At 38.2% G+C, this 253,719-nt stretch overlaps 1 protein-coding gene across 11 annotated transcripts; it reads right to left on the bottom strand.

Moving 5' to 3' along the window:
- Window positions 1–12,611: 12,611 nt before the first annotated feature.
- Window positions 12,612–234,068, bottom strand: ADAMTS6 (ADAM metallopeptidase with thrombospondin type 1 motif 6). 11 transcript variants are annotated; one of them, XM_072859481.1, is made up of 25 exons: window positions 233,580–234,068; window positions 228,124–228,512; window positions 226,972–227,336; window positions 219,165–219,333; window positions 213,659–213,876; window positions 213,041–213,124; window positions 212,401–212,546; window positions 177,579–177,622; window positions 173,963–174,068; window positions 162,718–162,864; window positions 153,009–153,150; window positions 142,162–142,269; window positions 134,235–134,380; window positions 131,887–131,950; window positions 122,276–122,378; window positions 120,991–121,124; window positions 118,873–118,996; window positions 117,558–117,638; window positions 112,593–112,756; window positions 110,728–110,866; window positions 99,742–99,871; window positions 96,058–96,262; window positions 89,151–89,327; window positions 87,773–87,929; window positions 12,612–12,708 (listed from the first exon to the last, which is right to left on the bottom strand). In XM_072859481.1, the coding sequence occupies exons 2-25, from the start codon at window positions 228,218–228,220 to the stop codon at window positions 12,683–12,685; spliced, it is 3,276 nt and encodes a 1,091-aa protein (XP_072715582.1). In that variant the 5' UTR covers window positions 228,221–228,512; window positions 233,580–234,068; the 3' UTR covers window positions 12,612–12,682. The 11 variants fall into 11 exon arrangements, with proteins under 11 accessions (XP_072715582.1, XP_072715585.1, XP_072715579.1 ...); XM_072859484.1 differs by lacking the exon at window positions 12,612–12,708 and adding an exon at window positions 77,319–81,660 and having other exon boundaries at window positions 226,972–227,120; XM_072859478.1 differs by lacking the exon at window positions 12,612–12,708 and adding an exon at window positions 77,319–81,660.
- Window positions 234,069–253,719: the final 19,651 nt, after the last annotated feature.

The raw sequence follows: 253,719 nt of genomic DNA on the forward strand, positions 1-253,719 counted from the left end.
TAGGACAGAAAGGGAAGAAAATAATAATAATAATGATAAAAGAATATACAAAACAAGTGATGCACAATGCAATTGCTCACCACCCGCTTACCAATGCCTAGCCAGTTCCCAAGCAGTGGACCCCTGGCCAGCTTTTCCCCTAGTTTATATGCTGAGCATGTCATATGGTATGGAATAGCCCTTTGGTCAGTTGGGGTCAGCTGTCTCAGCCGTGTCCCCTCCCAACTTCTTGTCCACTCCCAGCCTACTCATTGGTGGGGGGGTGTGAGAAAGAGGAAAAGTCCTTGACTCTGGGTAAGCACTGCTCAGCAGTAACTAAAACATCAGTGTATTATCAACATTATTCTCATCCTAAATCAAAACACAGCACTATACCAGCTACTAGAAAGAAAATTAACTCTATCCCAGCCGAAACCAGGACAAAGCGTAAGTGAGGTATGGATGCTAATCATTTGTTTGTTTGCCTGAAGGTCAGCCTTATAGCATTTTCCTGTGCTAATGCTAATTAAATGAGGTTATGAATGAGAAAAAAAAATGTTTCACTGTATTGGAGAACTGAACGTTCTTTGGAAACTTATGCTGCATTCAAATAATGCCAGAAGCTATTGTAACAGGGATAAATCCTGAGGATAAGCATTGTTTTGTATAGTTTTTGACTAGCCAGAATATAGTAGCTGGGGTTTTTTTTCTTTTTTAAAATTTTTGTTGTTGTTGTTATGATCTTCCACTTCTTTTTCAGCCTCTCTCCTCTGGAGTAAGCTATGCACTTTGGAAGCTTGGAAGGGAACAATAAGATTTGATGCACGTTTATACAAAAACAATTAATTTAATAGCTGAAAGGGACAGTTCTGTAAAACTCACGTGATTTATAAAGCACAGGGTTAGCTTTGGAGTTTTCGAAGCCTTAAGCAATGGATGATTGCAGTGCACCAAATGGGATCAGAGATAGAATCATAGAATCATAGAATCATTTAGGTTGGAAAAGACCCTTAAGATCATTGAGTCCAACCGTAAACCTAACACTGCCAAGTCCACCACTAAACCATATCCCTAAGCACCACATCTACACGTCTTTTAAATACCTCCAGGGATGGTGACTCAACCACTTCCCTGGACAGCCTGTTCCAATGCTTGACAAGCCTTTCAGTGAAGAAATTTTTCCTAATATCCAATCTAAACCTCCCCTGGCACAACTTGAGGCCATTTCCTCTTGTCCTATCACTTGGTACTTGGGAAAAGAGACCAACACCCACCTCGCTACAACCTCCTTTCAGGTAGTTGTAGAGGGCGATAAGGTCTCCCCTCAGCCTCCTTTTCTCCAGACTAGACAACCCCAGTTCCCTCAGCCACTCCTCATAAGACTTGTGCTCTAGACCCTTCACCAGCTTTGTTGCCCTTCTCTGGACACGCTCCAGCACCTCAATGTCTCTCTTGTAGTGAGGGGCCCAAAATGGAACACAGTATTCGAGGTGCGGCCTCACCAGTGCTGAGAACAGGGGCATGATCACTTCCCTAGTCCTGCTGGCCACACTATTTCTGATACAAGCCAGGATGCCATTGGCTTTCTTGGCCACCTGGGCACACTGCTGGCTCATATTCAGCTGGCTGTCAACCAACACCCCAAGGTCCTTTTCTGCCTGGCAGCTTTCCAGCCACTCTTCCCCAAGCTTGTAGCATTGCATGGGGTTGTTATGACCCAAGTGCAGGACCTGGCACTTAGCCTTGTTGAATCTCATACAATTGGCCTCAGTCCATCAATCCAGCCTGTCCAGATCCCTCTGCAGAGCCTTCCTCCCCTCAAGCAGATCAACACTCCCGCACAACTTGGTGTCGTCTGCAAACTTACTGAGGGTGCACTCGATCCCTTCATCCAGATCATTGATAAAGCTATTAAACAGAACTGGCCCCAACACAGAGCCCTGGGGAACACCACTTGTGACCAGCCGCCAACTGGAGTAAACTCCATTCACCACTACTCTATGGTCCCGGCCATCCAGCCAGTTCTTTACCCAGTGAAGAGTACACCCGTCCAAGCCATGAGCAGCCAGTTTCTCCAGGAGAATGCTGTGGGAAACAGTGTCAAAGGCTTTACTAAAGTCCAGGTAGACAACATCCACAGCCTTTCCCTCATCCATTAGGTGTGTCACCTTGTCATAGAAGGCGATCAGGTTAGCCAAGCAGGACCTGCCCTTCATAAACCCATGCTGACTGGGCCTAATCACCTGGGTGTCCTGTACGTGCCGCATGATGGCACTCAAGATGATCTGCTCCATAACCTTCCCTGGCACTGAGGTCAGACTGACAGTCCCGTAGTTCCCTGGATCCTCCTTCTGTCCCTTCTTGTAGATGGGCATCACATTTGCTAATCTCCAGTCCACTGGGACTCCCCGGTTAGCCAGGACTGCTGATAAATGATTGAAAGTGGCTTGATGAGCACTTCCGCCATCTCCCTCAAGTACCCTTGGGTGGATAGCAGAGTTTGCACCTGCAGTTGCTTTTTCAACGTTTGTACTCTGTGCAATTGATTGCTCAGAGGCCCCTGAGGCTGTCCATGATATGGTCTGACCTGGTAAGATGAAAAGTCAAAATAACAGGTAAAAAACAAAAGAGCAAAGAAAAATTGTATGCATAGAGAAAGTGTGTCAGAAGTTGAATTAGCAGCTAACTATTCTGTGTTGAGTCAAAAAACATCACAGCTCTTATTTGGTTTTGATCTTATTGTATATAACTAGCAAGTGTGCTCCTGACTGTTGTTGTGTTGCACTTTTAATGCCAGCTCTGTTAATTTCTTTGTCCAATTGATGCTTTGAAAGGCAGTAAGAAATTGGTATGTATAAAGAGTGGAGAGCCAGTCCTTAGATTCTTAGCTTCTAGTAAGGTTAACTGTGTAGTTGTGAATACATGGATATTAAATGCCAGATGATGACTATCCAGAATGGAGCTACAAAGAGTTGCCCTTATAAAATATTGGAGACGCTAATATGACTATTTTTTTGTTTCTTTTCTCACAGTCTTTACATTTAAAAATTAGTTGTTTTGAACTTCTGGCATTCCTCTTACCCATGTGTCCCAACTTTCCTAATTTGGTGCATTTAATCCTTTTTCCAATGCTGATTTTGCTATCCTATACTTCAAGAATTCTTTTCTGTAAATGTAGTTCTGCTGATTTTTTGTGTTAATTCATGTGTGACCTTATTATGAAATCTCTTGCTGTCATCTCGGGTATGTGGATTTAGTACACAAATACTTTAGGCACTTTTTAGAAGACAAATAAAACATGATGTCTGACTCCAGTGTGGTACCAGGTTCTAATTCGTTGGTGCTTGTATGAGCATTTTGATCTGCATGGTAAAACTTTCTTCATTTTTGGATTTTCTTTTCCTCAGTGAATCCAGCCCTTTCTTGTCCCTATTTTTACTCTGGAGATGATGTATATGTGACAAGCTTATTTTAGTTTTCTGATGATCAGAAATGTTGGCCATAAGAAGAGGTAGACATGGTGATTAGAACAGCTAGAAGCACCACTTAATGAACTAAACATCTCACTGAAACTAAAAATAGTAGTATTTCTTTAAACCGTTTCACACTGATGAAGTGTGCCAGTCTTTTAACAGTGCTTCCCACAGAAACTCCTTCCCCCTTAGAAAAGATAAATTGTGTGACAAACTCTGGACAAGAGTGTGCACAGGCTTGCTGATAAGAAAGTTGAAGACCTTTGAAGATTGTTTATTTATTTAAATATAAAGGCTGTCTTGTGGCTCTGCCTCTTCCCATAACTGTGGTTATGCTTTTATAAGCTTCATTTTGTTGGAAATGTTAATACTTCTGGTCTTGAAAAATATCCTCAGTGTACTGATTGTATAGTACTTTGCTCAACTTGTAATGTGAAGTGGTATGTGAGAAGATCTTTAAAGGAGTTAGTGGGCTAATTGACTACCTGACTCTCAGCTCCATGTGCCAATTCAAATTATGGCAAGAAAAGTAGTGTTTGGAGTATTTTTAAATTCAGCAGCTCTAAGTTTGCACAAATAGAAAGGTGTAAGTAGGCATTTTTGACCTTCTGATCCTAGAGATTTTACTTTTTCTGAAGCTAGTAATGCTTTATAAACAGAAACTGCAAATTAGAAGTGCAAATTAATGCCCAGAGTAAATTAACAGCATAACTTAGAGGGATGAGTTTGGCAGAGTGTTTTGGGGGAGAAAGGGAAGGGAGTATTACAAGCATCCGCTTATTGCTTTTTGTGTTTTGACCTTAAATCAAATTAATCTCTTTAATGCTTTCCCTTTATATCTTGACTTGACCATGCAAATAAGTTCAAATTGTGGTGTCTGCACTTATAAAAGCGCTCACTTATTAAGGGCACTTCTGAAAGTGTCCTTTCAGTGTTGAGTTGTGACTCATATGTCTTTCAGTGGCATTCTGCTGCTGCTCTGTAGTCTCTGAAGGATTATTTATGTGTCTTCATGCCTCATGGCACTTTTGAAATGTCTCTTAAGTGGTCAGATGTGTCTGCCAGGTTATTCAATTAACTTCTGCTTCTGCGAGGTTGGAGCCCACCACTGGAATGAACACGTTTATGTCCACTGACTGATGCAGCTGCCTGTGCTGGATCCTTTGTCAGGAAGAACTGCTCTCTTCAACTAACAACCATGAATGCAGATCTGGGTGGACAGGCTCTGACTGCATATTACATTCTTGCCTCAAACCTAGATAAATGGCCATTACTACATATGCCCTTTCCTAGTGTTAGGTGATCAATACTGAAGGTGAACAGACATCCAAAGAAACCAAATGTGTGCTCCCTGTCCTCCCTTTCTCCTTATTATTTCCATATCTCATCTCAGTCTCACACACATTTTTTATTTTTCCTACTGAGTATTTCCTATATCTCTGCCTACAGCTGAACACGTTTGTTCCCTGGCTCCTTCTTTCCTCTGTTAAATATGGTAACTGCATCAATTCTTTCTCCAGCCATTTAGTAATACCTTGTTCTCAGTAAGCTGTCATAAATCTTTTCTATAAGGTTTCCAGTTTCCCTTTCTTCTGCTTTCATAATTTGGGGATTTAAGTCATCTGGGTCTAGTGCTTTGTTGGCTTTCAGTAGTTCTAATTGCTTTCTTATCTGTTTTATGATGAGGGTAAAGACTTTCAACAATTCACTCCCCCAAGCCTAGGAAAACATGCCTCAGTCCCTAGGATGTTATCTTCTTTCCTTTTGTGTGTACTGACATGAAAAAATAATTTAGACCTGCAGCATATTGACCATCTATCACTAGTTTTCTGCTTTGATCCTCCAGTATTCCTACTCTATCTTTTCTTTTTGTTTTGCTAGCATGCTGAGGTGGTATTTTTGTTTTGGTTTGGGGTTTTGTTTTGGGTTTTTTCCTATCCTTTCTCTGTTGTTTTTCCATTTAGGCACTGTATTTACATGTTACATTGTTTCAGTTCTGTCCCATATCTCTTTATTAATTTCCTTCTCTGGGAAATACAAATTTCTGACAACCTGCTCCCCTACTCCCTTGCTCATACTGCAAAGTTCTGCTTTTTTCCAGAATTTTATGTTTCACTGCTGCATGTTTGCAAAATGGCACACATAAGGGCAATTTTTCCTCATGTAACTAAATGGGGATCCATAAAATTTCTCCTGTAGCTATTTCAGTAATTCTAAATATGCATTTCCTTGACAAGTGTATACTGTTGCTATGTTTTAAAATCTCTCTTTACTAATTGCCTAGAACTGTAGGGCTTAGCAAAAAATCCTATTGTTCCTATCACTATCCAAACAAAAAGACAATCACATTGCTTGCAATTTTAAAAGCTCTCACTGCATGCTCTAAAGTTAGTTGATGTGTGGTGTGTTTTGTGTGGTTGGTTTTTTGGAGACTTTTTTTATTTTATTTTACAATGGCACTGGTGCTTTGTTTTTGTGTGTGGTAGTGCATTAAGCTTGGGAGGGGGAATGGAATGAAAATTGGCTGAGTGAAAATGAATCCCACAGGAGACTGGGAAATGCAAAATCAATATCTAATCTAAATGATCAGATAAGATTTAAGCATATGAAAATGAACTATAGGTAAAAGCATGTGAAAAAGCTGAATTGTAAAAGATTTAGTTATACTTGTCCTTTCCCTCTGAGATCTAACAAATGATTAATAGTAATCTGTCACTTACTTACAGATAAAACAAAACCTCAGTTCCTGGAAAAATTATGGAGAAGATTATACTGGGTGCTATTGAAAGGCATTTAAAGAACAATGCAATCATCAGGCACAGTCAACATGGGTTCACAAAGGGAAAGTCCTGTTTAACTAATTTGATATCCTTCTATGATAGGGTCACCCACCTAGTGGATGAAGGGAAGGCGGTGGATGTAGTTTTTCTGTATTTTAGTAAGGCTTTTGATACTGTCCCTCACAGCATCCTTCTGGACAAGCTGTCCAACTGTGGGATGAGCGGGTTCACGGTGCGCTGGGTGAAGAACTGGCTGAACAGCAGGGCTCAAAGGATTGCAGTGAATGGGACTACATCTGGCTGGCGACCGGTCACCAGCAGTGTTCCTCAGGGCTCAATTCTAGGGCCAGTTCTCTTCAATATATTTATCAACAATCTGGATGCAGGAGTTGAATGCACCATTAGCAAGTTTGCTGATGATACCAAACTAGGAGGTGCTGTTGACTCTCTTGAGGGACAAGAGGCCTTGCAGAGGGATCTAGGTAGATTGGAGCACTGGGCTATGATTAATGGGATGAAATTGAACAAGAACAAATGCCAGATTCTGCACCTGGGATGGAGTAATGCCAGGCACAAGTATAAATTGGGAGAGGAGTGGATGGAGAGCAGCCCTGCAGAAAGGGATCTGGGGGTGCTGGTTGACAGCAGGCTCAATACGAGTCAGCAGTGTGCCCTGGCAGCCAAGAGGGCAAACCACATCCCGGGGTGCATCAAGCACAGTATAACCAGCCAGTCAAGAGAGGTGATTATCCCCCTGTATTTGGAGTTGGTGCGGCCTCACCTTGAGTACTGTGTGCAGTTCTGGACCCCACAATTTAAGAAGGATTTTAAGGTACTCGAATGCATCCAGAGGAGGGCAACAAAGCTGGTGAAAAGGCTGGAAGGAATGTCCTATGAGGAGCACCTAAGGACTTTGGGCTCATCTAGTTTGGAGAAAAGGAGGCTGAGGGGCAACCTCATTGCTCTTTACAGCTTCCTGAGGAGGGGAAGTGGAGAGGGAGGTGCTGATCTCTTCTCCCCAGTATCCAGTGACAGGACACGTGGGAATGGTTCAAAGCTGTGCCAGGGGAGGTTTAGACTGGACACTAGGAAGCATTTCTTTACCGAGAGGGGGGTCAAACACTGGAACAGGCTTCCTAGAGAGGTGGTCGATGCCCCAAGCCTGTCAGTGTTTAGGAGGCATCTTGACAATGCCCTTAATAACATGCTTTAACTTGTGGTCAGCCCTGAACTGGTCAGGCAGTTGGACTAGATGATCATTGTAGGTCCCTTCCAACTGAAATAGTCTAGTCTAGTCTATTCTATTCTATTCTATGCTATGCTATTCTATTCTAAAATTATTTGATTTCCAGACACTTTCAGTAACATATCCCCTTTCATAAGGGCTTAGCATCTTCATATATTCTGCACCCTTTCAGAGTTTGCTTTTCCAGCCTCTATTGCAATTTTTTTGGTAATCGTACTCCTCTTTGGACTGACATCCTAAAATTCCTATATGCTTTCCCAAGAGAGACCTAAATTTGACCATGGGTGAGCTGTCCTGTGAGACCACTGACATGGCCTCCCAGAGGTTTAATCTTCCTGTCTATCTATCCTGTCCCAACCTTAGGACACTGTGAGAGCACCTGTATGCTTGGATGGAGCAAGGATGAAGCCTCGGCAACCAGGTTGTCCTTACTGAGTCTACCCGCATGCAGTTTGTGCAACCTTCATGGAGAGCTCCCCATATTTACCGATGTACAGCACGTCGTTGGTTGCACCAGCACACTCACATGCTGTGTTGCCAGCACTTCATAACAAGCGTCTTCAAAGTCAGTGGCACAGGTATAATGCAGAGGCCTCTTGTTGATTAATATGGTACTGAAGTGCCTATCCTGTTGTGTTAATGCACTTACTGCTTGGTGGCACAGCATGGCCCCATACAGAGCAAGTATACTTCAGGAAGGCCACATGATCACCGCCCAGAGGGCCCAGCTGGGATAGGAGACCACTTTATTGGAAAAAAAGTCTAAAATGAACTGCTGAAGAACAGTCTCTCCAAGGTAGAGAATAGTAACCTCTTATTGCCCTTCCTCTACACTTGAGATGGCATCAGGAGGGCTGGAGGAAGAAAGTCACTGCTCACCCTGTGACTCTGAAAAACACCATCCTTGTGGGGTGAGAAAAATCCCTTGTCACCCACTGGGGAGGGGAGGAAAAGCAGTTCAAAGTGAACATCCATGCCTCCATCCTCGTGCTGCCTCCAGAATGGATGATGGTGAGATGCGCTGCTACCTCTTAGCCAGGCTGGTGATCTGGTTGTGTGTTAAGATTACTCTGTGGTGATAGGATGGCCTCTCTTCCAATTAGGTCCATTTGGTATGGGTTACTGCAGGAACTCACAGGCTCCTCCTTTAAGGCAGATTTCTTTCATGTTTTCTTCAGAAAGTCATCTTGCAGACCACTCCAAGGAGCTTGCGTCAGCTGGGCTGTGGTTGATGATCTCTCTCTGAGGGAGAAAACCTGTGCTGAGCGTTATACCTAGGAACTCTGCTGCTTCTACAAAGATTGTGGGGAATGCAAGAACTATCCAGGATTGGGAACAGAGGGTCAAATGCAAGCATTCTTCTTTGGGAGAGCTGTCCCACCCTCCCATTTTTGGGTTCATGCTCCTGTGAACAGCCCAAAGGCTTAGTTGTCCTACCAGCTGTGGCACTTGGAAACCCAGTCAGGCTAACTGAGAAAGCAGCACCTACTGCATCCATTATGTTAGCACAGGAGAGACTGGGTGAAGTCACTGGACTGGTACCTACAGATGGTAGGAGTGAGTAGCTGCTTGTCATAGAAACCTGCAGAATCACTAAGGGACAGTAGGTTATGTCTCCTTTTATTGTTGCTTTCTATTGTTAAAAAAAAAATTGTCCCCTCCCTTCCTGAAAGGTGGAATGCCTTGTTTATATCACTCTGCAGACTGTGATAATGAACAGGTTTCATTGAGCTCCAGGGCAGACAGCCCATTATCTGGATTTGAGATTCCTAGTTAAAAAGCAAAAAGGGCTTTTGGCCCCTGACTGTTTTACTGTACTTCTGTAGTACATTTGGTGTTAAAGGGGCATCTTTTATTTCTCAGCTGTGTCTAATGGTCCTTGTTTATGTTCTGTGTCCTTTCTGAGTCATCTCCCCCTGGCCACAACCATTTAGGGGGCTGTAGAGGTCCTTTATTCTGGATGGATTCTGAAGGATCATAGATGGTCCCGTAAAAAGGGGCCTTTCTTTCAGTGTTTGTGACTGGACTGTACCTAACCTGAACTGGTCCTCATAAGCCAGGGTGGTCCACCTAGGAACGATGATTAGCTGTGAATTCTTCCCATTTTGAAATGGCTTAACCACAAGGAAATGCATTTTGGTGCTACTCTGACCAGTGTGAACTAGTCTCAATGAGAAGGTGGGGCTGTAAATAATACAAAATCTCCCAATTTGTTTGTTTTACAAACAAAATTTCTAGAATGATATTATATCTGCCTTAGCAGCTGCTGTGTGTGAAGCCTTTGCCATTAGCTTGCACTGAACAATTTGGAAAATGGTATATACTGAAGTGCAAATGTCTGTCCAATTTCTTGCCTTAATTCTCTTAAGGGAAAGCGGAATAAGCTTGTATCCTGACAGGTGTATCATCCAGCTAGTCTTGTTCCCCCATCGGCAGCAAGCCTGGAGCCTCCCATAGGAAAGGAGCCAGCTGAGGTTGCATGCCAAGGAGGCAGGGGAAGGGTAAATGTCCAGAGGTCTTGGCCTTTTCAGTAATATGTGGTGTATTGGCTGGCTTGTCCTTAAGAAACAGACCCTAGCCAGGAGCTACAGTGGCAATATAACTAGGGGAGAAGGTCTGACAGATGGTGAGGTAGGATATGAGAATGCAGTTATGATTACCAAAGGGTCTTTGCTTGCCCCAGCAGTGTCCTGGGATATATTGGGGGGGGGGTGGTGTTTGTTTTTTTAAGGTGAGGAAAAAAAAGAGGTTTTCTACCTTTGTAGTCAGCTGTAAAAGACTCCTAGCAAAGAGATAGAGGGGGAGGAGGTACAGAGGAGTCACAGAAGTCAGGCTGCTATATTTAATCGTGGCAAGAGAAGACAAGCATGTGGCTTTGCAAAGAGAAAGGATAGAAGAAACCTATTTGAAAATAAGGAAGACTGAAGGGGTTTTAAAGAAACTCTAGAAGAGTGGAAGGAGAGAGAGAGAAAATGAGGGAGAAACTGAGCTGTGTCACCTATTTGGTTTTTTCCTCATATTGGTTCTTTTTCTTGCTTCAGAGTGCTACATATAACTCTAAATAGACCTTTTATACTATAAAGAAATCTAGTAATGACTTCAGAATTGAGAGTATGCTGAAGATTATTTTGAAAGAATGACTAAGACTTATTTCATATGATAATTTTTTTATTTCATGCAATAATTATGTTTAAAAGCTAGGAATTAAGTTTTTGCCTCAGTGACTCCTTGGAGGGGAGCTGACTTTCCATTCAACAGTTTCTAATAAGTTGGAGATTGAGAGAGAACGTCTCTTTTCTACAGAAGTAATATCTTTAGCACAAATATAGCTGGAAGGTTGATTTACACAAGGACACCACATGAGCCCTTAGTAAGATTTTTCTGTATTATTAGCTTTTTAAATATGCTTTTATTTTATAAACATGCTTTTATTTCACCTCAGAGATAAAACATTCATATGCCATACAGTTCAAAATTAATTTTTGTGCAATACCGAGTACTAACTGTGATCTTGCCGTAATATACTGATTGTGGAGAGGAGAAAAAGCTTTCTGTAATCTGCCCAGAGACTGTTTCTTCAGCAGTCTCCAAGCTTGCTGTTTGATGATACCTTTTCAGATACTTTGTGAATGAAGCAAATCCATCTTAATCTATTTTAATGGTATTTGCATTTGATCCATTTTATGTGTCTAACATTTGCTCCATAAAAATCTTCCCAGAATCTGTTGAACAGGAATTCAGAAAACAACCTCTAAACACCATGATAATGCATGATTATAATTTTTCTCAAGGTTAAAAACTGTAGTTTAATGTTTACAGTTTTCAAGACTTTGTCAGTTTTGAAACTCCAAAGTACTTCAGAATGGCTTTTATCTGAATGTTAAGGTCTAACTAGTCTAAAACTAAAGTCCTGAGCTTGAGAGCTGGTCTCCTGGAAATACTGGGTCAGTACTCAATACCTGAGACTTCCACATCTGCCTGGATGTAAAAAAACAACCAGGGTCCAAGTACTGAGCAGGGATATGTTCTCTTTGAATTCCAGGGGAATTAAGTGCTGTCTTCAAGCACTTCATTTAATTTTTGATTGTGAGCAATGGGCCAATGTAGCAAGAGACTACAGCTGCATTACTTTAGAAGTGAGTTGAACTGCTTTCAAATAGCATTGTCCCTGTCTGTCTTCTGACTCCCTACAGTAAGTTCGGCATGGGTGCTATGGAAAAAACACTTGTAAAGAGAAAAAAAAAAAGTCACATTTGTGAAATCCATGCAGTAAGATGGAAGGTTTAAAATATGCTTTTCTGTTTGGTCTTCCTCCAAGACAGTTTTTGACCAAAACCCACCCCAAACAAACCATATTTCCACTTAGCTACTTGGTAACAATAACTTCTAAAATCAAGTAAGTAAAAATAATATCATATTAGGTAAAAAGAGAAGCAACTGTTTTGGTGCAACCAGTGTATGAAGTAGTGCTTTTTATTTTTGACACCTAGTGCTTTGCTCTAACAAGAACACAATTTTTTAATTTTTTTTTTTTAATGCACAGCATCAATGCAGAAATGAGGTGCAAGCAGACAGAGGAGATAAGTTAGCACTGTGTTGAAAACACTAGCATGCTGTTTCAATCTACGATAGGCTGAGATTCTGTAGTGTGCTTCTCAGTATTTCACACTTAGCATCTCCCTTATCTTCCTTCTCTGTAGCATGTGGGCTTCCTCTCAGTGGCAGTACACTTGATTAAAGTGTAAAGAACCATGTGGAAATCAGTCTAAAAAAAAAAAAAACAATCACTGGAGGCATTTCACTTCCTTTGTGCAGACATGGCACATCAGTTACCAAATGACAGATGAGAACAGTTGTTCTGACACTTTAATTCCTTGCCTTTTCACATTATTCCTTCATAAGAGGAATTATAACCATTCATATGAGGATATTTAGAAAATGAAATTGTTTTCATTAGTGTGTCTAGACGACACAATTTGACACATCAACACAAGGAAGAAGCCTCTACAGATTCCCTTTTTTAAGAAGGAGCTCTGTACCCTTGCTGACATGAAAAGATTGAGAAAGCTTAGTAGCGCTTACCTCCATCATACCATCTGTTCAGACCCAGAGCTGGCTTTTGATTCAGTTTCACACATTCATCCAGCCAGTTTAAAGGACTTGAGGCTTAGGGTATGCATATTCTTGCAATTTGCAGCCAGAGGTTATATTGCTACTGCTCGTGACACACCTGGGGAAAAGAAATGCTTGTGACTGAATGGCTAATAAGGCTTTAAGCCTCAGCTGTGTGTTAACTTGGTTCATGCTGCTGAATTTAGTGAACTATGAAAAGCATTCTTTATCTTACACAGACTATATCATATTAAGGATAAATTGCATTTCAGCAAATATTTTCCTTCCAAGGGGTAGATTTTTTTCACTTCATATTGTTCTTCATAACATAATGAAATTGCACTTAGCTCTGATAGCATTAATTTACTTTGATTACCTGATTTCCTTCTAGTGTATGGTAACAGGGTTTGCAGATAGCAGAGAAGTAATGTAAGTTTAATCATTTGATAGTTTGACTTGTCTCATATGGCATTCTGATAAGCAATCTAGGAAGTATGGCCTAGGTGAAACTATAGCTAGAAGACCCTGCAAACATGCTGGAGAATAAGACTAGAATTCATAACAATTGCAACTAATTGAAGAAACATCCTGAAAAAATAGGATGCAGTTCAATACAGATTAATATAAAATACCACTCTTGGGATTAATCAACTGCTAAAATAAATACAGAATGGGAAATAACTGCTAACCAGTAGGTTACTAGCAAAGGATTTGAGAATTATAATGGTTCACAAGTTGAACATCAGTCAAAAAATTATGTCAGTGGGGAAGGGGGAAGCAAAGCCCATGCTTGGATGAATAGACAGGGGTGCTGTAAGTTAAGATTCATTCCTCTCTTTTTAGCACTAGTAAGGCTTTAGGCTAGACCACTGTGTCCAGCCTTCTTTAGGTACCACAGGTAAAGAAGAATGCAGGCCAGCTGGGAGAAAAGCCAGAGAAGATCAGTAGGGATGATTTAGAGATATACAAAACATGACTGGTAAGGAAAGAACTAAAAATTTGGGATTGTTTATTCTAGAGAAGAAAAAGTTGAGAGGAGACATGATAAATCTTCCAATACATAAAATGTTGCTGCAGAGAGGAAAAGGTTATTCATTCAGAATAGTACAAGAAGTTATAGGTGTAACTACAGCAAGGGAGATTTAGGTTAGATTTTAGGAAAATATTTCTAAAGACAAGAATGGTCATGTATTGGAAAAGACCATGTTGGGGAAGTGTGGAGCATTCAGGGAGAGAGGTTAGACAAACCTCTCTTAAATTATGTAGGTATATTTGATTATGTCCTGTCTGTTCCGACCTGAAATCATGCTTAGTGGCTATGTAATTGTTATTTGGAAAGCTCAGTAAAAAGAGGGTGCTCTGTGTAAGCACAGAGCCAAGAAAGTATGAAAAGAGAAACTTCAGGAATATTTGTGTCATACAAAGCCCCACTCACTGTCAGTGTAGTTCTGGTACTAAAGGTTCTTGATTAATTCACCACTGTTAAATGAGTCTAGACTTAACTTTTGTTCAATCAGGTTTGATCTTTGCACAATATAATCCTTTTTTCCATGGTTAAAGTTGTTGCCTGTATTCTCCCTTCCTAATCTTGCCTATGTTTCTGAGGGGTATAGTGCATATTTATTCACTAGTCTGTGAATAAATACCACCTCAGCCTCCAAGCTCTCTTTTTAGATGCATTCATACCAGCCAGAAAATGTTTACTTTAGGTATTCAAGGTAGAAATCTATAGATAATTTGAGGCATTGAGTCTTTGTGCGAGATGATGTCTTTGGACTTGCTCTTCAAGCCAAGTAATTTAACACATTTTTCTTTTAAAACTGCATTCCACACAGGGTGACCAGGAGCCACACGCTCTCTGTCCATAGCTGCGTGATATTATACTGGATTGATCAAATCTATCTGAAAGCTTGTGGTTTTTGGTGATCACAGGAGGCCACTACTCCAAAAGCCACATGGTATTATTGTGGAAACAGCAAACGGCTCGTCACTACTGAAGCTCTTTCCTTGCCTTCTCCCCCTCCTGTTTGGAACCTGAACTAAACCTGTGATCTGAAAACTGAAAGGCCAACTGATATTTGTGAAATATAGATCAGACCTAAGCCTAGAATGGCCGGATGTGGGAGAGCAACACTTCACTGTCTGCTGCCGGTCTCGGTAGTGTAGCTGCTTTGACTAACAGTTCACAAAAAACATTCTCAAAACTAAAAAAATGGTTGCTTACCCTTCTATAGTTTTTCTCATGTGGTAAAAAGCCCCAAATTTCTGCATGTTTTGGTGCTGTCAAAAAGCATGGACTTAAATGGCAAAGTAACAGAGGAAGAATGGCAGCTATTCCACAGTTCCATAGGGTAAATAAACATTAATTTTCTATATTGAACGCAGTACTATCATAGAATATCATGTAGTGGCTATATTATGTATTGTGAAGCATTATGTATTATGGCATGCACTTTTACACAAAATGCCTGTCTGGGTTTTCCCATGCCTATGAACCCCAGTTGCCCGCCTAAGATACACATACAGTTGCACTATTTTTCCAGCTCCTTCCTCAGCCTGTGGGGTCTCTTCTTGTGCTTCTGTTCCTCCAAATCTTACTTACACTATTCTAATGAGTCTGATGCACTGGGATTGTTTGGATGCCAGTTGATTTTCAAGTGCTGTAATATTCTGGTGCATATGGCAGTGCTTGTCTGGTGTGGATTTTGTAATTTCAGTCACTCAGCATGAGAATCAGGATCCTTCTTGGCTCACTGAAGAGATTCTGATAGCGGGCAAGAGGCTTTCTTTAAGGAATAATGCTAGTGTCCTTGTTAAGAACTATAGAGTTGCAGGAACAAACACCTTTTCCAGTTTTTAAGTGTTGAACTTTATGAATAGATAAGTATTCAATGAGAACTCCTGTTATTGCAATAAAACACCATACCTCCTGAATAAATTAGCCTTTTAAACAGCACAGGTTACAAGAATCAGTACTGATATCTAAATAGATTTCACACCATAAAAATATATTGCATTCTCACCATAATTTTAGTCAGTAATAATGATGAATTTGCAGTGTAGGTTTCAGCCTCTGAAGAAGTGTAGTTTACCAGAAAAACTGTTACAAATTGACTAGAAATAAAGTCCATGGACCAAGCTTGTCTTCTAAGAACAGAGCTTGAGAAGAAAGAAATGTGCTTGTTTACCTTCTAATCGCGTTATGAAACACTTGTTCTGGTACTAATTACTTTGGCTATGAAGAGTGTATTGTCTTCACCTCAGTATTTCTAAGAAGCTTTTTATTGGAGGTCCTTCCATTCCTTCCCCATCAGTTGCCTGCTCTAAGACCGTAGATGAGAATATGCTGTCCTGTTTGCTTGTAAAGTCATATGCCTGTGTTACAAATTCTCTTTTGAAAAATATCTTTTGCATTTTGAATATCCAGGTAGCTACTGAATTCAGATGTATTTCTCATTTGTGCATTCATATTTCTGGTTAAGTTCAGGAATTCAAAAAATAATATCAGGGAGGAAAACTCAAAAACTCATAGCTTTTGTGGCTTTTTTCACTGAGGCTAGTTTTAGGCTGTATTGCCAATGATCAGTCTGTGCTCTTTAGCTCTATACTATATACATACGCTGTGTGTGCTACAAATGATGTTTTCTTAGCCTCTCCATATAGCCTATTAAACAGTAGTTGGAATACTTCCATCCCCAAAGTGAAACCTTTGGCATAAACAATATTGTCATTTGGATAGGCTAGACATACTTTTGCAAAGTGACCTTGTAAAAATATTGTCTGAGGTATGACTGAGCCTAAATTATATGACAGTAAGGTAGTATATTCTGGTCCCTCTGGTATATGAGGTCTCATCTTGTAGCCAGTGAAACCACCTGAAATTAAACAAAAACCAATAGTGTGCATCAGATGTAGAGGTTGAAGTAAGCTTTTTTTTTTTTTTTAGTTGCAAACGTTTATGTAAATTCTTTGTTTGGCAAAGGCAAACATTGCTTACCGTGGTTTTTCTGTCTGATGATTTTTGTCTTCATAAAATAAAATGATATGAAACATCGGAAGGAGACACTTCTGCCTGCATTATAAATGTAAGTAAATCTGGAATAGTTGGGTCAGAATTATTTTTTTTCCCCCCTCTCTCTTTTACAGTGCTCTCAAATGTTTTTCTGTGTCATTCAGGGAGAACTTGATTGTTTGGGTGCTCTATATGACAACAGCTTGCTCTCTATTAAAACATGCATATTTCTGCTTGACTCAGAAGTTACTTCTTGTGCTGGTTTTGGCTGGGGTAGAATTAATTTTCTTCATAGTAGCTTGTATGGAGCTATGTTTTGGATTTGTGCTGGAAACAGTGTTGATAATACAGGGATGTTTTCATTATTGCTGAGCAGTGCTTACATAGAGTCAAGGTCTTTTCTGCTTCTCACACCGTCCCGCCAGCAAGTAGGCTGGGGGTGCACAAGAAGTTGGGAGGGGACACACCTGGGACAGCTGACCCCAACTGACCAAAGGGCTATTCCATACCATATGACATTATGCTCAGCATATAAAGCTGGGGGAAGAAGGAAGGAGGGACGTTCGGAGTGATGGCGTGTCTTCCCAAGTAACTGTTATGCGTGATGGAGCCCTGCTTTCCTGGAGATGGCTGAACACCTGCCTGCCCATGGGAAGGAGTGAATGAATTCCTTGCTTTGCTTTGCTGGCGTGTGTGGCTTTTGCTTTCCCTATTAAACTGTCTTTATCTCAACCCATGAGTTTTCTCACTTTTACCCTTCTGATTCTCTCCCCCATCCCATTGTGGGGGGGAGTGAGCAAGTGGCTGTATAGTGCTTAGTTGCCAGCTGGGGTTAAACCATGACACTTCTGAAGAAGAGCATACACTATTTTGGAGCCAAGTTTTCAATAGCCACTGTAAAAAAGTGGTCTTCCAGACTGTGTTCAATATAAAGAGCTTCAGCTTTTAATGCTTTATTGCTGCCAAAATTAAGCTGCCAAACTAAAGGCTATCCTAGGGCTATTCTGTAACTGTGCCCTTTTACTATTACAAACAAATCATAAAGGGGAGCAAGTGTCCAACTTAAATAACCTTATGAATATTGGACTGGACTTTCAAGTTCATGACTCCCATTGACTGGGGAATATGACTGTCATATCTTGCTATGTTCCGTAGCCAATGCATTTCATAAATTAAAAATAGGGACTGTAGTAGAAGCTCTGTATATCAGAAGTTGTTTTCTCTTCCATGTGATCTTCTAAGTCAAGAACAGTAGATTTTCCCTCTACCTTCCCCATACTGCAAAATTCCTTCATTTATATTTGGAGAATTTATTCATAAAAATGTAACTTTTTTCCTGATGCATTGAGGTTTAAGAACAGATTTTTTTTTTTTTTGAGAAGGTGCTGTCTTGTTTGTAGTCTCCTTCCATGTCTGTAAATTTGGAGTTATTCAGGTAGGGTCCTTGTGCTTTTTTTTAACGGTGCTTTAGGAGCAGAAGATTACTATCAACCAATTTTTATTTAAAAAAATGGAAAAGGATAGGATTGAATTTTTTTTCCAAAAATTAGCTTTCAGACTTTTGTACTGCTTTGAAGGAGTACCAGATACCAATTGTAGGTTACAATCAGAAGATCCTCATGCTGTGGTCAGATTTTCTGAGTAGCAGACACTTCATACTAAGTCAAGTAATGTCAGTTTAGTGTAACAGTTTGACATCATATTAGGTATTTCTAGCAGCTTCCAGCTTTCATCCTTTATGTATGACTTAAAGGATATGATCAAGAGTGAACAGAGAAAGCACTTCAGGTACAGTGCTATTTCACTATATATTTCAGGGATAAAAAAAGTGTTTTAAATATAATAAAGTCAAAATTTCAGTTATAAGACTACTCACTGAAGCTTTGACTTCAGGTTTTTTTGCATTTGTAGTATGTACAGAAAATACACATGCACATAATAAAATAAAAAGTAGCTTCAGCTTAAGTGTGGTATTTGTAAGGGTGTACAGATTCTCCAGCTCTGCATTGGGAAACCAAGCACACAGAGACATAAAGATAATTTGAGAGTACACTGGGACAGAGCCTAGGTATAAATGTAATAGCTATCCATTTTGAAAGGGGGAGGAGGAGAGTATGACTCATTCCTCTGGCCCTTCAGTAACAGTGGCTGACAGGGAAGGAATAATGATGAGAGAATATGTTGGTGAAGTCGGCAGTGAAATCTTCACTCTCATCTGTGTGAGATGCATAAGACAGACCTGCACCAGTGTGCTAGCTTTGCAGTAGCTTTTTAAAAATACCCTTCCAATCTGTGTCTTATAAATGAAGCTTGTGCCACATAAGAGGGTTCTAAAAAAAAATGTGTAAAAATCAAATGGAAAACAACATCTGTGATGGATACTGAAGTGGAAGTGTCCTGGTTTTGTCTATATAAAGTTAATTTTCTTCCTAGTAGCTGGTATAGTGCTGTGTTTTGGATTTAGTATGAGAATAATGTTGATAACACGCTGATGTTTTAGTTGTTGCTAAGTGATGTTTGCACTAGTCAAGGACTTTTCAGCTTCCCATGCTCTGCCAGGTGCACAAGAAATGGGAGGGGGCACAGCCGAGATGGTTGATCCAAACTGGCCAAAGGGCTGTGTTTTTTGCTGTACATGTTAAAGATCGGTGTTGGTTTTTGCAGTTTGCTGTGCTCTGCTTTAATTGGTGATGTTTTGCCTGTGAGATTTGTTATTAAAACAGTGGCCTTGGGTTTATTTTGGTATCTAAGTGCTGTACTGAAACCGTTATTGTATGTCAGGTATTACCTTATGGAGACAATTAGCAATTATACTTCTTCCTCTGAGAGGTTTTTTATGGAGGAAATGCAGAATGGCACCTTCGCTACCTTCTTCTACAATGTTTCCTCCTTCGTTACAATAACTTTTCAGTATCTTGAACATCCTTGGGTAGTTAAGATACATCTATTGGTATTGCTTGGGAATACTGTTTCGATCTTGTCCAAGATCAGTAAGCAATTCAAGAATATCATCCAGAGATCTGCCCCAAGGCCAGATAGTTATGAGTGGCAGGGTGTGTGAGATAGCATGGGCAAATGCCTAGGACGGTGGGCACCTCCAGTGTTTTGGAACTTCACCCCTGAACAAGTGCAGAATCCTGAAAAACTAGTAAAGGATTTGGAAAAAGTATGTCGTCACCCTGCCAATTCTAGGGAGACACAAATCATTGCAATGTGCTGGGGCCTGGCCCATGCCTACCGAGCCCTGTTCAACACTATTCAGTACCCTCAAGGATCTGGTGACAAAACGACAGACACTGCAACTACTCCGACCCCTCCTGCGACAGGCACTGCGGCTGCTCCGATTCCCCCTGCGACAGGCACTGCGGCTGCTCTGGACAACTCTGTTACAAGCACTGCGGTCACACCAGCCCCCGCTGTGACAGATGATGCGGTTCAACCAGTGAACCAACCCGTGTCAATATCAGTCGCCCCTATACAGAAGAAGAAATCCTGGAAGGGAAAGTCAGCTTGCTTAGAAAGGGAAGATGAAAGAGCAGGACCATCACAGGGAGAGGGAGAGGAAGAGGAAGAGGAAGAACTCGTAAACGAGATGATTGAAACCACCCAATCCCTATCCCTGAGTGAGCTGCTAGATATGCAAAAAGATTTCAGCCATCGTCCAGGCGAGCACATTGTCACCTGGCTGCTCCAATGCTGGGATAGTGGGGCCAGTAGCCTGGAATCAGAGGGTAAGGAAGCCAAACAGCTGGGACCCCTTTCTAGGGAAGGGGGCACTGACAAAGCGACTGGAAAAGGGGCACCAGCCCTCAGCCTCTGGAGGTGATTCCTGTCAGCTATGAAGGAAAGATAGCCCTTCAAGGAAGATGTTGTATATCACCCCGGGAAATGGACCAACATGGAGAAAGATATCCAGTACCTGAGGGAATTAGCCGTGCTGGAAGTGATTTATGGTGACCTGGACGATGTGTGGTCACCCAAAGATCCAGATGAGGTCCAGTGCACACGACCCATGTGGCAGAAGTTGGTACGGAACGCACCATCGTCGTGTGCCAACTCATTAGCAATACTGACCTGGAAAGACGGAGACGGTCCAACAGTGAATGAAGCTGCTAGTAACCTCCAGGAATACGAAGAAAGTATCTCTTCCTCCCTTGTCTCAGCTGTGGAGAAACTGTCCCGGGAATTCCAGCGGTTCAAAGAAGATATGTCCTACTGCCCACCTGTATGGACCAGTGTCTCAGCTATTAGGAGTCAGCGTTGTTCTGCTCAAGAGAGAGGATATAGAGGGTACACACCACGGGGCACCCTATGGTTTTACCTGCGTGACCACGGAGAGGACATGAGGAAGTGGGATGGAAAAACCCTTCTGTTGTGGGGTTGCTGAGGGTTGAAGAACAACAGGTGATGAGGGTTGAAGAACAACAGTTGCGGATTGCTACCACAATGGTGCACCGGAGGCAATATCGTACCAACCAAGACTCCCTGATTCCCATCCATAAGCTGATTCGTTGACTGGAGAGCCAAGGACTGATCAGTAAGACTCGGTCACCCTTTAACAGTCCCATATGGCCAGTGCAAAAGTCTAATGCATAGTAGAAACTGACAATAGTCAAAAGCAGCCAAATGGTATGCTACAATTGATATCGCTAATGCATTCTTCTCAATCCCTTTGACAGCAGAGTGCAGGCCACAGTTTGCTTTCACTTGGAGGGGCGTTCAGTACACTTGGAATCTACTGCCCCAGGGATGGAAACACAGCCCTACCATTTGCCATGGACTGATCCAGACTGCACTGGAACAGGGTGAAGCTCCAGAAAATCTGCAATACATTGATGACATCATTGTGTGGGGCAATACAGCAGAGGAAGTTTTTGAGAAAGGGAAGAAAATAGTCCAGATCCTCCTGAAAGCTGGTTTTGCCATAAACCAAAGGAAGGTCAAGGGACCTGCACAGGAGATCCAGTTTTTAGGAATAAAATGGCAAGATGGACGTCGTCAGATCCCAATGGATGTGATTAACAAAATAACAGCCATGTCTCCACCAACTAGCAAAAAGGAAACACAAGCTTTCTTAGGCACTGTGGGGTTTTGGAGAATGCATATTCCAAATTACAGTCTGATCGTAAGCCCTCTCTACCAAGTGACCCGGAGGAAGAATGATTTCAAATGGGGCCCTGAGCAATGACAAGCCTTTGAACAAATTAAATGGGAGATAGTTCATGCAGTAGCCCTTGGGCCAGTCCGGGCAGGGCAAGATGTAAACCATGTGCTCTACACTGCAGCCGGGGAGAATGGCCCTACCTGGAGCCTCTGGCAGAAAGCACCAGGCGAGACTTGAGGTCGACCCCTAGGGTTTTGGAGTCGGGGATACAGAGGATCCGAGGCCCGCTATACTCCAACTGAAAAGGAGATATTGGCAGCATATGAAGGGGTTCGAGCTGCTTCGGAAGTGGTTGGTACTGAAGCACAGCTCCTCCTGGCACCCCGACTGCCGGTGCTGGGCTGGATGTTCAAAGGGAGGGTCCCCTCTACACATCATGCAACTGATGCTACGTGGAGTAAGTCCTGTCGTATTGTAGGAAAACATCGGAGATGGAAAGCTGCTGTATGGAGTCCTATATGACAAGTTGTAGAAACTGCTGAAGGAGATGGTGAATCGAGCCAATTTGCAGAAGTAAAAGCCATTCAGATGGCTTTAGACATTGCTGAACGAGAAAAGTGGCCAGTGCTCTATCTCTATACTGACTCATGGATGGTGGCAAATGCCCTGTGGGGGTGGTTGCAGCAATGGAAGCAGAACAATTGGCAGCGCAGAGGCAAACCCATGTGGGCTGCAGCATTGTGGCAAAACATTGCTGCCCAGGTAGAGAACCTGGTTGTAAAAGTATGTCACATAGATGCTCATGTACCCAAGAGTTGGGCCACCTGAAGAACATCAAAACATAACAACCAGCAGGTGGGTCAGGCTGCTAAGATTGAAGTGGCTCAGGTGGATCTGGACTGGCAACAGAAGGGTGAATTATTTATGGCTTAGTGGGCCCATGACCCCTCAGGCCATCAAGGAAGAGATGCAACATATAGATGGGCTTGAGATCGAGGGGTGGACTTGACCATGGACACTATTGCACAGGTTATCCATGAATGTGAAACATGCGCTGCAATTAAACAAGCCAAGCGGTTTAAGCCTCTGTGGTATGGAGGGTGATGGCTGAAATATAAATATGGGGAGGCCTGGCAGATTGATTATATCACACTCCCACAAACCTGCCAAGGCAAGCGCCATGTGCTTGCAATGGTGGAAGCAACCACCGGAGGGCTGGAAACATATCCCGTGCCCCATGCCACTGCCCAGAACACTATCCCGGGCCTTAAAAAGCAAGTCTTATGGCGACATGGAACCCCAGAAGGAATTGAGTCAGACAACGGGACTCATTTCCAAACCAACCTCATAGACACCTGGGCCAAAGAGCACGGCATTGAGTGGGTGTATCACATCCCCTGTCATGCACCATTCTCCAGGAATATCGAGCAATACAATGGACTGTGAAAGACTACACTGAGAGCAATGGGTGCCGGGACATTCAAACATTGGGATACACATTAGCAAAGGCCACCTGGTTAGTCAACACTAGGGGATCTGCCAATTGAGCTGGCCCTGCCCACTCAAAACTTTTACGCACTGTCGAAGGAGATGAAGTCCCTGTAGTGCACATAAAAAACATGCTTTGGAAGACACTCTGGGTTACTCCTGCCTCGGGCAAAGGTCAGCCCATCCATGGGATTGCTTTTGCTCAAGGACCTGGGTGCACTTGGTGGGTAATGCAAAAGGGTGGGGAATTCCGCTGTGTACCTCAAGGGGATTTGATTTTGGGTGAGAATAGCCAATGAACTGAATGGTATGATGTCAATTGCTATATAATACTGTATGTCATCACTTTTATGGTTACTGTACACCAAATCAACGGTATTTCAGTAAGAATCACCCAGATTAATGAAGAATGAACTTGGATGAAACCAAGCAAAGTGCAGCAGTGATGGAACCAGAACTGGCTTCAGCATGCAACAATCCAACCCCACACACCATCTCTCCTGCCCTGAAGGACTGTTATGACAGATGGAGCCCAAAGTCATGGACTAAATGAACTCAACGGACATTTTAGAAGGATGGCCCATAGACTAAGGGAATGATAGCTGTGTGTATATATCAAAAGATAGGGAAAGTGGTGGTGATTAGTTGGAATGTATTGGAAAGGGTAGACACCTGGGCATGACGTAGATGGTATAGAATAAAGGGCGGATACTGTCCTGGTTTTGGCTGGGATGGAGTTAATTTTCTTCCTAGTAGCTGGTATAGTGCTGTGTTTTGGATTCTAGTATGAGAATAATATTGATAACATGCTGATATTTTAGTTGTTGCTAAGTGGTGTTTACACTAGTCAAGGACTTTTCAGCTTCCCATGCTGTGCCAGGTGCACAAGAAACTGGAAGGGGCACAGACAGGATAGTTGATCCAAACTGACCAAAGGGCTATTCATCATGCTCGTATGATGTCATGCTCAGTATATAAACTGGGGGGAGTTGGCCGGGGGGTAGCAATCGCTGCTTGGGGACTCGGGGACTGGCTGGGTATGGGTCGGCGGGTGGTGAGTGGTTGTAGCACCGTTTTTTTTTTTCCCTTGGGTTTTGTTTCTCTGTTGCTCTCTTGTTGTTTTCCTTCTCATTACAATTTATTATTTTTAATTTTTGTTGTTGTCGTTCCGATTATTAAACTGTTCTTATCTCAACCCACGAGTTTTCTTACTTTTGCCCTTCTGATTCTCTCCCCCATCCCACCGTGGGGGGAGGGTGAGCGAGTGGCTGTGTGGTACTTAATTGCCGACTGGGGCTAAACCACAACAAACAACAGTTAAACTGTATGATGCTGTTGTCTGGCCAGGGTTAAAATCAGCCCTCTCCAGCAATAAGTCCATGCTAAGATAGGCGGTTCTGATTTGCAACACTATCTTAATAAAAGAGGTTAAGCAAATAATTTTGTGGTTACTTCTCCTAAAAAAAGTCAACCATTTGCACACCTAGATACTTTAAACGCAGAATCATCAGTTTTGGCAAGCTATTTTATTAAAATTAGTTTTGAGAAAAAAAACTAAGCTGTAAAACTTTAAATTTTTTTTTTAGTTTTGCATAGGAGAACTGACACCTTTCATCCTTTAAATTTTGAAGAAAAAATGTGTTTTAAAGTTGTGTGTCTTACTAGTTTAAAATGAAGACCAGAGATGAAGAGATGAAGTTAGAGCTTTCAGCACAGTGACTGCAGAAGCACGACTGGGCAGCCAGCTCCCCGCTGAACCTGTGAGCATGCAGAAGGGAAGAGAGCTGTAAACCAAACAAGGAAAAGTCTCAGACAACCTGTATTTGTGGAATTGTAGCCCTAACTCAACACTCGTAAAATTATGCAAGTGCAAGCTTTTGTTGGAGAAGCTTGAGTAGGATTACTGTAAATTCAAATAATTCATATAGAAATAATTAATTATTAAATACTTCCCATGTTCCTTAAAAAAGAAAACAATTTGGGTTTTTTTTGAAAATAGTATTAAGTATGATTTACCATTTACATTAATGCAAAACAGGTATACCTGTGAAGATGTGTGACTTGCAAAAATAAGCTTAAGTTCACATCAGGAAAATATTTTCTAAATCTTCACCACAGTCTGTGTTTATTTTGCTTTACCTATGAGATGCTGCATCTGAAATTGATTCTGGGAATATCAAAAAGTTTCTTAATATTGGCTTATTTTTAATCACAGCTGAGAACACCTCAGTGGAAAGTTATGAGTACGAGTCAGAGACTATGACTTCTTTCAGCTCTTGGAGAGGAGTAAACATTGCTTAGTCTGTATCTACTGCATCTGATTTCCGAACTACCTGGCATGCAGTATGGTCTGACCCAAGAATTAGAGATGTATTTATTTTTTAATTCCTATTAGTTCTATCCTGCAAGTGTGCTCTGGCATTCTTTGAAAACCTGAGTTGATGAAATGGCTAAGTGTGACTACACTTCTACATACACTCATATAATGTGCTCTAAAACCACTCACCAAGGGATGACTCCATCTCTTTGGGCCTATATTTTAATTCAGACTAGGATAGTGTGATTTGGTACGTGCTCTTAAAAAATATTCTAATGCTCATCTTTAATAAGTTGAGAAGAATGACAAATGCGGACAGCATGTTAACTAAAATAAATTACTTCAGTCCTTCCACTGTGAGACAACATTTTAATAATTAAACTACAGATACGCAATCATGAGTCACTCAGATGGTACATTGTGTTATTCTGAATTGTAGATATGACTAAAAAAATGTTTTGGTGTTACTAGTGTGTACAGGGTTATAAACTACTGAAGTTTTATACACTGGAAACAACTCTTAGGAAGTATTTCCATAGGACAGGGTAATATGCAGGCATGCTGTCAGTGCTGTACAGTAAGAGATTTATGAAACCTACATGTCAAGAATCAATTGTGCTGAAAAGTCTCAATTATTGGTTTTAAATTTTTTTTTTGAAAACAGTCAAACAGATCCCGTATAATCTATAGCTTTGAATTTTGTCCGATTTCTTTAGTAGGACTATATTGTAATCTACAGTAACTGAGCTGGTTCTCCTCTCTCCCTTTCTTTATGTATGGAGATTTGCACTAGAGCTCTTTGAAAAACCTGTTTAATTCAGGACCTCTTACATGTTGTGAGAGACTGATAAAGCAATATTTCATCGGCAACAAAACTTTCATTCTGATACTGATCTGGTTTTCTTGCATTTTCTATTTCACAAAGACTGTAGACAAAGACATCTAATGCTATAAAGATTGATATGCTTAGATTCAGTTCAGTATAGTTCTTATTATTTTAAGTTGTCCCATCAAAGTCAAAGACATTTTTGCAATTGATTAATACAAAATCCAAACATAAGTGAGCTTTTTGGCTAGGCCAAATACAAACAATCTACTCTGCTCTGGTGAGACCTCACCTGGAGTACTGCGTCCAGCTCTGGAGCCCTCAGCACAAGAAGGACATGGAGCTGTTGGAGCGGGTCCAGAGGAGGGCCACAAAAATGATCCGAGGGCTGGAGCACCTCTCCTACAAGGACAGGCTGAGAGAGTTGGGGTTGTTCAGCCTGGAGAAGAGAAGGCTGCGGGGAGACCTTATAGCAGCCTTCCAGTACTTAAAGGGGGCCTATAGGAAAGATGGGGACAGACTTTTTAGCAAGGCCTGTTGTGACAGGAGAAGGAGCAATGGTTTTAAACTAAGGGAGGGCAGATTTAGACTGGATTTAAGAAAGAAATTTTTTACAGTGAGGGTGGTGAGGTACTGGAACAGGTTGCCCAGAGAGGTAGTGGAGGCCCCATCCCTGGAAACATTCAAGGTCAGGAAACATTCAAGGTCAGGGACATCATTAAAGATGTCCCTGCTCTTGCAGGGGGGGTTGGACTAGATGACCTGTAAAGGTCCCTTCCAATCCAAAGCATTCTATGATTCTATGATCTTTAATTCTGTTTTTGGGGGGTTTTTTTAATTGAACATATGAATTTTATACTTGTTCTCCTGGTTCATAAGTAGCAGCTTTACTACAACTGTCTATTCAAAAGTCTTGTTAAATAATTGAGTGGGTTTTTCATTTAAACTATTACAGCTGTGGTGAAAAGTGTTAATGCTATAGCCAGGTTTTGATACTTAAAATAAAACCACATCCAGAAAAGTAGCTAACTTGTCAGTAAAGATCAATAGGTTTACAGTCGATCAACTTGCAAGCATCTGTGGTTTGGTTTTCTTCTCTTTTCCTCTCACCTCTCTTTTTCTTTAAGTAGAGCAAATAATTTATCTTTTTGTTTAAGATTTTGTTTGTCAAAGCTAAAACTTGTCATTTTCTCACAGCTTCCATATTAATTCCCACCTCAGTGACACCTGCTAATAAGGCCATAGTTGGTCAGCTCCAGGCTTTCCTGCCACTGACTACAGCTAACAAGCAACTTTTGACTCCAGGTTATGGTGATGTTTTCAGACTACTGGGAATTTGCTGAAATGGGGAAATATCTAATGGGGAAGATTTCTAATCAACAGCAGAAAAAACCATTGGATTTAATAAAGCATTAGTTTAGTCTGGTATTCAAAGAATTAAAAAGCATGATCTGAACCAATTTAAGGTGGAGCAGTAGGACTTGAAGCATTCCCTTTTTGATCTTCTGTGTACCTACTTTAAGCATTTTTCATGCAAGCTCTTCCTCCCTTTTTCAAAACCCTAACGGTGAAAGGAAGTCCAAAGTGACTAATAGGAAAACTTTAGAAACACTCCCTGTTCCTGGGAAAATTATTCAGTACATTTGGGAAGATATGTTAAGTAGACAAGACAGGAGAGTTCAGTGCCTGAACTAAAATCCGGCAGAGCAAACTCTAGCTGTATTTTGAAAAATAGGTCTTCACAAAAGTGATTACCCTATAACATTAGGCTCTATTGAGAAAAAAACAAAACAAAACAAAACAGCAAAACTTGGATCTTTCTTGCTCTACACAAAAATAAATCATGGTGCTAAAGTCTTGCCCTGCATATCATAATTACAAATCATTGCTTTCCATTCTTTCACTGAGTTTGAGCTATGATTATTTGTTTTGTAGGATGTCACATGTGCTTCAATTTGAAGATAGAAGCAGAAAGGTGAAAGATGCAAGCATGCAGGATGAAGACACTTTTGAGATCTATGATCCATGGAATCCTGTAACTAAGAGAAGAGAAAAAAGCAAGAAGATAATGAGAGAAAAAAAGGAAAGGAGATAAAAATAATGTAATTTTAGCCAGAGCTGCCTTGAAAAGTGACTGAAATAAAGCACTGTCTCTTTTGTAAGCTGTAGTTCCTAAAAATATCACTGGACAAGTGTGAAAAGGAATCTCTCAAGAACTTGTGCGGTTTTGAAGTAGAGCTATCATTTGTTACTTAAATTGTGCAGTCAAATGCTCTCAGTGCATTCATTATCCAAGCTCTCTAAAGGTTTTTAGAATTATGTATTTAATAAAACAGCTGACTTGGCTTTTGTCTGTAGTTTAATTACAATAGTCACCATCATTGTTTAATCAACATATGGTAATCAAAAAGTTTTCAACATAATGAATGAGAATTTGTCTAAGTAATGGTGGGATTAGAAGACAGAAACCCCAGCTGCAGGCTGTTGAGATTTTCTGAAAGTATAATTTTAATTATTTTTATTATTTTTTGATAAGGCATATAAACATTACAGCAGTAACTGCTGCCTGCCTGAACCACTCTGTCACAGAATTAAGATGACACACTTGCAGAATTCCTTAGAATGGTCCCAGCTTTCTTGAAACAAACTAAGTTTAATTTGAGAATTTGGTTATTTTCTCCTTTTTTTGAAATACGTATTCCAATACAGATCCCAGCTTGGGAAGCCGGGATAATACATAATTTGGGGAGTGTTATTAACAAAAAGAGAATCTGAATGTACTGTAGCAGTTCCTTAAACTGTTGCAATACTAGAACATCCCTCTGGTAGAATTTTCACTGTAAAGTAGCTGGTAATTAAGGTTGGTTTGTTAATTAGTCCAGAAATGAAAAATGTGATCAGTCTCATTAAAAACATAATCCTGTTTTTAACAATTATTTTACCATCTAAAAATTAACAACTTCTCAAGTTTCCAGATTATAGTCTTTCCACAGATTCCCCCCGCCCCCCCGTGCTAATATTTTTACAGAAAATGGGAATTTTCAGTGCTCCTTCTTTACAGCATTTCTGATGCTGTAGAAGCATGGCCTACCCATATGGGCAATAGCTAAAGAAGAGGAGAGGGACACAAGTGAGCAAGGTCATTAAAATTGTGACTAGAGGAATGTTTTGCTGATGTTGTTTTTAGAACAAGTTCAGTAAGGTATGGTGTCCTTATCAAGCTGCCACTGCCAAATTTCTTGATAGGGTCTGAGGTGTGAGATACGTAAAACTGCATTGGTGGGTTAATATGGCCCAAATGTCAGAGGTTAAATTAATGCAGACTATTGTTTTAATGCATGGTGCAATCTTTGCAATAAGAAGGAAACTTGGAGGTGTAATGTGAGATCCTGCATAAAGCTGTCATTATCCTCCTCTTAGGCTGAGTGGATTATACTGTACCATGGTGTAAAGAAGTTAAGAGGGGTTACATTCTTAAACACAGACATTCACAAACTAGTGAGTCAAAGTTTTTTAATCATTAAGTCATTTTCTGTCAGGCTGCTATTGGTAAAATCAAGAACATTTAATGTCACATGCTAAGTTATCTCTATTCATTGCTTTGTTTGTGGAGAAAGTTTTAAAACAGTCATTATAGGAAATGAGCAAATCAAATCCTCATTCTGATGGATATGGGAAGAAGGAAGAGAGAATGTGTGTGTGTTTGTGTGTGCGTGTGTGTGTTGGCAGAGGAGGTCAGCATGGGGAAAGTGAGGGCTAGATCTAGAAAGAAACTTGAGCATCAATTCCAGGAGATAGCTACTGCCCCTGTAATAGAAAAATGTTCTAATTACATAATTTTCCTGTAAGCTAAAGTAGGATGATGAGTCAATGAATGGGCAAGTTGGCTAACATCCCTTTTAGCTGATTTTTTTGCTGGCAACCTGCAGCAGCTCTGTGTGTGCTGTATTTGATGATTCCCATTTTTGAGCACTAGACAAGCACAGGGAGAAAAGCTTAACTCAGGGTTTAGGGCTCTTCTCAGTAAGAAGAGGTCTGAAAGGCTGGACTTTGCATACACAGGACTGTGATAACGTCACAAGAACAAGAGAGTAACTCTATGCTGACATTTTCTTGATAAGTGAAGTGTGTATTGAAAATCAGTAAACATTTTTCCAGAGATAATATATCTTATGTAATTAATGCTACAGTTGAAACCAAATATGTTGCCTGTTTAAGCTAATTTTAAGTTCTATGCTGTTATGCTTTGTGCTAGGAGAGCACAAGGACTTGCCATAGTGGAAGGATGCTTACCCCAAGCAGCAGTCCTTCCATGTCTAATGAATATCACTTCAGGTGTAATGGACATTTACTGCATTAAGCACAGGTTCTCAGTAGTAAGCTGGCATGTGGTTTGCACTAAGTCTGGCTATCTGGATACAAAAGAGGAAAGCCTTTTGGAAAGGAAGTGGGGTTTGGTTTTAGTTTGTTGGTTTTTTTTAAACAAGAGCTGGGTCCAACTTCCCTGGCGGTTTACATTTTGCTCTGTATCAAGCCCATAAGTAAGGGTAAGGATATTTGGATTAAAAAACTTCAATTTTATTGTGATTATGAATGGAAAAATCCACTTTACCTTGATGAGGACAACTAGAAGTGACAGGCCCTGGATGCTTTGTGAAGATATTTGGACTACTTGTGTCCCAAATCATCCCTAAGTCACAGGGGCTTGGCACAGAGCCTTGTGCAGGCAGAACTCACCATGAGGGAGCATCAATGAGAAATGGTACAAATAAATTAATTCAAGCAGTTTTTAGTTACAATTCTATGTGATAAAAATATTCTGTAATAGTTATTGCCCAAAAAGATAGAGCCTCTAAACAGTTTTTAATAATTACAAATGATTGTTACAAGTGATACTAGTCTTCAGGGCTAATCAGCTTTATATAGTATTTCACAGCATTCATTGACTAAGCTTTTCTCAGAATTCTCAGTTCACCTGTATTAATGCCAATCAATATTTCTTCAAGATAAGAAAAAGATCCACCTTTATTCCTTCCCTAGGGAAAGAACAAAACTATGCTTGTAGGAAAGAAACCACACCTATGCAGTAAATTACTTTACATTTTTAAGGAAGGCAATTTTAATAGGCATTCCTGTTCTTATTTTGGCTTCATTCAACCCAGTGACAAAACTTTCCTAGCACAAAGGACTGACATACACTACACTGTGAGAACATTAGAAATGTGTTAAAATTATCAGACAGATGATCTCAGCTAATCAACTGAGAATCACTTAGAAATGGTTTAAGGTGTCTAAATTTCATTCATTTCACTAAAGCAAAAGTAGTTCTGCATTTCCTTTAGGAGACCTCTGGAGCAAAGGTATGTAAAGCTCATGTCAGAAGCACACTCTCAAGTAACTGTCCTTAAATGCAACACCAAAGAGTAAGAACCTCGAAGAAAGGTTGAAATGGTGACAGTTCTCTGAAACAACTAGTTTGCGATTTCACTTGTGACCACTGCTAGCTCCCGTACTACCAGTGACAATCCTGCCAGAGAAACCTGTTTCCCATACTGCTAGGCTAGCAGAAGCATCTTTTAACTCAAACCTATTTCATTCATCAGCTGATGTTGCTATAGTTACATGAAAAGTTGACTGCTACAGGATTGCAGCATTTTTTTTATAGACTATGAAGTATGTACGCTGAGAGTATGTACCTTTTATTTCTCAATACTGAAAAGCAAGTGGGAAATGAGATGTGGGCAGGTCTCCCCCTCTCCATGAAGCAGAAGTCGTCTTGTGCTAGGTTAGTGGCTGAAAACTGAAGGAACAATCGGTTTTGTGGTTGTAGAAATAATGTATTCTACGGTAGTGAGATTTTTCACAGAAAATATTTTCTTGAATCTTTTTATTAAGCAGCTCCTGTGTTCCACCCTGGTGGCTAACACCTCACCTATCTGTATAAACATGTGGGCATAATTTCTACATAGTTGTAACATAGCTAGGAACATTTGTCTATGCACTACTAATACAAAACCATTGTTTTGACACTTTCTTGTGATATTTTCCTTCCTAAAATATGCTACTTATGTGCACATATCACCCAGCTTGAAGATGCACACCATGCTGCTGGTATGTAAATAATTTCTGGGAAAAAGTCACTGTTTAATATTGCAGAGTATGCTCTGCTTCTCCATCACCACCACCTGCTTTTTTGATTACTCATTTCAGTAAGCTAAAAATGGTGTAAGTACAAACTATGACTGAATTTTGAGTTAGAGCACAGAGGTCAGGGCTACCTATTTTTAGTGGCAGCTAAACTGAAATTTCAATACATTAGTTTTGCTGCCAACACAGTGGGGCCAGTGTCGACAAAAAGTCTGTGAGACAAATAGTCCTTCCAGTCATGTCTGCCTTCAATGTAATGGGACCTTTCATTTCTTTAGAGGGAATTTAACTTTCCTAAATGAAAAGGGTGGGTGGGTGGGTGGGGAGGAAGTCTTACATCCATGCACAGAGTGCATGTTGGTAAACTTGAAATTTTGTTTCCGGACTGGCTGGATTTCAAGTAGATAAGGTTATTCTAGGCCACATCTGGTAACAGCAAGATCCTCAAGAACAGCTTAAAGGCTTGCCTCATGAATCCTGTTGGTGAAGCCAACAGCTAGTACAATGCGGCCTTTCTGCTTTGGAGCTAAAAAAACCCCTGAAATACAACTGAAGCTGGTTTATTTCTGCCAAATAGCCACTATGCCTTGGCTGTTAGAGGTGTAGTCTGCAATGCCACATCCCATAGCTTTCCCTGAGCTGCTGGCTTGCAGCATGAGCAGGTTTGGGAAGAGGTTGTTCCCTTCCCCAGTAAAAGGGTGACTGAACTCTAAGGGTTAAAATAACTACACACCAATGTTGTCTGCTCTTGTCTAGAGGACCTCAAGTTTGCAGGAGACACAGTTATGTCTCGGCAACATAAAAACTAGCCTCAGACAGAATGGATAGCTCCAGACTCTGCCACATTCTGGAAGAGACTTGTGGGTCTGATTACTTAACTGATGATAGACTTGGGCCATTAGAAGATGAGGGGACTTCTACATGCGTATTCTCAGTAAAAGATGTAGATATTTACTTACATCTTTCACTGTAACAAAACATGAGCTGAGCATATAGTGGCTACACTTATAAGGTTCCTGCTGAAGTATATACAGCACAGAGACTGTAAACTGAAAAGTGAGACCACGTCTCTTAATGGTTCTTATCCTGGTGTAGAGCGTTAGACCAACCAGGACTATCTACTAAATGTCACCAATTAAACACAAGAGGCTGATCGCATTGTATAGCCAGCATGTACGTTGGAAAGAGATTACACTGAAGTTCCTTGAGGAGGACTGGGAGCACTGGGGACAAATATAGAATCACAGAATCATAGAATTGTATAGGTTGGAAAAGACCCTTAAGATCATCAAGTCCAACCGTAAACCTAACACTGCCAAGTCCACCACTAAACCATGTCCCTAAGCACCACGTCTACGCATCTTTTAAATACCTCCAGGGATGGTGACTCAACCACTTCCCTGTTCCAATGCTTGACAACCCTTTCGGTGAAGAAATTTTTCCTAATATCCAATCTAAACCTCCCCTGGCACAACTTGAGGCCATTTCCTCTCGTCCTATCACTTGTTACCTGGGAGAAGAGACCGACCCCCACCTCTCTACAACCTCCTTTCAGGTAGTTGTAGAGAGCAATAAGGTCTCCCCTCAGCCTCCTTTTCTCCAGGCTAAACAACCCCAGTTCCCTCAGCCACTCCTCATAAGACTTCTGCTCTAGACCCTTCACCAGCTTTGTTGCCCTTCTCTGGACACACTCCAGCACCTCAATGTCTCTCTTGTAGTGAGGGGCCCAAAACTGAACACAGTATTCGAGGTGTGGCCTCACCAGTGCCAAGTACAGGGGGGCGATCACTCCCCTAGTCCTGCTGGCCTCACTATTTCTGATACAAGCCAGGATGCCATTGGCCTTCTTGGCCACCTGGGCACACTGCCGACTCATATTCAGGCGGCTGTCAACCAACACTCCCAGGTCCTTTTCTGCCAGGCAGCTTTCCAGCCACTCTTCCCCAAGCCTGTAGTGTTGCATGGGATATCCATCACTACCCTGAAGTGCAGACTCCGGGTCCCTGCTGCTCCCTGCTACTCAGCATAGGTGTGACATCATTCAGGCTGGGTAGGAGGAACTGCCTTACCTCAGTGCTGTCACTGCTCCTGCAGCCGCCTCTTCCAGCAGCCACATTAGCCAGGCTCAACTCAACAGCTAATTTACCTTCCTTCTCAGGCAGCACCTTGGACCTAGAAGTCCCCGGTGAGTGTGTGTTCATGTCCATCAACTCTCAGCCCACTTCTGAATGTAGATGATCATCCTTTGATAACACACTCCTGCCCTGTCAGTACCATAAGCTCTCTGTAGCCCAGACTAATGCCGTAAAGTGATTTCCCCCTCAACTATCCTGGTCAGACATGACATGTTCCTGCTTTCTAGTCACAAATTCCTTATGCAGACAGACAGAAAACTCGCACCCATGGTGGGGGTTCTCTGATTGATAACCTCTGGTCACAAAATCTGCAAGGCACCCACAGTAGATGGCACCCAGCCTGCCAGTGGCCAACAGCCTGTGCACCTCAGCTACTGTCACAGCAGAATAACTTTCTGAATTAATTTTCTTTTTCACAGTAGTATGAAATAAATCACAGTCTTGGTTTAGCCCCAGCCGGCAGCTAAGCACCACGCAGCCGCTTGCTCACTCCCCCCCGGTGGGATGGGGAAAAGAATCGGAAGATCAAAAGTAAGAAAACTCATGGGTTGAGATAAGAACAGTTTAATAATTGGAACAAAATAATAGTAATAATAATAATGAATTGTAATGAGAAGGAAAACAACAAGAGGGAGAGAGGAACAAAACCCAAGGGAGGGGAAAAAAAAGAAAAAAATTGATACAACAGCTCACCACCTGCCGACCGACGCCCAGCCAATCCCTGAGCAGCGACCACTACCCCCCGGCCAACTCCCCCCAGTTTCTATACTGAGCATGGGATCATATGGTATGGAATAGCCCTTTGGTCAGTTTGGATCAACTATCCTGGCTGTGCCCCTTCCCATTTCTTGTGCACCTGGCAGAGCATGGGAAGCTGAAAAGTCCTTGACTAGTGTAAACACTGCTTAGCAACAGCCAAAACATCAGCCTGTTATCAATATTATTCTCATACTAAAATCCAAAACACAGCACTATACCAGCTACTAGGAAGAAAATTAACTCTATCCCAGCCAAAACCAGGACAGTATCCACCCCTTATTCTATACCATCTACGTCATGCCCAGGTTCTACCCTTTGCAATACAATTAATCACCACTACTTTTCCTGTCTCTTGACATATATATGTACACACAGCTATCATTCCCTTGGTCTATGGACCATCCTTCTAAAATGTCCGTTGAGTTCATTTAGTCCATGACTTTGGGCTCCATCTGTCATAACAGTCCTTCAGGGCAGGAGAGATGGTGTGTGGGGTTGGATTGTTGCATGCTGAAGCCAGTTCTGGTTCCATCACTGCTGCACTTTGCTTGGTTTCATCAAAGTTCATTCTTCATTCATTTGGGTGATTCTCACTGAAATACCATTGATATGGTGTATAGCAACCATAGAAGTGATGACATACAGTATTATATAGCAATTAACATCATATCATTCAGTTCATTGGCTATTCTCACCCAAAATCAAATCCCCTTGAGGTACACAGAGGACTTGCCCATCCTTTCGCATTACCCACCAAGTGCACCCAGGTCCTTGAGCAAAAGCAACCCCATGGATGGGCTGACCTTTGCCCGAGGCAGGAGTAACCCAGACTGTCTTCCAAAGCATGTTTTTTATGTGCACTACAGGGACCTTATCCCCTTTGACAGTATGTAAAAGTTTTGAGTGGGCAGGGCCAGCTCGATTGACAGATGCCCTAGTGTTGACTAACCAGGTGGCTTTTTCTAAATGTGTATCCCAATGTTTGAATGTCTCAGCACCCATTGCTCGCAGTGTAGTCTTTCACAGTCCATTGTTTCGTTCCATTTTCCCGGAGGCTGGTGCATGATAGGGGATGTGATATACCCACTCAATGCCATGCTCTTTGGCCCAGGTGTCTATGAGGTTGTTTCAAAAATTAGTCCCATTGTCTGACTCAATTCTTTCTGGGGTGCCATGTCGCCACAGAACTTGCTTTTCAAGGCCCAGGATAGTGTTCCGGGCGGTGGCATGGGGTACGGGATGTTTCCAGCCATCCGGTGGTTGCTTCCACCATTGCAAGCACATGGCGCTTGCCTTGGCAGGTTTGTGGGAGTGTGATATAATCAATCTGCCAGGCCTCCCCATATTTATATTTCAGCCATCACCCTCCATACCACAGAGGCTTAAACCGCTTGGCTTGTTTAATTGCAGCGCATGTTTCACATTCATGGATAACCTGTGCAATAGTGTCCATGGTCAAGTCCACCCCTCGATCTCAAGCCCATCTATATGTTGCATCTCTTCCTTGATGGCCTGAGGGGTCATGGGCCCACTAAGCCATAAATAATTCACCCTTCTGTTGCCAGTCCAGATCCACCTGAGCCACTTCAATCTTAGCAGCCTGACCCACCTGCTGGTTGTTATGTTTTGATGTTCTTCAGGTGGCCCAACTCTTGGGTACATGAGCATCTATGTGACATACTTTTACAACCAGGTTCTCTACCTGGGCAGCAATGTTTTGCCACAATGCTGCAGCCCACATGGGTTTGCCTCTGCGCTGCCAATTGTTCTGCTTCCATTGCTGCAACCACCCCCACAGGGCATTTGCCACCATCCATGAGTCAGTATAGAGATAGAGCACTGGCCACTTTTCTCGTTCAGCAATGTCTAAAGCCATCTGAATGGCTTTTACTTCTGCAAATTGGCTCGATTCACCATCTCCTTCAGCAGTTTCTACCACTTGTCATATAGGACTCCATACAGCAGCTTTCCATCTCCGATGTTTTCCTACAATACGACAGGACTTACTCCACGTAGCATCAGTTGCATGATGTGTAGAGGGGACCCTCCCTTTGAACATCCAGCCCAGCACCGGCAGTCGGGGTGCCAGGAGGAGCTGTGCTTCAGTACCAACCACTTCCGAAGCAGCTCGAACCCCTTCATATGCTGCCAATATCTCCTTTTCAGTTGGAGTATAGCGGGCCTCGGATCCTCTGTATCCCCGACTCCAAAACCCTAGGGGTCGACCTCAAGTCTCCCCTGGTGCTTTCTGCCAGAGGCTCCAGGTAGGGCCATTCTCCCCGGCTGCAGTGTAGAGCACATGGTTTACATCTTGCCCTGCCCGGACTGGCCCAAGGGCTACTGCATGAACTATCTCCCATTTAATTTGTTCAAAGGCTTGTCATTGCTCAGGGCCCCATTTGAAATCATTCTTCCTCCGGGTCACTTGGTAGAGAGGGCTTACGATCAGACTGTAATTTGGAATATGCATTCTCCAAAACCCCACAGTGCCTAAGAAAGCTTGTGTTTCCTTTTTGCTAGTTGGTGGAGACATGGCTGTTATTTTGTTAATCACATCCATTGGGATCTGACGACGTCCATCTTGCCATTTTATTCCTAAAAACTGGATCTCCTGTGCAGGTCCCTTGACCTTCCTTTGGTTTATGGCAAAACCAGCTTTCAGGAGGATCTGGACTATTTTCTTCCCTTTCTCAAAAACTTCCTCTGCTGTATTGCCCCACACAATGATGTCATCAATGTATTGCAGATTTTCTGGAGCTTCACCCTGTTCCAGTGCAGTCTGGATCAGTCCATGGCAAATGGTAGGGCTGTGTTTCCATCCCTGGGGCAGTAGATTCCAAGTGTACTGAACGCCCCTCCAAGTGAAAGCAAACTGTGGCCTGCACTCTGCTGTCAAAGGGATTGAGAAGAATGCATTAGCGATATCAATTGTAGCATACCATTTGGCTGCTTTTGACTCCAGTTTGTATTGAAGTTCCAGCATGTCCGGCATGGCAGCACTCAGTGGTGGTGTGACTTCATTCAGGCCACGATAGTCTATTGTCAGTTTCCACTCTCCATTAGACTTTTGCACTGGCCATATGGGACTGTTAAAGGGTGACCGAGTCTTACTGATCAGTCCTTGGCTCTCCAGTCGACGAATCAGCTTATGGATGGGAATCAGGGAGTCTCGGTTGGTACGATATTGCCTCCGGTGCACCATTGTGGTAGCAATCCGCAACTGTTGTTCTTCAACCCTCAGCAACCCCACAACAGAAGGGTTTTTCCATCCCACTTCCTCATGTCCTCTCCGTGGTCACGCAGGTAAAACCATAGGGTGCCCCGTGGTGTGTACCCTCTATATCCTCTCTCTTGAGCAGAACAACGCTGACTCCTAATAGCTGAGACACTGGTCTATACAGGTGGGGAGTACGACATATCTTCTTTGAACTGTTGGAACTCCCAGGACAGTTTCTCCACAGCTGAGACAAGGGAGGAAGAGATACTTTCTTCGTATTCCTGGAGGTTACTAGCAGCTTCATTCACTGTTCGACCATCTCCGTCTTTCCAGGTCAGTATTGCTAATGAGTTGGCACACGACGATGGTGCGTTCCGTACCAACTTCTGCCACATGGGTCATGTGCACCAGACCTCATCTGAATCTGTGGGTGACCACACATCATCCAGGTCACCATAAATCACTTCCAGCATGCCTAATTCCCTCAGGTACTTTCTCCATGGTGGTCCATTTCCCAGGGCAATATACAGCATCTTCCTTGAAGGGATATCTTTCCTTCATAGCTGACAGGAGTCGCCTCCAGAGGCTGCGGGCTGGTGCCCCTTTTCCAATCACTTTGTCAATGCCCCCTTCCCTAGAAAGGGATCCCAGCTGCTTGGCTTCCTTACCCTATAATTCCAGGCTACTGGCCCTGTTGTCCCAGCATTGGAGCAGCCAGGTGACAATGTGCTCGCCTGGACGATGGCTGAAATCTTTTTGCATATCTTGCAGCTCACTCAGGGATAGGGATCGGGTGGTTTCAATCATCTCGTTTACGAGTTCTTCCTCTCCCTCTCCCTGTGATGGCCCTGCTCTTTCATCTTCCCTTTCTAAGCAAGCTGACTTTCCCTTCCAGGATTTCTTCTTATGCATAGGGGCGACTGATACTGACATGGTTTGGTTCCCTGGTTGAATCGCATCATCTGTTGCAGGGGGGACTGGTGTGACCCCAGTGCTTGTAACAGAGTTGTCCAGAGCAGCTGCAGTGCCTGTCACAGGGGGAATCGGAGCAGCCACAGTGCCTGTCATTTTGTCACCAGATCCTTGAGGGTTCTGAATAGTGTTGAACAGGGCTCGGTAGGCATGGGCCAGGCCCCAGCACATTGCAATGATTTGTGTCTCCCTATAATTGGCAGGGTGACGACATACTTTTTCCAAATCCTTTACTAGTTTTTCAGGATTCTGCACTTGTTCAGGGGTCAAGTTCCAAAACACTGGAGGTGCCCACCGTCCTAGGCATTTGCCCATGCTATCTCACACACCCTGCCACTCATAACTATCTGGCCTTGGGGCAGATCTCTGGATGATATTCTTGAATTGCTTACTGATCTTGGACAAGATCGAAACAGTATTCCCAAGCAATACCAATAGATGTATCTTAACTACCCAAGGATGTTCAAGATACTGAAAAGTTATTGTAACGAAGGAGGAAACATTGTAGAAGAAGGTAGCGAAGGTGCCATTCTGCATTTCCTCCATAAAAAACCTCTCAGAGGAAGAAGTATAATTGCTAATTGTCTCCATAAGATGGTACCCGACATACAATAACGGTTTCAGTACAGCACTTAGATACCAAAATAAACCCAAGGCCACTGTTTTAATAACAAATCTCACAGGCAAAACATCGCCAATCATAGCAGAGCACAGCAACCTGCAAAAACCAACACCGATCTTTAACATGCACAGCAAAAAAATGAGCATGGTGCAGATCAGGTAAACCAATAACGAGAACAGATGAGTCAATATCGTGGCCCGCAACTACTAACAGATCTAAATTCCTTAATACGCTCTGGTTATTCTTTTATTATCTCAAGCCCTTCGTGCCCCACGTTGGGCACCAAAAAGGACTGTTGTGGTTTAGCCCCAGTTAGCAATTAAGTACCACACAGCTGCTCGCTCACCCTCCCCCCACGGTGGGATGGGGGAGAGAATCCAAAGAGCAAAAGTAAGAAAACTTGTAGGTTCAGATAAGAACAGTTTAATAATTGGACAACCACAACATCAACAAATAATAATAAATTGTATTGAGAAGAAAAACAACAAGAACGCAAGAGAGGAACAAAACCTAGGGGGAAAAAAAAACAGTGATACAACTGCTAACCACTCACCGACCGACGCCCAGCCAGTCCCTGAGCAGCAACCGCTTTCCCCCGGCCAACTCCCCCGACTTTATATACTGAGCATGACATCATATGAGCATGACGAATAGGCCTTTGGCCAGGTTGGATCAACTATCCTGGCTGTGCCCCCTCCCAGCTTCTTGTGCACCTGGCAGAGCATGGGAAGCTGACAAGTCCTTGACTAGTGCAAACACTGCTTAGCAACAGCCAAAACATCAGCGTGTTATCAACATTATTCTCATACTAAAATCCAAAACACAGCACTATACCAGCTACTAGGAAGAAAATTAACTCTATCCCAGCCCAAATCTGGACATCGTTCTGTACTATGTAATGGAGAAGCAGCTGTGGTGCTACACTGCATTTCTTTCCTTCAGTGTTACTAAAGTACATTCAGTACTTGTCTTCTGTATTCCAAAAATGAAATGCCTTGATGCATTAGACTGAAATACCTGAACTCATTTAAGCTGGTTTCAGAGACAGCACAGGATTTCCAACATACGTGGATACTCTCCTGGCCTAGTGATATTCTCAGATAATGATTTTTTGCAACAGTCAGCAAACAAGACTGCTTCTCCACAGTTACTAGCAGAGTAGCTCCTATATGTCCTTAAGTTGTGGTAACTAATACATTATCTTGGTGATCAGTTTGATTACTTTCTAGGAGGTAACAAGTGGGAGAATGTTGGCTGCAACTCTAGCTAAAAAAGAAACTTCAGCACACCAGAAAGCATTCAAGAACTATTACAGTATGATTAAGATGTGTGTCCAGTAGTCTAGCATAGGCAACAGCATATTTGCCAACTGTGCAGTGAAGAACGAACCCCACCTACACAGTGCTCTCCAGGCAGACTCATCCAGTTTATTCAGGAGACGGATCATGTTCTTTTGAACTACTCTAGTGAGGTGGTACTTGTAAGAAAAATATATGATATACAGTAATCCCTCTGATTTTGAGATGTGTGAGTCATGCACTGGATCTGAACCATATGCCAGCTGCTGACAGGTGGCACTCACGTTAAGTGTAGCATAAACAGAAGTCTGGTATCACAACAGCTCTGGCCTTTCCAGAACTGCCCTTTTGGAGAAACTGAAGTGGCAATCAGTGAATTGAATCATTCTGAATGTCAGCAAGAGCAAGGAAGCACTATGCTTTTGCACTAGCAATGAAGCTCTGATCTCCACATACAATGCACTGCATGCATCAGTGATTTTTAATACTAACTGAATGCAAGTGCAAAGCTGCATTGCTTAATTTCACACTTGCTTATCAAACTGATACAGCTGTTGGGTGTTACCAGGCACCTCTGCCACTTCAGTGGAGAGCCTAGGACGTTATCTTACACTCACCTATGTCAGCATTTTAAACAGCTGAGCTGCAGTACATCATCAACAGGTGTGGACAAAAGTTACATTCTGCCAACTCTCCTGTGAGGGCAGTAACTTCTTAAGCAACTTTAGCCAGCATTCATTTGGCAGTGCCTGCATAAAACATGGCAGTTGGTGATATATCCTTTGTTTCTGCAATCAATAGGCACTGACAAAAACTAACACACAGCTTTTCACTTTCCAGATGCAGAACTGTATGTTGCTAAAAATGCACTACTTACAGCCAGTACATCTGAACTGGTACATGGAACATGGGCAAAACTTACATACCACTTCTAAATGCATATTAAATGAATTAAGCAACTAATCACCTTCCTATAAAATTTACAATATCAGAATCTTGCAAATTACTGCTACATTTTATGAAGGTTATTGGTTGTCTCTATCAGGATGTTTAAAATGAACAAAGCAGGAGTAAGTATCTGTGTCAAGAAATTCAGTGCTTTTTCTTGCATTGTACAAGCTGTCTAAAAAAAGAAAGAAAGTAGAGAGCAATATGGACCATAACTACCAGTACTACCATTTGTTTCTGAGTTCAACATTACTTGCAAGTAACATGCTACCTACTTCTCTCAATTATCACCAATGCTCCATATACTTAAAAGAAAAATAATGAGCAGTACTCAAGTACTACTGCTTTCCTTAAATTATATTCTATTTGCCATTTACATTTTCCTTCAAATACTGTGTGTACTGATTTTGGCTGGGATAGTTAAATTTCTTCATAGGAGCTTGTATGGGGCTATGTTTTGGATTTGTGCTGGAAACAGTGTTGATAATACAGGGATGTTTTAGTTATTGCTGAGCAGCGCTTACACAGAGTCAAGGCCTTTTCTGCTTCTCACACCCCACCAGCGAGTAGGCTGGGAGTACACAAGAAGATGGGAGGGGACACAGCTGGGACAGCTGACCAAAGGGATATTCCATACCATATGACATCATGCTCAGCATATAAAGCTGGGGGAAGAAGAAGGAAGGAGGGACATTTGGAGTGATGGCGTTTTGTCTTCCCAAGTAACCATTACGTGTGATGGAGCCCTGCTTTCCTGGAGATGGCTGAACACCTGCCTACCAATGGGAAGTAGTGAATGAATTCCTTGTTTTGCTTTGCCTATGCGCATGGCTTTTGCTTTACCTATTAAACTGTTTTTATCTCAACCCACGAGTTTTCTCACTTTTACCCTTCTGATTCTCTCCCCCATCCCACTCGGCTGGGTGGCGCTTAGTTGCCTACAGCAGTTAAACCACGACAATGTGTATGTTAAACTATAAGCATTAACGTAGTAAATATTATGTTTTCCTCCCATCACCCTCATGATACGTAGGCAGTGGATAGAAATGTAGCTCATGTGAACAGATGAGAAAACAGATCAGTGAATCCACAGATCAAAGCAAATGAGATCTCTCTCCCAAGGAAAAAAAAGTTGGCTGTTCTGGAAGAATGAACTCACTGGCATTCTTTTCACTTCCAGCAGAGTAGTGGGTGGCACAGGAAGAGGAGAGACAGTTGAGAAAGAGAGAGACCAAAAAGAAAAATAAATTGAGGAAGGTAAAAAATAAAAAAAGGATAGGAATGAGAAACAAAAAACAGGAAAAGAGACTGACCAAAATGTAAATAAAATGAAGAAAAATGTCAAATGACAATTGAAAACAAGCAAAACTTTTAAATCAAGGCAAGAGAACAAGAGTACAAACAAGACAAAAAGAATGTCAAAACCATAAAACAATGAAAATTTTAAAGGAGGAAATACATTGATAAAATCTAATCTTGTTTCCACCTTCTTTCAGAATTGAGATATTACAACCAAAACAGGCCTTTTGGCTCAGTCTGCCATCACCGCTCCTTGCATAACAGTGTCCCAGAGCTTTACAAATAATTTTGTAATCACAGTCCAGCAGGAGAGAGGAAATATGTTTATGTCTCTAATGAAACTTGCAACCATCATTAAGTGCTTTGTGCAACACAGCTCTTGCAGGCAAGTTCCCTGGTTTCTGTGTGCCCTATCTCACCATCCAGCTTTGTTTTTCTTTTTGTGTAAGAGATAACCCATCATCCCTCTTTTCATGCAAAGGAATCCTGTAATGCAAGTTTCTCTCTCTTACAGATCATGAGAAGAAAAATAATTTTTTCCCAAGTACTTGAAGTAGGTTCTGATTCTTATAGCAATGAGGGTTGATAGCATAAGTACTGCTATAGACACAGTCTCAAACCTGGATTCATCTCTTTAATCCTCACTGTTTCACACAGCCACTGCTATCACAGCATGTTTTGTCTAATTATGTTTTGCCTAATTAACTCACAGTATCTGAGCTGTGCTAAATTACCTATGAAAGCCCCTACCCTTCTGAAGCACTTGGTACTTAAACCTTCCACTGTATCACACACTGTTCCTGTTTGAGGCCTAGTTTGCCAAATCGGGTTTGATTTCACTTTAACAAAGTTTATAATGCCTCCTAGTAATAATCTGTGGTCATAGGATTCTGCTGTGTTTGTTACCGCTAAGAGATTTCACTCTTTCTTGTTTCATTGCTTGTTTCCACCATTCCACGTTCCTTTGTTCCTCTTTCCCCATCTCCTTTCCTAATAATCGGACCACTTGTCCCTTCAACTTTTTGTGCTTTCATAAAAACTTCTGTTTTTCAAATTTATTAACTTGCTATTTGAAAAGAGAAATAAGATTTGCTATTCAGGTCTAGCCAAATTCAAATCATTAGTTATTCCATAGAAGCTACTAATATAAAAAATGGTTAGAAGAGTATTGAGAAAATTGCTATAAATACAGATGTTTGCCATATTGCAGTCAACTTCACAAGTATTTAATTCTACATCAAGATAATACTGTTTCAATCAATTCATATTAGTGAATATGGTACAGAGCACAGATTTTAGACTGAAATTTAAGAATCAATATAATACTCCTTTTTCACTATTTCTATAAATACCATTTATAACCCCCACCTCAAGCACTCTCCTGAGGTTAATTTCATTTCTGCAAGACCTGAAAGCAGTATTTTCTAGCTTTTGGATGAATGGAGTACTATTAGCCTACAATATTTCAGCATTGGGATGTTAACAATGGAGGTAACATTATTGCTGCTATTGCACAGAGCAAAAATCTCCCCGATTCTAAGCAGGCAAAACTGATTAAAATATGCTTTAAAAATATTCTACAAAGTCATACTGTACTCTTCTGTTAACTTTGACTAGCCCTTTGAAATTGTATTACAAATACTGGAAGATGAAAAAATTGGCTTCACCTCTTCAGAATAACCAGCAAGTTGTGGGTCCTCCATAGGCCAAAGAATGAATTGTTTATATTTTTTTCTTGGTGTAGGCCTACAGCATAAAATGATCAGAACAGAACTTTTGCAGCTATTTCTAATATAATAATTTATTGAGATATTCTATTCAAATGGTATAGACTCAGTTTTACCTCAAAAAATTCACTGCAAAAATAATAAGAAAGGAATAGTTTCACTAAGTATGAGGTTATCCAGGTTAAAAAAACCCAAAAGATACTTCAGTGTTTGCAAAACTAACAACAAAGTAAACTATTCTTAGTAAAGACTAATGTAATAGAGTATCCTTCCATTCTGGCAATAGCTTGTACAATATCTGATACTCTAGAAGTCAGCAAATTGCCTCCCCAAGTTAACACAGTCAGGCAGTATTGTATCACCAGAGCAGAGTAGGAGTGAGGGGAAGGAGAAGAGAGCATTTCTAGCACAAAAATACACCAATTTTCATAACATTCAACATTTTCTGGACACCCTCCCTTCTCTTTTGTCCTTCCCTCTCCTCATTCTAAGTGTATGTCATTGAATGAGATGAAGTTGGGGTGCTTAAAAAGGTGTGTAAATATGCAGAAAGCTTAAGCTAGGCTATTAAAGATTTAGAAGATTATTTCTTCATTCTTCACTAGGCTTGCTGGCAATAAATAAAATGTAAGGTTTTCAGACAGTAAATGTAATACTAGATATCCCTTGAGTAAAGCATGGATCATCTCTGAATTTAAGTCAAACAGTAGTTGATTCCAGGCCCAGATGCCTAGTCCAAATAAACTTAGACATGGGGGAATTGACAAAAAATAAACAAACAAAAAACCCACCCCAAATGCCCTGAGTTTCTCAGGCATGCAGAACAGCTAGAAGCAATAAATATACAACTTCAGCAGAAGAACAATTTGTTAATACAAAATTACTGACTGAAGCAGTGGGCTAGGAGCTAGCATTTACATATCAAGGTTTGACCACATTCTAGCAGTAGAAGGGTGAAGTTGGAGAGAAAATTGGAGAAAAAAAAATAGATTTATAGCAGAAGGTTTTTTTCTTTCTTCCTTTAAATGTTAGTGGCAATACAAAAACCCAAACAAACACTTATTTTTTGCCAAGCAGAAAAGAAACCCCTCTTTCCAATGTGTTTCTAATACAGACCTCTGGCATTCATTTATCCTTTGTAACAATCAAGTAAGTATTTTGTCAACTTTTTTAAAATGTAGTTGAGTAAATCAATGGCCATAGCAGGAGAGACATATAGAGCCAATTTTTCCAGACTAGTGGAGGAACGTTGGCTCAAGTCTGGATGGGAGGAGGGGAGCAAACATGGCTTTAATCCATCTTTGTGCCTCACTGGCATAAATTATAGCAGCAATTTTTCTTTCATTCCCCAAGCTAACATTGGCATGTGAAAAAGACTGCTGCTTAGTTTTCAGGAGCTTACTGTGTTTGTCACAGTTAAGCTTCTGCAACTGAATCTGCAGAGACTGGTGCTAATCTTGAGGAAGCCATATTTCATAATCTTCAGTCTAAGGTATTATAGCAAAGAAAGAGACTGCATTTTAGAAAACATGTATAAAGGTAGGTTTATGAAATAAATAAAAATAATATTTTTAGGTGTTTATCCAGAAGAATTTCACAATACAAAGTTTAATAGTAGATGCTGTATTAAATAAGAAATCCTGGAAATGAAATGTGGAAGACATTATCAAATTTATGTGGAGTAGATATTAACAGTGTGCATCACTGATTTAGTTCTTAATATAAATAAAATCTTGTAATATAAAAACAGTCTGGCTAACTTCAACATTTTCCCAATTCTGAAATTGCTATTTCAATGAAAAAAAAACCCCAAACCAAACCAGTTCTAGCCTACTCTCTACAGCAGACATTGGAAAGGTAGTGCCTTGATACTTTTTATTAGACCCAAATCTCTCTCAGCCACAAAACCTTTTACTGGGAGAATGCGAAATAAATCAAATGCTGTGTGTTCCCATTCCTAACTGCACCAGATTTCTCATTGAAACCAGTGCTAAATATTCTGAGAGAAATTTTCCTTGTATTATTAACAAAAACATTTTTTTAAAGAAGGTATCACATGCTATTAATTAAACAAACTATGTAGCATGCTGGCAGTCACAGTCAAATTCTAGATGGCTGTAGCGTGCATTGCTGAGAGTAGAGAGAGGCCAATGATGAGATCTGAATCCAGAAGAAGAAATCCTAAACTTCTAGCTGGGTGCAGAATGAAGGAAAAATTACTGGTTTCCACTGTAACACAAACTCTAAAATCAACTGGAGGTCTACTTGCAGCCCTGACTTGTGAATTGACAGGATTAATAATAGACCAAACCCCTCTACTGAGGATGATACAAACTTTGGCTACTTCCCTGGTGGCAACAATAGTTTAAATGCACTTCACATAATCGTGTTCATCTGGTAAGAAACAGCTTTCACATGTTAATATTCCAGTTTCTAACACTGAATGTTGAAGGTCCAGAAGGATGAATTGGGCATCTTCCATCAAATCCAACCTGAAGAAGCAACAATAATGTAAAACTGTACTTATCAGGACTAGATTACCACCATGGAAACGGGTTTCAAGCAAGAACAGAATATTGCCTCAATGCAAAGTTCAGCATATACCTTCTGGTGCTCTTCTAGCATTTGCTGCTTATTAGCTATTATGTACTTCAGCTAAGAACTTAGTTTGTTTAGAATTGAATGGATGGGCATATCTTTTCAATCAATCCACAAAAAAAAATCACCATGATTTGCTAGCCTATGTGACTTTCAGGTATTATAAGGTATTGTAAAATTGGTTGGTTTAGTGTGTGATATATTTGGTTTTTTAGTGGTATGGAGTGCTGCTCCTCGTGAGTTTTGGGTTACTTGATCATGACAATTAAGCTTTAAATTCAAGAATGGTACCGGAGCTGGTTTGTAAATCTTCTTATTCATTTTATCTGTGAGAATGCACAAACCATGGTGACCCTTCATAGAAATGTGGTAAGTCAATTTGGCAACCAGGTTCAAAGATCAGAGAGAGAAGAGCAGAAGATACTCCAGAATTTTGCTTAAGGATATGACAGGTGGATTTTCATAGCAGAGAATCTGTTCCTTCCACAAAGACAAGTATTCCATCTGGAAAATTGTAGATATATTTCTTACATTCCATAAGGATGTAAGGCTGGTGAAAATTAAGCTGGAGCACCATATTTTTAGGAGTAGATAGCCATAGTTTAATGTCAAAATGAAAAAATGAATTTGGTAGGGTTGCTTAGTTCACTTCCACTTATGACTTTACTGGAGAAGAATATAATTACAGAATGTATGTGCAATATGAAGTTTTGTGAAGAAGGGTTTTGAAAGTTTATTGCAGTATTTAGAATTTATGTGATTTTGGCAAACTGGAGTAGTAGTATAAAAAATAGGATACAATTCAGAAAGTGCAATGGATTAATTCCAGTAAGAGCAATCAACAGCATGGGTACAGGACAGAGCTAGGCTAGGGAACCATTCAGTAGGAAAAGATTTGTGGCTTAGAATGGATTGGAAACCAGGCATAAAAGAAACAATGACAAAGTAATCCTTCCATTCAACACTAACAAAGACTTAGCTGAGTGTTGTACCTAGTCTCAGATTTCATGCTTTGAAAGAGAGATGAACCGCTCAGAACTTTCAGAATTACTTGATGGGAGGGTGTTTCAGAGTACTAAGTATCGTTCTTATCCTGTTTGAAGAGGAATATTTTGCACAGATTGACTAAAGCAATCAATCTTTGACTATACTTGATTGCATCTGAATTTTTTCCCCCATAGCTGGATTCTCTTCCTGGATTATATTTTATGTTGTGTTCACAGGATCTGCATCATTATCTGCAGTTGCCATAATACTTTCCGGACTGAAATTTGGGGTTTACTATAGCTGTAACTATTTGATATTATAAACAAAGCCAATGAAGTGGCACTACAACCTGACTAGGTGTCACATGCATGCAACTATATGTATACAGCAGTCCAAAAAGTCCTAAAGAAGATGAGCGGCAGTGTTCTGTATAAAGTGTAGCCTGTGCAGTGTAAAGTGTAGCCAGTGCACTTTCAAATTCAGGCATATCCACTAATCCATATGGGAAGTGCCAAGTAGATGAATTACTCCAGCTGGGTCTTCAGCTGTGATATATTTGGTTTTCATACTATTAGTCTCTAAGCAGATGACACCTCACTGCCTCTGTGATGGCTCTCATGTACATTTTGGGGAAAAGTCTGTCATATGAACCCCTGGGTGAGACTTTCAGCACAGAATGAGCAACTGAGTTCTGCCAGATCATCTCTACTTACCTCTGCTGCACTCTGCACAACCTTTGTGAAAGAGAAGAATGAAGTCATACATCTGACTATTTCTTATAAGGACTGTAAGCAAATAAAGAATAACTAACTATCAAATAGTACTGAAGACATCTGACAAATCATTAAAAAAAAAATCATAAGCAATAGTTCTCAATATAGAACCATAAAGACAATACTGTGTGCACCTGGAAGAACTAGGGTCAAGCATATGTTCCTGATGTACCTAGATGCTGTAAAAATGTGTCTGTCTACTTGTTTGCAGATATTTTTATTGTTACGAGTACCCTTTCTGGCAATACATACCATGTTTATTTTGATACTTTTGAATTCTGTAGGGGAAATTGGATTTTGATTGCTGCAGACAGATACATATAATGGTTCCCACATAGCAGTAGAGCTTGCAGTAGAATGTCTCAGCAAAGATTCTGAATTTCATGTTAAAACTTAATATTATGCCTTTCTCTTCAGATCTCTTCACAACACTTCCTCAGATGCTTTCTTAGACAGTAAAATCTGGTAATAATTATCAAACAAACACCATACACACTGTTTACAATAGAGTCATATTTCTTCTTTTTTTCTTGCATAAATGTAGAATGCTGCTGAAAAGTGCCCAAACGTCTGCTATGCTCCATGCCAATACAGCAGCTCAGCCAAATATGCAGAGAGAAGTTTGCCAAATAAAAGAAAACATAACAAATTGGTAATGGTTTCTATCTTGACAGAAAATGAAAATTATACCTCAATGTGTGACCACTCATGTGGACACATAAAAATGTCATTTTTCATCAGATAACACACCCTGACAGTAGAGCAAAGCATACTGGCTGGCTTTCACTTCCCATAAAAACAGCAACCATGACCTACAAAATGGCCTGGAGGAATCACATAATTTGTGCATATCATATATGCATATGTGTCCTGATTTGTGATTATATCACACTCCCACAAACCAGCCAAGGCAAGCGCCATGTGCTTACAATGGTGGAAGCAACCACCGGATGGCTGGAAACATATCCTGTGCCCCATGCCACCGCCCAGAACACTATCCTGGGCCTTGAAAAGCAAGTCCTATGGCGACATGGCACCCCAGAAAGAATTGAGTCAGACAACAGGACTCATTTTCGAAACAACCTCATAGACACCTGGGCCAAAGAGCATGGCATTGAGAGGGTATATCACATTCCCTATCATGCACCAGCCTCTGGGAAAATGGAACGATACAATGGACTGTTAAAGACTACACTGAGAGCAATGGGTGCTGGGACATTCAAACATTGGGATACACATTTAGCAAAGGCCACCTGGTTAGTCAACACTAGGGGATCTGCCAATCGAGCTAGCCCTGCCCAATCAAAACTGTTACGCACTGTCGAAGGAGATGAAGTCCCTGTAGTGCACATAAAAAACATGCTGGGGAAGACAGTCTGGGTTACTCCTGCCTCAGGCAAAGGCAAGCCCATTCATGGGATTGCTTTTGCTCAAGGACCTGGGTGCACTTGGTGGGTAATGCGAAAGGATGGGGAAGTCTGCTGTGTACCTCAAGGGGATTTGATTTTGGGTGAGAATAGCCAATGAACTACATTTTATGATGTTAATTGCTATGTAATACTGTATTTCATCACTTCTATGGTGGCTATATGCTATATCAACGGTATTTCAGTGAGAATCACCCAGATTAATGAAGAATGAACTTGGATGAAACCAAGCAAAGTGCAGCAGTGATGGAACCAGAACTGGCTTCAGCATGCAGCAATCCAATCCCACACACCATCTCTCCTGCCCTGAAGGACTGTTATGACAGATGGAGCCCAAAGTCATGGACTAAATTAACTCAACGGACTTTTTAGAGGGATGATATCTGTGTGTATATATCAAAATACAGGAAAGGTGGTGGTGATGAATTGGGATGTATTGGAAAGCGTGGGACCTGGGCATGATGTAGATGGTATAGAATAAGGGGTGGATAATGTCCTGGTTTTGGCTGGGATGGAGTTAATTTTCTTCCTAGTAGCTGGTATAGTGCTGTGTTTTGAATTTAGTATGAGAATAACGTTGATAACACACTGATGTTTTAGTTACTGCTGAGCAGTGCTTACACAGAGTCAAGGCCTTTTCCTGCTTCTCACACCACCCCACCAGCGAGTAGGCTGGGAGTGCACAAAAAGTTGGGAGGGGACATGGCTGGGACAGCTGACCCAAACCGGCCAAAGGGATATTCCATATCATATGACGTCATGCTTGATATATAAACTAGGGGAAAAGCTGGACGGGGTCTGCTGCTCGGGAACTGGCTGGGCATCGGTCAGCAGGTGCTGAGCAATTGCATTGTACATCACTTGATTTGTATAGTCTTTTATCATTATTATTATTTTCCCTTTCTTTTCTGTCCTATTAAATTGTCTTTATCTCAACCCATGAGTTTTACCTTTTTTTTTTCTGTTCTGTCCCCTATCCCACTGTGGGTGAGTGAACGAACAGCTGTGTGGTGTTTAGCTGCCTGCTGGGTTAAACCAGGAGAGCTTTTTTTTTCCCCAAACATGAAGCTATGGGATACCTTAAGCAGGTGGTGAAGACATGTGCCACTAAAGGGAGATATCCCATTACACTGACACAACATCCACTTGTGCATCTAGCCATTACACATTCTTGGTAATTCCCCCATGGCATTTGTTTACATGGTATTTTGCAGGCAGGCACATGAAAATTCCACCCAAACTCTGAGCCAGCAGGACAGGTGCCAGCTCTGAATGAAAAGCCATACTGTTGTATTTAGCACATCATCGAGCCTCAAATGATAAACTATGCTCAACAGTAAGCAACTTTAAATCCTGGCATTTCTTAACTTTTCACTGTTTAACTATATTAAACCCAAAAATGCCTGCTTGCAATATATTAAGTAGCAAGATTAGGAATTTTCCTCTGTAGCACCTCTCTAGGACTTGAGCTAATGGTACTAATAAAAGACTGGCTTTCATTTTGTGGCCCCCTATCTGTAGGGGGAAAAGGCACACACCTTGCCAATTTGTTTTACAGCTTTTTGCAAGACAGTAATGCAATCTGAGATCTGGGAGGAGTGGTTCTGCAGGCAAGCAGGCCATAGTTAATGTGCCAGTCAAAATGATCTAGCTGCTTCTGAGAAAAAGGTTAGAAAAAAATGAAATGCTTAAAAAAATCATTATCTTAATGAAAATGTTTATAATTTTTGGCTTCCCTGTTCCCTTGCTAGCAACAAGATCTATGAAAAACACTGCTAAACCATCCAAGATTCAGAGGACAGCAACCTACTATTGCTGCCAATTACTTGATTACTTCAAAGGATTGCTTCTATATGATAGACCGATATGAAAGCACCGAAAAAGCACCTTAAAGATGAACCAAAAAAAGCACCTTAAAGAAAGTAGTTTTATTTTTAAAGTCAAGCACTCAAGAGTAACAAAGAAATGAAACTAAGACCTACTTATGCAACACTAATTCAACTGCCTGTTTACATACCCTAAGGTCAGCTCTAACAGGGAGGGGAGCTAAAAGGACACCAGCCTTTTACAAAGACACCTCTCAAAGCCAGAGCTAGTAATATTCACTGCAAAATTATTATCATCCAGAAAGTTACTTACGTACCATCCTGTCTAGTTTCAGTTAAGAAGTAGCAATGGTTTGTGCATGCTTTTGGAATTTTCAGTTTGCCTATATCAAAAATAGGTTTCAGTACATAAAGCAATTATACGTGCACTTAGAGCCAAATCCCAAACCACCAATCCAACATTCCCCTTACAACAGGTTAACAGTTTGTAAATATTTCAGCAGCAGGGCAGTCATTAAAATTTTCTGCTTAATGTTGGGAGTCTGAGCCTTGCCCAAGGGTCCTTCTAGTTTCTAAAAAGGCAGGTGGGGGTTGTGAACAATCCACCAGCAGAAGTGTGAAGCCTAACATTAAATTCTGAATATGCTTGTATTAGTAAGAGAGGGGGGTGAATCTGAACAAAACCTCAGAAGTTTGGTATTACATGTATCATTTTATATCAAAGACAGATTTTGCAAGAGGATTGAATCTTAGTCTTGATGTGAAGTGTGAAAGTCCTCACCACTTGCTAGCCAGATGGAAGAGGAAAAAATCCTTCAGGGGTTCATCTAATTTAACCTTGTAACTATGGAGTTAATACTGAGGTTGGGTAAATACTTACTTGTCTAACATTTTCTTGTGCAAATGTTGATTCCAGTCTAAGTGACCAAACATCACTGCATTTCTTTCCTGTGAAAGTGGCAATTCCTAAAACTGAAGTACAGCATTTCAGCAGGGAGAGCCTGAACCTCAGGACACTCCCTATGAGTCTGCAACATTCCCTCACTCCTCTCATCTGTCCATGATGTTATGTTGCATATTTTAATGATCACAAAACAATTTTTCTTAAATTACCTCTGCCCCATTCCATATGTTCCAGACGTGGAGGGTGAATTGAGGCTGCACATATAGTACAAAAGGCTGTCTTCTGCAAGTACTTGGTTTGGCCAAAAAGCTGGAAGAGTTTGAATGAAGCCAGAACTGCAGAAAGAAGAGTCTGTTTTTATAGTCAAGGCTGATAAGTGATAATCCAAAGCATTTTTCTCTGGACCTGTCCCTGTCATAACATTTTTCTTTTAATTTCAGTTAGTGCTATACAATGCTAAGTCCATGGAAAAAATAAAATAGAAAAAAATTCATTCCAAGGCTTCTGAAGCTGGACACCCTAAGTGGGAGATAGCATTGAATTGCAAAATTTAATTCTAATCTATTAAATTGTGAAATATGGTGCCTTTTAACTTGCTGAAAATGTTCTGAAAATATTAGTCATGCCTGACTAATATTTGAGAACACTCAGATACTGTTGTGGCAACTTCCACATAAGAAACAATTAGGAAGTTAATAAATTTGTTTACCTAACATAATTTTAAGAAAGCACAGTAAATATGGTCAAATTTAGACAGTAAATTGCTTGTTATTTCATCATCAGTTATGGTATGCAGAAGTAGTACAGCAAATAAGGGTAGTATAATATATTGGGCCATATAAGGAAACCTTAAAGGCACAGGAGCTGGCTGTGCCTATGTGCTGAAAGACGAGCTGGGGGGGGGGAAGAAGACCGGCCTGGCTGAACAGAGAGCTTTGGCTGGAACTCAGGAAAAAAAAGAGAGTTTATGACCTTTGGAAGAAAGGGCAGGCAACTCAGGAGGACTACAAGGATGTTGTGAGGTTATGCAGGGAGAAAATTAGAAGGGCCAAAGCCCAACTAGAACTTAATCTGGCTACTGCCATAAAAGACAATTAAAAATGTTTCTATAAATACATTAGCAACAAAAGGAGCACTAAGGAAAATCTCCATCCTTTATTGGATGTGGGGGGAAACATAGTGACGAAGTAACTTCAACATAGTGACTTCAACCTACCAGATGTCTGCTGGAAATACAATACAGCAGAGAGGAAACAGTCTAGGAGGTTCCTGGAGTGTGTGGCAGATAACTTCCTGACACAGCGGGTGAGGGAGACAACTAGGGAAGGTGCCCCGCTGGACCTCTTGTTCACGAACAGAGAAGGACTTGTGAGCCATGTGATGGTTGGAGGCCATCTTGGGCAGAGTGATCATGAAATGATAGAGTTTTTGATACTTGGAGAAGTGATGAGGGGGGTCAGCAGAACTGCCACCTTAGACTTCCAGAGGGCAGACTTTGGCCTGTTTAGGAGACTGGTCGACAGAGTCCCCTGGGAGGCAGCCCTAAAGGGCAAAGGAGTCCAGGAAGGCTGGACATTCTTTAAGGAGGAAGTCCTAAAGGCACAAGAGCAGGCTGTCCCCAGGTGCTGAAAGATGAGCCGGCAGGGAAGACCACTGGCCTGGCTGAATAGAGAGCTTTGGCTAGAACTCAGGAAAAAGAGGAGAGTCTACGACCTTTGGAAGAAGGGGCAGGCAACTCAGGAGGACTACAAAGGTGTAGTGAGGTTGTGCAGGGAGAAAATTAGAAGGGCCAAAGCTGAGCTAGAGCTCAATCTGGCTGCTGCTGTAAAAGACAACAAAAAATACTTCTTCAAATACATTAGCAGCAAAAGGAGAGCTAAGGAGAATCTCCAGCCCCTAGTAGACAGGGGAGGGAACACAGTGACCAAGGATGAGGAAAAGGCTGAGGTACTTAATGCCTTCTTTGCCTCAGTCTTTAATAGTAAGACCAGTTGTTCTCAGGGTACCCAGCCTCCTGAGCTGGAAGACAGGGATGGGGAGCAGAATGAAGCCCCCATAATCCAAGGGGAAATGGTTAGTGACCTGCTACACCACTTAGACACTCACAAGTCTATGGGGCCAGATGGGATCCACTCAAGGGTACTGAGGGAGCTGGCGGAAGTGCTCACCAAGCCGCTTCCAATCCTTTATCAGCAGTCCTGGCTAACCAGGGAGGTCCCAGTGGACTGGAGGTTAGCAAATGGGACACCCATCTACAAGAAGGGCTGGAAGGAGGACCCGGGGAACTACAGGCCTGTCAGTCTGACCTCAGTGCCAGGGAAGGTTATGGAGCAGATCATCTTGAATGCCATCACACGGCATGTACGGGATAACCAGGTGATCAGGCCCAGTCAGCATGGGTTTATGAAAGGCAGGTCCTGCTTGGCTAACCTGATTGCCTTCTATGACAAGGTGACCCACTTAGTGGATGAGGGAAAGGCTGTGGATGTTGTCTACCTGGACTTTAGTAAAGCCTTTGACACTGTTTCCCACAGCATTCTCCTGGAGAAACTGGCTGCTCATGGCTTGGACGGGTGTACTCTTCACTGGGTAAAGAACTGGCTGGATGGCCGGGACCATAGAGTAGTGGTGAATGGAGTTTACTCCAGTTGGTGGCCGGTCACAAGTGGTGTTCCCCAGGGCTCTGTGCTGGGGCCAGTTCTGTTTAATAGCTTTATCAATGATCTGGATGAAGGGATCAAGTGCACCCTCAGTAAGTTTGCAGACGACACCAAGTTGGGTGGGAATGTTGATCTGCTTGAGGGGAGGAAGGCTTTACAGAGGGACCTGGACAGGCTGGATTGATTGTCTGAGGCCAATTGTATGAGATTCAACAAGGCTAAGTGCCAGGTCCTGCACTTGGGTCACAACAACCCCATGCAACACTACAGGCTTGGGGAAGAGTGGCTGGAAAGCTGCCTGGCAGAAAAGGACCTTGGGGTGTTGGTTGACAGCCGCCTGAATATGAGCCAGCAGTGTGCCCAGGTGGCCAAGAAAGCCAATAGCATCCTGGCTTGTATCAAAAATAGCGTGGCCAGCAGGACTAGGGAAGTGATTGTGCCCCTGTACTTGGCACTGGTGAGATCACACCTCGAATACTGTGTTCCATTTTGGACCCCTCATTACAAGAGAGACATTGAGGTGCTGGAGCGTGTCCAAAGAAGGGCAACAAAGCTGGTGAAGGGCCTAGAGAACAAGTCTTATGAGGAGTGGCTGAGGGAACTGGGGTTGTTTAGTCTGGAGAAGCAGAGGCTGAGGGGAGACCTTATCGCCCTCTACAACTACCTGAAAGGAGGTTGTAGCGAGGTGGGTGTTGGTCTCTTTTCCCAAGTACCAAGTGATAGGACGAGAGGAAATGGCCTCAAGTTGTGCCAGGGGAGGTTTAGATTGGATATTAGGAAAAATTTCTTTACTGAAAGGGTGGTCAAGCATTGGAACAGGCTGCCCAGGGAAGTGGTTGCGTCACCATCCCTGGAGGTATTTAAAAGACGTGTAGATGTGGTGCTTAGGGATATGGTTTAGTGGTGGACTTGGCAGTTCTAGGTTGGACTTGATGGTTGGACTTGATCATCTTAAAGGTCTTTTCCAACCTAAACAATTCTATGATTCTATATGCAAAACTACTACACATTGCCTTAAGAACCTGTTTTAAAATGTTGAATTTTGTTAACAATCCATAATTCTCAACAGTTTTGCTGTTGCTACAGTCACTATGGTTAGGCATGATTAAATTTCTAAAATAGAGAAGCAACAGCAGATTTGGGGAGGGAGGTCTTATTTTTTATACCATCATTAACAAAGAATGTGTTAGAGGAAGATGAGAAAGAGCCCAGTTTCTCTTATTCTGTGCAAAACTTATGAAACTCTAAAGCATCTAAGATGATCTTCTTTATCTTAAACACAGAAAACTACATTTACATTTTGACACCTTGTTCTAGAACTTCATTAATGGAAAACTCATACTAAGGAAATATTACTTAGAGGCCTGTTTCCTTTCCAAGGATTCACAGAAAAAGTCTTTAAATCTTTCTAAAATTTAAAACCTTTTGGAAAAGTAATGTTAAATACAAGGAACTCAGCAGTGTACAGTAAAGCTTATTCCTCAGGACAGAAAGTACATTCCTTCTTTGTGGCCTGTAAAATACAGATAACTGTATTACAAAAATTGACAAATAATTACAAGGTAAAAAAAAAAAGATTATTTTTTTTCCTTTTTCTTTGTTATAAACAGCCTTCAGCTGATACTGGTTTGACCACAGGACTTCAGGCTACATATATTCCAAAATAATTGCAAAATACTAAACAATTAACTTGTGTTTTTTCTCCTCTTCACAGATAAATTGTGGGTTTCCTACATGGATTAATCTTAAAATGAATTGGTTTCTTCTCCTGCAATGTTTGGCTTACTTGACACTTCATACCTTCCTTGCATTGTTTTTTGGACTACATCTGGGAGAAAGAAAATTTCCTCTAACAGTGAACTCAAGGCTGCCCATAATTCAGAAAACTCTCCCTAAAAATTGAGAGAGAGAAGTGTGTCTTGTTTTGGTTTTGTTACTATGCTTGCTAGTGGTAACGCTTAAGATTCTGAGAATCTTCTTGCTGAGTCTAGACTGAAGTACATCCTAATTACCATAATCCTACCAGGCAATAAAAAATAAAAAATATCAAGCCCACATACCTCCCATGCCATGTTCAAGAGGGACAATTTGATACATATAAGGTACATAAATTACTTTTTCTGGGTGAATATCATTGTTATGGCTTAGATTAAGAGAAAAAAGTTCTTTTAGACCGCACGTAATGTCAAACTTGTTCCAAGGTTTATGAGATTATTTACTATTTAGGATGATTCCTCATTGCTCAGAAGTTATTATTATATACTCAGAAGTCTTTGAGCATATTCTGGAATATGGCACTTAGCATGATAGTATTTAACTGCCATATATCCATATTTCATATTTGAAAGTATCTTATTTGTCATCTTCTTTTGAAGATCTGAAGTTAGATTTGACTTTCTAGGCAAATGACAGTGCACACCAATTTTTTTTTTTATTTGCAGAAAAACCATTACAAATTCCATATTACTTATAAATTTGCTTTGAAAAAGCAAACCTATTGTGTTTGTACAGATAAGCTATGCACAAATCTTTATTCCTGATTCATGCCAGCAAAAGGAAACATTTTAACCATTTGTCCTGGTTTCAGCTGAGATAGAGTTAATTTTCTTTATAGTGGCTGGTATGGGGCTATGTTTTGGATTTGTGCTGAAAACAGTGTTGATATAATACAGAGATGGTTGAGTTGTTGCTGCACTAGTCAAGGACTTTTCAGCTTCCCATGCTCTGCCAGGTGCACAAGAAACTGGGAGGGAGCACAGCCAGGATAGTTGATCCAAACTGACCAAAGGGCTATTCCATACCATATGATGTCATGCCCAGTATATAAAGCTGGGGAAGCAGAAGGAAGGGGGGACATTTGGAGTGATGGCGTTTTGTCTTCCCAAGTAACCGTTACGCGTGATGGACCCCTGCTTTCCTGGAGATGGCTGAATACCTGCCTGCCCATGGGAAGTGGTGAATGAATTCCTTGCTTTGCTTTGCTTGCGTGCACAGCTTTTGCTTTACCTATTAAACTGTCTTTATCTCAACCATTGAGTTTTCTTACTTTTGCTCTTCCAATTCTCTCCCCCATCCCACCGGGAGGGAGTGAGCAAGTGGCTGCATGGTGCTTAGTTCCCAGCTGGGGCTAAACCACGACACCATTGCATGGAAATATTTTGCAGGTGCTGAAAACAAAGTACAATGGAATAGTTTAACTGCTGGAATATGAAAGATCCCATTAAAAATTCAAGCAAATCAATATTAAGAAAAATAGCATTCTGTTACATGTAAGATCTTTCTATAATCTTTTTAGTCTTTGTTCAAATGTGTTGTCAGGAGAGGATTCTTACCATTACACAAAATGATATTCTCAGCTTTTTCAAACCTCTTTCCATTTACTGTGTGGTGAGTAAAGTCAGGAATTCAAGAATGTAACCTGTGTGGCCTATTTTGATGGACATACCCTGAGACTGCAATTCCATAAGTGATTAATGCAGAGGTAACAAATGCCTCCTTGTCATCTGTTGGCTGAAGAAATCGCCGTCATGGTTGTCAAAGAAAGCAGCAGAAGTTACTGAAAGGAAGAAGAAATGAGCATCCCTCTGGGCATCAAGTTTACAGCACTAAGCTATTTCACTGCAATATAGAGGGTTTTTCAAATTCAGATAATTCTTCACAGCATGACTGACCATATAGAATAACCTTGCGCACTAGAAGAATATTAACAATTTCCATAAAGTATTATTTAATCCCTTATTTTTTGCTAAAGTAAAGAAAACTGTTGAGAGGAGTCTATCATTAACTAGCAGGTGATCACACACATGTTCTTTTGTGACTGTTGAAAATGGAAAGGAAATACAATTTTTAATGCCTTCATCAGAATATTGTCCTGATTATTGTCACTGATCCCTTAAAAAAAAACCCTGGCAAATCAAATTAACCATCAAAAGAAAAACAACCTGAAAGGAGGTCACTTTGTGAGGGAAGATTAGAAGAACTATAGATGTCTCAAGTAGCAAAGCCAAATCCTCACTATGGAAAGAAAGTCTGTAAATACTTTGTAATAATTTGTAATACAAAATTATATTCATTCACTGAAGCTAGACCATGAGCATTCATATTCTTGCTTTTTCCTTCTTTCATATCCTTTTCTTCAGAAGTCCACATGTGGCCATTTATCCATGGCAACAAGCATAAAATGTGGGTCCTAGCCATTTGTTAAGCATCCATATTGGTCTATCCCCACAGCTTGGATAATGTAAATAGCTTTTGTCCTAAGAAAATCCCAGAATTATAGGAGTAACAAAACATAAAGGCTGGTCATGTTGCTTGAGGAGCTGGAAGGTCCTTCTTACAGGTGTTTGTTCACAATCTTAGAGATGTTGGGTCTCTCCAGCCAAAAGAAGGGAGACTTTAATTAAGGATCAGTTGTAACCAAGGGCTTCCAGGACTTCAAGGGATCTTAGGAGGCTTTTTCCACATGATGGAACACAATGAGATTTCTAAACATCACACAACAAGAGTGAATGTTTTTCTAACTTTCTGCCCCCAAGACTCTGCTTACCAAAGATTAGATGGTAAGACCACAGACCACAAGATGAAATTAAGGGGGACAGGCCCACCAAAAGGAAGGAGGAAGTGTAGGCAATCTGTTACTGTTGTACAACTATTTCCACTCCCACTCCTCCTTCCCTTCCTACTTTACTTTCTCAATTTGTAAAAGAATTAGAATAGGAAAAGTTTGTCATACATTCAGTTATCTCCAGTGGCTTACACAGGACAGCATCTAGCAAATGAACAATTAAACATTTTTGTCCCTACCCTCAAGCTCTCTGAAGGTAATAATAAAAAAGCTTGTTCTTAATTTTTTTTTCTTCAGTTTTAGCTTAAGTATTACCTAAATCCTCTTACTAAAGAGACATGACTAATCATGTCAGCAATGACAGTAAGAGTCAAGCTGATATATCAATAAACAAATCTGGATCCAGGATTTTTTTTCTCCTTTTTAAAAACAGCAGTCATGAACAGCAGACCTGAACAGCACTTTGTGCAAAGAACAGCAGACCTCCTGTTTAAAAACAGCAGACCTGAAATTCAGGTTTTATTTAAACAAAAGGTACAGTAAATTAAATAATTTCTTTAAAATGTGAAAGTTTGGCCACACAACTACAACATCCTATGCTAATATAAGAACAGGAGGGTAGACCTATTCAAAAAGTGAAGATTGCCAAGTCTCAAAACATGGAACACAGTCTGGATCTGGACTTTGAGCAAAAATATTAAATCAAGTGATAAGTTCTTTCTTCCTTAGTCTCTTTACAGTTCAAATTTCTTATAACCATTGAAAGAGCTTGTGCAACCTGATGCATGCTTAATGCAGGTACTTCCAAAAATAGTATTTTCATATTACTGCACTTTACAGAACTTCAAAAGCTGTTTAGTTACAAAGATCCTGATATTATAATCTCATTGACAGTTACAGAGTATTATTTTCTCTATTAGTGAAAGCCTCAAATTGCTAGAATGTGTATATACAATCAAAAATATATCAGTATAGTCAAAGAACGCATTTCACTTGTGCCAAGCTAGGATGGAGGATGAAGCACACCTTGCAGTCTAGATACTAAAAAAAGGACTCTGTTATAAAGCCTTTATTTTGAATAACAGTAGAGCTTAATTGTACTAGTCTTCTATCCATTAGCTTACTTTGGGATACTGCAGCCAGAACAAAGATAAGAGATGGGTCAAAACTGTTTAAAGAGGAACAGAGAAATCTCTACCTTTAAGGTCATTTGGGGAAGGAGTGTTCTTGGCCATCTTAGGTGCTTTTTCCACTAACAAGCTGATTGAAGTTGGCTAGCTGGCATACTGAATAGTTTCAGTAATGAGCTAAATAAATGTAATGCGCATTGATTACACCTCAAAAGCTAAGAGCCATCAGATTGCTTTCTAATCTGTACAGAGCTTAAAAGTCATTCGGTATTGGTATATTTTAAACTTCACCTTTACATCAAAAGACAGATATAAAAACTGAGATGTTTTACTTGGATGCCTTAAGCCTCTGGGGTTAAAGTACAGGTTAGTTCTTCAGTTTTGGTGGTATAAGAAACTTGTACAAAGTATCCCTGACTAAAACATGGCTCTTCATCTCTCAATTTTACATGCTTTGGTAATTGATTTTAATCACAGGACTGTGTTTTATCTGCAGATGTCACTTCATAGCATGGAGGTAAACATCTGGCTAATAGGGTTGTACTGGACTCCTTTTTTGTTCCCTCCCATTCCTCAAAACCTGTGTATCTATGTTTGACAGTGGGCTGCCTCCCTTCCTCAAGGCATAGGAAGGAAATATAGTAAACAAATATGTAAAAATCCAAGTGGCTAGTTCTGAATGTAGAAAGCTGTATTTCAATAAATGCTCCTTAAATGGAAGTTTTCCCTGTGTTGGCAACATCAGCAATGCTACTGGTTTACCTTATGGAGAACATTTCTAAAATATTTGGTAGACAGATCATTTACAGATGCTCAATCCCAAAATATGTCTTGATTTATAAAACACAGTGTAGTATGTTATAGAAGTATTATCTTGGTCCAAGGTAAACAACAAGTACAAAATAGGTACAATATTTGTCACCAAGTAAGAGTATCCACATATATGAATTACAAGGTAAAGAGAAATAAAATCAAAATTATTTTGACCAAGTTTTGGTATCCCATTTACAAATGAATACTTAATTGTCCTTATCCTGGGCATATCTGCACACCTTATTTCTCCCTAAACTAGAAGCCAAAGATCAAGAGACAATGATAGACCCAGATTTACAGAGGTTAAATCCCACCTACATTCTTGTGACATATTTATTACTGGCTAGGTAATTACCAAGGCCACAGCCAGTTTATCAAAGGCTGTACAAGCACCAGGTGCAGGCATCTAGGTGGAACACTTAGGTAGAACGCTAGATAGGCATTTAGGCAGAGGTCAGATGAATACGGGCCCAAGAATCATATTCAAACAGATCTCATCTTGCAAGGGAGCCACCTTTTTATATGACAGCTGCTGAAAACATACCTTTGTCTAATTTTCACAGCTCTCAAATCAAAAACTCCCCCTCCAGTTTAAACTAATATAACAGAATTTCAGTTTAGCAGAAGCTTATTAAGAGTGCAGATTTCCAACAAATTATCTTCATCAGGAATAATCCAGAAAAGTCCTGTCTTTCTGTCTGCCATGTCTGAACATGGAAAGTTCTATCAAGCCAAACCATGCTGTGTGACTACTCCTTACGTAGTTCTGGTCCTCCCCTGTCACTTCATTTTTTCAGTTTTTGGTGAGCAGAACAGACAAAGTGGTCATTCCTCAGGAGTCCTTGATTTGGGTTCCCTCCTGACATGGTGCATCCCTGAGCTCCTCTGGGCTTGTGCAGATGGGCCTTTAGTGAGCTGCTGGCTCCTGTGATGGGCCCGTCAGGATATTATTTGGGCTGCCTCTCCTGCCATTGTCGCTCTCAGCTCCTTTGTGCTCCATCTGCCAGCCCAGGCGCATCGCCATTGCTGTTATCAAAATGTTCCCAGGCACAGCAGAGTAAGATCATAAGCAGTACAACAAGCAGCAAAAGCAAAAAGCAGCCGCTAACGAGCCCTAGACTCTAATACACAGTAAGGCAAGCAAGCCCCATGGTAAGCACAGGAGCCTGCTGATTAATAGCTAAACAGCAATAACAGCTATAAATTCTATCTAGCACATTCCAATCAAACCTGTCATTATCTCGAACCCTTCGTGCCCCATGTTGGGTGCTGAAAAGGACTGTCGTGGTTTAACCCCAGCCAGCAAATAAGCACCACACAGCCGCTCACTCACTTCCCCCTGGTGGGAAGGGGGAGAAAATCAGAAGAGTAAAAGTGAGAAAACTCATGGGTTGAGATAAAAACAATTTAATAAGTAAAGCAAAAGCCACGCACACAAGCAAAGCAAAGCAAGGAATTCATTCGCTACTTCCCATGGGCAGGCATGCGTTCAGCCATCTCCAGGAAAGCAGGGCTCCCTCATGCGTAACGGTTATTTGGGAAGACAAAACACTGTAACTCCAAACATCCCTCCTTCCTTCTTCTTCCCCCAGCTTTATATGCTGAGCATGATGTCATATGGTGTGGAATATCCCTTTGGTCAGTTGGGGTCAACTATCCTGGCTGTGTCCCCTCCCACCTCCTTGTGCACCCCCAGCCAAAACCAGCACATTTATCTAACACATGCACAAATAGGATAAAGAGTTCAATATATTCCTTTTTGTTAAGTTTTCAGAAAACTATAAAAGTAATTAAGCTTTCCAACTATTTGTTAATCATTTTGGATGAATCACAGGAGCACTCAGCTACCAACATATCAGCATATTCCTTCATCAAATACTTACGTATGAAAATGGGTCAGACTATTCACCCAAAGAAATCATACTCTTCCTTGTGTGTTTACTTCAACATTGTTATGTACTTATATAGAATTGTTAAACTAATCATATTTTTGCCAAATTGGCTATAACATAATCCACCAATGCCTGACCAACTACGGAAGAAAAATTAAACATTTTGCTGTTGTTAAACTGTTTTCTGTGGTTTTGATCTTCTGAAGCAGAAGGTCACTTATGTATACAGTGTTGACAATTGCATTCCTTAACTCTACAAAATGCCATGAAGGTCACTATTTTCTAAAATAGCTTTGCAAACAATGACAATTACTACCCAGACATTTTCAAACACAGCAGATTATTGGCTTAGGCAGTGATGGAAACCCTAAAAAAAAGATAAATATTTTGAAATGCACTGTAAATCAAATTTGTGCACTGGACTAAGAATGGATTATCTGCCCCTAAACAGCAAAAGATGTTTTAGTTTGAGGGGCTTTTTCCATGCTTATTTACTAGAAATGATTTTAAATTGTGTCTTTGTGAATTTTTTTTTTAGTTTCTCAATATTTTTTGCAGTTGCATTGTAATAAATACTCTACTATGATTAGTTATACATACTTTACTCATTACATTTAATGATGTCCAAGAATTTACTGTTTCTCAATCTTTTAAAAAAAAGTACATTTTTCAGATTAAAAATTGATTGGGAACAATGCTATGTCAGCTTCATGCTGCTCTGCAAGTATTTATAGCAGATGTATCTACAGTCTCAACTGGGCAAATGTCTACAATGTATTTAACTGAGCCCTTGACTAAGAATGAGTCTGTTTGTGAGGAGGATTATTATATTTTGACATACTATATTCTGATACACCATGGTACCAAGATAAAGAAGGCCACCTTTTGCATCCTTCATTTCAGAAAGTATCTGGACAAGAAGAAAAGGCAGCCCAAATAGGAATTCATACAATTGACTGTTCAAGCAGCTTTGGTTAGGATCAATAGAGGCAACATCAGGAAGCCAAAGGCACTGGTGTTATGTATGTGCACTCAAAGCTAGTTATGAATTATCAGGTTTCTGACTTTGTGCCAGACTTACAGCCTTTCTGGCAGAGGAAGACTGCTGTAGGATGAAGACAACATTACCTTCATACTCTCAAAGGAGTCCTTCAGCAGACCACAAGTTCAGGTTCGCTGGGCACCTTCATGAAAGAAGTAATATAAGTAAGACAGGATGCCGCTAAATTGTTGTTGAGGGTTTACTAATTAGTATAGAGCTGGCATTGCATCCTTCTCTTTCCTAGTAGATCACGAATGTTAGAGACAAGGAGAGTGTGAGCAGAACACCTCTGGGCTTTGGCAGTTTCCAGCTTGAAGGCAATCCCTTGAAACGACCCAGAAGGAAGTAGCATTTCACTGTCAGGTCATTATTTTTATAAAATGGGGAGCAAAGCTTATAATTTTTATAAAACAGTTGCCTTCACTGAGAAAAATAAGTATAATTGACACTTCTTAAGAAGTGTGGTGAACATTCCATTCTCAATCATAATGGGATATTTATCCTGCCAGTCGTAATTTTATAACATCTGAGAATATTTGTGTTTTCTACTGAAAGACTTCTGCAATGACATTAATCCAGCTGTTGAGTTTCCTACCTTTCCTCTCACCCTTAAAAAAGTAATTTTCTAGCTTTCCTCAGTACACAGAGGGGGGAAAAGTGTGATACAAGTAAACCATAAGGCTTAAAAAAAGGCTAATAAGAGAATAATAACTCAGAGGTTTGGTTTTGGTTTGGTGGGGGTTTTTTTCCCCAAAGACTGTTTCATGATTTTTTTCAATCCTGGCTCAAGATTTTTGAGCAGTAGGGCTGACTATTCATCTGTGCATCTTTTTCTGAACTTCCATAGACTAAGTCCAGGTAAGTACGGGCCTTTAAAAGCAACCTCCAAGAATAGTCTGAATTTGATCAAAATAAAGATAAACATATACTGTTGAATGAAACACAAGGTATAATAAGGAAAACACAAGCAAAACCAAGCTGATATTTTACACTTAACCATAGCACTCTAGTGCAAAACTCTGGACACCCTATGCAAGGTGACTGCTTTTGCAATGAAGTTGCTCTAACCACAGAGGAATCATCAAAATTTCAGTCCAAAGTTTACCAAAACATGTTACCACTCTCTTACCCTTTTTTTTTAAAGGATATTTAAGGTTTATTGTTTTGAAGGCTTTAGATCTCACATTGTTAACAAGCAACAGCTCTTCGCTATCCTGATGACCAGCTGAGAGTCAACACACACTGTAAGCATTTGTTCATCTGCTCAGCAGAATTACACAGGACTCAGTGAGCATCTGGCATTAGAGAATACTGCTGTCTTTGTGGCAGGCAGATTTATGGACATCAGTTTTGCAACTGCTACTCTTTGTGATCATTTGCAGTTCACTCATCTGCTAAATACAGCATAGCCAATTAAAACAGGCTATCCAACAAGGTATAGAGTTCAGCACACTGCTACGAGTAATAGAGAGTCATGGCTTCTTTCTTTTAATAGCATATATATACTATTTCAGGAGTTCACTGAAGGGTTTAAACTGTCCAAGGGTCTCTGTGGTCCCTGCATGGGCTCTCCATAGTTTTTCCCCTAGGCTCTCCACTCTCCATCCTGAGGACTGAACTTCTGCAAGGGGGGTCCCCTTGGCCTCTCCGAGCACGAGGCTTTTCCACAGGGCTTGCACACAGGAGCCATCTCCTCTCCACTGTAGGGGCACCTCGGGATGGGGCCTGAGGTCTCCACCAATTCATCCAATCCCTGCCCCAGGATTCCCTCGCTACCTGGGATTTCCTCAGCCCCCTCACTCCCTCCCAGCTCCCCTACTCCAGCTCATGGACCCACTCTCCCTCCCCACCCTCTGGCCCCGGGGGCCATGTCTGCAGCTCTCCCAGCCTGGCAGCATCCCTCCCTCATGGAGCAGCCCTTCCAATGAGCACACCTCAGAGCTGTGGCCCCACCGTGGCTCCCCCAGCCCCGCCACCTGCCTTCCACCTCAGCTTGAGCCCTCCTGCTCACATGGAGGGACTTCTCCCTCAGAGCTGCGTGGCTGCTCACCACAGCATCCCCCTTCACTTCTCCAGGCGAGGGGGCAGCCCCCATGAGCCAGAGGCTGGGCAGCAATTGCTGCTCAGCCCAGCCCAGGCAGCTGGTGAGGGCCATGGGTGCTCCTTACCCAGAGCACTCACCAGACCTGGGGCTTCCCAGTGTAAAGCTGACACATGTCCAGCTCTCAGCCTCCCCTCAGGTGCTGGCTGCCAACAGAGGAGACTGGTCACAGCAGGGAGCTCAGCAGCTCTCCACACCACACAAGAGAGACCAGGGCAACCCCCAGCCCTGGCCACGTCCCATGACAGGCACATGCACACCAGCACCCAGCCTGGCTGCAGCTCCAAGCTGCCATGGGCCACAGCTGGGCTGCCAAAAAGGACCAAGGGACACCTGGTGCCGTGGGCAGGGAGGCTGAGAGGGGGCTGCTGGCTGAATTTGAAAGATGCCCTGGAAACAGTGTGTTTCTTGAGTGCAGCCCGCCCCTGCCGTGTCTGCCAGGTGATGGGAAGGCCACGTCCCACAGAAACCGATTTGATGCAGTGCTGTTCCAGGTGCCACAGGCAGAGGCAACTGCAATGTCTGAAGCCACATCCACCCATTTTACTGAGTGTCTGCCCACAGCCTGGAAGTTCTGAGGAGCAGCCAGCGAGTCTGTGGTGCCAGAAATGTGTTTTGCTCATACTGGGGGGGGCACATGGCAGAGTTTTCCATCTAAAGGAGAAAGGGAGAGGGGGGAGGCATCCAGAGCCATGAAACCGAGGCCCCAAACCTGTAGTTCTCCGTAGTTTTTCTTTCATTAAAATTAGTGATCATCGCATCTGCAAGAAGTGGCAAAAAAAGTATAGCAGCTTCACAAATCTGGGGAGGGATACTTTATAGAAAGATGTTTGTCAACGCTTGAGATCTTTCTTAGGCTGATTAGGATAAGAAAGTTAAAAAAAAAATAATCCATGTTAATAGAATTCAGGCCATGCTCCTTCAGCATTACAAACATTTTACCAAGGATTGCAGTGAGTAACCAAAGCTGAGACAACTTCTTAAACCTCACTGAAAATCCCAAGATAGAATATTGTTCTTTCATTGTATTTTCCCTTTGCATCTGGTGCAAAATGCAAAAATTCTTTTTTTCCTTTTATTTAAATAGGCTGCTTTGCATTCTATTTCACAACTCTGAGCAAGCTATAGTTAATTGATATGTGTCATACCTTCCCTCCTCCCTAGAAACTCAGTTACCAGCTGTATCCTTAACAAAATGCTTCTGAAGAATAATATATCTGAAGTCAAATGTTATCATCTGCTAATTGACAGGATGGTTTCAACAATGTAACCTTATATTAGGTAAATAAACTTCTAAGGAAACTTTAAGCCAGAAAGGGCAAATGAGATGTTTGAGATTCTTTTTTTGCTGCAGAAGGTCTTGTTTTGATAGTGCATGTCAATAGCAAAGGCTAAATGTGAAAGAGAATCTGAGACCAAAAGAGAGGCTCAGTTTCCTCTGTTTATATTTGTTCCTAACAACTCAGTGTTTTTCATAATAGGAAACAGAATCTTGAGGGGGTCTTTATAAAGCATAGCTGACCTCTGAACAAATGTGGCAATAAGAACTTAAAATGCACTCTCAACTTAAGTTTGTCTCCTGAAATTCCAGTCCATGTCTTTCCAGAGATATAACCGGAAGACATTCCCACATGTGCAGAACTGTTACCTCAACTTACTTGCACACAATGTGTTACTCAGTACCAATCTATTTCCAAGGGGAGGGAGATCTTGAATCCAACACAGAAGACTGATCTTCATTACAAAAGATAAATCATATTGCGAGATGAGTTTTCAAATCATATGAACGATAGTTTTGTTATGTTATAAACATTGCAAGAGTGTGTACAGTTATAAAGACTTTGAGGTCAAGGGAGGCGGGGGGGAGAGTAAACAAATACACTGATTTTGATGTGCTTAGCATTGAAGAAATCGAGTTTCCAAAAGCTATGGCTTATCCCTTACCAGCAAGGCCAAATCTGATCCCTCTGGGTGGTCATAGCAACCAAAGCCTGGAGCTGTCTCTGGCTGTGCTTTCACTTCTAGCTTCCAAAACACTTCCTTTTCTATCTCAAGCTGTGATCCGATGAATTCATTCCAAACAGGATTACTAAAGAAGTGAGATTATTCATCTAGTGATCTTGCTAGGTCTTCTCTGAACAGGTCTTCCAACTTATAGAAATGGCATCTTCCCACTCTTAATGTAGAAATACATACTTATCCTTTCCAAGTCAGAGTTCAGTAATTTTCTGACTGGCAGCTATATGACTTCTGATGAGCATAAACTATGTGTCCCATAACCTGTGCAGCTCAATGAAAATGTCAGTCCTGTGCAAAATAGAAGAAAATAAATGACGTGTGGTGCTTAGGTGATGCGCCATTTTAAGGGACACAGTATCCTTAAATGCACACTGTACTGCATTCTGAGCCACTCAGTTTCCTAAACTGGTCATGAACTCCCCCTTTAGCTGGGACAAATATACTTGGGAAGCTACCAAATTGCTAGTGCTGTAGTGAACCTTGTTATGTGGCTGACTGAGTCCTTATAAATCTGTTTCGGATTCCATCCTGATTACTGCATGCAAATACTCTTACACCATTCTGTCTAGGACAAAGATTGGAGGGACCACACAGAAGCAATAATCCATTCCTTCCACCTAATTGTTGTTTGTGGTGAAGGGAAGACGGCCAGACAGGGCATCACTTCTCACAGAATGACAGCCTCAGCTTAGTAATGGCCTTTTCTTAAGACGCTTAGATTGATGACTCACTGACTCCAGATGAGGCTCACTGGACTCATCCAAAGTCTATTGCCATAAACATCCACAGAAGAGTCCTGGATCTTAGTTCCTAGTAATAAAAATAATAATAATAAAAAATTCAGCAAAATAACCAAGGCCTGTTCAGCATTCTACAGAGGATGCTTGAAAGTCCTTCTTGTAGATCGGATAGCTTCAGAGAGAACAGGGATTTTACTGATGAAGGAACAATTGTGGGGTATAGCAAGGGAAATCAGAGAAAGGATAAGCAGTACCTCAGGTAAAAATGGTGTCCAATTCCTCAAGAAATAAACTGAAACAGTATAACAGAGAATTATAATAGCAGGGTTGGCTCCAGAAGGAAGTTCAGGTGCAAGAAGAGTGCATTTTAAGAAGACTGAAGGGAGTTTTGTGTGCCAGGAATTCTACAGTCAGCACGGGTGATGCTAGGTATAAGGTAGCAGGACTAGGAAAAGCGAGAAAAACACAACAGCATCTGTTTCACTGTACGCAGTTTGTCGTTATAATCCAAAACACAGTTGCTCCAGGGGGAAAGAATAATACTCAAAACTGAACAATAGTGGGAAATCTATCAGGTAATAATTTGTAGTGTGAATGTATGGGAGGAAAGTCAACAGAGTTTTGGAATGACAGAAAAAACTGTTAATAGACTGTTTAATTTACTAAGACTATTCCATCTTTAACTTCTGATCTGTAGGGCAATAAAACTTTGTGATAAAGCACAGGTAGAAATATCAGTACGTTTAAAACAGGTTATGGTTTTTTGAATCCTCATTAGTAAACAGAAGAAAAAAGAATAACCAAAATTATTAAATGTCTTATCAAAAAAATTAAGGTTCTCTATACTTTCTTTAATATCTTACTCATAGCGGTAGATTGATTATTTTCATTAAACTAGATTTTAACTGTTATTCTAGAGAAACAAGAAATATCTCATAGGACTTGATCAGATGTTTCAGTACAGGATATTTTTACTGTATCAGGTAAGAAAAGAAGCATCTCTCAGCAAGAGTGACCTAAGCACCAAGTCTTCTGAAATGACTTAGGATTTTATATTTAATCACATTATAGCTTCAGATATGTCCTGGTTTCGGCTGGGAGAGAGTTAATTTTCTTCCTAGTAGCTGGTATAGTGCTGTGTTTTGGATTTTAGTATGAGAATAATGTTGATAACACACTGATGTTTTGGCTGTTGCTGAGTGGTGTTTACATTGGTCAAGGACTTCTCAGCTTCCCATGCTCTGCCAGGTGCACAAGAAGCTGGGAGGGGGCACAGCCAGGATAGTTGATCCAACCTGGCCAAAGGCCTATTCATCATGCTCATATGATGTCATGCTCAGTATATAAACTGGGGGGAGTTGGCCGGGGGATAGCGGTTGCTGCTCAGGGACTGGATGGGCATCGGTCGGCAGGTAGTGAGCGGTTTTATCACTTGTTTTTTTCCAGGGTTTTGTTCCTCTCTTGCGTTCTTGTTGTTTTCCTTCTCATTACAATTTATTATTATTATTTTGTTCCAATTATTAAACGGTTCTTATCTCAACCCACGAGTTTTCTTACTTTTGCTCTTCCAATTCTCTCCCCCATCCCACCAGGGTGGGGGGAGGGTGAGCGAACGGCTGTGTGGTACTTAATTGCTGACTGGGGCTAAACCACAACAGTCCTTTTTGGCGCCCAATGTGGGGCATGAAGGGCTTGAGATAATAAAAGATTAACCAGAGCTTATTAAGGAATTTAGATCTGTTAATAGTTGCAGGCCACGATATCGATTCATCTGTTCTCGATATCGGTTTACCTGATCTGCACCGTGCTCATTTTTTTGCTGTCCATGTTAAAGATTGGTGTTGGTTTTTGCAGGTTGCTGTGCTCTGCAGTGATTAGTGATGTTTTGCCTGTGAGATTTGTTATTACAACAGTGACCCTGAGTTTACTTTGGTATCTAAGTTACGTACTGAAGCCATTACTGTATGTCTGGTACCTCCTCATGGAGACAATTAGCAATTATACTTCTTCCTCTGAGAGGTTTTTTATGGAGGAAACACAAAATGGCACCTTCGCTACCTTCTTCTACAATGTTTCCTCCTTCGTTACAATAACTTTTCAGTATCTTGAACATCCTTGGGAAGTTAAGATACTTCTATTGGTATTGTTCGGGAATATTGTTTCGGATTTGTCTAAGGTTAGTAAGCAATTTAAGACTATCATCCAGAGATCTGCCCCAAGGCTGGATAGTTATGAGTGGCAGGGTGTGTGGGATAGCATGGGCAAATGCCTAGGATGGTAGGCACCTCCAGTGTTTTGGAACTTCACCCCTGAACAAGTGCAGAATCCTGAAAAATTAGTAGAATATTTGGAAAAGGTATGTTGTCACCCTGGCAATTCTAGGGAGACACAAATCACTGCAATGTGCTGGGGCCTGGCCCATGCCTACTGGGCCCTATTCAACACTATTCAGTACCCTCAAGTATCTGGTGACAAAGCGAAAGACACCAGGGCTACTCCGGCCCCCCTCTGCAACAAGCACTGCAGCTACTCCAGCCCCGCCTGTGACAAGCACCGTGGCTAAACCAGCACCCCCTGCAACAGGCACTGCGGCTATTCCAGGCCCCTCTGCGACAGGCACTGTGGTCACTCCAGCCCCACTGCGACATATAATGCGGTTCAACCAGGAAACCAACCCGTGTCAGTATCAGTCACCCCTATACATAAGAAGAAATCCTGGAAGGGAAAGTCAGCTCATTTAGAAAGGGAAGATGAAAGAACAGGGCCATCACAAGGAGAGGAAGAGGAAGAAGTTGTGGATGAGATGGAAACCACCTGATCCCTATCCCTGAGTGAGCTGCAAGATACGCAGAAAGATTTCAGCCGTCGTCCAGGGGAGCACATTGTCACCTGGCTGCTCCGATGCTGGGACAACAGGGCCAGTAGCCTGGAATTAGAGGGTAAGGAAGCCAAACAGCTGGGATCCCTTTCTAGGGAAGGGGGCATTGACAAAGCAATTGGAAAAGGGGCACCAGCCCTCAGCCTCTGGAGGCGACTCCTGTCAGCTATGAAGGAAAGATATCCCTTCAAGGAAGATGTTGTATATCACCCCGGGAAATGGACCACCATGGAGAGAGGTATCCAGTACCTGAGGGAATTAGCCATGCTGGAGGTGGTTTATGGTGACCTGGACAACGAGCGGTCACCCAAAGATCCAGATGAAGTCCAGTGCACACGACCCATGTGGCAGAACTTGGTACAGAACGCACCAGCGTCGTATGCCAACTCATTGGCAATTCTGACCTGGAGAGACAGACATGGTCCAAGAGTGGATGAAGTGGCTAGCCAGCTCCGGGAATACAAAGAAAGTCTCTCTTCCTCCCTTGTCTTGGCTGTTCGCTTGGAGTCAGCATTCCTCTGCTCAAGAGAGAGGATATAGAGGGTACACACCACGGGGCACCCTATGGTTTTACCTGTGTGACCACGGAGAGGACATGAGGAAGTGAGATGGAAAACCTACCTCGACCCTAGAGGCACGGGTACGTGAGTTGCAAGGAAAAACAATCACCAAAGGGGGTTCTTCCAGGAAAATTGCTGCTCCGGTTTCCAGTGGGCAGTTCCCCAGACAGCATAGAAGGGCTGATCTTACTTCTGATTTTCATGAAGGAACTCCTGACTCATATATACAAGAAATGGGTAATGAATACTATGACCAGGATTAGGGGGGCCCTGCCTCCAGCCAGGTGGAGGAAAGGGACAACTGGGTTTACTGGACTGTGTGGATTCGATGGCCTGGCACATCAGACCCACAGGAGTAGAAGGCTCTAGTGGACACCAGTGCACAGTCTACCCTAATGCCATCAAGCTATAAAGGGGCAGAACCCATCTGTATTTGTGGAGTGACAGGGGGATCCCAACAGCTGACTGTACTGGAGGCCCAAGTGAGCCTAACTGGGAATGAGTGGCAAAAGCACCCCATTGTGACTGGCCCTGAGGCTCCGTGCATCCTTGGCATAGACTACCTCAGGAGAGGGTATTTCAAGGACCCAAAAGAGTACCGGTGGGATTTTGGTATAGCTGCCTTGGAGATGGAGGAAATTAAACAGCTGTCTACCTTTCCCGGTCTCTCAGAGGACCCTTCTGTTGTGGGGTTGCTGAGGGTCGAAGAAAAACAGGTGCCAGTTGCTACCACAACGGTGCACCAGAGGCAGTATTGCACCAACCGAGACTCCCTGATTCCCATCCATAAGCTGATTTGTCAACTGGAGATCCAAGGAGTGATTGGTAAGACTCGTTCACCCTTCAACAGTCCTATATGGGCAGTGCAAAAGTCTAATGGAGAGTGGAGACTAACAGTAGACTATCGTGGCCTGAATGAAGTCACGCCACCGCTGAGTGCTGCTGTGCCGGAGATGCTGGAACTTCAATACGAACTGGAGTCAAAAGCAGCCAAATGGTATGCTACAATTGATATCGCTAATGCGTTCTTCTCAATCCCTTTGGCAGCAGAGTGCAGGCCACAGTTTGCTTTCACTTGGAGGGGTGTTCAGTACACTTGGAATTGACTGCCCCAGGGGTGGAAACACAGCCCTACCAATTGCCATGGACTGATCCAGACTGCACTGGAACAGGGTGAAGCTCCAGAACATCTGCAATACATTGATGACATCATCATGTGGGGCAATACAGCAGAAGAAGTTTTTGAGAAAGGGAAGAAAATAGTCTAGATCCTCCTGAAAGCCGGTTTTGCCATAAAACAAAGTAAGGTCAAGGGACCTGCACAGGAGATCCAGTTTTTAGGAATAAAATGGCAAGATGGATGTCGTCAGATCCCAATGGATGTGATTAACAAAATAACAGCCATGTCTCCACCAAGTAGCAAAAAGGAAACACAAGCTTTCTTAGGCATTGTGGGGTTTTGGAGAATGCATATTCCAAATTACAGTCTGATCGTAAGCCCTCTCTACCGAGTGACCTGGAAGAAGAACGACTTCAAATGGGGCCCTGAGCAACGACAAGCCTTTGAACAAATTAAACGGGAGATAGATCATGCAGTAGCCCTTGGGCCAGTCCGGGCAGGGCAAGATGTAAACAATGTGCTCTACACCGCAGCCGGGGAGAATGGCCCTACCTGGAGCCTCTGGCAGAAAGCACCAGGGGAGACTTGAGGTCGACCCCTAGGGTTTTGGAGTCGGGGATACAGAGGATCCGAGGCCCACTATACTCCAACTGAAAAAAGAGATATTGGCAGCATATGAAGGGGTTCGAGCTGCTTTGGAAGTGGTTGGTACTGAAGCACAGCTCCTCCTGGCACCCTGGCTGCTGGTGCTGGGCTGGATGTTCAAAGGGAGGGTCCCCTCTACACATCATGCAACTGATGCTACGTGGAGTAAGTCCTGTTGTATTGTAGGAAAACATCGGAGATGGAAAGCTGCTGTATGGAGTCCTATATGACAAGTTGTAGAAACTGCTGAAGGAGATGGTGAATCGAGCCAATTTGCAGAAGTAAAGGCCATCCAGCTGGCTTTAGACATTGCTGAACAAGAAAAGTGGCCAGTGCTCTATCTCTGTACTGACTCATGGATGGTGGCAAATGCCCTGTGGGGGTGGTTGCAGCAATGGAAGCAGAACAATTGGCAGCGCAGAGGCAAACCCATCTGGGCTGCAGCATTGTGGCAAGATATTGCTGCCCAGGTAGAGAACCTGGTTGTAAAAGTACATCATGTAGATGCTCACATACCCAAGAGTCAGGCCACTGAGGAACATCAAAACAAGCAGCAGGTGGATCAGGCTGCTAAGATTGAAGCAGCTCAGGTGGATCTGGACTGGCAACATAAGGGTGAATTATCTATAGCTTGGTGGGCCCATGACCCCTCAGGCCATCAAGGAAGAGATGCAACATATAGATGGGCTTGAGATCGAGGGGTGGACTTGACCATGGACACTATTGCACAGGTTATCCATGAATGTGAAACATGCGCTGCAATTAAAGAAGCCAAGTGGTTAAAGCCTCTGTGGTATGGAGGGCAATGGCTGAAATATAAATATGGGGAGACCTGGCACTGTATAGAACGATACAATGGACTGTGAAAGACTACACTGCGAGCAATGGGTGCTGGGACATTTAAACACTGGGATACACATTTAGCAAAGGCCACCTGGTTAGTCAACACTAGGGGATCTGTCAGTTGAGCTGGCCCTGCCCAATCAAATCTTAAAAGCTCAATGCAAGAAGGACATTTTATTGCTATTGTTATTATTGACTGGCTGTTAATGAAATCATGAAATCATCACAAGAAGTACAGAATATTTTGCTGCCATTAATTTCATTCTTGATCTATATTTACTGCTTAAGCTAAAATATTATCTAATAATGTACATGATCACGTTCTTGACTTTTCCTTTTCCTTACTGTTTTGCTTATATATGACAAATATCACTGCTACCAAGGACAGGATTCTAGCATAACATATAGATGTTACTTGAAAGAAAACATCTTATATATATTTTGATGCATCTGACGAAGCAAACGTTAAGCATACAGAATTCTAGTAACTGTAAGTCAGGGAATAGACAACTGTACCATGGGTATCATTCTTAAAAGCTGCAGTTTTATTTTACTAAATTATCTATGTTAAAAACAAATCTGTGCCTGGTGTGGAATTTCACTGCATCAAGTGTTACAATATTTTTGTTTTCATTACAAGCAGGAGAATGCATGTAGAACAAGTGTTAAGAAACATGACAATAAATTAGAATATAATTTACAAAAGCAAAAATAATAATAATAAAGTAACAGTGTACCACATTAATACTGAGTATAAAATAATAAGCAACTAATCACAATAATACAAAGGTAATTTCAGTCTGTATTATTAAGGATATCTATGTGACATTCACTCCATTACAAAGTTCCTAACGAAATGGACTATTTTTGGGTGTATACACCTTGAGGGATTAATCTCTAGATTTTTCTTTCTTTTTTGATCTTCTTCAGCTGATAGTATTGCTCAGTGGAAGTACTGCCACCAAATTGATTTCTGCATTTTGTATTCTACTATTTGATTCTAGGCCTGTCATATTTATAGCCTATACAAATAGTCATTTTGTCACTATTTAGGAATATAACACTATTTAGCTTAGAATAGAATAGACTATTTCAGTTGGAAGGGACCTACAATGATCATCTAGTCCAACTGCCTGACCAGTTCAGGGCTGACCACAAGTTAAAGCATGTTATTAAGGGCATTGTCCAAATGCCTCCTAAACACTGACAGGCTTGGGGCATCGACCACCTCTCTAGGAAGCCTGTTCCAGTGTTTGACCCCCCTCTCGGTAAAGAAATGCTTCCTAGTGTCCAGTCTAAACCTCCCCTGACACAGCTTTGAACCATTCCCACGTGTCCTGTCACTGGATACTGGGGAGAAGAGATCAGCACCTCCCTCTCCACTTCCCCTCCTCAGGAAGCTGTAAAGAGCAATGAGGTTGCCCCTCAGCCTCCTTTTCTCCAAACTAGATGAGCCCAAAGTCCTTAGGTGCTCCTCATAGGACATTCCTTCCAGCCTTTTCACCAGCTTTGTTGCCCTCCTCTGGATGCATTCGAGTACCTGAACATCCTTCTTAAATTGTGGGGTCCAGAACTGCACACAGTACTCAAGGTGAGGCCGCACCAACTCCAAATACAGGGGGATAATCATCTCTCTTGACTGGCTGGATATACTGTGCTTGATGCACCCCAGGATGTGGTTTGCCCTCTTGGCTGCCAGGGCACACTGCTGACTCGTATTGAGCCTGCTGTCAACCAGCACCCCCAGATCTCTTTCTGCAGAGCTGCTCTCCAGAAAGCTTAGATTATATAGATGGCTACAGTGTAGCAGCAGCAATGAACTGTGCTGTGGAAACCAATTATTTTTCTTTGAATTAGGTTTCATTTTTCGGTCTTAGGCTGAAGCATTGCTTAGTTTGTAAATCCACATACATTCTGTGTTTTGTTCCCTTTAACAATACAATTCAACGTTGCTCCAGGGAGTTCTTTAAATTCCAACCTCAGTGCTGTTATGTTGCAGAGTAAACATCGGACTCCCTAGTGTTCTAGCACCAGTAAGAGAGCAAAATGTGTCTTTGGAAACACTCCTTACAATTTTAATGTCCTAAGTGAGGTAAAAAAAAAAAAGGTTTCTTTTGAATACATAGAAAACCCTTTTCTTGTTAGCTGAAAAGACACATTAGTTGATAAACAAAATCATACCCTGGAGAAAACCGGACCCTGATACAAAGAGGCCTCTTGCTTAGGGAATGCCATAGCAACCCCTTTCCCTTTCATCGTATTTTTGACCTAGCCAGGGCATGCTAGCACCAAGGTGTTTTGTCAAAAGGATATATAAAGTCGATTCACTTAACAGAGAAGGACTACGTACTGCCCTTAATCCCTATGTGCAACTCCCAAAGATTGGGGTTTTTTTACCTGCTGGTGTCAGTTTTAACAGGAGTTGTTTACACGGTGATGAGAGCAGCAGATAAGCATATGTGAATACATGCAAGCCAACTGAAAATGAATTCCACTGGTCACAGGTGTACAGAAGTGGAAATACTGGCAAGAGGTAGCAGATGACAGGAGTTTGATGGTCATTAATACGTGGGCTACACAAAACCCCACGGACAGATTGTCAATATGTTGGGGGGATTTCATAGTATGAGTCCTGTTAACATCTATTGTTCCATGTTAATTCACATTAGTAAATAGTGTGCAACACATTCGGTTTGTTCTTGGTAAAATACACGGGTACACTTCAATCTCATGGTATTTTGAAATTAATTTTCACTGAAAAGAGTACTTTTTTTAAAAAGTGCTATTTGAGTTAGAATTTGTAAGACGTTATTGTTCACATAATTTTAATTGCACTACAACAAAGGAGGCATAGGTGGACACAAAAGCACATTCATCAAGTACCTGCTGCAAAATGCAAGTGTTCAAGTACAATATATTAATATAAACAAGTACCTACTTTCCTTATCTCCTTGTTGAGTCTCTTACTGAAAAGTCAAGGGTAAGAGGAGCACGACAATTAACTTTTTTATGGTAGATTTGCGAATGTGACTTGCCTAAGTAGTTTGGTTTCACATTTAAAAATGCAAAGTATTTGGTGAATATTAAAAATATGGTAATATGAAATAAGTGGAGTATGGCAGCAGAATAGTTAAGGCATCTAGCTTCTAATCCAGAGGCATGAGTTTGTTCCAGTCTCATGCTGAAAGCTGCCCCTAGCTTTAAATATGGTCCAGATTTAAATATGTACCTGGCCATTTAGGTGAAGGTGGCCAGACTTCATTCTAGCCACCCCTTTTCCAGTGTGCCTTACTCCTGATAGTCCAACAGGCCTCTTGGCTCAAGCACACTTTTGACTTCTCATTTGAACAGAACATAGATACCTCCACGAGCTGTTTATTCTTTGGTTGTAATCCTTGCCCACTCAGATGTGGTCTCCTGAACTGCACATTCACATATTCCTTCTCATAAACAAATGCCCTTCTGCTATGGTATCAAAGAAGGGAACATCTGGAATCCATTTTAACTTTCAGCTTTGCAAAGGATTGTTGCTATTACACAGTAGGCTTATCTTTTGCACTGGAATTCCTTAGTTTTGGAGAATCGAAAGTAACATGGAAACCAGATCTAGATACCCACAAAGTTATTTCTTCTTTGTGGCTGGTGTTGTAAACAAAACTGAGCTGGAGTCAAAGTGTAAGTTCTGAGCGACCTGTACGGTAGTAGTGAAGGAGCTGGCAATACGATCCTCACCACTGTTGGAGTCTGCCTCCTCCGTGATATTGAAATATGTTCCCTTTCAGTGGAAATCTCAGCTTCACTTGTACAATGGTAAGATGGCTATAAATCTACAACACAGATTTCATTTTGTTTCATAGCACACTTGTATTTCATGCACCACTGCAATAACTGTTGCACCTCTTAAAACTAAGTCCCTCATAGTTGTTCTATTTAGTATAGCTTTATATATGGCTCACAGCAGTGTTCAGGAAATATGGATTACTCCAAAGGGAATTAGGTGGAATGAAGGGAAAATACTTTTTTTTTTAAATTTCTGCTCCTTAAATAACATTTCCAAGCTCATTTTATAATTTAAATTGTGGTGCTGTGTGTGAGATAAAATAGTTAACATTTTTAAGCTATGACTTAACATTTTTTTGATTCTTCTTTACTTCCATAGTCAACCAAGTCATAACAGCTACATTTTAAACAGTTTTAAATACAAATGGATTCAGTGTCATTGCTAAGTCCATAATAAAAATTATTTTAATGGTCCAAGGAGGTAAACAGACTATTGGATTTAGTCAAAAGAACACAAATCTTCCACAGTAAGCTATATGTGTTGTGTGGATCTTTCCAATTTCGCATGCCCTCCTTATAGCGTGTCCAGCACTTTGGATTAATAAATCCCACTTCACAGAAGTTAAAATAATATTGAAATCCTGTCAGCTGGGGCTGACCAGTGGTTACGTTTTCCACAGGGTAATGCATTTGCGAGGACGTCAATCTCATTCCGCTGTGTGGCTCTCTTTGATGGACACTCTTCCACAATGATAATAACAAGGCACATTCTTGTGCTTTCTGTGGGTCAGTGTCCTTGGCAGGTCTTGCAGCACATCTGTCTGAAGTATGCTCGACTGCAGAACTTGAACTTCAGCACCAGTGGGCAATATGCCACTTTGTTCACATCTTTGCACTCTAATAATTAAAAGCATTAAAGAGAAAAAATCAGAAACAAAAATTAAAGTACAAATAACATTTGACATTTAACATGCTGCTTCTCTATCCATCCCCCTTGCCCTCTTTGTAACTACTCTTTCTAGTCCAGCCTAGTGCACACAATATATTTCAAAAAGCCATAAAAATGTTTGCAGGGCTTCTCTCACAGACGTTTAGAAGTGTGCCTACTTTGTCTTGGAAGAATTATCATTTAATTGGGATAAATGATCACTTTAGATGGCTAGGAAATGTGAGTCATTTTTCTTACAATACTTTTATAGCTTCTTTCTCAGGAGTTATTTTATCCATCCATGAGAGGTTATCCAAAATCTAACATGATTCGCACTATTTGGTACCATGCCTCTGCATTTGTAAGAATCCTCGAAACAGAATGTGCATTGCAGCTAACAGGGATGGAGAAAACGACGAGTGTTAGGAATAAAGGCACCAAGAGTGTGAGTTCAGTGACTGGACTGAATGGTGGATTATACTTTAGGCTTGGTTCCACACATCCACAATTTCTTTTATGCAGGAGGAAAAGCCATTTTTATGCCTGTAATAGACATGTAAGAGCTTTTTTTCATAGTTGTGTTTTCCCTATATGCTGGGCTTACTGCCTCAGCAGCCCTTGTCATACTGGCAGGTAACTCTCCCAGGAAGGGAGAACAAGAGCTCAGCCACGCGGACAAGGATTCATTCTTTTCCATCCCACACAGGTTGTATCTAAAGTGACTTGTAGGGGTACATTACAGGAGCACTGCTGGAATATGCTGTGGTTCTCCCCTGGCTCAGTTTCCTTTCTGTAGAAAGAAGGTGGGAATAGGGAATGTAATAGTTTGGTCCAGTTCTTATTCTGATATAGCTGGAGATACAGTTGTATCTGAGAGCTCAGGGGTACACTCAGGTTCTACAGCTCAGATGTTGCTGCTGCAGATTTCCTTTGCACTGGAGTGAATATTGTGCTAGATGTCTGATAGGGGATTTTTAGGTAAAAGCATTTGCACAGTTCCTTAGAGACTGATATTAAAATAGGACTTTGGCAAGGAGCTTTGCTTCACGTGTAGGAAGATGGAAGAGATGTATATGGAAGAAAAGTAAACCCCACAAGTATGATTTACAAAAATTAAGTGATGGGAAGAATGAAATTAGATTCATTTCTCAGAAAATGATTTGTCTCAAAAGAATGCTGTAAGCTTTTACTCTTTTAAGGTTGCATTTCATAATGCCTTCCTCCTACAATCTTTCTAAAATTACAACAGCTATAAAGAAAATGTGAATAAAAAGGAGATGAACTAGCAGTACTTTGACCATTATCGTATTTTGTATTGATTTGTTATCTAGAAGTGAAGACTGGAGGCCAGGATGCTGTTGCTCCAAGGCCTGACAGAACAACAGTCCTTGACTCCGAGATGTCTGTAAGCCAAATATGAAAGAGACAACAGACACACCAAACAGGTAAGAAAAGAAAAAAGTAACAGTGAAACAAACACAGTCAGTATGTACAATAATTCAGCTACTCCTCTTTGTTCTCCTTCTACATACAATCTCCCAGTACATTATTTTTGCTCCGGAACAGGTAGTTATGGACAGTGCGTTCATCCTGCAAGCATACTGTAGTAGCAAGTTAAGTGTAGATGAGAACTTTTAGTATTTGAACCTTGGGAAGCATTAGTGAGGCTGAACTTCAGGGTCTGTACTGAACAGTATTTCTGATAATGGCAATATGCATGCTGTTAGCTAGATAAGTAGAGGTTATAAAATGATGTAAACTTTCATTTCATTAACACAGATATAGTGCTTTCATTGTCATTTTTTTACTCTACCTACCCAATGTTTTATGTACTACTTTTTAACTTTTTAATTCTTAATTTGGAAACAGAGTTGGATGCCAGGAGAAAAAGACGTTGGGGGTAGCTGGTTGAAACAGACATATTTCTCTATCAGCAACTGCACATGGTCACTGTGATTCACTGGGTTTCAAAAACTCTTTCCAAAAGAGGTCAAATATCTTTCAGAAATATTTCAGGTCCTTGTGTTTGTGAAGACTGGGAATATAGGAGACACAGATGGTGAATTATAAATGAAGTGAGGAATAAAAAGGTTCACTTGATCTTGACAAGATGTGAAAAGTTCACTCAATCCCAAAAATAACCCTCATACACATTGTATTTAGTTAAATATAGGTAAAGCCACTAACTGCATTTTTGCTATAAGTAGGATTTGAAATTATCCCATTTCATGTTTCTTTAAGGTATTCTTCCTCTTAACTAAAACTGGACCCTGTTCAGCCAATGCCGTTTGGACAGCAGTGAGACAATATTCTGGAAGTTGCCCACAGCTTCTGTTTTAAAAATCAGTTTTGAAATAGATACAGTGGCTGATGAAGTAGCCTATTCTTCTTAGGACTGTGGTTGAATGGAAGAGGTTTAGCAGAGCCCTTTTTGTTCCTAGTAACTACTGTTAATAAGTTTCAGTAAGCTACATGTATTAAACTCTCCCTTCCTGAACTTCGTGGCTAGATCAGACAATATTATGATATTAAGTATCACATTACAGTAATAAAATCACAGAATGTCACTGTGCCTTCAGCTAAAGAGACGGCAAAGACATATCACACAAAATACAAGGAAAACAGAAATGACATAAAAATAGATAAAATAGTTTTTCAGGTGAAGTTTCAGATGGCCTTTAGTAGTCTAGATTCAGCAGATATATATATACTTAAGGGAATAAAATAATTCTGAATACATTTCAAATCGTGTGGTACATGCCATAGTTCACTTCCAGCAGCAAATGCAATGTTAGCCTCATCAGTGACAGCCAAAACCCCATCTGCAATATTCTAGATCACCAATGAAGAGTTTAAAGAAAACAAAGAGCTAAAGCAGCTGTAAAATGTGACAAGATATATCGTAACTTTTAGTGTTTCTGTATCCCCAAAATTTTGACTCTTATTTTATGTAAACAACCCGTACTTTGCCCAAGAAAGTGCTACCAAACTTTACCAACTGCAGAGTGGCTCAAGCTTCCTCAAAAACATGTTCTTATCTTGGGTTGGCAAAATTAAATTGTCCAGAAATTGTTGAATGGATTCCATAGCTGTGAGCACTCGAGTTTGGCAAGTGAAGGGAATCAGGAGGCTTGTTGGGGTTTGAAACAGGAAGGGAATCCCTTCAGCTAGTCTGACCCTGCTGCAAACCAATGACCTGTTGCTGAAGTTGCTTCTGCCCCACAGTGGGGCCCAAAGCACGAGGCAGTGCTACTAGGTGGCACGTGGACAAAGCCTCTGCGTGCAACCAGGCACGCTCTGCTGCGCACACTCACTCCTAAGGGGCGGAACCGTCCCTTTGACACACCTGACTCCTTCCCTGAAACCCAAATACTGATACACAGTTCACAGCCCACTGCACCTGGAGAGAGACGGAAGCAAGCGTACAGGCACAGTATGCCCCTCTCACAAATACATTCACAAGGAAATACCAAACTGAAATATTTATTTCTTAGACAGTATTATCTTCCCAAAAATAGTTGTGCTCTTTAGGATTAGTTAGTTCTTGAAATCTTACAAGCTTTCCATCATCTCTAGTATGCTGAAAAAGATATGTCTCTGTTTAAAGGCTAATGCCTTACTAACACAGGAGATGTCAGCTCCTCTTGTGTCTAAGAGGATTTTTTTAAGGCAGAAAATATGCAATACATGCACATTCTTCTGCAAATTCTCAGTTTGTGCTTCTTATATTCAGTATTTAATGGCAGCTCTGAAATGTGTATAAATTAGAATATATATTTAAGAAATACTTGCAAAAGTATTGAAAAAATAATTTGAAGACAAAATTTTTCTCTAATTTTGGGATAGGGTACCCTTAGTATTTCATGGATTGCAGCAAGGTTCTTCTGAAAGAATGTAGGTATTTTAAATGGTTAAATGAACTTCGAGATTACATTTACTTTTGAGCTATTTGAGCCAATTAATCACTTACAAATGATCAGTGGTTTTGAGTAAATACTTTCAATGTGGGACAGAAGCAAATATGGGATGCTAAGTGGCAACGTGTTGGGAACTGTATCTATTGGAAGAGATTATGCTGTATCTTTTCCCCCTTGATTCTTCCTAACTGCACTAATGAGGCTGCATGGCTGTTAGTAAGGAGCCGGCTCATGCCTGGCCCACTCAGAATGCACGCCAAAATGCTGAAGTCCATCTGGAAAACTATGTAAGTGATTTTCAACATTTTCTATTTGTGGATCCCAAACATTTTCCAGTGAAGGTGTAGGTCCCTGAAAAACACTACTACCAGCAGGCTTACTTTTCATAGTTACCTTGTACATTTCCACTGTAAAGAAGTCCACGGCCACCCAGTGTACATAGATCACCCACAGAAAACCCCTGATTGTATTCATCTATAGGAGATTAGCATATTTTCCTGATAATATTGAAGAATTACTAACCTAATGACTATAAATAACAACATGACCTTGTCACCTTGAAATTAAGAGGAGACTGGGACTAAATCATGCCCACTTATAAGTACCTTATTACCTTCCTTACTTTGGAAAAAGTCAACATCTGTTTTTGGAAAAAAAATATCATTTAGCCTTTGAGCTTTGAAGGGCAGAAGGTTTGCTAGACTGACAATCTAGGAAAGCAGATTTACTTTCCTAGATGATAGTAAAGATTACTTGAGAGCACTAAACATAAAAATGAGAATCAAAATAACTGAGGAAAATTCTATTATGAAGATGTTTTTCAAATGACAACATGGGATGATAAGCCTCTATTTAAAATTAAAACTTCCAAGCAGTAATCACGGTGCTCATACACTGAATCATCAGTGTATTTCTGAGAAGATTTTAGTATGCTCCCATTTCATCACAGATGTCTCCATTTGAGAGACTTCTATGACAACTTTGAATCTATGGTGTGAACCTGAATGGATACAGTAGGTATTGAATGAACACCAAATCAGGGTAGACTGTAGCATAAATTTGCCTTTTTTTGTACATTTAAAACCAGAATATTTGTTCCATGTAAATAGGATATTAAACTCCAATGTAGTTGGAGAACCTGTGTAAAAGATACTCCATTATATACTGCACAGAGATTAGTTATGTTAAAAGGAGCAGTGTTACTGACATTGTGGTCAAGTACTCAAAATTTAGGGAATATATAAATTTAGGGAATAACTGTTTTACAAGAGGTATTATTGCTGTGACATCTTTCTTGATTTTTGGACATGTGTGTTTTGGTAATTTTTTTATTCCTTTTCCCCTTCCACACAAAATGAAATGTACTCATCTGGTGAGCAACTATTCTAAATTTTTACAATCAATAAGGAAACTTTTTTTTTTACTGCCTAGCACTCCAATTCTATTTTGAAGACAGCATTTCCTAATAGGTTGGCTTGGACAACTTATGAGTTCAGATCTAGAGCCTTTCATAAGCATTAATAAGCTTATTTTGACATTATTATCTAATAAATCCTCTAGCAAAAGTATGTTATGATGAAGCTAGTTAATAGTCTGATTAAATTAGACTGTACCATGTAAAAATTACTGTAATTATTTCAAACAGGCATTATAAATCCAATAAATTAAAAGTTAATTAGAAGAAGCTGACAAGTAAGTCAAAGTATAAGAACAGGCTTGTAGCACCACGTAGCATTACCTCTGTGGTCCCAGTCTTTCAATGAACATGTAATTAACGATTTTGCCACTACATTGTTTTTTAACGACTGATGGAGCAGGTAGAAGGTCAGTGGATGAGAAGTATATCATGCTCCCCCTGCTATTATGGGCATTTCCATTGAACCAATAAAGAGACTGGAAAATTAATGACACCAAAAAATAGTATTTTGTCCATGACTTAGGCTATATATTTTTAAGGGTGTTTTTTTAAACAAAGAACCTGTATTTAGGTTTTTATTGACTTCATCTTTGAACTACAATGACTAATTAGAAAATAATTGTAAAAAATGCATTCACAGTCTGAGAGATGATGTCATGTAGACTTTTACTAATAAATTAATGCAGTAATACTGACCAAGTCACTTTACTCTTTCCAGAATAAATTATATTAAGATGGCAAACTTACCTTCTGTGTTGGAAATGGGAGTACTGTCACATTTACTTTCACACTGCTGCATTGATGGAGGTCTAAGTGTTTCTGGACACTCGTTGGATGCTTGTCCAGTGTATGAGAGGCACTGTACTGTTCTCATCTGTTGCCCAAGACCACACTGTGCAGAACACTAAAAATAAGAAAGATAAAAAAGTAAAACAACTTGGATCCAATTTTTAAATATAAAAGAAGATAACAGGAAAGCAATCAGCAACAGTACACAGGCACAGATTTTAAAGAAGACAGGCATCTGAAAAGATTTGGTAAATACAGAAAATAATTTTCATAAAATAGTTTAGAATTTTTCTTTTTTGACAGTATATGTGAGCACTTGTCTTTCAAAGAAAATAAAACACAATGTAATGTTGGCTCCCTGAACAGTTCAGATTTGAGGTATAAGAATATAATTGACACTATTTCATATATCATGTCTGAGTTTAAGTGAATGTTTTCAAGAGAAAAATAATCATTTTGGAATTAAGAAGAAAAATCAAGGAGAACAAGAATTCAAATCTGCTAGAGGACGTTTTTTAAGGAAAACGGAAACTATACTTCAAACAAAAATATTTCACTCTTTCAAAACATTTTTTTAATTTCTATAACTAAACAGTGGTTTTAGTACAATATCAATTTAAGATAAATGAGCATCTGAACAACTACCATAAAATAAAAGCCAATTAGACTATAATACCACAAATGACTGTCCCCTGGTTAGTTAAGCGAAAGTGTTTTATTTTTATTAGTGGCAAATTACTCAGCAAACTTAGAAACTGAAACATCCTTTTATTATTTTAAAAACAGGCCATTGATCATAACTGAGATGCAAAAACACGAAGAAAGAAGGAAATTCAGTATATCATATTTAGAAACACTGCTGAATGGCAGCACTATTCAGCCTGTCCTGTAACAATTTAGCTTCCTGTCTGGTAATTCAGTGTATTTTATGTAAAATTATATAGATCTCAAAGCTTTTTGGCGGCTATTGGCTTTGTATTTCCATCATGTTTCTCAGGGAAGTTAAAAGTGTTTTAAAAATACTAAACATTGCAACATTGCTGTATCCCAAAATCCCCTTCCAAAAAAACTGAAATAAGAACTATTTAATTTAAAAAAAAATGCATACAGAAACTCATCCAGTAGAAACTAGATTGCTATCAGCAAATCCTTTATAGTTCAGCAGACAACTGTCATTCAGAATTACATTTCAGTCTGAGACAAACAGGGGAGAAGCTTTTGTTTCAGTCACAGGAACCATCTCTTATCCATTTCCAGCAACATCTTATCCTGAGAAGGTTCTAATGCGTAGGAGACCAGCAGCAATAAATGTATGAACTTGTATGAACTATCTTACCTGTCCCCAGTCTCCAGTAACCCAGCGAGGAGGAGGACATCGGCCTAAACTACAGCGGATGCGGACTGGTGGCTTGCTTTCCTCTTGGCATTGCGCAGCTGGAAAAGTTTTTAAAAGATCGCTACTTTTGCACAGAACAATTCGGTGTTTGAATCCTGGGCCACACTTTGGTGTGCACTGAAAAAATATTGACATAAATAAATAATGAAAATCTCAGTAAAAAGTTAATAAAAGTGTCAGAAATGTTATTATGGAAAACAGCGAATATATTTATGGTCTTATAACTAAACTATAATCACAATTTTCCCAAGATGGTAATGATACTTTAAAAATGTTTAGAAACACAAACAAGCTGACTGATGATTGCTTTATTAAGTTCAAGTTTTTCTAAGTTTTAATTTGATAAAAGTAGATTTCCTTTGCTATTTATATGTAGGCTATGGTGTTACTATTAACTTTTTTATATAAGAGCCTTTAGGTTAGGTTTAAGAAAAGCACTTTGCGGCAAAGTAGAAAGGTCTGACACATGTAGCGCTATTATGAAACAAACCTGAGTGTGCATTTCAGAAATTAAAAGTAGAGCTCTCTGTTCTTAATATGACCTTAGTACAGTCTTTCTCCACCTCACTTAGAGACTACTGAGCTACAATGAACACATTTTTCCCCAATAAACATATGGGAAGATAAATGCTTTACTGGACTCCATAGAAACTAGACTATTCAGATAGAAATACTGTACCCTCTCGTACAATACATGCTTTTCTCTCCTTTCCTATTTAAATTGTAATTCTGTTTCCACAAAGCTGTTTTTTCTCCTTTTATCACTCCTCTGCTTGTTCTAACAGCAAGCAGATAATAAAACAGTAATTTGAAAAGAAGCAGGTCTGATGAACTCTGCTTTTCTTCCTCTTTCTTCATATTGGTTCCCCTCCCTTCTCCTTCCTTTTTGCTACTGACTATTAACTGTCATTTACATCAGCACAACTGCAGAATGGGGAAGGGACAAGTGCTAACAAAATTAAAACTCAAGACCTTCCCCAAATCGGTCCCTCTTTAACATCTGGCCAGGAGATTTTGCAAGCACAGTTTTAGAATTCCCTATTGGCATATCAACCTTTATCCCATAAGCATATCTGCAGTATTTGGACCGGGACCAGTTTCTGACAGCATAAACCTTACATACAGATTATGCCAAACCTGTCAAGAGTGGAACTGCCTTTCACATGAAAGCAGCTGTAGAGACAAAACATTATCTGGGAAATAATACTATGTGGAACTGAAGCAATATTCAAGAGTTCGCACACCAAAGGCCTTCTACACGTCCGAAACCGGTCAGTATATAACTGGGGAAAAAAGAAAAACCCCTAAGATTCATTTTCAAAAACATGACTTGAGTGATCCAAACTTTAGTGTTGTATGCCTAATCCTGAAGCATCTCTGCCTAATTTAAAGAAATTTTAAAACAGTCCCACAGTACTATGTAAGGTATGGATATTCCCTATACATATGTAAAGGTGTGTGTATATATATACCTCAAAACAAGATCCGTTAAGAAAATCTCTTAGTGGGAGCCACCTAAACTAGTCAATACAGAATGGACAGGTTTATCCTAAATCTTCTCTCTGCTTAGATTTAGGATCTTAAACTGGGCTGCAAAGAGATGGGTCCTCCATTTGGAGTTTATAATCCAGAATCACTTTCCTTAAAATTTAACCTTTCATTTCCTATCCTATTCTATCCTTTCCTGTCAAGGTACTGCCTCCTTATCTACAGTAGTTCAGTGTTCAGAATTGTGATACAGAATATCCAGGTGCAATCGTCCTCATACTGAAGGGCTTTAACCCCAAATCTTGTGTGGCCTAAGTACCTGCCTACTAGAAAACTAGGGGAAGAAGGGAAGTAACTGGCTGAACTGCAAAAAGAATATTCATGCTAAATAGAGACCAAAAAGAATGACAACGAATATGTGAGGTCTTCAGCATCATGATCATGATTCCTCAGTTCTGGTCCAAATTCCATGGAACGTTGCGTGTATTTTCTCCCACAAATATTTCATGTAAAATGCATGACTTTTAAGCAGGAACTAAAAGCAAGTGCCCCTTCCTAGCTGAGTGCTTAAAAATCACTTATGCTCAATCTCTTCTTCTCAGTGACTGAGCATTCTGTCAAAAACAAACAGAAAAGAGACAAAGTTGAAAGGACCTCGTCAAAAATGTCAGAACCCGATGTGCCTATGCTGTTTCATAATCTCTAGAATATGTTAGCAAATAACCAAGAGTTTGAGGATCAAAATTTGAGTTTAGGTGCATCCATTTTCTCGTCCTGCTTGAAGACACATTTTTTTATCTATGCCTAAGCTGCCATCTGAGAAAAATCTTCTTTCACCTACTGGTACCAGAAGAAATCAATGTCCCTTAAAAAACCCACTTTTTTGAGTCATAGTCAAAATTCTACTAAATAAGATGGACTACACCCTGTCCCCAGAAATGAAAGTGAAGTAAGGAAATAGGTTGCCTACAATAATACTGAATCATCAAAAATAAAAAGCATCAGTAGAATTTAACAAAAAATTTATGTCTCCAATGCAAATGCAAGACAAAATACTGAGACAAAACAGGAAAAAGTGTCTTCCATTACTAAATGCTTCTAGAATTTTTGACTCACTCAGTGGAAGTCATGACTAATGGTAATATGAACGCAAAGTAAATGTGCTTGTCTGATAAGGCTCTTCTCAAGAAATCAGATTTTTTTTTGCCGGTTTATTTTATTATCTGGAAAAATATAAAAGAAGTAATTTACAGTGGGCAGAATAATTCAGTCAAAGCTCAACTATTGCAATACATGAAAAATTTTATGGCAAACCTGACGTTATCCGAGAATGACTATGTTCTGCTGGGGAAGACACTGTTAGCTTTAATTACTATTTGATAAAAGCACTTTTACATTCTCCAAAGGACTTTATTTAATCTCTATGTTTACAAAATGTTTTTGTTTCTCTGACCAAAAAGATACAGAATTTCTTGTTAATTATAATTTAAGACTATTAAAAATGTGTAACTATATTGATGCTTAACAAGTGCATTAGCATATAAAAGAGTTCTACAATTGTTTAATTTGTATCATGCATTGCTTGTTTTGAGTATGAAAATGTAACTTTAGAACTTGCATTCCAGAAAAAAGTAGCAAGGTTTGACATTGGTTTCAATGGAAGCAGTATTCAACTCTTCACTTTTTGAGTTCACTCTTCTTTTCATTTTCATGCTTCTGTCAGAAAATCATATAAATACATATATAGAAATGTTGATATGTATATTACTTTAGGGATTTTAATACATTATATTTTTGGGAACCCTGAAGAGAAAAAAAAGCTATTTTTCTCATTATATTAAAATGGTATCACCAGTCAAGACAGTTTGCGGAGCTACACCAGGCAAAATTCATACCAGAAAGAAGATGGCGCTTTTTCACAATCCCGAATAAATACCATCACAACCAGAAGCTTAGCAGAGCTTGAATCTTTAGATTAGAATGATTTTGTTCAAAATTATAACAGCCTCCCGCTGTATAAAAGGCTGGATACAAAGGCCTTAAAAAGTTGTTCAAACTTCTTATGAGGGTGGCAATGTTGATAGCTCTAAGGATGATGTATTAGTGAGCAATGTCTTGAGGAGGTAGCTAAAGGGCAATACTGTATAGACAACATGTATCTATGGCTCTGTAACTTGTCCTATGGATACTATTGTTTGTTAGTACTGAGATGATGCCTAGAGATTCCAATTGGAAATAAATTACTGTGATAATGGATGCAAAGAGCTTACAAACTATCAATGCCACAGATGTGGTATGATAGAGTCTTCAACTAAACATCCCCTCCCAGTCATCCATTCTTTCCTTCTCACTCCTTTCCTTTCTGCTCTAAGTCAGATTCATTTTCAAAGGGCTGGAATACACTGTACCTTTTCAGGTAGGGACAAGGACCATTTAATACCTTTTCTGCCTTGGTTTTGGTACCCTACTTCTTGTGTGAAATGCTGGTTAACAGTGGGGTAAAAAAATATTGTTCTGCATGTAGAACAACACACACTTTAAGATTCACTGCCATTTCCAGGTTTCTTGAGGTCCTGATCTACACTGAGAAAAGCTGCTGAAGGAAACTGCTTTTCTACAGGTTTCAGGATAGAAAGCTAACAACTTTTTATAGAACTGATTCAAAAAAATATCTGTTATCTTAAACTGAATAAAACTAGAGACAGACTGAGGTATAGTCTAGGAATGACTTATCTGTTTTATGATAGTGGATTATTAACAAAACCTGGTACAAATAACAGGAGATTCAGAATATAAGCAAAAGCATCTGTCTGATAAATTAATGAAAACAAAAAAAAAATCAGAAGTTCACATTATATCTTAGAAGATTTCTCTTTGATATAAAAGCCCACTGAAATGGCATTTCATTCATAATTCCTTACAGAACAAAACTAGTTGAACAGTACAGCAAATTGACACATTCTTCTGTTGTTCAAAGAAAAATAACATGTATAATAATAGTAAAAAAAATTGCCTACAGAAGTAGTTTCTTCGGCTAAGAAAAACAGATGGAGATTATACAAGCGTGAAATTCAGACAGCAAGGAGACGAACAACAGCTTCCATGGAAGCTCACAGCACTGTAATTTAACATGCAGATATTACTACTTTTAAGTACTGCCATAATGCTTAGACTATTATTATCTAATAGTGGATGGAGTCTCCATCCTTGGAGATATTAAAAAGCTGCCTGGACATGGTTCTGGGTAGCTGGCTCTAGGTGGCCCTGCTTGAGCAGCAGGCGTTGGACAAGATGACCTCCAGAAGTTCCTTCCAACCTCAACCATTCTGTGATTTAGAGAACTATATTACCTGTATTAACAAATTATGGTAAGAGCTGTTCTGTACCACTTCTATGAGTGCTCACAGTGATGCTAGCAGGCTTCCTTCTTTATGCTTTGAATTTCCAGAGACTGTAACAACTTTTGGAGCTAAAAGTATCTGTGCATAGAAGAGACCTGTGCAACTACAGGCACATCAACCGTATTTATAGTATCCAGTGATCTGTCATTTACTTTGAATGAAAGACTGTTTAAAGGCAAGCAAGTACACAGAAAATAGGGTACAATGAATCATGGGTATATCATTGGTAGATCATTCCAGTTTATTCTAATAGTCTCCTTTCATTTTTTTTAGACAAAGGAAGTGGAACAGTTCTAACCTACCCAGGCTTCAGTAAAGTATTTGAAAGGGGGATGAAAACTGGGTAAAGTTTATGATCCTGCAAAGACCTTCCAGGATCAGTCATAGCACTGATCTAATTCATGTTTCTTTCCAGTCCACTTAATGGTGTTCATACAGAAGTACTTTCAGTTGTTCCATGTTTCCGAAATTACTGAAACTAGCAGATAGCACAGGTAACTAACTGACCTTGATGCTAGAGAGGTATGCTCTACAGAAAGAACTGGATAACCATGAAGACTGAAATGAAGTGAATTTTGGCAGTATGACATGCAAGAGCATGCATTTCCAAAAAAAAAATAACAAGAAATTAAAAAAGGAGGATAAAGATCTGGATATGTTAACAGAGGGTAAGATGACTTTACATAACCAACGTGTGATAGCTGTGGAACAGAAGCAGCTTATTTAGGGTATACTGATACACGGTAGGTTATGGGTATTTTCAGTAGAGGCAGGAAACAAAAGAATGAGTCACATGTGAAACCTCCTTTGGGATAATATATACATTTAACTCTAGTCATCCATTCCCAAAAAGACAACTTCAAACTGAAACATGAAAGCAGAATGTAATCAAGATTAACCCATTTCTGATGAATAATAGCCAGAAAGGAAGAAGGGCTGTTTCAGATAACAAAAGCAAACAGGTATAAACTGGCATGGAACTAGAACATTAAAACACTTGTGGCAATTCAAAGATTGAAGTTCAGGAATAGTTTTCCAAGAAGCAGTGGGATAAACCCCCAAATTAACTAATTTTAAAACATAGTTTAATCAATTTATTAAAGCAATTATATGATATGGGCTGCATTTGACAGCAAGGACACAGACATGGAAACTCAGGAAATCCTAACTTGTAAGTACTCCAGAGGGTACTTTGAGATAAAAAGCAGGGTGAGATGGGAGTCCAGGATAGCAAGGATCTGAAAAAGTACAGACATTTTTGCACTCTGATTTGCATGTGATGCAATCCTATTCAAATGTATCTGCCTTTCCTTTCAGCTGCACGGAGTCACATTCTTCAAATTTAATACTTGAATCAGTATAAGGTTTAGGTGATGTCTATAAGTTTAAGGTGATGTCTATAACCGACATCACCATACTTAACAAAAGATGTTCTTTCTTTAATAAAGAAATACCAACTTTCAGGTCTGCCTCTTGAAGCATGTTGCTAAGAAAGGTGATGCTTTACATCAGCATGGTTACTTCAGAAAAAAAAAAAGCGGTTTATTCTGTCTTCTCATATTGTAAGCCCATCATCTCTACTATCCAGTTATTTGCCTGTTCAAAAAACAATGGAAATTGCTTTTTTCTTTAAGACAATTATCTTGTACCAAGTGACTATTCTAGGGTTTTTTTGTTTTGTTAAGGTTTTCTTGCTACTTTACTATTCTACTTTGTATTTTACTGTTTTTCTACTATGATTAATAAAAGCAGGTCATAATCGTTTGACAAAACAGCAGAACTGACAACATAGAAGGAAAGCAAAAATAAAGAACTGCTTTAATACTAAATCTATGAGGTTTTAAATTTCTTATTAATCTTTTACTTAGCAAGCAGCAATAGAAAATGTACTAATATTCAGTGCTCAGAGCTCTTGTCTCCACTATTACCAATGAGCTAACACAGCAAAATTTCCTTACTTCTGACCAGTCCAAAGTGACCCATTGTGGGGGACAGGACTGATTGTTACAGGGCTCTTTTTCAATAGGCCGGTGTGTTAAACAGTTGGTATTGTCCAGTGTCTCCTCCTCAGAAGGTCCAATCTTTCTGATACAGAGAACTGTTCGTGAACGCATTCCTCCATCACAGGTCTTACTGCATTCTGACCAATCTCCTATAAACCATCTGGATAGAAAAAGTTAGGAGACTCAGTTAATGCATTTCAGAAACAGAGCAGATAATCGCACAAACCCAGAATCCAAATAGTTTAAATTACTAAACCTAGATCATTGTTAACAATACATGTATTCACAGTGAAATAAAGTAGAAACTTATGGTCTTTTTACTGAACATTTTAATTTATGCCTCATTGCAATCATATCTTCCAATAATAATACTACTTCGTATTTTTCTAGAGCAGCAATTTCCAGCTTAGGCTATAGTAGTTAGAAAGAGTGTTGAGCCTGACAAAACTGCAGCTATTTAAGTAGATTTGTACTGGACTTGCCTGAAATTGTTTCTCTGAAAGTGGTTTGCAACTGGAAATGTTTGGGAAACACTGCTGTAGGTCACAGCACAAGTTAAAAGCCAAGATGGTTGCCTCTCTAGCATCATTACAATAAAATAATTTGATCTCAAAATGGAGGTTTCTGAGAGTTAATTCTCATCTGAGTATGAAGCATTTCTAAACTTTTTTATAAAAGGCTACACTGAAATGCAAAATATTCTTATTAGAGTAAGTAAAGCTAACACTAGTAAAACATGAATTCATCACATTAAAAAATGACCTCAACAAATATTTAAAAAATTTAAAGCACTGCATGATAGCTGCTAGAGGGAACTTCTGAGTGTTTGCATGTACGTAGTAAAAGTCAGGAGTTGTACAGTATATTTAGATTACTTTGTGTTGCCACAGAGATTAAAGCAGCTGTTAATCTGGCTGTCATTTTTTTTTCTACTGATGAATGGTTAATGCAGCTCAATTCACTGGAAATATCTCTTCACATTGTTGAGCACATTTGGTCTTCAATATTTCATACGTTGATCAGATACACTTGCTTGAATCATCCTTGCAAAGGATGAAGGTGAAGTCTAGTGCCAACATGCCAAAAATGCCAGGCATGTCAGTCACTGTGGATGTTCCTGGAGGTATGCTTGGAGCTGCCCCATAAGATTTGTCATTTTCTGAAGCCTAACAATTAAAAAAAAATGTGCTGCTATCCTGTCTTGTATTACAGAATGTGTAATATATTCTAACACGAAACTAGATCAATGCAGAGATGCAAACAAATATGCCATATTCTGTCATTAATTTCCCAGCAAAAGAGAATTAATTTGTGATTCTTCACCACCAAACTTATGCTTTTACCACAGTAGGGAGAATTAGAAGCTCTTCAGAGCTTTGGAGAGGCTGAAGTGTTAATTTTTCATTGGTACTATGATTTGCTCAAGTGCATTCTCAGGTATGTTTTATGTTTATACTGTATGACAAGACAGTACTATTCATAATTCATAGAACTATGAGAGTTACCTGTATGATTTCTTGAAATCTGGAACTTTAAGAGTTACTTATTGTAATAACAAACACAATATTGTGAACAAACATAGTCTTTGCTGCTGCTCAAGGACATCAAGTATAAAGTAACTGGCATTCAGTTAGAAAGAGTAACACTCATAACTTTTGGTATATACCATAAGGAAAGTGGAATTGTGTTAATTAAAAAAGGAAATATTTGGCCACTCTATGTAAAGAGTAAGTCTTACTGGGTGATAAATCTTCCAGCCAAAAGGGTCAAATTTCTTTGGGTAACTGTCTGTTATTTGAACAGCCTTCTTCTAGACTACTTACAGGATCAGGAATCAAGAACCCTTCCTTAGGATTTTGGCACTTTGTATTCACCCTGTGGGGAACATCAGAATGGAGGCAGATGTGGGCTGAACTGCTCTGACATATTCAAGCAGATGCTGATTAATACATACTACCAGCTTGCTGAATTTTGATGACGTGAGTTTCATCATGTTCATCAATGTCCCTGCTGTACTAGATGGAGAATCCAGAAGTGTCACACTTTGTGAGCTGGAGTTTTTTTTCTTTTTTTTAAAATAATGTCAGTGCAAAGAATAAAAATTAACTAGTTTGGAATAACTATGTTAACACTACTTTTTAAAGTGCTAATTTGTTAATAGTTAAGCCACACAAAGGAAGGGATAGGGATGTGTTTGATAAAAAGGAACTGACCAAACATGACCACTTCCCAAGTTCTGCTCTCAGGTACACATGGTATAAGAGTTTAGTTAGTGCACTTACAGCCATGCTAAACTGTGTTATCCAAACAGAATCCAAGAGCATATCCTTGCAGGGTAAACATATATTTACACATACACTGTGGGGACAATGACTTAAACCTATTTTAGACCTGTTTGTGAGACAGCACATTCACATTCAAACACATTCAAGGTGAGAGTAGTGTAATGGCTTCACTTCTGTTTATGTCAAATGAGTATGGTACATGACACAGGGGGAGTAAGCATAGAAGACACTGCTCTGCCATCGTGCAACCAGTCACCACACCAGGGAAACAGGTGATATTCTAGGAAGAAACTGGCTTCATGAAGACCTGTTGGGATTTTAACGCATTATAGTCTTGTCTCATTCCTTCTGGTGTCCTTCATGCTACAATTTTACAGTTTCTAAGAGACATTTAAAAGAGACCACAGTATTTCTTTATTGTGTAATATCTACATTTAATCAGCATTAACGATTTTCATGCTCAATTAGATTATCACCAAAGTTAAACAAACCAGAGCTTGTGAATCAATAAACTGTTGTATCCTTCCATTTTTTCCACAAGTTTTGTCTCAAAACATAAGAAGGAGCTGTTGTTAGTGCAAAATATCACAACTGTTTCTAAACAGCTTTTGTAGTAAGATTAAGCTATGCCATAGGTCCTTGCCAAATTTCATTTTTGAACAAATGAGCTGCTGTGTTTTTAATTATCTTTTCAATATATAGCATATAGCTATCTTTAAAAATAAAACTAAATAGACATAACCAAGTAGGAACCTAATCCTAAAGGCACACAGCGTTACTGTACAACACTGAGTATCCTGGAGAGAAAGTTGTTTGACAAAACTGTTATCAGTAAATGGTTTGGTCTACTAAGCAGTTTCTCTGTTTGCCGTTTCTCATGTGAACACTTCAACCCAAATTTTAATATAATATACTTAAAAATACGGGTCATTTACTATGTAATATAAACATCTATGGCAAAGTTATTCTCACCTCAAGTTTCTTCTATCATTGTTGCCTTAAGAATGGTCCCCAGTTCTACTCTAAGCACTATTCACCACATCTGACACTTGCACCCTAAGAAACTGCTTTGCTAGTATCCTTTTACTTACAAAGTCTGAGCTGCTTTGTATAGTTTCAATACCACTGTTCCTCAGTTAAATCAGGCCTCCTCTAGGTCACAGTATGTATTTTCCACAACTGATTTCAGAGGAACAAGAAACCATAACCAAAACCCAAAACCAAATATCCTGTCTGATAAGACAGGACCCTAATACTAGATGAGAATTTCATACACATTTGGTCAACAGGATTTATTATAGATTACTTCCTATCTATGCAAAACACATGTCCATCTTAGTGATTAATGACTTACTCAGGTGGGCAAGGCTCAGTGTTGCAGGCTCTTTGGTTTTCTGGAGGCTTACTGTCAGGATCACAGTAATTGTTTTGTACAATGGAATTGTCATCCAGCCTTTTACACACCACCTCTTGTTTCTGCACACCTTGGGATGAAATGAAACACCATTAATTAATCATTCTTGCTCTTCTACTTGTTGACAAAAAGTGTATTTCACTTATTGATTATTAATCCTGCCATCCCCCACTTGAACTGGCTGAATGCTGCAGGGGTGTGAATTCCAATTGACTGAATGCCCCCTGACCACAATAAATCTTTCATTTTCCTTCAATGTTAGGCCACCTCACTGAGAGAGGATTTTAAATTACTGTTGTTTTCTAAAACAAAGGGAATATATTTATAGATTTACTAACAGATTGTTTTTATTTGTATATTGCACAAAATCCATTTTCTGTCTACCCTCCTCTCCTAGTAAAAGACACTTAAATTTCCAAAGAAAACATCAGCAAATAGAATGTGGTCACACTTCAATGCAGAATTATTGTTTATGTGCTCTGGTTTAAAATAAACCAGCAATACTGGGAAACAGTGTTGCATTTTTATACATGTCATCCTATAAACATTTTCTTCATTAAAATAATAGAAGTATTATTCATTCTGAAAGATGCGGTTTGTCTCTGTGAATGCTCATTTTGTCTGGCACTCCCAGCTCCTCTTTCACTGTTAACCATCAACAGGGCAGTTTAGAATTGATTATTATTCCCAAAACATAATGACGTATCACTGCCAAGGCAACATTATAAGGTAGCATATTAAGGAGATTTTCTAATTTTTAAAAAGCAGGCTCTAAAGAAAGGCATTAAAGAACCATTGATATGACAACAGTGCAGCTCAGAGTATTGTTGTAAAGAGTAGTACACACGGCCTCCTCCTCTCTTTATAGAACAAGCTTTATGAAGTTTCCTAGCATAAAATGACTGTGGATCTGCAATTCATATGCAGTTCTTATTGAACTTGAGTAATAATACTGAATATAGTCATAATACTGAAATAATAGGATTATTTGTATGATAAAAGTTGCAAAAATCCCTGAACCTTTCTTAAAAACAGAAACAATTATTTAACTTTTTCCAAAATGTGAAATGCATACAGTTAAATAGGGATTAAAACATCCTGGCTTCAAATATCTGCCAACTTTACTTTACAGCCCTCTCCATTTTAAGACAAGCTTTTTATAGGAGGTAGACATGCAGTAATAAAATTAATTATATAAATATGTTTTTCAGACACTAAACATCCCACTAAAAACATGGGATTTCTTTCACCAAATATTTGTAGACCTTTTGCTCATTTTAAACAAGCTAAACAACTTACCTTGCAATTGCTTCTTTTGTTATTCATTATGGACAAGAATCAAATATCCTACTTTGGTTCCTAAAATGTGACCTATACAGAATTCAGGTATTTAATTCCAACAGTGAGCTGAGATAGAGCCTTGAGATGCCTGAAGTTTGGTCCACAGAGCATGCTGCTTGGCTATGAATAGAACTCTCCCACTCTACACATAGAAGCGTGTGAAATGTCTTCATGATGTTATGTGCAAAGGACATTGGGAAAATGGTAACCTCTTTTTTCATGAGTCTTGAGGATGGCATGGACTCCCCCATGAGGCTGCAGATGCAGGAGTAGGTAACACCCTTCTCACCCTGAGGGGATTCCTAATTCCCATGAGCACACCGTAACTTCTGTGACTTAGTGGTTAATTTAGCTAAGGTGGCAAGACTGTGGTTTCTAGCCTGTAGATTATTTCCGGTTTTTATTCCATTACAGTCTGATGTAAAATGTCTAAACCATCTTGAGATCAAGGATGAAAATCCATATCTGCCTGTGCTAGATTAATGTCTTATTTTCTAGTTACAGATTAAACTCCTTCCTTGTCTTCCTGCCCTAGGCCCCATGAATCTTGCATCCCTGGCTGCACTGTGGCCCAGAATGCTTATTAAAAAAATCTTCCCTTTCCCTACCCTCTTAGACTCCTCAAATTTCTATGGCACACAGTTAAGAGTACTCTTCTGGAGACGTACTTCCAGCTGAAATCTCTTCACTCTGCAATAGGGAATTGCTATTTACTAGATAACTGTCATGGCATCCTGCAAAATATGGGTATTATCCCTCACGTAAAAACAGAGCCCTGTTAATTCAAATACTCTCAGGAAAACCCAGTAGTCTGGATCCTAAGCACATAAAAATTTTCCATGTGTCCTCGACTCTAATGTTCATGTTGACAAGCAGGAGAGGAGTTAGAGTCATCACTCAACAAACCGTTTCTTACAGGATGCCTGTTTAGCAGGTGAGAACTTTGTATCAGCCCTCAAAATCACCTGCCTCCTCACCTCACCTCAAAATCACTAACCATGTTGAGACCAAAGATGCCTAATGCTGGAGTCCTCTCTCTACTGCAGTACGCAGAGCTGCAGTATCCAGAGCCCAGAGCTTTGCTGCTGGAATATCTCCTTTTTGACTACAGCTACACATAACATTCACAAAGTAGGCACTTTAAATCAGGTTGTAAATCATTTCACACATGGGTGACATCTCAGTTTACCCATAAACATCACAATCAATTTAAAGTAAGCTTTATTTATGAAAAAGATACTGATTAATATGAGACATATGTCTTACAGGTAAGCCCGGTAAACTAATCAGCTTCTTCCATTTGCTCTTCTTTCTACATGTATCTGGATGACACATTAGACAACAGTAGGTACCACTAAACAGCACAGAAGGCTGTGAGACTGTTTTCCAAGTGTATCCGGCATACACAAATCTACATAAACAAGCTAAAAAGAAAATACCATTTTTGAACAGTATTCAACCTCCATTTTTTTGCTAATTTTCAATTTATGTGCTTTACATGTTGGAAAAAAATAGTTTTGCTAAATAGTTAGGTCCAGTTGGAATTGAAAAACAACTCAAATCATTAGCATGGGGGACCCTCAAGGGCCTGAAGTACATGCTTCCACAGCTGTTGGTTGATTGTGTTAACATACAGATATTCTCTTTCAGGTATTCATCCATCAGGTATCAAAGATTTTAGAGCTTCACATAAAGATGTTCCATTTATAGCATTCTCATCACCTAATATTTCAATTACATGAAATGATATAAACCTGAAATTCAGTGAGATCTTGCACTATAAGAACAATTAAATAACTTTGGAAGACAGCAACTTGGAACATACAACCAGAAGCAACACCTTTCTATGGCTGGGAACTGCTCTATGTAACCCCTTTCATAAACTGATCAAGCTCCTCTTTAAGCCCAGGTACATTTTTCTTCTCTGAACTTCACACCTGTGACTACTATAAGCATTCCAATTTCCATTCTAGATGCATTAATTGACAATTTAATTTTTTAAAGTCATAATGGTCTTTCACTTTAAGTAACTTTATTGTGTTAACAAAGACAACTCTTGCAGTCTCTGTGTTGTTAGATGCACCATTCCTTTGGTCAACCTCACAACCCTTCTGTGCATCTGCTCACACCTGAGTTTTATACAGCTACAATACAAACTGTGCCCAGTACTCCAGAGGGATTTTACTAGTGCCTTATCCAGTGTCATTAATACTTTTAAATAAATACATTCTAAAATAAAATCTGCCTTTATCATCACTACAACATATCCCAGTCTTCCCCATATGTGTCCTAGCGCTGCACTGCCAGCAAATCTCATCAGAGCTTTCTACTTTTTATGGTGCCATCAGAAAGAGAAAAACTGAGGTCTCATGAGTCGTGTGAAAGGTCTTTAAGAAGCCCCTAGGCTCCTGCTTTTTGGCCCAGTAATTTACATCTTAAGCATGCCCCTTGTCTACTAATCTTTTCTAATTCTGTTTTAGATGTAGGTGACAACAAAAGCCTTAAGGAAGTCTAGATCATTGAATCTACCGCATTTCCTTGGTCTAGAAAATTAGTTATATATTAAAATACATCTAGCTAGTCAAGCATGATCTATCATGTTACACTTTGCCCCTTATTTGTCACTTATTTCTAGATCTTTATACTTTTCTTCAAAATTCCAAATCAGTTAGAAGTTCAATGTTGTTGTTATACATTTATTTACACACACACACAGAGTGAGAGGTTATTTTCTTCAGTTCTCTACTCTACTACTATTTTAGTAGAGAAAAGACATATCAATTGCAGCATGAGAGAGAGAGAAAAATGCTTATCAGCTTAGGCTCTCCTTTATAATCTCTTCCTTTGGTTCTTGACAAGTAAGTGGAAGATCTAAATATTTGAGAAGCTGTGACAAGATGATTCACTTTAAATTCTATGATCTATGCAAACACTGCCAACAGATGGGAATAATTAAAATCAGATCTGACAACCTGAGTAGGAGTATTTCTTTTGCAATTTTCTAGTCAAACTTCACCATGATGAGAAACAGTATTTAAAAGGTCTAGCCAAACAGCAATACTAATAACATGGCGCTGCTAGTTGACATAGAATTTATATTCAGCTCTGACTGATGAATAATAATTTATCACTTCTATCACAAGCTGTCTTAATTCTCTTGGTGGCTGATAAAATAGGCTGAATGTTGCCTTCATAATGATATTTCCCTCAAATATAATTGCTTAAAAATAGTAATTTATACACACTTTAGAATTAAAGCATTTTAATGATGCACAGCATTCTCACAAATATATTTATGGGACAGCATAGATATTAATGTTATGTTTTCACTGAATTTCCTACTGGCATCAGACACATTTCCTTCTAGGCTTCAGCTAAAAATTGGCAGCCTCAGTAAATTCATTTCTGAGGAGCTATGTAATAAGAAAGTACTCTGAAGTACTATTGAACACAAAGTATCATTGTACTCAGTTTTCAAAAAAATTTAAGTCAGACATGTTATTTATTGAACATTGGTCAGGTAGCACATCACCCGTAACACAGTATTCACACCACTACTCACTCACACAGTGAAGAATCTTTAATCCATACCAGGAGATATATAATCCAGTTTCAAAACATTCTGCAGCTTCTTGCCACACAGTATGTAAACTTTACATCACTGCTGTCTAATTACAGTGTTATTTAAAATAAAATTTCAGAAACAAAATTCAGATTCCAGCTTTAAGACAAGAAAAAGAAATGGAAAAATCTAGAAGTGCAGTTTTTACCCAGACAACAGCTACAACCTGGTTAAGCCCTCTGGACCTTGAAAAAATCTTTTTAAATTATCAACTCTTCCCTGAGTATATGGTCTCTTAAAATAATCTAAAAAGGACAGCTAAACAAGTTCATTTAATGGACTTGGGGGAATAATTACAAGCAGTTATACAGAAACACTCTGCTTTCAAATCTACAGATTTATAGTTTATAATAAAAGACATAAAATGTCCTCATGACTGGTCAATGCAATTCTAATAGAAAACAAAACTCCAGTGGTTTAGTGACCATAATCTCCAGAGAACTGAGATGTTTTGCAGATTTCAATTCACAAATAGTCTGCATGACTTTCAGCAGCCAAATTTTAAATTACATGGAGGACATTTTATTCTTAAATTAAAATTGCAGGCATGTAAATGCTATATCTATTTTTAAAAGCAATCCCAAAAACTGTGGTTTGTGATTGCAACAGTTAAGTATAAAGATGCCAGTACCAATACATAGTGAATCCTGCATCACTAAAACTAGTGCATGCTGGTTAACCCAGACATACTTTCTGAGCTCACTCATCAGATCACAAGATGTTCATCACAGAGCCAAACTTACATTTTTCTTGATGAGGACAAGTATGTTTTATTTGTCTAAAGACAGTTTCATAATTCATCTGAGGGCATGAAAGAAAAACATAGTAGGCACTACTCTACAAGAGTGATGAGCAGCAAAAAAAACTGGACGGCAATCAATTCACTTAGTATACTGACTGACTATTTCATAAAAATACATGAATATCTAAGGCATCGAACTCATCTGGAGACGAACTCCAATAGAATGAATGAAATCAAAACCAATGCTTAGGATACCTGGTATAGTCCAGATAATAAATGCTGTCATTTTTTGCCATTTACCACTAGAATTTATTAAGCATGGAAGAAATTTAAAAAAGGGGGGTATGCACTTATTAGAGTTTATTTTTAAATGTATATAAAAGTAAAAACACACAGAAGGATTTTTTTTTTCCTTTGTTGGCTTTTTTTTAAACAATACCACCAGCAGTTCACTTCTTTATTAAGAATACTTATGGATCTGGACAAAGTCATATGCTTGCCCTCGGAAAGCTACATGATAACATTTAAGGAAAGAGAGGCATGAGAGTAAATGCCTGTGACTACAATTCTGTGATCTGTAAGTGATATATATCACCCTTTCCTACTTTAGCACTTTCTTCTTCTCTTTCCACTTCTCTTCTTCTCTATTTCATATTTCTATGTATTCTAGTTTTCCCTTTCTCAGACTTTTTCATTAAATAATAAAGTAATCAGATCCTTAAAGAAAATCTTCTGTTGTTGTCATCAATTTTTTTCTGAATTCCAGCAAACTGTTCATCCATCCATCCCTTCTGAATTCCCTGTGTTCTCTTCTCTCCCACTCTTCTCTGTATAGGTAAACTTACACTGTACATTCTGGTATTCTCTGGCATTGTTTTCCTGTAGTCTTGTCCAAGTCTGCCACCAGCTATAAAGACCTATATGAAACAGTAACAAACTTTCCTTCTGAAAACTCTTAACTCAGAGTAGAATAGTTACCAGTGACCTTTCAGGAAACAAGGGAATTAATATGGAGAATACATGTAGCTCAGCTTTACATAATGTTCCCAGAGAGGAAGAACTAGCTCAGATACTATAAATTTGTATTTTAAAGAGAAGTTTTTCAATATGGAAAATAATGGTTCTAGTGTACAAAAAGAAAAGCTGCAATTCTGGATTTCTAAGCCTGAGAACAGATACTAAGACATATTAAAAATGAATGAAATTACATTCTCATCCTACATATGAGTACATGAATCTAGGAAAATAAAAGAGTTGTCTGTTACCAGGTAAGCCTTTTTAACCACCTGGTAAACCTGAAGAACCTATTTTTAGAAAAACTTAAGAAAACACTAAAATAAGCCTCAGACTTCAGAGACTTGATTTCTGCTTAGTTCACTGTACAGAACATGATGCTCACTGGCAGAGAAACTATGGAATTTTTTGTTCTTTTCTCCTTTAACATGAATGACACTACTAAATACGCAGTTTACAATCTCTCATGAAAGAAAGACTAACTTCCTTCTGCCTTTTAGAGGCAATCTAAACATGTAACTGTTCGTTTCACAAACTTTAATTCATCTCCTAAACCACTCTATGAAGAATACATGGGGAGAGGAGGTATAATGTCTACTGTGGAAAGAGTCCATTGATTTCAGGTGCCTGGCTGAGTTTTCAGAATACTTTGCTTTACACACACTTCATGCAATGATGAAATTCATTGCATGCTTCAGAGGTCAGACATTCCAGAGAGGTACCTATATAACAATGAACTGATAATTAGCAAGTAAGACTGTAATGTATGGCTTTAGTTGCTCAGTATCACATGAGAACCACACATGGGAGGCAGGAATGGAATCCAGAGCTCTGGCACTGCATTGAGCTGTCGTAAGCAGGAAACCCTCCTCCTCCTTCCTACCATTCCATTTACCACGCTCCTCCTATCCTGCAAAACTGAGACAGGCCTTAGAACAGAGGTCCTGTTTGAAACGTTAAAGCATGTTTACTGTTCAGATGTGACTCATCAGCTCAGCAGAGATGAACTTAATGTAGAAGTCCAGTAGAAAAGACAGCACGTTAGCATCTAATTAAAGATTATAGGTTGCTCCTAGCTTGCTCTTAGCTTGCTCCTTGGCTCCTGACTGCTCTAGTTATCCTTCTCCAAGATGAGGCCTCCAAGCAGCTCTAAGAATAGCTGAATGCAGTGGATTGCTCTCAAAATACTATGTAAAGGAGACTGCACAAAGATTGGACACTTCTACAATATACAATACCCCAAAACTATTTAAACTTCGCACTGCCAAAATGCTGCTCTAGCCTTTGTGCTCTCCTTCATGACATTCAATGCGTATCCTCAAGTTCACAACAGAGAAACATCACTTTGATGGGCTGTAATGCAGTTCTCATTTTTTATTTTTTAGATTCTTTGAATTAACAGACATACATCAAGTAATAACTATGTTCTAAGAGTCACAGACTTGGTCAAATGGTATGTAATGCAGATACAGTCAGTCTGATTTAAAGAGAACTAGACTCAAGTAGTGTGGAGTGGACATGAGCTAGCCTGTGACACAGCGTCAGAGAACAGCCCCTGCTCAGCTGGTCCCTGTTTAACAGAACAGCCACAACTACAGAAAACAATTTAAGATTTCATAGTCATCCTTAATTCTGTCATTTCCTGGCTTCTAAATACTTGCAAATTTGATGTTCTTTTAAGACAGCTTTTTAAGTGTTACATACACCTAGACAAAAAGACACAACATTAAAATACAGGCATGTTCAGAGATGGACAGAAGTTAAATGTGTTGATTAGAATTTAGATTTGCCTACAGCTTTGATATAAAGCCTATGCTTTGATATAAAAGTATATCTGGCTCTACGTCATCTAGAGCTTTCCTGGATCAAGATGGAATATTATATGGTCAAACCTTGATCAGTCCATGCACTACAGGTGAGCTACACCAACTACAAGAAGAGGCAGGAAAATGTTGATGCCTTTAACTTGCTTACAGTCTGTCCCAAAGTAACTATATAATTTTTTTAACCTCATAAATAAAAAATTATTTTCATACTAATATTCCTCACGCATGCTTATTGTCCTTTTTTTTACTTTCAGTGAGAAATTCTTTAACTACTTTCTTATCCTTTGATGTAGAGCAAAATCTCTCTTCTAAAGACTGAGTTCAAGTAAATAGAACTTCAATAACGGACTTCACAATTAATCCTATAGAAATAAACACAGACACGCAGTGGTTTCATTTCTAAGCTTTCTCAACACTTCATATTTATATTAGCCAAATTTTCCAGTTACGGTCTCTGTCTCTGCAACCTTTGTCTCCCTTTTCTTTTTCCCTGACTCAGCTCCTTTTTAGAATTGTGTCTTCTTTTGGCATATGGCGAAAGGTGTTTCATAAACTGGGGGGAATAGCAGGTACTCATATGGAGAAAGCAGATACAGTTTTTAACATGAATTATAGCTACAATGAAATATTTATTCCCTGAGCACAGAGCTCAGTTAAAATACATGACCATAGTATATCCTCATACTAAGCTGAAAGAAAGGAGAGAAAAGTGCCTGGTTTAGCCACCATGAGCTACTAAAGAAAATCCCTCCCCCCCAAAAAAAGTTTCAAACGAATAAATGTATGCAGTTTTCAGGGATTCACAAATCTTCCCTTAAAAGTTAATTAATTAAGTCAATACATTTTAATCTAGACAAGTGCCTAGTCCTTCAGAGCCAATTATTTTTTCCGTTGTATATTGTTGAATCTGTGAAATGACAATGACCTGCATGACAGAAGATCCATGGCTAAAATCTTGTCTCTACCTAAATCAATGGGAGTTTTCCCATGATTTCAAAAAGATCATTAACTCATTGCCATCATAAAAATAGGATTTGGCAGTACTTGTAAAGTTCTGATACATGGAATTGTCTTTTGCTATGAGCTAGGCACTTCCCTTCTTTAGAATTCTTTAAAATGTTCCTTTTCCTATCAGACTCACCATTACTAAAATAGTAGTTAAAAGAGCAATCTGTCACCCAGGAATCCAACAAATGAACAATAAAAATATTGGAGAAAGTTGGCACCTTCCTCTATTTTGTTTCAAGACAAAATATATTCCTCTATTTTGTTCCTCTATTTTGTTTCTCTGTTTAGCAGCACAGAAGAGAATTTGTGCTGTCCTTTGTGTATTACATATGGCTAAGCAAACAGCTGTATTTAAACAGCAAAAAACTAGTAATAGCCACAGCAGGTCAAGCAGAAAGATGAGTCAAGATGGTTCTAAACATGAATACCTCCGGTAGCCAGAAAAAAAAAGAAAAGGACAAATATTTGGTCCAGAGGTTCTTTAAAAAAATACGGTGTCTTCCTCTTGCTATGGGCAGTGCACAGCGCAGTAAAAAACTGAAATTCTGAGGTGGATTTAAAGCGCTCTCCCATAACTTGTAAAACTGAGGTATGTTGGGGAGATGATGCATTCAGTCTCCAGAGAGAAGAAAGGTACTGTTCACACAGTACTTCTACTCACCAGTCCTTGCAGCAGCAATGGTGTTGGCTTTGAAGGAAGCCAACTGTCCTGCTCTCCCAGCCAGAGGTAAAGAATTGCATTGGTGGCCACTAGAGGGAGGATTAGGAATATAGTAAATTGTGGGCAAAAGGCACCCATGATGAATCACATGGGACAACCTACAAATCCCCCACTGCTGCCAAAGGGCAACAATTCTCAGATACTGCTATGGGCTGGGAAGTATAATCCAGTTGTTATCATCTGCTACAGAAGAGCTGCCAGTATGCATCCTAAACTTTGGTGGCTGGAGGATAGGAGGCTGACTAGGATCATGTGAAGCATACCTACAAACACACAAAGACACATCCCTTTATTTACAGTTGACTTATTTGCCTTCTGGGTTTTAATCTCCTTATTTAAAACTTCTGATGTCCTTTATCAAGAAAGCTCCTGTGAAAAGCAAACATACCAGCTTCAAGAGAATCTCAGAAGAAGCATCAGCAGAGACAGACACACTGTGCCAAGATACATGGTATTTAACAAAAACATCTGAACATACTACATGTACTTGAAAACAACAAAATCCGTTGTGATAAAATAAATGTTCTTTCACTAAATTAAGGTTTAAAGCATGTCTGAAAGAAATTTTTTCAATTAGTTACCTAGATAATTATGTAGTAAAGTGTATCTTGCAATTCAGTTTACCCTGTAGCTTGACTGCCTGGTGTCTTACCTCCAGCACAAGTGGCAGAACATTCTGACCAAGACAGATGATTCCATGCAAAGCCAACTTCATTGTCTCCACTGCCAGTGCGAGAGATGGGAACATTGAATTTATACCTTATACCCAAATTTTGTTCCTGTAGCAGAATCTGTGGTTGAAAACAACTGGTTATACCATTAAAACAGGCAAGCAGAGGGTAACTACAGTGACATTTAATCTAGGTGTGTGTTATGTCCTGTGGAAGTGAAAAAAATAATAAAGGAAGCCATAGTAGTTCTTTTAGGTATTCTCAAAAGAATCTTAACTTTTAAAACATATACAAAAGAAAAGTATTATTGTCTAAGGTGAGCTTTGTCTTTTTTCCCCCTTAACACAACTTTATAACTTCTGTCAGTTCTTTATTCTTGATATAATTGTTCTAAAAAGCCAGTCTTCATAAAATTAATGTCTTAACAGAAATTAACTCGATAGCTGAATAATTACGTGAGGTCAAAGTTGGTTAAGGACATTACTATGCAAACATGCAGCAGTCCTCACTGAAATCTTGTGAGGAGCTACCGACATAGCAGTTATGAACCTAGCTCTGCCCTTCTTCGCACTTTTAGTGACTATAATAGTAGCAATAATAGTAACAGAAACAGATTGTTGAGGTCATTGTTTTCCCCTAATGCAATAGCAAACAGCATTAGCTTGGTGAAATCACACCTGTGATTCCTTTAAAGGAATATCAAAACTCTCACTGCAGCCATATCACTGCAGGTGATATAGATGGAAGTGCAACAACCACCATGAGTTTTTGTCTACCCTCACTGTTGAACTGCGCTTCCACATACCACCTGTCCAACCCTAGCGTTTGACTCTCTATCAAACTTTTTCTTTCTGTTGCTAATAATATAGATCATGTTAGATACAGCAATCTGACGCGTCTTAGAGCTATTTCTCATCCCCTTCTACCTTCTGTGATACTTTGCAGAGGCATATCTGCCTATCTCCATTGGACAAAAGAGCAGAGAACTTTCAGTAGGAAAGTCAGTAGCACTGACTGAATGAGAAAAGGCACTATAATCATTGTATAACTCATTCTATATGGACTCTCTCGCTTATTCACATCTATAGCAGAAAAAACAGGATTCAGGTGTTTGAAAATGCTGCTTAAAATGTGAATATCCAGGCAACAATCATTCTATACACAAAAATACTCTGTCTGGCTCAAGCAATCCCTGAACCACAAATCTGGCAGCTGACAGAATATACTGGGCAAGTATCACCTTGTTCTTATACTTCTCTTCAACACAGTAGTGCAACAGTAGGCTCGCTATTGCCTGCTGTCAGACACAAGCGTATCAGGATCCTGGTCACATATTCTGTTACGTTCTCATATTTTGTACAATCTGTTCAGAGCAATGTATGTCACAGCAACATACTTTAACACGGCTCAAATCATGATACTCTTGCTGTGGTAAGAGTATACTTCACACTCAAGCCAGGCTTAAAACTACTGACATCTACGGAACTGTCAGAAACTGTCACGCTATATCTCAAAACTTCTATGTACCAGCAGTATGCAGAGATAAAATATATACCCCACTTACAATTTCGGCTACCATTATTCTGAACCACATTTAACAGAGATGGGGCATTTTCTGCGAGATTTCCTGGGACTCTTCTGACTTTATCCCTGTTTCATCACAATGTTTGCCAGTCAGTTTTGACAGGTAAAAAAGCTGTGTTAAAACACAAATGCAAAGTCGTAGCTAGGCAAGCTGTATACTCTTTGAAAATACAACCTATTTTGATTTCATTCATGGCCTTGTCTTTTCTCAGAACACAAATACATATTTCAAATTTCAGAAATATATTAATTATAACTTTACCATGACTATGAGATTTTCTGAAGTAGGGCCTAGTGCTTCCAAAGACTCTGGTTCATCTGTTGGCCTCTTGTAATGGAAAGCTGTTCCAGCAACATCAAACTTTCTTGGCCAGTCAATAGTCCAGGCACCATTAATATAGTAGTCATCCTCTTCAGATTTTAAAGCTTAAAAAAAAATACAAGCCACCTAAAAATTGGAAGCAGCATTTATAATGGAGAAGCCACTGCAAATTAATCTACTAATCTGTTAGAAGTATGTGAGCTTCAGCTCAGTATCACTTTTTTCAAGCAATATAAAGCCTTTTCTTTAGCCCTGGTCAAAATATCCCTCATGCAGTTTGACAATATTGCCTCTGCAATAATCTTCAATGTGCAGGTATACTTTGCAGATTTCAACATGCAGATGCTATATGGATCAAAACAGAATGCCTCATGCAACTTGCAATATATCTTCAACTTTAAAACCGAGCCCATGTACAATGTATGCTGTTCTACATAAGATATATGTAGGTCTCAAATGTATAATCAATTACCAATCTAATCTTTAGATTAAGAAATTGTGGCAGGGGATAGGTATCTCAGATAATGTGCAGAGGGAAAAAAGAGAAGGAACATTGAGTCTGACGTATGATGTTAATCAGTTCTTGCTTTGTTGTCTTTGTCCACTGCTTTTTTTTTCCTTCTTAAAGCATCAATCCAAGATATTTCTACTACAAACCCAAATACTACCTACTTAATCTGATAAAATATTTTATTATTCCTAATTTACAGCCATAAACCATAAAAGTACTGTAGATAAATCATAAATTTCTTAGCTAACCAACCAATTAGGCTGGATGAGCACATGTTATTCAGGGATTTATATTTGATATTTTATCAATAATATTAGATTAATTTTCTCAATATGAAACTGACTTTGTATCTTAAGGTGAATATTCTGTTAATTAGATATTGACTTCTTGACTTAAGGTGAAGATTACCAAGTTATTCAGCATTCATATTTACTTTAAATAAAATATGTTCTTAAAGGCAAAATGATAGTTGGAAATACGTGATCAAACAGCCATGTCATTTTTTGTTGGGACAAATAACTGACTTTACTAGATAGAGAAGAAACTCACATCACAATCATAAGGAATAACACAACTTACGATCAAGTTTTATTCTCAACTACATCTGTGTGGACAGATGGTTTACCTTAAACAGTTAGGAAAAATGTCTCAATGATGCTCAAATTTTCTAAAACAGATCAGAGAGCATTCATATGAGCAGGAGATAGCTGGAGAGGCAGTAATGTTCTGTTGGTGACAGCCATACTCAGCAGAGATTAGTAACCGTTTCCATCAGCACCATAAGGTCTGAAAGGGAATGTCTTTCCACAGCATAAATCTTATTCCATTCACCTCCCCGCATTTACTTTGGAAACGCTTGTGTGCTTTGAGTGAAGAAACTAGCTCTGACACATTCACTTATCTGGAATTCTCAAAGTAATTCAGATTCCTTATTCTCTATATAGGTTTTGTAGTACAAGAAAGGAGATGGTAAAAAAAAGTGAGTATAGGAGAACAAGACAAATTGCAAGCAGTACTGTACTAAAAGAAAGGAACAGTACTTCACTATTTATCTATTTTACACAGGTATACGAAATAACTATGTTACAGCTGAACATCAGTATTTTGTTTTATCAGTGGTCCCATTTCCACATAGCCAAAATTTCTATCCCTCCTGCTTTTACAAAATCTAGCTTAATTAAAGAAGGTCATAGGGTCTCCCAAAGCTACTGAGACATATTAAAGTCTCTCTTACTGTGCCACTCAATCCCAAACATTTTCTGGTCAGTATATCTAGTGTCTACTAAAAACAAATAATGAAGTGAATTCTTTATTTATATTATTTGAGACGTATGAACAATAACAAATGAGACATATAAATGAGCACAAGAAAACAAATGTTCTCATACATGTTTACATAATTAATAATTCTGAAATTATATGCTATCAATTGTATGTACGCTATATACACTTAAACTAATGTATATCCAGAAGCAAAGCAGTTAATTTTTTACCTGTCTGCCAGAGAAAAATGCATTTGCATTCTGTAAATAGATTTACTTAATGTCAGTTGTTACGCATGGGTGAAGGCCACACAGTTGTGAATAGCATTCCAATAATATAATTACATGACAGTGATGACACAGTGGCATAATGCTATTAGCATGAGACAGAAGGAACAAGTCAACGTCCCAATAAAATAATTTATGAGAACTTGAGAATGCAGGAAGCCCACAGAAAATTAGCACGGAACACCCTGTTGCATAAGGGCAATATAAGGGAATATGTCACCCTGGATCAGGCCATTTAAGGGAAGATAACAGCATTACTAAACACACATCTTTTCAGCAGCTCTGAAAACATGCAATTTTGTTGTTGCTGGGTTATTTATTGGACAGATCATTTTAAAATACTGAATTATTTATGCAGCTGCAAAAACATGCTTTTGCTGTCACAACACTAGGAGCGATATCGGTGCAGAAATGATCAGCCAAGACGGGGGGAGGGAGAACAGGTGCTGATTGAGCTAACTGAATTGCCAAATGTCCAACTGCAACCTAAATTTGAGGCCATGGCTCGCAAAAGAACTGGATCTTAGTTTAAGGAACCATGGGATGTTTGTTTCAAGTTAGTTTGAAAGCCTGCTAACGGAAATGAACAAAGAAGAAACTTTGAAGCCAGTGTGACAGCTACAGAGGAAGAAGGTTTTATTTTTTCCTTTTTTTGTATACTTGCAAATGGAGAAATATACTTCTTAGACTGTGGTCATGTATTTGGCAGCACTGCACATAAACCAAAATATAGTAATATGTGTAAATGGTTATTTTCAGCTGAATCAGTTCTCTAATCTGGTTCATGGTGTGGCTGCACAAACAACTGTCCTGGAACAACAAAGAACTACATGGAACAACTCCATAAAGACAGGGAAGGAGCTGTGAAGTTGACACTACCACTAAAGAAGTATCCACAAAACAATATCCTTGAGGTATGTATTTTAACATAATAAACTCATTTTTAACTACTATTGCGCTTGTATAGTTCTTTTAAGGAAGCAGACAAATTAGAAGCCTTCCTTTCCCCAGAAACTGGTGATCCTAAAATAGTGATCTGGTTCATACTCACAAAACAAAACATCCCATCACAGAACGAATTAGGCCCTACAATTTAGTGAGATTATCTTTCATTAGGATATAATGGCACCTTTGAAAGTTGGAAACACAAGAAACTAGTGAAGGAGAGCAATCCCCCATTTGTTTAGTCAGGGCTTCTGTGGCATGAAGCAAGGTAGTGAGGAGAGGGCATGAAGCTCAGGAAACCCCTTGAAATTGTGACAAGCACATAAAAAAAGTGTTTACGTACCACTTTATGTTTTTAGATCTGTGGCCAGATTAAATACCAATGAAGTTGTCTGTACTTTTTATTTAAGAAAAAAAATTTACATTTTTCATGTACTTTATACAGATGGTGCCAATCTCAATGCTTTGCTAGATCACTTTCCTCTGCTTATAAAATAGAGGAGCAACAAACTTAGTTGTAGTAGCTAAGAGTCATCTTCTTTGTTCTGGTTTTCAGCTGCCCACAGAATAGTTCTTAGCAGAAAACGACCATGATAGGATGCATTGTATGCCTCTCTCCCACCACCTCTGTTTGAAATGTCAGTATAGGATATACGAGCAACCTCACCTGCAGTATATTTTGACATGGGGGAGGGGCCACGGGGAGTGCAATGCTGAAAGAATAATAAGCACTCTACTGCTGGAGTAGTGGTGTTATTATTCCTGCAGAATGGAGGGAGATTGATTATCTGCTGAATTAGAGAAGAGTGGGGGCAGGCAGAAAGAAAAGTAGGCATCCAACAGTAAAAGGTACCATTATTATCAACATAACCAATTTAGGAATTAATGTACCTAGGAGGATAATTGCCCTTCTAACTCACACTTACAGGCTTCATAATCCTTTCCAACATGTTGGTGTTATATATATCAACTACATGGAGTACAGACTGACAAAAGTAGCCTCATCAGCTGCTGTTCAGCCTAAACAGGTAATAGCTCTTTGTTGTGTTAATCTGTTAGTTTGCTGTACAACTAATCAGCTCCCTAATCTATTTTTGACTAAGAAATGGGTGTTCTTGCTCTACTGTGAACTGACTCCTATGCAAATCAGGGTACAGAGACTTTCAGAAATGCATGATGTCTTGAGTTCGAAGAAGCCAGATTTGTATACATCAGTATTAAAAAAACAGAAAGCAAATTTAACACAGTCTTTAAAGAAAGGAATAATAATCTGGGAATTTGAATTTAATTCTGTGCTTCACAAGAGGCTTCCTGAATGATCTCAATTAAGCACCTAGTTTTTCTGCACCTCATTCCTCATTTTCTTTATCTATAAAACAGGGATGGCATCTAGTGCCTACAACACAGCAACACAGAAACACTGTGGAATTAATACATTAAAGTGCCTTAAGATAAGGAGACAGTATTGTTAGCATTTAATTAACTATGGCTCTTGATGAATAATCATTCCAAGAATAAAATCTTGTTTTAAAACTGTATAACCCCCAACATCAGAGACTTCCCAGATAGAAGACACTATCTCAGAGTGGAACAGTAGATCATTTGAGCATTCCCCATCCACTTCAGCTCAAGTCTGACACTATAACTATAGTGAAGTTGACCTCATTTTGCTCTGAGTGGACAAGGAGGAATCACACGATGTATTTCATTAGCTCCATTCAAGAGAATACATCCTAACCAACTGCTGCAACTGTCTGATCACAACCTAATATTAACAGCTAACAATTCCCTCTGCTGCTTCTACTATGTGTATGGTTTGATTAAACCAGAAAATGGACCTTCAAATCACAACATAAACTCTGACTTATTAACAGTCTGCTATTTAAACCATGCTCTTACCAATGTAGTTCTTTGACATTGCCACTTCTCTTATTTCAATGTGCACAGAACCTCTTGGAATTTGAATCACTTCCATATACCCTATAGACAAAGGTAAATTTTATTTGTTGTTGTTTATGTTAATCAATATTAGTCATGAAACTAACCATTAAATTATTTACTACTAAAAATTAGTATGAGATACGGCGTTCAAATGTACTTGAACATTTTCTTTCATGTGATATAAAGAAAACTCTTTAAATTTCATACAAAAATTTGAAAGTGATAGCAAGAACTTACAAAGTAGTCAGGAATTCCTATTTTTAAGTGCTAATAAAGTCTTTTCAACAGTGTATCACAAGTAATTAACATATAAAATGACCTTAGGATCACAGGATAATTCAGACAGTCATTTAGTCCAACTTCCTGCTACAAGCAGGGTCAGCTAGGAGATCAGACCAAGTTACTCAGTGCTTTACCCTGCTGGGTCATGAAAAACTCCAAAGATGGAAACTGTACAACCTTTCTGGGCAACCTGACCCACTGCTGTACTGTCCTCCTGGGGAAAAAGTTTTTCCTTCCATTCAGTCAGCATCTGTCTTGTTTCAATTTATAGCCATTGTCTCTTCTCCCACCATGTACCCACCACTGTGAAGAGCCTGGCTCTGTCTTCTCCATAACCTCCTCATAGGTACTGGAAGGCTGATACTAAGTCCCCACAAACCTCCTTTTCCCCAGGCTAAATAAGCCCAGTTCTCTCAGCCTCTTCTCACAGAGGGGCAAGTGCTCCAGACCCCAATTATCTTAGTGATCCGTCACTGAACTGAACTCACTCCACTGCATCAATCCTTTTCCTGTATTCAGGAGCCCAAAACTGATAACACTAAGATTGCAACACTAATATCATCTTTTTTGAGCTAATCTTTAAACTAATTGCCCATATACATTTCCTGAGTTCTTAATAAGATGAACTTAAGAGACATTTCTGGATTCTTTCTATTCTAAAATTTCATGTATAACTAAATATCAAATTCTACCATACACATTAAAATCATACACAACATTACTCTTACTATACCACCATAACTAAATAATAATACCCACCCCCACACTTCTTTTTAAGTGCATTAAAGACCATGAGAACTAAGTATTCAGTAATGAAACATATTGTATTTGACATAAATCCAAACTAATACAGAAAAAGGAAACGACGAGGCAAAAGGAGTCAAAGTGAATGACTAGCAGCAATGTCATGCTGGAAATCAATGCAGAACTGTCATTTGCTAAAGAGTAATCTAAATGCATTCTACAACAGAATGGACATATATGGGCATACCTCCTCTGGGCAATGAATCATTGAAGAAACCTTCAATGGCTTCACATGTACTCCCATCTCCTCCACAAACACGGCATCTATCTTCCTTAGCATCAGACCCCAAAATATTATCACAACCTACATGCTGGGAACAGATAAGAACAAATAGTTTACAGGATGATGGTCTTGCACCACTATCTTCATCGGTTTTTTGAAGTGTTTCTCTCAAGTTTGAGATATTCAGTTGTTCTTTTTATCTACTCTGGTTTTGATAGCTGTTACTGTAAGTGGGTTTTCACTTACCAGAGAAAGAAAATAAAAAAGGAGAACAATCCGCACTTTTGGTTGTTACCAAATCTTGATTAATAAGTACTTTGTATTTCTACTGTGACTTTCCGGAATGGATCTCACAGCATTTTACAAACAATGTAATTATTACAGTTATCGATAAATGATTAGTGATGTTTTTATTTAATATTACAACAGCTAACTGTGTTCCATCTATATTGCTTTGTTAAGGTAAGCATTTGCTGTGTGTTCCTTAAACATTTATGCAGCATAAATAGTATTAATGTTCACAAAGGCATTTGCAGCTTCATACCATATTTCCACATCCTCCAGGCAAAACTTGCAACTATTTTCATAAGTTTGAATATAAAGTGTAAATTACTTCACTGTAAGAATGAATGCAGAATGAAACTTAGTGAAAGGCTGAATTACATGCTACATTACATAGGATTCAAAAGCCTTTGAAAAAAAGAGGTGTCTATAACTGATCATAAAAAGTACATTACATTTCTGATTATGTACTTGAGAAATCTGTGTACAGTGAACAATGATTAATTCCCTGTAGCTTTTTGGTTCAACCCTATTACAAAGCTAATGAAAACAGAGACAGCTGGGTCCTTAAAAGAGAGAGAGAGAATGAACAAGTAGCATATAAACACTATGAACATTGCAGCTTGCCATTTTTTCCCAGGATTTATACGAAAAAGGAGGCAGCTACATAACTTTGTTTACTGTCTAGCAATATTATCTACCATCTTGTAAACAGGTCATAAGAGAAGTTAAAATACTTTAAATAATTGACAAAATAGTATTATTCTAACCATTTACATTTCGATTTTCTGATTCACCAAGAAGACAGAGGCCCAACTTTATTACATAACTCATTCTCAACTTGAGAGTTAGTCTGATTATTGGTTTTAAAAGATTTCCTAAAACTACTAACATATTCTTATGTATAAAGTACACCAGAATTCCTGGTGTTATTTCTTGTGCTTTTTTTTTGTTAGTTTACTAATATATGGCAAATGCTTTTGATCTCATCATGTTATTCAAGAAACATATACCTTCAGCCCTCAATTTAGCAAAGAACTTAAGCATCGGGTTAAGCTTTAGTTATGTTAGTGGTTTCAGTGAAATCAAATAATTTTGAGAGTCACCAGCACTGTTCAGATGTCTAGACTTAAGTACATAATTAAACGCTTTGCTAAACTGAAGAAGCAGTGGGATGTATATAACAAAAAATATGGCACAGACCTCCAATTCTATTCAAATTCATGTAATGCAGTTCTATAGGAATCTTAAAAGATAATAAGATTTTTAGTAAATGGCAAATACTTGCATCATTATACACTTTTTCCTAGAACTACAGAGCAATAATGACAACTTTCTGTTTCAATTACATTAACAGCAGAATTGTTTGCAACAGGATGAACTAGTTAGAGAGAAACAGATTAATATTTTCACATTTACTGTTTTTCAGCCAGAGTGGTGTTCTAATTGGAATGATGGAACAGGCCTTGGAATAGTGCAAGGAATCTGTTCATCTCCTGCTGCCCTTTCCACCGACTCTTCAACAGAAACCATAAAGCAAGAAAAAATATGACAAAATGGAGGATTCTATGAATGTCTGTGAGAAGCTACTGAAATTCAAATTATTTATCTAATTTATGCAATATCTTTTTTATCTTTTTGTCTCAATCTTGCTCTTTCATTAGCAGCTTGACCTGTCAACACTCCCAACACTCCCTGTCAACACTCCCAACACTCCCAACAAACAAGTACCATAATTAAATGTAGGAGATAGCAGACACAACAAAGTAATCCATAAGTACTTTATAAAACATTTGTAACCTTGCATTCTCCATTGATACAGATATCCAGTGAATCAGCATTGCACTGAGTCCCATCTATAACTGCAGGAGCACGTTCAGTGTAAAAATTATAACCTTCAGCCAAGCAGTTTAATGCACATGGTTTAACCCCACCTGGACAACAAAAACGAATGAAAAAAAAAACCCAACAGAAATCTTGAAAAGTTAACAATTAATTAAAAATATATATATGCATAAACAGATCTGAAATTTATAATCTTATCTCATACCTGACACATATAATGTATACACTTTATTTAACTTCCCTTTATTGATTTCTCTACTTGACTCTTCTTTCTTGCAAAAAAGATTATTTCGCATAGTAAGATATGGCAAGGTTGGCTGGCTCCATAACGATTCCATTATGTTAATACAACCCTAATGATTATTGAACAATTTAAAACAATAAGGATACCACTTCACCATTTGAAAAACAAGAATAACAAAAGAATGTAGTGCCAGAAGTACATCACAGTAAATGTCAAAACTAAGATCAGACTATTTCAATTAGAAATTTAGTCCTATTAAATTACACTACAGCTCAGATCACATGATCACAATGATCCTTTTTAGGCTTTTAATCTAAAAAACTAAAGAGTAAAACCATTCAAGTCAATAAAATACAAAAACACAAGGGACAACATGGACTTATTCACTCAGGGTTTAGAACAGGAAAAAACAAATTAATAAAAGGGCAACCTACGAACTTTGAATGACAGAAACATAACTAAACTTGATTAAGCTGTCTCAAAGAGAAAAAGAAATTACAATCCTCTTCCCTGCTGCAAAATACTCTTTTATTGCACAGTGCAATTATTAATAATTCAATTATTGAAGTAGTCTTTAGAGACTCTTACACATGCTTTTACTTCTTTCTCCTTTTCCTAATATTTTGACATTAAGAATGAAAAAATTACTGTGAGATTTTTTTATACTGAACTCATCACTGTAGCATGAAAGGCATTTATAGATCACCTATGGAATCTCTAATTCTATTGCAACTGCAGGTGGAGAAGGGCTCCATATTTTTAAAGTGGAGTCCCTACAATGATGCTCACTCCCCTTCACAGTAAAACAAAACTCCACCAGAACAGAGATGGCTCTTCTGCAACATTTTCAGCAATTGACAAAAGTACAAGCTTAGCAAACTTAGCTCATTATATTTTAATCAAAACATTCTATTTACAAACATTACTTTCTATACAACATTTATATAATTTTGAAGACTTCACATGTGATAACATTTTTGCAAAGCTAACCATTACCTCCAGTGTAGGGTTTCCAGTTATAATACTTTCCCCGGAAAGGCATATTGTCAAAATCCGCACATTGCTTTTCTCGAAAATCACGGGCCCCTGAAGGACATGGCTAAAATAATAAAGACAAAAAAAGGTTAATTTCTTCCAAATATCAACATAAAAGGAAAGGCTTATATGCTTGTATTACAAACATAATCACACAAGAGACTAGGAGGTGGTTCTGTGCTTTATCTTGTGGCTCTGATTCTGAAACTTGCTTTACTGCTTTACAGTTGAAGTGTCTATTTTGCAATCTTAGGCTGGCATGAAGTAACTGAAGTAATTTAAAGAAAGGTAAGTGTTACATAACAGTTTCCATAAAACTGGACAATCAGAACTGCGTCAAACTATGCTTCATAATTAATCCATCAGCTACCTCCTTATAAGCACACATTAAAAACAGCTGAAAAAATGAAAATAAAATCATTTTGTTAGAGCTGTGGGCTCAGTTACAGTGTACTAAGCAGCTGCACTGAGACATGTTATTAAGACATAAGGAAAAAAATTAAAACACTTTCTAGAGAGCTGTATCACCTCTGCTTACTTGTAGCCTTGACAAAGCACTGTGTTAAGGCTGAGGATGAGAATAGATAGGTTTGGCTCTGATTTTTACCAGTCTCCAATTGTGAAGAAATAAAAACTGCTTTCATTTAGATTTGCATTACTTTGCATTACCAATTACAAAACTGTAAAGTATCTTTTTTACTTGGAATAAGGGTAGATGCAAGTGAAATTCACCTCGGAAAGAATTATAGGAGAAATAGAATTCTTTGCTATTTCTCACATTTTTCATCAGTAGGTTCAAAATAATAATGACAACTAATCTTGAATACACCCAGAACTTAGATAGCACATTAAACATTGTTATCAATGTTTAAGTACCTGCTGAAATTGCAAGCTTCATCAGACAAAGTATTTGAAATACAGATTAAAATCATTTTCAGAGTGAAAGAGAAAAGAATTTGTTTGACAGAAATCAGAGGTGTTAATAAATATTACTATTTTATAAGCACCAGAACAGTCCATTTTATGGCACTTTTACTTGTCTTCCTATGTATCTAAGCCAGTTAGCACTGTTCAGGAATCTGAAATGCATTGAAGTGAAAGGGTCTCTATAAACACAGATGATAAAAATTTACTGCACAATGCAAATATTAACATAATAATTATGACTCTCAGTATAAATTAATCAAGCTCTTATAACAGCCAGCCTATTGCAATATGATTCAGAAACTAGAAAATTTTTCTCCAGTTTTTAAGCTGTTGTGATATAAATGAAAATAGTGGACATTAGACAGTATTTAAATTTTAAATTTTCTCTATAAATCACTCTATTATCTCCTAATTAAAAATACATTTTTGAATATAATACATTTACTGGTGAAAAAAAAAGTAATGTAACTACTTTAATTCAATAATCCTTCAGATGATAACAGTGAGAATAAAAAAGAACTATGTAAATAAAATAGTAAGAATTTTTAAAAGTTTTTTTAATAGTAACAGACATTAAATATGCCTCTTTGCATCATATTCTCCAAGCAGTAGAAGGATCAGTCTTGACCCACCCACTTGCTTAGGTACTAATATACATGGCTGGTATTTTAACTGCACCAAGTTCCCCTTACAAGTTAGCTAAACCACCCCCTCTAATGAAATCCTTTTTCTAACTATTTATACTAGGACAAAACAATAAAATATGAAGATCAGTAGAGAAGGATCAAGACTTCCATATTTATACTCTCCAAAAAATTCTCACAATCTGATCTTTGAGATGTAGTCTTACTTCTCATTTGATGGTGATCTTGGATGTATTTTGAGACAACAATATCACTTCATAAACAATCTGGATAATGGGGAAGAGTATACCCTCAACAAGTTTGCTGATAACACGAAACAGGAAAGAGTGGCTGATACGCCAGAGGGTTGTGCTGCCGTCCAGAGGGACCTTGACGGGTTGGAAAAGTGAGCCCACAGAAACCTCATGAAGCTCAACAAGGAGAAGTGCAAAGTCCTCCACCTGGGGAGGAACAACACCATGCCCCAGTACATGCTGGGGGCCAACCAGCTGGAAAGCAGCTTTGTAGAAAAGGCCCTGGGGGCCCTGGTGGCCACCAAGTTGAACATCAGCCAGCAACGTGCTCTTGTGGCAAAGCTAGCTAGTGGTATCCTGGGCTGCAATAGGAGTGTCAACAGCAAGTCCAGGGAGGTGATCCTTCCCCTCTACTCAGCACTGGTGAGGTCACACCTACAGTACTGTGTTTAGTTCTGGGCTCCTCAGTACAAGAGAGACATGGAGATACAGGAGACAGTCCAATGAAGGGCCAGGAAGGGCCTGGAGCATCTCTCATATGAGGAAAGGCTGAGAGAGCTGGGACTGTTCAGCCTGGAGAAGAGAAGGCTCAGGGGGGATCTCATCAATATGTACAAATACGCATCTCTTTGTACAGGTTGCCCAAAGAGGTGGTGGAATCTCCTCCTTGGAGATACTCAAAGGCTGTCTGGACTTGGTCCTGGGCAACCTCTCTGAGGTTTGAGCAGAGAGGCTGTACAAGATGACGTCTAGAGGTCCCCTTGTAAGCAAAGCAAAGTTTTTCTTTTATCCTATTAAATATTGATTCAGTTTTGACCACAATTTAAACTGCTAAAAACACAGTTCATATCCTCTTTTCTCCTTCTCTGGCATAACCAGAGAAGACCAGAAAACCAGCTACACACAAGTATGCATAGCCTGCAGTCTCACTGCTGGCAAGAACTGCAGAAAAGGCTGGGAATACCTGGGAGCAGCTAGAGGAACTGTGGGAGCGAAGGCCCTCATACAATGTTTCTGCTTTCTTGATATCTGGTTTTGGTAGTCCTGCAGATTAAATCCTGGTTTCCTCTACTGCAAGTACTGTTAAATTAATTTCACAGACTAATATACCAATGATATCAAAGTTTTTACATAACCCGGTGTCTTTGGCTCTAAAAATGCAAATCCATCAACCCATAGGCAGATTTGGTGACATTTTTTTTGACAGATTTTTGCAATAAAATAAGTTTCCATTTCAGGCTAAGTCCTCTCAGTGAATACTGACATGTGCTAGCCCTCATCTAAGGATCTTGCCTTAATGTCCAAATCATTAGTTTGAATCCAGCTTGCAGGCAGATTCAGTGAAGTTTTCAGGCAGTCCTTCTGAAGACTCCAGTTACCAAACAATAGCCTGAAACCTGCAATGTTCTGTAATCCAAAGCATAAAATGCAACTTGTAAATTTGTTGTTGTTGCATAATTTTCCTATCTTTTTTAGTATCTCACCAATACCTGAGAGGAAGTAAAACTAAAGGCTACGACCTCAAGAAACGCATTCAAAATCGTGTTTGACAAACCTGATTGCCTTCTACACAAAGTAACCTGCTTGGTTTATGTGAGGTGAGCAGTGGACATTGTGTACCTGGATTTCTCCAAGGCTTTCAATATGGTTTCCCACAGCCTCCTCCTAGAGAACCTGATGGGTTATGGTCTAGACAAGTGGTCTGTGCGGTGGGTGGGGAACTGGCTGACAGGCCGCACCTGGAGCATGGTGGTAAATAGCTACTTTTCAAACTGGCAACCTGTCACAAGTGGGGTTCCCCAGGGATCGATACTGGGCCCAGAGATGTTTAATGTCTTCACAGGTGACCAGGATGATGGGATCGAGTGCACCCTGATGAAGTTTGCTGATGCTACCAAACTGAGTGGGGAAGTGGACACTTCTGAAGGGAGAGCCACCCTGCAGGAAGACCTGGATAGGCTGGAAGAGTGGGCTAACAAGAACCTTATGAAGTTCAACAAGGACAAGTGTAAGGTGTTGCTCCTGGGAAAACATTACCCAGGAGTGCAGCACAGGCTGGGATCTACCCAGCTGGGGAGCAGCTCTGTCAAAAGGGACCTGGGGGTCCTGGTGGACAAACAACAAGCTCAATATGAGTGAACAGGGCCGCTGCGGCAAAGAAAGCCAACAGGATGCTGGGTTGCATCAACAAGGGCATCACCAGCAGAGATAAAGAATTTTATCTTATCATTATCCCATTCTACGCAGCGCTTGTCAGGCCACACCTGGAATACTGTGTTCTGTTGTGGTCCCCGCTATGCAAAAAAGATGTGGACAGGCTGGAGAGGACCCAGAGAAAGGCCACAAAGATGATCAAAGGACTGGGAAGCCCGCCATATGAGGGAAAGGCTGAGAGAACTGGGTTTGTTCAGCCTTCAGAAAAGAAGGCTTAGGGGAGACCTTATCACCATGTTCCAGTATTTAAAGGGTGGCTACAAAGAAGATGGAGACTCCCTTTTTACAAGGAGTCACAGGGAAAAGACAAGGGGTACTGGGTACAAGTTACTCCTGGGGAGATTCTAACTGGACACAGGAGGAAAATTTTTCACAATGAGAACAATCAGCCATTGGAATAATCTCCCCAGGGAAGTGGTGGATTCGCCAACATTGGACACTTTTAAGATTTGGCTGGACAGGGTGCTGGGCCATCTTGTCTAGACTGTGCTTTTGCCAAGAAAGGTTGGACCAGATGATCCCTAAGGTCCCCTCCAACCTGATATTCTATGATTCTATGAAAATCACAGATAGAGAAATGCAAAAATGTTACTCTAAGGTAAGCTACAATATGCATTTACAAAATGTCAGCTTTTTGGCACTGTCTCTTTGTGTATGTACTTTTTTCCCGAAGTATATGTGCAATAACTGCTTCTCTTTATTGGGTAAGATATTTCACTTTTTTCATGCAGTTACAGTACATGAATAACCCTTGTCAAGCAACAGGCTGCTTGTGTTTCCCAAATGCTCTTTTAGGAGACTGCAAATCATGAGGTAGGAATCTAACAAATGTAGAAGAATTAAAATCAGATCTGAAGAAGGTCCTGAGAAGAAGATGATGAAATACTTAAAATTTTGAGTTAAAAAAAGCATTGACTTTAATAAGAACAAAAAAAAATTTAAGACTGAAGCAAAAATAAATCATCTAAAGAGCATTAGCAAATCATTGAACCAACACTGACACGACATCAAACATCTTATCTCACAAAAATCTGTTTATTTTGAAGCTTAAAATCAGGTAGACTTCAGTAATTGAACTCATTGTCTTTCCTATTAACAAAGGGCTATACTACACCTCACTGAAGATGAGAAACACAGCCAGAAGGAAGGGTGACAGTTGAAACTCAGGTACTGTTCCAAGATGTAGCTCCTCACATGAATGCATTTTAGAAAAAATAGGCTTGAAAATATTAAAATTATGAAAGCAACAAACAATGTATGTGAATGTATGCATAACGGAAGGAACCAACAAAAACATTTGCCTACATTCTCTTAAGAGAAAAGACTGAAGAACAGGAATCTTTTAAAGGTATCTATATACACAAACTTTTACATAGACAAACCATTCACAGAACCTGTAAGCAAAACATGTTTCTTATCATATGTAAAAAATTAGGAGGCTTTTACAGTTTTAGATGTATATCACATTAAGCTTCACATACATATTTTAAATCAGACAATGAGTTACTTTAACTGAGTAATTATGTGCCTTGCAATTATATTAGCATTTTGTATTTTTTAAAATTAAAAATACTATGGTTGGAAAAATACATATATTTTTGTTAGAGATAGTGTGGTTGGTGGTAGAAAATAAGTTTCTGATGAGTGTGTTCTTTCTACGAGCCTTTTGTTTCCTGAACTCATTAGCTAATGTTCTTTTCTGCTGATCTCAATGTTTCCATTAGCAGATGCCTTTTGAATTAAGAAGTCATATATGGCTTTGGAAGTGTTTGATGAGAAATAAGCCTTGTAGGAGTGTGTGCACTGTTTCCAAAGAATTAAAATGGTCAAAAGAAAGGGCAACAGAACTAACGCATCTCTGAAAGAAAAATGAAGTAAAAATGAAGGTTTTTTGGTTTATGAATAGTAGGAGCTTATAGATAGTGTTACGCTGAAAATTACAGATGGGCAATGACTGTTGACACTGTAAAACAAACTTCAATAGAAAAGATGTACAAACAACACATTTTTCATAAAAACAATGACAGATTTGCACACTCTTAACACTTACATTAATCAAACATACCATTCCATTAAAAATGTCAAGCACTAAGGACTATCATAAATCTTGAAACAAAATCTACTAGTCTCAGCAATTCTTAGTTATGTAGAACGTTAAATATTACTATAAAAGAAATAGACTACAATCATCAAAACCATTAAGGCAGTAAATTTAAGTCTCTCTAAGTACCAATATGTTTATGCACTGGAAAACCATACTCAAAAAACATGCTAAAAAAAGATTCACAGTAAAACTGTAAGAATGGCATCTCCAAATTGCCTGGCCTGAGTCTGCAATTGTTCAAGATTTGTTTTTAAGACCTAGACAATGATATGCAAAGTTTCCTTTCCAATATCTTGTTTAAATTATTGATTGAAATCTGAGTATAGGTAGGGAACGAAAATTTTGGAATAGAGGACTATAATTTTAAAAGGTTTTGACAAATTGGAGCAGTGGTTTGAAATAAAGCAATGGATGCAAATTACTACACTTGAGGAGGAACAATCAACTGTGCAAGCACAAGCTGAGGAATGCTTCCTAAACAGCAGCTTTTAAGAAAGGGATTTGGGCATTACGGATCAACACAGACTAAATAAATATTGTTACTCCTGTAAGAAAAATGTACACAATACTGAAATGAATAAAAAGAATCCCATCGCTAAGATGACAGACTAAGTTGGAAGTTACACGTATCTCTAAGAGGCCTCAGCTAGAATCCTGTGCAGAGGTTTGGACACCATGCTTAAAGAAGACGTGCGCTACTGGGATCCCAAAGGCTATTAACACAGAGACTGCCTAGTTTAAAGACAACTAAGAGACATGACAGCAGTCTGCAAACACAGAAAAGGCTCTCACAGAGGGAGTATTATCAGCTGTCTTCTTTCTGGGGAAAGAGTAAGCAAAGGTCTTAAAGGATGGGAAAAAACACACTATATTTTATGAAAACTGTCCTGACTGAAGAATCCTAATGATATCTCCTGGACTGGAGAGATTTCAAAACAGGTCAGCTGCCTAACCATCAGTTAAGAATGGTTTAATGACAGCTGATTTTGCCTTTGAGCCAGGGAATAGCCTGAATGGCAACCTCAGATACCTTCTAGATGCTCCTTCTGTGACCCTATAAGCTGCTTCTCAGTGATAAAGAGAGAATAAAGGAAGCAAAACCAACTAAGAATAAAGCTGTCTGAAAAGTGTCTGACAATATGAAATAAAATATGATAAGAATAAAATAGATCCTAGCAACATTTTGACAGTATTACTAGATAGCTATGGTATGATTGTTAATAATAAAAAAGCATTAAAAAATCATTGTATATTTGTGAGGGGGCAGGATTACATGTTATGCAAACTTTCCTGTATACTAGTTACTGTGGCAGATGCTAAATAATATCTATAGGTGATAAACATTTTAAATAAGAATGCCCGGACAATTACCTCACAAGGGTCCTCAAAGAGTTAAGGGAGGAGGGCTCCAGTGTGCCAATGTGAATTTTTAAACACACCTTAGACTGTGTGTACAAACTGAAATAGTGCTAATGCAATTAAAAAGGTCATTATTTGAAAAGGACAAATAGAATATTCTAGGTTACAGTTTGCCTTACATCATCCCAAATTAACAGAAAAGTTGGCACAGACTTGACTGATACCAGTTTAAAAGAGAGATAAATAATAATACAAATCAGTATTTTGTATAAGAATAGGTTTCATCAACTAAAACTTTTTACAATTCCTGGTTAAATTAAAGGATAATGGAATATGTTTAGATTTTGATAAAGCACTTAACTTAGTAGGACACAACATCCTGACTGAAAAAAACAGAAAAAAACCTGTACTAGTTCAGTAAAGCATACATTAAATTTATTAAATATTGACTGACGGATTTCAACAGACAGATTTCAGTAAGGAATCATCACTTGGTGAATTTGTAGGTGAATTTCCTATCAACTGTAAGAATAAGAAACACACTCAGTGTTGCTCAACATTTTCATTTGTGAATTGGAACTCTGAAAAAATTTCTTGTTTATGAAGTCTTCCAATCACAAAAAGACCATCTGAGTGAAAATAAAGAGGAAAGTAAATTAATTATAGCGGATCATCTGATAAGCTGGATCTATTCAAATGAAAATTGCACAAAGACAGCCAAGCGCAAAGATACACGTCTACAGAAAAAAATAAGATGGTCAAAGTGTCAGAATGGTGCACTGTAATTTGGAAGGTTGTATGACTGGAAAAGTTTTACAGCTCCTACTGGACAAGCAGCTCAGCTTCAGTTTCTCTTACAACACCGTGGCCACAAGGCCTAACACATTTCTCGGCTGCATGAGCAGAGCAGCTGTGATTAGCAGTAGGACAGTAATTTTTAATTTGGAAATTTGTAATACTGCCTAATAATGAGAATAATTTGGAAATTTGTAATACTGCCTAATAATGAGAATAACCTCCTCAGAGAAGTTTGCAGAACTAATACGTATGATAATTAGTAACGATCATAAAGCAAGTTTTTTTCAAGGAATCAGCATATTAACTACTGTATTTTTTCCTGAAATATATCAAAAGATAAACAGGTGAAACAACACCTTTAGGTAAAGACTCTCCCACTGTTACGAACTTCCTTGATTTAAGAAGAATTTGAAGCTAAAATAATATGACAGCCTGTTTCTGTTTGTAGTGCTACTGACTTGGAAACTTACTAGTGAAGTTCTTTATTGGTGTGTACTTTTTTCTGGTTCAATTTTTAACTCACTTGAATTTGCAATTTAGGTTCATAATTTGATTTTATACATTTATACTCTGCCCCACCCCCTCAGTAGTAGTTCATTATTTGATGGGCTCAGCTCTAAAATAAAACTGTGTGATCATTCTGGTAATACAAGAACCAGCAGACACCTGATGGCAAAACAGCAGGTTTAAAACTCACCAAAAGAAATACATTTTCACAGAATGTATAAGAGTATTGTGTAACACATTAGCACTGGAAGTTATAAAGGTATAAAAAGGGTAAGAGGATTTAAAAGTGGATTCATGGAGGATACTTCCATTTGTGGCAGTTAATCTGGTACAGATACGATGTGGAGCTCAAGAAATCTTTAGACACCCAGCTTCTGGAAACTCATACGGTACATCCATGGAAAAGTCATGCCTTAGCTGCCAAAAGTTTATAGTTTTTCCCTAAACACCTGTTATTGGCCACTGCTGGGAGACAAGACACTGGGCTAGACAGACGTTTGCTCTGATGTGGAATGCTCCTTGTTCACCTTTAACATGGATGCTTAAGCTGAACTCACGCCAGGCCTTAATGCAAAGGCACCATCTGGGCATCATATTGAGACAGGGATCCTAACATTCAGCAGAACACCTAGGGTGCCTGCAATACAGAAGTGCCCTAAACGACTGTTTGCCAATAAAATGCAGAATTCACAGCTTTTCTGAACTAGGAAAAAATGCATCCATTGCTTCTAAAATGTAAAACAGACAAGTTGATTATACATTTACAGTGGAACAAAATTTACTTACATCAGTATTACAGGAGCGATACCTCTTCCTTTCTCCAAGACAGTATTTGCCTCCACCTGAAGGCCTGGAAAAACATGTTTTATGTGTTAGTACATGTATTAGTACAAACACAAGTTCATGAGATATACTAATGCATTATTAGTATAAATACAAGTCCAAGAGATATATATTATATAAATAAAAATAAAAGTACATGAAAGTTTTATGGTGAGATTTTAAAATATTTTATTTAATAAGAATTGTAGCATTGACTTGAATTGGAGCAGATACAAAACAATACTGGATATGTGAAAATCATCACTCATATAGCATGTTTGCATAGATCCCAAGCAATACACTTTAACTGTATTTTGAGCATACTAAAAAGGCATTGTGTTTTTACTTATTTGCTTGCTTTGTAAAACTAGAATGAGAAATGTGTAAACAACCTATGTGATACTTTTTTTTAAAATCTTCTCATATTACACTTGAAAACATAACAAAATGAAGAAACACTGCCTGCTAAATACTGGAGCCAGCAAAGACTGCATTTTCTAGTTCAAGAATCTGATTCTGATTTGAATTAAGCAGTATTAAATCTGAGGAAACTCTAGAGTAAGCAGGTTTCTATTACTGTGAATAAGACATTGGGTCTTAAATTCCCAAACTGTTCAAGAACCTCATCTATCTTCCACAGAGGTCAAATAATGAATTAACATTGAGTTAAATGGAAGATTAATCAGACATGAGCTCTTTGGCTCATAACGTGAAAGCAGAAAGGAAAAACGCTTGGTGTTTGTTTTATAATAAAGAAATAAAATCATTTACAATTAACTAAAAAGAAAATCAATACTATTTTTCACATTACAAACATTCAACTAGGCAACACTATCCTTGAACCAAAAGGAATTTTTTTCTAATGCAGACATACACCCCCAAATGCATTTGCTTGCTGTACTGTTAAACATCTAAAATTTAATCACCTTTCAACATACCAACACATATACAGGGTGACAGGAGTAGTTAAAAAATCTTAGGAAATTACTCATGCTCCAAAAAAACATTTCACTAGCATTTTTACATACTGCTGTGAAAAAAATAATTATTTTAATTTCTTATTCTCTCAGTAACATAGTCTGACATGTTATCGATGCCTATGGATAATCTTTGCTTTTGAATCCATTCAGTAAGTAGTGCTATTTGCCAGATTTGATAGTTAATTGCTAATGATAGGAGGTGAACAGACCACCTTAAGCACCAGTAATGTGATATTATGGTGTCTGTCTTGCAGAGCATAGTGTAAAGCTGATGTACAGCCTGGCTTGCAAAACATGGGTACAAGCAACAAAGAACCTAAGTGTACAGAGAGGAGAAGAAAAGAAAGGAGTGACGAAAGCCACAGAATGCATTTTTATGAAAGAAGCACAAAAGCTTAATGTTTTCAAGAAAAAGTGGTCTTAAAAACTAATAATGGTGATGGAAATAGCAATTATGGGACATGACAAGAACAAAGTACAGAGTAATAAAACTATCCTTCTGCGAAGGCCTATAGCTGTGATGAGGTAACCAGAACAGAGCAAGCAGCAACAGAAAAAAGCAGTGATTCATTCAGCAAAGAACAGCAATGGAAATACATAAGCATTCTTCACCTGAGAAGTGCTAGTGACAGAGAGAGGAGCACTTACCTGACACACCTTCTCTGGAACAGTGCTCAGGACATCGAAAAACAGATAGATGACAGGATAGATGACAGGACCAATACAGATACACACAACAGATCAAGATGTAGTGGAGAAGCTGGCCCCTCTTGAGAGAGAGTATGGACCAATAGGGAGTTGTGGCAAGGAGAGAAGTTGCTGAATTGTTTTAAGAGTCAGTGGGAAGTCACAACGAAGTGTTGGACATGACAGTATATTGTATTGTATTGTATGCAATGTAATATTACTAACTATGGTTTATATGTTAGCAGTTGTATGCAAAAGCTTGGAAATACTGTGTTGTCTTTTTAATAGTAACTAGCAATAGTTATTTTATATCCCAGACAAGCATTAGAGGTAATATGTCTTAAGAAAGAAATCTACCTAAACCATAATTCAAATATGTTTTGCATGAACAGCAAGTTGGAGAAAGAAAACCATTCTGGTTACTGCTAAATATAAATCCAGCTATCTTTAGAGTATATAAGATACATTAAAAATGTTAGAAGTATGTCTAGTGAACTTCTCCTGTTTAAGTGTTTCTGTCTGCTATTTTGAAGACAAATGTTGGCAAACTAGCAAAACATTTTTACAGATAACATGTGAAACCACAGTTCTGAATAATTTCCAAATGTGTCTTTTTGTTGGCTCCGGCTTACTTTAGCTACTTACGCTGGACTGTCACAGTGTCTTATAGATGAAGAGACTCCTCCCCCGCAGGTCCTGCTGCACTCTCCCCATATTGACCATGGACCCCAACCCCCATCTATGCTCTGGGGCCAAGTGCCAAAAGGTACGCACTCTCCTTGATAACACCACTGAAAGATTTCACAAAAAAACCACAAAATTAGCTTCCAGGCTGACAGAGTTATCAGGACAGAAAAATATAAGGGTCAGGCAATGACCAATTATAGGCATTAGCATTCTCTGTATAGATAACAAGACTAATATTTTACTTTTTCTAGCCATGTTTAGACATTGGTGAGGGTGTGTGTGATTTGTTAATTGTCTTCACTAAGTCCTGAATTATAGGTCCCTAACACACACCAGAAGTTAAAGCAAGCTTAAAATAAAGATTTTCTTTTTTCTTCATACATCTTCCTTAATGTTTCACATTAAAGGAACTGCAAGTTGCTTACATTCTTTTAAACACTAAGGTTCATTTCTAAGATCAGTTTAGTAAAACACCCTCCACTTAGGATTCATGTAGGGGCTTCATTATGCGAAATGAAAAATTCCCCACTATAGTATTTTTAACAAACTATTCCCTTACATTTTAAAAAAAGAAAATCTGGACGAGGTTACAATGGAAGAAGAATTTGTTGCAGTATTTCATTTATACTAACCCTACAGACATAATAAAAGTAGTGCCAAAGCATTAGACATGGTACAGAAAATCAGTATATAATAGTGACTGGCCACTTGTTCAGGGACAGAATGAACATGCATACTTCACTCATGCAAACACTTAAACTTTGCAATATTGTTACTTACATTGGACATGCAAAATGACAGACAATTCGCACGAATGGCTAATTGTTAAAATAAGTTTATAATTTCCTTAGTCAGAAACCTTTTTTAAACCATTCAGAAATAATCCTGGAGCCCATAGTTTGATCCACATTCTGGTGTCACTGAGAATCCGGAGTAGCTCGGTTAGATAACCCTTTCCCACCGTTATAGGCTTAGGTGACACAGTAGAGCACGGCCTCAGGTCTACTGTGACCTGAATCTGCACATTTCACTTCCAAAACGTGGGCATCTGCTGTTTAACTCCCTTGAATTCCTATAACAGACACAGTATTGACCGTTTCCAAAAAGAAACCCAGACAACTTCTGTGTCCAAAATCAGCCATATGAATTTGACAAAAAGCACTGAGACATGCACAAAAGACATGGACAGATAGACATATCCCTGTCCACCCACAAGCACTGGAAGACTCAGCGTTGACTTTATACTAATAGGTACAGCAAAGCCAAGTTTTCTCTTCTCCTGAGTCCTAAGGCTCACCTAAAGCCTCAGTCCCAGCAATGTACGACATACATAAACAAGTAAATACAGCCATTCACAATGACCTGAATCATTCTAGATTTTTCTGAAACCAACTGAAAAGAGAATTTAACTTTCAATCACTACTCAGAAAAAAAAATTAATAGGAGTTTGATATGAACAAGCATTGTGCAGTGTTAGTTAAAGAAAATGAATAAAAATCCTTATTTTTTCATTAAAAATTTCATTTTTAATAAAAGGTACTTCTAGACTGTCAAACATGTCAGAGTCGAAGTGCGTAGCTTTCAAGAATGTACATTAAAATGGTATATTAATATTAAAATGTGTAGCTTATCATCAGCAAAGGCACCTAGATACAACATAGTTTTGCATACAAACACATGCTACCATTTAATACAATATTTCCTTATTATATTATTTCCTTGTTATTTCCACATAAATAAGTGTCCAGAGGAGGGCCACGAAGATGATCAGGGGCTGGAGCACCTCTCCTATGAAGACAGGCTGAGGGAGTTGGGGTTGTTCAGCCTGGAGAAGGGAAGGCTCTGAGGAGACCTTATAGCAGACCTGAAGAGGGCCTACAAGAAAGCTGGAGAGGGACTTTTTACAAGGGCATGTAGTGATAGGACAAGGGGTAATGGCTTTAAACTGAAACAGGGTAGATTTAGATTAGATATAAGGGAGAAATTCTTCACTATGAAGGTGGTGAGGCACTGGAACAGGTTGCCCAGAGAGGTGGTAGATACCCCATCCCTGGAAGTGTTCAAGGCCAGGTGGATGGGGCTTTGAGCAACCTGGTCTAGTGGAAGGTGTCCCTGCCCATGGCAAGTGGGGGTGGAACTACATGATCTTTAAGGTCCCTTCCAACTCAAACCATTCTATGATTCTATGAAATGAAACCTGTAGCAGTACTTTTCTAGCCACATTCATTCTTGTTTCTTGTCTCAAAACACTTTTATCCTCCATGACCTCTTTCTTCTCTGTATGTGCTGTACCTGTTTTAAAACACAGCTGTTATAATCCAGCACATTTCTGTTTATAAGCCTCATCCGCTATCAGTTAGAGAAACAAAAACCAAGCATTAACATGTCTACAGAAAAGATAAAGGAGACTATTTTAAATCTCAAGTTCAAAATGCATTGCCTTTTCTACCAGGTCTGCTCGGGACAGAGTTTTCCTCATAGCAGCCCGTATGGGCTTGTGACCAGTGTGGATAACACACTGTTTTAGCTATTGCTAAACAGTGCTTACACACCATCAAGGCTTTCTTGGTTTCTCAGCCTGCCACCCAAGTGAGTAGGCTGGGGGTGGGCAAAAGGTTGTGAGGGGACACAGCAGGGACAGGTGACCCAAATTGACCAAAGGGATATCCCATACCCTGTAACATCATGCTCAGCAGTAAAACTGGGGTGGGGATGTTTCCAAAGTAGCCTCTGCTCAGAGACTGGCTGGGCAACAGTCTGCTGGTGGGAGGTAGTGAGTGATTGCCTTTGATCTCTTGTTCGCTTTTTCTTTCTTTTCCTCTCACTTACTCAGCTGTCTATCTCAGCCCATGAGTTTTTCTCACTTTTGCCCTTCTGATTCTCTCCTGGGGGCATAGTGAGCGATCAACTAGGTGGGGCCCTAGTTGCTGGATGGGGTCAACCCACCACACCCTTCTTCAGAAAAAAAACCAAAGACACATGGTTTCATGGAGTCGTACTGAGGAAAGGAGGGTTTATCCTTCTTGGGGTTCTAAATTTACAAACCAGAGGTTTATGCCAATAAGTAGGCATCCATCAGAGGAACATTCCTTCATATGGAGCTTCTCTTAAATCCAGACTATCACTGAATGTCTGTATAACACATAATGCAGTCCATATAGTGAACTCACATTTTTAGCTAGTATAGATATATCCATATGGCACAGTGTTTTGCAATGCCTCTAATGGTACAATTATGATGGAGAATGAATTCTTTATGTGAATTACACGAGGGATTAAAATCTTCTGTTTTTCTTCTGTCGTGGTTTAGCCCCAGCCAGCAACTAAGCCCCACACAGCCACTTGCTCACTCCCCCACGGTGGGATGGGGGAGAGAATCAGAACAGTAAAAGTGAGAAAACTCGTGGGTTGAGATAAAGACAGTTTAATAGGGAAAGCAAAAGCCATGCACACAAGCAAAGCAAAACAAGGAATTCATTCACTCCTTCCCATGGGCAGGCAGGTGTTCAGCCATCTCCAGGAAAGCAGGGCTCCATCACGTGTAACGGTTACTTGGGAAGACAAACGCCATCACTCTGAACGTCCCCCCCTTCCTTCTTCTTCCCCAGCTTTATATACTGAGCATGACGTCATATGGTATGGAATAGCCCTTTGGTCAGTTTGGATCAACTCTCCTGGCTGTGCCCCCTCCCAACTTCTTCTGCACCTGGCAGGGCATGGGAAGCTGAAAAGTCCTTGACCAGTGCAGCAACAACTAAAACATCTCTGTATTATCAACACTGTTCTCAGCACAAATCCAAAACATAGCCCCATACCAGCCACTATAAGAAAAGTAACTCTTTCTCCGCTGAAACCAGCACACTTCTCATTATAAATTAAGTGATAATGATCTCATTATAAATTAAGTGATAATCATTTTATTAACTAAATACAATAATCTCCTTGCAGCATTCTATTAAAGATGCCACACAAGTACATGAACATTTATCTAATGCTAAAGTCAAAAGCTAAAAATTAAAATGCTTCTAAGAGCAAAAATATATGCTAATAATTTAATTTAAAATATATTATATATATTACAAATATGTCAAAATCAAAGTTAAGAAATGAAAGACACTCAGAGTTAAAGTTAAAACCACAAGACTATCACATATGTAAAACATAACACGCAAACCATCCTAACTCTACACTATGATGACTGTATACAATAGGCAGGTGCATTTTACCTCCTTTATTTTTGCAAAGCTGTGTAAAATCCCTGTACTCTGTAATTTCCTCTGTCATGCAAACATTATCTTCCACATTCCCATATTCCCCTTTAAAAACTCCTTAAATGCTGGTTTTTCTTCTCTACTGGAGTTAAATCTGAGGACTCACTGCTCACTTTGGTGTCTGTTCTTAATTTTCTAGTGAAAATTTATCTTTCACCAGAAGCCAGTGATGCATACCATCTCTGTCAGAGTAATTCTAAATGACCAAAATCTTCATTATTTCTAATGGGACTAGAGAAATATGCTTCCTCCACAAATTACAGCAATCTCATCTGCTATAATAAGGTAAGGACTCTTGAGTAACCAGTATATGAAGAAACAAGAGGAGGTGACAGCTATTTTAAAAGAACAATCTTTCATTAACGGTTTAGAACTGAAATGTTAACTCTTCTCTAACATTGAGTAAATAACTTTCAATTAGTTCAACTAGAAAGACAGTGGTGATGCATTTGAATATGTATAAAATGTGCGAAAAACTGTGAATAATGTAAGCAGCCTGAAATTTTTCTTATAGAGATCATTAACAATAAAATAAAACGTGATATTGTGGCACATTTGAGATGACTTTTATATGAATATTAGCTGTTTAACAGAACTAAGACTTACAATAGTATGCTTTTAGGAAACTCACACAGCAAGTACTCTAGTATTGAGGAAAATTGATGTCATCTTTTGTAGGGGGAAAAAAAAGATTAATTCAATTTAAATTTGCCATCTTAATTTTAACAATGTATTTTCAATGATTGCTTGTATAATTATTTTGCAAGAAAACTTAATGTCCAATAATAACTTAAATTTACCATATATTAATGTCCAATAATAACTTAATCACACAATCTAGCTATTTAAACTGTCCTTTCAGCACACTCTGTTTTCACTTCGTGCACATTTGCCCCTCATTTACATCCCTAGCATGGATCTAAACAATGATGTTAGAAAAGGTTACTTTTAAAATTACTTTAAATTCAAAGACAAAATAAACATTACTATCAGTTCTGTCTTATTGTTTTATATGCACCATTTCCTCATCAGAGTCTTTTTAAAAATCTATCAGTTAGTTTACCTTTACAAACACATCTCTGGGTGTACCAGAGAGAAACTTTATGTATATTTAAATTTATTATTACAAATTAGGAAAAAGTGTACTTTTTTGAACCCAGCCGATACATAAAACCCTTCACCAAAGCATGAACATATTAAAGCTTCAAAACAGAACAGATGTACAAGTTCCATCAGCAGCAAGAAACCACTTTATTCTCTTTCCCTGTATGCAGAAAACAGCTCAGTAACTTCTATGGAAAACACTCTAAAAACCTTCAGGCATCGGCAGACATCTACTGTGGAAAATTTCAACGCAAAGAGTTAAAAGCTTGGCAGGTTTGTATAAGCAACTGAAAGAAGGTTTTATAATAGAGTGTTAGGCCATTTTAATTGTAGAAATCTCTCCCAACTCTGCCAATAAGATATTAATGCACACTGCATCAAATTTTGCTTTTAGTTAATAGTTACACTGAATTTACATTAGTGTAACTAAAAGCAGAAATTGACCCTCCAAATATGATTAAGTACCTGAGATCTTGTTAGGCCTTTAGAGCAGGGAACGTCATTTATTATATATTTGGACACAGCCCAGAAAAACAGGGCCTAATTTGGTTGTGGCCTTTAGGCGTGACTGCAATATAAATGTAGTAGTAGTAGTAGTAGTAGTAGTAGTAGTAGTAATAATAATAATAATAATAATAATAATAATAATAATAATAATAATGCTGTTATAGAATTGTAACCTATTATTTTCTCCTTAGTGTGTGGTAAAGAGAACTACATATTTGGAAAGAGTTCACGTTTTCTCGTTTTTTGCTATCAGGAACTATTAACTTACAGGAACCTTCAAAGCTGCAGTTTACAGATACAATTCTCTGCTGTTAACAGGCATGAACAGTTTACCATTGTAAAACAGTATGGATTCTCTCATTTTCCTCTAAAATCTAATGATGGAACAAGATACTGATGACTGGAAAAAGATGTTTTGTAGAGAGCAAACTGATTAAAGCCTCTGGCAAGTGGACACAGCAACAGTGTCTTAAAGCATCTCAACTTGTTCATTGTAGTGTCATGGTTTAAAAAATATAAATTGAGGTAAATTGCTCCTTGTCATTGACAAGGAGTAGTGGTTCCAAAATAAACCTAGACTGTTGATTTAAGAGTAGGGCTTCTAACATTTTCTATTACTGTAATAAAAAGTAATATTTTTGGTAGAATGCGAAGGTCTCTCTATTTTCATTGGCTAACTCTAAGCACTCTATTTTTTTAAACGACCTTTTCAATGAATATATTTAGCATGGTTTACCAGTATTTCCAAACTCAGCATGGAAAAGCCATCAGAACAATGCTAGGTCATGGGTCCTGAATGAAACCGTCAACAAGCATTAATAAACTGTGACAGCTGCCCAAAAGCTTTCATTCTTTTTGTTTAAACATCAGATTGCAAGTCAAAATGCAGTGTAATCTTTGTTGAAACCAGCCCAGCTAGCATGGCAAAAGTCAGAATGAGAGTAGATGTCAGTAGTTGTTGTTAGGAAAAAATCCAATCTGAAGCAGTAAATCTTACAGACAGATGAAGCAACTCTTGGACAGATACTGGAAATTGTTTAATATAACAATCTCTATTCATTTTGTACAAACCTGCATAAAATATATTGTCTTGAAAAAAGGCATATGGAATTAACTTTTTTCCTCAGTACATGTCCTGTAAATTAATAATTAAAATATTTTTCTCTCCTTTTTAAAATCTGCATAGATTTTGCCTTGTAATTGAGAAACACTCTTTTACTATTCTTAATCTAAAACTAAGTTTCAGAACTTTGTCTGAAACTACTGATATACAGACATTGTTTTAAAATCAAAATTCACATGTTCAGACAGATACAGTAGTACTAGACTTGTCTACTGCAACACTGACTTTCTGTACTTTTCTGTTAGGTAGAAGAGTTTATCAGGCTGCACAGCAAAGTCCTTTAAAGCTAAACAGTAATGCAAGTATAACTGAATACTAAAAGAATAATTCAAAGTCAAAACAGAAAGGTCACTGGGAAATCTGGGCTTTTAGAAAACCCTTTTATTAAGGCAACATTTTTTCTATAAGCTTGTATGATTCAGCTTATATCTGAAGGAATAAAGAATTTTTTATCTTCTAACAAAATATCAGAGTTCAGGCTCTAGATCTATGTTACACATTTTCAAAGTCCATGCCAGACCTAGAGTTGTAACAGTCCTTTATGGAAGAGTGCTATAAAAGTTAATAAAGATTAAACTAAAGAGTTTTTACAAAAATTACTCAAAAATATACAGAGAGTATGTAACAGGGGTTTTTTTTGTTGATCCAGGCTACAGAATTTTATAGTGAGGATAAATGTTTTATTAAATTACATATATAAAATACTTGTGAAATAATTCTGTAGGACACTCCCATTAGGATGCAAATGTATTCTGAAATAATAACTCTTTTTTTTTTAACTCTTGTAGTTGCTCGTAAGTACTTTAATTTTCTAGTTCTTTCTTTCTGTAGTCTTTAAACAATAAATTGCTTCTTCAAACAATAAATTATTTGTACTCACCCCCTTTTCAATGCTCCCTGTTTGGCAAAGAGTACCTTCAGCTGCTGGAATGCTGTTGGTAACACAGCGGTTACTTTTGCTGAGGCACCAGAGCTCTCTACACACTTCCTAGGAAAGAAGGCAGAGGCAAGTTGGTCAGAATAAAAGCCTAAAATTGCTTCCAGGTCTCATACACACACGTATACGCAAATTTGTTTTGAACAGAGACTACTAGAAACTGGGCTGGAGAGATAAATCTATAGGCGGTTGTGACATATTCTGGAGCAATTTCAAAGCCACCATATTTTACCTAAGAATACTCTGCTAAAAAAAATTCTGGAAGCATCAAATTGTAGACTACAAGAATGTGTTTCTCACACCTGCCATGCAAGTAATGTTTTATAGTTGCTTTTTTCTTGATTAGTGCTAATACTGGGCTTAGTATATTTTAGTGTTTGCTGTAAAAGTAGTCTTCAGATGTGCTGTAGTATCTCCATTACTGTCACTACCTGCCTCAAAATTACATGTTAAAAGGTTACGATTAATTTTGAAATATGAAACAGCAACAATTATTTTTGTTTCCTTTAGTTAAAACCAAAATTTCTGAGCTCAGAGGACATGCACTCCTCTTCTGTAACACTTGCTAGAACAGTGCACGTCTTCAGTACTAATTGAGCTATGTACTAAAATATTTCCTTTAGAGTTTTTAGATTTGCGGCTGATACTTCATAAATGATTTAGCCTATCCTATTTCACCATGTTGTCAGTGTTAAACACAAGTTTTCAAATAATCTTTTTTTTCCTACCATATTTTCTCATTTAGTTTTGCACATTTACTCATTTAAATTAAGCCAGTTCTGTTGACATTGGAGATTCATTGTTAAAACTATCTAAGGGTTGAAATTCATAATGGGCATGATGCAAAGTTGGCTGAATGCTGGAAATCTTCATAGCTGCTTCAGTTGCCCTTGGATTTGGCTATGTATGCAGAATGGAATCAGAAGTGTTTTGTTTTTACAGTAAATGACTTACATTATAATCTTTGCCGTATTACTTTGAGATCTGTGCAAGAGTTCACAATCTGCTTATAGATGTTTTCTATTTTTAAGTATTTTTTAAAATCTGAAAGATACTCAGATCTTTAAAATGATCTTATGATAGTCATTACTATTTCATTTTATTTAACTGCTGCTTGAAATCATATCCTACAAGTAAGCGTTGTATAGATTCTATGGCTGAACCTTGGTACAAAGAGCAAAAAGGAAAAGACCGTGTGAGTAAATTAAAGTTATTAGGCACCTTCCCCCCCAAGTTCATTGCTTCTCTGAGGAAATGAATGAGTATCTGGCACCAAGGCTATCTTTTCTATACACATCAACAGGAACAACTGTTAAGTTTTACCCTAAGATTCATGTTTCTTGCATCGTACTGCATATACAAATGGATTTATTTATACATTATTCACTAGCAGCTGCAGTACAAGTTCAACAGTACAAGCTTTTCTTGAATAATGCAAAATTCTTTTCCAAGCTAAAAATCAGATGGTGCCATTTGTGCAGGACTGTTAATACAGTGTATTTAGTTTCCTGATTGGTAGAAGCAAGGTATCTTTTTTAAAAATCCATTAAAAACATACCATATTAGAATGGTCTGAAATGATGAGGAATGACTACTGATTTCTGGAGTTTCCATCCAATTTTTGACAATTAAGCCTAAGCTATTTTGTCCTATTTGGTGGGTGGCTCTACGAAAACTTAAGCAAATTGTTGAGCCTCTTTTTAGGAGAAATATTGCCACTTGTAAAAGCATACTTGCAGCCAATATAGAACTATCTTACTTTTCAGATTAGAATTTTTCATTGAAGAAATGCAAACACTATAAATATTTACTTACTTAGATTTCTAAATAAGACACTTGCTTTTGCCACTCAGCTGATAAAATTTTCAGATTAAGATACACACTTACAAATAAATATATGGTTTAAAATACCAAATAGAACAGGGAAAGAACAAAAGATACATCATGAAGATTCTTGAAAAATCTAACTAGATTACAAATTTCACAGCCATTAAGGTGCTAAAATTCAACACTAAATCAAATTAACATCTAAATCGACCATGAATCCAAACTTCAATATAGTATGGATTTCAAAGTGAAAACCTAAAACTGGCTCCTTTCAGACACAGTATGAGGTGCTCCTGTCATAATCCTGCCTTATTTACTTTTACATGTTATTTACTTGCTCATTTTGTTGAGCAAAATTAGCGTAATTTACTTGCTCATGTTTCATGTGTGGTTTACATTGTCAAATCACAATTAAAAGTGTCAGACTGTGACAATTCTGTAGCCTTGTGACCTTGTGTTTATTTTGCATCTGATCAGGTTCAAATGTTTAAATTAATAGCTGTGCTGACTTTGTGAAATTTGGTTCAATGTTCTGAAAAGCCAAAAATTCAACTGCATTAAGAAAGAAGGATTTCAACCGTTCCAATATAGACAGAAGCAAAAAATCAGATCTGGATAAGAGTCTGGAATTTGAAAACATCTATATTTCAGGGTGATTTGAATCCAGAATTCTGGTTTGTGCTCCAGAGTTCACGTGCAGAATTTCACTTTTGATATGTCTACACAAGTATACCATCTATATATTAACTTAAGGGGAAGTAATAATTAAAACATGTATTTCATTGCCAGGCTAACATATCCACAAATTAGAATATTTAACAATTTCCTTCTGATAGGATTCTTTCTGTATACTCAGGCTTCTTCATGGCACTATACTCCTCCAAGTTCACTGAACTAACATCACCCAGACATTTTAATTCCAAACAAATAATCAGCTGAACTATATGAATTAATGGATACAGCACTCCAAAACTATTTTAGTCATTCATCTGTTTGCAGGATGATTCTAAGCATGTCAGCTCACGTCCCTACTGCACAAAATGAGAAAAATATTTTCCTTTTTCCTAAATTGCTTTGGGAGATAGAATGAAAAGCACTATATCAAAACTAGATATTGTTACTGACATAGTCTGGTGGTCCTTATTCAGACCTTAATTTCAGCAGAGGTTTGCCTCAGTAAATCCCTAAAGACAAAACAAAAGTAATGTAAAATTACTATGGGCTGTATCACACTATTAATATTTGTGCAAAAACCTCTGCTTAATTCAGAAAGGAGTTCTGTTTGAGACAGACATACAATATCCCGAAATCAAAAGAATATTTCCTTATGGAAAACTATGTGAAACACAGAGGATTTATTAACTAAAATAACACAATGTATCAATTTGTAGAAGTAATTTACATTAAAAACAAGAAATTAAAGTATTTTTGTAATTTCCTTTAAATATAGCCAAACTTATTTAATAAGTTGTTTATTTTCCCCTGCTGTTTTGCCTTTAAAAGAGTAGCATGTGAAGTACATTCTCCATCACCCTGTACATGAAATGAAAAATAACATTAACAGTGATTTGAAAACAAATAAGATATCTAAAAAGAAGTGGAAAATCCATCTGTGCTGTTATTTCACTAAATGAAAATGGAATTATAGCAGGTACTACTATGGCTATGTCTTCTTTATTTTCAGCTGATTTTGGAAAGTTAACAGAGAAATTCTGACTAAGGTGCATAAAGCTTTCTGTTATCCAGCTCAACCCTATACCTGGTACTACCTTAGTTGCATAGTTATTAATTTGAGCTATTTCGTTACTACCACCATCTATCTGTAACATCTTTAAGCAACTGTTTTTAATAAGCCAGCCTTAAAAACATATGAGGAACTGCCCCGGAAAGGTCAGGCCCAAAATCACTAGTAGAAAGTATACTGCTTTTTTTCCACACACTAACACGCACGCACGCATGCACGCACACCCACCCACCCATACCCACCCACCAACATAAGGTGACCCTTTAGGATAGCCTTTTCTTCATTGCCAGACATAGGAGGAAGTTAAATATCTTCTGCCAACATTAAATTTGTGTGAATAATTTACTGAAATGAAGACAAAGAAGCATAATCTGAAAATTAATCAATGACCTCAAAGTCAGTCTCCAAATGTGTGGATTTAATAACTATTATTTTGTAAAGCAAACAAGGGAAAGTGTTTTAAAAATCCAGGAAACATGAACTGAAGCTGAGGCCTTTCACAAGATCAAGACAAGATAGATGACAACCTGTAACGGTGTATCTTAGGGCTCCATGACTTCAGTTTGGAATTCGGATGCTTGTATTTGCAGTAAATTAAACAAAGCTGAACCCATCTAGAGAAAAAAAACAGCAAATCAAATTATCTTCCTTTTGCCTAAGTGTTATCAATGATGGAGCCTCTTTCTGTTGTGTCATGCAGAGTTACATATAGGCATTTCAAATTATGTAACATCTAAGCATCCTATATCATAATCATCATAAATGGTAACAATACAGCACAATGAAAACTCAGTAATATGAGCAAAGATCAAATTGCTGTGCTGTTCTTAATGTTTTCAACACTAATGAAAGCCTCCAACAACAGTTAGCAGTTTGGCCCATAGTATTAAAAAAATAAGATGAGAAATACATTCACAATGCATATTAAACTATTATAATTTGGGAGTTTCATTTTTTGTTCATAAAGTTTTAAAATGTTAATTAGGATTTTATGTTACTTCAGCATGTTTAATCTATAGTATGCTGCACCTCTTGATGAGCATTTGCTAAAACAGAGCATAAAAATAATTAGCTTGAATTGTAACTTACAATTCAGACCTGAAAAGCATCGACCTAGAGTATTTTCAGCCTCACTGCTGAAATACTGCTGGCAACACAATTAAAACTAGAAGACTATCATTATGGGTGAACTTCAGAAGGTTCAAAGTTTAGTTCAGATAAGCCCCCAAAAGTTGACATTTTAGTGCTCCACTACCAAATGCTCATTAAGTGGTGCAGCATGTTATGAATCACAACATGCTGAAAGAATGTGAAATAGAATCCGAAGCTTAAGTCATCATTCATATTATGTTGCCAGCATTCTTTCCTAAATATTGGGTGCTTATGTGAACCTTATGGAAACTACAGAAGCCCCACAAGGTCCATCACCTCCAAGTAGCATCTTCCCTTTCAAGCCCATGCAACCTATCCCATCTTTATTCAACCAACATTCCAGTATCTGGAATCTCATTATTGCTTCTACTATCATCTAATGCACTCCTCCTGCTTTGATCACTAGCTTCCCATTGCACTTTTTAAACAGCTTTCATAAGATCCAGGTACATTGGTGTTATGTCTGTGTCTCTTGTGAAAGACAGAGGGCAGGGGGGCGGGGGGGGGGGGAGAGGAAGAGGAGAAAGAGGAAGAAAAAGGAGAAGGAGAAAAAGAGAGAAACAGGGTTTGGAGGCAAGATAGTCCTAGGAAAGAAGAAAGGGGACTACGGGAACTTGTTAGAAAAAGATACAAGAATATACAAAACTACTTTAGGATTCAGAAAGAGGAAAACTTCTGGGATTTCCCTTGGCTATACACATCCTAATCTTAAAAAAAAGATGGAACAAAATTCACTTTAAGAGTAAAGCTTAAAGTGTTTCAAATGTTCTTAATTATAGCATGATCCTGTAAGTCCTTACACAAGAAAAGCTCAAAACTTTAATCATTCTAAACGCAAAAGACTTGCACAATAGTGATGAGAGGTTTTGCACTTGACCGGCAAGACCTTATGAAATAACAAATAATGGAGTGGTTGATAAAAATGACAGAGTATGATACCAGGATCTTCAATTCCTCTCTTCACCTACACATACTTTTAACACCAATTTGTGAGCAACGTAACATAAATACATCTGATAGAACTACCTATGCTCTGCTAATAAACACCAAGTATAAGGCGACTTAGCCATGGTATGACGTATGAAGCTGGGGAAAAAAAGTCACTTTTCAGTGAGTTACTAAGTACTATGTACAGATTCTACTGAATGCACAATCCTAGTCATAGTATCAACAGGTGAGGGAACAAAAGGGAACCGGTAGTTCTGGTACAAAGATACACCAGTGGCTTCTCTGCCTTTCCTTCTGAAAAAACATCTTCCAGAATCTGCTTCCACCTTCCTATTAAAACCCTACATCAAGCTTAATACCTCTCTCTGTTTAACTGGAGTAAAGCACATCAGCATTCCATGAAAAAAGTGACAGTTTAATTCACTAACATTAAATTTGTATCACCTGATTACAAGGGTCAATTGTAGTTCAGGCTATTTTGCCCTAGAGGAAATATTGTAGAACTGTTGTGTATAGCAATTTGTTTACTCTCCTGGATTTGAAAGTTAGCTGACCAATGCTGTTTTGTTTTCGTCATTACTAACTAATTCAGTTAAACTATTCTGTCTCTGAACTGGCATGTGGGAAACTAGGAAGCAGTGAAGGTATGACAACTGCATGTCCTGTATTTCTGTAGTCGACACTTTCCCAGCAACTTTCCATTAATGGTAATTAACTTTATGGCCACTGCCCATAACTCATTAAAAACTTTGTAGAGACAACTAACACAAGGGAGCTATTGAAGGCAGCAGGAAGACTCCTTATTCTGAGAATATATCTTCATTCTGCCTGTTTACAAGCGGTAAGTTCATAGCTTGAACTCTATTTGTCCTCCAAAATGCACTAACAAAATGTGAATAAAAACTGGTATTTGAGTTCAAAGCTATTTTCATTGGCAAACTAACTGGAGAACTTAACTGCAAACATAAGACCATGACAAAGAAGAGAGCTACCTGTCATCACCTAAAATACATTACCTGATGTGTTAAACTCTAGGTGTGAAATACTAAGAGTGGTCCTGCTTATTTCAGTGAAGCCATGTGTGCAAAGTAAAGGAGAGTTTGTCCCCTTTTCCCCCTACTTGAAGTATTTACTGACACCAATTATGGTGGAAAAGCATAAAATGCAAAAAAATATACCAAGGAATTGTAAGGCACTATCTCTGAAATCCATGCTAGCAGCCAACAGTTTCACAGATCATAAAATGCACCACAGCAATATCAACCATATGCATAAAGTATTAACTGCTATTAAAATGTCTGACGTTTTAGCCTCTGTTCTAAAAATGTGGGGACCAGGTCTAAAGCAAAGTATTATTTTGAACCACAAAACCTGTAAGTTACACTCAGGCATATTCCAGATATTATTTAAACTCATAAAACAGGGAAATTCAAAGTAAAGACTGGAATTCTTTCCTGAGTTAACCCAGAGACAGCCAACAGCCAACTGTTATTAGGTAGATGCTCAAAGGTTAAGGAGGTAAGGAGTCAATGAAAAAAGTTCTCCTTACACTCACCTAAACAAAAGGATTGAAAAAGGTTCTGAACTATCAGGGCAACTGGCATACAAGCAGAGCAAAGAACCAAGATACACTTGACAATCAGCAAAAGAGAATTCACACAGCATCACCCTAGAAGATGTAGCATATCCAGTAGCTATATAAATGAACAGGAACTAGCACTGTTCCTAATAACCTCAAAATCTCCCACTGCAGTGAATCCAGTAAGGTACCTGAAAGCATGTATTGCCTTTAGGAAAAAGCTATGCATCAGTATTATATGGTGAAATTTCCACCATTACAATTTGGCTCACTGTAAGTCATAAATTTTAAAGTTCTCCTGAATCTGAAAATGTACCCTAAAAAGGAAATATTTTAAGTAGCTTGAGACACTGCCTCTCAATTCTTTCTTCAAAGTATCTATTTCTTCACTTAAATTCTCTAAAATTGCCCCTGTATCAGAAATGGTGGAAAGTATAGTATAAAGAAAAATGCACATGTAACATTAAAAGTATCACTGTCTACTTGCTAACATGTAGTTTTATTTTGTCAGCTCAAAAAGATAAAGCATCTCTTTGAGTTCTTGTCCAACTTAATGTGCTGAACAATACAGGGAAATCTGACCAATAGCCACAATGCTTTTGCTGGAACAGTTCTGTCCATAAGTGACTAAACAGTTTAACTAGGTCTAGTATTTACAATAGTATCAAAACAACTACCAAAGAACTCCTTTTATGGTCAAATTGGCTCCTTGTCAGTAAACACACACACAGAAAGGCAGAAACTTGCAGCCCCTTTAGTACTTTAGTTCTGATGCCTTAATTGTTCAAAGACCTCTCCATGTATTTAACTTCAAGTTCCTAAGTGAGAAAGGCTTCAGGTACTTAAATGCACAAAATTCTTTGCAGGATTAGAATGTGATCTATGATCAAAGCAACAAACAGCTTAAAATAAACATACAGAGGGAATGGATGAGGAAATATGCAAGAAAAGGCAATGAATACAGATGAACATTAAAGCTAGATGGTTGAAAGAGGTAATTTTTCTAAAGGTTAATAAGACATTATGACAGAATTCCAAAGCAGAAAGAACATGAAGATTTTCCGAGTTACTTTAAGAACACTAACTATCTCAACAGCTACATCAGAGCCCAAAGGAGACTTGTAATTTTTTGGCCTTTGATTTTAGAGTTTAGCTGTTTCTCTTGTCATGTCTCAACATCAAAAATCAGTAAAGAACATGAGCAAGAGAAAAAGGCAAGCAATTTTCTCTGAGATTTCCCTTTGGTTTAGTATTTATTTCCTTCTGGGTCACCAAATGCCATGTTGGAAAACCTGCTCTACCCCTTTTTTTACCAGGCACTTCAAATAAAAAGGGCTAAAAGAAGTGCTAGAAAGAAGTTAGTATACAAACTAGGTCCACTGTTAATGAGGGACTTTTACTATGTTTTTCTGTCCATAGTTGCACGTGTCTGTTAGAATAAAATCAATGAACTATTATTGGCATCTTCATGTGAATAGTACATCAAATAGGAATATCCAAAGCACTGACTGTTTACTTTTGATAATGAAAGAGTTGAGCAGAGTATTCAACTTAGCTTTTCCTGATCTTTAGCTCTAGCTCCACTACACAGTTCTAAAAACCCTTTCATATATGAATAGGTCTTTCTTGTGTGGATATTTTCCATCTGCACTACCAGCTTCCAAAGACTTTTTCCCCCTTCAAAATTATCACTTGAAATCTGTATGATCATAATCATCATGATCACATTTTCAGAGCATTATGGCCATGGAGATAATATTTTTAAATGTAGATGCTATTTTAAATGCATATCGTTTCTTAGAGTGGATATTACCATTTTTCTACAATAATCTGTTATATTAATATATGCAGTCTGAATCTATTAAAATACGGGATTTTTTTTCTGAGACACCTGTAAATTATGCTCACCTTGATGGCATACTGATGGAACACAATAATCTATATCAATTCAGAGGACAGGTAATGTCACATGAAGACATAAATTCTTTTAACTATTGCCTCAATTAAGTGTCAACATATTTTTTGTAACTATAAGGGAATCCCAACAAAAACTTTAAAACAAAAAGAAAGCAGAAGGCAGAAATCCAATATTACCTACACATCGTCATTACTTCCAATTGTTTGTGGTTTAGAAACTGGTTTAAGAAAAAGTGTACTGTGCAGCACGATCATCACAACAATGATTACATAGCGTAACAGTGTTTGAAAAAATTAACATACATGTGGAAAAGTCAGGTTTTGCACATTATTAACTTTCCAGTTTAATTTAAAATGCAATACATCTCCAAAGGCTGTGCTATAAATCATGGATTAAATACCTGCAGATTTCCTTAGTCTGAAAATAAAAGAGTGAGTGTGGTGAGAATTTGTAAGAAAAAAGGGAAAAAACCAAAAAGGTATGACTTAGATGTAGTGACAGGAAACAGGGCCCTTAAAGAACAGTGGTGGGAAGTGAGAACTTAAACAGGAACAATAAAGGCCAAAAGAGGTTTGATGAGGGATCAGAAGTAGAAGACGCAGTGAGCTAGTCAGCCAGCTACATTCAGCCTTTAAATCCTTTGCACAATGTGATCTGCCAAAAAGGCATCCCAAGAATAATATTGTATTTATCACCCCCGGGATATTAAAAATGGACTTCCTTTGTAGAAGTAAATAAGAGTATAAATTCAATTATTACATTGTTTTATTTGAATAATCTAAAAATTAAAATATTATTAAAACTATTTACTTTTAAACCACTAGATATGTTTTCAAGGTTTATTTAATTTAGTCTCAGCTGATTATTTGAAGACAAGCACAGCAGAATGCATCCTTTTACTACATACTTTGGACTGCAAGATTTTGAGTAAGTATTTATAAATTTATTGTGTAACGGCCTAAGTGTGCAGGTTTTTATTTCTACTGTAAATTTATTTACCTTAATTATTGCACACTGGTACTTGCAGCCAAAGCTTTGCTAGTACTTAGCTATTCAGTATTCTATTCAGCTATCTAACTTCATGTTCCTCTGTTCCCATAACCGTAATTAATCTTTCCAAAAAAAGATCTGAACAATGTGAGAATCAATAAAATCAATGTCAGAAAAAAAAAAAAAACAGACCTGACAAATCAATACAAGTACAAAAGTAATTTCAAAATGTAGCTTTAAATTGAAAAGTTAGAGCCAACACAACAGATTTCATGTTTGAAGATTAATACAATATGAACCTGACCTCGTTTAACTGAAATAAGGGAAAATTCTGTAGTACACTTTAGAAGGAGCACGATCAAGTGTTCTGGGCTCCTTTTTTTCCTAAAATTAAAGAATGCTTTCCCCAGCTCATTTTTACCCACACATTTTGGTGTACAGTACACACAAATGACTCAAGCAAAAGATGCAGCATAAGGATTAAAATGTACCCTTTGCTTACGTATGATGGCACCAGACATGCTATCGGAAATCTGTAACCCACTACTGCATCTAACTAAAGATTTATGTTATAAAGGAATATATACAAATGACTAAGCAGAACACTCAGCATAAGGATTAAGACTTCTTACCCCATATTTACATTGGCGGGATGTTGCTCCATACTGGAAGCGACACTGTTCATCAGCATCATACACCTGACCTGGGGCCACAGCTGGATAAAGAAAGTCACGCTTGGGAGGCTCATTATCAAGGCAAGTACCACGGCCCGAACTGTTCAACATAAAGGACCAAATCAATTAGGAATTCTACTGACTGTAAATCACAGCAATGATATCATGTATCTAGTTCTTACTTTTAACAGCACTGGGTGTGAAACAAATATGATTGCAATAAACAAACAGTAAGATGGTACACCCATAGTAAAAAGAAAAAATAATTAGAGGGAATTAAGATATTAAAATAATTTTCCATCATTATTACTAACAAAAATGCTTATTTTAGATTGTGAAATAGATTTCATATATTATCCTTTTTTAAAGTGCGATAATTTCTGAGCCACACAAGACTGATTTTCATTTTTGTTTTAAGATTCCTATTTCTTTTCACTGAAGAATAGCTACATTTGGTGATAGAATTAAAAATAAATGAATTAAGCAAATAAAAGAAATTCAGTTTACAATTCTTAATGACCCTTCTGATCCTTCAAACAGCTAAATACAATCTTATACGTATGAGCAGTTCAATTGGTTTATATAAAACACATTTAAATTTCAATATAACTAAAAGTTTATAGGATTAGGACCTTAACATGCATGCTTTTCTTCCATTTGAGTGAACAAAATAGTTACAGTGGTAAAAATTCTGCAGGATCTTCAAATTTACCTATACTAGGGTGACTGAAGAAATTTGTATGGATCCAAGGTCTTTTCTATTGCATTAATAATCTTTAGTCTTAAAAATTTCATGTTACAACTAAGATCATAATCTTTGAAAACTTTAATATTTTCTTCTTTTATATTCACTGTTTTGTTTAGTGGTTGGTGTTTCTTTTCCAAAATATGCCCATATTCAACCACAATATTTTAGTGTAGTGGAATAAATAACAAAGAAAGCCAAGTGCAGACAGAGTTCTGTTTAGAAAACTTTGTACTTTGCTGAATGTAATTATTCAGTTTTATTTAGTCAGTGTGTATAAAAGAGGACAGATGCTTTTTTACTTTCATTTCACATGTGAATAAGTGAGGATTTTTAAAGAATTCTTATGCCAACACTTTAAATTTCTTTCCGACATTCCTGCAAATTTTGCCAGCACTTATGGTTTTTTTTCCAAATCTTTTCCATGCACCTTGCCAAAGGAACATAATTTCACAAGTGAATGTTCTACACTGTTTTTTGAAGATCTCCAATTTTCTATACTTTTCATCTGCAGATAAAAAAAGAGCAAAAAGTCTCCTTTAACTACACATTTTATGTTCTCATTTTAACCCTATTTTATTCAATTATTTGAAATACAATAATAAAACCTTTGGAAAAATAAAGAAACAAACAACTGCCAACCATTTCAGAAGAAGGCAAACAGCAACTAAGGCAATAACCAGGTAAATACAGAAAAAAATACGCTATTCAGTTACTAATCCCAATGAATTTGGTGTGATTCACCTGCACACACACACACACACACACACACTCAGCGGAAATCTACCTTTAAAATATCAACTGTGTGGTTCTGGCATAAAAAATAATGTACTTGCCCCTTTATCCCGGTTTTAATTATTGCAAGCATATGTATTTTCTAATAGCAGAAGTTGGGAAACTATACTACATTCTTTTGAAATATTCCAGTGTTGTATTTTGCGTGTATGAGGAGTACATGTTAATAATTCCAATATGAAAATAACTCAAATACAATCTGATTTTTCTGCACTGTCTGGACAAAACTGCAGATAGGAACTTTGCTTAAATAAACAGTGGGAAGTTTAGCATTTGACATCAGCTTGAGCTAATATTGCATATGATGGGAACATTTCCACAGATTCCAATAGTGCAGAGTTTGGTCTGTAAACTGTGATCCTGTAAACAGACAGCTGAGGGCACAGCATTTAAAAACCCTCATTACCTTCGGTGACTCTCTCCATAGGCATATGTACCCCTGCACAGATTAGATTACAGAATCAGGTCTAAATCTTTAAATTCACTGAACTTGTAAATTAGAAGTCTATACCTACTCTACAAGACATATAATTGCAGAAATGTAAGTCAAAATCCTTGTAGTAAATACAAAAATATGCCTCTTCTGCTCTAATGACAGGATTTTCACCATAACGAAATATTGTTGTAGTAGTAAAAAAGCAAGAAAATGACTAATAAGCATTCACTTACTAACTACATTACATCACCACCTCTCAGACTTAAAATTTGTTTCTCTCTTTCCTTCTGCTTCAGTTCTATTATTTCTCTCAAGTAGTTGAACAAAATTGACACATTTTACAAATGTAGTGTGAGAACCTCATACTGTAGTCTGTGAATGGAAGTATTTTGGAAAAGAAATAGCATGTGTTATAAAACACATTAATAAAACCAGGGACTTTCCATTGGTAATGAAAGGTCTCACCAAAGCTGTGCGAAGGATGAATATAGGCTGAGGACCATATAACCTTTCCAGACAACTTCTACTGGACCCAGGAATGGTGTAATACTCTTGAGTCTATGTCCATGTTCTTCTCCCTTTCTCTTTGCTCCACCAAAGCAAAACCCAAATACTTGAGGAAAAAAATCTGTTAAATCTAGGGGAATGAACCAGAAGGGTGCCAGAAGAAGAATATATTGGAGCACTTTATGAACAGAGAGCTAATAATTATTATTGATCAGGCCTACAAAAGTGAAAAAAGCCCTTTGTGTAGATGTAAAAAAGATAATAGGAAGGAAAAGAATGCCCAAATACCTTCACCTCTGCAATTTTAGAAAATTTCTACCCACAATCACTTTTGTGCTTTGTGATTTTATCTTATATAGGAAGCATATACAAAGTCAAAAAACGTACAGAATATCCCTGCAGAGCATCTACATTTTTGAACGGGGAGCAGATAAATCTTTAGTGTCTGCAATAGAAATAAGATGTTCCGAAACTCATTCTTACATTCTATTTACTCCACAAGATACTACTAGTACTCAAAGACTTTCTCATTTTCCTAATTTTAGGTTAATTTCATGAGGTTTTATGGGTCGTAGTGGGACCACTTTCAATTATAAAATAGCTAAGCTTGATGTCATTTCATCCCAGTATTCCAGTGTAGTGTCTCAAGAGATCTTCATAAAACACTCTACAATATAATTTAAACATTGATTTGTATTTTAATATCACAGGACAGCAAATTAATCTTCTGTTTGGAAGGACGTCAAGGATGCTAAAGCATTCTCTGAAAGCTTAAGATCTCAGACACGCTATCACTGCTAAGTTCTTGATCAAAATAACGGCAATGAGGGATTCAACGTTAGAATCTTTACAGACTGAACAATGAAAAACTGAGGATCATCACCTCTGTACAGACATTGCTGTTGTATCCAAGGCCAATAAAGAGAAAAAGCAAAAACCATGGATGCAGACCTTTCACGGTTTATGGTCCTATTACAGTATCTATTCCCAAATAGCTCAGGAACATACACAGTACAACACAACTACTCCAATGGTTGAAAAAAATTTCCCAGAACACTGGCACTGAAAATAGGTTTTGAATGTTACAGAATTGGATCATTCATAGTAACCATGTGGACTATAATGCAAGCTATGATTAACAATAATAAATTAAATGTATTATAAATATTTGTAATTATCTGTTATAGCTAAACAATCATATACATAAATATATGGATAATATACATAATATTTTATTTAATTCTGTTACCAAATTACACACCAAAACATGGAAAAATAGTAAAAATTATTAACTATAAACACAATGCATTTTATACATATACATACACATAAAACCATGAATTATTTACATGCCTATATATAACATTTGGCTCCTAACAGAATCCTGACTTCATATTTATTACATACTTTTGCTGAGTAAAAACTGATTTTTAGAGAGCACCAGGATATATTTCTGTACAGGTTACAAAAGCTGCTTAACTTGACATTAACGAATAAACTCTGCAGATTGCTCAATAGCCTACAGATAATAACATAAATATTTGCAGAATCAGGGCATAAGTAACGGAAGTGTGATTTGGAGTGGTAAGTTTAAAATCAAAATGAGCCAGAATAGGATTACTAAATGAAAACATTATTGAATGTTAGGGAAATTCAGATACTAATGTGGATTTACCACACACTCTTATGATAAATTCTACTTCTTTCCAATCTTCTATGCAAGGCTGGCTCTATGTCTTATTTTCTATTTCATAGCAAAGACTCTCTAATTTTGCACAATGTTTTCATAATACCCAATTTTTCTTTTGTTTGGTAGTAGATAATTTGCTATTTCTTTAACGTATACTTTCCTCCACTATGTAGTCTGTGTTCCAAAGTGTTCTTTTATTCATTTGAATAATTACCCAGCAGCCATATTAGGAAAAATCTATTGGTCCATCTATCAAAATCACCCACCTACCACAATCTATTGGTATCTGGCCTTGAGAGTTTGGGAAATACTAAGCTATAAAATATTGGGCCAATTTGTTGTTCTATATTTATTTCATCAAACATTCTACAAATAAGCTAATGGGAATCTGCTGCTGATTCTGCCCTTTATAATTTCTTTAAATTTAAATAACCCAAGAGGTAGACAAAGAGTAATACTTGGAAAGTCAATGCTCAAAAACATATTGCCAGCCCATGATTACAGAAAATGTTTTTGTTTTGTTTTGTTTTTAAACTGGGTAGCCTGTTAAGCAAAACATAAGACTTTCAAAGTTTCAGAAATCTACAGTAATTGGGAACATACGCCTTTTATTAAATTACCTAAAAAAATTAGCTAAAAACAAAAAATCCTAGTAAACCTTAAAGAACAAAGAAGCAAATTATAATCCAAAGTGTAGGTCAACAGATAATACTGAATGTAAATTTTCTCCATTGATTTCTAGAGAGAGATGTGAAATTTTGATATGATTGATGTGACCTTATCTTTCAAAAGTAGTCTTGGCTTGTACTTTTTTTAAAAGTTAATTTAGATTTCTGGAGTACCAGGGGACTGGCCAATCTGCCATAGATAGCATAGACAGGCATATATAGACTTATCTTATATTTCTCTTGCATATCCACTTGTATGTCCAAGATTCTTGGGTAGATGATGTCTGGGCCCAAAAATTTGATTATTTTTATATTGTCTGCATGGGCTTGCTTGGACCAAGGTAGTTTTGGCTCCTTTCCAGAGTTAGAAAGGTGTAGTCTCAGATCTAAATCCTGCTGTATTGCAATCCTAGAGACTCTCCAAGAATTTCCTGTGATAGTCCTTACTTATTCAAATAGTTTAAAGACTTGGTTATTCTCCATTCATCTTCAAAAGACAATTCTGCCTTTGAAAGACAGAGTTGGCCATCTGGCTTCTTCTAACACCTTCTCCTGTCTGATACTGACAAGATTAACGAACTATGATTCCAGAATGATCCAGATTTTGTTATTACAAAACATAAAAGTAACTGAATAAAGAATTCTAAGCAGAAAGCTCTCTTCTTTACGTTTAGATATCTGCATGGCTCTATAGGCACACTATAAATATACACTGGATATAATGAAACTTGTGTGTTAATATATATATTTTATATATATATACACACAACATGCTGCATAGAATGAAATTTATATTAATTGGGTTTCAGTCACAAACAATATTTTTGGGCTTGGTTCATTTCTCCTATAAACAGGTATTAAGGGTTTCTACTCCTTTCACAGGAATCTCTGTTCTCTGACACTGCTCTCCAACCCTTCAATTCTCAGTAAGTATTTCTGCATTTAATTCCATAAAAGGTTAGTGAAATTTAAAGCCCTTGTAAAGCACTTATGAACAATTCAGTTGATAAACTGAATTCAGTCAATCTTTCACTCTAACATAAAGCTTGACAGACAACAGCTATTATGTGCTAGAAGGAATGTTTTCCCCAGAAAAAAAACATTTTCTTTGTCCATTTCAGAGCCTGTGCTGGCTGGCCAATCTTCTTGAGAGTTTTAATAGATCTATTAGCAACACATAGCTTTGCTTTGTCTTATTGTCATCCTTTGAGCCATATTCATTCTCTATCCAGCCATCCCGCAAAATAAATTGCTTTCCCAACTACTGCCTGACTGAACTGATACTTTCCAAGTGATACTTAATGGCTATTCCTCAGTAGCCTCAGTCTGGAAAATTTGTTTCTGGGTGTAGCTTTAAGAAAGTCTTGAGGAAGAGAAGGATGAAGGTGAGGCTCTACTTTGAGTGTCACCAGGATAACTTCTGTTTCAAAATGCTTCTGCCTGATGATAAAGGACAGTGTGGTATCTACACTACAAAATGTCACAGAATGCAAAACTGCTGTAGCAAGTGGTGACCCAAGCTGGTAAACTAGTAAATCCACATTAATCTACCTTACCATATAATACTGTGAACACATAATGAGCTTCTAGCAAAATTCATTCCAGCTGCATTACCCTGGTGCCATGACAGCCCTGTCCAAACTTGTATCCAGATCTAAGCCGACAAAACGTAAAAGGTGTTGTAGTATGTCATTCAGACTAATGGCCTCAGGTTTCTGCTTGAGTATCTGCATTTCACCCCATCATGTTCTATCTTTCTTGTTAGACATAGCTAAATGAATCTTAAACTAGCCATACTCATTCAGCACAGAAAAAAATACTTGTCTTCCTTGTTTGTAGTCTACTGGGTCCTGTCCCAGCTGTTTTTCCATTCTTGAGGAAAAATGGAAAGAAAGGGGGCAGAGTCTAATCTATCTGGAATAAACATCTGGAGACACAGATAACAACATCTTGAGGCTTTGCCTCTAAAGGTCTAAATCAGCATTTTCCTCATCTGTTGCTAAGTTATGAAGAAGTATTAGAGAAAAACAGGATCATTTTTCCTGTCTGGATGCAGACTGCTCTGCTCTTATAGGAGCAGTCAGGGAATTGCTAACAAATGAAACCCGCTATTTTTCTTTGCTTCTTGCTCACTGATCATTACCTCCAATGGAATAGTATCTGCTCTTAAAGCTGTTCTGCCTTAAGGAAAGGTGTGAATGGGTAAAAAGAAGTGATCTAGGCTTCTGACAGCTGTCTTGCAGGTACCTGTGTACCTTCCTGCCATCATTGAGGAGATGACATGAAAAGCTGGGGAGAAAACTAGAAACTGGAGAAAAAACCTACAGTTTTACAGACTATCGTACTTTATGAAATAATAAAACAACTATTTTAAGAAAAAAATGTATCAATTCTTTTATAGGATATTAGAACCACAAAAAATAAGAAGCATAGATTTATAATGAACAGATCATGTTTGAGAACTCTGACATTTTTAAAAAGAGATTGCAAAATTAGTAGATGAAGACGTTATCTTTGGCTCTTAGCACATTATTTAACACAGTATCCTATACAATTGGAAAATCTATTCATAATTGCAATGTGTAAAATAATGTTTATCCAAGGTGGCTTTGACAAAAAATAACATCTACATTCCACATTACAAAAACACAGCTAAAATATTATAAAAGATAATTTATTATTGAAGCAGCTAGGTGTAGATTTTTCTTTTTACTCTAGCTCAACTATCACTTAGTATCTTCAGTAATGATTTTTTTATGAAATTCACAGATGGTAGTAATTTGAGTAGAGTTGCAAGCACTGGCAATGATAGAGAAGTAGCTCAAAAAACCTGAAGAGATTAGAACTATGGGAACAGATTCACCAGAGTACTATTCTGGCTTTATGCTAATATAACTACAGTTTCACTGGCATCCCACAGACATAAAAATGAAACTTAACAGTGAATCAAACCTAGGGAATGGAAAAGAATAATGGAGATGCTAACAGTAAATAATAAAATAAATAAAATCCATAAAGTAGAGGAGGCACAAGCTAAACATGTTTTTAACTGGCAGTAAAAATTTGAAAGATCACTGCATACATATCAAGTAAAGAAACAAGAAAGTTTTTTCAGGCTGAAATTTAAAACTGCGCAGGAACGTTATGAACAAATATTCAGCTCTGTTACATTTGCAGCATAGCACAAGCTGCAGAATTTTACCACGTTTCTTTCTCAAAACCCATAAATAAGAAATGACTTCTTAACTATCTGTTGAATTATGTCTTCATCGATATAAAACTTATTGTCAGGACAATTATGGGATCAAAATGGAGTTCACAGGAGAGCAACAAATAGAAGTAAATTAGACAGAGAATAGCAGAACTGTAACAGTAAGAAACAAACCCCAAATTCTACAAGACAATACCTGAACTATAAGCTTACAGTCAGAACTACTAAACTGTGAAATAATCTTTCAGAAGAGGTGAAAATTATATTCTTCGGCATAGTTAAAACTAGGCTGCATGACATACTAGAAAGACTACTAACGGGAACAGCGTGGAATTAAGAGACATGATTGGTAATGATAAAACGAAACTACCCTGTGTATTTTCTTTTACACTGGTAGTGTTAAATGAATACATATATATATCTCCTGAGAAAATCAATTTATATTGTGAGAAACCTATATCACACGTATATGTGAGGATGACTTAGTGTGCTGTGGTTTAGACACTCATCTTAAACACTCCAGTACATAAAATTGGGTGCGTGCACAGTTCAGTGGGGTGATGCAAAATGCCTTAACCTGATACAGGAACTGAAGAAAGTTTTTTTCCTCTGAACAGCACCAACATGAACCGTCTGTCTCTGCCCACTGACTCTATACGGAGCTTAAACACCTCTTTAGACCAATTCAGTGATCCGCCATATTGTGTGGGAAGCTAGATTTGAACAAGCCTAAAGAAAATTTATTAGTCTGGATGGGTCCCTTCAGGTAAGATTCAGAATACAGCACCTTATTCTGAGGTTAGATCCCTGAAAGAAGAGGAGAAGCTCATTTTGCTCTTAGTATCTCATGATTAGACCACTTGACTGGTTTAAGTCCACCTCATAAAATACAGTAAGTGTCTGAATTATTGAACAACCTTTATTTCTTAAAGCGTCATGCACTGATGACACTGAACCTACCAACCAACTGCCATTTGCCCCCATAAAGCCCGTCTTACGCCATTTAAAAAAATTCTATTATTAATCTGTTCTCAGTGAACTCACAGTTCTGTGTTTGTCTTCCACAATTTAAAACACATACAAAGGCTTCATTATGCATCATATATACCAATGTATACATTGATATGAGCACATTTTTGAGACTAACATATTCTGACTGTTTAAATTTTTTCATACTTTTTTCAGAAGTAAAATTTCAGGTAGCAATCTACTTCTGGATAAAAATCACCACAGAAGTGCAAGTTAGCAGAATTTTAAGGTATTAATATAAATATCTATGCCACCCTCTCCTATAATCTTTATATTCTCACCCAAATTCCACCCTTCTCTATTTCTCACCCTCAGATTAATGAAGTAATGAGATATGATCAGCACTTCAAAATGTTTTGAATATTTTAAAAATGAGAACTGTAAGGTGGGGAATGGAGCAGAAGAAGCTTTTGTCATTACATAGAAAAATTGCTCTACAAAATAAAAATCTTAAGTGACTTGCTATATTTCTATCTTTTCATTCTAAAAATGTAAACCATCAGAACAGGTCACTGTATCCCTACTATTTATCCTGAAAGGTGTCAATTTTTTGAAAACTCATGATTTTTCTTGAGAGATTACTTACTCTAAAAAACTGGTGATGTAATCCCGACTGCAGGCTGACCAAGAGAAAGGGTTGGTGTTTGCTGTAATATGAGCTGCCATTAGCTTTGCTGCTTCATGACCTTTTGTCCCACAGGAATTTCCAATTCCATCATGATTCATACCAAAACTGCCCAAAAGAGGAGGAGAGAAACAGCCCATTACTCTTCTACAGCATCACACATATCTTAAAACTTAATGTCACCTTCATAGAAATCAAGTTGGACCTAAAAGAACACACTTGGTAGAGGAGAACTCTTAAGTAGAGAATCAGAATCAGTCAATTTGTTTAGTTTATTCAGATCTCAGGATACTGCACAATTACATAACTTTATTTTCTCCCCCAGTCTTTTGAAAGCATTTTACTTATTTTCTAAAGCTTTTAAGGAAAATGTAACAATATTCTTGCAAGATAAATACAGACCACTCAGTCCTTATTTGGTGTTGTACCTGGATAAGGAATATACATTATGGCACTGACACTCAGATTAGTAAACAAGGACAAACAGAGAATAGGTGATGTTGCTGTAACAGTACAGTATAGGCACACAGCAGCCAATGATAATTCAAGCAGAACATGGGTTTTGCAATTCCCAGGGCCATGCTGTACGCACACTCCCGCTCTGTATCCACTCACAGAGTGACTTGGAGCCCTATTAGAGCTCTGCTTTGTCATGGAACGTTGGAATGAAGATGACTAAAAATCAGCAGAAAATATAGTAAGAAACCTCTGGGTGGCCCTTGGCCAACAGAGATTTCCAGGCAACAAATTAATTAACTTTCAACAAAGACGATATGACTCTGGAAGAAGAAATATGGCAAAAGAATCATTATGTCTTAGAAAGCCTGCGCTACTGAAATACATCCTCGGAGCTATCAGACATCAAGATAACCATCAAATTAAAACTAGAAGTAAATTCATAGAGCATCTGTTTGAACAGACTTTCATTACAGACTATCGTTAGTTAAATTATTACTGTTATTCCTAAACAATCAACAATATATACCTGACTGGCCTGACATAAATGAAGCGCCTGAACAGAATATTTCCTAATAGTATACACTTTTCTAAAACTCAATTTTCTCAGTCTGCCTTTGATTAATTTCCATTCAATCATGGGGGGGGGGGGGGGGGGGGGGGAACTTATTTCTTTAAGTATTAACCTGCAGTCAAATTAATTGCTTCTTCCCAAATATGGCACAAGGCTTATGAAATCAGAGGGACAGACAGAGACACATAGGAGCCTCCCCGTCCACAAGACAAAGAAGTAGTTAAAGGGAATGCCAAAACTGAGCTTCTGCACACCCAGAGCAGCGAAACTGGCACTTCTTGGTATATCATACAAAGAGGTTAGTCTTTGGAGTCTTCTCTATTACAAACGCTAAAAAGACTGACTCCCTGATTTCTTACTCATCATTCAGGAACACAAATGTGTTCAGGCCCTCCATTTTGATTTTTTAGAAACTTTTAGGACTGACAGAAGATACAAATGGTGGTAGATTAGAGGCTGGCCATTTATCTACTGACAATACCACTTCATACGGGTTCATGCCACCTGCTTTACTAGAAACAGTGATAGCGCTGTTATATTAATCTGAACATATTGCTCCATAGTGCAGTATAGAAATACAAGACCTTCATGTTACTCTGAGCTTCAATATACTGGGTACTGTTCCACCTCTTCAGCTGATCATAACAACCTACAACCACAGGGTATAACTAACCATTCCTCCCAAATCCCACTAATTGCATAGATATAAGAAAAGGAACATCAGTGAATGATGGATGTTTCCTACAGGCTGGGGAAGGACTTCATCAAAAACCATCACTTCCTTGCCTATGGGATGTCTCCCTATGGAATACCTAGTCTGTAGCAATGTCTGCAAGTATGTAGCTCAGTGTATGATATCTCGTAAATGCAGAAGGCCATATGCTGTATTATACATGTGAAAGGTCTGACTGACACCTTAGATTATTATATCATCAAATGAAGAATACCCCTCACATATAAAAAATACAGCTTTAAAAACAAGTCGTCTGAGCAATATATGTACTCTAATGAAACTTTCAGACCAGTGTTAATTATTATGAATGGTCTTCAGTATTGATATGTATTTTGGGAGGGAAGAACTTAGATGTCCAATGCAACAAACTGAACCAGAATTTTACAATGAAAAATTTACTTTATTGACCTAGTTCTCAACTGCCATCATTTCCTAGAATTAGGGGTACTTCACATAGAAACATTTCCTTTTGAATTGCCTCTGTACAATTTCTTAAAATAGAAAAGTTTTTAGTAATTTCTTTCATATTATTAAAAACCTTAGTTTTTAATAAACTCTATCAGTGACTCCTTTATAGAAATGGGCATTTGGGTATGTGGGAAAGAGTTGAACTGGATCATACTGACTATATCTGACATGCAGCTTATGCCTAGTTAGTGTATTCCATTTGTCAAAGAAATTATAGACTTCAACTGTCTGAGAAATTAAAGTTGTATCTTTTGAACCTATTAAAAAAAGAACACACTTTGTAGTTTAATAGCTTTCCTTCTCTACCAGCTCTCCTTGTGAAAAAGATGATGTTGCTGATGGTGGCAGATTGCTGATGGTATGCCGGATAAAAAGCACATCTGTGAATGGAAGCTGCGATTCTTGATGCACACAGGAATTCAGTGTCTTTTCATGGGCTGATGGTATTCTTATTTTTCATAAATACTCATTCACCTAAATCATCTATTCCCTTCCAAGAAGGCTCTTTGACTTGCCCCTGCTTCTGAATTTAGGAGGAAACTGATCATTAGGTGCAGGTAATTTTTTCTGAGGCTTGGAAAGGGGTTTTGCAATTACTGTCATCTATTTCCAAAGATGGTAGTGGCAGCATGCCATTACAGCCCAGTAATTTGCAATCCTATGGCCAGGACTGCAGATGAAAACACATTTCTGTCCAAAGTACCAGTTTTATTTCCATCAGAACATGTTGGTTATATTTGGCCATCATTACATTAAAGCTACATCTTCTACAAAAGCATGTTTGCAATTAGATTGGGGTAGGAAGACAGGGAAGAAAGGAAGGAACATAAAATACTCTTCGTGGAGCCACTGTTATAATTTACTTACCTTTTTCAAACTCACTAAACAGATGCAGACTTTATTTCTTTCACTGCCTTAAAGAGCCTGTCTAAAACTACCAGTATAATTCTGTCTTTAAAAGAACAGCCAGATGAGCGAGGAGAGAGTGAAAGGTCTTCTCAGGTGACACAGGACTTCTTCTATGAAGTTACCTTTCCACCTGCCATCACAAGGAAAGATGTTTAACATTGCAGCTCTTTTTTTTTTTCCAAGCACTATGGCTCCTCTTTTCCCAAGAAAGCACCTACGTTACATTTAAGAACTGTGCAAAGCAGCAACACTAAGAACTTTAAAATCATAATTGAAACTCTCCTGCAATTTCTCCATAGTTTGTGTACTTCTTAAAAAATATTAAGGCAGCAGCACATCCGACTAGTGCTCTATGTCTGTTTCATTTAGTAACATGTAATGGAACAGATTCTTTTTTCCTTGGCAATCTGTTTTTCCTTATATCTGAAAAAATTATCTGAGGGAATTATTTGTAATACACATCCGACTTAAGATCTGACGGCAAAAATCACAGGGGAGATAACTAGTCTCAGCTGCACTGAATAAAACAGCAATAGATAACCAGAAACCCTGGAGCATAAGCAGAGGGAAGAATGGGAATGTAAACATCTCGTCTACCCTTCCTTTATCTTGTGAAGGAACAAGACTGCAGGTCCCTACAATTTCATTTGTATTTAAGATGAGGTTACTGATTTGTTGGGTGGTTCTAAACTGTGATGGCTATGGTTGCCAAAACATTTATTGCTAATATATCTGAAATGACAGAAGTTATTTTTGTGGGACAGTCAGGATGCTTCCATACTGATTTATTATCCAAACACTTAAGATTCAGAGAAGACAGATCCAAACCAATCTGAATGCTCCTCAGTACTGTTCACTGGGGTTTATTTTGTATACCACGTACTTTTATAGCACTGAAGTCATCTGAAATGTGCTACTCAAGTGAACTGCTTTTTCTCACCAACAATCCATTATCTCTGCTTTCCAACTGTAGTACTAATGATCTGCATATCAAACCATTTCCTAGCTTTCTTAGGGTTTGGAGCGTTCAGAACTGCAGAGAACGGTAATCTTTCCTTTCTCTAAATACAACAGGGTATGTTCATTTCTTAGTCACTTACTGACTCATGAGTTATATGAATTTGACCTAATTATTTTAAAGCAGTGGGTCTTACTTTGCTCTGCCTCTTGTTTAACAGCATAAGGAAGAAGCATACCAGAGACTGAGAATCTTGAGTCAGGTGAGGCAACAAAGTTACAGGAACACAAGCAAGAGAAATATTGTAAAATCAAGCACTTTATTTTCTTGTCGATTATCTGAGGCTGATTTACAGCTGTATAACTACATGTAACTCTTTAGGAAAAAGAAACCTTTCTTTCCAAGAGAGAAAAGAAACTTTAACCTTAAGAAGTTTTATTATACTAATTATTTGCACTAGGAGAGACAAAATAAACATACATACTAGGAGTGAAATGGGTCATTTTCAGGCTAAGTATCCTGACCCAGGTACATTGCTAGAACTTCCTCCAGTGCCTCAGCATGTTAGTTAGACACACTGCTCTCACAACATTTATGGAGAATGAACCAAAGGGCAGGGAAGGGTCATAAAGTGCACCACTGAAGAATACTTTAAAAATTTCCAACAGTAAATCTCTACTACAGTGAGAAGATGGAAGGCATGCTTGAACAAGTATTCTTGTATCAGATATAAGACCTAAAGGGTGAATTATAATTTGTTTGTAAAAACTACCAGTTTATTTTACTAGATACCAACTTTTTCATAAACTTTTTATTAATTTATTTTTGTAGTATGTTGTACTTATTCTCATAATTATTTAAAAGGTGTCATTTAAATATATGTCTTTCATATAGCTTAGAATGTCTATTTACAGCCTACACTGAAAAAAACCAGAAAATTGTCAGCTTCCCCATATCTGTAAATGTTACCTGAGCTTTAAATTGCCTTTTCTTAGTGACATTAGGCAACATGTACAAGAAGGGAAGAAAGGGAAAACTAGCATGTTTCAGCATTATTTTGTTCAACAAAAAGTGCATGAATGTGAACATAATCTACTATTAAAGAATAAAAGATTCCCCCTCCCCCCCAATATCAGAGCTACGAACTACATGTAACAAAGCACAACTCCTGTGTGGACATACATGGTAATTTTCTTAATTATTCTCATGTCTACTAGCAGTGAAATATTTGTCAATTGATATGATGTTATGGTAAACTCTGGAGAAGATACAATCTTCATATTTTATGGTTTTATAGTAATAGAAGGTCAGCACTTTTGCTTTACTTTTTTAACCATATCCCCCATACCATGTCACAAGAGAAAGTTCTCCTCTTTCTATGCAGCCCTCCATATATTTCTAGCCAATGTTATAGAAGTATTGGTTATAGCTTCATAACAGCATGCAAATTGCAACTCATCCTTAAATGACATTACAAATAAAAGAAAAAAGAATAAAAACGTATGGTCTTGAAAAATAAGTTTAATTTAGGATCACAAACATTGATAGCATTTATTGAAACTACCTGATATTGCCTAGTTCCCCTCAAGGGAGGAATCAAGGTTAATCAGTTACTTCACTTTCTATTTCCATGTCTTAATCTGAATTTTAACCATAACTGCTAATTTCCCGCATTTGGATATCATTATATGGTTTGGAGCATCCCTAATCCTTTATTCTGAAGTAATGCAGAATTTAAAATTTTGACTTTGGTGAAACATATTACTTCCCTGAAAACTTGGGAAACAAACTAATTGAATAATGGTAGCTTTATAACAAGCATACCTGCCATTAAATTAAACATAATTTTAGCATACTTTTATAATAACATTTTTCCCATTTACTTCCTAAGCGTCATTCTTCTCTGAGTTGTGGCTGATGATCAAACACCCCATCAAATACAATTTTTATATATTAGCATAATTTAGCATTAAATAACATATGAAGCTCTTAAAAGCACAGCAAATTCTAATTTACTAAAAAATTCCAGCATCTTCAGAAACCTGAACCTTCTTATGGGGAAATGATAGACTTCTATGGGAATATTAGAAAAAGTAGAGCACAAACTTCTCCTCCTGGTCTACATTGCCATAGCTATCCAGCTTTTATGCCACAAGAGTAACATCAAGTAAGGTTTGTGTGCTACACAAAGACAGAGTATGAATGCATCAGGTCTCTGCACTGTAGGCCAAAGAGGAAAGTATTGGCTCTAATCAGGAAGCAAACTTCTGAGCTCAGATTTCCTTTGGAAATTCATGATGCCCTGAAGGTTATGATAACCCTCCTCTTCACCCCCATTTATTCTTCTTACACATTTGTTAAGACCTGTGAAGTGTTATTACATTCCTTTTTCTTGATTAGAATGCTTTAAATGTTAGACAAATTACTTTAGTATTGTAAATTCTCAACTTCAAATAATACTTCACAGATATTTAGACACAAGCCTTTTTCATATTGTAAATATAAATATGTCACAGAAACCAGAATTGTTTTTCTAGCCTTACGTTTATGACATTTCATTTTCTATGCACAAAACATCATTAAAATTGAAGTCCCAGTTAAGACTTTTTTATAGAAGTTGCGTGCTTTTATACCTGCAATATTACAAAGGGAGACATAAACCAGTGTTCCTTTAACAAAAAAGACTGGGGCAGGGGACGAGGCGGTCGGGGCAGGGGAGAGAGCAAGAATACAATTATGTATCGTCTTACGTGGCTTGTCCTGGACACATTTTGTTTTGCCTTTTTTTCTTTTGAACTAAAAAAAGTTACTTAAACTGACCCTAAAAATTTAAGGCATCGTTCTCAGTCAATCCTAGGCATCTAGCAGGACCCTAGGCATCTAGCAGGGACAAGTTTTAACTTGTTCTCACTGGTGTTGAGGTGTTCATACTCTGTAGATTTGAAATGGTCTGTCAGCCCCGCTATAGCTGAAGGTGGAAGACATCACCATCATAGATAAAACAATAATGACAGCATCAACTGGAGATCTGGGAGACCTGACAGGAGATGGTGTTAGTACAATTCATCCTAGTTGTGTTTCAACTACTTTTGAAAGCTATTTTGAAGTTTGGTATATGTGTCCCTGTTACCTCAGATTGGAGTATTTTCCTTCTAGTTGTACATCACATACATTCCTTGACACGCATTTCTTCTAGAAAACACCTCACTCACACTCAGGTCCTGTAACGCAGCTGAGGTTTCACTGATCAAACATGAAGCTCACTGATCACTGAAGAATGAGGAAAAGACAACAAGCTTCTGAAAGTACCTCTAGGATTTCCTAGATTAGAAATTTGTACTCCAGCACTCCAACTTTCTCATATGAGAGGAGGGGTATTTATGCTATTTTTCTACCTGGCATGGAGACTAAAAAAAAAGACTTTAAAAGAAGTGCTAGAATTGCAGGCACATTTTAACTGTATGAACTAATTCAGAACTAAATACATGCTTGAAAATATTGTTATTCATCTTGAAGCCAATTTACTCCATTAGACTATAAACTATCTTACTATTTCTTACACCTTTTTTCTTCAAGATATGACCAACAAACTCCTCTGAATTTCAATTCATTACATCTTCTATAAGTCAAGACAATTCTGACTTTTCAGAAATTACTTTAGCTACCAGCCTTTTCTCCCTGCTCCTTCCGTACAGCCCTCAATAGCTGTCTGTCATTAGTAAATTCTTTTCTTACTCCAAGTTTTATGGGCAGCTCTCTGTTCTAAGCCTAGTCCACTATCCTCATGTTTTGACATTTCCTTCCCCCCCCCCCCCCCCTTTTATTTGTTCTTTTTCACTTTGTTATGTAGTTTCCGGATCTCAGCTAACTCCATAGGACTGCAACAATGAATGGCACAATGCCTTTCTTTTAGGGATATACCCCTTTCAATGGAACCTGGAATTCCTTATCAGTTCAAGTAAGCATCCTGTACAGCATGCATGGGGCAAGCTAGGCATTTTAGAAAGTATCCAAACTAAAAAGCATAGAGCGGAAAGCCACTTAACTCAGCTGGTAGGGAAACAGAAAATGGGACTGGATCTTAAATCTTACAACTTGTCTAAGTATATTCAAGACTGCAAATAGTTCCTTTCGTCACTAAGAAGAAAAAAAATCAAACTTTGCTTGACAATGCAGGGTATACACATTAAATTCGCACTCCTGCCATGAGAAATCACTGGTTGTGATTTTTGCTTACCAGAAATCTTAAGCATTTCTTTGGTGTGAAATATATAATGGTAGGAAACTAAACATTCAGTAAATCAAGCATCATAAATCAAACTTCTAGAGACACTATTATGAAGGCTAAAGGGCCCACTCTGAATTTTATCTGATTCACGGAAGTATTAAGAGTAATACAAGGCTGTTCTCAGAACCGTGCATAGGGAGAAACAACCATAAAACTGTTAGTCTAACACCATTCTTTATGCCCTCGAGAAAGAAACACAGAGTTAATCACAGCATACAGTCGTCTTCAATAAAAACAGCTGGTTATGAGTCTCAACTGCACGCAGCTTGTCTGCACCAGACCTGGGTTATACACATATAAAAACTGCAACTGGTAAGGAACAGAAGCCAAAAAAATATTTTAAAATGTATTTATAAATACTTAACAGAAAGTATGACTGACCATAATAATCACACTCGCACGCTCAGTCTCTAAGTCTTCAAGACTAAGTGCTTTTCTGGATAATATTTTTCAACAAAATGCAAGTTATTTGGATCAATACAAGGTTAAATGAGTTAAATTTAATACATTATGATATACAGAAAGTCGGATTGAATGATGTAATGACTTTTCATCACTCTATAATTTAATAAACTACTGGAAACTAACAACAAGTTGAGCCATACTTCTATCAGGGAATCTTACAAATCCAATTTTGGAGAAACTGTGGATAATCTATCAAAATATATGTATTATCATTATTCTCTTTTAATCACAAGAGAATTTTATTCCTCAGTTCAACTTTTTTTTAAAAAAACCCTCAGTATTCCATGGCAACTATATAATTAATAAAAACATGATCTTTCAAAGTGCGATCCTCCCATTCTAATTTAACTGAGTGCTTTTTTGTTGTATGTTATATATTCAGTGTAGACATGTCCCTTAAGTGCTTCTATTTTTCATTTGACAATGAAGCCAATTTCCTATTTCCCATGTATGTCTGAAGACAAAAGCAATCATCACAGTACAGCCAAAGAAAAGAGTTTACAAGGCTCCCCGAAACGATTATTTTACTCACATATGCAAGTACCTTCTGGTAGTTACTAGGAAGCAGGAAGATGAGAGGAAATAACAACATCCTTTATTTAGTTGTAGAGGCATTCAGTCACAGTGTGGGTGAGTGGGAGCTGATGCACAGATAGCACAAAAAGTTATAAAACTTGAAGATTTTTTGCCCACATATTCTTCCCAGCTTTTACTGGGGGTATCTACATGGCATGTTCATTTTTAACACCAAGGTTGCAGTGCAACTTTTTTTAATCACTGTGCATTGGACAAAAGCTAAAGGAATATAATTTCCACTTTCTTTTCAAACCAGCATTTGACATGTCATGCCAGCTACAGGATGAGGTGAAAGCCTCAAAGAGCTGAGATTTCAGAATTTTAAAAGACCTTATATATAAAGAAGCCAAAAGATATGGAATGTAGAAAACACAGATGGTTAAAAAAATCCCTGTGATCACAGGATATACGCTATCGCTACATTGTTTTTCTCGGATTCTAACCAAAGTCTGAGCTCTTCAAATCAATTCTTGTCATCATGCCAGCTTTGCATGACAAAATAGCTGCATATATTTAAATTATTTTCATGTATCTGTGGAATAACCTGCATAAAATATGTAGTTGCATGACATATGGATTAGAATGAAGATGTGGTATTGGAAGATTGTTTTTCTTGTTAAACGTGTGACAAATTCACAGCAAGGTCCCCTATTACTATAAGAGATGTTATTAACAAGAATTTCAGAACTATGAGTTATTTGGAGGAGCTCTTTCCTCAACAGTGGAAATACATTTTCCTTTACCCTATCTTTTTCAACTCATGCAAGTGAAGGGAAAGAAGAAAGGAAATGAAGATGAGGAGTATTACATGTGTTTTAAATTATTTTTGTTCAGATCTTATACAATTCATCTACTTCAGTGCAACTACAATGCTTTTTTCATACATAATATAAATGAGATCATCCTTGCCCAGTGATTATCTTGCATGACAGGTGGGCTGGAAATAACTGTTTACTTCCAACTCCTTTTTTTGATCAGCAGATTGATAGCTTCCATTTCAGTCTGCATTGTAACTTTTAGCAGTTGCATCAGCTAATGATTGGAAAAACATGTGATCCATAATTCAGTGTTGGTCAACCCATGTAAACAAAGGAAACCTCTTGATAATAGAAGGTGCCTAGACTTTTTAGAGTTATCACAATGTACTAACAATGCTGTCTTTTGAAGGAAGACCTGAAAATATTTCCAGACCAAACTCTGCTCAGATTTTATCAGTTTCATAACATCATGCTCTTTAAAATGATATGCTGATGCTTAAAATATAACAAGTGATGCTATGACTGCTCTATGACTGATTTATATACCTCATGTTTGAGTGAAAGATGACTAAAAGTATATGAATACCGACAACAGAATCAATGTTTTAATGAAAATAGTTCAAATTATATTTAAGACAAAATAACAAAAAGCAAAAAAATTACCTTTTAACCGCTTTTGTTTCATGAAGAAAGGTAGATGGGGGGGGAGGGGGGGGGGGGGGATTTTCGAAGCCAAATATTTAAAAATATGAAACAGAGTAGAAAGGTTGTGAGCCAAATCTCAAAAGCACAGATTTAGCTGGAATCTGAAATCAAAGGGTAAACAATGAGTCTTCAGTTATAAATTTAAAGCCCTTGGTAATATATACTAAATAAAATGTACTGTCACTCATGAATACTATATACAGAAACATGGAGCACCAGAATAGAGATGGTACAGCCATGGGGGGGGGAATCTATTATTAAACTAATATTAAAAAGGTGGTACATTAAAACATATTCTTATTTTCAACTCACTCACTTGTGACCAATCTCATGTGCAATGGTAAAAGCTGAACCTAGGCCAATGTCTTCATTAATGCTGCAGCTCCTTTCAGGCTCACACATTCCAGCCACAGAGGCCAAGCCTGAATAAACAGAAGGAGACACAAAGGGTCATGCCAAGGTGTTTCAGTCTTAAAAGCCCTAGTTATAAATGCCTGGATTCTTTTTAATAACCTCTATGCACAGAAGGAGCAGTTGGCAAAAGGTTAACTTTCTAGTCATTTGCAAAATCACTGGGGGGAATTTTACTTTGCCGGCTAGACATTAATATTTTTTGAACTGCAGTCAGTGCTGGAAAATGTCTAGACTAGGGGTTAGATTTATAAATTTTACTTCTGGTAACTTGGGACCACCTAGTAACTTGAGCCAGGAGAGGGAATTCAAGAAAGCATTTCTACTTTAACATTCTTGAGCCTGAAGAAAGCAAAATGTATCCACATTATTTTTCTAAAGAAATCTGTTTAAGTTTAGTGGGTTCATAAAAACATACAAGCAACTTTTTTAGCTATGAAAAGCCCCATGTGGTATGTTAAAAAAATTTAAAAAACAAAACTGAATGCATCAATGAAGAGAGAGGAGACATGTTAATAACAAGCATTCATTTAACCATGGAAGTCTCTTCATTTATCACCCATCATCTTCTGAAATTAAAACCTTATTGTATTACAAGTGTTTTTAAAAATTTTCTTTAGAGAGAGAAAGCCACTGGCATTTACAGAATATGGCTCTTTCGTATCTTACACATTCTTCAGCAACAGATTATCACACAACATACTGCAGTCGTAATTTAGTGCCACTAGAGAAAGCTCTAAACATCGGATTTATTTAATGTGTTTCTCCCTAGAGTTTCTTATCTGAAAGAAGCAGTAATCCTTTCTTTAAGGAAATTACCTGCTCAGTTAACTACACTGTAACAAAAAAATGAATGGAAAAAGCGTTACTTTGATTGGGGGATGGGGGAAAGGGGCAGGGAGAAATCATACTCTTTATATGGGCTGGCACTTCAGATTATTCTGTTTGGACTAACAGTAAGCAAGTAGTAAGATGACAAGTGCTTCCTGGCTGTGTCCACATTAGCAAGTAATTTGGAGCCGTAGGAGTTGGTCAGCACAGTGAAGCACTGATATGTGAGGAGCCTCAGTATCTTTGCATGTGGGTTGGACACTCTACTTTGGACTAGTGTAATCCCATAGGCTGAACATATTCACCACACATGTGGTTCAAAGCTTTCTAAAGGGAAAAAAATATTACAGGATATCATGAGAATACAGCCCATATAGAGATTTAGATCCTAACATCTCCCGTAGGCACATATGGAGCATTTGGGGAGTATGTGGTCTGACTTAGTTTTCTCCAAAACAAATCTAGTTTGCAGACACCAAAACTATTCTGATAAGACCGACATGGGCAAAAGATGACAGTGTGTCTGTAGAATTTTCATCGAAACAGTATTACTGCTATAAACAAATCATCGGTGTAGACAGACCCACTGAGGACAGGATAAAACATCAGAAGAAAAAAGACTATCCATGGAGAAAAATCTGTATATTTTTTGCAGTGTGCAACCTGTAGAAAATATGATAATTACAGTTCACCTATGCTATTCTAATTGAGTAGGACATTCTGAAGACAACATGGCAATACTTATATACCAACTGTCATGTTCCCCTGCAAAGTCCACCACATTTGAGCGATAAAGTCATCTCTATCTTCAGATCTTGTAACTGAGCACTTGCTTCAGTGCCTTACAGGACCAGATTATTGTAATACCATACCATGCTTGCAGACAGTGACAGAGATCAAGTCAAGAACTCAGTCTATGGCTCAGATTTTAAAAAGGTGTTATCCTTCACTGGAGCCACACACGTGCTACAAAGACATCTGAAGTCTATCTTTTCTAAGAGGTTCCATGAAAGATTCCCTGTTTTAGGAAACTTGAATAGGATAGAGATGTCTATGCCACACGAAATCCTTTACTTTTGTTTCTTCCTAGAATACCAATGATTCAGGTTTCTTTTGACCTTTTGAGACCTCTCTGAGACTTTTGCTCACAAACTCCTTAAATATATGCTTAACTTTAGTTACTGGAGGTCAGTGGGGCTTAAGCATATTAAATGCCTTGCAAAAGAGGGCCACCAGGGCCTTGTCTCTTCTCCAATTCAGTGCCTATAATGCAAATAAATTGTCATGGTTGTGTTGCCAAGGGTCCTATAACACTGAGTTGGAACTGATACCATATGTGATTTGTATTTAAAAAAAAAATAAAAAAATCAAGCCTTTTGTTTAATAAAACATTTGCCAAAGTCTATCCTCTGTTATGCTGGATTCAAGTGAAGCAGAATTTGCCTTTATGCCAAAGTCTGATACAGTAAGAACTAGTACACTAATGATCTGTGTTAAAAATATCACGTAAAAACATCAAATAGTTCGTGCATGAATGTACGCTCTTTCAAGCTTTCTTCTTTTAACACTTGCAAAGACAATTCTATGACATCAGTATAGACAGTCTCTTCAGTTTTGTCCCCTTCACAGACATGTCAAAGACAATCGCTTACATTTAGAAATTCATCAGCATTATTTGCCTTTTACTAAAACATGGTGTGGATATTGTTTATATTTACAGCAAGCAAAATGCTGGTACCTTTCCTCGCAAAAACTACATCACTGTGCCAGAAGTGTCATGATGACTTCAGCAGGACTTACAGAAAAATTAACAGGACTTAAGGCTATCAAATCATACAGTAATACAGGGAAAGAAAAAGCAAATACAAATATAATTATGAGCTCTGATTGAGAAAAGTATTAATAATCTGAACTAGACGAATTAGAATTGTATCTTTAATTCTGAGAAACAGGCTTATGAAAAGATGCAAATTGAAAAAATATAAATAAATGTTATATTAGTCTTTGAATAATGTTTCTTTCATGTATTAAAGCAGTATTAATGGTAATAACTATACTATAGTAAATAACTTCTGGTGACGAATTTGGGTATGGAGAGAACATAGCTCTCCATCCTGCACCTAAGGTTGCTATGGGTGCTTCTCCATTGTCAAAGCATTGTTTTAAGCAGTTTCAATGTTACTGTAATTTATCTCACTGTGGTATTTTTCTCTAAGTCTGTGAAAGGAACAATCTGAAGCTGTACTCCCTGTGTACAACACAGCAACAGTGTAAACCTCAAAGCCTGTTTCTTTTGTAAGGTTTTTTTTTTCGTTTTTGTTTGGTTTGGATTTTAACTTCCCTGAGGTCTTTTACTTGTATTTTCTAACTAGATCATGGAGACAGGTTAAATGGAAATAAACAGCACATTCTCTTCCATTAGAAGTAAGTTTGAGCCATCTGCTAGGTTTTATCAGAACTACAGCTGCCAGAGAAGAAATACACAGCAGCAGCTCACTTAATTTAAATTTCCAGCAATGTATCAAAGCCGAAACCCCCCCTAGGTTACCTTTTATTGTTCATGTTTATAAAACTCTTGCAAAATTTTGAAAGCATAAACTTAAAAAGATCTAATCAGTCAATAAATCAATAGTTGAGTATAAAGCAAGGAAACAGCAAATACAAGCTGAAATTTCTCTTTATAATCTTACCCAGTGTTCCACAAGGCTTGTTTTTATAAGTGCAGATATCATATCTGTTAAGGAGAAAAAAGTAGATAAAATATGTCAAAGAATCAAATTTGTAAGATATTTTGTATATTTATCACATATCTGTATCATAGTTCAAGTAGTCAGACCGCAATCAACTTAATTATGCGCAGCCAGCTGGTGTCGGCATTTTCTACACTCTGGTGTAAACCGCAAGCTGCAATACACTCACAGCCGCTGGCCTCAGGCCAGTGGGACACCTGCCAGCCAGAAAAAAATGGTTAAAGTGGATCTTTGTAATCACCAGCTCCATAAAGCAGTCTACCATGCTGTTACGAAGTTACAGCAGCATGTCTACAGACTGCCACCAATTCAAAACACTTAACTTTTACTTTTTGAACATAATTGGAATCCTCTTACAGTCTCACACTTATCAACTAAACAATATTAATTGTAACTCCTACGATTTAAACTTTGATTCTAATTAAAAACTATAAGTCTCAATTATTACACCAACAATTATATATATTAAAAAATCTTATGAACTGCCATTATAGTTCCCTTCTCATTATCTTCCAATGATTATGTGTCTTAAGAGTATACTATTAACAAACTAAAATGAAAAATATTTTTGTGAAAAGCTAATGTCTTTAAAGGAGAATTTTCATATTTTCATCTTTTTAGAGACAATCCTTCAAATACAGAAGCTCACTGAGCTTCTGTGTAGTTAACATGTATCTGGAGCTGAAAATGGAATTAAAAGGTTTTCTGCGACATAGCTAATAATAATAGCAGTGGTCATGCAGCAGTCAATTACATCTTAATATTTTGACTATGCAATCCTACCATATGAGTAGTGATATGAGAACACTCCTACAATGCCTTTGATTTTCAGTAATTTATACTGATTTCCTTGCAGTATGTTTCAGAATAATTTATATTCTTTTGAATGGTGAGTGAAAACAAAGATGAAAAGATACCATCTTTATCCTTTAACTTTTAACCGAAATAGTTACTAATTTCAGGCCATCAGACATTTCTGTTAGAAATAACCTAAGGACTGTTATCATGTAGGAGTCTGATCACAAGATATATACCTTTCAGTGCTAAAAGAGTTAAGGTCTGTCTGTAAGCCAAATCCATGGACAAAATAGCAAAGCTTAAGATTTGGAACAAATCCAGTAAACTCTCTATGCATGTAGACTGCTGTGACCACATGGAATTCTTGTGATTTTTAAAGGTATTGAGTGTGGAGCAGTTTGTGGTATTAACCTCTAATTTCGAACTCAAAATGTTCATATGCACTGATTTCATCAAGGTGGTTCAAACTCTGCCATCCTATATGCACATAAAGCTCTTACTGATTTCCCATGTGCTGTTTGGAGAGGGGGAGGTAATCAAATCAGCATTCTTACATAAAATGTTGGAATATAATCAGGTTTTGTATGTCACAAAGCTTTAAGATGACACAGATACAGGGAGAAAGAGAGATTTTTACTGAATATTGCCTGCCTTTTACATATTTAAGGAAGCAAACTTCTTATTTCTGCATTTAGGACAGAGCCTGAACCTAATCCTATTGAAGTTCATGCAAAATCATTCCTCAAAGAAAGCAGACAGGGCTCAGGCTTATTTAGTGAGAAAACCCAAACTTGCTTGAATTCTTTAAAATCTAGTTTAGAACTGAACACAAGGAAGTCTGTGCAATACACAGGAAGTATTGGTCTTCTAATGTTTTTTAATATCCAATGCTAATAGGAAAAAAAAAACAATTAAAGGCATACATCCTTAGATAAAATGGATGTTTAAGAAGAAAGACAGTTCCACTAAACTCAAGTAAAATGTCGTCACTGATTTCAACAGAGCTGAAAATTTGCCCTTAGGGCCTGAATCTGCTTACTCTTGTACAGGTATGAATCTGAAGTTACTCCTCACCTTCAGTTCAGTTTTACAAGGAACTGTGATAGGAGAGAATTATATGAATTAAGTCCTTTGTTCTTGTTATGTTTTTGAAAAACAAAGACCACGGTATCCTTCTGTTTATGCTGGGTAGCGAATATTCTTCCATTATGCATAGGCTAGCATTTGTAAGAAAACATGATGATAATGGAACTTAAATTAGATAATAAAACTAAGGAAAATATAATTTTATTTTCCAATACATTAATTATTTTTGCAAGAGCATACCCAGGTAGTAATGTATTCTAATTACGGCTTCATCAAATATTCAAACTTTACAGGCAATAATTAATTTCCTGTAAAGAGCACTCATACACTATCTTGTGCCTCAGTTTAACAGGAAAGAACGCTAAGTTTTCATTGTCCAATTACTTACTTTACCTACATTATCTTCAAGCTCCATTTTTTTCTTTTTTTTCCTTTCATATGGATGGTTTCTGCTTGTGATTTGTTTGGAAGGTTTTATCATTTTTATGTACGAAACTGCTCGGTTCCATCATTTGCTTCTCTACTTGATTTAACCAAATCAGCCTAACTTGTCTTTTTTGTTTTTGACACCACTTCCTCTAACTTTATTTTGAATTCCCAAGGAATCCACAGATGTTGGGTTCCAAAATGCAGAAGACTACAGAGTCAATACTTGCCAGATAGTAGGTTCAAGCCAAGAAACCGCTGAAATGACAAATCATCCCTATTACCCATGAGATTAGATAGGTCTAAATGCTATTTAAAAAAACAAAACCAAACAAACAAAAAAATCCCCCCCCAAAAAAACACCACAAAGATGAAGATGGGTCATAGTTGTCACCAGGACCTCAGTAAATACTTCAGGAGCCAAAGACAGCCAAAAGGCAAATTCCCAAGCCAACAATTATCTAAACCAACCGTTAAAAATAACAACATCACAAGAGTTATGCAAAAATGCAGTTTGCAAGATGTGAATATATTTTCTTTTTGATTCACTGACAGAATGTGTAAGAGGGCCACCACACAAAATTTGAATGTAAGAATATGCAGGTTGCAAAAAACCTCAGGATGAGATGGCAGCCTGATCATTTTGAGACAGCCAAGGAAATCCTTTGCCCAAGCTGGAAGAGAAGATCATATGCCTCCTAGTAAAGTGGGTGCATATGTCCCTGAAATGGGACCAGGCTGGAGAAGTGGAATGTGGAAAGAGGTATGAGGCAAGATTGTTGATTATGTGTCCATTCCCACCCTGAATGGATCAGAAGTCATTTGATTGAGGCACATGGGGAAGAGGTCTGGGACTTCTGGGCACACCTGCAGGGCTGCTGACGAGCTGCATCAGACAGGTGGGAAATGCATGATGGATGTACAGCTGTCACTGACAACTCTGACTGACACATCAGCCAGAAGGAAACTGCAGAGATATACTATTATCAGTTCAACAGGACAGTCAAGAATTGGAGCAGCAATAGCCTCCTGTCATGCCATGAATCAAGCAGGAAGTGTTAGTGTGCCCTCCAAAGGCACTTAAAAAGGAAAAATTCCTACTCTTTTTGGCAGGATGTGATCATGCCCCATGCTAAAATACACATCTATACCTTAAAAAGTGAAAGGGACCACACTCCTGGACACAGAAATTCTATTATCTGTATTATCAAACTGTTTTCAAAATCCATCAAATTGTTAAAAAAAAAGTTCCTTGCACAGATTTGGCCCGTGATGACGACTAATCTCAAAGAATTCCCAGGAAAAGTTCAGAAGGTGGCCACACACAATTATGAACAGGCAAAACATGCAAAACTACTCTGCTCTGGAGAAGTCAGCTTATTAGTGTGGACACAAGAGGTTCTGGGCCAGTGGTCCTCAGTGCAAGAAAAAAGTCATTGACCCATTTAACTTATTAGTGTAGATGTAAGCTACGGACTATCTCTTGATGAAGCCCCAGTTATCTGCAACTCTGACTTGCAGAAAAATCTATTTCCTTTGCAAATCTGATGAGTAGTCTGATCCTGATCATTTGAGTAGGACACAGTATGAAACACAAGCTACTTACTTAGAAGCACATAAACCTATTCTAAAATTACCTGAAAGCTACCATATGCCCGAGAAATATTTAAGATAGATACTGACAGAAATAACCGAGGCTTTTGAAGGAAAATTTCTTAATGAAAAAGCGTTTAGGAAACAAAAAAATACAGTCACAGCAAATTGCTGAGGAAAAACCTACCAAGATGGCCAGAATATAAACATAAAAAGTACACAAATATAAGAAAATTCAGGCTAGACAAAACTAGCAAATATGTATAACTGGACATAAAGCTCTTCTTAACTTTGAGACAGCTGAACATGTACTTCATATATATAATACTACAGGATTTGCCAATTAACCTGCTTGAAAAGGTTGTCAGAAAACAAGATGAAGCCTAAGAACTGGTCTTGTCCTGACTAAGAGGAAACAGAGCTAACTACTACAAATTATTAAGAATTCATTTTTAGGGAACGTTTCCAAATATGTTATCTCTGAAAGGAAGGTTTTATTTTTCACTTCTTTTAAACCAAATTATACTTATTGACACTTGCTTTTTATTATTGTAGGTTTCGACAACAAGCTATTCAAATACAGACTGTCCTTTTCATACACCCTTGCTCAATGACAAACATAACAGGTTCATTAGAATTTTATCTTTTTTACTTTTTGTTCTTCATGCTATGCAGCATGATTTATCTATGCACCCAATCATACATGTCTCATATTTGAATAAGTGTTAAAAGACAAGAAAAAAAAACTATTTTAAAAAATTAAGTTAACCTAGTTCCAACACCTAGAACTATAAAATGAACTACTGCTGAATCAAACTGAAATCTCAGTTTGATTCCCTTAAAGGGATCAAAAACGTCAAGCTATCTGACAGTTCCAACTCCTATTTCTAAATTACGGAAAATCAAAATGAAAAAACAGTGAGTAGCTTGTAGTTTCACCATATTCTTTTTCATAAATATACTTGGCTATGATTAAAAAGTGGTTATTTTGCAAGTGCAGACAATGTCACTAAAGCTAGAGAATTGTGTGTAAAAATAGTTCTAAAACAAATACTGACTTTTGGTCAGTTTTTATAAAAAGCTTTTTATCATAATTCTTCAACACTTCATCACTGTTAAGATAATTCAGTCATTCATTAAATTTGCCCAGGTTACAAACAGCAATACTCTTTATAACACAATACTTTTTGATGTCTTTCTAAAAGCTTTACTACAGCATATCCTTAGCCTTACAGAAAGTGGTACACCACAACAGCATTCTGCCTTAAAATAAAGTATGCGTTCTTATTTGGTTTCTTCCTCAAAAACCTCAAACCAAAAAGAGCTATTTAAACCAAGGAAGGAAAGGCATAATATACATGTTACACATCACTCAACAGAAATAGCATTTTCTATTATTAGTTTTCCATGTCTTTAAAACTGCCATAGACAACAAAAGTCTGGCTCTATTGGACTTTCTTCTGATACTTAGCTTGGGTGGATAAATGAAATTCTGAGTTACAGCTAGGAAAACTATTACTGCTATAAGTTCTATTTCTCCTGATTTATATGAAAAGAAATATTTTAAATAATTGCACTGTAGATGAAACATTTCCATACTACTTTTGCTAAACTGCAAACGCAGTCAGAACAGTAAAAACAAACTCTCTTCTGAAACGATTTTAATGCTGTCATTTGTCTTCATCAATTTTGGCAATGTAACATTAGAATAGCAGTTGCAAATTTACCATAATCAGCAGTATTATCGGTGTACTTAGGACAGATGTACAAAGCTGATTTTGAGATTATGATTTAATAAAAGATTCTCTCAATGCAAATTCCACCCCTAGAGTGTCTAAAAAACTTTTCAACTAAATTCATGAAAAATACATCAACAGAGAGGTTTTTCTTCAATACTCTGTTGATGTGTCATGCAAGCATATAGCAGAGCTATTGCAAAAGATACTAATTACATTAAAATAGAGGACTTCATAGATGAGTTTGTAAACAAAAATAGTTCTAGAGACAAGATGAAGACCCTGAGACAGTTCCTAGCTTCAGACATACCCTAGGCCATGATACACCATTTCAAATCACTGATAAAAAGTCATCATACCAAAAATGAGAGGATTAGCTTTAAAACCTTGTTATTTTGAGGAAATAATACATTCAGCTTTTTAGTAATCTTCTGCTTTCTAAGACTATCTGTATCTATGTACATTTTTGGCACTTTTCAGGGCTTATTCTACAGCCATCCAGACTAAAAGCTTCCTTTTCCAATGTAAGCCATGATCCTCATATAGAAACGTGTCCTTACCAGCTACAGCAATGAGAAGAGAATAAAGTAATGAAAAGTACAGAATAGCAAGTGCTACAAAATGTTAGATCATGATCTAGTGAAGTATCCAAGACAGACATCTACAGAAACTTAATGTCAGTATTCTGCTAGTATAAAAAAATGACTCAAACAGCATCAATATGTTCAGATATGACACTTATCACAGAACAATCTTTGCTCCAATGAAAGTACTATTAAGTGGATTAAAATTAGGTAGCATAAAATTAGGTAGCACTGAAGAAACAGCCAGGCACTTGTGGTTCCAAAGCCTGCCCCTTGCAGGCCTTGGACTAGCAATGTCACTTCACTCTCTACTCTGCCTTGATTTCTCCATCATTAGAAGTTACCTCCTCCTTTTTTCTATTCTGTATCCAACATGTACAGGCTTGCTGCTCTAACTCATTCCTCCATCCTCCATGTATTTTCTTTTGTGATCCTCAGCGAACATAAGTTCAGCAGAGTTTTCTCTCCACAGCTTTAAGATTACCAGAGATTGACTGATGGCTCAAGCTATGGTCAACTAGCTTATACAAATAGGCCTATCCTACTATAAACATAATTTTGAGGGATATCCACACAGCAGTCATAGCAGCGTCAATAGGCTCAGCCTAGGGCAGCTACCCAAAGATCTATCTTGCTTCCTTCCATTTTTACACCCTGCACCTAGTTTGTGCTTCTGCGTTTAACATCAGCACCCAAGCCAGCTAAAGAGGTTTGACTGAGTCTTCAGTATATTGGAATTACTGCTATTAGTAAAGTGCAGACGGCATAAGCCATTATACAGAAGGAGCTCCAGGCCTTCTAGCAGTTGTAGCTCAATCTTAGATGAATCCATCCTCCTTCTTCAGAACATGTTAATTCTATTTCAATCTAGACTTTAGGTCCCGTTCAACACTGAGACTCCTCAACCAGGCATCTTTCAACAAAATCATTAAAAAAAAAAACAAACTCATCTGGATAAAACATATGTAGATTTCAAAACTGTAGAAATCTGAAAATTAATTATGAAAGTAAGGCACCAAGCTTGCAAGCTGGAGACTGTGAACCCATAAAAATAATCAGAAAGTTTAAATCTAGCAGAACTACAAGGAGTGTTTCAAAACTTTTCTGTGGCATATCTAACTTTCTTTCCACGGGATAGCTCCAGATCCACAGTAAAAATGTTTATACTTGTGCATCAGAAAAGTACAGCTACCTACCTGAGCAACAATTGTGACTTCCTTACCATTCAGAGACAACTGAGAGAGTCAGCATTTTCACTAATCACCAGAACGCAGGTAATACTTAACTTGCTGTATTCTGTTCCCCAAAAGTGATTCCATACTTTTATTGCATCCTCAGTACTGAGCCAAAATTTAGATGGAGTTACATGGATGTGATTAGCTAAAGCTGGCCTAGAGAACAGAACAGAAATTTCTGCATATCTACTCCAAGTACACTGCTAATAATTCTTCTATCAGTGCATTCAGGAAAGGTCTGGCAACTAATACATAAAGCCTTTGTTCAAAGGACATTCACTCAGAGCAGCTCAAGCAGCTTGTAGGGCAATGCTTTTTAGAGTGTGCTAATGCAATGAAGTCTGGGAAAAAGGAAGACTAGCAAAACTAATTACATAGGCATGGTTGGGGGCATCCTGCCACACAGCAGAAGATATTATGTTAAACCATTTATAGGAAGCCACTAGTCTAGACCTTTGGCAGGAGGGAAACACAGCTAGCAGCTATGATTACTAACCAAGTTTTAGTTCTGTTGTACAGAAATCAATGAGATAAATTATAGCAATAACATATTGTAAATATATTTATAAGTTTTGCTGTGGATATGGCCTTTCTTCCTCCTCTAACTTTCTGAATATCATAAATGATTAGTTTAGAAGTCCCTCAGAAGATCACACACATCTTTATACACAAAATGTCCACTTCATCTGCCCTTACTCACACTGTATATGGGATAAAAGGCTTGGTACTTGAGGTAGGTTGTAAAGAGTAGCAGTTCATTAGGATGACAGACCACACCTGGTACAAAAATAAGAACATAAGAATTGCAACATGGGCCAGACCAAAGATTCCACTATCCCAGTACCCTGCCTTCACGATGATCTAAGAGAATGCCCAAGAAAGAATAACACCAGTGCAAGCATAAAATGGCAATTACCCCAACACTCTCCCAACTTCAACTATTTTCGGCTCAGATTATTTTTAATACTTAATTTGCTGGATTAACAACGTACATTTTACATGTAGTCCAAATCTTTTCAGTAAAATCATAATATTATCAAATAATAGAATCAAAAGAGGAAAGAAGAGCAGTGATTTTTTTCTGTTACTTCTGGTTGATATTGTTAAAAAATTTCTGAGAAAAGGATTGAAACTCTTAAGCGTCTACTGTTACAACTTATTTTTCCTGAACATGATGAGAACAATATGTCCTGTGCTTGGGCCCAATTAAACAATCACAAAGCATTTGGGTAATCACAGAATTGTGTTTACACAGAGAGCTAAATTTCAGTAGCTTAACACAATAATTAAAAGCTTCTTCAGTCAATGGAATAAAATCTATTTGCTGACTTCTTTTTAAGGTCAAAAAGAAACACAATCACTCCATTCAAATGATTTTTAACCCTGACTATTATCAAAAGGAATTTTTTAAAAACAATCTATTTTACAAGTTTAGTGTTTGTTTCTATATGCACATGTTACAATAAATTACAATAAAAGATTTCTCCACTTCAAGAAACAACAGCAACTAATTTGATTCCCAGTGCTTAAAGAACAATACAAAGCCAATCAACTGCTGGACATCTCTGGTGGTTCTCCAGATGACATGCATAAATTCAATCAAACAGCCTGCTGCTGTGTTCTACAGCTAACAAATTTTGAAGCTAATGAATTTTGTAGACTGCCTGTGAACTGAGAGGAAGAGAAATGCACAGAGTGACAGAATGAAATGGCAGCACAAGCAATGACTGCTTTAACAAAGGTAAGTTTAAAAGAAGTGAACAGAAAATAAGTCTACAAGAAGAATAACATGACTGAGATCTTGTCCAAGTTTGTGAGAGCGCATCTACCCAAAAGTCCTGTCATGTTAAGATCAAAAAGGAACTTAAATTGGTTTTCCTTTTTTTAAAATGTGCTGGCAAATGGAATAGCTGCACCTCAGACTGATCTCTGAAGTCTGCCTGTATGAAAAACTGGAACCCATGCACCCAATCCAGAATTGCATGTAAAACTTTGTTTCATCTTCTTCTCCATACAATACACAGCAGGAAGAAATATTTGCTCTATTCAAGCCAAAAAAAGCCTGTGTGGTATACATTATTATTTTCTGTCTAGCTTATTTTTCAGTAATCATTTTAATGACAACAGCACGTAACTTGTGAATGAATGGCTGAATACCATGAGAACAGTAACTTTACAACAGTGGCTCTTCACAAACCAAATTACTCTTATTGTATACAAGTTGGGATTAGTCAACAGCATCTATGGAGACTGTCTGCACACATACACACTTAGTTCCCCATACCGTAAAGAATGTAAAAGTGGAGCAGGTGCAATTTATTTTAGTACTACTGCCCATAAAGAATCACAGAAGACTCAGTACTAGCTGGGAAAGAAAATGGGCTGCAGCAACAGCAATCCATCTTGCAAAAGGATGCACCTGTCAGATTACTTTCCCTGTGTATGAATTATTCAAACTAAGCTATTAGCTCCATATTAAAACTACCTGATTGTCAAAAGGAATTCCTCACTGATTCCTTAGTTTTAACCTTCCATACATTATTCATGTCTTAATTTTGTAAACTAGTCTTTCAAAGCTAACCTATCTTGAAGTAGGAAAATTAATTCCTATTCATTACTTTTATTAAGCCCATGAAGTATTTACCCAATTAAAAAAAAAAAAAAAAAACACCACAAAAACAAAACACACACTTGCAGTTGTATTTCCAAAATGAGTTTGGTTTCCTCTACAAATGTTATGAAGGAATAATTCCATTATTTTTTTAAGCAACTCCTTTGTATTAAAAGTGACCTGAACTTATGTATTTTATTTTTTAACACGTACTAAATATTAGCATGAGACTGTTAAAATAATTATTCCCCCACGTCTTACAAAATTTTAAATGCTGAGCAGAAATTTTGACTGGCTATAAGGAGAACCTTTTTCCCCATGAGGGCAGTTGAGCAGTAAAGTGGGTTGCCCAAACAGGTTTTGCAAGACTTGACTGGATAAAGCCTTGTGCAACCTGGTTTGATCTCATAGCTCACCCTGCTTAGAGGAGGACACTGGACCAAAGACCTCCAGAGATCCCTTCCAACCTGAACCCCATAGATTCTAAGTAGTTGTTATCTGAAAATCTTCAAAAATGTTTATTTAATAATCATGAAATAATAAAAATGACACTTTAATACAACTCTTCAGAATATTCATCGAAAAGGAAAGTAAATTACATACTCAAAATGGAAGCTTCATTACAGCCATAGTTATTGTGGTCTAAATATGTTATCAATATAGAAAACAAGAGGGAGAAAGTCTCCCTCCCCATCCCACTCTGAGTTGGAACAGTCCTACATCTTACTAACAACTACACATGAAACATCTTGAACCACATTCCCCAATTATTTGACTGTTAAGTTTTAAGCACCTGATATTGTCCTGTGAAACACGTTCTCTTCTGCAATGCCAACACAACTGCCTAAAACACTAACTGTAAGAAATCCAAGAAGTTCAAGCTGAAAGAAAAATGCCTTATTTTTTCCAACTCAGTAAGTTTTGGCAATTAATGTAGTAAAACCATTATAAATAAATGCAAGTAAGTACCATAAGATCTGCAAACAAGAAAAGTTAAGAACCAATAAAACATTTTTCTCCATTGTGGCTGAAAAATCAGGAGAATTTCATTGTTTTAAAATCACAAAATTATCTTATTACTTTTATCTATGTAAAGTTAGTGAATTGAAACACTGAACTTCTACCTGAATTATACAGAAATAAGGATCAATATAGAAGTTTAATAAAGCAAGGATGCTTGGAAAGAGTTTGGATAACATTCAGAAAATACCAGTATTTGATTTTTTTTCCTTAATGTATTAACTGTAATTTCTGCTGTGCAAAAGAGTCTAGTTCTTAATTTGTTCAGTTTTAGTTGCTTCAGTGTTTCTATTAACGTTAAGTGTGGCTTTATTCAATAAATACAAGTCATTTAAAACTGTAAATACTTTAATCAAATTCCTACTTTTGCTTGGAAGAACTTGTAAAAGCCTAAAGCAAAAAACCTGAAGTAAAAAATTATTTTTTATTAAAAATGTAAAAGTATTAAGATTAATAAATGTATTAAGTTCTAGAGCTATTTAAAAGAATGTGCAGAAGTAGAGTTTCTTTCCAGTAATGCAGGGAGAGATAGCAAATTCAGCAGTGCAAAGACTACAAAGAAGAGGCACATATTTCAGTGAAGTTACTACCCCTAGCATAGCACCATACTATTTAGAATCCCATTTTCAAAAAGGGTCACGTACAGGAACAAAGTTTTTTGGATTGCCACACAATCTGTTTAATTGACTTAAGACATAACCAAAAATAGAATTGCAAAACATCACAATTCTCCTGACCAACTGCATCTCTTACTATTGCTATTATTTGCTGCTAATTTTTTTAAACACTAAATAATTAACAATCTTAGCCAAAATATTACTAAAATGGAATAGCTTTAAAACCAATCTTGGCCAAAGCCCCATGAACATTTTCATGGCTTAATGGATTGTGTTTCACACATCTGAAAAATTCCTTGGTTTTGCTAGTGTTTGGAGCACAATTTCTTGTTCTTTAGTGTTTCCAAACATGTTGTTCAAAATTGCATAATGTATTTTACTCCACTTTGGCAGGTGGTTGAAAGAGCTCATAGGGTAGACATTTCTTCTGAAAGAATCTGGACAATGAATATTTGTCAGCATTACTTATGACCTTGTAATTTTTAAGCAGGAGTAACTGTCCTAAAATTACAATATAAGCAAATACCTTTCATCACAGCTAAATTAACGTGCAAGCTAAGGAACTGCCTGTACCTCTTCCTCCCTATTTATCCAATCACTTAGCACTCTCTTTTTCAAGCTGCCGAGAGTAATAAATGAGAGATTTGCCATGGGTCTGGCTGAAGCAGTGTGAAGGCCATCCAAATGCAACCTCAGTGCTATCCAAAGAGCCATCTTAAAAGGTCTGGAAAAGAATCACGCTCACCTGGAAGCTGAACATGATCAGCTCTATAAAATACCAAGTTCCACAGTTTTCAGAACACAATGTGAGCAAAATGTTCATAAATAACTAAAATAATGATAATACTATATTTAATGATGAACACCTGATGCCCTAATATAATATTACAAATACCTACAACAGAGATTTGGCTCCAACAGCAGTATTAGATGGTCATGAAGTATCATCCCTTCAGCAACTCAGTACAAAGTTAATTTTAAAACAAAGATTTGTAAGTGGCCATATGGGAAAGAAATTATGAATTTTGGCAGTTTCTATCATTCTAATTCTGACATTACAGCACCTTTTCCTTCAAGATCATAACTGCGTAACTCTGAGCGTATTGACAATGAAAGATTATCTGAGTCAGCTTAGTGTCTGACAAAACAGGACTAAGCTAACTTGTAGTATCTTGCTGGTACTTTGTAGTAAGTTGCTCATATGTCTAAACTATTACACAGACTCTTACATTTCCCTGGCATCAGTGTTACTCTACGTAGGTCTATGACTCTTCCCATAAAAATCATGTAGGTCAACATGCTCTTAAAACACCAAGACGTATCAACTGCAAGTCATTTAAGAACTACATCTCTACTTTGGAAAGAACCTAAACAATGAAACACATGAAAAAATACTTTAGTTACATGACCTGAGTATTCTTCCTTCTCCACAGACTAAGGCCACAATTTGACACTCCAGTTAAGTCTTATACAGAATCTAAAGCCATTACTAAAAAAGCTCTTAAATTTAATCATTCTTGAGTGAGTAATTAGCAAGGTTACATGAATACCAGACTACCAAAATTACATCTCACTGTAAAACAGAAAAATCTTACTGCCAGTCTTTCAGAATTTTCTAAATGACAATAGATCAGAAGTTATCTCAATTTTTTGCAAATCACTTCTTGATCTTCTGATTTTTTTTGGCAGAATTAAAAACGGGAAACAAATAAGTATTTGATTTGAAACAATGTAATATTTCAAGTTTTTTAGATTCTACATTTTTAAGTATTCTTAACTGAATCTGTTATTCATAAGAACTAATCATAACTTGATTTTACAGCGGAAAAAAGTCTCCCCATTTATCCACAGACCAGGTTCAGTGTCTGTAATGCCAGAGCAAGTGTTTTCACAACACCCCTCCAAAACTGATACAAGACTCAGGTATCAAAGATCATTAATATGTTTGTGCACTCTGATTGCTAAAAACAATGCCAGTCACTCTAACTTTTGTAATATGGACATGTATCTCCTTCTATTGCGAGAAACACTAATGATAAAGTTCAAATTAGCCACAGAGAATTGTCCTGAATGGTAATGTTCAGAGACATAATGACATGTCTCTGAACATACAGAATGGTATGTATGTCTGTATGTCTCTGAACATACAGAACGGTATGTTCAGAGACATAATACAAAAGCTTTCAATTCCAAATTATGAAAAAAAGTCACAAGGATTGCTCATTAACTGAAAAATATACTGGTAAGTGCACATGTGTAGCATCCTTTTTCTGCATTATCTAGAACACAGTGTATCTTCCTAGCAAGCTGCATACCACATGGACAAAGACTCAGATTGCAGAGTAGCAGTAAACTGTCAAAACTCTGAATACTCATGTAGGTATCCATTCAAAATTATTATGGGCTTAAGCTGCGGAGGCATTTTCAGGATAATCTGTTGGACCAATAAGGCTTGGGCAAAAGAGCAAGTAATTAACTATTATTTATTTTAAGTCACATGAAGATTCCTTAAGTTGTTTAGGAGAGAAGAAGAAAAGAAGCCATTTTCTTCTAGAGAAAAAAAAAAAAAAGAAATATAAAAATCTAGAAATAGAATCTAAAAATCTGGAGAAAGACAGTTGTTCCACCATCCAATCTGGAGAACAACAGAAGCTGTGACTCGTAGTGCATTAGGACACAATTAGGCAGCAAAGGACACAAAACAATGATTCTGCTTTCAAAGTCACCACAGAAATAAATGTGATTCTGGGAGGATCTACTCTTCAGCACTCATCACCATATCACAGATCACAGATCAACCCTGAGGGCACTGATAACTGATGGCTTTTACTAAACCAGCTATGGATTGCTGGTTGATAATGTATCACAGATATCAGGACCAAAGTGCCACATAACATCAGAGGAACACATCTCAGTTGTAAATTGCATTCTGTTTGGGAGGCTGAAGAGTATTTATCCTTTAATTTTACCAGATCTCAAGGGAAAGGAAGAACTCATTTTTACTCTCAAAGAGTAAAACAAACTGCAGAATAGCAGAAGATGCCTGTTCAGCATAAGCTAGCATTCTTTTCTGCTTTGAGGAAGCTCTCACTGAACACTATAAAAAGCTTAAGATGGACTTCCCTGTTTTTTCTGTCTTCTCGAAAAAAAGGAAACAATACTTAGGATGTGTCCAATAATGCCACTTGAAATCGGCATCATAAAACACAATGAGCTGCATTAAAAGCAGGGCATATTTCAAAACCTGGTTCTTATTTCCATCTGTAACTAGCTAAATTCTCTTTACTGTGGAAACTAGAGAAAAGGTATGAAGATGGTGTGGATATTGTTTTTCCATGACCAGGTGGCACAAAACCAGAAAAAACAGGACTACCCTGATCTGCTACATAAAAGGCTAAAAGAAAAATCACATGGTGTACAAATCTGTAGATCATGTAAGAGTTCAGTGTCTCTGGCGTAAGTAGTAAGAATAATGAAAGAGATAGTGAAGCCCAACTTCCCTTGTTGCCGTGGGTTCAGGGGACACAGACATCCACAGCATGGCACGGAAGAAGGTACTGACAGTCAAAATTATAAGATTGTAACTTTATATGACCCAAGCATATTGGCAGTAAAATCCAATTTTCTAATGAATATATAACATACACCATGTATTTAAAGACTGTATTTTATAGCTGAAGTGGTTTACTGGTGATTTGCATTTATGTCTGTAGCAGCAGAATCAGACAAGCAGATAAGAAGCCACGTCAAGAGATCCTGTTTTGATACTATGAGCACAGAGTCTCAGCACAACTGCATGCCTCAGTCTCACATAAAATTTACTGAAAGGTAACCGATAAGTTTTACACAGGGATTTTTCATCTTAGTATGAAAACAACTCTACTGAATTCATAAGACTTAGTTATGGTGGTAAAGATTTGACAATCAGGCCCTGTTAGGTGCAAGTTGGGGAGTAGAGGGTGGAGGACTGTATGGAGGGGGGTTGTTACAACTATTTTAACACTAACACACACAACAGTTCAGAGAAAAAAAATGTTATCCAGCAGCAGTAATAACCAAGATTGAGACAAGCAAGAATGTAATAATTAAACAGAAATTTTGTCAGAATATGACAACTGATATTCTTGTTCTAATGAGCAGAAGTGGTCAGGTTCAATTCTATACTGTATTCAAAAAAGGGAACCTTAAATACAGATGACCTGGGCACCTTGGTGACTCAGAGGGAAGAGTGCCATCTACTGAGTCAATAACTTAATTCTAATAAAACCAATAAATCACATATTTGTCATAAAAGAGAAAAGGAAGTTTTAAGTGATATTGAAAGAGTTTTCTACCTCCTATTGAAAATCTAAAGCTTTTTTATTTTGAAATGCTACTGCAATTTATGACAGTGATTCTATGTTTCTATACAAGTGAGCTAGTGTTTTAGCCAAATTAATACTTATGCCTAAAATATTTCTGAAAGGCTTCTGATGCCTCTATTTCTAAGTAATTTAAGAGCTTTAGTTTCCAAAGGGAAGATGTCACTTTCTGAATATTCTGCCTCTTTAAAATCCATCATAGTTGGACATAGAAACATGAAGATGCTCAAAATTACACATCACATTACCTCTGGAAAAGTAGGCCTTTATTCCTTTTTTTTTTTTTTTTCCTTTTTAAAAGGTTCTGGAATATGGGTTTAATGATGTTGGAGGGCAAAATATTAAAAATAAAAATATGAAGAACCAGTTACAGAAGATATTTTTAACTTATTTGACCCTTGGGTTAACAAACTTGTTGATAATTAACCTGCAACATATGAAAGCATACCCTTGAAGAAAAATTAACTACTTCTAGAAATATGTACAGTGGTCAAAGAAAAGTATGTAAACCTTAAGTGTGTTCACTCTTTGCCAAATATAGAAGAACATTATTTATCTCTAGATTCCAAAATTCCTTAACTTAAATTGTAGAACACGAGTGATTAGTTCTGGATGTTTGTGAACCAATTCCTGCTGTGCCCTTTATACATTTGCACTGTGTACAATACACATCTGAAATCTTGTCAGTGAAAATTATTAGCAAGAGAGTATAACCTGCATTGCCAATATCTCTTTGAAAGGCATGGGTATATCTTAACTTTTGTTTAAGTTTACTCTTAGAAATTGCCTCCTCTTTAAAAAAAATACTCATTAATACACAAAAGCTATTTCAGTAAAGAGATTAATTAAAACAGAAAATCATCCTACCATACAAGCTCTAAAAAAGGATATATCTTCCTCCATGATGTTTGTAAAGGCAATATTTACAAGGATTGAACTGATACTATGGCTCCTATTCAAAACATTTAAGACTATATACAGAAAATATGATTTTGCCACTACGTGCCCCAAGCTGCTATACTACACAAAAATCAAACCTTTATTTCCACACAATACTCAGCAGTGAACAAGCAATAGAGGGGAAAAAATACACAATGGGGTAGAAACTCAGTCATAATTTAGATTCTGCAGGCTTCTAGACATTAAAAAATAGCTCTTTCATATAGACAGTCCTTCTTTGTAGACAGTTTGCTTTCTGCAAAGAACTCACATTACAGCGATTATGAAGCTTAGATACTAGTACCTCTGACATGCCCTAATTGCTTACCAAAATATTCTGTCGGATTTGACAATTTTAACTACTGCATATTTGACAGAATCACAATCTTACCTTCTCATTTGCCAATAGTGTTTCTGAGAATAAGGAACTCTTGAAATAAAAAACCGTCCACACTGGCAATTTAAAAGCAGAACTATGCTTCAAAAGTGCTTAGCCCTAAGTGGTTTTCATTAAGTTCAATGGAGATGGAAACGTTGAAAAATTTTACAGAACAGCATGGTATAGAGATCTTTTATTTTTAAAAGCTTGACTAGGAAATTTTCACATATTTACTACAAATATAGCATAGTAAAACAACAGGAAACTGCCTTCCTGGAACTCCTGCAGAACATAAAAGCTGTGCAAAGACTATTACAGTACTTGCATAGCATTCCCTTTGCAGTCCTTCAGCTCTCTCATTACATTTTTCAACCAAATAGCTCAGCCTCTCTTGCGTTTTACTATCTTAGTGGGAAAACATACAGATGACAGTTTACTCAAGTATAATCAACAGCAGTTTTAGGATGGCTATTTTAAAAAAAAAAAAAAAGGCGTTGAAAAAAATCGACTTTGTTTCCAAAGATTTCATCTGTGGAAAGCAAAACTTCAGAAACATCTGACCTTGTTTCTAAAGTTTCCTCCAAAAAGCTGCATTTGAAAGTATGAAGCAATCATGAGTTGGCAGTCTTGGATTTGACCTCACCACATGTAACAGGAAATTACTTGGTAACTATTTGGGAAAAATAGATGCGTGGAGTAGGAGACCATCAAGATTTTGTTTTGAGAGCAACTATAACATTACATCTCATATAGTGTTCAGGGAGTCTATATTATTGAAAAAGAAGAGTTTCTCAAGCTTGGTTTCAGCACATAAAACTGACATAACTCCTACGAACAATACATGCTGTGACAGCCTTAAGGGCAAAATGACAGTCAAAAAAAAGTAAGAGAGGTGGATTGCATACATGAAGTTACTTACCAACAGATTAAGTTCTTCAAGATACATTATCCAAATGCACGTTTTCATAAAAATCATACAACCAATATGATTATGGACTTCTTTTTTGCCATAGTACTGACAGACAACCATTCTCTCTCTTCCTGCTCTGTGCTGACACGGTATGATTTCCCCCCCTCCACACACATGCACACTCACCCACACCATTTTCTCTCATCTTCAAAACCCAAGTTGTGTAGAGACTGAGGAAGCAGGAAGGAGGATGGGAAAGCACGGTGCATCAAGATAAGTTCTGATGCACAGTAGACACCAGTAGTAATTTTACTTCTTTCTTGCAGTGGTGTCAATACATGTCATCTTTGTTATACAGGACTTCAGTGTAGCACTAAGTTGCTGGAGACTGCTCCTGGGATCCAGGGCAAGAGCAACCGCATGTCTCTACCCAGGGCTGCATCCATCCCAGTCAATGCCAAGCAATCATCCAGTGCTCGCAGGGAACACTGATGCCTGCCTCAAAGATGTCAGGCATAGAAGTATTTTTTAACAGAGCTACAACTGCAAGCATGGTAGAGTGGGCTCTGAAGGTTAAGGCAAGGCCTTCCTTAGCAGGCTATTATTCATTTGGTAATTTTTACTAAACTGCTGCTACTTCAGATCTTTTGGCTATAAAGGCAAGTGGCAGTGAAGAAGTTTGCTTGTTCTTAATAAGTAGTTTAGTCATATGCAAATGAAACTGTTTACACCTATTAAGTGAAAGAGGTTATAACAAAATAGTTAGCAGGCTAGGAGAAGGGAGATTTGGTATACTGTAAGAAGAAAATGGTCTATCTCAGCCTCTGACAATTGAGGAGAAAGGAGAGAGCCTGCTGTTTATGAATGAGGAGCTCTTAGACATACAATACAGATATACCAAAGGCAAAAAGTCTAGAACTGGAGTGCTTAAGGTACCTACGTGTTATGTAAACATGCACTGGCAAGAATAATTAGCTAGGCCTGTCACTTTCAAATTATATTACTGTAAGTGAGCTGATCACAGCAGATCAAGCACTCCTATTTGATAATAATTAAATTAGAAAGAGGCAGATTATGTCTGAAAGTCTCACAGAAGCATTGCAATCTTTATACACTACATACAGTTCTTAAGCTGCTTAAAAATATATTATGCAACTCCAAACAACCCAGTTTTCTGGGTAGAGAAATGCAAGTTAAAAAAAAAATTTAATTCTCCATCTTCTAATCTAAAATTCTTTTCCTCAGGATTGAAAAAAAGACTTGGATCAATATGACTTGGAGCTTTCTATGTTCACAGCATAAAAATCAGTGTGAAACTAGAACTAGCTCTGGCCCAAAGAAAGAAAATTGCAAGAAACAAATATTTTAAAATACTGTTTTAGTACAATATTCAACAGAAAAGCAGAAGTGAACTTATCCCAGACGAGTGATTTAGGAAGAAGCATTCTCTTCTCCACACAGTTCAAGCTTACATGCTTAACAGCAGAGAAAGAAACATCCACAAATACAGCATCTGATCCTGTAAACCATAATCTATGTAAGCATTTCTATTAAAGTCAAGGTTTCAATCCCATTTTCCTCCTGATTTTGCAGAGTTGCACTGGCCTTCAACGTATGAGATACTCATGGCCTTTGCTCCGTTACGTCTTTATAATCCTGTTCCCTCCAAATATTACACTGAACTGTCACTTCACATATGAAAGTATCTTTGATATTGCGATATCAGACACAAAGTAATTTTTTTTCATTATACTCTTTTCCTTAATTTGTATCCAGTTTTTAACCTAGCATCTTACGAAGTACTTTATCTACAAAAATCACAGTATTTGATACAATGTAAACACTAATTCCAGAAATTAAGTATTTTGTTGTGAGCTAGAAGAAACTACACACTGACACAGTAATGCTAAAGGACAACCTGGGGAAATAGCTCATCCAAACCTATTATCGAAGTGTCTTGTCTCTGAAAACACATACTGATAAATTCCATCATATGCTTGCCATTTACAAGCATTAAATAAATTTACAGCTGTGTACAAAACACAAAATTCATGTACTTATATGAAGAAGGTTCACACACTGAGGACTGTACATTGTCTTACTAAGTATGAAAATGTTTTCCCTCTGAGCAGACTTTACAGATTGCACACTTTCTAACTACATCCAGTCAAGGGATGCCAGCATTTCCAAAGGTGAAGACAATGGTCTAGCAACAGAAAGGTTGAAATTCCTTAATGAAATACCCTATGGGGAGGGAAAGAATTTTGAACGAGAAAAACCCTTAACAGTGGAGCATGAGTCCCCATAGCCAAATCTTTCACAAGACTACAGAGTAGCACAGGAACTAACCTCTCAGCCAAAGGGCCTTGATGAACGCTTCAGCTTTGTTAGCTTGATATATATGTGAAGTGAGAGACATCTTTGGAATTAATTCAAGTACTACTTATTATATATCTATTGTCTTAGAATTTAAAAATATAAAAATATTTCTGAGCTACACATTTATTTTACACTGCTATGGGTTTGTGATTCCAAATAACTGTTTAACAATGGAGCATTCTATTTCTACAGATGAGGTGATTTTAGAAATAAGACACTAAAACACATCTGTATCACCAGTCCCACAAAACATTGCTCCAGACCACCTCACAGAAAATACTTCCATACAGCTGCACCAGACACTTGGGGAACAAGTGATTCAAGATCTGTGTGGAAGAAGAATCTCTTTAACATGCAGCAGGGGAGCAGAGGATGCACCTGAGCCTCAAGGATAACGGAAAAGCTTATGGCACACATCATTTGCAACATATAAGTAGATCAGTAACAGTGACCTTTACCAGAAGGCATAGCTCAGTTAGATCACTGAAGTAGTAAAAATAATTTTGCAGGCTTAAGAAAATACCGTTAAAATTCTTATTTTCCTTCCTAGTTCTACAAAAGTCATATTACTTAAACGAAAGTCACAACATCAGCATGGCAGGGAAAAAAAGTAAGCAAAGTTGGATTAAATGCCTTTTAAAAATAACACAATTACATTGTAAAAGAAGCCCTAAGTACTACAGTTTTAAAGAGTGACACTCTGGTGTTTCAGGCTGAGGAATCCGCAGGGTTTTGTTTGTTTCTTTGCTTTAAAGTGTGGAAAGAAAAAGAGGTTTTGGGTGTTGTTCCCCAAGCACGCGTGCACACACACACAACGTTCTTGTGTTCCTTCCCCTCCCTCCCATACACTAAATCTAGTTGTTATCACCTGTAAGCAAGAATAAGAAGGTACTCCGCCCTCTATATGGCCTAAACCCTTCAATATGATATACTCATGCAGCATTGGGTTTTTTAATATATATATTTGTGCAGAGCCAAGTTAATATTTAAGGCACCTGGCATAAGCCTGAGAGTTTGACTGATAGATCAAAATGCAGGACTGCAGCCATAGTAAATACTCTTCCTGATGACTCACTAAACAGAACCACTTAAAGAGAAGTTAAATGTATAGAGGTCATCAGCAAAGGAAGACAAAATTATCTATTATTCTGATGGCAGAAAGGTCTTTTGGATGATGCTGAGGAAGATGAAAATGTTCTTTTACAGCCAAAGAAGTCCCACTGTGTAATGTGTCCGATATCTAACAGCTAAATGTTTTTAGATTATGTTTTGGATTTTTCTAGTGGTCAGAACAATTGCAATTTCTCCATTACACACAAAGAAACATATCTAATTTATTGAAATAAAACTGCTACATGTAACAAACACTGACTTTACTGCAATTAGAATGCAGTATATTTCACTACATTGTGCTACCACCAGAAAAACATTTCATACTGTGGTATAAAGAGTATTAAAGGAAATCTTCATCTTCAGGCAGGCAAATACATACTGAAAAGAAATACCTCCCCTCTCTCTGAAAGAATGCAAGTTCACCACTACATCCTTTCACCTTAAAACGCTTGGTATATTCAGTGCTTGCCTGAATAAATTGTTTCAACTGAAAGCTTCTATAAACCATCAAGAATAGAATACAGTATTTCAGCTGGAAGGGACCTACAACAATCATCTAGTCCAAAATAGAGAAGATTAGAGAAGAAATAGAGAAGAAGGTACAGAAGGACTTCTGGTCCAAATTCAAGAATGCTTTCACCATGCATGATGAAAAGTAGATGAGAAGAGACAGATGCAAAGCTGACAAAAGAGAGTTCTGCATTTTTTATCTGGTTAAGACCGGTCTTTTCAGGAGATTACTTACTTTGTATAAAAAGTAAGTAGAGCATACTTGAGAAGTTATTCTGAAGGTACAAATCAGGTACTTAAAACCCATCCAAAATAATTTTTAATCATGATTTTCAGCTTGCTTCCACTAATCAGAGAAAAACAGAAGCGATTCTGTCATAAAATGCTATTGAGAAAATTGACTATTGTAATGTGTGCTCAAAACTTAGTGACTGCTGGTACAATTTCGCACGTCAAATTATCAGCAACAACCTAAAGGGCAGTCTGAGTTGACATCACCCAAGGGCTCCCCTCACTGGGTCTAGTATTTTCTGTTGTTAATTACCACATTGCTGGAATTTACCATCCTAACTATATATGATAATACGTGTTAAAATAAAAGATGCACATCCCTACTCATTTTACAATTTGTTGCACTTACATAACACTGCATGTTTATACATAATATTCAAAATCTAAATGTAGAAAAGCTTCTTTAACATAAAAGTATTTTTTATATAAAAGAGTATTTTTCCATTTGTGATAAATAGTTGAAACTGATCTTGACCATTGTTCAAGTCTAGTTCAACAGCACTTATAATTGAAAGCCACTTCTCTCTTGCTATACAGTAGTTACAAAATGCAAGAGAGGAAAAGCATGTGAAATATTCAGTAAAAAGGATCTACACACAATACCATGCCAAAGCATCAAGTATTAGAATACCTACCACTATGGACAAACTAACATTTTGACTCACTAAAGCATACAAAATTGCTTGAATAAGAGTATTGCCTGTTAAAGAATTGATCAGTCATTACTCCAACTAAGACAACTGCACATAATTTGAGAAAAAAATATTGAAATTCTTGATTAAATTTATTAGCTTGAGGTACCACTACCACATGTATCCATGGTGGTAGGCCCTGGCCATGCACAAGCAAGTTTCTGGCTGTCTCCATAGTGTTCATGGACTACTTCAATATGGTTTTGAAATACTACAAATAGTGCTATGTATATTAAGAGTTTAAACAGGATTGTCTAGAATTTTGCATAAGTGCATGTGTGGACAATTAATGACCGGTCACCTCAGAAAGATATTTGATTATGCAGCATTAAAAGAGATTTTTTTATTCATAAGGTTGATAACTTTGTAATTGCTGGCCTGTATTAGCTTAGCCAGTAGAAATACAGCTAGTAAAGGCCAAATCATCACAATTACAAAGAATTTCAAGTCTAGAAATAAGTAAAAGATAAAGCATAAAAAAGGAGAAATTGTTATATTTGCTGAGTATATTCCCATTTGGAGTATTCCCACGTGCTACAATTTCACCTGCTGACAATAGGTCACCGTGGCAGCAACAGAAGGGAACAGAAAACAAGCAATGGTAGGAAGAATTGGTATACAGCGCATGAAAGAGCAACTCTACACAAGACTTGCTAGTCATTAAATGTGTTTACAATTTCATATTTAATTCTTTACAGTTGGCCAGACCACTGTTCCTTCACACACTGTTGCAAAACAAATAGTTTGACCAGAATTTCAGTTAGTTCTCAGTGTTATCTCAGTGTTTGTATACCAGCAACCATATCCTCCAGTGTTTACTTCATATAAAGACTGTGAAACAAATATCTTTAGAAAAGTAAAAGTGTCAGTTAATAAAATAACTGAGAATGCAACACAGGTGGTAATTTAATTCTGAATATACCACATGTAAAGAAATGTGATTTCTTATTTTCTTCATCAAATTTCTTATTCATTAAAATGTTTTGATTTGAGTTGAAAAAAAATTGCATTTAATTTGAGTTTAAAGCAAAATTGTACATGTTGTTTAGCAGATCTGATTTCAGAATCAACTTCAGGCCAATTAACCAAGCACATGTGATCAGGCCAGCGTGGCAATTACAAAATATTCAAGTATGGAATTTTAACTTTGGATTTTTACTTTACCTCCATCATCCAGTTCTGTCAGAATTTTAATAGCCTTTTAAGCTATGTTTCATCACACATTATGAAAGTTAAACTGAACAGCTACAACTGCAGACATGAACTACAACATATTTCTTTACTTGGGACAATTTTGTAATATCCTCTGCTCCTGCCTATTCACACCTGTTCTTTGACTGGAAAATTCCCAGACATTTCCTTTCAAGTGTCACTTCTTTGCTGTAAATTCACTAATAAAGCAAGCAAGAAAAAAAAAAGAAAAAAATTAATCTTTAAGTAGTGCTAATCACTTTGGAAAGTACTTTTAACACACCAAATATACTTAAAAATTAGTTAGGAAGTGATCTATCTCTATGCATAATGGGTGTTTATAAAAGCAGTGAATTTAATACAGAAATGGGTGCAACTTCAGAGAAAATACCATCCCTAATTTTAAAAAAGATTAAGACGCTCATGCACCTAAATTCATTAATCCACATTTTAAAGCTGCAAAATATTTCAAAAAGTTATTAAGTAGCATGGAACAAACAGTGCTCACTTTAGGTTTTACATGACCATTTGGTTAATTAAAATGAACAAGCTATGAACTCAAATTGAAATCTTATCCAGATCCTACTGAAATAATGGGCATGCTGCCACTGACCTCAAAGCATAAATAATCATGCCCTTTGTTAGGATGGATTGGTGTAAACTAGCAGAAACTGAAGAATACTGAATACTAAAATTAAATGGATATGATGTTGCCACTAAAAGAATTAATTTACAACCTGTGTCCTAATTAAAAGCACATGTTTTTAATGTATTCTTATACATAAGCAATCTAATAAAATGTAGCTATAAAGTTGAGCTAAATAGTCCAGACTGATGTTTAAAATGTGAAGAAAACATGAAAATGTAGTATGTATTCATGTGTGGTGAGAAACAGAATTTATGCAACAGATCACAGACAAAATCCAAAATTGGTGAAAATCCAGGGTAGAAACTGGCGTAGTATGTTTTTTTAGATTGTGAAGAATAAGGAGCACAGCTACTCACTTGCATATGTATTATTCTGCCAGTCATTGTAAGTTGTGAAAACAACAACAGCCCTTATATTGTACTTAAGCAAGAGAGGGGGAAAAAAGAAAGAAGTGAAAAATGCTAGGATTCTACTCAGACTACTAAGAAAAATTTAAAATGAGAGATATTTAAACAAGCCTATGTTCTTTATAAAAAAGAAGGCAAAATATGACACTTCAAACTGCTAGAAAGCCCTTCCTCAGATATCTGGCCAAGCAGTAACTGAGTGTTCTAACAGATATCCCAAACTATTACCACCAAACATTTCCTGGAAAAACTATCATTTGAATAGTTTTATGACCCTTTGTGCAATTCAGAAGGTAAATGCCTAGAGAAAAAAAAAAGGGGGAAAAAAAGAGCATACAAAAGTATTTTTCATTGATTTTTTTCTTCTGTAGTAAGTCTAGTGTGTAAAAGGAAAAGTTTTGTTTGTAAACCACAGCAGGCATTAATAAACCATTACTATCAACAGCAAATGTAGTTTGATATTTTATGGATTCATCCCAATGCATTTTTAATTATCAAAGGTTTCATTGCCTCAGTTAGAGAAAGACTTTAACTGGGGGCAGTAAGGAGTTGCACTGCCCACACTGTGTGCTGGTAGATATTCTCAAGTTTTCCAGTTCAGGAAATCATTAGGTGTGTAACCAGTTCCACTCAGTGAGCACATCTTAAGAGATGTTTGTGCGATTACACTCAAAATTTCTGTCTTCAATCGAGATAGGAGAATATTATTTGTCTTTTTACCGACTATCAAGTATTTCAACCAATCTACAAAAAAAAAAATTAAAAAAATAAAACAGCTTTCAGACTTGAAGTCTCTAGTCAGAGCATGAAAGTCTGAGCTTTACTCCATGACACCGGTCACTCTTCTGGATTTGGTATTAAAACAAAACACATTTTGAACACATTCTGTGCATCTGGAATGGATTAGGCAAACTCTGGGTATACCTTATACCTTTTCCACCCTTCCACCCTCACAGACTCAAATTTTATAAACTAAATCAGAATACACATCTTCTAACTAACCAACTGTAAACGAAGAGTCAACTAATGGCATCAGAAATTAAAAATAACAGCCTTTTTATTGATTAGAAAACATTCCACTCACACAGTGTGCTTGTTAATTAGCTGCAAATCACCTGCTGGTTGACATTTGCCATGCAATAAGCAGTTTTTCAGATTCACATTCTAGCTACTTTATTGTTCCATGCAAGTTCCCTCAAATCCCACAGAGTCTATTTGATTCCTTCCAGCTACAAAATCTAGGAATAAATTTTAAAGATACAATTTACACTAACCTCCTCCCCACAAAACCCAAAAAAATTCACAGCCAAGAGTGAAAACCTGAACTTTATTTCAAGCCTTATTCTGTTAATGGGGGGGTGGGGGAACAAAAAAAACCCACCCAACAAGTAAGTGTATAACTGCCACATAAACGGGAATTATGCCAACTGATTTTATTAATTCCCAATTATTTCATATTTTTCTCTATTGCCTGTGTTACCTAATTTGATTTTCTACCATCATTTCACAGCCCACAGCCTCTCAGCTCACAAAAAGACATACAGAAAATGGATGAGGGAGAATTCTCCACCGAAATCTTTGCATGTTTTTCTCCCCACTGAACATGCAGGGCTTGCAATCCTGGGACATGGCTCTAGACCCGTATGTATCTAAAGCAAATCATCTACACATAGAGACCCTGTATTGCTGTAATGGCTCATAGTTGTTATGCTACAACTCTCAGCCACAACTTCTCTTTTGTCAGTCTTATGGTGGTCATTCCAAAGAATATGCCTTAGGATAGTGAAGACCCACAAAATGTTTTTGACACAAGAGTAAGAATATAAGAACTGTGGTACCGGCGCCATATCTAGCAACATACTGATTCTGTCAGTGGTCAGTAGCAGGTCTCTAAAAAGGAGTATAAGGAACATACCGTGTATAGAAACCCTGGTACAAACATTCCTATTATGCAAAGCACCATGCAATCATCAAATACCTTACTTTACTCAATCTGCTGTAGCAGTCCCAGTACATTTCAAGTTTGTTTGGGTTTTTTTCCAAATACATCATTTTTAATATGCAGATAGATTTTTCACTTACACCCGTTTAATTTCCTGAAAACAAAGAGGCATGGGGAATTTAGTGTTATTATTTGGAAAGCGGGCTCCTTGCATTTTAAGTAATTGCAGAGACAGACATTAAGGGCAACATATACATCTCAGCTTTTTAACCCTCTCTCTCAGAGGAGTAACCTTATACATGTGGTCTCCAGGACACTAAGTCAATGGACAATCTTACGATTTTTGCACAAAAATCAACTAAGGAAAAACAGCGTGTCAGGGGCTTAAAGTCACTGCCAGGGACTCCAGCAGAACAAGCTGAAAGGCTGCATAAAAAACAAGGGTGAAAACCACTTAATGGACTAAGAGTCAAGGAAGGAAGAAGCAAACAGATACAACTGACATCAGAATTACTTCTTGAAATCAGAGCCCTTCTCATTAGCGGAGGAAGAAACCGCAGGATGAGAGCCAGAGGACAGGGCTTCATGGGAAACAGAAACGCTTTGGATGTCCAGATTTATTGGCTAAGGCTAGGAAATTGTCCTGACAGAGCAACGTGAGAGTGCCTTGTATAGAAAAGAAATCTTTGCAACAAGTTAAGAAGCCCAGAAAAAAGTGGAAAAGTGCCTCAGAAAAGAAGTGTAACAATCTTGGACCTGCAGGAGGAAAGGAATGTGCAGAGTGCTGGCTGGCCCTACCTCACTACCAAATGCCTTAACTAGTACAGAACCTGATGGGGAAATGTTACTTGTTATTACAGAATAGAAGAATATTACTAACCTATAAGCACCTGACATGCAAAAGGGCAACTGCGTCCATAAAATACATTTCCTTTTAGGATTGCTATCGGGACGATGCAACTACCAAAACATCCCTGGCCACCTAAAACCCCTTAATGTTATAAAAAAATGAAAGGCATGATTGTGGTCAGCTCTACACAGGTATGCAAAATGAAACAAGAAACTTTTTGTCCCTCTCAAGTATCTACAGCAATGCCAGAAACATTGCAGTTCTTTAGATTATGAATCACAAGATTTACAGGATTTTAGGATTGCTGCCATATACATACACCTTCTGCCCCCTTAGAAAAACTGGCCGCACTGGCCTGCACAAGGGATGCATATCTCACAGACAAATGAAAGAGAATATATCTTGCCCATGAGGGCACATGAATGAGGGAACAACTAACTAAAGCACTGTGAAGTTAATCTTGTACATACACAATAAACATAAACCAGTACTGTAAAATTTCTCTCCTTGAAAGATTTGAAAAATCCACCAATTGTGTAATAATGCTTAATGCCTCCCATATGGGCTTCCGCAGTGTTGCTTGAGACATGTTGCATACTAATACCAGGGTTAATGCTAACAGCAGCCACACCACACTGCTTAGCAATACTTACTGAATTACAAGTACAGTGGTACCTGGCAAAAATACAAGAGTCTGTATTAAGAGAGAGCTCACTCACTGTCTCACAAAAATTAACATGTACAATCCCATTTAAAGTCCAGAGAAACAGAAAAATTATACCATCTGTGGTACTGAACATTTTTACTGATACCAGTCTAACCTACAAATCAAGATGTATTTGGCTTAATCAATAAAAACATCTTATGGCCCTGATTCTTTATTCAAGCAAATAAAGATTCCTCCAGAGTACATCAGTTCAGTGGGGCTGCAGAATAAATCATTGCTAAAGCAGTAAACCACTCATAAAACTAACTCAAGTGGACTCCAATCCAAGTAAAAGATTTTTGTATTTCAAGGTATTATAAGTCATTAATTTCAGAAGCTGTATCTACATAAGTGAATCTCTAACAGTGTAACGGGGGGGGGAGGGAGAAGGACACAGGTTTACAGTCTCAAAACTAAAACTTTATGAAGTTTTTCGCATGAAATCACTTATGTTCCTATAAAAGCATCAAATAAATCTTAATGCTTTTGTCAAGCATAGTAAATTTGGTTTTCTTTTAAAAAAAAAATAGAACAAACTCTTTGTATGTGATGCTACCAACAGGACATGACATTTCATGCAACAACTTTTGAGAAGTACTATCTCTTTAAGTGAGTAAGGTTTCAAATGTTTCTCTGTTTAAAAGATTTGTATCTCAAAGACCAAGTTCTGCCCCTTTAGAGATACACACACACACAGGGGCATCTCAACTTCCCCCTGAAACTTTCCTCTCTATGGGCTGTTTGGTATGCCTTTTACTTGATCTACTGACACACCAGGAGGCAAATTAATAGCTCTGGATCCTCCCTCCCAGCAGGAGAAGACTCCGTTGCTGCAAAGTTTAGAGAGTCAGTCACACATGCCATTTGGGAAAACAGCTATTTAGTACCTGGACAAATCAAACTAGCAATCTAGAGCTATATAGAAATGTAGTACTAGAGAACTCTTAGTGTGTAAGAGGGGAAAAAAAAAAAAGGAGCACTTTTTTAAAATTTTGTCATCTTCTCCTCCACTCCTGCTACAAAGTATAACCTAGAATGCAACCCTCTGCCCCTTACCATTCTGTGCAGATGCACAGGACAAGGAATAGTTTTGTTCATAATGTATATGCTTGCAAGTTAACCAAGGTATTGCCAAGAAATTCCATAATTTTTACTTTATTATCTATAAGAGCAAGAGAAGAGAAGGAATTGATTGAAATGGAAGGGAAGCTGGGTTAAGTGTTTTTCAAAAATAAGTAACAATATCATAGTGTACATTGTGACATCTGAAGTTTTGTGGTTTTAAGGTGAACTATGGAGACTCTATTTCTTAGGGAGTTTCTGAAGAAACAAAAGAGGAAGCAGGCTACCAATGAAGGTTAAAAAAAAAAAATCAGCAAATAAACAAGAACTAACTTCAGAAAGGCAAACAGATACTTCTACACTGTGGGTGGGATGCACAAGGGACAATATACAGAGACTCTCAAAACTTACACTGAGTCTTAAAATGACAAATCTGAGAACCTGACATTGTGCTAAAAAGTGAGTATTCACTTTTTATAAAAGAGTATTAACTTTTTATTCACTTTTTATAAAAGTGAGTATTCACTTTTATCACATCCGTGATGCAGGAATACAGGAACCAAATGCAAATACTACTTTTAGTCTACCAAAAGACTTGAGATAAGAGAATCATACAAGTTTTTCTCCTACTTTTATTAATTTGTAATATGAAAGAATTTTAAGGATTCACTAGGTTTATCTAAAGTCAAAGTAACTTCATGGACAAGAGAAGACATTGTCTAATAGCATTATACTATTAATCAACTTCATAATTAAAACCTGTCTGATTAGTATTTTACTTTCATCTGCCCCAAGAACCCAATTCAGACAATTACAAGATAAAATATTAAAGTCTGAGACTTAAATATAGTCTCCAACAGAAAAAATCTAGGTGATATTTCAAAGAGCGAGCACTATACAAAAAAACAGGCCTCATTGTTTTAGAACATTAATTCGGTCACAGTCTTATCTTGAAATAACATTAAGTGCTTAACGTAAGACTCAGAAAATACAAACAAAAGTTCTGTAAATGAATAAAAGAAGGCAAAAGCACAGTTACACACACAAAAGTATTATCAGTGTTCTCAGTAATTGCTATTCTTGTTATACAAAGTCGCCCAGTATCCCAAGACTCTGTAATAAGCCCTCTGTATAAGGCCTATTACTTACTCTTGGGTTCCCATTATAAGAAGGTATCTAATTCTTAACAATTTCAGGGATGCTCAGAAGCTCCCCAGTGAAACTGAAGGAAGATGCTTCTGCTGACAATAGAATCAGGAAATGTTCCTGCTAACTATCATATTTATGCCTACAGCATAAAGTCTGGCAGCATTAAAGAAGCTAAACCAGTCCACATACTCACCATAGTGAGTTGAGAATGCACATTATTTTTGTTACCATTATTTGTGCAAGTAATACCATATTTCCATCACTACGATTTTGCTCTCCTGATAGGGAATCAGGCTCTTACTTGGACCGGTCTCTTACCTGCCCTATTTTTTTATTATCAGCTAAGAAGTTTTCTGCATCCCCTACCCACTTAGTAAAATAAGCACTTTGCAGACTGCAGGGTGCCTGCAGGACCTCGACAGAGAAGCCCGTACACCAGGCACAATGAACACGAGCAGGCTGTTGTCCAAAGACCAGTAGCTTAGCAGGCATGGTAATGTCTCCATGGGACTTACTAGATTAGCTTGGCATACCTCCATGCCAGTGAGGCTACCTGGTTTTAGTATACAGCTAGTGTAGGCTACAAAAGTCCACCTATGTTGGTCAAGCAGACACCCCTAGGGAATCAGCACCCTTAATACTGTTTTTTATCATAGCATGCCATCTTTGAAAGTATAATGGAGGAAAGACATCTGTTGCTAAGAAAAGCTGAGATACTGTCTTCATTTGCACGGATTAAGATAATGACTCCTTTTCTTAACAACTTTGTCCCACTTTTCAGATAGAGATTGTTGTAGTTGCAAACTTAAATACTCATCTAGGACTAGGTAATAGTTTCAAATACATCAATTACTTCCTGAAAAATCTGGGTTTGATCAACACAAAACTATATATAATGTTGAACTAAAACTTTCCTACTTTCCATTAAATAGTAATACACACAATGACCAAAATTGGTTCCTGTGTCAAATTCAATTAAAAAGTAATTACCTCATATAAAGCATAGCAGCATCAGTGGGACAGATTCAGGAAACTGCTTTCAAAACACTATTACAGTGGCTAAAAAATAACTTAATGTTTGGTAGTATAGGTTCAAATTCCTTCAGGTAGGTTATTAAGGACCTCTCAAACATGTTAGGAGTTTAAAGCACTGTAGCTATACCCTTCCCTTTCACATGTAATGCATTAACTCTGGTTCATCATGGTGAGAGATCCAAACTAGAATGCAAACAAGCATGTTACCATTTCAGTAATTCATTTAGAATTACTTAAAGTTAATGGATTTACATATTTTTATTAATATAAATTTATCTTTACTCATTCCAACCTAAAAAAAGATAAATCCATTCTTCACATATGCTGATACATTTTATTAGTAAGAGCCAGGATACCTAGCAGTTTCATTAAAAGCCTGATTGATCCATTCAAATTGATTAGTGTAGCCACTGGGATTATTTTTAGAAATTACAATTATTATAGTAAACAAATGAATACAAGAATTCTATTGTGAAAGCATATATAACTGAACTTAAAAGTTCAGCGATGCTTTATAAAGGTAGGTATTACTAGTCTGCAGATACTACACTGAGGCACTTTGTTGATTTAAAATATAGGCATATACTGAGAAGTGTAAACTTCTTAGAAGTAAACTTGGAAGTTATTTTAACTCATGTCCTTTTTAAAAGATGGCATACACAAGTCCTGAAGAAACTCTGCAGTATACTTATATAATTACTAAGCCCCCATAATGAAGAATAAAATAAGACCTTAATATTTACTACTTCTTGCTGAAAGAAACCTTACTTTTCAATGGGTATTATTCATGTTCTCTGAAAACTTGCTCCTTTTGCAGTTAGAGGCCTGCAAGTTAGGACTAACTTAAGCCTTTTTCTGGAACACAGAACTGTTCATAACTATGCTGGGAACACCCTATCAGAGCAGGGAAGCCAGCACAGAATATACAGTAATAAAACGTATTAAAGCACAACAGTGAAAAAAAATAAACAACTGTGCTTTGCAGTGCCAGAATAACAGTAACAGAACGTCAAGCTATTCAGCCATAATAGTAAAAATACAATGTTGCCAATGCAGCTTATACATACATATTGGGGGGCTTCAACTGACACAACCATACCACCTATGGAATACACTTTTTCACTCACTGCCTAAATTATACCAGTAAAAGCTTGATGTGTAGCACAGCTGTAAAGATGTATTTAATTTCACATGTGAGCAGTCCTAGTGAAGGAATTACTTGTATGCAAAAAATGAGCATAAACAAAGGCCTTTGTGAAAAATCAAGATCTTAGAATGTCATTGTATTTTATTTTGAATTTCATTCCATTTATTTTTATTAGAGACTTTAATATTATTTTTTTAAACTTCTTGGACTATAACAGCTCTCTAAATCACTCTGGCATTTAATCATTCTAATTGTTACTATGTAGTATTAATGACCACATGTAACAATTACCTTTGAAACAGGAATGCAAAAATACATGCAAGTGATTCATTAGCTTTTCTTTCCTCTCAAAAAAAAAATTTATTCCTTATACAAAACAAAACCAACAACAACCACCCATCCCAAAAAACCCAAGCCACTTTTACACCTTTTACACAAAATTCCAGAAAAGATCCATTATTTTAGTCACTATTTAAAAATTTTCTGCAGTGAACACGATTCCACAAATAGGTCACATAGAAAGCAGTACAGAATTTGTCCTGGAAAGCAAAGAAACTATAATAAAAAGATCCTAATCCAAATTAGTGCTGCTGCACCTGCTGCTATTTAAACAAAATAGAAAAGAATAAATAGTGTCCTTGAACAACGGGGAAACTGATCTCCTAAATAAAGTACAGTTGCCTACCCGTAACTGCAAAGGACAAACAGGAATAGGTTTATCACGACTGCAAGATTACAGTGCAAGCTTTGTTGAATTTACCACAGTAACGGTGGAATAGAAGCAAACAAATGGGCACATATGCAGGCTTTGAAACTACCTATTAAAACTGTTAGCCCTCATCTTAATTAAGCATAATAAATCAAAACAGCTACAAAGCAAAGTCTTGCATTGCCTGAATCCTCAAGAACCTGTTTTTCAGCAGAAACACTATTACAGTAGTTGAGGTTCTGGCTTGAAATTCTTATAAAAAACATTATATATGGTTAACAAAACATTTTCCATACTGTTTTGTTCTCCATAATCTTATGAATTCTTTTCAATTACAAAAGTATAAAATGTTCAATAGGATCCATCTGTTCTACTGGAATACTTTGCATTGGCAATTATGAAGTGAAAATAACAGCAGAAGCAAGTAATTTGCAGATCTTTCTTACTTTTCCAAATTCTTAATCTATAGTTCAATAGTCTGATACATTTAAGACAAGCCATCTATTAATTTTCCTGCTCTTAAGATTACCTATCAATTATATTACTTTACAACTAGCCTCTCTCTATATATAAGGTAAGAACAAGAAAGCTACAGAAATAAAACAAAATAAACACAATACTTATAATGACCATACCTAGTAATAAGAACCGCATTATCATGGTGGGCAATCCCATTTTCTGGAATGGTGTTTCCATCACTTTGGTGGGCGAGAATGGATTTCTGCCACTTACAGAAGCTATCGAGGGACTTGTCTGCATGGTGGTTTATCTCCAAGTTTGGCTGCAATACAACATGCATACCAGAAATGTTCCAAACAAATTACTAAGGTCAGTTGTTAAGCCTTTTGAAAACTAAAATGGGACTATAATTAGAAGCAGTGGTTTCTAGGAATAAACTCTTCTTGCCAAATTTTATCTCTGTAAAATCTGACCCCAAGTTCAGCTGTGTATTACTGAACAGGCATTCTTTCTGCTCCAACTTTAAGAGCATTGATTATGTCAATACAAAAAAAATCAGAATATCAAAATATAGAAGTAAAAATAAAACTGACATCCCGAAAGGTGTATTTATATTCACCTGAAGTAAGAACAGATATCTTTGAGGTGATACATGAAGAATATTCCTTTGAACTGTTTCATCTTGATTAAAGAGTGAAAGATTACAAGATAGGTTTTGTAGTCAGATGCAGCCATTTCAAGCAATAATTAAATGAAATCTATATTACACACTAACATGTATTACAGAGATATACAGCATAGCACAACAGCTCTTACCTGATCTTCAGTGAGGACAATTAAACGTGTCACTATAATATTCACAACGTTTCCTAGACTGGAATCACGATAAAGTTTGGCAACCTGACCTCCAGAAAATAAGAAAAGGCACAAAGTCAGACAAGAAACACTACTTGTTTCCTAAATGGTTAAAAAATAACCTATTTTCTTGCTCAGTGTAATTTCATTAATGTTAATTATCATTATCAACTGAATTAGAGTTATTTTTGGACCAAAAAATGACCATTCAGTAAAACAAACTCCTTGGGTCACACTTTTCAATCAAAACTGTTTATACCCTGTTTCATAATTCATCCAGCACAAGGAGCATTTGGACTGTTGACTTAAACAGAACTGTATAATCTAAATGTAATCATATGAATTTAAAATTAAAGACAAACAATTTAAAAATGATCACAGCGTACGTCTTGACAGAAACAGTACTGCATTTTTCCCATGATGCTAACGTTTGCCATATTTCAACTATTAATTCCTGCAAGCTGATACACATTTTAAAGCATTATTCATGCCAATAAATAAATAAATAAATACTTTACAGTTGCTTTATCATTTCAGTACATGCATATTGATATGAAGACAGAGAGCGATGAAACTTACAATATTCATTACACTCAAAATGTAGTGTTCAATGTCTTTGCGACCATGGTATCCCACCATCATTTTGTCTGCTACTACCAGCGTTTCCACAAACCGTTCAAGGCTTACTGATCTCTTCTGTCGACTATGACTACTTAACGTTTCATTGACTGGAAATGAAGTTGGAAAAGCAGATGCATCACTCATCCACCAAGGTTTACTGCTTCCTGTGAGGTCTTCTGTGAACCAAAATAATTAAACACTTCAGAGGGGTCACTAGTAAAACTCATTCAAATGCAGCTGGTTTATGTTGAGATTACCATCTTCAAGCTTCTAAAGAGAAGTCTTTCTTGAGGCAAAGAAAAATTAACTTTATTATCTTTTTTTTTTTTCATTTTATTTTAAAATACCTTATATAATGGAAAACCAACTTTGAGTTCTAATATTCTCAACTCTCCTTCGCTTGACTTAGGATAATAAATCATCAATCTTCTCTTAACAGATCTAATTCTGCGTATCTGTGTTAATACTAAAGATTACTTACAATTAACCACAAGCACACTTCAGAATTTTAAGGATAAGAACAAGACAGCTATAACATTTGGAAAAAACATACTGGAAACCAAAAATTCAAAATTAAGGTAAAAGGTATCAAAATATACTAAGGAATTAAACACACTGATAAGGCACCAAAAAAGCTTTTTCCCTCCTGTGAAACTCTGTAATTATTAGGCAAATATGCTTACAAGTCTAGAAGTTTTGGGCCAAATAAATTAATTTTCTCTTCAGAAAGCTATCAGATTATGTTTTATCTACCTCATGAATTAACTATAATGGGAAGTTTAAAATGGCCTGACATGGGGTAATTGCTATAGTTATTTTTAACACTAATTTTAATTTAAATATGTTGATTTTTGTACTTGTTTCACGTAAATATATAGAAAAAGTATCTCTTGCATGCAAGAGACTGATTATTAAAAATCCAAACAGCAGTAATTATCAGCAAAACACACACTACAAACTTACTTTGAATTTGAATTCCTGTCCTCAGGACAAAAGTGAACCAGCCCTCCCCTGCAAAACTGGCATTGTTGTGTGTGTTAAATATCCCTTTTCCACAAAGGCCCACACAGATCTCAACCTTAAGTGTATCAAAGTTTATTATTTTGGTCTGGTTTTACCCAAGCAGGATTTCACAATATCTAAGGTATTCTTGCCAGTTATGGATGAACACAAGAATGTTAACAGTTAGATACATTTGTAATTGTCTGAACAGGACTGCTCAAGTGAGCAATTCCTGACATGCATCTTTACCTCTACTAAAACAGGTTCAACTAAGGATGAGTTGAGATAGGACTGGTACCTTCCATGAAAAAGCAATGCTTTATGCAATTCAACTAAGAATTATATTTTCAAAGAGCAATAACTACACCATAAAGAATGTATGTTCAGGTCAAAACCAGGAATATAAAGCTTCAGCATTCCCACTGTTGCAGTGTTTCATAATTTTTAAGGCCACAGTGTTGGCTTTGAACGGTACATATTTTAGAAAAGTCAAAAAATGAAAATAAACCTGGTAGTTGAAAAAATGCCAGTAATAAAATTGTCCTCATTCTGCAATGGGTGTAATCCATTCTAAAAAACTGTATCGAGTACTAAAGCCTGCTGAGGATTCTATCATGAATACTAAGCTTTTTCCTGTTTTTCACCTCTATTGTAGGAAATTCAAAGTTGCTTTAATTGTTCAAAGATTTTGATCTCACTTAAACAGTGATTTAGGAATGTCTGGCATTTTCTCTGACAGCTTCTGTACTAAAATTTTTAAAAATCCACTCTTCATTTTCAAATAACATATGGTAACATTTGAGGGTTTCTGATGCTCTTAGAGTGCTAGAAGTACTTTAGAAATGCAACACTGCTTCCACATTCATTCATAATTTTTTACTCAAACATGCAAATCTATTCTAAATATTTTAAAACTGATGAGCTCATGAAGAAAACATTCAGAGAAAAAAAGAAAATATTATTTTGGACTCATCTTGATAGCATCTTTCAAACAAAGGTCTCGGAAGACTTCAGAAAAACAAACATTTCTCCTTTTCTTATCAGATGAGACACTTAGGCTTCAGCCGGTCTCAAAGTAATGGGAAAGCTGGAAACAATCCTGAGTACTTAGGCTTACACTCCAGGATCTATCAATGCTTATGCTGTTTTAGTTTAAAAACACTAAATAATGATTACTGAATTTTCTTTAAAAAGTTAAAACATGTCAATAAAGGTTTGCAATATATTTTAAAAAAACAGTTCTGTGGCAAGTTATGTAATTTTTCCACCACATTCGTAGATTAAAAAAGAAAAAAAATAAACTTCATTAACATCTAACATATAGCTATCGGGAAGTAAAAAAAAATCAAAAACCACACACAGAAAAGCACTGTAATTAACCCCAAAATAATTATTACGAAAGCAGGGAATTAGGTTTTAAATTGCAACTGAAAAGAAATCCAAACGTGTGTAGACATGGAGTTCACAACTACAGTACCCCAAGTTTTAATCTAAAGATGTTAGGTGGTGATGAAGGTGGAGAGAGAGGAGTGAACATGAACAGAAAAGAAAAAGAACTCAAAATGCAATAGAAAGCAAGCTACTTATGTAAGATGCAACTATGAAAATATTTAGAAGTGAAGCATTATGTGGTGCTTTTTTCTTACTATTTTAACATCTTCATTTAATGCATATACAAGCATTTTTTCATTTTAGAATACACCAACTGTAAAGTCTGACATGAGTAAAACCACTACATAAAGCAGCATATATTAGAGCCATCCCTAAATAATCTACCACTCTGCAGCTTTCACATGTCAACTTTTGTTGTTTCTCAGTCCTATCCAAACACAGCATTCTGCAAGATAACCCAGTGGCCTCAAATCCCATTGAAGCAATTGGAATTTGACAGCAGTCAACTTCTTACCAAGGCCTTAATGATTTCAGCTATATTTAATAAAACATAGTTAAATTGGTGATGATACATACATGAAATAGTAATTTAACATTTTTTATTTTTTAAACATTCTTATGTCTAACTGCTTAAAAATCTAATTTAGGTTATGAAAATCTATCCCACATTCTTATCTGAATCTCCCTGCCTCTTTAATTCTTCTCTTGTATTAGCCACCATAATTCTACTACCTACTATGAAGTAGTCCATCACTTGCTCATCCCAACCAATTCTGATCATCCTTTCACCAAATTCCCCACCCCACTTTCTATCAATTATTGCTTTTTTTTCCTCAGAAAGGTCAGAAATAACACTCCCCTTGTCTCTATCAACACTTCAAAATCCTGACCACTTCCCTGATACAGAACAGGTACATGATAAATTTAGGTCTAGATTACAATAGGGGAAACTTGCCAGACTGTGAATAGTGGCACAGCTACACAAGCAGATTCCTCACAGTATATTATACTGGCAAAACTGTTCTGAAGGTAAAGCTAAAATCAGCCTCCAGACAAAATAAATTATATACTGCCAAAAGGCAGTTACAGGTTTCTTATGACTGCATTTTAAAACACAAAATTGGACTGCTCAAAACTTCCAAAACCAGTCAAATGCCCCAAAGATTACTGTAAGCCTGGCTTTAGTCCTAGGGTCTGAAAGCTGTGAAACTGAAAATTAATATTTGATTTTACTTTTTAGATATTCTGTGGATGCTTGGGATGCCATGTCACTTTGGGATAAAGCTGCAACAGTGCTTAGAAAACGAGCACTGTTTAAAAGGTTTTGGTACCCATGAGGAGAACATTAAAATAGCACATCATCTGGAAAAGTAAGACCTTGCAGTTTTGGGGGAAAGCAAATTTTTTCAGAAATTTTCATGGAGTGGAAGTAGTATGCTAAACAACAGGAAAAGGAGAAACTGAGATGAATAAGCATGATAGCAGTCTCAGGCTTGTAAAAAGCAGTGCTTCCATATTTCAGTAATTAAGGACTTCAGGATGTGACAGATACGAAAGCTCAGGAAATGCACAGGAGCTTCCAATAACAAAAGCAGCATCAAGTATGCAAAGGAATAAATGCTAAAGATTACTTCATGTTTCACAAAAAATGCATGCAAGATGCATAGCTCTGATCAGCCTATGATCCATACAACAGATATTGCCAGAACGACTGAATGCAACCTGACCAAAGTAGCTGCCACTGCTTCATCCTCACTTGGAGGAGAATGACTTCCTAAGCATTAATCTAGACGATAACATCTGACAGAGGCCAATATCCTTTCTTTTTCTAGGGATATAATAATGGTAAAAATTGCATCATCCTACATTTCATAATCCTTCCACTTATTTCAAGAGGCTTAAGTGACAGCTTTCCCTACAAAATGAATCAGCAGGCAGTAATAGTTAGGAGACTTGTTTTGCAATATTAGAAGCACATAGATGGAATAATGCTTCCAGACTAAATCAGAAGTTACATACATAAAGTCTGACATTCCCTGAACACAGTTAACTGAAACACTCAGGTAAAACTGTCTCCCAAGCATGGGCCTTTGTACGGTAAGACAGTCTGTCCCATAAGTTTAGTCAGCTGCTGCCAGTAAAAGTTACAAACTCCAAAAGAAGATGAAACAAGTTATATCAATGAACAGTGATATTATTTGATTTTAAGATTAGTATTTGTCAGCCTGCCCTGTGCAGTGAATCTCATGGAATACAACTGTCCAGGACTGAACTTTTAAGAACAAGCTATTTCTGAGATATAAACAAGCGACAAGGTTAGAAGATTTTTCTATTATGTAAAAAACCCCATTGTTTTAGTGCTCTAAAATAACTTGCCAGATTTACTCCATACTGTCTTCAAGACGTTAGTTTTCAGCTTCAGTTTAAGCAAGTAACAATCATGTCAAAGAGTACTTGAAAAGTGTATTTGTGGAAGTTAAAATTGCTTTACAAGGAAAATCTCTCTCAATCAAAACTATATAATCCTTCCCATAAGGCACCTGTAAATCACACATTCTACTATTATGGAATAGCATTAACCCACTGAACCAAAAGCCCGTATCAAAACACCATAAACCTCCATAAACAAGAAAGATGTGGACTCCAGTTCCAAATGTATTTCTAATCATAATACTAACACATTTATGGCATGTCAAGTTTCCTCAAATGAGATGGAACACTTACTAAACATTGAGCTGTAATACTTAGTCACTCAATCATGCTTTCCAGTTGGGGAACGAAGTACATTTATAGCACATTTTGAGGAAGTCTGTGCTCATTACTACCACTGTACATAACACAGACATAAAACAAGACTTACTCCCGGTGTCTCAGTTTTTGAAAGACACTACACTCTCAATCTGAATCTGAAAAAAAAGCAAAACTCTTTTTCAACAGGACACACTGCATCACCCAAAAGGATTATTCCCATTGCTACATTCTCCACTGTCTTACGTGTGAACCAAGCAAAATATTAAAATACATCTTAAGGTACAGTTTTTTAAAAGGAATGACACTCATACTCATTTACCTGAGACTCCACAGTGACTGTGATCATAGAGGTGTTGCTGGTGCATGGTAGATTTTTTGTATATAACATGAGGATGACCATTCTCATAATTAAAGTTATTAGAATCTTCTGTTATATTCCTTAAAGGCTCAATAAAATACTCTTCATCTTCTGTAGCAATGACTCCATGCTTAAAGAAGAAAATAAGAAAATAAAAACTTGCAAAAGACAATATAAAACTCCTATTAAAAAGCTTAACTTTAAAAAACATTTGACTATCATCTATCTCTGTGAAGAAATCCACAACTATAAGCCAACACAGAAAACAATGCTTGAGCCAGCTCTCCTCCACCGATTTTAGTGGGAGCAGGAGTAAGCACCTATGAGCAACACAATGAGAAAGGAATAAAAATATCATTGCCCTATTTCTGGAGTTCTTTCCCATGATTTTTGGTGGATGTGGTAAGAAAACAAAAGATGTTCTTGGTATAAATAATCTCTTCACAGAGATGTTCCAAAACTACATGATTCGTATCCATTAGAAGTGATGTGAAGCCAAAATGGCCTCACTCAAATGGTGAGACCAATATCCCCCTATGATGCCATACCAGTAGATGCTTAAAGCCACATACTGCATAAAAAAAAAAAAGGCATGAAGGATTAATTTTAGAACATATATTCAGGGAAACCATTCAGCATTTTACATCCATATGCTTAATTCCAAAACTGAGCTAGTTATTAAAATCAAATTATTCATATTAACTTAGGATACACTATCTACAAAGCATTTATTCCTTAAAAGGTCTTGCCACAAATCTGGCAAATCTGAGTTGTTGCAGCCTGTGCACTAGACCTCACTCTCCATAACAAATGAACATTTTTTTATCCATACTGCAGTGCAGAATAGTAGATATTCTATTCTCATAACTTTCACATTTGTGAACTCAGCTTTTTCCAAACAGGAAGTGGTTTAAGAAAGAAAGGGGAGATTTCAGGCCAACTATGCAATTTCCTGAACCTTCAGCAATTAAAACTGAACTTTAGCAGAAAATACAGTTTTGGGAACCTTTCAGATATAGAAATATTGGGGAATAAGCCCTGACAGACTCCTACACCGATATTTGCTAAATAAAAAATTCCGGTATCTGTATCTAGAAAATTCTGAATGTATGAACTTTCTACATCAGGAGAAAGAGCTACTCATCAGGTGGGAGACTGGAAGCAGGAACTTCTCCATTCATATCCTGATTTGATGAATCACAAATTTCTACCACACCTTTGATCTGTAAAGCAAGTACTATGCATGAGCCTTTTTTTAAAGGGGTTATTTTTTTCCTCCCATGAGACCTCTATGATCAGCCATAAGACCACTTGCTCCATATCTGCTCTAAATATCCTAAAGCTGATCAGGGCTTGCCATTGTACTCTTGGTCAAAGCTCTCGTCCTGCTCCTGGTTTGTACATCAAATGCCTGCTGTTCTTCACTCCTGGACTAACTGGATTTCAGTAACAACATAAAACTTACAAAATAAAAAATCCTGTATAACACACCAGAAAGAACAGTGTTTTCCAAATATAACCCTATTTATAAATTTTGAAAATATACGTATGAACACACTGCAGCTTTTAATTACACATTCCTTACATAGTGACTATAACAGTAAGTGCTCCTCTTCAGTGGTATTTTTCATTATGAACTCAATTATTTACTCAAGAAGCTAACACCAGTGTCCACATTCACCTGGAAGATGCTGGTATCAAATTCCTCTCACAATGCTTTCTTATTACTTGGAGTCCAAGATTTTACTAAAAAATAAATCATTTACTGGTACACTGCTGCTTAAATAGCATTGAAAATACAAACCAAATTGTAACTGGGTTTGCCAGATGTGCAGAAAGAACCTTGACAGTCTGGACTGCATCCAGTCTGGATGTCAGACATCTGGGTTCAAGCGAATCCTGAGTCATTATAAGCTCTGTTATTACGTTCCCACAGGAAGAGAGTCCTGCTGAGTGGTTCTGGCCAACACCATAAGGCTGTCCGCTTCATGCCAAGCCTGAGGAGACAGAGGTACCATCCAACCTGTGGCTCTGTCTCTGCAACAGGGTGGGTCTTAACCTAAATCTAATTACTCCAGAGGATACAACCTTCATGTCTGTACTCAAGTCCAGCCCGGTTAACAAGTCTAAGCATGAATGTGACATTTAAGTAAGATACTGAAACTGATAGTTTTAAGCAGTGAGATGACCTCAGTGGGAGTGAATCAATTCAGATGCCATAAACAACCCTTAACTGCAGCATTAATTCTCTATACAAATTGCTTATTTGCAGGAGCAAATACGCAAAAACTATTACAAACCTCTGCAAGCTATGATCAAGTTCCTTCAGGTACCAGCAGTGAAAAAGGTTAGGAGAGTATCACTCATTTTTCCTATGGCTAGGTGACATTTGATCTCATCTGCCCAACACTATGGTGGTTTAAGAAAAGAGATATTTTAATAACATTTAGTTGAGGAACTGCAAATAAATTTTAACTTACACCTACAACCACATAGTCAGAACATGTATGTGGTCAGTTGCTGCAGCTAGCCAAGTGATTTGATAAATGTTGAAAACGCACTTGCCCTGCATATGCCTTTCACATAAGCCCTGCATACATATACCATTTTAAACTTAACATGAATTTTCCTTGTGAACAAAACCGTTCTTCCAATATTAAACTTATGCAAGTGGTCTTGTTGAATCACAGTGACTGATTTTTAAGAAGTACTTTGAATTCTGTACATAAAATACCTATGTGAGTGACAACCAGCATTTATTCTGAGTTTAGAAAATTCACGTGGCTAGAGATACTTCCATTGTATATGCATTCAGCAATGCCTGATTAATAAATAGTGGGAATTAGGCTATTATATCCAACCAACATTCTAAACCCCGTTTTTGGCTTATAATCTACTATTTGAGAAAAACACAGTTTCAGTTGAAAAAGGAGATTGAAATAATGCCCTTTTAAAGAAATAAAAGGAATCCATTTCTTTTGTTTTGCTTTTGTATTTTAACAGTTTGTAAACTAAACTTCTGCTCCAAAGCATAAGAAATGTCATTAAGACCTAAGAATGACCAGCACAAGGTTTTGACAAAATACCATGAATTTAAGAAACAAGCTGAATGCCCCAAGTAGGTTACTACAAGCAACATTCCCAAGATTATTATCTAAAACAGATTGTTTGAGGTCCTGTGTTATCCAATCCCACTACAGACTGCCAACTCCTGCTAACATATATAAGGTCTGGATCCAGCAGTTTGACATGCTCAGACAAACCTGTGAATCCACATGGAGTTCCCCTGAATTTGTGAAAAGGAATGTGTCAGGCTGTCCAGCTGGGGCATTAACCTCCTTCAGATGGGGGATGTCCATTAGTCGCAGAAGCAAACGGAATTATGGATGACAAGGAAGTGCGTGCCTTTTCCACACAGTACTACTGTTTTACAATTTCTCCTGCCTTGAACCTTTCTAGACTTTATGCTTTGTCCATTTTTAATATAAAGTAGTAGTAATGGAAACTTCTGAAAACATGTCAGTGTTGTTCAGTATATCTACAGCTGGCTATACACTTCAGTGTGGTTTTACGACTGAGGAAGAAGACTGCATTAGCTTACTGTGTTCTTAAAGGTGAAAGAAATAGTGATCTGGCCTGAGACAGTACATCATAGAATCTAACAAGACACCTTAAAACTAGGACAGGGACAGCTTATATATGTTTCTGAATACTAAGTCTATACTGCAAATACGTATTAGTACCAAAGAGAACTCCAAAGAACACTAAATCCTTTTCAACTTCATTTCTGATCTTTATAAATTATTTTATAAATTAGACATTATCTTACATAAGATTAAAAAATACCATACTATAGGCAATTTATAATCTACAAAAGTAGATGCATTCTTTATGGTAAAATCAGCTTTCAAACTACCTAATTTAAGAAGAATATGAATAATTTATACATATATAAATTTAGGAATAGATGAAACAAGCATAAAGTCTTCCAGCAAAATAATTCCTCCTTTAACCAAGTAAGGTCATGCTTTTAGCCACAGCCTACTTCTTGTGCTTTCTTTATCATTTCTGTTTGGATGGAGACATCTGTGCTACCCAGCATAAATGTTAGTCAGTGCATGGAACTTCACATGCCATGGAAATACTTGGCCTTTTACATTAAACATTTCCTTGGAACCATAGTAGCCTCAAAATGTGATTTAACCTCTCATTCACTTTCCTAATAATAATTACTTTCTACACATTTTAAAGTATTTCCCACTACTGGGCTTTTCAGCTCAAAATGAGAAAATCTGCTACTGTGGAAAACTTGTTTGAGCACTCAGTGAAGAGCTTTGACACCTGGCAGAGGACAGAGGTGGGTCAGAATGCAAGAAGTTTGGTTTCTGCCCAATTCCACTACTATGAGCTCCAAAGCTTTTCTTCTTTAAGACCTGCTCCCCTCAGAATTAGACAAACTTCTTTCCCTTGAGGTGAAGTTCTTCTCTCTTCAGGCAGTCTACCATTGTTTCTTCTCTTCTTTCTTGCAGCGTGACCTACTCAGCTTAGGCAATGCCTCAGCCTTGTTGCCTTGCACCTAACATTCAAAGGCCCCAAAATGCTGCTCGTTGCAGGCTCTTTCATGAGGCCAAACCTGCGATCCATCCACAAACGTAACATCCACTAAAGTAAATATGAGTTTGGAAGCCAGCAAGCCGGCCGGACAAGATCTTCAGTTTCCTCACATGACAGCTCACTGGATTATAGAACTTTCCTCGTAACTTCAGACAATTTATAGCATAATCAGGGCCCAGCAGATGGAAACCGCTGGAATGAAACTTCAGTGAGTAGCAGCCTGTAATTCTGGGGCACTTAGTAATAAGAAATATAGAGGGAGAGACTGAAACAGGAAACAGTGACAGGGAAACAAACCGACTGCTTGTCACTTTTACTGTAATGAAACTGAGAGAAAGCCCTCCTTACACAAGCACTCATCTCAGATACTACAAGTGTTCTTCACAGTCATACAACTTATGTTAATTACATCGTGGTCTCACCTGACCACCCTGAATAACTGAACAGAATAACTCAAAACATTAAATAAGGAGAAGAAATTTGACTCATTTGGCAATACTGAAGCCTAACAGGACAACTGGAATAAATGGAATGCTTAAATTTTGCTTGTGAGCAACACTCACTGTTAAAGATTACTACTTGTTTCAGAGTTAAACTTAAAATGACTGGCTTTGAGACAGACGTTAATCAAGGACTATGCAGAATGTGACTGGCAGTCTCTTACAGACCAGCAATCAGACTGGAAAATATCACAAATGCCTTAAGCACGACATATTCTGAACTACCAGTAATTCTAAAACAAGCAATATTGTCTTCAATATTCACTGCCAATTGCTTTATTAAACATGTTCTAACCAGCAGCTGTATAACAAAATATTCGTCAGTAGGAATTATCATTTAAAAATAACTCCGTGATGGATTTATCTGAACGGAGTGGTAACTCCCCTACTCAGTGCTCTGGAAGGCCCTGCCAACACTGGATGACAGAGGAGCTTCTGTAAGGTAGAGGATGATACTGAGTCAAGCCTACCGCTGCACCCCTCTGCAGGACTCCTGCCTCTCTGAGAAAGAGTCTTGTGTCACCCCTGTTGCTGCTTCTGGAGCATGACAGGAGCCTCACGTGCTTGTGACTAGGTCTTTCTAGGAGATGCAGTGGACACCTGACACTTGCAGTCCCAAGTAAGAGGCATGACCATGAGGAACCTGGGAGTGCCAGTTGTGGTGTGCCCAGAGACTGGATTAAGGCTGCCTTAATACCTGGAAGACATACATAAGAGCTGATAACAACTAAAAGCACTGAAGATGATGATTTAACTGGAAGCACTCCACACTAAAGTTAACTTACAAACACTGAGTTAACATACTGACACCTAGAACCACAGAACAACAGGCAGCTTCACTCCAGCAAAACAGCAAGGCTGAGGGCAGAGGGAAAACACGTAGCAATGGGAATGCTAAATGTCACCTCGGGGTGTGAGGCATGGAAGCAAAAAGAAGATTCTGCTTCACCGTGACACCTTCCATGCTGCTAAATTCTTCAAAGAAAACAAGTGCCATGAGGTGCAAGAGTGGCAAAGCTGATAGGAAAACATGGACTTTTTCCTGCTTCATCCCACCCTCGTTTTCCTAACATGAAAGGAAAACAAGAATCAGCTAAGGCAAGAGCAGTTCTTGGCTCGCTCCCTGGACAAGGTCAGAGAGGAACTGAAATGGCACCATGGCACTGACTGCAGGCTCCAAGGGGGCCAAGCAGCCTGGGCCTCAACTGGCAGAAACTTGGGAGATATAGAGGCATACAGCCTCTTTAAAGAAGTGAGTCCTGAAAGCGGGGATTTGGTCTCCATAGTATTTTTAGCTGAAAAGAACTCAAAAGCAAAATGATTGCATATATTAGTTTAAGAGCTTAAATAACTGTGACAAAAAAGTTTTTCTATGGGAACTGCAAAACAAAAGTGAAAATTGTACTAAATTCACACCTATCTACTACAAGTCTGCATTAACCAAACTGTGATACCACACTCGATGGAATACCATTTTACCTACATTTCTTTGAAAGTGTTCACTTAGCCCTGGAAATCCCCATTAAATTCTTTTTCCTCAAGAGTACTCCAAAATGTTAACCTAGACTGTTTCAGGGATAACACAAGTAGCTGGGTGTAATGCAACCTATGTAGGTCTGAAGCAGCTGGCTTTTGTTTGTAAATAAGATCCCAACATGCATTATTCAACAGCACTTCCAAGGATAAATAGGAATTAGTTTAGCAAGTCTGTGTAATCTTTTTTTTCTTTCCTTAGAAATTAGTTAGAACTGTCTGTTCCTAACAAGAAGATGGACCAGTGTTCTACTATAATTAAAACTGGAATGAAAAACAGTAATATATACACATATTTTTACTAAAGAAATTGCTGGCTCTTGATTTAGTATTTCCTAGTCATGCCCTTCTATTTTAGTATTTTGTTACTCAATAGTCTGCTTTTTATTTATTTGTGTTTGTTTTCTAATTTCTGTTGGGAATAAAAGAGGCTTTTTTCCCATGCAAGTACTACTATCACGTGATCAAGAGATCAACAGTAAAAGAAGAGATGAGAATAAAAGAGATGAGAATTTCTAATCCTACTTTTAAATGCAATGTTTACAATTTGTAAACAAAATATTTCCTAAAAAAGTAAATAATTACTTTCTGATGCTGGTACTTGCAAAGGACCTACTTTCCTCTTCCCTCTGAATTTATAGCAATGACAACTTCTACACCAAGCAATTCCCTTTCTCTATTATTTCCTCAAAGTTTCTAAACCCAAATTCTCAAAGACAACAAGCGTGTGTTCAGCTCACTAATATCTCTCTGGAGAGATTCAGCATCCTAAAGGATCCACTGTTCCCTCCTCCCCACCCCTTGAGCTTGCAACATTTTTATAACCTGTAAGGATCGCAGCACAGACCTAATCTTGCAGCCCTAGTGCAGACACTGTAAACACCAAAAATGCTGCCTGCTAAAGGACTACAGAATTGGGTCTTAGTACTTACAATTAAGCTTGAAAAACTGATGACTACTTTTCCCCAGGACCCAGATCAGGTTTTAGGGGTTTTCTGCACCTTCCTGTCTGCTTGCTTCCCGCAGGGACTCAAAAAACTGAAAGATACGCCAATTAAATTCTTCTGTAACTTACAAGGGACAAGCACACTATTATACTAGAACGTGTAATGTGCACTTACCAGACCATTGCAGTTGCTTAAGGCCACTTTAGTTGTACTATGTTGGTCTTGCAAATATCCTGTGTAATGACAGTGGTCTAAAAAATCGTGCTTCCATTGCGGTCCATCTTTCCCCCAGTATTCTACTGTAAAATGTCTGGACACCAAATCTGTGTTGAGAGTCAGGTTTAAATGAAAGTGCTTGCCATAAGCAGAAAGTTTAAAAAATAATTTAGATGCTGCCAGTTCTTGGTCATAAGGGTCTGTGCTCCTCCTCCTTCTTGAGGGTTTAGCATTTTTCACAGTAAAGCTGAGGAAGGCTCCATTTTGATCAACCCTTATTGGGATTGTTAGTTGGTAGTGTTCAAGGTAAGACAGGAATTCCTCTTTGTAATCACAAGGTAAGACAGTCCAGGGAGTGGGCATAGAAGAGAAGAAAATATAACAGGAAACAACAAGTAGTAGTATAAACATAAACCATACTTGGCTAAATCTCATCACCCTCATGAGTAAAAGTAATTTTCAGGTCAATGCAAGATATAGCGTTTTACTAAATAAAATAAAATGTTCTTTTCTTTCTTTGTAAGTCAAGAAAATGTGTTCAGTTTCCTATTAATTTGATGTCACTGGAAATACAGAAGTTTTTAACTACATATCTTTTCCTATTTACCCAAAATATGTAAACATTTGGGGCTAAATTGTAACCTAAGAAGGACACATTCTTCCCAGTGATACCAAAGACAAAAGCTATTAGATCCACCTGCAAGAATAAAAACAGTAGTAATGAAAAGTATTCTATTGTAAAAACATGTAAACGGCTCTTCATTAAAAACCTACAAATGTTAATGGATCAAAGTAAGATTAGATCCTTATTTCCTAGTCTAAAAACATGTTAATGTTGTTATGGCAACTCTCTAAACTATTATAAAGTACAACATTTTACTAGATTTAATTTGCAAGGCTTTCCTACAGTTAAAAGTAGACAGAAAGAAATTAAAACAAAAAATTTAATCAGATTTGCTGTATTTAAACTTCCATTAAAATAAATCATGATAAAACTAAGAGCAGAGCCCATATGATCTCATGAATTATATAAACATGGTTTAGAAAATATTACCCAAATGCAGTGCAAAAATAGATGCTTCTTGTCAGCTACAGAGGTCGGACCCCTACCTTGAGAACTATATGAAAGCCTGTTGTCACTGTGAAATTCCGATGAAACCATGACTAGGCTCAAAATCCATGTCCACGTCTTCCAAAAAATTTCCATAATTTAGAAAAACAGAAAGCTCTTTTTTTTTTCCCCTCCTTGGAGAGCTACCTGTGTGCTACAGAGTTAACTCCACTCCAGAATCGCACCATAACAGGTGTATTTATTTTATACTACTTCCAAATTAACTATTGGATGTTCCACTTTTTGACAGGTATTCTTTTCCAACAACCTGTACTTTCTTCTATATCTGCAGTCATTTTCTCAATTAAAAATACGTATTTGTAAGATTCCTTAAGATATCAGTAAGACGTTAGACTGGATAGTTACTGAACTTGCTCCATTTCTTTTCCTGAAAAACAAAAGAAAATGAGTCAAGGCAAATTCTTCCCACTAAAACAGATCTATACTGCAAAACACTAAGCCATCATAATGAACTATGCAATGTAACATTTTGAAATAATATTCAACCATTATCACTTTTATGGTCCAAGGTCACGATCTTACAAAAACCATGAATTACCATTAACCTCGAACAGCAGATCCATACAGCTTAAGATGCACATATCAACTTTATGTTAAATAGGCTCAAGGATTCATAAAATTAAAGTTTCTTGTTGCTCAAATACTGTGTTCAGACTTGTTCCAGCTATAATCAATGCTATGCACTCATTGATTTCAGCAGTGAATAACTAGACCCAATACTCTGGTAGACAAAGGAAGAACCTGGGAAAGAATCCAGAGTACAGTTATCTGATCTTTCTGCAGCATGTATTTTGTTATTACTTGGGCCTGGGTTCTGCTTATGCAGGCAGAATTCTCATTCACTTAAATGGGAATGCTGCACGTTCTAATACCAAAGAACTAATGTCAGCATCTGAAGCTATTCATCATACACATCCTAATTTTTTAAATATTTGTTGTCAAAAATGCTTTGTATATATCTTAACTACAATTTGATGTAGTAGAATATATTTCTATTGCCATTTTGCAGGTCACGAGATTGAGCAAATAACATGTTACTTGCCTTTTTTTTAATTATTTTTTTTTTGCATTTAAAACACTATTGCAGTAATACTAAAAAGCAGCTCTATCTGCGGCCAGGGATTAAATGGAAGATCTACGCAGTCAACCAACAGTCCAGCATACCAAACCATGTGTTGTGTCAGCTGATACTAATCAGTCCTCTTAAGCACCCACAGCACACCTGGGCATAGAGCAAACTCTGCTGAGGAGTCTTCCTTTCTTAGGTGTTCTCAATGGAGAAACAGAACACCTAAGAAGGGAAGACTTAAAAAAAAAATTCCAAAAGCATACAGAGTCATTTACACATGCACCAGATAAATTTGCCTTTCTAAAATTCTGGGAATGATTTACAACATTCATTCATTCATTCAGACAGGTAATACCTCTGCAGCCAATGGATTATTTGTACAGGTTAAAGAGTTGTAGCATATCATCCCAAGAAAAATCAACATCATGCAAATCCTGTTTACTAACATCACAGTGAATATTAGGAAACTTCTTAGCCAATTGGAAACGCATCTAATTATTACTGTGTAAATGATCATTCCAATACCTATATTTTAAATATCTTTCAAGACAGCACACAGGATTTAATCAGGTTTGTAGAGGGAATAAAAGATACTTTGCAGGCATAGCTTGGGCTTACTAGTATTTTTTTCTGGGGAAGCATAAGGATTTAGTGATACCATTCACATGCAGCAAGGCCTCAAAGTATATTAATAAAATCTCTGGTCTGGCCTCCCATGTAAAACTTTTATTTCCTAGCTAACATTTAGTTACAGCTTTTAGCCTTCTACAAATTTTGAAGAGACATAATGAACCCCATACTCTTCAGCTACGTTAGTACACTAAATAATGTGCCCTATTTCTAATCTGAGAATGTCCAGTTTCAAATTCCTGTCATTGAATCTTGCTTTACCCCTGTCTGCTAATGAGCTGCTTTCTTCTCCTTGCATGGATAGTTATAATCTGATACAAGCACCTCTTGACACTACCTGATAAGCAGCTCAACCTATTTGGTTTACATCACTCTCTACAATCCAGCTTCCAGATGTCCAAATACTTCCGCAGTTTTTTTCTGAACTCTTTCCAATTCGTCAGCATCCCTTTCCATGCACAGACACCAGAACTGGACACAGTAGTCCAGTAATGGCTTGTTATGGCCATATATAGCGGTAACATTGCCTCACGGCTTTTACTTAGCCAAAAAAATCATAACAGGGAGCTCATGTTCAGCCTGTTAGGCTGATAATAAGTTATCATAACATTAAGATCTCCTGAAATTGTAGTACCTAAGGAGCTAGGTAGCTCAGGATATCGGACATAAACTACAGTCTCCATTATTCAGACACCAATGGCCCACATGGTGGGCGTTGGTCAACGGTGTCCAAGTCACCCACGTCTACTGTCTTTGCAGGGGGCTGTGTGAAATGGCCTCCCTCATTCCAAGCTTCACACAAGAAAAATCTCCTTTCACATTAAGCTTGCTGGAAGTTTCAGCAGAATTTTCAACCTCCCTTCCAAAAGTATTATAGCCAGCTTGAGGACGGATACAAGCAGACCACAGGTAGCTATATTAATGCTCCAACTTAAGGAGTAGTAATGGACATGAAGGATAAAGCACCGGTTACAGTACTTCTAGTATGAAGTTTGGTAGGAACCTCAAAGCGTCCACCATCTATACCCTTTTTTGTTTCCGTCTTCCTCTGTAACATATATTCAGCATTCCACTTTTGACTGTTGTCAAGATGACACATTTGGCCAACACTAAGCTTACACTAAGAAGTGTTTCCTCTGTCTCGTGGCTGAACTACATGCTCGCCCACTGGTAAGGGCAGGTGTGGCTCCATGTCCTGAACCACCACCTAAAACCACAGCTCCTACCTAATTATAAAAGGTCTGCCAAGCAGCAAATAAAAAGTACAGGACTTTTTTCAAAATCTAGGATGCCGATGACAAAGCAGGTGCATGGCGCTGGCATTTCAGCAGAGGCACTGATTACAAGAGCGGCAGTCCTGTCACTGGTACCATGAGCTTCCTACCCACTGAAACTCGACGAGGAGAAAAAAGGCCACAAACACACACTGGAAGACTTTGGGGCAGAAGGTGGATTATGGGGAAGTGACTAGCCAGACCAGTCACCTCGGGAGCCTCCATCTAAGCAAAGGCGCCTTGGCCAACTAAAGCGTCCCTAAAACTGAAGGTCGCTGAAGTTTTAGGATAGGCGAGCTGCCAAGAGACCGCTGTCCCAAGCGCACCGCCACACGTGCTGCCTCCCCCGGGGACCGCCACGTCCCCCACCGCTCCCGGGGTCTCCACGCCAGGGGCACCCACCGCAGAGCCGTCAGGCTCCAGCACGCTCGGCGGCGGCGGCGACGAGGTCTCCCGGTAGCAGCCGAGGTGCCGAAACGAGATGACGCCGCAGCGCCGGAGGACCCAGACCAACCGGGGGCTACGCTTCGGGGCGGAACGGACGGCTCGCGGGGAGCGACAGACGCGCCGAGCTCCGCGGCGGGCGGGAAACGGCCCCGCCGCTCCCGGCGGGCGGGGGGGGGTCACCACGCCCCCCCGGCGGCTCGGCCCCCGCGCCGCCTGCGGAGAGGGCAGGGGCTCGCCCCGGCGCCGCGAGGTGCCCGCCGCCTTCCCGCCCCCCCCAGCCCGGGCGGGCGGCGGGGAGCGGCGCGGCGAGGCGCGGCCAGGGGCGGGCGTCCGCGCCGGCAGTACGAGTGGTTGCTAAGGAAATGGGGAGGGAGGGCGGGCGGGAGGGGACGGGGCGGGGGGCGGGCATCAATCACACAAATTCAATTACAGGTATCGGGGCTGGCCGTGAAAAGCGTTGCAGGGCTTCAAAAGCCGGGGATTAGCCGTGCCCCTGGGAGCTCCCCGGGCGAAAAGAGCGACGCGCAGACCGCGCCGGGAAGGGCTCGGTGAAAAGCAACGGGGGCCGGGGGGTGGCGGGGAGGGGGACACGTACAAAGGGAAAGGACGGATCCTCCCTCCCCGGGAATTAACCAGAAACCGAGGCGTGAGGAGTAGAACTGCTGCTGTGCGAACCCCGATGTACGGCGGGGCCGGCTGCCCCCCGGAGGGGGGGAGGGGGGACACGGACGGGGCTGCCGCCGCATGGACAGCCAGCCTCCCCCCCCGCCTGCCCCACGGCTCCCCGCCGGCCCCGCCGAGGGGTCAGCTGTCATTACATTTCGTGGCGGGGGGGGGTGGGGGGTGTGCAAAAAAGTAAACACCACCCCCCCCCAAAAAAAAGTCAACAGACTAGAAAAATACACGGCTACACACACAGCCCAACACATATGCATATTATATACACACGTCTGCACACACAAAAAGTTAAAAAAAAAATACTACTGAAGCAAGTTGGAGGTCACCAGACACACATCCCTCAAAGAAAATTCAGGAGGAAAAAGGAAAAAAGAAAAAAAAAAAAAGCCCTCCTCCCTAGAGAGGCTGAAGGGAAGAGTCTGGTTGCTGTGGTGGAGTTGATCCTAAAGTTAACTTTCAGCAGCCCATTTCCAGACAGCAGCGCTGAATCTATTTGGATAAAACGCGTGTGACCCAGACACTTGGCGTTTGGCCCAAACGCGTTGCACCGGCAGCCCAAATAAAAACAAGAGTCTGACTCTCCCTCTCTCTGTCTCTCCCCTCTTCTCCCTCGTACAACAATGAAAGAAAATAGCGAAGAGAAAATCGCACACACATCGCCTGAGAGCGAGAGCCCACTCACCTCCTCCCACCAAACAAAGTCCCTTTGAACCCCGGGCCGCTGCGGAGACAGACGCACACCGACAAACACGGCTCCGCGGGGTTAAGAGTCTGGCAAATCCCAAGCGGCTCGAAGTAAATCAAAACCACACGCTTCCATCTTCCTGATGAGCCCGGCGAGAGCGCGGCATCCCCGCCAGCTTCGGGCTGCGGGACGGCGGCCGCGCCGACCCTCCGAGCCCCGGCACAAAACGTGCACTTGTCTGGCCGCGGCGAGAACGCCGGACACGGCACGACCAAAGGCTGGGCTGCCCAAGCTCAAAGCCATCCGGAATAGCTGTGGGCTGTCGCTGGGGCTTGGGGCTGCTTTGGTTTTCATCTGCTGTTCGGTTACTTTTTTCATCCTCCCTCTACCAACGACTTCGTATGAAAAGTATGAAAAACCTAAAAAAATTGCACTATCCGAGACGGTACTTCATAAATCGCTACTCTTCTCGGCTGAAAATCCTCGCACCCCCTTCCCCCATCCTCAAAGGTTTCTCTCTGAAACCGCTCCAAATGCACCTCGCCTAATGCAGTACCAACCTCCCCCCGCTCCCCGAAGCCCTGCACGCACCATCATTCGGGACACAAGAAAAGCAAAAAGTTTCATCGAATAGCGTGAAATCTTCCTTACCGTTTTCATCTTCAATTTCTGATATAAAGTAAGTTTCAAACAATAGAGATTGCACAGGACGATTCCCGTTTTCCTCTCTGCTTTTCCCCTCTGTGCAAGCAACCATCAGGGTTATATTCTCCAACAGAATAAAATTCTCTAGCCTTCCTAAACGGGGCTTTCAGAAAACGGGCTGGCTTGGCAGGAGGAAGGATGCCATCAATTCACCCAACCCATCACCCTGCACATTTTGTCTTTCCAACAAAAAGGGGGGGGAGGAAGGAAGGAAAAACAGGCTTATATTGGGGTGGGGGTGGGTGCCCTCCTCTTGAGCAGCCTCCTCTGTGCAAAATACCATGTGAATATCATCTGAGTGGGGGGAGAGGGGGGAGCGAGAGACGGGGGGGAGAGAGGGGGGAGAGGGAAGGCAGGCAGAGCAGGAAGGGCTCCGGAAAGTTTGGTTGAAGTAGCCCCAGTCCTCCTCTCGCTGCCGGCCCCCGGCCAGGCCGAGCGCGGCGGCAGCGAGAGGAGCCTTGGCAGCCTCGCCCGGGGGACGGCGCGGAGCACGCTGACGTCAGCCTGCAGATGTGCCCCGGCCCGGCGGCGCGGCCGCGCATGCGCGCTGCGTCACGTGGCGGCGGGGGGGCAGGGGCACAGTCGGGGTAACGAAAAACGGCGGGGGGGGGGGGGGGCAGGGAGGCCGCGGGCCGCGCGCGGCGGAGGGGGCGGGGGAATGGGGGCAACGTCCGCCGCACGACCCCCGCCCGGTGCCGCGGGGTGAGGCGGGAGCCGCGCCGCCGGCGGGCAGCCAGGCTCGGCCCGGCCCGGCCCGGCCGCAGGAAAGTGCCGGGGCGTCCGGGCCACCGCCGCAGCAGCCCCGGTGTGCAGGCGGCTGGCGGCGGGCAGGGACGGCCCCTCCTGCCGTACCCCTGCCCCTCCCTTCCTTTCCCTTCCCGGCCGGCGGGGCCCGGCTCGCGCCCCATAACGGGCCTGAATAAAAGAAAGAAAATGACACCATTTCCAGCTGCGGGGAGGCGGTCTTTGAGCCCGCGCAGCGAGCGGCAGCTGGCCGACCACCGCGGCGGGGCCGGGGCCCGCCCGGCCGGCCGGGGGTCCCGCCTGGGCCCGGCCCTGCCCCCGCCGCCCCGCGCGCAGCGCTTTCACTTTCATTTGCGGCGGGGAACCGGGTGGCACTGGGTGGGGGTCGCGGGCCGCGGGGCCACCCGCAGGCGGTGGCCGCGTCGCGGCGTCGCCAGCCCCGCCTGGAAGCGGGGGGAAGGTGGACATGGCAGAGGGCAGCTGGCGGCCTGGGCGATCGCTTGTGTTCCGTGAAGCTAGCGGTGGCGGGGGGAGGGAACCTGAGACTTGCTCTCCTAACCGCCAAGTTAATTTCCGATAGCCAAAAAAAGAGAGAGAGAAAAAAAATCCTTCCTGAAGCTAGGTTCTGAGGTTTCGCGCTTCGGCTAACAGTTTTTCCCAAATGGTGCCTGTGCGCGTTTTCCTCCCAAGCCGGAGGTAGTAGGTGTAATTCTTCTGGTGAATCTGTAATAGTTGGTTGGCCTGTGAAGTGATTCGCAAGGAAAGGTCCAAGAGTACAGCTACTCTGGGACTTCTCCAAGGATCGAAAGAACAGGACCAGCCTGCAGAGTCCACGGCCCGCACAGTAACCCTCGTGGTGGCTAAGGGCTGGCTGCGCACGCTGTGAGATGGAGAAGTCAGATCTGTGGCTGGCGTTCACCGCTTCCGATAAATGCTGCGCGCTTATCTTTGAGCGTGAAGCACTGCTATAGTGGAATTAGATTCTGCATGCAAGTAGGTGAAATTTAACGGCAGCGCTCGCAAAAAGAGCACAACCCCCCAAAAGCTAGTCGCATTTGTCAGCGTTTGTCCCGAACCTTCGCACAGAATGCCGTAAGCGCCTGTTTGCGCGGTGCTGTTGCAGCCGTTGGGCGGATGAACGTCACAGCGGCTCGGGGAGCAGCAGAACGTGTCAGCGCCCTGAAGACCGCAGCTGTAAACCCACCGCTCCTTCGGAACAGGGGCACCCAGAGAGAGGAACGCTTTCTCCTGGAAATGGGTCGCCAACCTGCTGGCCCCGGGGCAGTGGCTCGTGCCGAGGGCGCCATCCTGCGTCGGCCAGCGGGGAGGGAGCGCGGCAGCGCCCGGGCCGCGCCGCCGGCTGCTGCCCCGGGCCGCAGCGAGGGAGCAAGTCCTGCCCCTGCCCCGTCGCCTGCGTGCGCGGTGATTGCCGCTTTGGCGGGTGTGTCTGCTCGGTTGAAACAGGCGTCTCTAGTGTTCATTAGAGATGAGTATTTTTGGTTAATATTCCGAAGTTCCTGCTTCTGCAGCAAGTTAATGTGTAAGATGATCACATGGATGAACCACGCTCGCCGAGCAAGCTCTGTGGCGGATGCAGCCAGGTGTACCTTAGTCGCATCGTCTGTCTCCACGGACAGGCGTTGTGGCAGGTTCTGCTGAACCTTTTCTGCAAACTCGGTGGTATGTACAGAGAGCTGGGAGGGTCTATCCTTTTGAAAGGACAGATTGCGAAGAGAGAGTTTTTTCCCCATTCTGCATCAGGACCAAAAATAACCTTTTGAACAGACAGACACATATCACAGCCGATTGCCTCACGCATATGGTATCCTCATGGGATCTGGGAGACCTGCCTTCAAATCAGACCCTGCCCGAGTCAGACTCGGGAATGCTCACGTTGCTGTCTGACGGCTAGGCTGGGGACTATTCTGGTATGGAAGACTGGCCTCTCCGTGGCTGGAGCTGCTCCACTGTGTATAACTGATTAAATACTCATCAAGCTAAAAAGAAAGACAGCTTATCACCGTCTGCTTAGGGCCCTCACATGGGTTCAACTCCCTGCTCTAAATCAAGCAAAGCAAAGCAAAGATATATGGGCCCTACAAAACCCAGCTGCTTGCTCAGACCAACAAGTTATTTATTCCCTGTCCCAGACAACTACATTTTTTTGCCTACACCTGCTGCTGGAGCTGAGAAAATGTTTCCAATAGCAATTTTGTCAAAACTAGTGTATTACGAGGAAAAGCTTTGGCTCCAGTTAAAAAAATTCCTGACCATCTGTGATTAGAATTTCTGACAGAATTCCCAATACAGTTTGACTTACCTGTTTTGCTTTATTGCATAAAATAGTTTTTCAGAGTGAACGTCATTCAGATTAAAATAGTGAGCTTATTTGATGGCTTTTATTTTTGTTTCGTCAGCCTAAATAATATCTATATACATTTTTTATAATCTGCAGCCTTTTAGAAAAGAAACTTGCACGGAAAGTAGTATGCAGATTCTTAGCATAATTTTTTCTTTGCTGCAAGTAGAAGTCTTTGTAGCAGGGATAGGAATTCTACTGTGAATTCTGATAATATGTATAAACCATTTGGGCAACTGTGTCTCAGAGCTTTGGGCAGGATTACACATTTATTGAGCACCAAGCATATTACTCCATGTCTTAATGAGTTTGTTAGTCTTTGCTGACCATGGAAGTAGTTAGCTAAAGCACTCTTGATTTTAGGCCTTTGAATCCTTCAGTATGATAGTCAACAACTGACAAGATTGGCAAGCACACTTTTTTGTTTAAATAAATATTTATATTAAACTTCAATTTAACATTGCTAGATATATTTGGAGGTATTTGGGGTTGATTTCAGGAATCTTGCTTTTTTAACTGAAGTAAATATAGAAGAGAAAGCTACGAGTCTTTGGTGAGCAGTGCATTTCTGTATGATGAGATTCTTGTTACCTGTACATTTGGATGGACATGCTTGAAAGTATGGGTTTTTTCCAGGATATATTTTTACCTGGCCAGTGGAGACCTGAGGGTAATAATGTATCATATCATACTTAGAAATATCCCAGCAGTGTTTGGGGAGATAATAATAATTTTTAAAAATTAAATATAAAATGATATTATAAATTACATAAATACACTTGCTAAAATGCTTTGGTTGACCATATAGTTAAAAAAAATAATAGATGGTAACCTTGCATGTATATGTGCTATAGGTCTGTGCTTTATCTGCGCTTATAGGGAGAAAAGCTCTTGATGTGCATAAGGGCTTCATTTTTAGTCCCATGAACTAAAAGATTCCAGGGGTGCTTGAAGGTTATGGTGCTATTGAGATCCAGTATCTTTCACTGACATTTCCTTGTAAATAGCCTGAATTCATATTGCTTACAAATCTCATCTGCCCTTGCAGGAAGAGATCTAAAAACATCTCTAGAAATTACCCTGGGCCATGTGTTCCGCCTAATGCCAACCACTTGCCAGAAGCTATTGTGCCTGGCACATTGTATTTCAGAGAGACAATGCATATCAAAGTGTACTTTCAGTTGGAAAATGCACCCCTTTTGAGTTGAGCTGTCCTTGATGGCCCTCTAATACAAAATTCACAGCGATGCATTTGGCTTCAAGTATGGCTTTGAGGCTACTTCTGCCCAGCAATGCGGGTATTGCCAAGAATGTCTTCATTTAAATATGAAGAGCCTTACCAAAGGCAGGAGGGTAGACCATCTTTTTCTAGGATGCTCCCTGCAAGCAGCTGTGTGTGTTATGCTGATGCAGGGCTTACTGTCACTCAAGCCTCCTTGTTTCTGCAAGACCCTGTGAACCTGGCCAACCCGATTATTTTAGTATAAGATTTGGAAATAAAACTGGAAAACTTCATGTAAGCTTGGCATCCTCCAGCATGTCCTGGCCAGTTTCCTCCCTGGTGGAACACAGATGAGGCAGGGCAGAGAGAAGATCAGAGAACATGGATGTGGTGAGAGTAATGTTCAGAGCTTGCTCAAAACGTGAGAGGGGTGGACAGTGGGAGTGGTAAGATCAAATACCTCTCTAGTAACCTGAGATGAGGAATCTTAGACTACTCAAGCTGATTCGGGAATCCCTATAGCAGAATGGACATTGGCCTCAAATTTTGCAGGCAAATAAGATGGAACTGATCCCCTCTTCATTAAGATTGAAGTAGAAAGCATAGAAAAAAACAATACAGTTCCACACAAGAACAGGAATAGTAGTAAGCAGAAAAGAAGAGGTAACTGAGATGAGGGAGTTGTTTTATTTCAGAAACGGACTATTTTTTCCTGCTGTGTCTATTTCCACCTTTCCAAGTCAAGAGAGAGATAGCGGAAAGAAGATTAGGTCAGTAGGCATAACAGTTTGTTCAAAGGGAGCATTTTCCAGCTATATGTATTATAGTTTTTCTGTGTATTCTTGCTTTGTATTTTCCTATTTCCAGAGAAAGTTGTTCATAAGATCTGAACAATCTGTGAGACTTACAGAGAACAAAGCTGAGACAAATTGTACAATATGTGGAAAATGTGTATGGAAAATCTCTATAGAAAAATTTGGCAAATGGTATTCCTCAAAGATTAGTGTATACAGAAACATATAAAAGCTATGCAGAAAATCTTAGCAAATACGTAAGAATTCAGTTATTTTGATTTTAGAATGAAAAATCTGGAATTAACTCACAAGAATACTTGGCTATTTACCATGCAGAGCATTGCAGCGTTTTGCAGTCTGGCACTCAGCTCTGGGAATGAGACTCCCAGTGCAGAATTAGGCACCTCGGTCTCAGGTGCCTGAGTGACTTGTTTAGTTTCTGAATTGAAAGAGAATTACAGTAGTCATACTGATGAGCATCACAGACTGCTCATTTAGCATCTGCTGAACTATGTGGTGATTCCCCTTTTCTTGGTATGCTTTATATAAAAGCATGAACACATACACTAATGTCAGAGATTGTAAAATTGGATCGTGAAATGAGCCAAGATTTATTTTGAATGGAAAGAATTGGACTTTCCTTTCCATATTCCTGGACTGTATAGCTGGAAAAGATTTATTAAAGACTCTAGAGCATACGGTGCATACTGCTTTGGACACGGATTACAACTTTGTCTAATTTAGATGGTTTTCTGGCATTCTTTCTACCACAGTGTCTTCCAATGGTTTATAAATGGAACTATCTTTAATAAAAACTGTTAAGCCAATGATTTGAAGAATAATAAAAAAAAAAAAAAAAAACAATGCTCACCTCACCCCTTGTAACTTCTGGCTACCCCTCCAAAATGCAAAGACTTACTGTGAATTCAGTAAGGTGTTCTGTGAATGTGGTTAGTAAATACATTTCTTTCCTCTTATCTCACAAGTAACTTCATTGTTCATTTTCTTACAGGATTATCACAGCACTAACAGCTCCTTGTTTAGGGAAGACAGTGTTCTGCTTTGATGGGCTTTATTAAGGCCCCTTTAAAGAGTCTAGTATTTTCCTTTTCCAACTTATTTAGGATTGGCTGTTTTTGCATGAAGATGGTTTGTGCAGCTCTGGGCTCTGACGCTCATATGTGTCCCTAACCTGGAACTGGTTAGACACTGGAGGCTGGAGAGTAGAAAGGGGAAGTGCCGTATATGCTTGCCCTATTCTTTGCCCAGTTAACCCTAGTTATCCCCTTGTAGCCACTCTTGGAGACAAAATCCAGGGCTAGATGAATCTTTTGGTATGACCCAGCAGCTGTTTTTATGTTAAGAGCAGTCTTCAACTTCTTCAGTACAAACTGTAACTTAAAAGCACTTCCCACTAATTTCTACTGTAATCCACTGGCATTCACAGGCATCCACGAGAGTCCAGTACGCTGCTGGATTTCACACTGAGGCAGCTCAGGAGCATCCATATATTGCATTGAGCTGCTCTGCTGTGAGAGCAGTGATCTCCCGTGAAAGAACCGTAATAAAAAGTCCCAAAAAGAACAGTTACTGTTCCCCTAGTAATGACCGCAGCTATTTGTCAAATGAACGTCTCAAAGCCCTCTGCCACTTATACAAAGCCTGGGAGCAAGAGCAAATACCATGATGGTTGAAATTTATATAACTCTTTCATAGGACTCAGTCCTATGAATTATTCCACTAAATATGTTATTCCACTAAATATTCTTGAAATGCATTGTCTTGCATGTATTTTTGTTTATTATTTGTTAAGAGGGTACTGTTATAATGTAAAGATAAAACTAAAATAAAGGACTTTCAGTAAAAGATCAAAGATCACAACATAAGTTTTCCAGCATCAAAAATGTCTTTTTCACATTTTGCTGAAAACTCAGCTATGCATTGAAATCACAAACAACTTTTTGTTTCTAAGGAGTCAAAAGATTACATTTCTTAGTTACAGGCCTATATTCTGGGCACAATCTGTGAATTGAAATATGAACTGGATTTAGTATACTTCTGTTCCTGCTATAGCCATTAAGTGATTATTTGCATCAATAGGCCAGTTACACTGGAAAAGGATAAGATTCAATTTTTCTCAAAAACTTTCAGGATGCTTAATATTATGGTTCAAGAGACTTGTACAGTATATGCTATCAGTGTTGCATTCTAACATGAAATAACCATAAAACCATCCAGGGATATGAAGATGATGGTCTGTGGCTGTTCACAGATGTTTGAGGGAAAAGAAGGAGGGAAAAGCAACCTTTTCCTGAGTCTCTACTTACATGATGAGCCAAGATCAAAAGAGGCCTCATCCTCCATGTGGTCATCGCTGGAAACTCTGATACAGGTTCAAGCTGATTCTAGCAGCAACCTTGTGAGCTCCCAAAAAGCTAACTTCTCCTAACTTTAGTTTTTCCTTTTTTTTTTTTTTAAAAAAAAAACACTCTCTGTTTTCCCATCATGCCTGAAACTCAATTAGTGGTAATAACTTCTATGTATTATTTTTGTAAACTTTGTAATTAATAGTCTATCAAGGGATTTGTCAGTCAAAATAAAAGTACTCAAAGCAAATGGAGTAACAGCTAAAGAAATCTACAGGCTTGCAGGAAATGCTGGACATTTATTTTTAGCTCATTGCATCCACAATTGCAGCCATCTATAAATCTACACTATTTTGTCCACAGATTAGGTTATCTGGCAATAAATACAGTAAGCTCCTATAGAAATTATTGCATGAACAGTTTTCTGCCTAGATTTAATTATAAACATAACACAACTCTTCCGGTACTGCCCATTTGTATAAAGTTTGGCTAACAGTAAATACCTACAGCCATCTTAATTTAACAGCGTATTTACGAGGGCCATCAGGTACACACATAAGGACTACAAACACAGGTGGAGATATCCCAGCTGCAAGTGTGTATCTACGGTGAATTTCTTCTGCTGTCTTTAAAAGAAGGACTTAAAGGTGTGCCTGTTTCCTAAGCTAGTTAATGCTTGTCCTGAGTAGTGCAGAAGTTGGAAGTTTAGTTTTGCATTTTACCAGATACGGTTGGTATTTGCTAAGAGATCAAATGGGACTACAAGGAACCTAGGTGTAATTAAGCATTAATGACTTCATACTTCAAGGATCTGCATAACTCAAATAGTTTAAATTTGTGCAACATCACACCTTCAGTTCAGCTGGTACAAATTTTAAGTCAGGCTGAAGTACATTTTAGTAATTATAAAAATGAGGTATTTTACAGCTACTTCCACCACTGCAAGAGTGCTTATTCCCCTAGCCTAGGCTTATTCCTCTTCCAAAGTATCGTTAATTTTATACATCACCTGTGGGTATAGCCTGTCATTTCTATTTCAAGTCTAGACACCGAACATTTTTATTTCTCATTTTCAAATAGCTTTCCCTGGGCCATTCTCTTTCTCTGTCCCCAGATACAATGTCTGACTTTCAGAGGTGAGAAACAGAATTGGGATTCTCTCTGAATAGGTTTGGGGGAGGGTGCAGGGGTAACCTTTGCTCTTGTTCTGCCCCAGATTCTCGGCTTTGCACATGAATGGATACTCTTCTATTGGGGTCTTTCTTTGGGGGGATGAAACAAATTAACAGCAAAAGAATACCAGGGAATTCACTTTGTGCACTATCTCTGCAAAGTCTTTTTGTGAGAGTCCATGGAAAAAAGAAATTCAGAAGCTTGAAATGCCTGATGCAAAACTTTCAGAATAGGCAGGGCAGCCCAGCATTCCTCGCACAGTACTCTACAGTAAAACTACACACAAATCTCTTACCAGCGACATGGTTTCCTACCAAAGATGGAGTGTAAAATACATTACTACAATTCTTCTGAAGTCCAATGGTAGTTTTGAAGATAAAACGTTTTCTGTTTGTGTCTTTACTTACAGCTCTCTAACTAAGAAGGACAGAGACTAGGTGCTTTTTTTATTTTTAGTTCAGTAATTTGGGAAACAATGAAATATGATGTGCAGAAAAGGATTTTTTCATCTTGAGAACAGAACTCTGGGTGACAAAATGCCCACAGTGTCTATAAAGTATGATTAGGTATTACGGCTGTTTTTCTCAAAAAAATCCTCATTATACTTGTGCTGTTAAACATGACATATGTCCTAGTAAATGTGCCTGGGTGGAAACCTTGCTACCGAAGTGTCTTCTGCCCCTTGCTAACATTTAGGCCTTTAAGCATCTCAGAAGTTCTTCTAGTTGTTTCATGTATGTATTTTATGTGGAACACAGGCATGAATCTTGTATTACTCAATATGAAAAAGCTGTAGAAAAAGATGACCATTGCTCCTTTTGCATTTTCTCGCTTACGAAGCACTTAAGTATGTGATATACATTTACTGAATCTTACAGTGTTTTCAGGTGAGACAATGGCACTGTGATCAACAATAATGAATGCTGTGCTTTGTCCCCCGACATTGAACTACCATCAGCAGTGGGATCAACAATATATCAGGGCTATCCTAATTCTGTCTCTCTCTCTGATCCTGTTTAGGCAGAAAGTGAATTCTCCCCCTGACCTCTGAAATGCATTAAGAATATAAATGGTAAGTATGTGCAATATTAATGGTAAGTGTGTGCAATCCAGTGGACATTACCTCTTAGCTTATTAAACAACTTTTCACAAATGAGAAACAGCTTACTGTATATTAGTTGGCAAGGTCACATGGGCTTAGTGACTTCAATGCATACTGAAAAATTTAAACTATTTTATTCAGGTCTGTTTGTATAGATTTAAGTATAGATCTGTTTCATAAAACAATATGTATGTATAAATGTAAAATGTGCATATGTTGGTATTGGGAGGGTGGGCAGGGCTGCTATTTAAATTAATTATTTATAATTTCCATAAAATAATGCTTTGCTATTAAAAAACCCAAACTGATCTTGTCTTATGTTAGAGTACTGTGTTTAAACTCAGATTCCTAGCTTTTCTCATCTTTGTTTTTGAATAAGCATTTTCTGAAACATTCAGATGGTTTGATAGTAGTGAACTTGCAAGCACTGTAGATTTACAACTAAGAAGTTCTTATAGCTGAGAATGTGGAAAGGGCTCTCCTGTTGCTGATTATCTGGTTTAGATTCAACTTTTCAGACAGGTGTACAGGCTGTTGCAGCAAGAATTTCCACTTTGGAGGCTGAATAAATGCAGTCTAGATTACCCAAATGATTTTTTTTAAACACAGCCAAATTTAACTTGGACTAATTAACTGTCTAGTTAGAACCTAATTTACATGATTAATAAACACTGCTTTTTACCCTTTGGGAAAAAAATAAAAGTAATTAAAAGGAATCCCCCTTTTAAAATACAGTTTATTTTGGATATACTTCTTATCCATCTTTCTTCCTGTTATTTTACTAAAATAAACATACTTAGTTGTTTTTTTCATAATACTAGTAACAAGATCAGAATCTCCCTACAGATATTACAGCTCTGTCAGAGTATGTAATTTCTATTTCCCAACTTCACACTTGGTCATCAGGCAATCATCCCATGTCAGGCAGCATAATACTTTAAACCCCTGAGCTATAGAGCCGTAGACTGGCCAGCTGGAAGCAAAATAGGTTTCCCCTTACCCATTGCCAATGTGCTGGATTCAACCAATTCCCTGAAGAAAAATGACTATATACTTGGCACACAGCAGCTACTAAATTTAAATTCCTCCCACTCCTATATACTAAGCTTTCTATCTGGTTCAACACTGAACTCCTATGATTTGGCCAGCCTGGATTCAGAAAGGGATCTTAGCCATCAATAAATTTACTGAAAATGATGCTTTGCTCTCCTTTCCTTCGTAGTACTAAAAGGAAGTTCCAGTGAGATGGAAAAAGTGGCAGATACAGCCAACCTAACATGCCATCAACAATCATTTTGGCTCTGTTACCTGCGCCAGTCCACATCCGATAGCACTGCTTCATTTCTCTCATGAATTACTGTTGTCTGTAGCAATGTGCATGTTTAACCAGCAAATCTAAACTGAATGCAGATTTTCTAGAAAGGAATGGAAGAGGAAAATAGTCTGAATAGTCACTTTCCCTTAATGAAAACAAATTTTAGTTAGGGTTCTCAACTGTTCCTGGGACTACGTAAGATTCATCCAACATTGTATGGAAGAATCATTGTATCCCTCTCGTGATTGTTTAAGTGCCACTAAACTGAACAAACGTTGGCTGTGTGACTCGGCAGACATTTATTTAACCCACATGTTTATGAGTTCTCTGATGTTCATTTATTCTAGAGAAAACTTAACTGCAGAATTAGTATCTTTATCTTAAATTAGATTATGTTATAAACTAGCCATATGTGTTGTAAGCCTGATGGATACTGGATAGGAGATGAATAAATATGAACAACTTTGGCTTAAGAGATCAATACTAAAATGCAACTATTATAGAAGCAGCAGCATGATTCTCTGATTTTGTAAACCATGAACTCACGGTAATTTTGTTTGGTTTCAATTAAAGTAGGATTGGCTTCTTTAGTTTTACTAATTTAATTTTGACACATAGGACTCTGTAACTGTCTCCAGTTTCCAATATTCCTACAAACCCTTCTTATGTGGAGGCAAGACGGAACAACCCATTAAAACATCTTATAGACACCCTTAGTATGTATACTAACATTGAGATGAATGTATACTAACTTGACAGAAGAAGAAAATTATTGTCAGATGTTCAGAATCCTTATGTATATCCCTGAAATTAAATAGAAAATATATATTTTTCCATTGTGTTTTACACCAAGAACTTTGGGATTTTTTTTCTGTGTGACATTCATATTCTAATGTCTACCCCATATTAAGTCAGAGTCAATATTACTCACAATTTTTCGTGAATAAAATAATGGTTAGCAGAAAAGAGTCTTTATCCAAGCCAAATGCTTTTCAGGTTGCACTGCCTCCACTGCTGTTTCATACCTCTCCAATACACCATTGGTGTTTGCAGCCATAAAGACTCCTCAAATTTGGGCTTATCCACCTGTGATCAAATCTTTGGGCTTATATCCACCTATGATTAGTCTCTTACAATGGTCACAGTTTTCATTTCCTTTCTTTGGGTGTAAGAGTTTAGGAATAGTGATGGTGAAGTTGAGAAGGAAGTGGTTTATCCAATTAAAAAAATTCATGCATCTTCACATTTAACACTGAGACAAAATACAATCTTCTATTAAACTGTACATCCAGAGCACTTAGCTGACATGTGAGACCCAGTTTCATGACCCTGCTTCAAATAAGTCAATATTATTTAGAGTAACTGAAATTGATTTAACATAAAACTGGGGAGAGATCTATGCTTGACTGGTAAATTGGTTTGGTGTCCTGGCATTCGATAACACAAATAAAGGTTCTCACCTTTGCTTTGCCCTAAGGTTTTACACATCCTGTCTAGGAGCCCTTATTAATAGATTGGGGCGGGGGGGAGAGGGAGGGATGTTTCTTTCTCTTTTTTTTTCACCTTTGTAGAGCTGACAAACCTTTCCATAAAAAGAATACAACAAGCTATAGTCTATGGCCTGGATTTTAACTTCCATAAAACTGGCAAAAAAAAAAAGAGTCCTTATTGGTTCCACCTACAATGGAGTATAACTATTACAAGGAGAGAAAAAAAGTTGATGAAATGGCACACCTTACACTAAAAGATTTCCAACTATTCCATCACTACATTTACAGAAACTTGTTCTAACTTCAACTTTTTGAAAAGTTGCTCTTTTCCACAGTTTTCTTACTTTTCATAAAGCTTAAGAGAGGGAGTACAATTTGGACTATGGTCCTATAAATTGATTTTCCAGGACTGAAGAATGTCAGCAATCAGCAAGCAAAGTACAAAACCTTTGTAAAGAAAAGATGCTCCCTTTCAAACTCTTAACTGGTAACAGTTTTTTAAAAATAAGTAAGGATAGATAACAGTAATAAATAAACAGCAAATAGAAGTGTAGTACCTAGTATGTGCTTGATCTTTGATCCACAGTTTTCCTGATATACAAAGTGTAATGGAAGCTTTAGACATTCAACATGCTTAAAAATCTGGTCACTTAGGCTAGAGGGTAAATACAGAGCTAAGTGCGTAGCACCAATTTATAAATGCTGTTTGTCAACCTCTTCCAACAAAATGTTGTTTGGTTTTGCGATTGCAATTCCTTTTTCCACCTTCCCAGTTTTGTGTGTGGCAGAGTTTGCCTCATACCAAAATCTATTGTTAAGAAAATTATATCCTTTTCTGACAGAAGTAAATTCTTATGTTCTGCAAACAAAGGACTGGAAGGCCCAATAAAAGCTATGACCTGGATCCCTATGGCCTGTTTGTGCAATCTTTTTTAAAAATACTTTCACTACCAGTGGGTTGGCGTCAAGCAGTAGGCTAGTAGGAAGAAAAGCATAACAGAGTCTGAGGCCACCTGGAAAAGAGGTCCACTGCTTTCTTCTGTAGGAATAATTTTTGTTGTATTTTAGCATTTTCCAGCTGGACTTGGCATGCAGGTTCACTCACAACACTTTCAGACTTCCCCCATAGGGTCCAGATTCCTGTCCCTGTGCAGGTACATGATTACCAGGGTCAGTTGTCCCTCATCTTTTTTTTGTGTTGATATAGGAACCCAAGGCAGATTTTCTGTATAATACTAAATATCTTCTGGTCTACCAGTTTCATATGCTAATCTTCCAATAAGTGTTCCACTGAAGATGGGAGAGGGACAGCTGAATGATTCACAGAGCTAACCAAAGTATCTGCATCTCATCTCCATCCACAACTCGTCTTTGTCACTTTAGCAGCTCAGGTGTGGACCCCTCACAGAGAGTTTGATATTCGTGCTGATGACTTGCTTCTCTGGAGTCAGCACCAAGTGACAGATGAATAGCCTTAAGAATTAACTCCCCAGGAGATATTGCTATGGTGTCTGGATCAGAAATTTTACAGACTTTTTAGTTGCATGGAATGCAACTGTTTTTTCCTCCATAAGGAAACTTACCAGGTCCTCTGGGTTTCCTGGAAGCTAGAAATGGAAGGGGGATGCATCTACCCTTCCCTGAAAGTATTTATCTCCTTGCTTCTTGCTGCAGCATCCTGATCAGATGAAGGCTGCCCCCCCCCCCCAAAAAAAAAAGAAGGCACCTGAAGACCCAAGATGATTCCCAGTAGCTGATGGTCTGTTACAAAGCTGACACTTTTTCCACTGGTTAAGATATGACATAATGAGCTGCTGGAGGAGGATGTTCTTCCCATAAACTTTCTAATGCGTTGGGAAGGATCTAGACTTCTTTGTTTTTATTTTTCATGGCAGGGCTTTTCCTTCTAACGTGATTCAGTGTGATTCTGCAAATTTTCTTTCACAGTTTTACAACATAATGGGTTACTCACACTTCTATTACTGAGAAATAATATATGCACTAATAATCCCATGTTTATAGAGAAGTTTTTGGAAAAGTCTAAAAAAGAAAAACATGTCCCAAACTGAGAATTTTTCATTAATTTGAATGAAGAACAACTGCAGGCAGTGCCCTGCTCACAAAGCAGCTAAAACTCTGCATCTGGTAAGCTTCTTGCTGGGAAAGGGACCAATTTTTGCCCCTTAGCTTCCTCTGGACACTTCTGTAAGAAAAAAGAGATGCATCCCTCAGAATTGCCTCAGAAACCAAATGACAATATTTTTTTAATTTATTAGCTTTGAAGGGAAAATCTTCAGAGAAAGCTGTGCCACAAAGAAAGCGACTGGATAGAGGCTCAGAGCCAAAGATAGGTCTGTTTTGAGTTACAATAGGGTTAGGGAACACCCTGTTATGAATACTGCTTGACCTAGGAGGTACTGATTTTGGAAGGAGGAATGGGATAAGAAAGGAAACAGAAAACATAGAAGAGAAAGTAAAGAACAAAATACAAAGAAAACTTAAAATGTGTATGGAGGAAGGTGGAAAAAGAAATAGACACAAAATCTCTCAAGAAAATCTATTGTACAATCCTTTTTAATGGTATGAACTAATGGTGTGAATATGATAGAAGCAAAAACAAGAAATCTCTCTTTTTTCCAAAACAAAATGGTAATTCTTACTCTAGAATTACTCTATCTGCAATACATGGACTGAGATTTTAACATCATAGCATGTAACGTAACAACTTTTTTTTTTAATTTTAGGCTACTAAAGGATACATAAGTGCTTCATATATTGAGTAGTATATAAAAACAATAGCATGCTATTTGCACTGCATTATGTATCACTATGCCAAAATGGGAAAACAACTTTCTAAAACTGATCACATCTTATCTTTTAATTATCAAATGTTTTGAAAGGAATAGTGATTATAAAAGAAAAAATTTCAATTTTAATATCTATCTGCCATATAGAGTATTAATAAATCATTGCAATGATTACTTACTACTTAAGTTTAGTTGAAACATACTGTTAATGAACAATGAAATTTGGAACACTATTACTATCGTCAGTAAATTTATGCAAAGGATTTCCTTAACCATGCAAAAAGCAGGCATAAATCTTTGAAATAAAACATTTTCATGGGAAAATATAACACTGTAATTAATATACTAAAAATATTCAATTTGGTCTGATTCAGACTGATTTGTTGCTTACGGACAATTGTGTAGTTTGCTAATAATTTGCTAAACACCCATATCTGACAATGTTTTTTCACAGAAGCCTGATCCCTGCCATACATACGCATCTTTATTGGAAAACCACATGCTAATATTACTTCAATATTATTTACTTCTTAAATTGAGTTCTGAACTGCTACCACAAATTAGAAGTTTGAAAGTTAAACACAACTTCAGTTTTATTATTTCAGTCTCTAATTTTTTCTAGGTACTCCTGCTTTTTAAAATCGGCACTGGGTTTGTGTCTCCTTGCAGAATTATGTGCATGTTGACTACCTTCCAGATTGCATTTTTGAATAATAGCAGCTTGAAAACAACCTTGCTAAAAAGTTGCAAAGATAACTTTGTTCAATAGTCATGACAATGCTTCTTTGTAAACATTGATGCTGCAGTAATCCAGTGGGACAGTTTCACCCCTGGTGTAGCCCCATGGACAGTCCTATCTCTAGTGGAAAAGAACTGCAGCAGGAATTAATTTGGCTGAGTAGAATAACTCTCTTGATTTAAGGTGAAAGTTTACATCTAACTCCTGATAGTTCTACATAGAGTTAGCTGATTTGTTTTAGGATGTTTCTGGCATGCTATAGGAGACTTCTCATTGTAAATACTCTTCCTATCATACGTCCTGCTGGGGCTCCGTCTGTCCTCTCCCAATTTCATTTGGTTTACATGACTCTTGGCTCTCTAAAAAGTGCTGCTTCTCTTGCAGTAATTCACAGTTGACGTAGAGATGTAATATTTCATAAAATTAGTATCTGTGTTACATTATAAAATCTGAACGCTGCTGCAGCTACACTTTTCTTGACGTAGAACAGTCACTGTTTGACTAACTCAGTCAAGACACAGTTGTTATTCTCAGATTCAGTGTTCCTGAACTGTAACCCTATGTGAGAGCTTTCTTTCTGAGTTAATAATCTCAAAGTTAACAGTCCAGAGACTTGCAAATGTTTTTTAAATTCAGCTTTGTTATTACTGCCCATGTCAGTCCTAGCTGTAGGAGGAAAGCTACATTTGAATTTGTGTGTTGTTCTTAGCAGAATTCTGCTGAGACCCTCACATGTGCAGTTATGGTATTATTTTTATACATTTGCCAGTTCTTCAATGTTTCATCTTCCCAAATAATAGACCACGTGCAATGTTGCCAGAATCCTGTCATATATAAGGGACTTTGATCAAGTTGCACTGTTTTTGTCAAGCTTGTGCACAGTCAGTCGAAGAATGTATTGACCGCGCAGCCTTAGCCTTCATATGCAAAGAACATCAAAACTAAGCTCCTGTTTGCAGTCAGGGGTTGCCCTGCAAAGTTAGAGCCATCTGGGAACTACCTAGTTGTCTAGTTGAAGTTTAGATGAATTTTTAATTTGCAAAACAGGTAGGAGGACTATTCTGAACAGACTGACTAACTTCAAATTCAGCTCAATTGAACAGTTTCACCTTTCCATGATGAAACACAGATCTGCTATCTTTCTATTAAGCAAATTCATTCACATTGACCTCAGCCTTTGGATTCTTCCCTTAATTACAACAAATTAATTACCTAGTTTTCAAGTGTTGCATTTCAGTGTTGCAGGACTATAACCAACACATTCCTGGATCTAATCAAAGTACAACTTTCAATGCAATGACTTTGACAAAACAAAACCCTCTAGTAGTGAAATAGACACAAGTCCAAAAAGGAATGATACTGAAATAAAAGCATGCTGCACATACACGTAAAAACCTAGATGCAACTGCATCAGGTTATGTGTCCACAGTAGCATTGTAAGCTAACACTTGCTCTTTGGCAACATTTATGAACATAAGTTAATAATTTAAACATAAGACCTTTAGAGTCAGTGCAAATAGACATAAAATTGAATGGTTCTGTTAAATAAAAGCAAAAGAAGTACCAAAGATGAACTATTATAAGAGATATCGACTTTAAGCACTGTAATTTATTTCTGTGGATAATTTAGTGTTCTGGCAAAGATGTCTCTAGATCATGACACCAAGAATAATGGCTTACCTCGTCACCAATCAAAATTCTGCAGCATTCTATTAAACAAAATAAAAGCACTTTATAATCTTAAGGAAACTTGAGCAACTGATTGTCAGGGAAATGATTTATTATATATAGTAAAGGACTGGTTATTTATCAAGTAAACTGCAACATTAATCTAGTTTAATTTGTATTTTAAGTCTTTCTGCCTGAAACAGTCTCCAGCAACTCATTTAAATGCAACCTAAATTACAATTAGAATAGGAATACCACCAAAATTACATTTGTCTTGGCTAACTATAATCCAAAAGCTCATTTGGAAGCACCTGCAAGCAGCATTTGTTGCCAAATAGAGAAGGCAAGATTATGTTTCATTTGACACAATAAATTTTCTAAAGTACAGAATTTAAAATGTTTGCAGAACAAAGAACTTCTTGTAACCATGTCTGATTATAATTATGAGTAGTTCAGCACTGCTGAGGTACCTTGGAATGCTCATTGTTTAACCTGGAAACAATCTGAACTAAAACAGTGTTAGTATTGCCTCAGAATACGCACGAAAAAAAAGTCTCACTAGCTTAATCACTAGAATTTCACCTTGGGAATAAGTAAAAGTATTGTGATGAAAAAGCTGTTATGCTAAAACAGTTTGAAGCAAACCAAATAAATAAGCAAATAAAATAAAAATCCAACAAGAAAAAAAACAGTAGATCAAATCCAGTAAACCAAATGAAACACTGGGGAAAAAAAACTTTCTCTCAGAAACTACATGGATTGGCTATCTTTCATGAATAACTAACTCAGGAAGGATGAACAGCAGACTTAAAGTAAACAGGCGCGAGGTGGCAATACCTTCCCAGACTGTTTTATATGCTGTTTATTGGACTTTTCCTTTTTTTTTTTTAAAGCTTCAAATAAAATATAAGGTACAGAAAATGTAGTGCTGATGTACCAAAATACTAAAGAATATTCAAGGTTTCAAGATAGACTTATTTTTCCAAGATTATATGCCTGTAACTAGCCATAGCAGTCTTCATTAGCATCACCTGTTCTCTCTCAAAAACACAAACAGAAAGCTCATGTGTATTTCTGCCAAAACTTTACATCCAGAAACTTTAATGCCAGTCTTTCAAAATCACAATTCTTATGTCTGCAGCAAAATCCAGACATATTCAACAGTTAATTTTAATGCCACCATCAATTTAGTTCTTTCGCTAGGAAATGACGTCAGTAAGTTTGTACCAATCGCAATCTTTTGCAGAGTTGTTTGTGAAGGCAGACGAGGTCTGCACTTCCTTGTAACTTTGTAATACTACCTGCTAGAAGGTGTTCATGTTACTAGATCAATTTCCTTGTGACATGAAGTTTGCTGTACCTATATATTCTGAAAACTGAGAAGAGTCAGGGTCTCTACACTGTATGCACAGTCCGGAAGAATCATTACTGTAGAATGAGTCATTTTTTCCTCTTTGCATATGTGCCAGTTTGAATCCCATCAATTCTGAATAGCAAGTAGCGCTCCCTCAGGTTGAGATTTTCTACTGAACCAGTCACAACTGAAAGCATTATTCTCCCAGATCTGGCCTCTGTTTCAGCAGGTGATTGTTTATCCATGAATTATACCCTGGATGGTGACAGGGTTGTGACTGACATCTTTTCTTGACCATATTAAAGCCTCCCAGCTCAACACTGGGAGAATATGATATGGGTTAGATGGAGAAGCCTTCTGCTTACCTGATGCTTAGCAGAGTGAGAGCTGTGAGGGGTTTTAAGCAGCATCAATACTCCAGAGATAGGGGCCTAATCAAATAAATCCAGCCAAGTACAATACTACCTTACTCAGTACCGATTCAAGTCAAAGAAATCTGTCCTTACTGCTTGTTGCTATCGTGGCATCTATCTTGATCACCACTGGTTATTATAGAAAACACAAAGATTAATTGAGGTTTACCGAGAAGCCTGATTGACACTTCTCGAGATTGTCCTGTTATGATCAGCCAATTGTCTATACACGAATTGACAGACAATTAAAATCTCAGAGTCCAAGGGCAGTCCTGTGTGTTAGTAAGATTGGCTCAGATGTGAATCTCAGGTACAGTTCTCATAGCTCAGATGGATAGCAATATGATGGATAGCAATGTCTAATTCAAAAACATGACTCTCAAATGATAGAAAGGAATATTGCCATTCAGAAGCCATGATAACATAGGGAGTGTTCAGTTTCCTCTGATCTAGGATATTATGAAGTTTCCTCTTCAGAAAAAGGAAATAAGAATTTCTGGTTACACTTCTGCTTGATGTCTTCTACAACTCTGAAGTAAA

This window comes from Ciconia boyciana, chromosome 4 (assembly GCF_034638445.1).
Source record: "Ciconia boyciana chromosome 4, ASM3463844v1, whole genome shotgun sequence".
NCBI lineage: Eukaryota > Metazoa > Chordata > Aves > Ciconiiformes > Ciconiidae > Ciconia > Ciconia boyciana.

What these genes read in the sequence shown, in the direction of transcription:
- ADAMTS6 (XM_072859477.1), bottom strand. Translation starts at nt 227,457, where the DNA reads ATGAGGGTGATGAGATTTAGCCAAGTATGGTTTATGTTTATACTACTA. An exon ending in TTTTGAGTGTAATGAATATT is followed by an intron (nt 213,125 to 213,658) that starts GTAAGTTTCATC and finishes TCTGGAGGTCAG; the next exon opens with GTTGCCAAACTTTATCGTGA. An exon ending in AGACACTGTGACAGTCCAGC is followed by an intron (nt 131,951 to 134,234) that starts GTAAGTAGCTAA and finishes ATGTTTTTCCAG; the next exon opens with GCCTTCAGGTGGAGGCAAAT.